Raw genomic sequence first — 288,358 nt, forward strand, 5'->3', positions numbered from 1 at the left:
TCAGGCCGTCTACACTGTGTAGCCCAAAAAGACCCACTTTCCCCGATTGTGGCATGAAAAATTGTACGCGTCGGGAAGCAGGAAGAAGAGAAACACAGATACATGTAAGACACACTCCAAAAAATTAAAAGGTGAATTAAATCCCACAGCTGATCCCCAAGCATTGTAAATATTTACAGAAGAAAGAGAGGTATTAGGAGGGCCACTGCAAGCTTCAAATGCTCTTAGACTTGCTGGCCCAGAAAAAAAACAGGAAGTGCTCCTTGAGAAGGAATGCATTTAGGAGAGAGGTAGGGTTTCTTTTAATGGAAAGATAAAACACCTTTATAGGCTGTAAGAAATGCATTATGAGTTATATTTACCCTGTCCATTAGCAAGAAATAGGATGAAGAAAGAGATGAGGTTATCACCAATTCTGGCGAGTGATTTCGCTCCCACATGATGCAGTTTTTAGATGTTGTCCCCGTAATAGAAACCATAGGACACAGAAATACCAGGTCATTTCCAACTGCAGATTTCTTATTTCGGGTAGAATGTCTCTTTCATTTATCACCTGCATGTGGCAAATTTGAATGGGGGAAGGGCAGTCCATGACTGGCAGGGTGAGCCTTCAATGCTCAGCCTGTGGCATAAGAGGGTGTCCGGCGGGGGGCTAGGGTTGCTGGGCTGCACTTCTGTCCTCATCCCTTGCACAATATCACTTGAATTTAACATTCGGCTTTTCTGGCTGGTATAATTGGGTCTGTGTGGTAAATCAGTATCCTGGAAGACTAGGATAAACAGCGGGTAAACACAAATAAATAAAATGGCAGTGCAATACCAATTTACTTTGCCACCAGCTCGCACTGTGTACAATGCAAGTGTGAGGGCAGGATGGGGGCTGATTCCTGCGATTTCAGGATAACTGCTGCCCCTGCCAGTGCGCATGTCGGATAGGCTGGCTTTCTTGCGACAGGCATCTCAACATGCGCACTGCAAACCCAGCAATCCCAGCGTTGTGAAACAGCCCTCAGATTCAAAATGAGTGCTGGGTTAGTCTGCTCCAACCAATCCTGAAGCTGCTCTCATGCCTAAAACAAAAAACACACAGATGATGGACGGAATGCAGAGCAAATCAAACATTGACCCCTGGTCAAGACTGCTAGGTTAAATCCATTGTTCTTTTGCTCACCATGCCACCCCAGTTTAGACCCAGCCACATGAAAATCAGTCTTGACCCTGTGTGTCATGGGAACAGTCCAAACCGAAATGCCAAGTCAGGTCCTCCCTGGACTGGAAACAAGCATCCTGGGACCGGTTTCAGGGCATCACCCCTCATCAGCCAGGCTAACTTGAATCCAATGGCACAGTGAGCCCGGAAACCACGTCTGGGCATACCTGGGGCACTTAGGGAGAGAAAGCAAAAGACACGCAGAAAGCGATGGGTAGCAAAAAAACTATGGATTTAGGCCCAGATCTCTGTTCTGGGGTGAATGTATGACATTGTTCTGCATTCTATCCATCAATTGTTCGTTTTGCATTTGCCACCCCGAGTGGGATGGGTATACCCAGACGTGGGTACCATGCTCTCCATGCCACTGGAGTCAAACTAGTCTGGCTGATGAGGGATGAAACCTCAAAACTGGTCCTAGGATGCTTGTTTACAGTCCAGGGAGGACCTGGCTTCGCAGTTCGGGCTGGACTGTTCCCATAGGGAGCAGCGCCAAGACTGATTTGCATATGACTGGATTCAAACTGGAAAGGCATGGAGAGAAAAAAATGATTGATTTAGGGCCATATCTCTGTACTGGGGTGAATGTATGACATTGTTCTGCGTTCTGTCCATCAATTGTTCTTTTTGCATTTGTCAGCCCAAGTGGGATGGGTATGCCTAGATGTGGATCCCATGCTCTCCATGTCACTGTAGTCAAGCTAGCCTGGCTGATGAGGGGTGAAACCCCAAAACCGGTCCTGGAATGCTTGTTTCTAGTCCAGGGAGGACCTGGCCTTGCAGTTTGAGCTAGACTTTTCCCATAGGTGGCAATGTCAAGACTGATTCGAATATGGCTTGGTTCAAACCGGAATGGCATGTGGAGCAGAAAAACGATGGATTTAGGCCCAGATATCTGTACTGGGGTGAATGTATGACATTTTTCTGCATTCTGTTCATCAATTGTTCTTTTGCATTTGTCAGCCCAAGTGGGACGGGTATGCCTAGACATGGATCCTGTGCTCTCCCTGCCACTGGAGTCAAGCTAGCCTGGCTGATGAGGGTTGAAACCCTGAAACCGTTCCTGGGATGCTTGTTACTAGTTCAGGGAGGACCTGGCTTGGCAGTCTGGGTTGGACTTTTTACCTTAGCTAGCAGGGTCAAGACTGATTTGAAAATGGCTTGATTCAAACTGGAATGCCATGGGGAGCAAAAAAACGATGCATTGAGGCCCAAATATCTTTACTGGGGTAAAGGTATGACATTGTTCTGTATTCTCTCCGTCAAGTGTTCTTTTTGCTCATGAGAGCAGCTTCAGGATTGTTTGGATTTGTGTTCAACCAGGCAATAAGGAAGTCCTTCCCTTTCCTGCTTGTCGTCACAAGGATCCCGCCAGGAGAGGAGAGACATACCGGATGGGGTGCAGCATATATGGTGAGTTTTCAGCATCGCGCCTCACCATATTTTCATGTTGCCAGCCACTCCTGGGCTCCCCCACCCTATACTCCTGCGCCGTCTGAGTCCCACTTCTCTCAGTAGACATCTCTTACTTTCTAACTAGTGATTGAAACTTTGCCAAAGGACTTACTTTGCCGCTATTCACTTCATCATCCTTCACACATGACGTAGCTGTGTTTGGTGTCAATTCAACTGTTATCTGTTTCAGTAATACAGATATGCTGAAGAGTCTTTCTATGTTTTCCATGTAGCTTACCCTGTGGAACTGTTTTTTCTTCCTCTCTTTGACATAGACCGATTGCGTTCCAAGCCCAGCTTATGAGTGTTTCTTTGAATGCAATGAAACTTGGTTTTCTTTTAATTTATTATATGTACATCAACTGCATCTGAATAAAATAAAACAGAATATATATTTAAAAATGATGTTAGTTCTATGATGGTTGCCATACGGTTGTGGGTCTACTGCAGGGAGTGAGGTGGCTAAGTAACTGTCCCTTGCAGTATGTGTTGTTGGACAACCAAGTTGATATTGCAGGTACCCAATTCTCCCCATGCACATGGTTTCCTTCTTTTGTCTAGTAGGAGGGTACAAGATGAAAATTTGCCACAGATTATATCTGGCCGGTATATAGCAGAAGCGCCATATTAGGAGACGGTGATATGTCACTTTCAATCATAGTAGAAATGAGTTTGAACACTCTAACCTATAACTCTGCGATATTAAGACGTTTCCATACCATATGTAGGAAGTCGGCATCCAGCACTAGACAGCGCACTCAGCTATCATTGTTAGGTAATTGAACACAGCATATTTAAGGGGTGTTCTGTAGGTCTGTTGGAGGAATTAGTCGCAGCCATTTGGGGATAGCAATCTAGTTTGACTACAGCAGTACAGCCATTCCTGTCGGGTAGAGTGCAGGGTGACCAGATCACGAGAAGCTAAATCCAGGACAGGCCAGACATAAAGGTAGGACTAAAGCTTTTAGTCTTACGCCTATATCTGGCCTGTCCATTTTTTTTTACATAGCCTTGTAAATATGTGCACGCACATAACAAGGGGAAGCTCCTCAAGTAAGGGACAGAACTAAGCATGGGCGTAAAATCCGTTCCGCTCGCGGAATTTGCGGATTTTCGGTAAATTCGCGATCCGCGAATTCTCGCGAATTTGCCGTAAATTCGCACCCAGCAGATTTTTTTGCTTGGTCGCGCTTGACAAATACAATATTGCGGCGCGCGGCGTTCACTTACCGTCATTCAGCGTTTGAAGAGTTGTTTTTCTCCATGTTTGCGTGTGCTGCGCCATTTTGGATCTTGCTGCGTGATCCCGCGGGAGTTTGTCGACTGCGATTACGTCATCGCGCCCGCCACCTTGCACAGCAAGAGTTTGTCAACGCGAGTACGTCATAAAGGCTCGCGATCACGCATCGCGGGAGTAAACAATTGCGAACACGTAGATGCGGCGGGCAGCAACAATCTCGCACTCGCGAAATTTGCAATTCTGCACAAGAAATCCACCAGCAAGCAGCATAAACCTTCTGAAAAAGATGATTTTTATCAGGATAACTCCTAAGGTTGACATTTGCCTGCACTTTTTTTTGCAAGGAGTCCATTTTGGGGGTGGGGTGGAAGGAAGTGCCCCACAGTCTCCAACTTCCTGTTCCTGTCCAGCAGGCTCCTCCCAGTGCTTTCTTCATGTGCTGGTCACTTTCATTTGGATCTTGACCTGGAAGGATTACTTTTTGTGGATGCTGCTGGATATTTGGATTTGAGGCCTTTTTGACTTTCTTTGGATCACTTTTGGATTAGAAATCAACTTTCACAAGTAAGTTTGGGGCATTACAGTTGCTGCAACTACAATTTTTGAACTTTTTCAGAACATTAAATAAAATATATTGTGGGTAGCCACAGTATCCAGTAGGACCAGGGTTAGTTATGGGTGCATGATACAACTGTTTTGTTGAATTTAACATCATTGAGGGCATGGATGGCATGGGATTGTGCTGAATTTTGTGTTTTTTTCGATTTTTTGGGCTGCTGTTGGGGCCTTTTGCCCAGGGGTAGTGAGTGGTGCATGGACTGAGTCTGTCTGTGGGGTCTCTTTAATGTAAACATCATGGATGGCATTGGATTGTGGTGATTTTTGTGTGTTTTTTCGTTTTTTGGGGTGTACTGTTGATGGGGACTGGCCATGTGGGTGGGGGCCATTTTGAGTGCTGGTACAGGCAGGCCCTGGCCATGTACTTGGGGTGCAAGGGGCCATTTTGAAGACAGGCAGTGTTCTGAGGCCTGCACCCATTTTGCCTAGCTTTCATCCATTATGCCCAGGGGTAGTGAGTGGTGCATGGGCCTAGTCTTTCTGTGGGGTGTCTTCTTGAATTTAAACATCATTGAGGGCGTGGATGGCATGGGATTGTGCTGAAGTTTGTGTTTTTTTCGATTTTTTGGGCTGCTGTTGTGGCCTTTTGCCCAGTGGTAGTGAGTGGTGCATGGAATGAGTCTGTCTGTGGGGTCTCTTCAATGTAAACATCATGGATGGCATTGGATTGTGGTGATTTTTGTGTGTTTTTCGTTTTTTTGGGGTGTACTGTTGATGGGGACTGGCCGTGTGGGTGGGGGCCATTTTGAGTGCTGGTACAGGCAGGCCCTGGCCATGTGCTTGGGGTGCAAGGGGGCATTTTGAAGACAGGCAGTGTTCTGAGGCCTGCACCCATTTTGCCTAGCTTTCATCCATTATGCCCAGGGGTAGTGAGTGGTGCATGGGCCTAGTCTTTCTGTGGGGTGTCTTCTTGAATTTAAACATCATTGAGGGCATGGATGGCATGGGAGTCTGCTGAATTTTGTGTTTCTTTTGATTTTTTGGGCTGCTGTTGGGGCATTTTGCCCAGGGGTAGTGAGTGGTGCATGGACTGAGTCTGTCTTGGGGTCTCTTTAATGTAAACATCATGGATGGCATTGGATTGTGGTGATTTGTGGGTGTTTTTTCATTTTTTGGGGGTGTACTGTTGATGGGGACTGGCCATGTGGGTGGGGGCCATTTTGAGTGCAGGTACAGGCAGGCCCTGGCCATGTGCTTGGGCTGCAAGGGGCCATTTTGAAGGCAGGCAGTGTTCTGAGGCCTGCACCCATTTTGCCTAGCTTTCATCCATTATGCCCAGGGGTAGTGAGTGGTGCATGGGCCTAGTCTTTCTGTGGGGTGTCTTCTTGAATTTAAACATCATTGAGGGCATGGATGGTATGGGATTGTGCTGATTTTTATGTGTTTTTCGACTTTTTTGGGTGTATAACTGATGTTCCTCTGTCTTCCATTGCTTTTAGGTGCACAAGAGAACCACCAGTGCCAGGAAGAAGCCCTGTAGCGGTGTGTGTGCAGCATAACGTCACGCGACGTCACATGTGGCCACAGACAAGACAACTCTACAACTCGTGCAACTGCGGCCTGCTGTTCTGACCTCTGAAGAAGATGGCCGCAAAAAAAGTTCCCCGTAGCTCCTCTAGCAAGAAAGTTGGCAGTAAGGAGCAGAAGAAGCAAGTGGCGCCACTTACGAAGGAGACTGGTGTGCCGACCTCCACATTTTTCGGGAAAAAAATAAGTACGCCTGCAGCAGCAGCGGGGTCTGCTGGGGACCAAGCTGCCGGGAGCAGCACCCCCGCTCCATTGGGCTCAGTGCCACCACCAACACGCCAACTTAGGTCCAAGCCCTTGAGTGCTTTAGAGGCCGCCAGTATAGTTGTTCAATCAGCATCGCAAGAAAGTAGCAGCAATGTCCCTCAATCAACACAGGTTGTTGTAACTCATCTGACGAGTGTTCAACAAACACAGCCGCAACAACAACAACATGTGCAAGTACAAGCCCAAGTACATGTGGAAGGAGAGGCGGCGCAAGGAGAGGCGCAAGCAGAGGTGCATGGAGCGGCACAAGTGCCCACAATAGTTGTTCCTCCCGAAGTAGGGGCACATCAGGAAATCGACATTCAAGCCGAGGTATCACATGAGGAAGCCACTCCTCCTGATGATTCATTGTCTTCCAGATACCCAACAAGGAAAAGATCAATAATGGTGTCTACTTCTTCTTCAAGCCCCCTTCTTTCTGATGATATGGATGAAAATTGGGAACCACCATTGCTGCCTGAGAGTGAGGCACACCATGATCTGACAAAGGTAGCTAAGCGTAAAAGGAAGGTCCCCGAAAGTCTCAGAGTTATGGAGTGTGATGATGACGCTGAAGAAGAAGTGGCGTATACTCCTGCTGATGAAGAGTCTCACGACGACGACGCAGTCATCATACACGTCACTCCAGCCTCAGCGGGCATGCAGCAAACAGACATTTTGACCCTAGCCCGAAAAGCTGCTGAGCGCCATGTTGTCGACGAGGAGGCAATGGGAACACCATCATTGGAGTTAACTAGTACACCACCACCTACCGCTTCTATATTTTTTTCTCGCCAGAAGGGACCTCCATCCACCTCCACCTCAATTAGTGGTGGTGCAAGTGCACAACGTAGTAAAGTTCGGCAACACACATCCTCCACTTCATCTGCCATTAGTAGCATGACCAGCAGTATCGCCTCCTCCGCCCCCCACAGAAATTTGAAGTCCGCAGTTTGGGACTTCTTTAGTGTTTGCCCAAAAAGGGAAAACATAGCCATTTGTAGCATTTGTAAGCTTGCAGTTAGTCGTGGTAAGCTTGGTACCAACTATGGTACCGGAGGCCAGAGAGGTCATCTTGAGAGACAGCCCACTGTCAAATGGCTTGCGCACCTAAAGGAGATCAAGGAAGCCCGAATTGGAAGTCAACAAACTGTATCCGTTGATGTTTCATCTGATGATGACGAGGAGGAAGAAGCGTCAAACATTTCTTCACCTACACCCAGTACCCCTGTCAGCAGCACACCCCCTGTGTGCCACACTAAGAGTGTGGGAGAGAGTGAGACACCAATGCGAAAAACTTAATCACCGAGCGTAACTGGGTCGAAGAAGTCATCATCTTCCCGTAAACAAATGGTCCAGCCCACCATTAGAAGCATGTTGTTTTCAGATGCGCCATTTGAACGCAACCACCCAATGGTGCGTCTGTATAACACTAAGCTGGCTAAAATGCTAGCGCTGGACCTTCTCCCTTTTTCTTTTGTGGAAGGGGTTGGTTTTCTTGAATTAGTGGCAACGCTCTGCCCTAAATGGAATGTTTCTAGCCGGTTCTATTTTGCCAGAGTTGCGGTTCCAGCACTACATGCAGATGTGCTGGAGGCGATTGGGGCAGCTTTGAAGAAGAGTGCTGTTCACACTATACATCTGACAACAGACATGTGGACCAGTGGCGCAGGCACTGATTACATGTGCATCACTGCACACTGGGTCTCTTTTTCAGGAGTTACAGCAAAGCTAAGGGCAGGTGTTGACACGGACAACGTTTTTAAAGCTGCTCGGAAACATGCAACACTAGCCATGTTTGGCATGGAGACAAGTCATACAGCAGAAAATATTTTGCAGGAGTTTAACACAAAGGTCTTTCAATGGCTGTGCCCCAAAAAACGCATGATTGGTTATGTTTCCACGGATAATGGTGCCATTGTAGTTAAGGCCATGGATAAGGGTAACTATTTCAGAGTGCCGTGTTTGGCGCACTGTATAAACCTGGTTGTTAAAAAATTCTTGAGTGAAGAAAGTCCAGCGTGCAAGTTACTGACCACCTGCCGAAGAATGTGCACACATTTCAGCCATTCTTTTAAGGCCCGGAAGCATCTGAGGGGCCTGCTACATAAACGTCGACTGCCAGTGAAAGCACTCATCCAGGAGGTGGCAACACGTTGGAACTCAACCTTCTACATGCTTGAGCGTCTGTATGAGCAGTTTACGGTACTCGATCAGTATTTCCTTATACTGGGTACAGCTGTGAAGGACCTGAGGTTACATGCGGAGCAATGGGAGCTAGTTAAAAGCCTGACAGACATGCTTCGTCCTTTTGAGGTCTTCACGCGTGCAGTCAGCAGGGAGGACTGTAGTTTGGGAAAAGGTATCCCATTGTTGCGCATGCTAGAGCACCAACTGATGGCGGTGTCTTCTACGTTTCAAAAAGATGAAGAAAAGCAAGAAGCTTTTGATTTGGCGGAGAAATTATTACAGCGCCTACTTTGCGATGAACGTCTTCAAAAGATCCACACAAAACAGCATTACATTTGTGCTACTATTCTGTATCCACGCTACAAAAAGGCACTGGCAGGCAGAGCATTGTTTGCTTTTGGTGACGCAGAAGTTTCAAAGTACAAACGTTGGCTAGCTCTGTCAGCCATGAGGTTTGAAAGAGCAGCAAATTGAAGGAAAAGGCAGTACATCAGCATCAGCAGGCCATCCGGAGTCCAAAAAATCCACTTCTGCACCTGTGGCTGTGGCAGAAGTGACCTCTCAGCCGTTAAAGACACCAGCAACCGGATCATCTGCACCAGACACAACAGTAACATTGTGTGAAGAAGACAATTGGCTAACTGAGCTTGGGTTTGCTTCTGAAAAGGTCCCAGCAAAAAGTAAGCAAAGTGGAGGAACCCTGCAGAACCTTGAGTCGATGGTGCAGGACTATCTGAATGACATAACAGAGGTCTATATTCATGATGACCCATTGGCGTATTGGCATGGGAAAAGAGAATTGTGGCCAGAGACATCCAACCTGGCTATAAATTACTTGTTTTGCCCACTCGCAAGCGTGTCTTCTGAACCTGTTTTCAGTGCTGCTGGTGGCATTGTAACTTGCAAAAGGACCCGCCTTTCGCCCAAAAATGTGGAGAGGTTAACAATGATCAAGATGAATCAGCACCTCATACCACCAGATTACAAAGTACGAGAATACACGCCGGAAGAAGACGAGGAGGACACCAACTTAGATGAGGGAATTTCTTCTCTGTTAGGTGACCTACTCCCGCCTGAATTCGCAGAGTATGAGGACGAACTCTGCTTCCCTGACACCGAGCCCTGAAAATGAGCCAATGAATCAATAACTTTCTTTTTCGTCCTTATTCACTTTTATTCCTGTGTGTATGTCTTTCTTTGTTTTGCAAAGTCAATATAAATAAAAAATCTAATCACCTAATCACAAAAACAAGCCCATCAGCAGAACTGTCTTCACTTATTTTGTTATTGATTTGAAGGTGCCGCAGTCTGCATTCCTCAGGTTCACAAGTTCACAAGAACATGCTCCTCTATCCTCCTCCTCCAGACTCCTATTTCCCTCAAAGCAGAGGGCTGGATTACGCCCAATGAAGAAAGACTCTGCACTTGTGGGGGTGTTCTACTTCTTTGCGGGTGAGTTGACGGCTCTGGGGCCATCGCTGGGAAGGTCTAATACCGGATAAAAGTGGTTTGGACAAAATCGGAGGCGAAATTTTCTTAGCATTTTTGCTGACTTGCTTGTCTTTGAGGTGCTGTTTGGGGGGTTCCGGGTGTTTGTGGGTGGGTTTTGTGGTCTGGGAGCACTGCTGGCTAAGTCTAATTTTGATTGCATTTGTTTTTCTGTAAATCCATAGTGGAAAGTGGGAGTTATGACCTAGCTGCACAGCGCGTTTGGACAGAAGGCCGAAAAATATTGTAAGTATGAGATTTTCCATTTTTGTTTTTGGCTGTTTGGGGGTGTTGTGCTTTTTTGCGGGTGGGTTGGCGGGTCTTGGGGCATTGCTGGGAAGCTCTAATACCGGATAAAACTGGTTTGGACCAAATCCATGAGGAAAAAGTTTTAGCTTTTTCTGACATTTCGGTCAATTTAGCGTTTTCGGGGGCCGGTTTGGGGGGCTTCCTGGTGTTTGTGGGTGGGTTTCGGGGTCTGGGAGCACTGCTGGGTATGGATAGTTTTGATAGCAAGAGGTTTGAAGAAAATCCATGGTGGCAGAGGGGAGTTAGGGCCTAGCTGCAGAGCGCGCGCAGAGTGATTTAGGAAATTGCCCAGAAAATGACTAAGTGCCCATTTTTGTACTTTTGCTTTTTGGCTGTTTGGGGGTCTTCTACTTGCTTTCGCCTGGGTTGACGGCTCTGGGGCCATTGCTGGGAAGCTCTAATACCGGATAAAACTGGTTTGGACCAAATCGGAGGCAAAAACTTTTTTGCGTTTTTTATGACTTGCTTGTCTTTGAGGTGCTCTTTGGGGGGGTTCCGGGTGTTTGTGGGTGGGTTTTGGGGTCTGGGAGCACTGCTGGCACAGTCTAATTTTGATTGCATTTGTTTTTCAGGAAATCCATGGTGGAAAACGGGAGTTATGGCCTAGCTGCACAGCACGTTTGGACAGAATTGAAAGAAGGTCGAAAAATATTGTAAGTATGAGATTTTCCATTTTTGCTTTTTGCCTGTTTGGGGGTGTTGTGCTTTTTTGCGGGTGGGTTGGCGGGTCTTGGGGCATTGCTGAGAAGGTCTAATACTGGATAAAAGTGGTTTGGACAAAATCCATGCTGAAAAGCTTTTTGGCATTTTTTGTAACTTAGGGTTCGTTAGGGTTAGCACTAGCAGCAGTATTCCATGTGTTTTGGGGTGTTCTAGATTTTAGCAACTGGGTTCTGGGGTCTTACAGCACTCGTGGGAACGTGTAATCTTGGTTGCAAGTTGTTTGAAGAAAATCCATGGTGGCATTTTTTGTAACTTAGGGTTTGTTAGGGTTAGCACTAGCAGCAGTATTTCATGTGTTTGGGGGTGTTCTAGATTTTTGCAACTGGGTTCTGGGGTCTTACAGCACTCGTGGGAATGTGTAATCTTGGTTGCAACTAGTGGTTTGAAGAAAATCCATGGTGGGAAAGGGTGGATTTTGCCTAGTGAAAGAAAGCGTTTGCCACTATTCTTAACTTAGGGCTCGTTAGGGTTAGCAGTATTGTATTGCATGTGTTTGGGCGGGGGTTATAGATTTTTACGACTGGGTGGGGTCTTGGAAAACTTGTTGTAATGTCTAATTTTGATTGCAAGTCGTTTGAACATAATCCATGGTGGGAAAGGGGGGTTTTGGCCATACTTTCTGAGTGCGTTTTGACACGATTTGAAATTAGGCCTCTGTGAGGTAGAAGCAGTATTCTGCACGTTTTTGGGAGGGTAATGTGGGGTGTTCTAGATTTTGGGGATTGTCATCTCTGAAAGTGACAGTATAATTTTTGCACTACACAGCGTGCCTTACATATTTTTTTCTCCGAGGTGTCTTTAACACTTACTGTTGTATTTTTCCATCATCAATTACAGGCAAGCTTTTACTCTGTGCCATCGATGTACTACTCAGGCGTACAATTAGCGATCCGCAAATCCGCATCAGGCAGGCAGTGGACAGTGTGTCTGGTCACCAAGATTAATCGACGGAGCATCCGATGGAATGAAGGAGTACCGCGAGTAAGAGGAATGGCTGGATGCATCGACTTCACAAATTCAACTGGACCACTACAAAAAACAGTAACAGTATCCAAAATTCTCCTTATCTTTTCAATGATATTCTTGTGAACTTGAACTTACTTCTACGAGTGTGACTCTGTGTGTTTGTTTGATCTCTGCTTCAAATTCATCCCTCCAGCTATTTGATACGTCTTTGCTATGTTTAACACTAATTTAATGTTCTAAGTGTTTATTGTCTGAGGGCAGAGAGGCAAGTGAAATTGCGTAATGAGTGCAGCCCTGTACTGCCAAGTTTGCCAACTTGTTCCTTCGTAGTTACTAGTAAGTTGCAGTAAGTAGTAGTACTACTTTTCAGTAAGCTAACCATCCATTTACCAAACACCTTCTCGCATGCAGTAGTGCACTTTCTTTATGTCCCTTTAAAGGTTTATCGATATCTTCAAATCCAAAGATTTGTTTCTCTTCATTTGTTGTTTTACTGACCATGTTGTGTTTTTTTTCCTCTCTACCAAACTTTCCCCAAAAAAACCCCATTCCCATCCAATTTTCAAACCCTAACCCTCTTCCCCCGGGCTGTGTGGTATTTCATTGATGTGTGACTGACAACAACAATAAATTCCACACACTTGCTGGGGAGGATAAGGTCAAAGCAACCAGAAGTTCATGTGCGCCATCCTGGATTGATAATAAGAACATCCTCCTCCTACACGACGTGAACAATCTAATGCTTAATGCTTACCTTACGTTGGCACTGCTTAGGCTACGGCACTGTTCTGTACCGTACTATCTATTGTACTGTTTCTAATGCCACGCTCAGGCCACTCAATGTTTAATTTCCTCTTTTTTTCATATGGTGATACTGCCAGTGTGTACCACTACTGCTACCAGCACAACAATGATATTGCATCCGTCGAGGATTCAAGTCAACAACCAACCTTATTCACCAACCGTGATTCGCAAATCACAGGTAAGATAAGCATATTGGGGAGGTAGTAGAATAATGGGCTAGGACTAAGTTTGGAGGAGAGCAGAGACTAACAGTACTACTAGTAAAGTACAGTAGTAGGGCTACTGAATTGACTAACTGGGTTACTTGCATTTTGGTGCATTTAGGACAAGATGTTTCATTCATGCTGGTAAGTTTGAAAAACCAAACGTCCAGTAACCACCGCCAACCCCCACACAAAATAATATGAGCGCGTATACTGTGTTTTTGAATGAAAAATATAATTATTGAGAAATATAAATTATGGATGTCCGTGTGATGGTTAATACCAAAGATGCGACACACCATAGGAGTATCCGTGTGAGCGGCAGGTTAAGACGTACTGCTTTCCAGCGTCTCCGCATGTAAATGCGGAAGTCATTTACAGTTTACACGCGGAGACGCTGTAAAGCTGAGACGGCTGAGACGAATCAGCGAGAACCTCCACAGTACCCGGTAGCCGGGTCGGAATTGGAAGCGGTTGAGAGCACCTAGCCATTGTGGCAATAGCTTTGGAACCACTGCCCGCGGGAGCCCTGATGAAGTCGCGGGCTACTGGCCCTGACGAAACACGTGTTGGCTGGGCGTGGTGGATAAAATCTGAATTGAAGAAACACTTCTATCAAGACTACTTCCACATTGTTTGTCTATTGGTTGTGTTGTTTGATTACCTACAGCATTTACTCTGTAAAAGGCGACGTGTGCACAGATACCTGTTGTAACAGTATAACATTTTGGCATGTATCTTTCCGCCGTCTTTGTAAGCCTGTGACATTACTGGGAGTTTCAGGAATTCCACTAGCAGCACTATGGGTGGACTCACTACTACATACATAGTCAGAGAGTACTAAAAAAAGGCCTTTTTTTCTCTTGGGTTGCAAAAGAAATCACTGGTACGTGAACTTGTGCTCGCCGCCATAATGGCAGCTCACTCTGCTTTCACCCAAGAAATACAGACACAGGCCATGATGATGCAGACTCGCAGTACTTTAAGCAGTACATGCAAGTGGGGATCTAAATGTCTTACTTTTCTATAGGGGTGGCACTGCCACTGGCCATACTTCTTCCACTCAGCGTCTGCTCTACTACATCATACACCTCTGCTATCGACGAGGAGGATAAAGAAGATAACATCCAGGCTTCGAAAGTACGTCTCTGATTCTTCTTGATGTCTCAAATGTACCAAAATGTATTTTTGTCAAAAACCAACTAACACCCTTTTCATTATAATTTGGAAAGCGCTGTCTTCTTATGTTGAATTGCATTCAACAAAACCATTCTTTACAGTCAAATATATTAAGACTCGCTCGTCCTTCGTTTCACCCTTCTTTAACTTTTCGTTCTTCACATCCCTATACTTCATCTGATATGACTTGGCTTCACAAATCACAATAAAAATTGGCAAGCTGAGTTGAAGTGAAATAGAGGGGGCCATTGGTTACCAGAGAAGTACCGCAGCTAATGCTATTAAAAGTCAAGGTTGACTATCTTCTACGTGATAGTCCAAAAAGTAGTTCTAAATTAGTAAATGTTCTTGACAGTACAGTGTACTTATACCTTTTATATGCTTATTCCATTAAATGCTACACTTGTTCTTATGACAACTGATGAATGCTTGCTTAACGGGCACCATTTTTCTCATTACAGAAAGAAGATTCCATTGCCCTTCTGCCAGACAATTCTCCAACTATAAGTAAGTCATCACCAGCAGTACTGTGTTTTCATTTCTTAATTGAAAATAAAACTTTAAAACTAACAAACACTGTGTGGTTTTTGTTTACGAGTGAGTGAGCGGAAAGGTTTGACTTACTGCACTTGGCAGTCATGTTTCAGTGACTCAGATAGGCCGGGACTCGGAGGTAGTCTTCTTCTGTTCTTCTGGGTCGTACAAATCATTGGTCAGACATTCTAGATAGTCAGTCAGGGGATTGGGGGTTCAACTTCTGTTCGGACTGAGGTATGTCGAAAGATGAACTGCACCTATCATCTTGTCCATACTTCTTTGTGTGCAGAATAGTCCCTGAAACTATACTCCAGAGGATAAGCTGCTTTATAAGAAGGAATTAAAAACCTATTATAAACTAGTCAGAGCAGCCAAAGGCGCCCATTACAATGGACGCATTGAATCGGCCAAAAATCCCACTAAAGAGCTCTTTCTGATCTATAAGGAGCTCACTATTCCAACTAGGCTTGAGACCCAGGATAACTACACTAATGAAATATGTGAAGATATCGCTGACTTTTTCATAAAAAAAGTGGATTCTCTACATGCCACTTTCACAGGAGGCATGTTGACCACTGACCCAGTCGTGGGAAGTGTCGGTGCTATAAAGGCCTCTCTGACCCAGTTCACTGTTCCTGAGAGGGCAGACTTGCTAAAAATTATCAATGGCATTCAGTCTGGCTCCCCCCTCGATGTGATTGCCCCCAATCGCTGTAAGGCAGTCATTGACTGTATGATTGAGCAATTGGCGCACTTGATTACTCTATCCTTTCAGGAATGCTATGTGCCTGATACCTGGAAAATGGCACAAGTAATACCTCTGAAAAAAAAGGCTAATATACACATTTCCCAGCTACAAAATCTTCGTCCTATCTCTCTCCTCCCCTTCTGTGGGAAGGTTGTGGAGAAGATAGTAAACAGCCAACTTATGAAGTTTGTGGAAGAGAACTCGCTTCTCCACTTCACGCAATCAGGGTTCAGAGCAGGCCACTCTACTGAGTCGGCGGCTCTATTCTCCACAGAATGTTTAAGACAACTTACAGATGAGGGGCAGACAGCAGCATTGGTATTATTAGACTTGAGTGCAGCTTTTGACACCGTGCTGCACTCAACACTGCTGTCTCGCCTCTCAGATCTGGGAGTAGATGGGCCAGCTCTGAAATGGATGGTATCCTTTCTGGAAAACCGAAGTTTCCAAGTACACTGCCCTCCATATAAATCATCTATCCACAAATTAAAACATGGGGTACCACAGGGCTCAAGCTTGAGCCCCACGCTTTTTAATCTTTATATGGAGCCGCTAGCCCATATAGTGGAAACTTTTGGTGTGGATATCGTCACATACTCTGACGATACCCAATTGATAATTAAACTCACCCACAATCAACCAGAGGATGCCATCAATTTTTCCAACTGCATGCGTTCTCTGGCAGGGTGGATGCATAACAATTGCCTACGCCTTAATGGCGAGAAAACAGAAGTGTTGATAGTGGGCAAATCCCCTTCTGCTTGGTCGCAGGCTTGGTGGCCATCAGAACTGGGTGCACTTCCCCACCCCGCTAACCTGGTGAAAAACTTAGGAATATGGCTAGATGCAGAGCTTTCCTTTAAGCAACAAATCAGTAAAGTTACGGGTAAATGTCTCGGTATTTTAAAAACTCTTCGGAAAGTCCTAGATCTTCTCCCCATCAGCGCCAGGAAGACACTCATTCATGCCCTGGTTACTCCACACCTGGATTACGGCAATGCCCTTTTTTAGGACTAAGCCGTAAATGTCTACATCAATTACAGTGTGTCCAAAATGCCGCGGCCCAAATGGTATTGAATCTCCCCCGCAGAGCCTCCGGTAAAACAGCACTACGAAAACTTCACTGGCTCCCTATTGAGGAACGTGTTAAGTTTAAAGCTCTATGCTTTGCCCATGGCATTGCCCAGGGAAAAGGACCCAGTTACCTACGCAACCTGCTGACTATTCACCGCCCCACCAGGAACCTTAGATCTGCGGGAGCGATGCTGTTTCAGCTCCCTCGCGTACGTAAGACCAGGATGGGAGGTAGCTCCTTTCGCTTTCTTGCAAGTAAGCACTGGAACAATCTCCCGCTAGATCTACGCATGGAGCCCTCTGAAACAAGATTCAGGCTCAAACTTAAAACATACCTTTTCCCAAAGTAATATTGGTTTTGTACCCCTGTACCCGCGTGGGCTCCTGACCTCGGCCTCTTTGATATACTGCAGCATTTCTTAGCGCGGGGACACACTGTCATTAGTGTAAACAGGCGCTTTAAAAAAAAAAAACACAGAGGGTGGCAGTGATCAACCAGAGGGTGGCAGTGATGAACCAGAGGGTGCTGTGATAAACCAGAGGGGGACAGTGATGATACAGAGGGTGGCAGTGGCAAACGAGAGGGTGGCAGTGATGAACCAGAGGGTGGCAGGGATGAACCAGACGGTGGCAGGGATGAACCAGAGGATGGCAGTGATGAACCAGAGGGTGGCAGCCTTGAACCAGAGGGGGACAGTGATGATCCAGAGGGTGGCAGTGGCAAACCAGAGGGTGGCAGTGATGAACCAGAGGGTGGCAGGGATGAACCAGAGGGTGCTGTGATAAACCAGAGGGGGACAGGGATGGTCCAGAGGGTGGCAGTGGCAAACGAGAGGGTGGCAGTGATGAACAAGAGGGTGGCAGGGATGAACCAGAGGATGGCAGTGATCAACCAGAGGGTGGCAGTGATGAACCAGAGGGTGCTGTGATAAACCAGAGGGGGACAGTGTAAATGTAAATGTAAATGTATGTGTCTTGTAAAGCGCACTGCTGCCCTGAGGCGTCGTGGCGCTGTAGACCGCTGGGGAACCCGTCCTGGCTATCCCTGTGAGATGGTCCCTACTGGGTATCTCCAAGGTGAAACCAGGCATCCCCGGCGAATGTGGGGGGCCGTTGTAGAGATGAGGCAAGCTAATGCCCAGAGTTGCCGAGTGGGATCCCTGGTTAGAGTAGGCACCGAGGCGAGAATTATCAAGTCCGCTGACCCTGGTCCACGACCCTGCCGCGTCGGGAATTGAACCCTGGTCCCGAGTCGTTCTCTGCTTCCGGGTCTGCCGCCTCTAACCAGTGAGCCACACCACTCCACTGATGATCCAGAGGGTGGCATTGGAGAACCAGAGGGTGGCAGTGATGAACCGGAGGGTGGCAGGGAGGAACCACAGGGTTGCTAACAGGCTGGACACGTAGAAACAACATGGTCGCGACAGTTGCGACCACACAAGTAAGTTTGCGTTCCCGAACTTGTACAAAACCCTCGCGAACTGGCAAAAACAGCAAATTCGCAAATCCGCACGAATTCGCGAATCGCGAGTTCGCAAATTCGCAAACCGCAAATTCGCAAAATTCGCCCATGCTTAGACAGAACAGGCCCTACTAGATGGAACAGCAGGTCCGAACAATCGGATCTTGGGGAATTCGAATGATCAGATCAAAGTGCCCTCACACACCTGGTAGAGTACATATACACACACTGGCCGATTAGTGCCTTCAATGATTTGCGGTGTGCTTTGTCTTGCTCGGTGGCCAAATGAGCCGTGTATGGTATGAGTGTGCCCCTGCGTATATCACATCAGACGGCGCGTGTCTGAATATGGTAACAGTTAACTCAGTTCCTTTCTGATTGTGCTATACTTTAGTAGCGGCGCTTTTATACTTCGTGCCACACTCCCTCCTGTATGGCAAGCTGTCTTTGGCCCACTTGAACTCAGGGAGAGACCTACAAGTCCAGCAAATCATGTGGATCTCTGAACAGACGTTGTGTGCTTCCACAAAAAGGGCTTGCCTTCCGCACAACTGTGATCCTTTAGTTTATTTATCTGGCGGCCTGAGATTGAACTTTCAGGGGCACGCACATCATTCTAATGCTATTAAAGTGGTCTTAGATAGCTAGATAATTTGCGCTGTGTTTTTCTTTGGCAGCAGCATAGATGGAAACAGGGCAGGCATTCACTGATATTGATTTTTAGGTCTGGCTTGACAGTGCAACTGTCACTTGACCTTTAATCTTTCTCCAGTATTATTGTACGTTTCTTTGCTTCCACACAAATGCATATCCATTCTCAAGCTATCTCCTCCTAATGCGTCACATAACCATACAACATTAATTTTAAAGCCAGACCTACAGGGCCGGACTGGGAACCAAAACCGCCCCTGGCACAGTGCTCGGCCAGCCCCCGGGTGCCCGCCGAGCTCTTTGTCTGGGCCGGTGTTCGACCGATTTAGTTACAGGACCGATTTTGCAGCTATGCTGCAAAAACGGCCCTGTAAGAAAAACGATCCCCAGGGGTCCCAAACCAGCCCCCCACCCATGCGGCACACCGGAGAATTGCCCAGTGCCCGCTACGGCCAGTCCGGCCCTGCAGACGTATTGGCATTGCCAGTGCTTATTTTATTCATTTAGTGAATAGTGCCAATATTGTTAACACTCACCACCCCTCATGCAGCATCATACAGAATAAATAAACAGACACAGCACCTTTTTCCTTGAGAAAATTGCTGCAGGTTTATTAGCATACCAACTATGCTCTGATGCTGTACCCTAGCAATGAAGAATGAAGATGCCCAGTGCAAGCAGATTCATAAAGGGGCGAAGTGAGACTTGCAGGGGCCCTGGAATGTGCCCAACCCTCACAGCAACTGGCGCGCGACCCAGACCCTAGCACATCATAGGAATCCGGCAGTGACTCAGGGGCGTTCCCCTCTCCTTCCCTCCATGAGCCTACAGTTGGGTGATGTGGGATGTAAACTGTTGATTTTTATTGCCTTTAATAGGAAAGACCTTTACTTACAAGAAAAGCGCGCGGGCTCCGGTTTTACTTTCAAGCTGAGTAGCGCGGGGGCTCCGGAGAACGCCCGCCCCCTGCACGCCCCCGAGCTCGCATCCTTCCTTCCGAAGACTGAAGTGAGAGGCAGCGAGCGGAACAATAATACGGTACTTACTTCAGGAGAACGGGGGCAGTGTAGGCTACACACCACAAACGGGGGCAATGTGTGAAAGAGTGGGGGGCATCTGATAGTCCCACGCCAGGCATCCCGTGCGCCCCCGCCGGGGACATGACGCTATCTTTGGCTGTAAGTGAAGGATCGCGTTTTCAGATATTCAGATATGTGCCTTCAGGGGTCTACCCTCGCCCCCTGAGGGCAGCGCCCACTCGCTCCTCACCTTGGCACTAGCTGGCACAAGCGTGATGACATCACCTCAGCCCCAGCCTGTCCGAGGCTGTATGGGACAGGCGCACTTCACGGGTGAAAGGGTTTCCTGCTGAGAAAGAAGTAAAATTCCCACATGAGGCTGCTGTTCCTCTTGCAGAAGTTTCGAGAATGTAGAATCAGTGGAGGAAAGAGGAGGCGCGGAGAAAAGTCCCTTCATTCCCAGATGTACACCAGGAAATCCGCACCAGTATTTATTGGGAATGTTTGTTAATCCCCAAAAAGTCGACATGTGTGTCTATGGGGAGTTCCAAGTCGGCGCCAGGAGTTTTATGTTTTCTTAGTGAACAGGGCCCAGTGAGGTTACAAGTTACAACTCTGCGCCAAGCTGCGCAGGACACAACTCGCCCCCAACTGGCGCGTGATGGGTGCCCCCAGGCACTGATCCCACCCACGCGTCCTGAAGTGACTCGGAGGGGATTCCCCCTCCACCCCCTGATGAGCCTGCAGAAGGGAATGAGAACAGATGAACTTTTTGTCTTTAATAGGAAAACCCGTTACTTAAGGGAAGGGCGTCTGCTCTCCACCACAGTTTTACTTTCAAGCTGAGAAGCGCAGGAACTCCACGGAAACTCCACACCCACCCAAACCACGCGCTGAAGTTTCACTTTCACGCTGACTGGCGCAGGATTATCTTTATGCACGCACAGAACCCCTCCCTCCGTGCAGCTGAAGTATCAAGCACTGGGGCAACAGGGGGGCAGATTTACAAGCCCCTTGCGCCAACTTTACGCCGCCGTTGCGTCACTTCTGTGATGCAGCGGCATCGTAAACAATGTGCCAGGATGCGACATATTTACAACGTGAAGCATCTAGGGAGATGCGTCCCATCGTAAAGCCCTGCGCTACATTATACCTGTGTCAGGTATAATTTATGCAGGGTGGGAGTTCCGTCGCAAGAAAGCCTCATAAAAGTGACTCAGTGAAAACTACAAGATTTCACTGCGTGACTTTTAGGACGCCACTGTGCCAAAACCTTGCTCCTGCTTGAAGCAGGCGTAAGGAGTGACCCAGCATGGTCAGAATAGGCATTCCTGACCATTGCTGGAGTTGCGTCTTACGACACGACTCCAGCAATGCTCTGCCTTTTCGACATAAGATGCGTCACGCATGTCTGTCCCTGTGCCACGGGTGCGCCGCATTAAATGAGGCGCATCCATGGTGGCGCAAGGCTTTTTTTCCATCACGCAAATGAACTGGCGCTTCTCTGTAAATATGAAGAGATGCGCCAGTTCTTGTAAATCTGCCCCAGGGTACTTACTGCAGCAGGTATGGGGCAGTGTGTGGAAGCATGGGGATCTCTGATAGTCCCACACCACACATTCTCTAATCTCCAGCTGGGGTACATGAAGTTATTTTGGCTGTAAGTGTATGTTCGCGTTTTTGAGTATGAAAGAGGGCAAACGCCCTCCCGGAGTCTACCTTCGCTCCCTGAGGGCAGTGCCCACTCGCTTCTTCTGCTCTCAGCCTTGGTTGGCAGAAACATGATGACGTCACCTCATTTTTCAACCTCATTTTTCGATTCTGCTTTGGATAACCATGCCAGCTCCAGCAAGTGCAGGTCTCTTTGCCACAGATGCCAGGCTGTCCTCACATGTAAACCTGCCTAAAATTATACCAAGCATTGACAAAGCAACAAGGTCTCAGCAATCCGAGAGCTATTGGTGTGGTCAATGACAATGTCTTTTAGCCGTGTTGACTAGCAGCACGACTGACAATCAAGTAAGTATTTTAAAATCTATCTCACGTTTTAATTATAAAACGATATGCATAGAGAACGTTTAACATTTCTCCTTTCTTTCCCCCAATAAACAAAATGTTAATGAATAAACCATAGAGATTCCTTCTCTATATACGTTTTTTAGTCTGTAATAGATTACACGAGACTATTACAAATCTTCTTATTGCCTCTCCCAAAATATGATATTATAACCAACAAAGAGCTATGCTCCATCTGAAATACCATTTATAATAACAGCCAATAAATGATTCATCGCTATCCAATGTATACATACATGCGTCTGTCTATCTGATATTTCGCATTAAATTATACGAGGCTAATATAATCTACCGATTGTCCCGTTTATAACTTACACATGAAAACTAATTCAGAGCATTGCTCTATCTGATATAATACATTTAGCGAAAGCTATTATAAATAAAAATCCGTGTCTATTAATTTGGACCTTAATATTTTGAGCGTGAAAGATAAGGAAAAAGTATCTGACCAATATTAGATCTAAATAGCAAATATGTCAAATAAATAGTCTACAACTTATAAATACAACTACCTATATATCATCTTATGTATTCCGGGCAAAGAAGAAAACACATCCTAATGTTACGTGGTCTCGACCAATGCCGCCGTTTGTATACATCAAAGGAACCAATAACTGGGTCGCTTTGTATAAGTTTACCACCAATACCGACTTGAGTAGATATCTAATGAGCCAATAGGAAGGCCATGTTAAACACACATCCAACCAGGGGTCGACTTACAAAACCTCGCCTGACTCAATCTGAACACTCCGCTAACTTCGCGCCAAAGAGCCGAATAGAAAGGGGGAAAAAAATAGTTAAAGTACAGGTGTAAGGAATCACAAACAATTAGATGACGTTGTGAACTCCAATATAAACCCCACCAACGAGCAGTCGTTCACCAGTATTCGCCGCGCTCAGCATCTGACGAGACGTACCGCCCGCCACCGGACATAGGGAGCCCTGCTAATCATTCTTTGGTAAGACTCTACCCCTGAAAACTTGGTAAAACTTAACAGTAAGAAGCAGGAAAGGAAACTTTACTATGCGCTGCTTACCTATACCGTTTCTCCTATCACAGGCAGGGAGATCTTTTAATCACCCGAACTCAGCGCCATTGGGAATCAAGAAATCCTTTCCTTAGAAACCAGTAAAAAGAAGCACCAACTTTGCAAGTAAGATCAGCAGGGATACAAATAAAAACCATACTTGTATAAAATAACTAAGATATAGCGGTAGCTTGAATATATTTCTGATATGTCTCCTTTAAAGGGTTCATACCGGCGTCACAAAAGAAACAACAGACCGAGAAACCAGGTTAAACCTAGTATAGGTAAGAGGAGCACAGTTGCCATTAATAACACAGATCCCAGAGCGTTATGTGTATAAGTAGTATTTTTAAAGCGTTGAACTAGGTGAAGTAGTAATAAATAGACGTTAAACTTCCCTTTGCATCTCTCCTCTTCGCCAGAATAAAGGTCCCTAAACTAGACCACCAAGGACAAACCTTACCAAGCACCTATCTATCCTAAAGGGTTCCGGTTGGCGGGCGTTAAATCCAAATAAGTCTATTTTATCAGGTAACAACAGTGACAACTGATATTTTTACTTATAGAAATACACATCTATTCCTGTACACTAATAAACATTTTTTATTGTGCTCATTATCTTTCACCACTAGCCATATCCGATTTGAAATTGAAAAGGCTTTCAAAAAAAGACAGAATCTGAATATCATTTCTATAAAAAACTGTCTTCTACTAACCATCTGCTAAGATTACTACTTAGTAAGTATCAGACCTACGCTATAAAAATGAATGTTTTTTATTGTGCCAGATTAAAATATCATACTTCCATTTAAGAAGACTCCTTACTTAGACTGAGTCAAAGTTATCCTCACAATCAAGTTTCCCTGACTTATTCTTTTGACAAATAGATTATTTGCTGTACATCATAGTGCAGTTAAATAGTCGACATTAAAAAACTTGTTTGATAAATTCCCTACCTCTCATTTGAAATAACTGAATTGAACTCCCGTAAGGAAATGACAATACTATATGCAACTTAAAAAGGAATTTCTATCAACCTATAGCTGCTGCTTAAATTGTTTTCTCTTAATTTTTATGTTTTGTCGAACTACATGCAATTACAAGTTCCATAAGCAAGAAACGATATAACTATATATATCTTCACCTTTAGATATTGTGTGGCTGCTCCAGGAAGAAGGCGCTGGCCGCCGAAACGCGCGTAGAGATCGAATTTTCATGCCACCTGCTTTAATTAAGTTTTTTAATGAGATCGAATTTTCATGCCACCTGCTTTAATTAAGTTTTTTAATGTCTAGAAAATGTTAATTTATGTCTGTCAATTGTACCCTATGGAATTTTTACATTTGTATTGTTATTTTAATGTGATATTATAAGTTCTCATTTTTAACTTATGTTAATTAATTAATAAAAACATGTTTTTTAAGCAGCTTTAGTCTATTGCTATATATCTCTTGATCCTGTGGAAAACTATTGTGCTCAATTGCCTAGGGTGTTACTTTTCAAATATCTCTGTTTCCCTGACCTAGGAATTACGATTTCATTTTTTCAGGGGGTCCTTGTTACATATACAATAGTATTTTAAACTCACACATTTGAAAACACTTTCATGCGTAATAAAGAAGAAAATTGTTTGGTTGGAATAAAGTATTTGGGCACGAGCACACAAGGAGCAGCTCTTAACGAAAATGAAACCAAGTGCTGAGCAGCAATTGCCCGAGCCAGCTCCCACGACTGCTCTTTGGCCTGGCCAGTTCTCGGGTTCCTGCCCAGCTCCTACCTGCAGACCTGTTTTTGTCCCAGAACCAGCTTTGAGATAATTTTGAGTATTTCTCCACCAACAGTGACACCTTTTGACTAGCCGTGACCTAAACATGTAGGTGCCTCAGTGGAAAGGTTTGATTTGTGAGTGGCTGCTGGGCTGGTGCTGTCCACTGTCTGCGCTGCACACCACCACTTCAGCAACTGTGCAAGCGTGGTTCATTTCACACACGACAGGCACATCATGGACAGCACTCGGTCACCTGTCCTGCATACAAAAAACACATAGACACAGGGCAAGGACCAGCATCACACGTCTTCATACAAAGCGAGTCAACAAAGCAGGGCACAGCTCCTTGACATAAACAAATCAAGCACATCTTGGGAAGCACCAGCACAAGATTTTTTCATTAAAAAGTGGATGAAACAGACCGAGCACAAGCTTCTGTAACTCAGTCACATGCATAACACGGGCTGCTGAAAGACCAGCTTTGCTCACAAACATATAATAACCTGGGAGCAGCACTGTGGCTCCCCACACAAAGAATTGATACAACATCTGTATGGCAGCAGCACAGCAGCTCCCCACGTGCAGACGAGACACAGCCAAGGCCTCAGCAGTGCTGGTGAAGTTCCGCACAGAGCAGGCATGGCAGCAAGCTCTCCACACAAAGAATAGATACAGCATCAGTATGGCAGCCGAAGTGCAAGCTTCCCACACACAGAACAGATGCAGCCAAAGCTCCAGCTGTGCCAGTGCACTAATACACGGAACAGGCCCAGCAAAGTATCAGCGCTGCAAGCTTTCCATGCACAGAACTGAAATTGCATCGAAGTATCAGTGTCAGCTCAACACACATAGAATAGATACATCTGCATGGCGTACCACTGCCAATGCTTGTTGGTCACCAGCACTGTAACCAACCACTTACTCGATGATGCATTAAGAGGACATTCCACAAAACCTGCGATGAACATTAGAAACAACCCCGCTCTTGTGAATTTGAACTTTCTTTTCAGAAGCATTGTTACAGTGGTAAAAAGCAGCTTTACCACGGGACCCGTTCAGCACCACAGACAGCCAGGACAATTCTGCACCGCCAATCCATGGGCAAGGTAAAATTTACCTGACTTCGGGCCTGGTCCTGGGACCCACACCAACTTTACCCTGAAGGGGTACAAGGCAACTCGACCCCTAAGTGACTGATTATCACTAGTAGTTTTTGCCATGGACCATGATGAATGTCTGCTGTATTTACTGCATTTATTTTTTATTGCTTTGAAAATCCATTACTCCTGTTATATGTATGCTATTTTGTTAATTTTAGTGCCTAAGTTAATATAAAAATACTCTCAATTTTAATAAATTGGTGTCAGATTTCAATTGAGTCGCGTCAATTACTTATGAACCCTAGGGGGACTGTAAAATGCTCAACACTGTTGCAAGGATTTCTGCTCATACACAGTACTGTGCACAGAGACCTAGGACATTAGTGAATTGTGGTGTTTATATTTATTTTAACGACGTGATCTCATGCGCAGTATTTTAGTCAGCATAAGCAGACCTATGATTAAAAATAATATGGTCAGCATGGTTACAATTCCATAAAACACAAAAGGAGGAATCATATTACAATGATAGTGCAAACAGGTGATATAGCGCCTAGTTTTAACACCCTCCCTATATAAGAGCTATGTATTATAAACGAAAGAAGGTCTCTTGAGCTTGTTTTGGAGTACCCTCATTTCCTTTCTGCTCAGTAAGTGTAAATTACATCTGGATCAGCAAGGCTCTTTGCATCCCTGGAATCTTCCAAGTGTGTGGAATTATGGCAAGTGTGCTATGATAAAGGAGCCAGAATCTTGCTTGGCTCGCAGCTGCCAAAATGTTGTGTCTAGAATGTGTTACACGGACATGCCGATAAACAGGCTCACATGTTATGATAACCTTGACGACTCAGCACTCACTGTACAGACTGGGGGCACGATGTATGTCCAGAGATGTCGAAAAACAAACCTTTTCTCATGTATAGACCTTCGTGAAAGCTAACTTGCAAAAACAGCTAAGCAGTGTCGTGTGCAAAAAGCAGCAAAAGGTAAAATGGCATTTAAACTTCTAATAAGCCATGCTAACATAACATGCATGCAAAAAGAGGCCCTAAACCATACTACAACACTTGCTCCTCTGATAAAGCCTAGCTGCTCTTTGCCACACTACCAAGACTGAGCTAAGGATTTGTTAGTGTGAATCCAAGGACCATTTATACAGTATTGTGATAATATTACAATGTAAGGCTACCCAACCATATCACATAATATTCCACTTTTCCACAGTGCAAGCTTCCCACACTTAGAATAGATACCACATCAGAATGGCAGCAGCAGTGCAAGCTTCCAACACTTAGAATAGACACAACATCAGCAGAGCAAGCTTCCCACACTTAGAATAGACACAACATCAGCATGGCAGCAGCAGAGCAAGCTTCCCACACTTAGAATAGATACAACATCAGCATGGCAGCAGCAGAGCAAGCTTCTAACACTTAGAATAGACAGAACATCAGCATGGCAGCAGCAGAGCAAGCTTCCCACACTTAGAATAGATACAACATCAGCATGGCAGCAGCCGAGCAAGCTTCCCACACTTAGAATAGATACAATATCAGCATGGCCGCAGCAGAGCACGCTTCCAACACTTAGAATAGACAGAACATCAGCATGGCAGCAGCAGAGCACGCTTCCCACACTTAGAATAGATACAACATCAGCATGGCCGCAGCAGAGCACGCTTCCCACACTTAGAATAGATACAACATCAGCATGGCAGCAGCCGAGCAAGCTTCCCACACTTAGAATAGATACAACATCAGCATGGCAGCAGCCGAGCAAGCTTCCCACACTTAGAATAGATACAACATCAGCATGGCCGCAGCAGAGCACGCTTCCCACACTTAGAATAGATACAACATCAGCATGGCCGCAGCAGAGCACGCTTCCCACACTTAGAATAGATACAACATCAGCATGGCCGCAGCAGAGCACGCTTCCCACACTTAGAATAGATACAACATCAGCATGGCCGCAGCAGAGCAAGCTTCCCACACTTAGAATAGATACAATATCAGCATGGCCGCAGCAGAGCACGCTTCCCATACTTAGAATAGATACAACATCACCATGGCCGCAGCAGAGCACGCTTCCCACACTTAGAATAGATACAACATCAGCATGGCAGCAGCCGAGCAAGCTTCCCACACTTAGAATAGATACAATATCAGCATGGCCGCAGCAGAGCACGCTTCCCATACTTAGAATAGATACAACATCAGCATGGCCGCAGCAGAGCACGCTTCCCACACTTAGAATAGATACAACATCAGCATGGCCGCAGCAGAGCACGCTTCCCACACTTAGAATAGATACAACATCAGCATGGCCGCAGCAGAGCACGCTTCCCACACTTAGAATAGATACAACATCAGCATGGCCGCAGCAGAGCACGCTTCCCACACTTAGAATAGATACAACATCAGCATGGCAGCAGCTGAGCAAGCTTCCCACACTTAGAATAGATACAATATCAGCATGGCCGCAGCAGAGCACGCTTCCCATACTTAGAATAGATACAACATCAGCATGGCCGCAGCAGAGCACGCTTCCCACACTTAGAATAGATACAACATCAGCATGGCAGCAGCCGAGCAAGCTTCCCACACTTAGAATAGATACAACATCAGCATGGCAGCTGCCGAGCAAGCTTCCCACACTTAGAATAGATACAATATCAGCATGGCCGCAGCAGAGCACGCTTCCCACACTTAGAATAGATACAACATCAGCATGGCCGCAGCAGAGCACGCTTCCCACACTTAGAATAGATACAACATCAGCATGGCAGCAGCCGAGCAAGCTTCCCACACTTAGAATAGATACAATATCAGCATGGCCGCAGCAGAGCACGCTTCCCACACTTAGAATAGATACAACATCAGCATGGCCGCAGCAGAGCACGCTTCCCACACTTAGAATAGATACAACATCAGCATGGCAGCAGCCGAGCAAGCTTCCCACACTTAGAATAGATACAACATCAGCATGGCAGCTGCCGAGCACGCTTCCCACACTTAGAATAGATACAATATCAGCATGGCCGCAGCAGAGCACGCTTCCCACACTTAGAATAGATACAACATCAGCATGGCAGCAGCAGAGCACGCTTCCCACACTTAGAATAGATACAACATCAGCATGGCAGCAGCAGAGCAAGCTTCCCACACTTTAAATAGATACTAGATTGGCATGGAGGCAAAAGCAGTGCAAGCTTCCCACTCATGGAATAGACACATCAGCACAACAGCTGCAGTGTAAGCTTCCCACACATGGAATAGACACAACATCAGCATGGCAGATACAGTGCAAACTTTCCACACACAGTGCAAACTGGGCACAACCATCCGTGTCAATGACTTCAGCCAATATATATTACATAAATATTAGTCCCGTGGGACTCATTCCAAAGCTTGGGCACCTGTTAGCAATTTTGAGGGATCCACCATCTAAAGCAAATTGAATTAATTCATTGTGTTTGTTAAAAAAACGAGAGCAATGGACTGCTTACAGTTTGTGTCAAATACATATATTAGCAATTCGCATGCAAAGGTATGTGAAAAATGTATAATAGTGCAGCCAACGCAGTGCTCAAACGGTGAATGTATATTAACAATATATATGACATATGTAAGGGTCTCTTCAGGACAAAATCGTCAGACTAGTGTACCAACATGTGAGTCCTGATGCACGTCAAATGTAATCTGCTGAATTTCCTGTACAGTGATCTAACAGTATGTTTCCAAAGGATTTGGTGCAGCTTATATCAAAGCTGCAGCATCTGTATTTCTCAGTGGTTCTGGAAAAATACCAGTCTGCTATCGGTGAATACACCCGCTTCTCAGTCCACCACCGTGGATTCTCAGCAAGGCTTGTAGACGCGGATCATTGTAAAGGAATGTGATTACACTTGATTTGTACTTTGTAAAGTGCACGTTGGGGTGGGGTATGTATTTAAGGTTACCAACATGATAATCATTGTGTAAAGTGATGTATCTCACAGTTGTAACCACTGGGACTGACTCCAAGCTGGTGCCTCTATAAGATGAGCAGTGGGAAATCTTCCTGAAGCAGCAACTAGGGACAAAGGACAGGCCCCGCTTAATGGATCAGGTGGCCACTCGATCCTGAACCATCCATGACATCACCCTGCTCATGACCCTGACAAGCCGTCAGTGCACTTTATATAAATGAATGGATTTGGGGGATAATTGCTGATGGGGAATGTAGCAACAGCGCTTAAACAAAAAAAAACCTGGAAAACAATTCCATTTGTCAGCATTAAAAAGGTAGCAATTTCTCGCATGTTTTTGGTTTAATCCAAGCCTGCTTCTTATATTTGAACCCTGATGTAAATTAGGCTTCATCCGCTCCCTGTGTACCTCTATACACCTTTAAGGAAACTTAGCAGTTATGTATACAGTACATAGTCCAGATGACTTAGGCAAGTGGCGGGCACACTGCAGAGATGTGTGTGCAATTAAAGGTTAGTGTGCCCCAACATGTTCCAATGTGGGGTCAAATTTATTAAAAAGTAACACAGTGCAGTGCAGCAAGTCCCCTGGTAATGCAATGCAGCACACATAGAAAGAGGAAATAAAAGGAGAGATAAAGATATTGCTCCTCGGTACGCCTCCCCGGGTAAGGCATAGCATTTTGGCCCATTCCAAGCTCTACTAGTAATGGTAACTCTGGGAATGCGCCAAAATCCATGGAAGTAACGTGAGAACACCCACCAACACCCATGGAGCAGGACAGAGTAACACAACACAGCGATTTGCGTTGTGTTGCGTTACTCCTGATTTATCAAGCCACTCAGGGCCACGCAAAGTGGCCTTGCATGGCCTAATAAATTGCATTTGGGGGTTGCCTAACGCATTTACCACATTCTGTGGTGCAAAAGCGATGCCACCCCCAAGACAAACAGGGCCCAGGGTGTGAGGGTGGGTTGTCCTAGCTGCAGGGAGGGCTAGCGAAGTGGTGGTTTTGTTGGAGTTAGCTGAATCCCTTACAGGGTGGAGGATTGTCTGGAGGGAACCTCAAACACATCGCATGAATAGGGACATAATGGTGCATTACAGAGCTGTATGAAACATAGAGTCTCATTAATGTTGATTTGGTGTAGGGCAGCAGAACAAGTCACCTTGCTGTGCTTACCCGCGTCAAAGTGAAAGGCCAGGAATGCCCCATATTTATCTAATACAGAGCATTCATGTCCTTTCCTCCAGTGCTGGCAACATCTCAGCAACCTAGTGCCAGTGCAGGCACCCTCGCACCATGGTACAAGGGCGCCTGTCTTGTCATCAGGATTGTTCTTGTGAAGGATTGTTTTGTTTCCTGCACAAAAACAATCCTAGGGGCTTTTTCCTTTTTCTCTGCAGCACACGTGGAAAGACGAAAAACTGAGGAAAAATGAAGTTATTTCTCCTCGTTGTGCCTTCCTAAGTTTTGGCACATCACCAAGTTGGGGATCCCCAAATCTGGTGAAGTGTTAAAATCCATGGATGTTGCATGGAAACACCCACCGCAACGCAGAGGGATCGCCACCGCAACGCAGAGGGATCGCCACCGCAACGCAGAGGGATCGCCGCCCTAACACAGAGGGATCGCCGCCCTAACGCAGAGTAAGGCAATGCATCAATTTGCGCTGCCTTTCCTTACCCCATATCCATGAGGCCACTCAAAGCCAGATATGATTTTGTGATGTGCGCCACCAGAGTGTCCCAATATGTAATGCTATTGCGGCACAAGGGGCTTGTAAATATGCCCCATAGTGTCTAAAAGGATATATTGTATATGCTGTACTATGAAGGAGCTCATACAGCACCCTACTGCTTTAGGATTTGACTCAGTACCTGCACTACTCTCACTCCACATCAGCGATTTTGAGAGACAGTGATCCTGGCAGTCTCAGGCCGTGATGCTGTGAGATGCCACAAGTCGAGAAGTGATGTATTGGACTGCGCTTTCTGCACAGTCCGGCCATGTACACTAGGGTGTTTCAGTAATGCTGGGCAAGGGATGTGCTCTCTTTATGTTTAGTGAATACCCCGAAATTTACTGCATTGTACCTCTGCACCAAATTCACATTGCGCATCTGACCCATCTAATTCTCTTCTGGATACTGCACTTTGCTCGATTTCTAAACTGACTCATGTCAGACGGTAGCACTTTTATTGCCAGTGCTGCATTAATGTGCACTGGGTGCAGCGCACCAGGATATGTTTGCCTAAATTCTCCCCTGAGGCGGAAGCCGGGGGCTCTCAGCTCTATCTTTGTTCACTGCCAATTTCAGGTTTTTGATCAGCGAAGTACGTGTGTATTTTAAAACTTGTATATATTTTAATTGCTCTATTTTAACTAGTACTTCCCTGTACTTCGGCGCGAGATTTGCGTCGCACCCAAGCCGCCAACACATCTTTCCTTGCATGGCGCAGCCGATTTCAGGTGCTGACACCGTGACTTGACCCACCTCAGCCGCCATCTTGCTGGGAGGAAAGGGTTGCGGTCCAGTTGTTGGACGCCTCCCGCCCTCCCAGGATACTTAAGGGGCGTAACATACAACCGTGGTGATATTTGCCTAAATTCTCCCCTGAGGCGGAAGCCGGGGGCTCTCAGCTCTATCTTTTTTCACTGCCAATTTCACGTTTTCGATCAGCGAAGTACGTGTGTATTTTAAAACTTGTATATATTTTAATTGCTCTATTTTAACTCGTACTCCCCTGTACTTCGGCGCGAGATTTGCGTCGCACCGAAGCCGCCAACACATCTTTCCTTGCACGGCGCAGCCGATTTCAGGCGCTGACACCGTGACTTGACCCACCTCAGCTGCCATCTTGCTGGGAGGAAAGGGTTGCGGTCCAGTTGTTGGACGCCTCACACCCTCCTCTAATCCTCTTCTAAACATGTATAAAAATATCAGGCCTTCCCGTCCGCGCAGCGGGCGGGCGCAGCGTGAGCGCCAAAGGCAAGCCCGTCTGCGCCCGTCCTCGCCGGGACCGGGCCTAGGGCCAAGACCCCTGGCTGGGCTCTGTCTGATCACAGGCTGGTCTACTCCCGTACATTTTTGACGGAGCTTCGATCACTCCCCACTCCCCGTTGCATAATGCATGATCCAACACAAGTATCTAAAAATGCTACTCTTACATGCCCTCATTGCAACAGTGCGATACCTATAAACAACACCAAGATCCAATCCAAGTTACAAACCAATTTTAAAGAAGTCAACATTCTCAAGGCCCTCATTAATGCGCGGTCATTGTGTAAGCACAGTCAGGAAATAGCGGACCTTATTACCGATAATAATTTAGACGTCCTTTTTATCACTGAAACGTGGACGGATGATTCTTCAGACCCCGACTTAGTAATCGCAGTACCTCACGGATATAAAGCTTACCGACAGGACAGGGTAAGAAAAAAGGGAGGTGGGCTGGCCATTATAGCCCGGGAACGGTTCGTCGTCAGAACATCACCCATTCCAGTTACATCATGCGAAGCCTTGCAGTTCGGTATTAAGCTCACTGCCCTTTTTAATTTTTCAGGGAGTACTCTTATAACGACCTCCAGGAACAAGGACTGGTTTTCTTGCCAACCTAAACACAATATTGGAGTCGCTAGCCACCGAAGTGTCCTTCACAGTTATGGGTGACATGAATTTTCACCTAGAACAAGATAATGATAAGGATACTTCCGCCCTCATTACAGACCTGGAAACACTGGGTCTCAAATGGTCACCTCCCCTACCCACCAGGCGGGACATACCTTAGACGGTATCTTCTCCAACGTTGAGGGCTTGCATATATTAAATATCTTACCCATGCCTTGGACTGACCACCATGCCATATTTAGTAGACTGACAATGAAATTTTGAGAAAGAAGGTCACTACTCCTGTCCCAGGTTCCTTTAAAGTATTGGAGAATATAAATCAGACAGAATTAATAAAGCTACTGGACAGTACACGCCCATCTCTGTCTACTGAACCCAATACCGCAATTCGACAATTTCAGGACTGGCTAGGCCATGCCACCAATCTCCTAGTACCTACTAAAACCCAATCCAGGAATAGAACCACACCAACCGCCCCGTGGTACATTGAGGAATTAAGAATGCAAAAACAACTGAGCAGGAATAGGGAAAGGCATTGGCGCAAAACCTATAATATAGAGAGTAAGACCAAATATAAAGATTCATTGGCCGTTTATAAAGCTATGATTATTGATGCAAAAAAACATTCTTCTCAGAACAAATTGAAAAAGCCAAAAATTCCAGTAGGCAATTATACGACATTACTAAAACTCTGTCAGGTAACGTTCCAGATCTTACCCCGCCCCCCTCGCAATCACTTTGTGATGCACTGGCCAACTTCTTTTTCTCTAAAGTAAATGACATCTACCAAGCTTTTACTTCAAAAACCAACTCGACAATAGCCGCTCCTTCTTATATGCCCTCTGGAAAGGTTTTGACCAGGTTCAAGGCTCTTACGACCGACCAAACAAAGATCATTGTCTCTTCGATTAAAACAGGATCGGCACTAGATCCTTGTCCTTTTTCAGTCCTCCCACCGGTGATGGACATAAGCATCCCGGTCATTACTCTAGTTTGCAACTCTATATTGGGTTCTGGGACATATCCGGATTCCTTAAAGAATACGCTGGTGTAACCACTGTTGAAGAAACCGAGTCTGGACAAGGCTGAATTAAAGAATTATAGGCCCATAGCAAGCCTCCCTTTTTTAGCCAAAGTGGCCAAAAAAGCTATGAACCAACAACTATCCGAGCATGTAGAGAAACATCTTCTACTGGATAATACACAATTCGGTTTCCGCAGGTATCATGGTACTTAAACCGCCTTAATCAAAGCCGCAGACGACATTAGAGCAATCCGAGCTTTATCGGCGGCTTTCGACACGGTCGACCATAAGATCTTGGTGGACCGTGTCGGAAAGATGGGCATTCACCATACAGCGAGAGATCTGCTTGCATCCTTCCTGGTCGACAGAACACAGGCCGTCACCCTGGGGCCATAGCAATCTGCCAAGCTGTCACTACCGTGTGGGGTTCCTCAAGGCTCATCCCTAAGTCCGACACTATTTAATATCTATGTGTCGGACCTTGCCAATGTTATCAAAGCATATGAGATGAGCCTAACCTCCTACGCTGATGACACGCAATTGGTTTTGGCCATCTAAGGCGATGGATATGAGGTGGCAGAGCGCTTCCAAAGCGGAATGCTAGCAATCGGAGAGTGGATGGCGTCCAACTGCCTTAAGCTCAACTCCGAAAAGACGGAGGTGGTCATTTTTGGACCCCTTTAACCAGGCTGGTCAGCAACCTGGTGGCCATCAGCCTTTGGAGCCCCTCCCAGCCCAGCCCTCGAGGTCAGGTACCTGGGAGTAACTTTTGATGAGGGTCTCAACTTTGTGGCACATGCGAACAAAATAGCGGCCACTGCCCATCACAAATTAAGAATGATCAGGAAAATCATCCCGTTTTTGCCAGATGTAGCTGCTAAAACATTGGTCAGTTCTTTAGTTTTATCGTCCCTTGACTACTGCAATGTCCTATGCTTAAATGCCCAGGTCAGGGTAACCAATAAGCTTCAGACAATACAGAACGCAGCAGCACGTCTGCTTTATAGAACACCCAAGTTCTTGGCCATATCAGACACAATCAAAAATGGTTGACGATCCGGAATCGGATCAAGTTCAAATCACTCTGCATAGTGTACAAGGCACTCCATGATCAAGGACCGTATTTCCTTAAGGACCAGCTGATACCCTATAAACCTGCCAGACAGCTCCGATCCACTACTCTTAAACAACTAGTGGTCCCACGTTCTAAAACAGTTTCATGGGGTGACCGCCGCTTTTTAGTCGCGGCACCTAAATTATGGAATACTTTGCCGCAACACATTAGGACAAGCCCCTCACTCCTGCAGTTTCGCAAAAGATTGAAGACCTGGCGTTTTAATCAGTAACACTGACCATTAACCACTTGGAGCCATTATCATCTTGGGGAAAATTATGTGAATAGTCTAGCGCCGAGACGCCTCCGGGTATTCGTTCGCGCTCAATAAATGGCAAATAAATAAATAAATGTTTGCCCATTGTGCCCCCATCTCCAGTCACATTGCTGCTCGCTCTGGAGGGTCTACCTGCTGCTGCAGCAGCCATGGGCACTCCTGGTTAGTGGCTGTGCTACTAGTTCTTGCCTCTCCTTCTGCCAGGCGGCCCAAGCCGAGGGCACCCTCACTGTCTCAAGGGAGTTGTCAGCTGCTTGGCACCATGGCCCAGTAGAGAGGCACCAGATGTCTGGGCAAAGTTTCTGGTGAATGCTTTAAATAAAGCATTTGATTGTTCAAACACAGTCATGAAAATTATTGTAAGAATATGGTTTGCTTCTCGGAAAATATTATTCATAAACTGTTTTACTGTTTTTATGTTCTATTAAATTGTATCTTTTGTAATTCACTTCCTATTAGGCACCAGACAGACGCCCTGAATTATCTATTTACTTCTCAAATCCCAATCACATTGTTATGTTATGTTATATTAATTAAATTTATATCGCGCACAGATACTCAAAAGTGCCCTGGCGCATCACCAAGGGGGGCCATAGTCAGGTATTATGCGAAAAGATGTGTTTTTAGGTTCTTCTTGAAAATCAGCAGGTCCTGAGTAATCTCACATGTGCAGAAAAAACATAGGACTCCTTCCGGAGATTATCAATGTCTAACTAATGGCAACATATGAAAGAAAGCAGGTATAGGCACCTATGCTCATCTCTGAACTCCAATAGCAACTATTAGCCTGGTTCATATTTGTTTCGTGTTTGAGAGACACATTTGGAAATGTGGTGGCACTCAGGGCAGGAAGTTAGTTCTTTTATTAGCGGGTAGAAGAAAGCCATCTTTCTGAAATGCCCACCCAGGCACATACTGCACACAGCTTTTTATTAGCAGTCAGGATGCATGATTTAACAAAAAATTATATTTGGCTTCACTGCTAACATATACATTGTTATACAGCGGGTTTGCCCTTTAAGTTTCACTAGTATTTTAATTGCAGAATCTATTTTTTTTCTGCTCATGCCCCCTTTTTTGAGTTAACATTTTTATACTGTTTTAAAACAGTATGTGATCTGTAGGGTGTATGCTATTCAAACAAGGTGATAATGAAAAATAAAGTGTAAAATATATCTGATATTTGTTAAGGCTGGACATGCGTTTTATTCCACTGGGCATTTCCCCGCAGTCCTGTCCATTTCCATGCACCTGCGGTTACAGTCATGCATTTTGGGTCAGATATCTGCATCGCTGCACTGAAATGATGAATTATCCATTAAAGCGCCACTGTGATCATGCGGCGCTTAAGGCTGCCTGGCTTCATTTCGCCAATGTAGCCAGTGCGGTTTTTAGGTCTCGCACCTAGCATTGCAGTGCGCATCAATGCCCGCGCAGCGAGAGACCTCATGAAGGGGGTTTGAAACTGCCCCAGGAATCGCACACGCTCGTTATGTTAATTAAAATTTATTAAGCGCGCATACGCCCAAAGGCTTCTTGGCGCTAGAAAGAGATAAAAAAACATAACAAGGGTGGATCAAACGAAAGTCTCTATTTCAGATATGCCTGTGTGAATAAATGCGTTTTGAATGCCTTTCTAAAGGCAAGAAAATCCTTGCACTGCCTAAGAGCTGGCGGCAAAGAATTCCACAGGGTTGCTGCTAAAAAATGAAAACTACTGCCTCCCTGTCGTTTCTTCTTAAAGCGAGGTACCTCAAGTAGGTCTTTGTGGGCTGACCTCAAGCTGCGTGAAGGAACGTATCTGCCAATCAGCTGTTTAATAAAGGAAGGGCCCTTCCCTTGCAAAGCCTTAAAAATAATGCAGCCAGCTTTGAATTCGGCTCTTTGAGCCACAGGAAGCCAATGCAGGGTCTCTAAACCAGATTTGATCGAGACCCATTTGGGAACGTTACAGATCAGTCTCGCGGCTTGGTTCTGCAGGTACTGCAGTCTTCTAAGTTGGCCTATAGGTAGGCCTAGATAGAGACTGTTGGAAAAATCAATGTGGGAAAGGATTAGGGCCATGACCACCTGGATTAGGGCAGAGTGGGTGAGGAGGTGTGCGATTTTCCTGATTTTTCTCAATTGGAAAAAACCAGAAGAAACCACCGTGCCGATCTGAGATTTTAAGGAGAGGTCCTCACTAATAGTTACCCCCAAGCTCTTTACTGTTTGTGATTTCTTTGGGGGAAGGCCCATGTCCATGGGCCAAAAATTAGGGCTCCAACCGATTTCACTCTTACCAGGCAGAATCAGCTCGGTTTTCCCCGGATTTAATTTAAGATGATTTAGAGACATCCAATTCTGGATTAGGGTCATGGTTACTTGAAAATCCTCCACAGCATTTGGGGAATTGAGTGTAAAGACTAACTGCAGGTCATCTGCATAATTGTATACAGTGACTTTGTGTTTACTTAAAGCAAAAAGAAGGGGCCGCATATACAAATTAAATAATAAAGGGGACAGGGAGGAGCCTTGGGGGACCCCGCAGAAGGAATTGAGTTTAGGAGCTGAAAAAGATCCAAGACAGACAGACTGGGTGCGTTCAAATAAGAACGATTTCAACCAAGCCAAGGCAGAATCTCTAAGGCCTGCCTGTTCGACACGGTTGACCAGAATGGAATAGTCAACCGTGTCGAATGCAGCAGACAGGTCAAGGAGCACAAGGGCTTGGTGAAGATTTTTGTCAGCATTGGACCTCAAGGTGTTCTGGACAGCCAATATGACTGCCTCGGTAGAATGGCCAGGCCGAAATCCTGCTTGGTTGGGTTGCAAATAGCCCGATTCCTCCACAAAATTTGAGAGGCAGTTGGTGACGTGGGCCTCCAACATTTTGGACAAAAAGGGCAGCAGGGATATAGGCCGGTAGTTCGTAAGGTCCAATGGATCAATACCAGGTTTCTTCGTGAGGGGTATCAGTAGGGCCTGCTTGAAGCTGCTAGGAACCGTCCCTGAAATGAGCGAGTTATTAAGCAGGGACATCATACTGTTGGGAATGGCACGACCAATTTCCTTCATAATTTGAGGGGGACAGACATCCATAGGGGAGCCAGATTTGACTCTGGCTAATAGCTCTGAAAAGACTTTCAAATCGATAAGGGGAAAAGAATGTAAGGTTAGGGGATTAAAAGAAATATCATCCACAGGGGCACACATTGGGAGTGTGGAGATGTGCTGTTTGATCAATAAAATCTTTTCATTGAAGAAATCATTCAGGGAGTTACATAGTGCTTGTGTAGGAACAACCGGAGGAGAAGTTCTTTCGTCATTGCAGAGGTCGTTCACTATCCTGAAGATTTCCTTCGACTTGTTAGTGGAGTTTAAAATTTTGGATGAGAAATAGGCGGTCTTATGGTTTAGTAGTACTTTTTGGTATGCCTTTCTTGCTAGGCAGTAAGTAGCCCTAGCTAGAGGGCAATACTGAGAGCGCCAAGCCCTTTCCTGTTGCCTCACTTCCAATTTTAATTTTTTTAGCTCAGGAGTGAACCATTTGTGTGCATCCATACTCCTAGCGCTGCAGAGGCGTGTGGGTGGAGCGTAAATATTAATCGCAGAGGAAAGCCATTCTTTAAATCGAGAGTCAGCCTCCTCCACGTTAGTACTCTCTAAGGGAAGGGAAGTATTTAAAAAATTTAAATACTCGTGCGTGTGCTTTTCATTTTGGGCCATGCTATTGACCTTTGCGTGCGTCTTTTTATTAAAGACTCAAAGCAAAAACATTATCCCAACAGGTATGAATAAAGAAGACAATTTATATTGCATGCACAGGGCATTACAAAGGTCAGAAAAAGGAGACACTTATTCACACATTTTTAAATCCAAAAATGATCTTTAGTTTCTTGATAATCGAAAACTATGAAGATAAATTCATGCCACAGGGAATATGTACAGCACGTAATTAGAAAAATCAGAAGACAACCGATAATACTTGGTGCTCAATATGTACAAGTGAAAAGGTGGCGACGCAAGTGAAAGTGAGTGAACAGCAATAAACGGCGCAGGTGAGCAAGGTGATATATACAGTGACTAGCTCAACAAGTGACCAATATTCAAAATGACTTTATATAATACACATTGCAATTTTTTGTCACAGCTGAATGCGCCTATAATTTACGCTGTGAAGTCGAAGACGTTTCGGTCCTTATTGAATGCGGACCATCATCAGGACTGGGTTGTCTCATTTGGAGTGCTGTCGGGAAAGCAGGACATGGGTTAGGGTCCTAGGGTACTGGGTAATGGGTAATCAAATTACATTACTAGTGGTGAGGGGACGGGAACAGATGTGGCGTGGAAGGGGACCAGTGGGAGTCCCGCACCTGAAATCATGGTTGTACAGGGGTATGGTGATGATTAAGGACCGGCGTTAGAAAGTGAGGTAGGGCATGTGTGGAGTAATACGTCCTTGATTGTGAGCCAAGTGACCAGCTGATAGGTGGGTATGACAATTAATCATCAAGGGGGCGAAAAAGAGTAGGTATCCACCCATGCACGTGTGATATATGGACACAGAATACCGGGAGCCGGTGTTACCTGTAGGCAAGAAAATTCGGAATCCTCATCCGAGGATCTGGCATGCAGAATTCTTTGCTTCTATATGATACAGCGAGAGAGACTAGTTTTATGTAAAAACAAGTCGCACTGTGAATTTAAACAAGCCATACTGCGAGTATTTGCAAAAGTACCTCAGTGTTCTACGTCTACTCCGGTCAAGGCAGGTAAAATTTGTGGACCGTTATGTTCGGTAGACTGAAGGACCTGAAACCGAGAGAAACGGTCAGGATCCGTGGTGTAATTATATGGGACATGGTGAAACGCGGCGCGATATAGTACAAGCTTACCGGAATCATCGAGGGAGCCGGTCACGTAATAAATACGCGTGGGCAGCCAGACAAAGGGTCAGGGGGTCAGGGTCTAATCGCTGCTCGGATCAACCACTCGCTGCAGTGGAAAAGTTACCGGAAAGGCAATGTGTAACTAGGGGGGCGGGGTCGGCAGTCAGTGGGCGGGAGTGGGCGGGACTGGAGGGCAAGGAGAAACTAAAAGGGGACGAAGGATAGAAACAACTAATGACATGTAGGGAGACCCGGGTAAAATTGATTAATGTAAGGTGCAGTAACCAACAGCAACTAACCAGAAAATTATTGCATACAACAATCGTGGTCTCTCACATCATGTATATTCAAAAAGTTATTGAGTGCCATATATATATACTGCTGAACAACCATGTTGCAGAACAATTAATATAAACAATAAACATAAACAATTCCATACAGACCTAGTCAGGGTATTTCAACAATATAAACGGGAAAGGTTCATACGATGGAGTTAATAATACATTCTAATGTAACCAGCTATAAATAGATTGGCAGAGCAGTTGGATAGACAGGAAACAAGTACAATGTATCACAGGGCTGCTAGGTGGTCACAGTATTATTCCACTCATCAAGAGTATTGAGCCCGGATGCCACAGAATCACAAATGGTCATCCACTTACATTCAGCTTTATTTAACAACCTCTTGATATCTCCTCCCCGAACAGGGAGGGATGGATTGTCAATCACTTGCCAGGCAATGTCTGTATCTAGATGACCTGAATCAATAAAGTGTGGTACTAAAGGGGCAGTGAGTACTTTGCAATTGATACTGCTCTTATGCTGGATGATCCTTTGTTTGATCATTTGAGTCGTTTGCCCTATATAAATAAGGCCACAGGGACATGTAATGGCATGAACCACGTTCTGTGTTCTACAGTTAGTATGTGTCTTCAATTTGTATGTCCGATCTTTATAGGAGAAGACCTTGGTGTTTTTGGTCAGTTCGCAAACACTACAGTTCTGGCATTTAAAGTGTCCCACCACTGGACCCAGTCCCCATGCCGCGGTGATGGTGTGTTTTTCTTTTATGGGCTGTGGCCATGTAATGGCATGTACCAGGTGATTAGCGATGTTTCGGCCACGCTGGTAAGAGAACAAAGGTGGATCCATGAAAGATTCGTGTATTCGAAGTATTGGCCAGTTCTTCTTAATGATTTTGTTAACTTCATTGCTGTGCGGGCTGAATGTAGATACAAAAGGGATCCGGTTCACGGTCTTCTTAGGTTGTGGTGAAAGGAGTGTCTCCCTGTGGCAATACCATGCCCTTTTTCTGGCTTGAGTGACCAGACGTCGTGGGTAGCCTCTGTGAATAAGTTTTTTCATTAGGACCTCCGCCTCCCTAAAATAATCCTTTCGCCACTTGCAGTTACGTCTGATGCGTAAAAATTGTCCATATGGTAAGCCATCTCGTAAGCCTCTCGGGTGGTAACTTGAATATTCCAACAAGGTGTTTTTCTCCGTAGGTTTTCGGAACAGAGTGGTGCCCAATTTGCCATCTTCTGCATGAATTATCACATCCAAAAATGGAAGGTCGTTGGTTTTCTTCTCATTTGTAAATTTCAGATGTTCCTGTGCCTGGTTGAGCCATTGGTTGAATGAATTCAGTAAAGGGGTATCTCCATTCCAAATCATAATAATATCGTCAATGTATCGACGCCATAAAGAAATTTGAGGAAAAAATGGATTTGTAGGTGTAAGAATTACATATTTCTCCAAATCATGAACAAACAAAATTGAAAAGTTTGGGGCAAAACAAGCACCCATGGCGACGCCCTTCACTTGCAAGTAGAAGATGTTGTTATACAAAAAGTAGTTGTTCTGAAGGGCAATCCGTAGTAGCGACATAATAAATTCCGTGGGAATCTTAGTAGGTCGGGGTCTTGATTGAAGGAGTTCCCGTATCACATGGAGGCCCTCATCATGTGGGATGTTAGTATAGAGGGATTCAATATCCATGCTTACTAGTAGTTGGGTTGTACTATCATAGGGTAAATCCTCTATTGTATTTATAAAATCAGTAGTATCGTGAATGAAGGTATCAGTACAGGGAACGAATTCTTTGATAATCGCATCAATGTATTTTCCCAGCGGCTCCAGGATGGATCCACAACCAGATATTATTGGTCTTCCCGGTGGGTTGTGTTGATCCTGTGTATCTTGGGTAAGATATATATCCCAGGAGTCCTGGGGCTGGGGTTATTCAAGAATTCAAATTCCTTTGTAGTGATGATGTTAAGATCCTTCGCTTCCTGTGTAACTGTCAGTATTTTTAATCGGATATCTTCCAATGGATCTTTGGACAGAGGATTGTAATGGTTGCGATTAGAAAGTTGTCTCTGTATTTCCTGATCATATTTGTCATGGCTGGTAACTACAATCACCCCACCCTTGTCTGCTGGTTTTTATAACAAGTTCTGCATTGTTTTTTAGAGACATCAGGGCTTGTTTTTCGGCCATTGGTAGATTGTAAGGTGTAAAGCAGGTTTAGATTTTAAGTTCATAACATCTCTCATGACTAGATGTTCAAACGATAAGATCTCGGAGGGCATAAGGTGAGACGGGGGATTGAAGGTGGAAGGAGGTCGGAAAGGTGAAAGGGTAGTCATCGGGGAGTCCTGTTTGTCACCAAAAAATTGCTTAAGCCTGATTCTTCTAAAGAACTTAAGAAGATTAGTTTGAAGTTCCAGGAAATCTGTACGTTCAGTAGGTACAAATGTAAGTCCTCTGGAAAGCAGGGACGTTTCGTCATGGTTAAGACAATAATAAGATAAATTGAAGATAGGTATGGAGAGATCACCGGTAACTTCTGGATCAATGGTGTTTATTGTGGGGGCCCCCATTGGTAAAAACGGTTGCGTGTTTGTCGGTCCCCTGCGAAGGTAGGTTGATACTGTCGATTTCTTGTTCCTCGGTTTTGAGGTAGAGGTTGGCCGCGTCCCCGGCCTCTGGCTAAAAAAACGCTTAGTAATAATGGCTGGGGTCTGTTATTACTTCCTGATGTACTCGGGGCCTGGCCCGGATCGGTTTCTTCCCCTGAGGTATTGGAGGAATCGAAAAAGTGATTCTTTGATTATTTCTGAATCGCCCCCAATTGCGTGTTCTAGCGGGAGTAAAAGGAGTGTTGTAGTACTCGTCTTTTAGATAAGGATATGTTTGTTCCACTTTGTAATATTTAATATCCTTTTCAATCTTGTTCACCTTTTTATTGTATTCAAATGTATTAAATGTGGCAATAGTGGAGGCTATCTTCTCAAGTAAGGACTTGGCATCTGTTAGTGAAGAATCAGCTAGGATACATTTTTCCAATTCAGCTATTTCTTCAAGTTCACGGCGGCTATGTTCAATTGCAGTGTCTATGCCGAGGACCATCCAGTGCCTACAGCAGGTGGTCGCTAGGTGACTGAACTTGGTACGGAATAGGGGGTCAGTCGTGAAAATGGCTGGAGTATTACGGATCTGTAAACCCAATGGAATCACTCCTGACCTGAGGTAATCTGTCAACATACGGGCATGTAGATCTGTCCGAATTTGTTTTTTCTTAAGTTGTTCTAATTTCTCCAAATTTGCCCTTGAAGTATTGGAAGTGGGAGTGGAAACGGGAAGAATGGGAGTGGCAGAAATAAGTGAAGGACCAACCATCAATGATTGGATATATTCTTCAGAATATGTGAGGGTCTCCTTAGACATCGTATGTGTACCACAAAGGTCACACACAGAGTAAATCCAATTACTTGGATAAAAGGATCTATACCCAAGGGGTATGGACTCTCGCAGCTCAGCAGCTGCTCACAATCTTGTAAGTGAAAACAGGAGTGTGACCCATAAACCAATCGGGATTGGGGTTCAAAGGTTCAAAGCAAAAACATTATCCCAACAGGTATGAATAAAGAAGACAATTTATATTGCATGCACAGGGCATTACAAAGGTCAGAAAAAGGAGACACTTATTCACAAATTTTTAAATCCAAAAATGATTTTTAGTTTCTTGATAATCGAAAATTATGAAGATAAATTCATGCCACAGGGAATATGTACAGCACGTAATTAGAAAAATCAGAAGACAACCAATAATATTTGGTGCTCAATATGTACAAGTGAAAAGGTGGAGACGCAATCGAAAGTGAGTGAACAGCAATAAACGGCGCAGGTGAGCAAGGTGATATATACAGTGACTAGCTCAACAAGTGACCAATATTCAAAATGGCTTTATATAATACACATTGCAATTTTTTTGTCACAGCTGAATGCGCCTATAATTTACACTGTGAAGTCGACGACGTTTCGGTCCTTATTAAATGCGGACCATCATCAGGACTGGGTTGTCTCATTTGGAGTGCTGTCGGGAAAGCAGGACATTGGTTAGGGTCCTAGGGTACTGGGTAATGGGTAATCAAATTACATTACTAGTGGTGAGGGGACGGGAACAGATGTGGCGTGGAAGGAGACCAGTGGGAGTCCCGCACCTGAAATCATGGTTGTACAGGGGTATGGTGATGATTAAGGACCGGCGTTAGAAAGTGAGGTAGGGCATGTGTGGAGTAATACGTCCTTGATTGTGAGCCAAGTGACCAGCTGATAGGTGGGTATGACAATTAATCATCAAGGGGGCGAAAAAGAGTAGGTATCCACCCATGCACGTGTGATATATGGACACAGAATACCGGGAGCCGGTGTTACCTGTAGGCAAGAAAATTCGGAATCCTCATCCGAGGATCTGGCATGCAGAATTCTTTGCTTCTATATGATCCAGCGAGAGAGACAAGTTTTATGTAAAAACAAGTCGCAATGTGAATTTAAACAAGCCATACTGCGAGTATTTGCAAAAGTACCTCAGTGTTCTACGTCTACTCCGGTCAAGGCAGGTAAAATTTGTGGACCGTTATGTTCGGTAGACTGAAGGACCTGAAACCGAGAGAAGCGGTCAGGATCCGTGGTGTAATTATCAGCTGGTCACTTGGCTCACAATCAAGGACGTATTACTCCACACATGCCCTACCTCACTTTCTAACGCCGGTCCTTAATCATCACCATACCCCTGTACAACCATGATTTCAGGTGCGGGACTCCCACTGGTCCCCTTCTACGCCACATCTGTTCCCGTCCCCTCACCACTAGTAATGTAATTTGATTACCCATTACCCAGTACCCTAGTACCCTAACCCATGTCCTGCTTTCCCGACAGCACTCCAAATGAGACAACCCAGTCCTGATGATGGTCCGCATTCAATAAGGACCGAAACGTCGTTGACTTCACAGCGTAAATTATAGGCGCATTCAGCTGTGACAAAAAATTGCAATGTGTATTATATAAAGTCATTTTGAATATTGGTCACTTGTTGAGCTAGTCACTGTATATATCACCTTGCTCACCTGCGCCGTTTATTGCTGTTCACTCACTTTCACTTGCGTCGCCACCTTTTCACTTGTACATATTGAGCACCAAGTATTATTGGTTGTCTTCTGATTTTTCTAATTACGTGCTGTACATATTCCCTGTGGCATGAATTTATCTTCATAATTTTCGATTATCAAGAAACTAAAGATCATTTTTGGATTTAAAAATTTGTGAATAAGTGTCTCCTTTTTCTGACCTTTGTAATGCCCTGTGCATGCAATATAAATTGTCTTCTTTATTCATACCTGTTGGGATAATGTTTTTGCTTTGAACCTTTGAACCCCAATCCCGATTGGTTTATGGGTCACACTCCTGTTTTCACTTACAAGATTGTGAGCAGCTGCTGAGCTGCGAGAGTCCATACCCCTTGGGTATAGATCCTTTTATCCAAGTAATTGGATTTACTCGGTGTGTGACCTTTGTGGTACACATACGATGTCTAAGGAGACCCTCACATATTCTGAAGAATATATCCAATCATTGATGGTTGGTCCTTCACTTATTTCTGCCACTCCCATTCTTCCCGTTTCCACTCCCACTTCCAATACTTCAAGGGCAAATTTGGAGAAATTAGAACAACTTAAGAAAAAACAAATTCGGGCAGATCTTCATGCCCGTATGTTGACAGATTACCTCAGGTCAGGAGTGATTCCATTGGGTTTACAGATCCGTAATACTCCAGCCATTTTCACGACTGACCCCCTATTCCGTACCAAGTTCAGTCACCTAGCGACCACCTGCTCTAGGCACTGGATGGTCCTCTGCATAGATACTGCAATTGAACATAGCCGCCGTGAACTTGAAGAAATAGCGGAATTGGAAAAATTGATCCTAGCTGATTCTTCACTAACAGATGCCAAGTCCTTACTTGAGAAGATAGCCTCCACTATTGCCACATTCAATACATTTGAATACAATAAAAAGGTGAACAAGATTGAAAAGGATATTAAATATTACAAAGTGGAACAAACATATCCTTATCTAAAAGACGAGTACTACAACACTCCTTTTACTCCCGCTAGAACACGCAATTGGGGACGATTCAGAAATAATCAAAGAATCACTTTTTCCGATTCCTCTAATACCTCAGGGGAAGAAACCGATCCGGGCCAGGGCCCGAGTACATCAGGAAGTAATAACAGACCCCAGCCATTATTACCAAGCGGTTTTTTAGCCAGAGGCCGGGGACGCGGCCAACCTCCACCTCAAAACCGAGGAACAAGAAATCGACAGTATCAACCTACCTTCGCAGGGGACCGACAAACACGCAACCGTTATTACCAATGGGGGCCCCCACAATAAACACCATTGATCCAGAAGTTACCGGTGATCTCTCCATACCTATCTTCAATGTATCTGATTATTGTCTTAACCATGACGAAACGTCCCTGCTTTCCAGAGGACTTACATTTGTACCTACTGAACGTACAGATTTCCTGGAACTTCAAACTAATCTTCTTAAGTTCTTTAGAAGAATCAGGCTTAAGCAATTTTTTGGTGACAAACAGGACTCCCCGATGACTACCCTTTCACCTTTCCGACCTCCTTCCACCTTCAATCCCCCGTCTCACCTTATGCCCTCCGAGATCTTATCGTTTGAACATCTAGTCATGAGAGATGTCATGAACTTAAAATCTAAACCTTGCTTTACACCTTACAATCTACCAATGGCCGAAAAACAAGCCCTGATGTCTCTAAAAAACAATGCAGAACTTGTTATAAAACCAGCAGACAAGGGTGTGGGGATTGTAGTTACCAGCCATGACAAATATGATCAGGAAATACAGAGACAACTTTCTAATCGCAACCATTACAAACCTCTGTCCAAAGATCCATTGGAAGATATCCGATTAAAAATACTGACAGTTACACAGGAAGCGAAGGATCTTAACATCATCACTACAAAGGAATTTGAATTCTTGAATAACCCCAGCCCCAGGACTCCTGGGATATATATCTTACCCAAGATACACAAGGATCAACACAACCCACCGGGAAGACCAATAATATCTGGTTGTGGATCCATCGTGGAGCCGCTGGGAAAATACATTAATGCGATTATCAAAGAATTCGTTCCCTGTACTGATACCTTCATTCGCGATACTACTGATCAAATACAATAGAGGATTTACCCTATGATAGTACAACCCAACTACTAGTAAGCATGGATATTGAATCCCTCTATACTAACATCCCACATGATGAGGGCCTCCATGTGATACGGGTACTCCTTCAATCAAGACCCCGACCTACTAAGATTCCCACGGAATTTATTATGTCGCTACTACGGATTGCCCTTCAGAACAACTACTTTTTGTATAACAACATCTTCTACTTGCAAGTGAAGGGCGTCGCCATGGGTGCTTGTTTTGCCCCAAACTTTTCAATTTTGTTTGTTCATGATTTGGAGAAATATGTAATTCTTACACCTACAAATCCATTTTTTTCACAAATTTCTTTATGGCGTCGATACATTGACGATATTATTATGATTTGGAATGGAGATACCCCTTTACTGAATTCATTCAACCAATGGCTCAACCAGGCACAGGAACATCTGAAATTTACAAATGAGAAGAAAACCAACGACCTTCCATTTTTGGATGTGATAATTCATGCAGAAGATGGCAAATTGGGCACCACTCTGTTCCGAAAACCTACGGAGAAAAACACCTTGTTGGAATATTCAAGTTACCACCCGAGAGGCTTACAAGATGGCTTACCATATGGACAATTTGTACGCATCAGACGTAACTGCAAGTGGCTAAAGGATTATTTTAGGGAGGCGGAGGTCCTAATGAAAAAACTTATTCACAGAGGATACCCACGACGTCTGGTCACTCAAGCCAGAAAAAGGGCATGGTATTGCCACAGGGAGACACTCCTTTCACCACAACCTAAGAAGACCTTGAACCGGATCCCTTTTGTATCTACATTCAGCCCGCACAGCAATGAAGTTAACAAAATCATTAAGAAGAACTGGCCAATACTTCGAATACACGAATCTTTCACGGATCCACCTTTGTTCTCTTACCAGCGTGGCCGAAACATCGCTAATCACCTGGTACATGCCATTACATGGCCACAGCCCATAAAAGAAAAACACACCATCACCGCGGCATGGGGACTGGGTCCAGTGGTGGGACACTTTAAATGCCAGAACTGTAGTGTTTGCGAACTGACCAAAAACACCAAGGTCTTCTCCTATAAAGATCGGACATACAAATTGAAGACACATACTAACTGTAGAACACAGAACGTGGTTTATGCCATTACATGTCCCTGTGGCCTTATTTATATAGGGCAAACGACTCAAATGATCAAACAAAGGATCATCCAGCATAAGAGCAGGATCAATTGCAAAGTACTCACTGCCCCTTTAGTACCACACTTTATTGATTCAAGTCACCTAGATACAGACATTGCCTGGCAAGTGATTGACAATCCATCCCTCCCTGTTCGGGGAGGAGATATCAAGAGGGTGTTAAATAAAGCTGAATGTAAGTGGATGACCATTTGTGATTCTGTGGCATCCGGGCTCAATACTCTTGATGAGTGGAATAATACTGTGACCACCTAGCAGCCCTGTGATACATTGTACTTGTTTCCTGTCTATCCAACTGCTCTGCCAATCTATTTATAGCTGGTTACACTAGAATGTATTATTAACTCCATCGTATGAACATTTCCCGTTTATATTGTTGAAATACCCTGACTAGGTCTGTATGGAATTGTTTATGTTTATTGTTTATATTAATTGTTCTGCAACATGGTTGTTCAGCAATATATACATGGCACTCAATAACTTTTTGAATATACATGATGTGAGAGACCACGATTGTTGTATGCAATAATTTTCTGGTTAGTTGCTGTTGGTTACTGCACCTTACATTAATCAATTTTACCCGGGTCTCCCTTCATGTCATTAGTTGTTTCTATCCTTCGTCCCCTTTTAGTTTCTCCTTGCCCTCCAGTCCTGCCCACTCCCGCCCACTGACTGCCGACCCCGCCCCCCTAGTTACACATTGCCTTTCCGGTAACTTTTCCACTGCAGCGAGTGGTTGATCCGAGCAGCGATTAGACGCTATCCGCGGGCTTCCTGACCCTTTGGCTGGCTGCCCACGCGTATTTATTACGTGACCGGCTCCCTCGATGATTCCGGTAAGCTTGTACTATATCGCGCCGCGTTTCACCATGTCCCATATAATTACACCACGGATCCTGACCGTTTCTCTCGGTTTCAGGTCCTTCAGTCTACCGAACATAACGGTCCACGAATTTTACCTGCCTTGACCGGAGTAGACGTAGAACACTGAGGTACTTTTGCAAATACTCGCAGTATGGCTTGTTTAAATTCACAGTGCGACTTGTTTTTACATAAAACTTGTCTCTCTCGCTGTATCATATAGAAGCAAAGAATTCTGCATGCCAGATCCTCGGATGAGGATTCCGAATTTTCTTGCCTACAGGTAACACCGGCTCCCGGTATTCTGTGTCCATATATCACACGTGCATGGGTGGATACCTACTCTTTTTCGCCCCCTTGATGATTAATTGTCATACCCACCTATCAGCTGGTCACTTGGCTCACAATCAAGGACGTATTACTCCACACATGCCCTACCTCACTTTCTAACGCCGGTCCTTAATGATCACCATACCCCTGTACAACCATGATTTCAGGTGCGGGACTCCCACTGGTCCCCTTCCACGCCACATCTGTTCTCGTCCCCTCACCACTAGTAATGTAATTTGATTACCCATTACCCAGTACCCTAGGACCCTAACCCATGTCCTGCTTTCCCGACAGCACTCCAAATGAGACAACCCAGTCCTGATGATGGTCCGCATTCAATAAGGACCGAAACGTCGTCGACTTCACAGCGTAAATTATAGGAACATTCAGCTGTGACAAAAAATTGCAATGTGTATTATATAAAGTCATTTTGAATATTGGTCACTTGTTGAGCTAGTCACTGTATATATCACCTTGCTCACCTGCGCCGTTTATTGCTGTTCACTCACTTTCACTTGCGTCGCCACCTTTTCACTTGTACATATTGAGCACCAAGTATTATTGGTTGTCTTCTGATTTTTCTAATTACGTGCTGTACATATTCCCTGTGGCATGAATTTATCTTCATAATTTTCGATTATCAATAAACTAAAGATCATTTTTGGATTTAAAAATGTGTGAATAAGTGTCTCCTTTTTCTGACCTTTGTAATGCCCTGTGCATGCAATATAAATTGTCTTCTTTATTCATACCTGTTGGGATAATGTTTTTGCTTTGAACCTTTGAACCCCAATCCCGATTGGTTTATGGGTCACACTACTGTTTTCACGTACAAAATTTTTATTAAAGACAGCACGCAATTGGCCAAAGGCGGGTGCAGTGCTCCACCCATGGCCTATTGGTGTCTATTACGTGCAAAGCAAGACATGTGGTTTTAATGATCGTGCCCAGACACAGGCGCAATAATTGAAACCACATGTCTCGCTGTGGCGCGAACGCGTACCACTCACGGGCTTCTTTTTTTTTTTATCCATTTCACAGGGAAGCAACTAAATGAAAGAAGGAAAGAGAGGTAGGCTGGTCGCGGCACCACTTGCGTATGTCTGGTGTACATAAACTGTGTGAATTGGAGACGCGGATTATAAGATGCCACATGAAGCTGCTGTAGGACTACACCCCACCATTGCTTGCCTATTAAGAGTATCTGGTTGGCTCTGTTGAGTTAGTAAATCCATGTAAAGGCCTGTTATGAGTCTGCTCGCACCCCGTGGGAAGGGGCTGTGTGTGTGTAATGGGAGAACTGCGGGCGGCTCGGTTTGCCCTCCTCCCCTTGTTTGTCTTGAAGCGGTGTTAGTGAGCTAGGTGAGTTTGTTGTGGAGATTGATATTTCAACACCTACAATCGCTGAGGTGTAGGAGGTATTTTTCCCTGTTTGGTATTGTTAGCATAAGGACTTCTTCACCTCTGGAAGGAGCGGTGATTTATTTATTTTTTAATATACGCGCTGCAACATTTTCCTCTGTAGCGCTTAGAGGCTTCACTTGTAAACTTTAAGCGGGTAATGGGAGACACCCGCAGCACTTCCTATGTTGCCGCATATCAGAGGTCTCCACAGGGACTCTTTGCAGGGCTTTAAGTGGGCTAGGTCCTGCCGGTGCAGAGCACTAACAGTTCTAAAAAGTGGGTGCTGAGAGGGTACCTATTGAGTTCTCCATTTTTGCCTTCACCCTTGATGGATGAAGCACAGCCGGCTGTGGATGAAGCACAGCCGTCTGAAGCTCAACTCGGACAAGACGGAGGTCCTCATCCTCGGACAATCCCTATCTGCCTGGGACGACTCCTGGTGGCCCACAACGCTGGGCACCGCACCGACACCCACAGACCACGCACGAAACCTGGGATTCATCCTGGACAACTCCCTCACGATGACCAAACAAGTCAACGCAGTCTCATCCTCATGTTTCAACACCCTGCGCATGCTCCTAAAGATCTTCCAGTGGATCCCCACCGAAACCAGAAAGACGGTCACCCAGGCCCTCGTCACCAGCCGACTGGACTACGGAAACGCCCTGTACACAGGAACTACAGCCAAACTTCAGAAACGCCTTCAACGCATACAGAATGCCTCCGCATGACTCATCCTTGACATCCCTCGCCACAGCCACATATCTGCCCACCTGAGAAACCTGCACTGGCTCCCCATCAACAAGAGGATCGCATTCAGGCTGCTCACCCACGCACACAAAACGCTCCACAACATGGGCCCCGAATACCTCAACAGTCGCCTCTCGTTCTACACTCCCACCCGAGAGCTCCGCTCCACCAGCCTCGCCCTCGCCAGCGTCCCACGGATTCGCAGAACCACCACCGGAGGAAGATCGTTCTCCTACCTAGCACCAAGACATGGAACTCCCTCCCCGCACACCTACGAATGACCCAAGACCATCTCACCTTCAGGAAACACCTCAAGACATGGCTATTTGAGCAATAGTAGGCACCTCCCCCCTCCCTTCAGCGCCTTGAGACTCTCACGGGTGAGTAGCGCGCTTTACAAATGTATTGATTGATTGATGGAAAGAAAAAAGATGGTAACTCTGCCGTGCCACCCTTCACTGCCTTTGATCTAACTTCAGAGACCTGTTATGGATAGATCAGTCTCATTTCAGAAATGAAGTATTTTCAATATTCTAAACAAAGCCATAGTTGTTGCTTAGTTATCTTAGGCAACTGACACCATTGACGAAGCCAATAGCCCTGGCTTGTTGTATGTTATTTGTATTGTTATATATCTGGATACAATGACAGAAGCGGCAACATACCAGTCAGGTGGCATATAATGCTACGCATAGATTTCCAGTTTATGTGTTTTTAACTCACACCTTTAATTACGTCGCCCGCGCTCCTTTGAGATTTAAACCCCCCACCAGTGTTTTCATCCCTCCTAAAGCCCCAATTTCTAGCTTTGAATTTCAGTGGTCTTCGGTCTTAAGCAGATAGTCTAAGCGTATGTACCATCCTGGAGCGCTTATGTTCCTTTTGAGATTGAGGGAGGGGACCAATACTACGGCTAGTAGGCACATGTAGAAATGGGTAAGAAAATGCGACAAATTCCGAAATCCCTGTTTTAATGTCGCATGTTAAAAACATGACTTTTATTTGCTTAAACAGTATTTGCATTCCTGGCCTTTGATTTCGCGCGAAGTTTGTCACAAAGCTGGGCATTTACTTCTATGGTGTTTCTCTCTTCCATGCCACTCCAAAATCCCTTCTTACTCTGCTTTATTAGTCTGGGATTAGATGGGGCTCATTCCTATTCTAATTATTGTTGTTAAGTTAATAACGTTTTGCAGTGTCCCCCAAAGACATGGTTTTTAGGTTTTGCCTAGCAATGCGTACGAAGTACGCATGCGCTAGCAAAACCTCTTGAGTTCTATGTCGGGTGATGACCCGCCTCTGTCTATCATTGGCTAGCTCCATAAATGGAGGCTAGCCATTGGGAGACAGAGGCTGTCAATCGCGCTTTCTCTTGAAAACGCGATTCGGGGGCGTTTCTGGTGCTTTTTTTAAGCCCCGCCCCTTTGTCCCGGGCCGCGCTGCGATTGGCTGCCGGCCCGGGACACCCCCGTGACGTCAATCCCGGGCCGCACTGTGATTGGCTGCCGGCCCTGGACCTGATGTATTAATGTTGCTAAATAATGTGTCACATTGGTGGAAGCAATGCTCAAAAACTAAAACACACATAACATGTCTCGAGGCTACTGGTGCTCGAAACTGGATGCTATTGTCGCCTCCAGATAAAGGACGACAGATCATCTCGCCGTACTGAAGGCAGATCTCCCGTTTCCTTGAGGATGGGAGGGTGTGTCCCTGCGTGAGGCAGTCTGCAGCAGTGCACCAGGCGGCGTCTGGACAGGAACCTGCCGCTGCCCACCAGGCATGCACCATTTGGGCACACCATATCTCAGCACTCGAGGGGTGGGGGTGCAGGGGTATACTAATCACACCTGACACAGCAAGTTTCCCTCCGCCGTCTACAGAGGAGGCATCTTCCCCGCCGCTGTAGCAATTCCTTTGTCGCTGTGCATGCGACGGCCCCTCCCTGTGTCTGCAGGGCAGCAGCCGTCTAAAGACGGTAGACTCGAGCTTTGCCTTTAAAATAGCGCCTACCATAGTGCACGTGTTAGATAAACAACGTGAACCCGCCGGTAACAAAGCCCCTGCGATGTGCACGCTTTCAGCAGAACTAAGACATAGAATACAAAAAAAGTGCAAAAAGGGACGTATATATTTCTGCAGCGGGAACGTCAGTGACCCGAGGGGCGCCGTGAGGTGGCAGGTTTCCGTTTCAAAGCGGCTCGTCTGGAGCCACTCATCTCTTTGTTGTGCCTCACCTCATAGCACCCCCCCTCCCTCCACAGAGGTTGTGCACAGGCTCAAGCTGGCTCCCTCCCGCTCCCCATCCGTCCCTCCACCCGCTGCTGCTGACTTCTCATCAGCTCACTTTCCTCCGTCTTTCACAGCCTCCTTCCCTTCTGTCTCCTTCCATCCAGCTCCTGACGGGCAGGGGCCCCTCCTCCCCTCCGTGGAGGCTCTCCCCTCCTCAACCACGCCCCGCTCTCTCTCCACGGCCCCTCCCTCCCAGTGGTCACCCAGTGCACTGTCGCCATTCCTCATAGCTTGCCCCTAAGTGTCACCCTGAACCCTGTGCCTCCGGCTCCCTCCGAGGGGACCTCTGGCCGGGAGCCGCCTCCCTTCCATCCCGGGTCACCATGGCCTCGTCCGCGCCCTTGCTCCTGGCTCTCGCCTGCCTCGTTCAGGTCTGGAGAGGTAAGCAGAAGTGGGGTGCAGCATGGCACGGGCTGCTGGGGTGGGCAGCGTCTCTGGGGTGCAGCGGGCAGGGGGCTCTGAGCTGAACCGGGACAGGCCTCGGACTTCCCGGCAGCCAGGGCCGAGGAAGGATCCCCTCTGACACCCACAACTCAGCCCGCAATAGTGCGCCTGCAAGGTGGTGGTGGGAGGGCACAACGGAGTGCCGGTCACTGCTGGGTGTGTTTGTGCAGGACTTGTTGCCAGGCGAGGGGAAGAGTAAACTAGTGGGACTTCATTAGAAAGCAAAAAAGCAAATTAAAAATAGCGGTACTTCTTTAAATGTCCCGTTATTCTGTGCCAAAGGCGAAACCATTGCATTGTAAATGCTTGTTCTTTTGGGAGTTGCCTGGTTTCTCTCGTTCCTTTGCTAATGTGTATTAGTGGTGTTAAGTAGTAGAGTTGCTACCGTGACTTTCGCATTACTTTAATAATCCTTTATCCGTTCAATAGGATTAGCGATACCATGATGGCTTTGGTAGCAGTTGAGCATCCACAGGTAATGGCTGTTTTTTGTGACTTTGCTTATTTTTTGTTTAGTAAAACCAGTGACTTTTCCCAGTTGACTTACAATGTTTGTTTCTTAAACAGAATGTGGTGTCACGCATGATCAGCCTCCCCCTTATTAGCTCCACCTATGGCATGGTGTCCTCGGTCTATGCCAACACAAAGGAGAACAATACCTACCTGAGGTCCCTTGTTTAGTTAGCAGACTTAAACGGACACGCACGCTGGCCGGAGGTACACTCGCTGTTCCGGTTAATGTTGACTGTGGGCAGCAATGCACCAAACTAGACAGGTTGGCAAAAGTACCTGCCCTGGCATGAAACCGGCGCACAGCTCATCTGAGCGTCCTTGCTGTGGCAGTGGCACTGTCCGCCTCACCTCATCCCAATTACCGGGACAGCTCCACTGACTGTACCGCTGGAGTAGCACCATTTACATGCAAAGCTTTACTTCTTTTGTTTCCTCCCAATACTCTAGGGAGGAGGGTGTGGAAGTGCCCCTTTACTGTAAAAGATACTCTGCAGCCATTATTATAAGTGAAATATGCTTTATTCTCTCGGAGCGCCGGGGAAACGCTCCCGCTGTCTCTGGGCTCGGCCGCTATACAAAATGGCCGCTCTTCCGGTTCCGGTCACAGCCGAGGCTGGAAACACTAGACCGTCACCACATATCTCCCCCCTTTAGTGCCCTCAACAATGTGTAAAGTTTATATTAGAACAGTCTTACTTGATGCTCATGGTAAAGTCCTCGAACTTCCTGGGCACTCTCACCACTCTGCCGGCTCTAGTTCTCACTTCTCCCTTCTCTATCTCTCTATTACTTGTCCCTCGAGCGGTGTCCTGCCAACTTCTCTCATTGTTGTTTACTTGCACAAATTCACCTTGACTCCTGTTAAACTCCATCCTACTTTCTTCCCAGGCCGTCTCTTCTCCTGTTCCTTTGTCTTCTCCTTCCTTGGTGTTACCGTGCTCACTCTCAGTTCTATGCTCTTCCCCTCTTCTTACACCTCTTGCTCTTCTGTGTCTCCTTCGGGATGCAATCCTCCTTCCATGGCCATCTCCCATTTTAGAATCTTGTTACATTTTGCCATTCTTTCTTGAGACCACACTTTGCCATCACTTAACAAAGCTGATCTTGCGTATAGTTCAATGACCTTGAGGGGTGGTGTGAATTTGCTTTCTCCTTTCCTTTTCATCGTCGCTTCCTTCACCCTCACCCAGTCGCCCTTCTCCAAGGCCACTCCTTGTACATTTCGCCTCTTGTTGTAAAGTTCGGCGTATACTTCCTGCGCCTTCTCCATGTTTCTTTTCACCACAGCAGGAGACCATTTACTTTGTACTACCATGTGCTTCCATGCCAGATTGTCCTTGGTAAATGGTTCTCTTCCTCTCAACACTTTGAAAGGACTGTATCCTGTGCTCCCCGGGGCGATGCGGTATGCCCATAACATTTTGGCCAGTTCTTTCACCCAATCTAGGCCAGCGCTGATTGCTGCCTGAATGGAGCCCATGATCACTCTGTTGAAACGTTCGGCCAATCCATTACCGGCTGGGTGGTAGATGGGTGTGTGCTTTACCTCTATGCTGTTGCGGGCCATGAACGCCTTCCATTTGGCTGACATGAACTGTGGTCCATTGTCACAGGTTATTACTTTGGGAATTCCTTCCTTTACAAATATGGCATTAAGGAATGATAGCACTGCATCCGTGTCCACAGTTTCTTTTACTTCCACTTCCGGCCACTTTAGTACCTGTCCATCATCACAATGGCGTATTTCTGCACTCCTTCTATGTTGAGAATGGGACCTATGATGTCAATGGATACCATTTCCCACGGACTGCTGGGCATAGGAAATCTTCCCAACGGTGGCCTTATCAAAGTTTGAGATTTGTCCGCTCGAGAACACGATTCACACGTTCTCACATACTTCTCCACTTGGGCATCAATTGCAGGCCACCAGTATGCCTGTTTCACCAATGCCTTGGTCTTGGTAATTCCTTGATGCCCTTCGTGTAAGATTGTCAATAAGTGTTCCACCAGTTTCTGGGGAGGAATCACTTTGTCCCCTCTCAATAGGAAGATGGGATTTTCTCCGATAGATAGTTCTTCTCTAACCTCCCAATACTTCCTCATCTGGCTGTCCAGATGTCTTTTATCCGGCCATCAATGCGTCACATACCCTTTGATTGCCTCGAGGGTCTCATCTTGGTTGTACGCTTCAGCCCATTCCTGTTCACTGATTACCTGTTCCATGTCTTGCATGGTTGCCACCATGTTCCCTTCCCATCCGGGAGGTTCCTGTTCGTCCGCTCCTTCCTTGGCTGCTGCTCTGCTTAAGAAGTCCGCAACCCTGTTCCTGGGACCTGGTATGTACTCTACCTCATACACATAATCCAACAGTCTTAGCGTCATCTTCACTATCCGTGGAGTCGCGTTTGCGTGACCATGGGAGGTGAGTTCCTTTATCAGGGGTTTATGATCTGTGCGTACCAGGAACTTAGCTCCCCAAAGGAACTGCCTGAAACGTTTCATTGCCCATACCACAGCTAACATCTCTTTTTCGATTACACTGAACTTTTCTTCATTGGGCGCCAATGACCTAGTTGCGAAACACACTGTAGAGACTTCTCCAGTACTTGCCTTCTGCATAAGCACTGCTCTTAGACCTCTGTCACTGGCGTCTGTGGTAAGTATCGATGCCGCTGCTTGGTCGAAACCCTTGAGTGGTACAGCCTCGCTCATTTCCTTTTTTAACTCCTCAAACTCCTCTTGTTCCTCCTTGTCCCATTTAAACCCGTTCCTCTCCTTCAACAGTTGTCTAAGATAGTGGGTTTTTGTTGCAAAGTGTGAGATGAACTTGCTATAAAATTCAGCCATCCCCAGGAATGACCTGACATCCTCCTTCCTTGATGGGGCAGGCGCATCTCTTATCGCCGCCAGGTTGGCTCTTTTGGGCTCAATACCTTTCTCACCGATTTTGTGTCCAAGGTATGCCACAGATGGCACTCCGAACTTGCATTTCCCCACTCCGCAGTGAGTCCATTAATCTTAAGTATTTCCAGAACTGCATGTAACTTGTCGTTGTGTTCTGGCTTGGACCTTCCCATTATGAGTATGTCGTCCTGGAAGTATTGGACGCCTTCCACTTTTTGGAACAGCTTGTGCATCAATTTTTGGAAGACTGACGCCGCTGACGCCAGCCCAAACGGCATCCTCACGAATTTGTAACACCCGAAATGTGTAATGAAGGAAGTGAGGTGGCTACACGTGGGGTGCAATTCTATCTGATGGTAAGCCGAGGATAGATCCACCGTGGAAAACCACTTTATTCCTTTGGTCTTCATGAGAATCTCGTTGATGTGTGGCAACGGGAACTTGTCAATCAGTATGTTTTTATTTAGTTCTCTGAGGTCCACACACAGCCTTGCTTTTCCATTTGGTTTTTGCGCCACCACTAAGGGTGATAGCCATTCCGCACTTTCGATGGCCTTTATTATGCCGCTTTTCTCCAATCTGTCTAATTCCTCTTGTACCGCTTCGCGGCATCGAAACGGGATGTTTCTGGCCTTGTGGCTCACAGGTTTGGCTCCTTCTTTCAAGTGTATCATGTGCATGAATTTTGTTAATTTTCCTATCTTCCCGCTAAACACTTCCGGGTACTCTCTCTTCCATGCTTCCTCCTCGTTGCCTTGTTCTGTATCCGTCAGCAGCACCTTTTCCACTCCTCTCGGGTTGAGTTTAATGCCCAGGACACCCTGATCTTTCCATCCTAACACCGAAGGCCCTTTTACTGACACGTACAGCTTGTATTCTGCTTTGCGTCCTCTGAACTCAAACAGTAACGGACAATACCCTACCATGGGTATCCTTTGTTCCGTGTAGGTGAAAGACCTCACGTCCATGGGAAGTAGTTCCTTCTTTATTGCTTCTTGGAATTCGTCTTCCCATACTTTCCGTTGTACAATAGTGATGGGAGATCCTGAGTTCGCCACTATGTCGACCATCACTCCACCGATGTTCATTTTCAACACAGGTTTGCTGGAACCCTTGCAGTCCACATACAACACTTGGTCCCCTATGTAGAGAACTTCTTCACCGTACTCATCTCCTCCTTGCGCCTCTTCTTCGTCGGCGCTTCCATGGTCGATATACTTGACCGCGGCTCCTCTGGGCTTCCGTCTGCAGACTTTCTCGTAATGTCCAAATATTTCGCAGTACGCACACTTCGCTTTGAATGCAGGACATGCTTTGTCGTTACCTATGTGTGATGTGCTTCCACACCGGTAGCAATTCGTTTTCTTCTCCCAATTGGTTTTCTGCATCGCTCCAGCCCCTTGCTGGTTCCTTTTCGAGAATTGGTTCCTGGGTGGTATCATTTGTTTGGTTTTGTTCCCTTTATTATTCACCATCACTCTGCATACTGTCTGTTTGCTGCCCGTGTCCTTCCTGGCTGCTTCCGTGCATCTTTTGGACAATTCAGCCTTCTTCACTAAGGCCCATATTTCCTTAAGGGGCGCATCTCCACTAACCCACAGTTTTTCTTGCACTGCCGTGTTGGAAGTATGCATGATTATTTGATCTCTTACCAGTTTGTCATGTAGTGCTCCGAACTTACACGTCAAAGCCAATTTCTGCAAGGCCGCTACATATTCGTCTATGGCCACACATACAACTGGCCTGTAGTGGGCGTCCATATCTTCAATTGCGTGTTGGAACATGTCCGTGTCCGCCGCTTGTCTTGTTGCCTTTACTATGTTATCGTACACTCTTATACCTTCCGGCCCGAGGTTATGCAACAATATCTTTAACCTACGTGGGCTGGAGTATTCCGCTTCACTCTCCTCCTCTAGTGCCGACAAATAATTCAGAACGTACCTCTTCCAGTCTTCCCACGGCATCGTGGGTTCGCCTCTTTTCGGCAGGAACGGCACCATGCTGATGAGCGATGTGGAGGTTGTAGCCATCTTTTCGATGCCCCTTTGATTTGCTTGGGCTTGTCCGTTGTTGTTAGGCGGGCAGCCTGGTGCTCGCTGTTCCTCTCTTCTGCTCCCCTGGGTAGGGCTGCCTTCAACGCTGCCTGATGCCGCTCGGGATTCCAGGTTTGCTCCCCGCACTTACTCTCTGGGCTGAGACGTCCGCTTACCCCTTGTTTTGTGTGACCTCTGTGCACTCTAGTGCTCCTCGTATTGGGGTAGGTTAAGGCGGTGCCCCCGTGCCTTCGTGACTCCAGGTAATTAGCGCTACCTCGCTCTGTGCCTCCTAATTTGGGGCGCTGCCTTGGATGTCCCGTGTCCTCCGCTAGGGATTATATGCTCCCAACAGCACTCACCGCAGGATTTGTCAATATCGGCCTGTGGTCACCGTGCGATGGCTGCTCTGGCCCTCCGTATCTCTCATGTGGCCCAGTGCGGTGCGCACCCTCTGCCGTGCTCCGAGGTGATGGCTCGAGTTTCTAGTTTTTTTTTTTTTTCAATCACGTTTTTGTTGTGGGTCCTCGATGTTTTCCGGATCCCATCCTCGTCGCCATTTGTGGAAGTGCCCCTTTACTGTAAAAGATACTCTGCAGCCGTTAATATAAGTGAAATATGCTTTATTCTCTCGGAGCGCCGGGGAAACGCTCCTGCTGTCTCTGGGCTCGGCCGCTATACAAAATGGTCGCCCTTCCGGTTCCGGTCACAGCCGAGGCTGGAAACACTAGACCGTCACCAGAGAGGGGGGGGAGTTATATGCATGATAGCGGGGAGGGGTAATGTGTATACTTATTTCTTTGCCTTCCCAGCGGGAAAATTGGCCTGTGACGGAAGTCGTCGCTGGGCCGCCAGCCTGGAATTAGCTTCTGTAACAGGCTAGGTGCTGCTTGCATTCCGCCCCCTCCCCCGACCCCTCTCCTTCGGGTTATTCCTGGAAGTGCTGAGAGAGCTGTTGGTAAGGGGTAGGACTTTTCTCAATCGGAGCTCTTTCAGGTTTTTATTACATTTTTTGGTATATGCTTTTTCCTGCAATGTGTTGTACATGTCATTAGACAATATGCACAGTGTGAATAGATTTCTCCTTCACCTATTTTTTTTTTATATATCGGCTCTGTTATGAGCGCTCGCGCTCTCTCCTTCTCCCCACCTCAATTTCTCTCCTCACGGTCTCGTTCTCTCTCGTCCTCTTGCACCCTCATTAGCTCCCTGTGTATATCACTTTCTCCTGCTCTTTCTTCTTTCCCAATGTCTATCGAAACTTTCTGATATGTATTTTTCTGTTCTTCTTCTACATTTACTGTTAAGACTTCTCTACAGTCCGGCTTACCCCTCCTCTCTAATATATTCATTCTGCGATTTGCTCTTTTTCTGCCCTTCCCTAAATTAGTTATGGTTTTGTCCTTCTCTCATGTATTTTTAGCTCGGTCGCACTTTGCCCTTCTGTGTGCTCCACTTTCTCTGTGCTCTCTTATACTGCCTCTACCCATTTCTATCACTCTGTCCTTGTCATCTCCTCTTCAGTATTTTTCTTCTGCCCACTCTCTATCATCTGATGTCATTTTGTTCCTGCAGTATTGCTTGTTGACCCCTCCCTATCTGTGGCACTTTTTCTCTTTTTATGTCTCGCCTCACGACTAATTCTTGTTCTGAAGCTCTCACCACCATATTTTGGTCTGGTACCTCTCACCATGTCTGTTTGTCTGATATTTCTTGGTTTGACCGTCCCACCACTCTTTCCGCTGTTGCTCCCTTCACTTATTTCTGTATTTCTTACCCCTCTCCCTCCAAATTCCAGATGGATGTTTCCTTACACATATTTTGGCCTTGCCTCATTTCTATCCTTCCTTCTCTCTCTCGCTCTACTCTTTTTACTGCAGCTGTCTCATTACAATTTAGTTTTCGAGCCTCCTCTCAACTGCCATTCGCTCTCTCTCGTCCTTGCACAATGCTTTTTTCTGTATCCCCTCTGCCTCGTCACTAATGCCCTCTATTCTCTCTTCTCCCTCTCTCCTCGCCAGTGTTTCAGCTAATTTTTAGGTCGAGCCTATAGCAGCACGTATGCAAAAATGCAATGCAATAGCTATTGGTGTTGCATTAATATTAGCAATGACAATATCTCAAACTTTAATAATGCGAGACCTATTGCATTGCAAATGCTTGTTGACCTGTTGTGCTGAGCTGCTGACTGATAAACCTCGCAGCACTAGGCTTCTGCAGAGCCCCTCTTTCAAATTCTGTCACACTTGTCCCGTGCCTGGCTGGAAGGAGAGTAGTTTAGTGATCTTTCATTTCAAGGGATTTGCAGCATTCAAATATCTTTTTAGAGCTTATCATTGCTCAAAAGGGTTTAATATCTGATATTTTTCTATTTCCGTTCACTTCATAGCTTCGCTGAACTCATGAAGAAGTGTCGCTCTAAGTGTCACACATTTGATTGTTTAATGTCACTCAGAAGTACACAGGAGAAATGGAAATGTCTCCCCTGCAAACTAAAAACTTGGCTGCTATTTTTTTGTTGATCAAGTGTAGAAAGAGGCTTTCTTCTTTTAAAACAATCTGTCATCTCAGGTAGCCCGGCAACTGGTCTGTATCCTCTACCCGATGGGTTTCAGTGCATCAATTAATAAAGCAAAGGAAGGTGTTGCTATAATAAAATGCCCAAAACACATTAAAATATTGGCAGCATGAGCTATCCGTCTGTCTTTGCCAATGCTTGTTTAACTGTGTGCCGCCTCTTCCCGTAAATAGATCACATGATTTCCACGAAGCGAGACTGAAAGTACAGGCAGCGCCCGCCCTCCTACTAGACCAGTCTTGCAGCGTTGCTCAGTTGGTGCAGTTCCGGAAAGAGCACAGACAGCGCGAAGCGTTAAAAAAAAAAAGCAACAAAAAAAGCTGCATGGAAATCTGAGCGTCACGACTGCCCTGTATAACCAGCCAGATGACCGCAGTGCCGATGTTATCGGGGGCGCCGCTGGAAGCAAAACTCCATCCAGATGAATACTTTAACAATTACAGAAAACCAACTCTGGGTAAGGAGAACAGAGATGAAGAAGCTAGCTGCAGCTGTGCGCACTCACAGCTGCTTTGACTCTATTTTTTTCTTAAAAGTGTATTGTTATTTGTATATGTGTAAATGTACTTACACATTGTAACCCTATATGGTTATTGGATTTATATGCGTCTGAGAATATCGTCTACCAAATGTTCTCTCGCAGCCAGATATACACGTGTGCTATTTATTAACGCTGTTTTCATTCTGCAATTTATTGGCCGGTTGCGCCCCCTTTTGGTTCGAAGATAGAATGGGTAGATTGGTGTTGCCAAAAGTCATATAAATTTGTGTCCTCCGACAGGTTTTTTTCAGAATATTTAAACCGAATACAAACTTGAGTACCGCTTTCTTCCATGCATCTATTTCAAGGCGCTTTCAGGGATAACTTGCAAGGGGAGTGGGAAGATTTCATGAGCTCGTGACAGTTTCAGCAATGGTGAGCTCTCCCTGGGAAATAAAATGTATGCGCAATATTCGCGTCACGATTTGGAATATGTGCTAAGTAAGGCCTGGGAGGGTTATACCAGACTAATTTTTGTAACTCCATGTTACTCTTTGACGTTGAATTACCGATAATAATGCGAGTGCGCCCTCTTGCGTAATTAAGAGCAATTTGGGGAAAGAATGCTACCAAAAGTGCACAATTATGAAGGGCGAGTGGCCGTGTGTGCTGCTGTTTATGTTCTGTAGCGTTTTGCACTACTTCTTAGTACAAAATGAATCCTCAAAAAGGTGCATTTTCCCCCTAAGAAACTAGCACTAAATGCAGAATTACTCGTCTTGCATAATGCAGGGTAATCTCATGGAATCTTTAGGCATTTCTTCATAATTATACTACACTGAATTACATGAATTACGCCCCCATAGTGAAAAGTTGATACACTGAGCACTTTTAAGCATGTCAACAGCAAAACCTATTTCTTTTAGCTAATATGGTTGCCCGTCTGTTGAAGCTGGAACTGGAACTGGAAAGAGAACAAGTGCACTTTAGGCTAGAATGGGTGGTAACTACCATGATTAAGATAATGACGGGCTAGCCTCTGTTTTTTAAAACGTCATATCAAAGTCCTGTACACAAGTCTGACTTACCTGAAAGGGTGCAGTGTGTTCTGCTGTACCCTTTGGCTAAATGGTGTTTTTGGAGTAAATCCTACTTTTGGGATGGCGTTAGGATCTGGATTCTTAACAAGTAATTTTGTTTTTTTTAATTACCTTTTTATCTTTATATTTTCAGTTTCATCTACAATGTATCTGAACCTATTGCAAACGTAAAAATCATTTGTATAATTTACTTTCTTTTAAGTTTCTTTCAGTATAGGGGTATCCAGTCTGAATATGTTTTCCTCACATACCTGATTAGTGGTGCAAAAAAATGTCAGTCTCAATTTTTCAAGGGAATTTTTTCATTGGAACACCTACTCCCTGCACCCGGGAGTAGATTTACTCACACACCAATTGCATATGTGGATAACTCGTTTTACTTGTAAATCCATGCTGTGTTTATCCAAATGTGTCTTCATACTCATAAAAAGTCAACTTGCCCAAGATAAGCTGGGAAAAATTGTCTATTATGCATCACTCGTGGGGGCATATCACTAATGGCAATTTTCAACTTCTATATGTGCTGCATTCTACAGCACTCACAGAAGTAGCAAATCACCATTATTTATTGATTGTTTATGTGCAGGAAGGGACACCAACCTGCACAAAACAATCATTAATACTGCATTTTCCTTTCGGCCATAGTCCAGTTTATGTTATGATGTCTTGGAAGACACACCATTTTCTGGAAACTTTTGGCAATTGTTGCTTGGGTTCCCTTGTGGCGGGAAGGTTATGTTACCTGGAATTGGTGCTGCCCGCACCCCTTGCTTGGGTTCCCTTGGGCCGGTAAGGTTATGTTACCTGGAGTTAGTGCTGCCCGCACCCCTTGATTGGGTTCCCTTGTGGCAGTAAGGTTATGTTACCTGGAGTTGGTGCTGCCCACACCCCTTGCTTGGGTTCCCTTGGGCCGGTAAGGTTATGTTACCTGGAATTGGTGCTGCCCGCACCCGTTGCTTGGGTTCCCTTGTGGCGGTAAGGTTATGTTACCTGAAATTGGTGTTGCCCGCACCCCTTGCTTGGGTTCCCTTGTGACGGTAAGGTTATGTTACCTGGAATTGGTGTGCTCGCACCCGTTGGTTGGGTTCCCTTGTGGCGGTAAGGTTATGTTACCTGGAATTGGTGTGCCCGCACCCGTTGATTGGCTTCCCTTGTGGCGGTAAGGTTATGTTACCTGGAATTGGTGTTGCCCGCACCTGTTGCTTGGGTTCCCTTGTGGCAGTAAGGTTATGTTACCTGGAAGTGGTGTGCCCGCACCCGTTGCTTGGGTTCCCTTGTGGCGGTAAGGTTATGTTACCTGAAATTGGTGTTGCCCGCACCCCTTGCTTGGGTTCCCTTGTGACGGTAAGGTTATGTTACCTGGAATTGGTGTGCCCGCACCTGTTGGTTGGGTTCCCTTGTGGCGGTAAGGTTATGTTACCTGGAATTGGTGTGCCCGCACCCGTTGGTTGGGTTCCCTTGTGGCGGTAAGGTTATGTTACCTGGAATTGGTGTTGCCCGCACCCATTGCTTGGGTTCCCTTGTGGCAGTAAGGTTATGTTACCTGGAAGTGGTGTGCCCGCACCCGTTGCTTGGGTTCCCTTGTGGCGGTAAGGTTATGTTACCTGGAATTGGTGCCGCCCGCACCCGTTGCTTGGGTTCCCTTGTGGCAGTAAGGTTATGTTACCTGGAATTGGTGTTGCCCGCACCCGTTGCTTGGGTTCCCTTGTGGCGGTAAGGTTATGTTACCTGGAGTTGGTGCTGCCCGCACCCCTTGCTTGGGTTCCCTTGTGGCAGTAAGGTTATGTTACCTGGAGTTGGTGCTGCCCGCACCCCTTGCTTGGGTTCCCTTGGGCCGGTAAGGTTATGTTACTTGGAATTGGTGCTGCCCGCACCCGTTGCTTGGGTTCCCTTGTGGCGGTAAGGTTATGTTACCTGAAATTGGTGTTGCCCGCACCCCTTGCTTGGGTTCCCTTGTGACGGTAAGGTTATGTTACCTGGAATTGGTGTGCCCGCACCCGTTGGTTGGGTTCCCTTGTGGCGGTAAGGTTATGTTACCTGGAATTGGTGTGCCCGCACCCGTTGGTTGGGTTCCCTTGTGGCGGTAAGGTTATGTTACCTGGAATTGGTGTTGCCCGCACCCGTTGCTTGGGTTCCCTTGTGGCAGTAAGGTTATGTTACCTGGAAGTGGTGTGCCCGCACCCATTGCTTGGGTTTCCTTGTGGCGGTAAGGTTATGTTACCTGGAATTGGTGCCGCCCGCACCCGTTGCTTGGGTTCCCTTGTGGCGGTAAGATTATGTTACCTGGAATTGGTGTGCCCGCACCCGTTGGTTGGGTTCCTTGTGGCGGTAAGGTTATGTTACCTGGAATTGGTGTTGCCCGCACCCGTTGGTTGGGTTCCCTTGTGGCGGTAAGGTTATGTTACCTGGAATTGGTGTGCCCACACCTGTTGGTTGGGTTCCTTTGTGGCGGTAAGGTTATGTTACCTGGAATTGGTGTTGCCCGCACCCGTTGCTTGGGTTCCCTTGTGGCAGTAAGGTTATGTTACCTGGAAGTGGTGTGCCCGCACCCGTTGCTTGGGTTCCCTTGTGGCGGTAAGGTTATGTTACCTGGAATTGGTGCCGCCCGCACCCGTTGCTTGTGTTCCCTTGTGGCGGTAAGATTATGTTACCTGGAATTGGTGCCGCCCGCACCCGTTGGTTGGGTTCCCTTGTGGCGGTAAGGTTATGTTACCTGGAATTGGTGTGCCCGCACCCGTTGGTTGGGTTCCCTTGTGGCGGTAAGGTTATGTTACCTGGAATTGGTGTTGCCCGCACCCGTTGCTTGGGTTCCCTTGTGGCGGTAAGGTTATGTTACCTGGAATTGGTGTGCCCGCACCCGTTGGTTGGGTTCCCTTGTGGCGGTAAGGTTATGTTACCTGGAATTGGTGTTGCCCGCACCCGTTGCTTGGGTTCCCTTGTGGCAGTAAGGTTATGTTACCTGGAATTGGTGTTGCCAGCACCCATTGCTTGGGTTCCCTTGTGGAAGTAAGGTTATGTTACCTGGAATTGGTGTTGCCCGCACCCGTTGCTTGGGTTCCCTTGTGGCAGTAAGGTTATGTTACCTGGAATTGGTGTTGCCCGCACCCGTTGCTTGGGTTCCCTTGTGGCAGTAAGGTTATGTTACCTGGAATTGGTGTTGCCCGCACCCGTTGCTTGGGTTCCCTTGTGGCAGTAAGGTTATGTTACCTGGAATTGGTGTTGCCCGCACCCATTGCTTGGGTTCCCTTGTGGAAGTAAGGTTATGTTACCTGGAATTGGTGTTGCCCGCACCCGTTGCTTGGGTTCCCTTGTGGTAGTCTCTGGCTGACTTTGCTCTCTGCAAGTATTTTCCACTCAATTACAAGTTTACAGGGACCCCTTCAAGATATTGGGGGAGACCATATATAACCACCACCTTGATATAAATGCTAAACAGATGTGAGATCAAAGTTTTCAGGGTTGTAGGTCACACTAGGCAAAGCGTTTTGCACACCATTGCTTGACACGCTTTTGTCAATAGGTTAATGAGCGGCACTGCTAGAAGGGACTCATATTGTTGTCTGCTGTAAGGTATATTTGTAATGCCCCGCACTATAGTTCAGACACGTAAATATGTCCTCTGCACCTCTCATACTTCTACCCCACTCCCAGCCTGGAACCATGTCGTACAAGACCCACACACACTAATAGGGGGGCTTTCCCACATCACATAGAACTACAAATGGGGAGGTCTATAGGCAGGGCATGTCTTCCTTTGGTCTACTACCCCCGATACAGCCACATTGGAATAGGTTTAGTGCCCTGGAAGATGTAGATTGACTTACCCGAGGTGAAACCCCACCCCTAGAGGATAGAAATGTAGAACACAGAAGCACAGGGGTACCAAAAGAGAATATTCTGCCCCAAATGCTGAAGGAAGCTCCAGAAGCTGTTAACTTAGAAAGGAAAAGGACTAGCACCAGGGAGACTAGGGAAGTCGAAGGACGAGCAAGTTCAGAGGAGGGATGTTTGAAGGTAGTTTCCTGGAATATTGCCGGGTTAAAAAATAAGCTGCTTACGCCCGAGTGGGTTACCTTTATGGCAGAATATGACATCTGCTTGATGCAAGAGACATGGGCACTAGAAGAGAGCTCGAGCCCGACCTTTGCAACATTTGATACCCTGGCAGTATCTATAGGCAGAGGCCGTCCATCAGGCGGGTTATCAATCTGGATAGGAACTCACCTGGGAATCCAAGCTACCAAGATCCAAACAAAATCCCCGGATATTCAGTGTATCCTAATACAACCCCCAGGCAGACCACAAGTAGCAATAATAAACATCTACTCTAGGCCATCTAGGAATGGCCAGGAATCGGCTACATTTAGAGCTCTGAACTCTTTTATCCAAGGGTTAGACCCCTCTATCTCAATAATTCTTGGAGGGGATTTTAACTGCCAATTCGAACCTTTGGGCAGTATAGACTTGGGTGATCAAGATGAGGTAGATGCACAATGGCATATCCCGGACCCGAACATTGCCCCCTTCAGGGCGTGGACACCTCTTGTGCTCAAAATAAAAAGCTTCTCCCTTGCGACATCCCTGCGGGCGTGCAATGGGAGACTGGAACCTGACCGCCCAGCAATGGCAACTTTTAATCGGGCAAATAAAACTACCATCATTGACTACTTAATGGTGGATGCTAAAAATTGGGACAAGCTGAAAGAATTCAGGGTCATCCAAAGACAGGACAGTGATCACAATGCCCTGGTAGTAACTTTTAAACCAGGGTCATTTGGATTAACCACTTCTGATCACATACCTGCCTTGACGACACTTCCTCTTATGCTGACCAACAATAGAAGGAGGGTCAAGTGGCCCCATCTTGTAGACTCAACCACGAAGCTTGCCAAAATCTACCAACTCGCTATCCCTTTTATTGAGCAGATGGGTGTCTCGCCTAGTTGGCAGCAGGCGTTAGATACGCACAAACAGCTGGTTGAGGCACTAGGGGATGTGTTCTACCCTATAAGTAGAATTAAGACGTATGTTCCAAAAACACACCCCTGGTTTTATGATGCGTGTAGGAACTCGAAAAAGGAGCTCCTTGCGGCGATTAAGGCTAAAGATAGACAGAATATTAGGGCAGCTAGACAGATCTACAAAAAGGAGCTGATTAGGGGTAAAAGGGAGTGGGAGGAAGACAGGTGGGAAGAACTCAGAGGTGCCCTAGCGACTAAAGATGCTAAACTATTCTGGGCATTAGTAAATTCTGGTGCAAACGCTGGTGGGGGGACCCTTCTACCAAACATACCCCCCTCAATGTGGGAGGCGCATTTCTCTGCACTCTACACTGGCCCTGTGATCGGTCATAGTGCCCATCTAGATAGGTCTGGGATTCCAGTGCCTGAAGGTCCCTCCTGGAATTCTCTTGCCCAAGACCCCCCGCACGAGTGTCGACTGCGGGGGGCCTCGGGCACGGGATACCAGCTAGAACACAGGGACACCGAGATGAGGATGGCCCTGAGAAGTGGTGAGAGTATCTCGGCCAAGGAGGTGGAGACTGCGATTAGTAGACAACTTCCTAACAAAGCGCCAGGCCTCGACAGGGTACCAGGTGATCTCTTCCGTTCCCAGCCAAAGATATGGGCTCCATACTTAACTGTACTATTTAACGCAGTCCTACAGGGGGCAAAGATTCCTGACACATGGGCGGGGGCCGAAATTGTCCCAATTTTTAAGAAGGGGTCCGCTCTTGAGCCGTCAAATTATAGACCAATAAGTCTCCTGGATACTGCCCAGAAACTGATGGGCCGGATACTCCTGGATAGGATACTGGGATGGGTGGAGGAACAGGAAGTAATGACTACCCTTCAGGCTGGCTTTAGATCTGGAATTTCAACTATGGACCAACTTTTCAGGCTGCAGGTCCTCTATTGGAAGACCATAAGTATTGAGGGTGGCAGCCTCTACTTGGTCTTTGTTGACTTGCGGGCCGCTTTCGACCTTGTGCCGAGGGAGAGTCTTTGGAGGGTCTTAAAAGATCTTGGCCTTCCTCTCTACCTTTTGGAGGTCCTGAAGCGGTTACACGAAGGGAACTATGCCCGGGTGAGGTGCGGGAAGAACGGGGAACTATCCGCACGTTTCCCAGTTTCTAGAGGCGTACGCCAGGGCTGTGCCCTGGCTCCCACGCTTTTTAGTCTCTATATAAATGGTTTGGTGGGGGAACTAAATAGATTCAGGGATAGCGACGCCCCCTGGTTGGCGTCAGGGAGGGTGCCTGCTCTGATGTTCGCAGACGACACCTTATTGTTGTCGCGAACATCAACAGGCATCCAGAGGGTTTTGGACGGGTTTGTTTCATTCTGCGCCTCGCGGGGACTCAAGATTAATTTAGAAAAAACAAAATTTATGATCTTCGGTCCCCTGAAACGCACCTGCCCTAGCCCTACGTTAAACGGTACCCCGCTCGAAAGGGTGAGAACTTTTGTATACCTGGGGGTCACTTTGACTGAGAATTTTGGCTGGGGCCCCCAGGTAGCCAAATCCACCCTAAAGCTCGCACAGATATCAGGGGGCATTGGTAAGTTCCACCGAACAACGCATTTTAAGCCAGTCTCCCCAGTGCTTGAAATCTACAGTGCTCAAGCTAGACCTGCGGTAACCTACGGTGCTGAACTTTGGGGACGTTCAAGTATAACAAGCCTTCTTAGGGTTGAACGGGCCTTTATGAGAAATACGATTGGTCTACCCCAAAGCACCCCGCTCTTACCCTTGATATTCGACTTAGGCGTGGAGCCCATCTCTGAACTAGTAGCGGCCCGACCCCTCCTGTATTGGAGAAGGCTCTGGACAGTACCTGAGCTTGCGGACTACAGAGCTGAGTTCGCTGCTGTCAGGGGGTCGTTGAAGAGTAAGAAAGTACCATGGCTGCTCCACATTAAATCTACTGCCCATCGAATAGGAATGCCTCAAATATGGGAGTCCCCGGCGGAGAGTTGCCCTGTGGTGCGGAGAACTGAGCTGCTGGCCTGTCTGAGGCACTATAACCTAAGTTTGCTGCAACGCCTGCCAAACATGGGCAGGATGTCTTTGGAATTTCTGCAGGTAAAACTTGTGCCCAGTAGGGAGGAATTCTTGGACCAAATTGAACCTCCCTTAGCAAGAAAACTATACACACAACTCAGGCACAGCAGCCTGCCACTTGGGTCATTGACCTGCAAATGGGCAGGTCAAGAGGAGGGAACTTGCCCAGCCTGTAATAATAGCAAAGGAGACACTGCCCATGTTTTGTTTTTCTGCCCGGCTTATAGCACAATTCGGAGAGCCTGGTTGGTACCATTATGCAGGAACCTGGGACTAAAACATTGTGCTCTAGCTGTTAGAATTTTAAAATATGATACTTCTCCCGTAATTGTGTTTTTGGTCTCCCGCTTTTTGCATGGTATGTGGCGGAGAAGGTCCACCTTGATTAACTGATATTTAATTTTAATGAAGATCACTTTCTTGATAACTGACTGTTTAATAATGTTTTAACCACTGGTTCTTAACTATTTATGTATTTTATTGTATGTACATATTTTACTTGTGCTTTTATGGTCATCGACCGAAATAAAGTTATCAATTGTTTGTTGCATATTGTTAACTGTTTGTGTGTACTAGGCATAGCATTTTCCCTAACCTCTGGCTGCCTCGCCCCACAAAAAAAGAACATTAATTTTAATAGAATTTTGGTTTTGGTTGCATTGTAGCACCTGGGGCCCTGCAGAGGGATTACAAAGCTGGTGCTCCTGCGGTTGCCCTAGAAGGTGCCTTAGCTAGTTAATCTGCAGATAATGAGACTGAACCATGGACAGGCCAACTATGTCTTTCATCCTTCTGCGGCTGCTAAATTGAGTACCTTGAAATTGGGTAATATTAACACCTGTTATCTACAGTGCTTAGCAAAAGCCAAACTGTGACATCAAGCTCAATATGTCAGTCAATCGATCAGGATTTATAAAGCGTGGCAACTCTCCTGTAAGGCTATCCAGGTGATCAGGGTATCACTGCTGGGTGCAATGGAACAGCCAGGTCGCGAGTCCTTTCCTGAACTCCAGGAGAGAGGATGAGGCCTGCAGGTGAAAGGGGATGTTTTTCCAGGTTTATGCAATGAGGTAGTAGAAAGAGCATCCTCCACTGAACCTTCGGTGATTGTGACGGAGTGTGTGAGAGGGAGGGGGAGCAAAAGTGTCTGGAGGGGTGGTGCAAGTTCAGGCTGTGGCTGATGTACCCTAGTCCCTAGTTATGAAGGGCTTTGTAGGTTTGGATCAACATCTTGAATTGACACCTCTTTTGAATTGGAAGTCAGTGGAGCATGTTGAGGTGAGGGGTGATGTGGATCTGCTTGGGAAGGTCGAGGATGAGTCTGGTCGCTGAATTCTGTATGGTTTGTAGTCTCTTCAGGAGGTGAGTGGGGATTCCTATGTAAAGTGCGTGACCGTAGTCCAGCCAGCTGGTGATTAGGGCTTGAGTGATGGAACATCTGATGTTGACAGCGAGCCATTTGAAGATCTTATGGAGCATGCGAAGAGTGAGGAAGCAGGTAGAGGATACTGCGTTTATCTGGTTTTTCATGGTGAGCTTGCAGTCCAGGATGAGGCCAAAGTTACGTGCATGGTTTGCCTGTCTGTGGTGGGAGATGGTCCTAGTCTGGAAGGCCACCAGGAGTTTGAGACAGTTTTGTTTAATCAAGTCGATGATGCTTGTCATGCACTTGTGAAAGTTGGCCTTCCTGGTGGAGGGGTCTTCAGAAAGTGAGAGAATGAGCTGGGTGTTCTCTGTTTAGGATATGAATTTCATTCCGTGGGCCCTGACTATGTTGGCTGGGTGTTAGAAATGGGATTTCTGGTTGGCTAAGGCTTGGGCCAAAGCCAGGCACAAACCACCACTCTAGTCAGGGCAAGGGAGTTACACGCCAAAGATAGCCCCTGCTCTCTCCCTTGGTAGCGAGCAGTCAGGTTTATGACGGAGGCAATGTGTAAAGCGTTTGCGCACGCACCCAGCAACAACATCCCAGGCACACCACAAAAAGGAACTCCGCACAAGGTTATATCAAAAATAGCCTTTCAATTCTCATAACACATTAGAATAGCACTCCCATAATATGCATGGTGCCACCTGGCACTAGGTCATATCTACAAGGTATTATGTACACCTGGCAGGGCCCACTGGACCACTGTCAGAACCAACACAAAGCGAACTTAGTAAAAGTAAAACATATAAACGTAGAACCAGTAAAAACTGGTAACCACTGTCCTCAGCATCAGCCTGTAACATAAGCCTCATTATGCACAGTATCACATTAGGCGCAAATTACATTCTGCGCCAACCTCACCAGCATAAACACATTATGCAATCATCTCATAAGTTTAAACAAACCCTACCCTCCTAAGGTTTAGTCACATTAGGGGCATAAATCACAGTGGAGGATAACCTCCTAAGCATAAACCATATTATGCAAATAACCTCATACCTAAACCACAGTTAGAGGCATGGTGAGTAAATCATACTACACGAATCACATTTCCTAGCACCACATACATCACATTAGGGCCTGGTGCCCTATAAACCCAACAGTCCCCCTGGCCAACTGATCTTTTCTCAGGGGCTCAAATGCCCTATGTCCCAAAGTCAGGGCATGATGCCTAGGCAGCGGAGGCCAAGGGTGCGCACTGTGCAAACCTAAACGTAGCTGCTGCCCACTACTTGCTGGGCAGCTGGGAAACTCACTGGCACCTCAGTGCCCCTGGTCCCTCTCAGGGACTCTCTCGCAATTGTGCCCAATTTGTTGCAGCTGCCCATGCTGGCGCAGCTATGGCACTTCTCCCAAAGGGGGGGGGGGCACCTCTGTGCCCTCTGGACCCCCCTAGTGGCATTAAATCACATGCCTCCATCATTGGGGCGGCCCGCTCTCTTGCGGGACCGCCCAGGCACCGACAATGCGCCTCGATATGCCCCAAGTCGCTGGGGCCCTCTGGGGCTCTTTTATTCTTGGCCATAAACTGCCCCCAAGCATTGGAGTGGCCCGCTGCCAGACGGGGCCGCTTGGGACTGTGGCACGATGCTGTGCCTCGATGCACACCACCCATAGAGCCCTCACTCACAGGCTCCCTCTTGGAGGCATCTCTCCGGCGACCTCCTGTCTCGCCCAGGCACTGGAGCAGCTTCTCTCTGGCTGCACGGGGAACCTCTCCGGACTTCACTGCTCTTCACCCCGGCCCCCTCCTGGGACCCGGGACTTCTCTTTTCTGCGCTGCAGGACCGGCAGTACTTCTCTCGCTGGGCGGGGCTTCCCTTTCACTCTTGCAAACCCTGCCATTGGCGGCCTCTGCCGCCTCTTTCTCCGGTCCACTCCTGGGACCTGGGACTTTGCCGCGGTGCTTGGGGAGGCGGGGTAGGTTCCCGTCCTCCCTTTTGCCTGTACTTCTTCTGCTCCCACCGCCGGCCCCGCCCAGAAGCAGGCAAACTTTGCTAGGCTTCCGGGTCGGTGGCCATTATTCGCTTGGGCAGCGGCGGTGAAACGCGGGGTGGGCTCCCGCTTTCTCAGCAACACAAGGCGGACAAAGAGGGTAGGCTCCCTCCAAATGTCAAGATATAAAGCTGGGTGACCTCCCGCTAGCCGCCAAGGAAACTAGTCGGCAGAGACGTGGGTGGGCTCCCGCCAACAACACAAAGTGGGCGAATCCCTACTCTGGGGATTCCCGCCAACACGGCTGCTGCCATGCGCCGCAAAGCCCACGCTTTCCATCAGCTGGACTGTCCAAAAGATAGCGCTCCCAGGTGCTAGATGAAGCAAAAATCCTGGGGCAAAGAGCACAAGTCCTTAGGCTTGAAAGAAACGAGGCAAAAGGTCCCAGGGGTACAGCTGGGCACAGGGAGGACAGCACACAGGACCCTCCAGCAGGGAGGCAGCCCCAGGGCGGTTCCTCCTGGGCCCCAGCACCAGCACCAAATACAGCACACTGAACAGGAACACCTTTGTGGGGTCACAGCCACTATATTTATATCAGAAAATACCTTTGTGTCACAGCACAGGGCTTGAGGATACCAGTCAGAACTGGTTTAGGGGGGCTTTGGAGCACTGTGTTTTGCCCAGCCCTTCTCCCCTTTGTCAGGTGGGGGCTCAGTGAACAGACACACCACGGGGGGAGTGAGCATTGTACAGCCTGGGCACAGTCCTATTCAGAGTCAGGGGATTACCCCTCCAACCACTCTTCCTCCAGGTGTCCTATTCAGCTCAGCTGACTCACCCCACCCCTCCTGGAGCCACCCACACCTCTCAGCTCCTGTCAATCACAAGCCAGACATGCTGTTCACATCAGACAGGCAGACACACAGCACACAGAAATGGCAACTTCTAAAAGTGGCATTTCTCCACCAGTCACCATAAACCTGTGCACACCATTGCGCAGCATTTATCCTCACGAGTTCATATATACTAAACTCGCCCCTGCTGCTCCCCTCATACCAGGAATTACCACGGACACACTCATTCCCATTGCATTCTTATGGTAGAGCAGGCCAATCTCACCACACATACACAGAGAGTGCACGCACTTTACACTGGACCGCAGTGCTAAAGTGCTCAGAGGCCTAAAATCACCAACACCAGGTTACAGAAAAAGGCTAGGAGAATGCAAAAAGTTTCAGGGTGAACCTACCAAAAGGGCCAAATCCAACACTAGGGAAGTCATGTAGATGTTGAACAGTTAGGCCTGATGGACGAGCCTTGAGGGACACCGCAGATGTGTCCTTGGGTTCTGATGTGAAATGTGGTAGGCAGATTCTCAGGGTTCTTCTAGTGTGGAAGGAGGCAGTGCAATTGAGGGTGTTTCCTTGAATTCTGATGTGATTGAGCGTCATGATAAGTATGTGATGGGATGTGGTGTTGAATACTGCTGAGAGGTTGAGGAGGATCAGGGCCACCATTTTCCCCGGTCAAGGAGTGTTCTAATGTCATATGTGGCAGCAATTAGGACAGGTGAGTGCTGTGGTTGGTGCGGAATCCAGATTGGGAGGTGTCCAGCAGAGTGTTGATCTTTATGTGTTCTGAGAGATGGCAGTTGATGGCATTTTTGAGGACCTTGACGGTAAAGGGGAGCAGTTAAATGGGATAGTACTTCTTGAGTTTGCTGGGGTCAGTAGAAGGTTTCTTGAGAAGGGCGTGTTTCCAGACTTCAGTGAAGGTTGCTGTGGTTATCAATTGTGTTGAAAATGGTGGTGAGCTTGCTGCCGATCGTCTTGCACCTGAGGTTAAAGATGGGTTTGGTGGGGACAGGGGTCTGTGGGAGCTCCTTGAGTGGACATATGTAAATACGTTGTTTCGCTCTTGCCTGTCACAAAGAGGTCCCTATACCACACTGTAGTTAAAAAATTCAGCTAGAGGTAACTCTTCATGAGAGTGTATGTGTTGCTTGGGTTCTTTCGCCGTTGTGTACATTTACTATTGAATAGGGAATGTCTTGCTGTGAGGATAGCTAGCAACAATTGCTTCATCCTTCCAGGATCAACCGCTTGAGCATTGCCACATGTCCCAGTTCATCAGTAAGGGGTACTTTTAGTGTTCAGTGGAGCTCTGAAGACTCACTTTGCTGAGCTCTTGGTTTCCCTGTCCTCTTCTGTAGTGGAAGGACGCTTGGATTCCCACTAGTGGAACCTCAACTAGATCTACCCGTGGAAACCCTTGGCTCGGTGGCCTGTCTGCCACAGGGATGCTGAGTAAAAAGTTTGGGTAGGGAAATGTAAAAAATGTGTCTGATATTTATGGGCTTACCTTCAGTGAGAGGCGGGTGGGCACGTGTTGGAAGAAATTCCAATTATTTTTGAGATTTTTTTGTAAACAGACTTTATAGGCATTTTTCATGTATATGATACAAACACTTGTAGAAATAGTGAAACGTGGTGTCAATCTAAATATTGATGAGGATGGGCAACACTCTGACAGCCATATGATACAATCAATAGTTTTGTTATATTTGCTATCAAAAAAGCCATGTACATGGTAACAGGTCATAAAACCAACTCCTATCACAGAAGCAAATAATGTGAGTGAGTCCCACAAAGCCAAGGACATGTTGTAGGGAGAATGGGGGAAGGAATAGAAAAGATCAAACCAACTGAAAGCCCAACCCCATGAACAGGGGTATTATGCCACCGGTATATAGTTAATGATACGAACTCAGGGTCCTAAAGTTGGCGGGAGCATAGTGCAGGGAAGAGGGCCAGGGGTAGTCGACGAGGGGTCTCCTCGCACGCGCTGGGAGGCAAAATGCGGTAGATATGGTCTTATTGATGTCATTCAAGAGAGAGAAGGGTTCTGCCCTTACTCGCTGAGGCTGCATCTGGGATAAGAAGTAGGTAACCCTGTCTTCCTGACGGTGGGGTGTCTCGCAGTATCTGATCCCAATCTAAAGCATGGTCTGGGTTGCATCATCCCCTTGGTACCCCAAGGTTCATCACAACACTCTCACATTCTGATCATCTAGCCAGTTTCCGTCGCCATCCCAGTAGAGAGGGAGTTGCAGGGGATTTCCGAGACATTGAGATATGCCTGCTAGGTCTGCAAACCTGGGGGTTAATATTCTTGTACAGGGTCTGGAAAACAACCAAACAGCCGGGAACTTATCGAGAAGTATTGACATGGGCCGTCACAGTTTCCCAATATGGAGTGAGAATCGGACAATACCGTACAATATTGTAAAAGTCCTGTTGTGTAGTCACCACCTCAGACAGGCTGCCTTGGAATATTCTGTTGAGTCATTTAGGGGTCAGGTATACCCTGTGTAGGTAATAATACTGAATTAATTTAAAGCCAGCGTTACAGGAAGTACGTGCGGCATAGTAGAGTACATTGGCCCAGTCACTATCTGCCAGGTCTCGTCCCAGGTCCATAGCCCAGCTAGTCCGCAAGGGAGAAAGATTGTGCATTGTGTGGGAAAGTAGAGAACTATAAAGGAGTGTGACTGACTGTCTTGCGCCGTCATGATCGTTATAGTCCTTAGACCATTGCGTTTGGAGAGTTTCTGTCCCTCCACTCCCTGAGTTTACCTGATAGTCACAGCAACTGCACTTCATAGTAAAAACTAATGTTGGAGAACATCAAACTCAGATATCAAGTCCTGGAAGTCCTGCAAATGGCCACTTAGGAACCTGTCGCCAATGGTCGCTATTCCCCTTCGCTCCAAGACGTGTAATCCTGACCATTCACTAGTCTTTGGGAGAAGCAACAGCATCAATAGGGGCAAGATTGTATTATAGGGGAGCGTCATCTTGGTGCTGTGTAGCGCTCTGTCCCACGCAAACTGGAGGGCTCATAACACTGGCTCTCTGTATGCGCTCACCAATGGGGCTGCGGAGTAAGGAGAATGGTTGCCAGACTGGACCCCGTGGTAGGCAAATCACAGTCCTTGGGTGCCGTTACCCCAGAGACTAACGCACCAGAGCACTGCCTATTTGAATTGTGCAGCAAGGTAATGGAGCTCCATATCAGGCACTGCAAGACCTCCTTCATCTCTGGAAGGCGGACCTTAACCAGAGCAAAACAGTGGCACCCAACACCCCAGATAAGCCAGGTAAGCTGGCCATTCATTTCAGTGAAGAGGGATCTGGTGAGGTGGACTGCCAGTCATGAAATAGTAGAGTCGTCGAGGGAGGAATATCATTTTTGACAGGGCAATCTGTCCCATCAGAGAAGGGGCAAGTCTGACCCAGAATTGTATGGAACATCGTAGGGCAGAGGGTGTTGCCCTTCTGTTGCCATCAATCAACTCGGCCTTAGTGTGGTACACCTTGATCTTGAGACAGTGAAATGTGACTGGTTCTCAGCAGAGAGTTGTCCCACTTTAGGGCAGGAGAACCCTTGCAAGTGGGATGTTTAATGGAAAAACATTTGATTTGTCCGAATTGACCGGCAGGCCTGAATGATGTTCAAACTCTGCTAATGCCGCGCTGGCTCCTTCAACTTCTGCACACTCACCCCTAGTGTAAAGAAAGAGGTCATCTGCGTGCGGGGAAAAATATAAGGGCTTGTCACCAACCTGCAAGCCTTAGAAGTGGTGCTGATGAGTGGTGTGAGGGCAAGTAGCTCCATTGTCATGACAAAAAGCAAGGGTGAGGGGGGCAGCATTGTTGAGAGCCCCGCGCGATTGTATAATTCGGTGAGATTGTGGAGCCAGACTTTACTTGCACAACTGGGCTTGTGTAAAGATGACGTGTCCAGCTGAGGAAACCACCGCCCACTCCCATACGCATCATTGTGGCGTATAGGTAATTCCAGCACAGGGAATTGAAGGTCTTTTCGATGTCTATGGCTATAATAAGGACTTTTAGATTTCACTTGGGCAGCGTGCTTAACCTGCACTAGTTGTCGGATATTGTTCGCAGTACTCCAAGTGGCGTGAATCTTGATTGATATTTTTGAAGAAGGCCTTGTACATGGGGGAGCAGCCGATTAACTAATATTTTACTCTATATCTCATAATCGACGTTGAGGATAGACAGGATCCTGTGGAAGTTGAACAGTTCTCCCGGCTTATCCTGCTTAAACAGGGAGACCAGGAGCCTCATGAAGCATCAGTGGGAATGATCTATCTGTGTTAAACAGCTCAGTCTATACAGGGGCAAAGATATCAATATACGCAGAGTAAAATTCTAATGGCTGCCTGTCAGTGCCTGGAGGTCTTCCTTCGGGCCAGGGCTTTAACGGCCCGGCCCCCCTTATCGCCTGGACAAGGATCTCCCCTCCCAGTAAAACCTCATCCACAACAGCTGTTCTGTGTGGCTCTGCCACCACGATATAGTCATGCATATGCTGGGGGTATGTCTCTCACTGTCGGGCATAAAACTGTGTATAATATTTCACTACACACACCTGTTGCTTTCAGACTGGGTATGCACAGGGCTTTAAGTGGGGAAAAACTGGGGGTGCTCTAAAAGGGGCGGGGCAACCCCCAAAGGGGCGTGTCCTATCTAAGTATGGGCGTGGTCTAAATAAAGATAACTAGTGTAGCAGTACCCCCTGCTCTGACAAGCCGTCAGATCTAGGACTCTCAGAGAGAGTCCCCCCCCCCGTCTTGTGTGGCAGCCCAGGCTGAGACAGCTTCCTGGGCACACACAGCCGCACCCGAGTACTTCACAGGTCTTTAAAAGACCATTTGCATGTTAATGATTCTTTGACGTTTTTTCACCCCCTCTTAGAGCTCCTGCATCTTCACACCTCCTACTACTGTGCCCACGGGCGTTTTGTTCAACAGTGCAAACGCTCCCTCCTCCCCTTCATCGCCCCGTGGGTATGCAGTGGGTGCTTGTCACAAGGACACTGAATAGGCCCCTCTGTGGCTTTAATACTGGTGGTAAACACACCGAGAGGCTTGTGGTGTTCCAAACAACTGGGCGCTACTGCAGGCCAGCGTCGCAGCGCACAAAATCAGCCTGCTGTTCTCACACTTGCAAAATAGGGCTGTCACATCCTCGTTATGATACGGTCACATAAAATTTCCTTCTGCAAACACGTTTGTAATATTTCACGTCTAACTTTTGTTTGACTGGAATTTTACAAGCAAGTTTCCCATGATCAGAAGTAAAGAAGAGATATCAAAATGTAGGCAGTTTCTCACACAAAGTGGTTTAAGCTGCTAAATGATCCCACTCGAGTTACCATTGATCGACACAATGGTGCGATGAAAGCACACTACCAAGGAGTTGTGGGCACTCTGGTTAGGCCTCGGATCGAGCTGGTGTGGGGATGCCAGGGGTACTGGAAGCGCATTAGCTTGATTTGATTAAGTACGTGCGTAACAATAGTCCAAGAGAAAAAAAAAAGAAAACGGACTACCTCTGCGAGGCCCGAAAATAGAGCCCGATAGCGACCCGTTTTGAGGCCCCCTAAAAATAACTGCCGGTGCTCAGTCCCGGCCCACTTAAAGCCCTGGGTATTCACCATACTGCTATTGGATGTGCGTAGTTTGAGGATTTGTGAGGCGCGTTGATAAGGTCTGGCCAACCATGCTAGCAGTCACCCTGTCTTGTCAAGTTCTTCATGTGCTCTGGCGCTGTAGGCCTTATAGACTTAAGCCCGGAGGCATTCAGTTAGTGCCAGGAGTTTTCCATTCCACACGTAGGCGGTCATGGATGGCAGTATTCCCGACAGGAGGCAATTCCAAGGCTGCTAAGAGATGCTTGTATTGCCTAATCTTCCTTTGTACTTGGGCATGAATCCCTAATGTGTTAGCAATACAATGTCCTATACTAACTAGTTTAAATGCCTCCTATCCTGCTAGTGGGGAGTAAACGGAGCCCACATTGTCAGCAAAGTAATGCCAAATAATGTTCCCCTGGCCCTCCCTAAAAACAAGGTCATCTAGAGCCAAACCATTTAGGGCCTGATTACGATCTTGGCGGATGGGATACTCCATCACAAACGTGGCAGATATCACGTCTGCCAAATTACAATCCCATTATAGCCTCTGGAACTTGAAATTTGAAGGACCAGATATTTGTCACGTTTGTGACAGAGTATCCTATCCACCAAGATCGTAATCAGGCCCTTTGACTCTAAGTGGGTATAAGGGGGTCTAGTATTACCCCAGGCGAAAGTCAGAAGTAGAGGGTTGTGATCAGTCGCAGCTGGCTTGACTTGTGGGGGGGGTCACGCGGGGTTTGCGTGGGGGGGTTTAATTTAATAATTAAAAAATATATACTTAAACGTACCTTTCCGCTAGCCTGGTCCTGTGTATTCCTCTACACTCCTGCTCTCAAGGAACAGGAATCAGAAGCAGGCAGCCAGGCTCATTCCCCTTAGCCAATGGCAACGCTGCAAGCAGCGTTGTGATTGGTCGGGACGCCGCTCAGCCAGGCGCCTGTGTGGAGGCCATTTTCTCCATGTAGGCTACATTGGAGCCTGAATGGAGATGGACAGAAAGCGCATGACTGGTTTGGGCAGACCCAGGGGGCCGATCAAACAGTCTTTGCGTACTCAGGAGTGGGCAGGCACAACACTCTTCCCCTGCTCTCAGAGCAGCCCCAAACAACCTACCATAAAATGGTAATAACTTTCAGTTATTACCATTTTATTTTTCTGCTTCTCGCACTGCGAGAAAGCAGCGGGGCGACGCTCCTCCACCCTAATGGAAGAGCCACCCATGGTTGTGATTAGGGTGTGATCTGGCAAGGTATTCTGCCCAGACAGTTCGGGTAGGCGTACAGAGAGGTTATGTAAGCGGGAATGGTAGGAAAAGGAACTGCCCAGTGGTCTATGCGCTCTCCAGGTGTTACTTAGGTTTCAAACTGCTATCCAGGAGCAAAAGATTCCAGCAGCTTTGTTAACGGGGGTGACACGAAGCGAGGGGTGTGACCTACCAAGTGCCACATCTGTTATGCAATTAAAGTCACTCCTCCTGGAAGTGGGAATTGCAGAATTGCATGACCTTAGTAATATGTGGCGCTATGGATGACTGGAACGCTGGCGACCTGTGTTCGCAGCATATATGTTAATGAAAGCATTATAGTCCCATCTAGTTTCCTGCCTAGCACCACAAAGTGTTCATCCAGAGCTATCACCTGCACTTGAGGAAGGGGTTGCGTGAAGCACCCATATTAGCACCCCACCAGCATGGATGAGTAGGGAGTGACATAGATCTTTCCCCTACGCCACCTTTGTAATGTGAAACTTCCTAGCTGCGTGAGGTGAGTCTCCAGACGAGGAACAGTCCTATAATGAAGCATGACACCCAGCCGGATGTGTGAGGGCCCTAAATTCCAACAGGAGGAACCCTCGTTCCCCTGCACTTCATGAACACTCAAAACCGGTTCCCTGACTGGTTCCCCCATTCCCGCAGTTAGGAACGGCATATTTTCTGCATTTATATAAGTTTGGGCAAATATGCTGGACCTGTTCGAAACAGCCCAGAGTCCCTTCTTTGTGATTGGGTCTCCTGGAGTCCCATTAGTTATTGTTAATAGGGCGTATAAAGCCAGAACTCAGCGAAGCGTCTTGCTTGGTTACAGAAGCCGGTGTAAGTGTTTGCCATCTCAATCTTGCAGCAAGCATCATATGGTCAAATAAGATACACCAATTTATTTTAAAGTGCATTTCTTTAACATGCTGATGCGATTCTCCTTAGTGCCTCAGATTATATCACTGTATTGAGAGGTATTTGTTAGAAGTGATAGTTTTAAAACACCAGCTTAAAAACATGCATGCCTTCCCCTGCTCTGGCGACAACACCATTAGTAAACTAAAAAGAAAGTCAGTTGCCATGTAATGTAATGTAAATTGGCATTTGTACCGCGCGACTATCACTCCAAGGAGCATCTTGGCGCCTAGACAGACCAGAGTGGATCTAGAGTCTGGTCCGGCTGCTATCCGTAGTGTGACCAGGGTCCTCATACTAGTGCACGTGCGCAGGTTTCAGGGAGACTAAAAATCCAGGTCTTTAATGCCTTTCTGAACTCCGATTCCTGTTCCATAGCACGGAGATGTGGAGGGAGTTTGTTCCCATGTGTGCCATATATGCGGCCTAGGTTCTTGTTATACATGGAACCGTATTGTAGTCTTTTAAATCAAACACAAGAAATGTTTGTGGTGTCACATAGACAGATAGTTCTTCCTCTCTCCAGTTCTACATCAAGGGTTAATGCTTCCTCTTCATTCAGATTAGAGCTGGGGGGGAGGGGCGTGGGCAGACAGAAGCAACAGGAAAACTCGGCTCGTTTTGGGCTCGAGGTTCTAAGAGGACCTCGAGCTGAGCCAGAGCCAGGCATCTGACTTAAGGCTTAAGTGGCTTCCCTCCCTTTAGTATGTGTGTGTGAATGTGCACATGAATGTGGGCGCCAGCATCTTTGTCTGTGTACCTCACAATGGCTGTAGTAGCACCTGCATTTCAGAAAAGAGAGCTTTGGCAAAACTATAATTTTGTAAGCCATTAATTGCTAGATGACTGGCTACCCAGGTAGGGTGCTAAGTGTGTTGGTACCTGTGTGTATGTCCGTTCCGTCTAGAATTGGAGAGGGTGCTGGACATCAGGACCCTGTCGGCAAAGCTCTTGTGAGCGACTTCTCATTAGTAGAGGTAACGTGTGAGTGCGCGTGTGTGTATGCAACACTGCACCCGAAGTTGCTAGTTGTGGGTCTTTGCTACAGACCAGACCTGTGGTGGAGCGGTCGCTCTGTCTGGTGTGGAGTATCAGGGACTGCTAGTGGTCTGGGAGTAGTGTATCAGTGTGTGTGTAAGGAGAAAACAACATAGAGTTGGGCCTTCTGATGGTAAGAAGTGAATATGAGAGTACCGGCAGAGCAGTGTGCCTAATACGCAGAAATACTAATCACCACTGGGTATGGGCTCCCAAGCAGTAAGGCCAAACCCTGCCTTTACAATAATACGCAGGAATGCATTGTTATAGAGTGATGCAAGTCAGAACTCGGAAGCACTAGAAGGAATGTGTCTTACTTTACTGATTAGTGGGAGTGCCTCAAGTGACAGCTTGAGGCACTCCCACAGGAGAGTGCATGAGAGTGTGTAAGTCTGTGTTTGAGAAAGAAAGAGCTGGGGCTGCTGCAGACCAGTAGGAATGACAGCACTTGTAGGGCTGTGTTAGGGTCCTGCAACTATACTTGAACTTGTGACAATACCTAACCAGTTGCACTGTAATCTGCTTCATGTGTATATGTATGTGGTATGTGTATATTGTGAATCTAGCTGACAGACAGTGGGGTGCTGCGTAGGGTCAATGGGATGGATTCAGCGAGTCACTGGCAGTGTCGTTGGATCCTGAGGGAAGTGGACTGCTACTGTGCCGTGATGTAGTGCTCTAAGAAAAAGCGCGTCTTCAGCTCTTTTCTTAATAGGAGCACAACTGGGCGGGGCCTGATGGACACCATTCCTATGGGTGTCATTATGGATCCTTTGTGCATACAAGGAGAATTGATGTTGCTTTGTTTTTTCTTTGTTGAAGTTCTTTGTTTCCAGTCTTGGCTTTGTGGGTTCCGATAGTCACTCTCTGCGGAATATACGGGTTGGAAAAGTCTCACTATCTTTAGTAACAAGATGTGGGACCAAGCTGTCCTGGTTTTCTAGGAAATATACTATATATATATGCTAAGGTCCCTAGGGTTAGGCGTGAAAAAGTAGGAGGTAGATCCTTTTCCCTCTTGGGCCTGCAAGCTTAGAATAGCTTGCTGGCCGAGTTGCGGTCAGTAATAAGTGAATGGTGTTTAAAAAAACAGCTGAAGACTTGGCTGTTTACTCTTTGATTGTTCCTTCTTTTATTTTGTGCCCTTGCTTGTTCATTACCGCAGGAGTAGCAGTTCACTTTACAAGTGGTGATGGACCCCCCTTTTGTACCGCTTTGGCCGCCATAAGTGTGGCAGGGTATGCTCAGACGTGAGTCCCTTGCTCACTTTGCCACTGGATTCAAGCAAGCCGGGCTGAAGACGGCTGTAATGCCAGAAACCGGTCCTCGGAAGCTTGTTTCCGGTCCAGGGAAGGCATGGCTTGGCAGTTCGGGCTGGACTATTCCCATGAGGCACAGGGTCAGACTGATTTGCATATAGCCATGTCTGAACTGGGGTGGCAGGGTGGGCTAAACACCGGTGATGGATCAAACCCAGATCTTTTGACTGGGTGTGAGTGTTTGATTGGTTCAGATGCTCCGTCCATCACCACCCCCGTTTGTACCACTTTGTTCGCCATAATTTGGCAGGGTATGCTCAGACGTGAGTCCCTTGCTCACTTTGCCACTGGATTCAAGCAAGCCGGGCTGAAGACGGCTGTAATGCCAGAAACCGGTCCTCGGAAGCTTGTTTCCGGTCCAGGGAAGGCATGGCTTGGCAGTTCGGGCTGGACTATTCCCATGAGGCACAGGGTCAGACTGATTTGCATATAGCTATGTCTGAACTGGGGTGGCAGAGTGGGCTAAAGAACGGTGATGGATCAAACCCAGATCTTTTGACTGGGTGTGAGTGTTTGATTGGTTCAGATGCTCCGTCCATCACCACCCCCTTTTGAACCGCTTTGGCCGCCATAAGTGTGGCAGGGTATGCTCAGACGTGAGTCCCTTGCTCACTTTGCCACTGGATTCAAGCAAGCCGGGCTGAAGACGGCTGTAATGCCAGAAACCAGTCCTCGGAAGCTTGTTTCCGGTCCAGGGAAGGCATGGCTTGGCAGTTCGGGCTGGACTGTTCCCATGAGGCACAGGGTCAGACTGATTTGCATATAGCCATGTCTGAACTGGGGTGGCAGAGTGGGCTAAAGAACGGTGATGGATCAAACCCAGATCTTTTGACTGGGTGTGAGTGTTTGATTGGTTCAGATGCTCCGTCCATCACCACCCCCTTTTGTACTGAAATATAGAGTCAACATTCATGTTCAGGAAAGGCTGTTTTTCAGTGTGCCAGCTTGCCAGCACGAGCAGAAGGCAGAGGAAAGACCTCTCTCTGAATTGACTATTTGCAAATAATTTTAATTAACCTGCTCTAGACCTCAATCTTGACCTGTGCAGTGGCCACAACATGATATTGTATGTGACTCCACTTTCTTCAGCTGGAGTGCAGTTCTACCCAAGGCGACTTGCCTCGCTGAAGAGGTTCCTGAAGTGTCAGAAGCATCTTCTACATGAAGTGCTAAGGTAGACCTTCAGGAATACACATCACTGCACCTTGGAGGCACTTTGCACTGCACTACACTCAGTGCCTGTCATAAGTCCGGTCATTCATAGTTGGGTATTAGGACTGTAGTAGAGCTAGAATAATAGAGAAAGGATATGACCACAAAACATTACCAAGGGGGCTTGGGCTTTGTTAGTAAAGCTGGAAGCAGAGCTGTTCAATCAGTGATTTAGATTTGTTATGTATAACTCCAGTTACACTACGGAAAAAGCTATTGTGTTAAAGTTTCTCCGGACAATTTTAAGTCCATAAGGAATAAAGTGGTGGAAGCCAAGCCATCAGTTGTACGGAATGTTTGCTAATAATATTACAAAGGAGTGTTAAAGGATTGTTCAGTCAGAAAGTTTGGTTTATTGTCATTCTTGAAGTAAGTTTGGCAAAGGATGTAGAGTCCATCTAAGAAAATGTGTTGCACTCACTGAAAATAAATTTCATATGATGGAGACACCTTAGCGGTTAACCAAACTGCTAAGCGCTGTGTTAAGTGAAACTGTGCTCTACATTGTAGCTGACCTCATTCCTTTCTTTTTTCAGGTGGCCAACGTATCAAGATCATCTTCATTGGTGGGGTCATAGTTGTTCTGGCGGTCCTGGTAGTGGCATTAATAATTGCTCTTTCAGGTGAGTTTTCAGAATTTATCTTTAGTCCAGGCATTACTAGTGTGATTTTGAGGGTATTTATTACAGCAAATAAATGCTGGTGTTGTGAAGAGAGGAAGAATCTAGGTAAAGTGACACACTGAAGTTTATGCAGCAGGATCTGAAATTTACATTTGCGATTATGTTTATTTTTGCGTACATTGCATCTTTGCCTGTATTTGTAAATTTATTTACTATTCTTTACCATATTCCCAATATCTGTGTCTTTGTATGCATTAGTTTATCAGTCTTTTCCAGTTTAAAAGAATTTAACAACCTAAACGAGGAGCCATGATTAACCCCTTAATTTGCAACCCAAATCTACCCAAACAAAGCTTTGATGTTTTGTGAAAAAGGACAGACATTAGTACCACTTGTCAAAAATCTCTTCCCTAGAGGAAAGCTGAAAATCCTGTGGTAGGCATATATCCGCTTCTCAGAAGATAGCACCTCAAGGGCAGATCATGTTGATTTGACAGAGGAAAGCTAAAACTTCTGAGGACAATCTTTTCAACTTTAAGATTTCTTCTTTGTAAAAGTATATTTTTGTGTTATTGACTCTGAGGCTTTCATCGCCTTTGTCCCTGAAGGTTGCCTCACAGAATCCCTTTAATCAGGAAGATCTGTACACAATGCCACCATTCTGGGGAACTGTCATAGGGAACTGAGAGAAAAGATGAACAAATGCTGCTTCATAACAAGTAAAGCCTTTACGAAGGAAGGCATGCTCGTCTCCAGCCCAATTCGTAAGATTTATGATTGGCCATAATTATTTGGATTAAATGCATATTTCATCTGAGGTGATGTAGTTTGTGAAGTCATAGGCAGTGCATGGCACAAGGTATAGTTAGCTCAGTAAACTATCGTGACTTTCAATTTTTTTCTGTTTTTAAACGTTCGTTTTTGTATTATTATTACAAATGATTATAACGTCGATGTAACCTTTGTTTCAGAGAATATTTTAAATGTAAGCTAAGATTTTATTACTTTACCTAACTATAATGTCACTTTAACCTTTGTTATTTTCAGTGAATTTCTGAGGCCTTTGGCTGTTCTTGGCATGGTATTGGAGGCAGTTCCTGTGGCCAGGCCCCGCTCCCAACCCCCTGCAGGTGCCCAACATCACTTCTGTGCACTATCTATGGCCAAATACCCGCACTGCATGACCTTTGGCCCAACTGCCCTTCACCAGGCAACCGCATGCCGGGCTTGTGCTCAACACCCCGTTCGTGGCTAACCCCTCCATGGACTCCACAAAGCATTTTTCATGTTCATTTTTAAACAAAAATTTGTTTCAAGATACTCCCACTGTACCGTAACATCAGAGTCACCCCAGCAATACTGCAAGAACATGTGAGCTTCATTAGTTGAACCTTGCATTGTCTCTCAGTACCCTAGCTCCCATTGGAGTCCCGCAGTTCCTCACTGAGTACCCCGCTGGCACAAAGAAAATCAGCTAGCTATTTTTATAATTGATGGTATTGCAGATGTCCAGCGGGACGAACCATTCAGATATACCTATTTTTTAAACCTTTCAAGCACACCCTCCGCACCTGTTTAAATTAAGATTTCTTGAAAACCGCTGAACTGATTTACACCAGATCACAAAAAGCACACTTTCTTAGTAATGTTCTGACTTCTTAGAGACATTTTGTTCTGCATCTCTTTCCAAAATGTCCTATGAGAATTAACTTGAGAAAATAATGTTTTGGGTCTTCTCCTTTTTCTCTGTCACAGTTGAAGGATCACCCTGAAACTTTCCACACAGGAGCAGAGGTGCAAATATTTTTTTATGGAAAGTTTTGTAAAGATTCATCAAACTGCACCAAAGTTATTAGCAAAACAAAAACACTTTCCTTCTTGACATGCTGTCTTAATTATAACTATACAGTGGTGACCATGGATGTGAAATATATATGTTCCTGGCATGTGTGGCTGTAGAGGAACATGGGTAGCATACTCTTGCTTGGACATATGCCAGTTGGGCTCAGACATTTGCCAGTTGTTTTACATTGAAGAAGGTTCCCGAGTAACGAGATGCAGTGTGACTACTCTCCATGTACATTGCGCCGGGGCACAAACTCCATGTTAGAGCATTTTTTTCCGTCATTGGATTCGTATGTGCACCGATTAGGCTTTCATTGTGTTTCTCACTTTGCCGTCGGGTCCAATTGGTGTCTACTTGAGTTCTCATCAGATAAACATTTAATTCCTGGGACACGGTCTCCCTTGAGTGACGTCAGGGCATAATCCCTTTGGAGGCCGAAGACAGTTCCACATGGGTTTTCGCCTGAGAATGTGTTTCAGGTGATTTTCCAATACTGCCCTCAATGCCACCCTAGATATCGTGGACTGACCAGCAGAAATTTTGTAAACTTTTTCTGTCCACCAACCATGACAACACTAAGTGCCCCTTTTGCCTACTATTTTGGTCGAATAAACCCTATGATACTTAAAAGAATGTCATTGGTTATACAACATGCAGCTAGAAGACCTATCAACCAATAAAGAAATGGTTGTGGAAGAAGACCCTTTCAGCACCCAGGTGGAAGATAAAGCTGGGTCCTTGGCGTTCACTCCTGCCCAACCTTCCATCATTCAAGAGCTGCAGAGTGGGTCTTAAGAAGACCAGATGACAAGAGGACTTCCTAGCCTCGTAGTCTGGTCCACAGATGAAGAACACACAGGGACAGCGAGTATGCCAGTACTTCAAAAGCAAAAGACTGTTGCCTGTCCAAAGTTGGAGCACTGATCCTAGGGGAGTAGTGCATTGAACACCAAGCACCCTTATTGAGGCAACCCCCCACACGGGCGACCGCCCTTCACAGGTTCTGGTTAGCACCAGTGTAAGCCTACAGAGGGTGCCAAACCTCCCTCCAAGGATGACGACACCCAAAGTTTGAATCCAGCACCGAAGCCCTCATTGTCTCCGAAACCATCTGGCCCTGCCACCGCCAATTCAGTGCTCCAAAACCATCATTGATGCCCAAACCCCCTCTGCCAACACTACCTACACCTCACACGTAGCTCGAACAAGATAAAGGACACAGACTGGACCAGCACACTCACTGCCCGCCAACCAAACCTCATAGCAACCTGCATGCCGACATCAAAGCATCCAACGATTGGATTACTACCAGAGCAGACACCTAAGCCCCCGTGAAGAATGTCAGACACTCAAGAACCAACACCCAAGCCAGCGGGTACACCGAAGAACTCAGAAACATAAAATGCCCCTGCAAACTGCTGGAGAGAAAATGGAGAACCAGACGGGATACCACAGTGAGAAATACTTGCAAGTTCACGCTCAAGAAATACCACACACAACTCAAGAAAGCAAGAAATACAGCCTGTCGTGGGTTGCTTTGTACCTGTTCAGGGAGATCCTGGCCTAGCAGTTTGAGCTAGGCTGTTCACATTGGAGCAGGGTCAAAACTGATTTACAAATGGCTGGGCCCAAACTGAGTGGGCATAGTGAGTAAAAAATGATGGACTGGGATGGGACCTGAGCAATTGCCACTGGCTGAGATAATTCAAGCATTCCATACATCATCTTGTTGTTGTTGCAGTTGACATCCTAAAGGCGACATGTATGCCCAGATATGGGTACTGTGCTCACTGTGCCACTGGAACTAAGCTATACCAGGCTAATGAGCCCTAATCAGTGCGAAAGTGGTCCTGGGTTGCTTGTTTTCTGGTTCAAGGAGGACCCAGGCTGGCAGTTCAGGCTGTACTGTTTCCATTGGAGCAGGGTCAAGATTGATTTGCAAATTGCTGGGTCCATGCTAAGGTGGCATGGTGTACGAAAAAGGATGTGCTGGGATGTGACCCAAGCGATTACCAGCGGCTGAGAATAATTCATGCATTCTATCCATTACTTTGTTGTTGCAGTCTTCTCCATTAACGGCAACAAGTCACCTCAGACAGATGGGTGCTAGACATTATGCAACATGGTTACAACCTCAAGCTGCATTCTGCCACTCCCACCATATTGCCACTCATGCACAAACTCAGTACTGAACACTTCTCCCTTCTCAAAGTAGAGGTGCATGCACTTCTGCAAAAGAGTCTGTATCACCACTGCAAAAGGGTAAAGAGACATGCGCCTATTACTTACTAATTCTCACAAAAGGTGGCTCCAGAACAATTCTGGATGACGGTACTGCAAGAAGTCACCCCATCTTGCCGCAAGGGGATTTTTTGACGGCTCTCAATCTCCAAGACACCAACTTTCATATCAACATTGACTCTGCTCAGAGCAAGTACCAAGTATCTACGCTTCGTGGTAAGAGGTTGTCACTACCAATTCAAAGTCCTGCCTTTTGGAGTTGCCATATCCACCGCCAAGTGAGTTCAATAGTTCTCATACCTCGAAAATTGGCTAATCAAAAGCAGCAACCGAATATAGTGTCTAACACACAAAACCTACCAGTCTCCTTGCTTCATGCATTAGGCTTCACCATATTCACCATCAAATCTCACCTCTTGCTTTCCAAATGGCAGCTTTTCCTTGTTTCCGTACTCTTCGCTCGGTGCCCAGGCATACTCCAATGGGCAAGTGATTTCAGTCCTTCAACACCTACTACATCATTTTCAACCGATTAGTCATATTCCAATGCGCCTTCTGGCCTGATGTCATCGTGCATTGCAATAGTTGCGTATGCAAGGTTGCACATGTGGGTTTTGCACGAATGTTCAATGGTCACAAGCTCATTGTAAATGGGAAGATCTAGTGTTGATTTAGGCCAAAGCTTGTTACGCTCTGCAACGGTGAACACCTACCAACAAGGTGTGAGGCAGGTCTTTTGTAGACCCAGTTCCTCATGTGATTGTTACCACAGACATCACTCTCCTGGGCTGGTTCACCCACTTAAATCACAATGCAAAACAGCTGCAATGAACTCACCCTGAAAGCCTTTCTCCAAATCATGCCGGGGAAAGTGGTCAAAACTGGCAACATGACAGCTATGTATTACATTTGGAAGCAGGGTGGCACACTTTCACCTCTGCTCTCTCACCTAGTACACAGCATTTGGCATTGGGCTATCCGCCACACTGTTCATCCACTGTTGAAACAGCTACAAGGGTTAGCCAACAATTTTGCAGACCTACTCAGCAGGATCAACAAGTCCACAAATAGCACCTCCACCCCCAAGGTCCTTCACTCATACTTACAACAGTAAGCACTCTGCTTTTAGACCTTTTTTGCCACCGTAGAAAAAGTAAAATGCCCAAATTTTGCTACCAGATAGCTTCACACACTGCCAGTAGGCAATGCATTGTGGATTAACAACTCAGGGATATTAGCTTACACATGATCAGGAAGCTCAGACAAACAACTTTCACCCTCATTCTAGGCACCCCAACCTGGGTTAGACAGCAACTGTTGGTCAGACCCCACCAGAGGCTTCCTCTCGAACAGACCGATTCATGCAGAGAACTGGCCAAGCCAGGCATCTAGATCCAGCACAAATCAATCTTGTGATTTGGCAGCTGAGGTCCTAGAGTTAGGGTAGCTTCACCTTCCCAGGAATGTTTGTCCATCCTTAGCTGCTTCGCCGCGGTGCAGCAGAATCTGACGCATGCTCAGATCGGACGGCCCCCAGCTGTCCTCCACACATGCCCACCGTGACGTCAGACAGCCAGGGGCCATCCGAAACATTGAAAAGGTTAAAGAAACAAGGTGGCCTACAACCTATGCCTGTTATGCAGCTAGAGTTTTGTCCATTACTGCTTAACAAAAATATCAGACACTTTTAAGTTTACAGTACAAAAGATTGTTACCTACCTTCTCCAGTTACAAAAGGTGGGGTTAGCCTAAACATCCATTTGCCTCCACCTAACTGTGGTTGCTGCTTACATGCAAAACAGTCAGCATACATTTATGTTCAGGATGTCAGTGGTAAGAGAATTAATGGAGGCACTAAAGAGTGGCATACCCCCTAGGCACCTCCAGCCTTGATTTGGAACTTCAACACCATGCTTACCAGACTTAAGGGGCTACTATTCGTCCATTTGCACTCATCCCCCCTCCAATTTCTTTAAAGAAAAGTAGCTTTCATAGTTGGCATTGTCTCCATTAGGTGCATAAACGAGCTACCAGCTCTTACCATCCAAGTACCCTTTATACAGGTTCACAAGAATAGGTTGGCTTTCAGCACCAACCCTAAGTTCCTGTTTCTTCCTAAGGTATTATCACTTTTCCATCACTATCAAACCATACAACTCCCAGTGTTCTTCTCACAGCCAAATTTCGTAGCAGAAAGAGTATTATTGACTTTGGATGTTAAACGGTCTCTTATGGACTACAAAGACAGGACCAAACCATTCCGCAAATCATACGAACTGTTTGTCTCTTTTGCTGAGCCTCACGAAGGATAGGCCTTCTCCTCCAAAGCTGACATAGCAAGGAAGATTATCAAATGTATCCAAACCTGTTACCTCAAGACCAAAAGGGTACTTCATATGCCCCAGAGGGCACCTGCTATTTGTTAGATGTGGGCTACTATTGCTTTCCTCAGCAACATCCCCTTAGTTGTTATTTGTAAGCTGCCACCTGGTCAACCGCACACACGTTTACTAAACATTATTGTGGGGACATATTGGTCCAGCAACAAGCCTTAGTCGTCCAAGCAGCATTAAGAACATTATCCCACAAACCTGTCTTATCTATGTTCTAGCCACCACAACTTGGAGGGTACTGCTATACCGTCTACGTAGAGCATTTGAATATACAGCCATACATTCTATGAACCGAACATGCTCCATTCCCTGAAAGCATCTTCGCATAGCATGTAGTACTGTAGATTCACATGCACCCTCCCTCCTCCCCGTGTGTGCATGCAACGATGCAGATCTTTTTACTATAATTGTCTTCATTATGCATTGCCCTAACGCATCATATTCTTTCGTTCACACTCCAAACAGCCTTACACCTGCTGTGCAGAAAAGGATCTATCATGGAGTTGGTGTCCAATGCACAGTGTACATCGAGAGGAGAAGTAACACTGCATCTCGTGACTTGAGAACCTTCTTCGAAGAAAAACAACTTGCAAAATTCTGAGCCCAACAGTAGATGGCATGTGTATGCTAAGCATCTGGATCCACTGCACACTACACACTAATAACAGATGCTTTAAAGGTAAGTAGCCTTTTCCATATATATCAAATATATATTCACTCAAATAAAAGCAAAGGTTGCTGAAGGAAAATTTCCCAGTTATAGTTAATAAAAGGAACTAACTAATTTACTATGCTTTTCTTTGACAGCAGCACAGATAACAAGAGGTTGGTCATTAAAGTTCATGGTTTTTTAGGTCTGGCTTGACTGCAACTTTCACTCTACCTTCTGTGATCAACAAAAAAGAACTTTCAGAGCCCTACTTTGAGAGGGTCTTAGTCTCTAACCTCATGTTGGTCACCCTGAATATAGGATTTGATTGACCCAAATGTATGAGCTTCCGCTAAAAAGATTGCACTTTTAAGCTTGTGGGATATACTTGATGTAGCAGGACAGAGTTGGTTATGGTGGCACGGCAGTGGTTATAGCTATGTTCCGGATTTGTATATTACGAACTGGTAAAGGGACGAGGCCTCACATATTTATATTGAAAAGCATACATCAAAGATTATCGGCATTAAAGGGTGGATTATTAGTACTCTATATTAAAGCCTACATATTGGTATATTGTTGCATGGAATCTCACAGTTTACCATAGTAGGTAAGGGTTTTGACATTGGCCACACACTCTAAGAAACCCTATGGAGGTTCGCTCTCATGAGGTGTTGCATATTGTTTTGGAAGCTGTATGTTTCTGCATATTTGTAATTTCATAACTATGCAGTCTGGATGCTAATTTACATGCACTGTAGTAGGCTGGTATTGGGTAAAGTGTAAATAAAGTCAGTGTTAAAGGGTAAAGGCTTCCTCTGTTCATTGGGAAAGCATATCAGATTTCATAGGTTTTCTATGTTTATTATGCAACGTTATGACAAAGACAGAGGCCTGACCTACTAATAGTGAAAAGCATCTGTTAAAGACAATAGGCTCCTAAGGATGGATTGCTATTACACTACGCTAAGGCCTATAGATAGGTATCATGTAACATGGAATTTCACAGATTCCTGTAAGAGGCAAGTTTTTGCTGTTGGTGATCTTCTGCAACAAACTGTGGGGATAAGAGGGGAAACATCCTTTACAACGCAACTTTTACCACGCAGTGCCTTTACGACGCAACTTTTACAACGCAAACCATTACAACGCATTGCGCTGGGGGGCGCTCTAGGATAGGGAATAGGTTTAATTTACTGTCCAACACCTTCCCTACTATCCACGGGGACTGGAGTTGGAATAGTAAATTAAACTATTCACTATCCAGCGCCCCAAACCACTATGCGTTGTAATGGTATGCGTTGTAAAAACCGCGTTGTAAAAGCATGTGATGTAAAAGCATGCGTTGTAATGTCATACATCCGATAAGAGATATACACTACAATAGTCCTTATCAGGCTCTCTTAGGAGAAGTAGTATTTTGCTTTGCCAGCTGTAATTTTCTATACATTTTTACGTTTATGCCTGATGGGTGCCTTGAGGAAAGCACACTCAGTACTATGGGCTTGAGTTTGTTGTGATTACAATCCAGTGATAGAGACAGGAGGCCTGATATATTGGTTGTGAAAGTATATGTTAAAGTCCAGAGACATTTAAGGGCCTATTATTATTATAATTCTGAATTAAAGCGTACAGATGTTTTGTTACAAGGAACCCCATAGATTACCTTAATAGGCCAGGGATTTGGTGTTGGATACCCCCTCTGACAAACTATAAGAAATGAAGGTTTGCACTGTAAGACTCCTTGTTAAGCCCTGTTAGAGGGATACTATTTTGCTTTGCCAACTGTAATTTTGCACACTTATGCAATTTTATGGCTGTATGCCGGATGGTTGTTTGTGGGAAACCTTATACTCAGTACAGTAGGCCTGAGTTGGTTTTGGTGACAAGCCAATAATAACAGATTAATGCTTGATGAACGTGCAAGGAACTGTTATGTCCAGGCTTGTCTGTTTATTATGATAAGTTATTAAAATAGATTTAGTCCTGGCTTATTTATTGTGATAGTATGTGCTAAAGCCAGGAGGCCTCTGACTAGTATAAGTATCACATTATCTCACAGGCTGTAGAAAGGTATTTACTTATTTTTATTATTATTATTTTTATTTAAATTGTCGCCAATGGTACAAACATGATGCTTAACAATGACTAAAACGACATAGCAAATACATCCTGAATACAGTTAAAATTTAAGGGCATAGCGGGAAAGCATGATGGGATCACAGGAAGTGTCTCTCACCTCCCTCCACCGCGGCTGTAATCTCACAGAATACCACCCTAGGCAAGTGTTTTGATGTTGGTCTTCACTCACAAAAAACCCTTTGAGAAGAATTTCTCTTTGATGATTCTTCTTAGGCACTTTGAGTCGGGCTGTATACTGTGTTGCCAACTGTACTTTAGTACATATTTGTAATTTTCTAAATGTATGTCAGATTGTTGGCAGCTTTGGCGTACTTCTGTTGGCCTGGGCTGTACACAGTGTCAAGCCATTGGTAAAGGGTAGAGCCCTCATCAGTTCACTGGGAAAAGTTATGTTAGATTCATTAGTGTTTCATATGTTTATAATGAAAAGTTCCTGACAAAAGCAAGAAGATCTTGCTTATTGTTATTATTAGCTTTTAAGGGTGGATTATTATTACACTGTGCTGAAGCCTGGAGACAGGTATTTAGTTACAGGAACCTCACAGATTAGCATGGTAAATTAGGGTTTTGGTTATCCACCTGAACAAATCACGGGGATATATGATTTCCACAATGGTAATCTTACTCTGCTCTATTCGTAGGGATTTTGTATTGTTTTGAAAACTGTACTTTGTACATATTGGTAATGTTATTACAGTATATCAATGGTTGTCTTGTGGTAAATCTTATGAACCAACACAATTCGTCTGAGCTGCTTATTGTGACAGGCCAATGAAAAAGGTTATAGTCTTGATTGTTAAAATAAAAAGTTTCAACAAAGTCAGTAGCCCTGACATATTGATTGTGAACTTCATAGTTAAAGTCAATTGGCACTTAAGGGTTGATTGCTATTACTCTGTATTAAAGCAGACAGATAGGTATTTTTTAATATGAAATCTCAGAGGTTAAAATAGTGGGTAGAACTTTGGTGCAGATTACCCCCTCGCACAAACTGTGGGTGTGAGAGTCTGACTTAGTATATGATGTTCACTTATGTAAGTGGACACCTTGCACTAATCCAGACAATCCTTATGGCGATGTTTGTGGTCTTAGACAACCTTAGAAAGCTCTCTAAGTGGTAGCTGTGGAGAGCAGCTTTCAGGCTTAGTCCAGAAGAAGTGTAAAGCAGCTTGTTTTATCAGAACATAATTTTATAGGTATCAATTAAGTGAAAAAGACCCCCCCACAATGTATTTATAAAAATATGTATTCATTATAAGACACTCACTAACACAAACAGATATCTCCTAGCTGGGGAAATACACAGTGCACATAATACTTTGCAATAGAAAGACATAAGTAGCACAGAATACACAGTGGACCCTGGGGGGAACCAAGCCATATACTAAAATAGTAGTAGGCAAACCATGAATCGAGTCAAGACAGTACCCAGAGGACGTAAAAGAGATGGGGACCCAAGGAACCACCCAAGGTGAGTAACTAGGAACTCCACGGAGATCGTGTGCAGTATGGTAACATGGCTGCGTTCTCTGTACAAATCAACGTATAAGTCGTGGGTTGCGATTTTAAAGAAGGACCCTTCCCAGTGGACCTTGAAGAAATCCTGTGGAAGACAGAAGGTTGGAGAGCCACCCCACCCGTGGATACTCTAGTACCCATGTTATCAACACCAGGGAAGCCAGGTGCATAGGTGTGAAGTGGGGTCAGAAACTGCCATCAAACCTAATGGAGGACTTCAGAAAGATGCCGCTGCTGAAGAAGGTGAAAGTGTCCGGTGGAATATAAAGGTGGATTCGAGGTAAAGAGTACCTGCAAGCAGAGGGGACAGAATCTAGGCCACTCAGGAGTGACCAGGGGGCACAGAAATCAAGTGCCCACCGATACCAGGTGTTGCAGGAGAGATGACGGTGACCTTGGCGCTGCAGCTCTGAGGACCATGCTAAGCTGTGGAAGACCAGGAGCAGGTCCCACGTCGGATGTCGCTAGTTGAGGGGTCAGTGTCCGTCTGGAGCACCAGCAAGCCTCGGCAACTGAAAACAATGTGGAAAGTGAAGAAGGTTTAGTGTCGGGACTAGCAAGGTCCAGGTGACTCACCACGAACAGGGGAGACAGGACAGGCCCGAACAATCAGGAGAGCACTAGGAATTCAAAGGTGACCCTCAACAGGACCCACAGACCGGAGGCACTGGAGTCACAGGAGGACTTCGAGCAGCTCACCAAAAGATGCAGGCCGCGGTGCAAGCGATGTGGTGTGGTCGAAGATTCTGTTCACTGGAGATGCTTGATGCTGGGGCTACTTGGAGCTCAAAGATGAAAGGAAGACAACAAGCCTTGGCAACAGCATGTTGACGCGATGCACAGTGGTTCGGTTCCTGCGGCTCCGATGAGGGATACTGGCCTCAAACCTGGTGAGAGGACAGGGCAGGCCTTGAGGGATGAGAAGAACCACCACCTGTGTTGCTGAACCTTTCAGAGTCCATGGGAGCCCAGGATCAGCAGACCGGTCAGCTTAGATGTGGTTCCTGCAGATGCAGGGAAGTGATTTCTTCACTTCAACGGCGATTCCTTCAGATGGCTTGGATGCCCACAGGCCTTGGAAGGTTCATGTATGTAGCACAGGCACAGACGATGCAAAAGACGAGTAGAGAGATGAAATTAGGCCCAAAGCAAAGTCCAGAGGGCCCTGATGGTCGAAGTAGAAATGGTGTCTGATATAAAATGTGTCCCATTACAAATCTAGGGACCCCCTCTCAGGTATGCCCTTAAGTACCCTAAGGAAAGGGTTGGGATGATTCAGGGTTCCCTCCCAGGAAAGAATTGGACAGTGGGGAGGATGTTGCAATGGGTTTGAACTGGACTATGCCAGGAGGGCATCACATGTACCCCTCATGCAGACTGAGTAGCACTGGCAAGTGCTCCCACCCGGCCCCGTACACTAAATCCTGTCTGGGAGGCGGTCCCACCTCCGTGTGACAGGATACCTATTGTTCTGCCTTCCCCTGCTCAGCAGCAGGAGGGCAGAATCGTGTCTCTGGTCAGCAACAGCCATGTTGTGCTGTCTGGGTCTAGAAGAATGGTACCAGGATCACTGATGGCCTAATGGAGGGCATTTACAGTGCATGAAATCATACCTCCCACACAGTTTATGGTGTGGGGGTATAATTCCAAGATATTAGATACCAAACACAATAGGGTTCATTACAGCCAGTTTCGAGATGGTCATCGCGTAATGAAGTGGTGCCCCTCTATATATGACATGGCTGTCTCACTTAAAACTCGAGGGAATGGACTCCGAAGGCTGTAGGGGTGCCCTGCTCATGCAGGGGCACCCTCACACTTAAAACTGAGCACCCTGCCTTCAGGATTAAAAAGGCCTACAGTAAGGGAGACTTATAGGTTTTAAGTGCAGTGACCCTAGCTATAGGGAATCCCATTGCTTTCGTAAGTGATGCTAGCACCAGCTTACACAGGCTTCAATGGCAGGCCTGTAGTTACAATTTGAATAGTCTTCCTTGGGTGACATACTACATACTTTAGTCCATTGGGGACCTCTGGGGGTACCTATGCACTGGGTACCTTAGTACCATATACTAGGGACTTATAAGGTTACCCCAGTATCCATTCTGGGATGTACCTAAGTACTTACCATACCACATTTAGAGGAGAAAGCAGAGAGATTGGGGTTTCGATTAGCAGGATCCCAGTCAGACTAGTCAGAAACTGCATAGCACCAGGCAAAAAGTGAGGGGAGGAGAGTTGACCTAACAAGTAGGGCGCTTGGCCTCGAACCTGGGGATCTGGGTTTGAGTCTCGGTAACAACGCTAAAACCTCCTGTGATTCTGGGCAAATCACTTAATCTCCCTGTGCCTAAAATGAATGTGTGATACCCGATTCGGTTCAGGTCTAGTTCGCGCTATATAAAACTCTGCAACAAACCCCCCCCATAAAAACAGATCCTACTTTCCTACAGTGCGTATAGAAGATTTACTCTCAGAATCATTCATTGTTATGTTCGAGGCATATGAGCTGCAGATTACACACTATGCATAGATGGCCACCTAGTGTTGGGTCCGGATGCTTGCAGTTTGTTTTGTTGTAGAAAAGTCTTTCGGAGTCACAGGATAGGTGACTCCTTCTTAGGATGATACTGCGCATGGGCATCGGCTCCATCCCCAGATTGTTTTTTTCCACCACCGGGCTCGGGTGTGTTTCCAGTGCTCCGCGTTGAAACCGATTTCCTTCGGCGCGCAATCCTCACCAAACTACAAAACTTAGTTTCGAACGCTTTCCAGTCAACGCTAATCTTCAAACATCGAGGATCTCGATTCCGGTCGTCGTTGACGGCCTTCGGGCCTACCTAGGCCTCAACTCCAGCTCATGGAAAGGACGCCATTTAAGAAGTGTCCTCAATGTGGGTCGAAGTTTCCCCACACCGACCTGCACGAGGTGTGTAACATCTGTCTCTCTCCGGAGCACGAGGCGAAAGACTGTTCAGCTTGTGCCTCTTTCTGCTCCAAAAAGACTATCCGGGACCGAAGAGCGAGGAGAACAATGGCTCAAAGATCTTCAGCTCCGATTCCGGACAACGTCTTCGAGGAAGGCGTCAACGTCCAGGGGCGGTGGGTGACATTCGAAAGTGGTGGGGCGCAAACTGATTTGCTTACAGCACCGTAGCGAGCGAGCGTAGCGAGCGAGCCTGAACCCCAAGAGGGGGGTTTGGGAGGATCACCCCCCCAAGAAAAGTTTGAAAAAAAAGAAGAAAAATCGTGCATTTTCAAGCAAATTTGAGAAAGCAGGAAGGTTAATAAAGCAATTGTGAAAGTGCAGTTATTACATTAATAGATGGCATAACATAGGTAGCTGCTTATTCAGTATAACAACAGAGCTTCATACATTCCGTCCTATTATGCTCAGACTGAATCCTGTCACCAGGCCAACTGGCTCACTTTCAAGAACAGGACCATATTCAAACCACTTACATGGACATACAAATCAGCAAATGACATGGCATTCAACCTACTCTTTGACACCCTACCATGCTACACACCAACTCGGAACTTTAGATTCACCAATCACAACTTTCAAATCAGCAAATGACACGGCTCCCAACACCCTCTCTGACACTCTACCATATTACACACCAGATCAGAACCTTAGATCCACCAATCACAACCTTCAAACAACACCAAAGCCACCATGTTTGCCTCCTAGTTCTGGGACTTTTACATCTCTGTCCTTCTACACTGAAACTCCACATCACCCAATATGTGGCCCATCCAATCTCTGCAGGAATTTCAGATGGCATTGAAAAGACATGTGCTTAAAGGAAAAAGCACAGCGGCATGGCGGATGTCGACAATGGCATTTAAAGAACGTGCAATACAAAATAACGTTATATGGGCAAACATTTTTTTTGTTTTCCCCATACATTTTTTATTAAGTAAATAGAACACTATGAGTGATCCGTACAGGAGAGCTGCATAATTGTGACCAATTGACTACAATCAACAATCAAGGGGAGAGGATGAAGCCTTACGGCTAGAGCGGTCGGCTTCGAAGCTGGGTAACCTGGTTAGAGTCTCAGCAACAACACTCTACATCCTGTGATTCAGGGCAAATCACTTAATCTCCCCGTGCCTACCAATAAAAAAATTAAGGTGTTCATCTATAACGAAACTGGTGCTCATGTAAAGCGCTCTGATACCCGATGTCTCAGGTCTAGTTCGCGCTATATAAAACTCAAAAAAGAAAAAATCTGAACTTCAAGGACTGCTTAGCCATACAATATGACTATTCAGTGATCAAATTATACAGGTCCTACACACGGTCACTGCGAGGAACCTATGAAGCAATGACTGATGACTCATATGCCTTCCCCATAGGCCTATACACCCAGGAAGCAGCACGTGACTCGTGCTGTAGCTACTCTGCGAGTCACTGTTGTGGAATGCTCAAGAGAAACTGACCCTTTTCTAAGCGGAACAGCTTTGAAAAACCGGAAAGAGAATGAGCTTTACTCTGTAATGCTAGGAGTGTTGTCTTTATATCTTTGGCACCTCACCTGTTCTAGGGCCCTCCGGTACGCATGCTTGAGCCTGAAACTTCCCATTATCAGAATAAGTGAGTGGATGTGGTTGTCTACTTGTTGGTCTCTGTTGTTTGTGGCTGTGTGCATGTGTGAGTATGGTTGAGTTTACATGTGCTGGTGTTTGTGGCTGTTTGCATGTGTGAGCAGGTTTGCATTTACATGTGCTAGTGTTTTTGGGTGTTTGCATGTGTGAGTATGTTTGAGTTTACATGTGTTTGGGAAAAGAATTACAATCAATGCAATGAACTCCCCACTGTATTTATGTCCTGAGTAATTTGCCCCAGCCTCCTGTGCACTGAGATATCTACACAACAATATTAACCTCCTCCCTGCAGCTAGGCAACATGCAGAAATGTAATTTCATAAAAACTCATACTTCCAGGCCTTGGGGATAGCATTTATACCAGATAAAAGCCAGCCACTCTGTTTCTATTAATGTCAGATTTCTGCATCCGTTATCTCTCTGGAGGAACCATGACCAAGGCTGAGAGGTAAAGTGGGCGTACAATTAGACTTTAAATTTGCTTTTGAAGTGAGATGAAATTCAAATATTGGCAAAGCGAATGTGTTTGACTTTTATAGTCAATACAGATACACACCATCCAAGCACATGTTGACTCGACATAGATGATACATGCATGTAAACATCCATGCACTCTCAGACTAACACACCTACAGTACCACATGCATACATACCATCGGGCAGACCCCCATGCCGACAGAACAACAGACCCCAGGCAAACAGAACAAGAGACCCCCCCACACACAGAACAACAGACCCCCATGCACACAGAACAACAGACACCCCCCCCTCCCAGGCACACAGAACAACAGACCCCCAGGCACACAGAACAACAGACTCCCATGCACACAGAACAACAGACCCCCATGCACACAGAACAACAGACCACCTCTGGCACACAGAACAACAGACCACCCCAGGCACACAGAACAACTGGCCCCCAGGCCCCAGGCACACAGAACAACAGACCCCCAGGCACACAGAACAACAGACCCCCATGCACACAGAACAACAGGCCCCCATGCACACAGAACAACAGACCACCCCAGGCACACAGAACAACAGACCACCCCAGGCACACAGAACAACTGGCCCCCAGGCCCCAGGCACACAGAACAACAGACCCCCAGGCGCACAGAACAACAGACCCCCATGAACACAGAACAACAGACCCCCATGCACACAGAACAACAGACCACCCCTGGCACACAGAACAACAGACCCCCAGGCACACAGAACAACAGACCCCCATGCACACAGAACAACAGACCCCCATGCACACAGAACAACAGACCACCCCTGGCACACAGAACAACAGACCACCCCAGGCACACAGAACAACCGGCCCCAGGTCCCAGGCACACAGAACAACAGACCCCCATGCACACAGAACAACAGACCCCCATGCACACAGAACAACAGACCACCCCAGGCACACAGAACAACCGGCCCCCAGGCACACAGAACAACAGACCGCCCCAGGCACACAGAACAAGAGACCCCCAGGAACACAGAACAGACCCCCCACAAACACACACAGAACAACACACCCCCATACACACAGAACAACAGACCCCCAGGCCGACAGAACAACAGACCCCCAGGCACACAGAACAACAGACCCCCATGCACACAGAACAACAGACCCCCAGGCACACAGACCAACAGACCCCCAGGCACCAAGTTCCCTATTCCTATTGAGCAGCCACGCGCCTGGTTCTTTTCTTAATTAAAAGTGACGGAGTCATCTGTGGAGAAGCTGTGGCCGTGTCAAGACTATTCAAGGAATGCTCCCTCTCTGGGTGCGCACTCCTCATACCACGATACTCTGCTTCACTCTGCCAATCTCAATCTATAGACAGAAAATGTAGTTTTGTTTTTGTAAACCATATTTTTTTTCTGTTGAAAGTTTTTATCCAGGGTCCTAACGTGCCATTCCAAAGTAACTCTTAGGCCTTTAGATCTCTGGCCCATCTAAGTGATGAATAGGACAACTGTAGGAGAGAGGGCGCCCAGAGAAATAAACTGGCAGTGATTTTAGAGGAACAGCAACGTTGCCTCAGGGCTGAGGAAACAATCATAAAGGCACAGAAAAGACAGTCACAGGACTAATATTCCTCGGTGTGCTGTAACAAGGGAAATTCCATAACCCTTTGCACTGCCAGAAGGTGTTTTTTACTAGAGACCTCCCCCAACAAGAATTTACAGAATACAATTCCCAACTCACTTTACTTTAGCTGCTGCATAAGAAACCGTGTGTAAAAAAAAAGTCATTTTTTTTCTCACTTTAAAGATCGGTTGTCATGGCGATTCCTATTTTTCGTGCAATGCTGTTTTTTTCTCTGGCAGTTCAAGATCAAACAAGCAACTGATTGCAAAACATGCATAATATTTCTAACACTAGCATTTCACTAGTCCGCCCCTAATAATAGCTCCTCATACATAGAAAGTACTGTTCATGCACATCTTGCATATTCCCGAGCAAAAAATTAATTTGTGCCTCCTCCACCTTTCAACCAAAATGACTTCACATGCCAACCGAGGTTTCGATTACGTTTCAAACGTGGCTAAGTGGCAAAATTAGGCATTTTAGTGCACTGTGCAAATACGCCTTTCCTGGACCTGCACTGGACCCCCTTCTCCCTTCTGACATAGCCGCCGGCTCTGCGTTGAAAGCGCCAGGAGACTTATTTTATTAGTGAGACTTTAGGTTTGCGCAGCAGTCCAGGGATGCTGAAATAGCTGCTGTCTCTTAAGAAAGCTGGCGCAGCCTTCTAATAAGAGTCATTTCCGCCACTTCACCTTGAGCCCGACATTGGCTGTCAGCCGGAGACCATATTATTTCAGGCTCAGTAGACCCTCCCAAGAGACTGCCTTTACTCGGCTCACATTTGTGTCACACACAGCTTTAGTGCATGTCTATTGTGTGTGTTTCATCTCTCTGATACCGACATAAAAAGGGAAGGAAAGGGCTTCATTTGAGTAGATGGTATCGTATCTGTGGTGTAGAAAAACGGCTCTGAGCCGGGTTGAAAGCCAAGCACCGCTGGCATCATCTTCTCAGCGCTATATCCTGACTCGAATAAACGCAGGAGTGTCTCGGCGAAGAGTAGGTACATACCACGTGCATGTGGTTGCCAGGCTCTCTAGCGCGGCGAGGAGGCACCGCCATATTGCGACACATATCAATGCCAGTCATGATGAACAAACTCTCCCCCCCCCCCCCCCCCCCCGGCAGTACCCCTCCCTCACAGAAGCGGCCTGAGGACCTGATTGACGTCACTGTCATTTACCTAGTTTCTCCCAGGTGACTTTGCTCGGCTTTTCTTCTGGCGCTTTATGTAAACTCTGTAATCCTAGTGCAGAATCTCCCCGGGGGAGGCGAGCTCACCGCTCAGTACAGGAAGCCAAGTGTTGCTGAAGTAGCCAAAATGACATTTATCACCCTGACTAAGCCCTTGTCAGATCTCCGTGACACAGTGCAAAGTGAACGGTTGCCTGCTTAGTCAATAGTCACCAATTTGTTTGGCAGGTTTTGGCGGGATTGAGAAATGCAGAAACGGCCAGGCAGTAGGAGTTTACTAGGCAGCAGAGTGGCGTGCATTGTGCAGCCGGCTGCTTGCACCCCACCCCTCCAGCTAGGGCCGGCACAGTGTGATCTTTGCTCTCTGTGCGGATGTGGCATTGAGTTACCCTAACGAGCGTTGTAAAGCATCACAGAGGCCGTCAGGCCGAGGGCACTCACCGTCTTTCTTTGGCATCGTAAGTTTCCACAACTTCTGCCAGCGGCTCCTGCTGCTCCTCTCGTAGCCCCTCCAGGGATGACTGGCACTGGGAGGCTGGGGGGGGGCAGGTGGGGGGTCACACACCGGGCCTGGGTGTCTCTCGTAGGGGTCTGCTGACTGCTTCTGCTTGCTTCTCCTCCTGGCTTCTGCCCGGGGTCGCGCCACTCTGCCCCCGCCCACCCACGCGCGGCATCCAATAATGGATGTTGCGCGGTGGACCAGCCAATCCTGGCGCTGCATGCAGCACCAGGATTGGCTAGGGGGGCACACTGTGTACTCGCCCTGGGCAGCCTTTCAAACCCGGCCAGCTGAAGCCGCACCCCTGGCCCCTTCTCCATGCCGAAAGTGTTTTGCTGGCATCGGCGCATGCGCGGGCAAGTCTCAGCCCGGCAGTCTCATGCGCACAGTGCTGGCCTGCTGCAGACTGTCAATCAAGCAGCTGCAGCAGACCAGCAGCCCCGCCCCCACCCCACCCCCTGCGCACTCCGAGCTGACATGAATAATAATCACGATCCGTTTCACTCCCGAGTCCCGCGCTGCACTGTTGAAGAACTACAGAATTCCTGGTGTAACTCAGCTGCAGTGCCACGGTGCGTCCAGGGCTTAGTGGGGCTACGCCCCTACGCCCCAATGGACGCACCGCTGCTGTCAACGTCCCTGAACAGCACGACATCGACAGCAGCTGCGAGGCAGAAGATTCTGACGTCGAGGACATCACTCCAGTGCAGCGGGTCGTAAGTGAGACCGTCGACCCCGACCCCTCCTCGACAAAGAAGGCCCAGGTCACACCCTCGCCCTCCAGCTCGGATGCACACCGGCAAACTGCTTCTACTGCCCCACCTTAAGGCCCGGCTAAGAAGCTAACCAAGCCTTCAGGCGACTCGAGCTCCAGTCGACCTTCACACGGTGCCGGCGCACACACACCGGCACCGAAAAAGACAATGGCCCCGGCATGCAAGACATCGGCGCCAAAGCACACCACTGCTCCTTCGGCACCAAAACCCAGGCCGGAACCAAGCAAGCCCGCTTCGGATTCCAAGACACCACCGGAACCGAAAAAATCATCGGATCCGAAAAGGTCATCGGATCCAAAAACCGTACCGGAACTGAAAAAAGCTTCGGAGCCAAAAAAGACGGCTGCCTCCCCAGTGAAAGACATTGCCAAAAAACCAAAACAGGCCATCTCTGTGCACAAGACGTCCTCTGCACCAAAAGATCAACCCCCTGCAGTGGATTTATCCTACCCAGACCCTGCTCAAAAGACTCTGGCTAAGGACCCAGTCACTGGACACCTAGTTTTGGCTCCACAAAAGCGACCACTGGACACACCAGCTCCAGCTCCGCATTCAAAGAAGAAGGACGTGGCTACCTCTCCCTTAAGACCGCCTTCCCCTTCTCTCTCGCCTTTACCATCACCACCACCACACCATTCTCCAGCATCCCCTATCACACCACACAGGGATGATAGCTCTGACGATATGGGGGGTAACACACCGGATCCAACACGCCCACAGGATCCTCAGACCCATGGGATGATTATACCACCCCAGATGTCCCAAATGTTCCTCAGGATGACATTTACCCCTCAAGACCTTCCCCACCAGAAGACACTATAGGGTTTAATGAATTAATTCACAGGGCTGCACATTATCATGGGGTAGATATTTATACAGACCCTGTTGAGGAAGACTTCCTGATGGATACATTCGATCATGAACAAAGGTCTTCATCCATCTTGCCCATGCTCAAAGGAGTTCAAGCATGCTCCAGAAGTCTTCAAAGACCCAGTCAGAACTCGGGTCATTAACCCTAGGATAGAGAAAAAATATAAAGCTGCCCCATCAGACCCAGCATATATTAAAGGACCAGTACCACTAGACTCACTTGTAGTTTCCAACGCACGCAAGAGAGCAAACTCACAAACATCCGGTGAGGCTGCACCACTAGATAAAGAGTCTAAGCTACTTGATGCATCAAGCAAAATAACAGTGTCTCAAGCAGCAAGCATGTGGCGTATCGCCAATACACAGGCACTGCTAGCCAGATATGACAGGGCACATTACGATGAGCTAGAGTCACTAATGAGGCATCTCCCTGACAAATACAAGGATAGAGCAAACGAGCTCATCCAGGAGGGGAAAACATCCCAAACACCTCTATTAGGTGTGCCCTTGATGCAGCAGACACAGCCTCTAGGGCAGTTAACACCAGCGTCTTGCTAAGCAGACACGCCTGGCTGCGCATATTAGGGTTCAAACCCAAGGTACAAAGCGCCATTCTTAACCAACCTTTTGGCGAACAACACCTATTTGGACCCGAGGTAGATGTATCATTAGAGAAAATGAAGAAAGATACAGACACCGCCAAATCTATTGGAGCCCTGCAGTCGCAGGCTCTCAGACGTTCATTTTGTCGCTCAAACTATCGAGGTGCCACCTGGGGATACACTTCAGACACCGCTACTACCTCGTACAAAGCCCCTACACAGTCTACCTACAGTAAAGGCTACTAAAGGGGTGGGTACAGGTGTAACAATAACAAAGGCAGAGGCAAAAATAACAACTCACGCTCTGCCTCTACCCCTGCCCAATGACTCCCTTCCCCTTCCCCCGTCTCATTCCACTCCTGTCGGGGGAAGACTTCAACAGTACCTGCCAGCCTGGGAAAACATCACATCAGACAGGTGGGTGCTCCAAATAATTCAATCAGGTTATTGTCTGGAACTAACATCTACCCCCCCCCAAACATACCACCCAAGCAGCGTCCAATGTCACCAGAACATTTAACATTGCTCAGACAGGAGGTAATATCTCTCCTGCAGAAAAATGCAATAGAAATAGTGCCAGAGCATCAGAAAAACAAATGAGTACATTCCCTATATTTCCTAATACCAAAGAAGGACCGATCTCTAAGCCCCATCCTAGACCTCAGACCTCTAGACCTTTGCATACAGTCGGATCATTTTCATATGGTCACACTACAACAGGTCCTCCCATTACTGGTATTAAACGACTTCCTTGTCACTCTAGATCTCAAGGACGCCTACTTTCATATTCCCATCCACGCAGCATACAGAAAATATCTCAGATTTGTGCTAGACAGACCACACTACCAGTTCAAAGTGCTCCCATTCGGGGTCACAACAGCGCCAAGGGTGTTTACCAAATGCCTAGCAGTAGTATCAGCACACCTAAGAAGGCAGCACATTCACGTCTTTCCATATCTGGACGACTGGCTCATAAAAGCCAGCTCATACAGACAGTGTGTGCAAAACACTCAAGTTACCATTCAACTGCTTCACAACTTGGGATTCACGGTAAATCACGTTAAATCGCATCTGCACCCCTCGCACATACAACAATATCTCGGCGCTACAATAAACACCCAATTAACACTAGCTTATCCCTCTCCAGCCAGGATAACAAGTGTACAAAATCTCCTAATAAAATTCAAACCACAACACTCGCTACCAGCTCGAGTGTTCATGCAACTCATAGGAATGATGGCATCTTGCATATCTGTAGTACCTCACGCAAGATTGCAAATGCATCCACTGCAGGAGTGCTTAGTACGACAATGGAACCAGGCTCAAGGTCACTTAACAGACCTAGTGTTGGTAGACGGTCGGACTCATCGTTCTCTGCAATGGTGGAACTCCAAAAACCTTTCCAAGGGACGACCGTTTCTAGAGCCAGTTCCCCAAGTAGTCATGACAGCGCACGCATCGCTCTCCAGCTGGGAAGCCCATCTACTGCATCACACCATGCAGGGCAGGTGGACACCGCAACAAAAGTGACTCCATATCAATCATTTGGAGTTGCTAGCCGTGTTTCTAGCTCTAAAAGCATTTCAAACTCAAGTGTCAGGCAAAGCTGTCTTAGTCCGCACAGACAATATGACAGCTATGTACTACATAAACAAACAAGGGGGGACACTCTCTGCAGCTCTCTCCGTTAGCACAGCAGATATGGAGATGGGCTATACCGCTAAAGATCTTCCTCTTAGCCCAACACGTCCCAGGAGTACAAAACACTATTGCAGATCTGCTAAGTCAACAAACACAGCAGATCCACGAGTGGAAACTTTGTCCGCAAGTTCTTCATCCGTTCTTCCAAATGTGGGGACAACCTCAGATAGACCTCTTTGCCACCCACGAAAACGCAAAATGCCAAACCTTTGCCGCCAGATACCCACACCCACTGTCCAAGGGCAATGCGATATGGATGAACTAGTCAAGACTATATGCGTACGCTTTTCCTCCTCTCCCACTACTTCCGTTAATGGTGCGCAAACTACAACAACATTCCCTGACACTCATTCTAGTCGCTCCAACTTGGGCCAGATAACCGTGGTACACCACGCTGCTGCAAATGTCTGTGGTGCCACATCAAAAACTAAATCTATCTCCACACAGAACCATGGAGAGATCAGACAGCCGGACCCAGCTCAGCTCAACCTAGTGATTTGGCTCCTGAGGTCATAGAGTTTGGTTACCTCAACCTTCCTCCAGAATGCATGAACATCATTAAAGAAGGTAGACGTCCCACTACCAGAGCATGTTATGCTGCTAAGTGGAAACGGTTTGTCATATACTGCCAAAACAACCAAATAGATCCCTTAGACGTGTCTATCCAACACATCATAGGATATCTATTACACCTTCAAAAGTGTAGCTTAGCCTATACGTCTATCAGACTGCACCTTGCTGCCATTGCAGCATACTTACAAAACAGACAACATCTGTCTCTTTTTAGAGTACCAGCTATTAAAGCTTTCATGGAAGGCCTCAAAAGAATAATTCCTCCCAGAACGCCACCAGCACCAGTGTGGAACCTGAACATTGTTCTTACAAGGTTGATGGGCCTTCCCTTTGAACCATTACATAAATGTGAATTGCAATTCCTAACTTGGACGTAGCTTTCCTGGTAGCAATGACTTCTCTTCGAAGGGTTAGTTAACTACAAGCATTTACCATTCAAGAACCCTTTTTGCAAATGCATCATAACAAAGTGGTTCTTCGTACTAATCCAAAATTCCTGCCTAAAGTCATTTCACCATTCCATCTAAATCAATCCGTTGAGCTGCCAGTATTCTTCTCGCAGCCTCAAACAGTCGCAGAAAGGGCTCTACACACCTTAGACATTAAAAGAGCTCTGATGTACTATATCGAAAGAACACAATCGTTTCGTAAAACAAAACAACTTTGTGTGTCTTTTTCGCCGCCACATAAAGGCAACCCTATATCAAAATCAGGGATCGCCAGATGGATAGTTAAATGCATACAAATTTGTTACCAAAAAGCAAAACGCACGTTAACAATTCCTCCAAAAGCCCACTCAACAAGAAAGATAGGGGCTTCAATGGCATTCTTAGGGAACATCCCCTTAGATGACATATGTAGAGCAGCTACATGGCTTACACAGCACACATTCACAAAGCATTATTGTGTAGATGTGCAAATTAAACAATAAGCCACTGTGGGCCAGGCTGTATTAAAAACACTGTTTCAAACAACTGCAACAGATACGGGTGGTCGCCGCTAGGTGTGGGTACTGCAATACAATCTGTACATAGTGTGTAATCTGCAGCTCATATGCCTCAGACGGAAAATGCTACTTACCAGTATGCATCCGTTCTTGGCATGTAGAGCTGCAGAGTTACACACGCCCACCCGCCTCCCCAGCTACCTTTATCTGTTCCACTATTATCTTAATTAGATACAAATCACATGGACATCACTACTTCTTGTACAGCTCCATCACTTCCCTAATGGCGAAAAACCATCTGGGGATGCAGCCGATGCCCATGCGCAGTATCATCCTAAGGAGGAGTCACCTATCCCGTGACTCCAAAAGACTTTTCGACAACAAAACAAACTGCAAACATCCGGGCCCAATACTAGGTGTATCTCTGAAGCTCTACACGCCAAGAACAGATGCATACTGGTAAGTAGCATTTTCCTTTGCTTTGCTAACTGTAATATTTTATACTATGCATATTTATGACTGTATGCCTGATGGTTGCCTTGATGGGAAGCTTATGCTCAGCACTGGAGATCTTGATAAATTATGCAGATAAAACATTGAAAACAGCTATAGGCCTGATTGGTTCACTAGGAAAATATATTTCTGTCCACATGGATCTGATCTGTTTCTTATGAAAATTTCTGGTAAATACATTAGAATTCACATATTGATGATGAAAAGTATATGTTAAAATCAAGAGACATTTAAGGATGGATTGATGAATGGACGCATGAGTGACAGAGTTTGTGTATAATGTCTTACTGAGTGCGTACACCCATCTGTGGCACAAGGAGCACTTTCATTCATAAGCCAAAGCTATTGGCATTGACAATGGTTGTTTCTTTTTGTTTTCTATGAAACGGGAACCGAGTGCATGAATCCTAAAATGGCAGCTGCAACATTTCTCTTCAAGGGAAGGCCAGCTAATCAGATCATTAGTTTTGAGCTTGCAGTACGTTGGTACTCCCTCAGTACTACTGCAACGCCAACGAAATTACCAGTTTGCAGCTTTTTGTACTCCCTTAATACTACCGCATAAGTATGTATTGCTAGATGTCTATCAATTTTGAACCCAACAACTATTGAACAGATTTACACCAAATCACAAATATCACACTTGGTAGATCAACGTCTATTACATACATATTCTCTGCATGTTCCTGCCATCTAGTGCTGTTGTGGATTTTTTCTATTTTTTTCCTCTTCTAAGAAGTATCGAGTCACAAGACCTGTTCTGACTCCTCTCTTGGTCCACAATGCACTAGAACATTGGCTCCACCCCAGATTCTTTTCTTCTGCCATTTGGGTTGGACGTTCCAGCTCTGAGGCCAACGCCTTCTCCAACTTTTCTGGATCAGCTCTTCCATTCTCAACCCAGTAACTTGGAAAACAACAATGAACAACCGACGTGCAGGACCTTCCTAAATCACCCAAGCATTCTTCAGTGTACAGCAACCTAAAGCACCTCTACACCTCACAGCCAACAGCCGTAGCCTTCACAACTGACAAGCACTGACAGCTTCTGTTAAATTCATGTGTTAATTCAGTGAATGACTGTGTTTGGGCAGGGTGTTATGGAATGGATATCCTTCCAGTTCTGTCGTAGTTGCAATGACAAGTCTCTGTGGACAGACCAGCACGGTGTATGCAACCTCTGCTTGTCCTCTAATCACGACGATGCCTGTGGTGAATTCAGACTCTCAATACGTTGTAAGCAGACCAGTGTTTTATTTGAGTCAGTGGTTGCCGTTGGGGCCCACCGCACTTATTTTTGGGTACTGACACTTAATCGCTTCAACGCAGGCTTCTGAGCAAAGCCTCAAGCACCCACACTCTTTCTTTTATGCACGAAGCACTGAGGAACACCTTCAAAATGGTGCAACATCAAGAGTCTCCAAAAATCCCAATGTCTTCGGACAAAAGTATCTCCTCGACATTGAGGGTGAAGAAACAGGCCTCTCTCGGATTCTGCCTGCAAACGGCCCGGCAAGTAAAGAGGTAGTTTCCTCACCTGTCTCTGAGGAGGAACAGTAGAAGCTCTAGCCTCTAACACTGAAACCACCAGGACTGAAAACCAAGTTCACATCTTGGGCTCTATTTCTGACTGCAGCAGAGCATCGCTTCTTAGGAAGTCGGGCTCAAAGCCCGAAGTCTCACCTAAGAGGCATTGACCTTCAGGTCTTGCCACTGGGTTACACTCAACCTGGGAACCTTTGTTGACGCCTACCCAGCCTCCACCTACATTGTGATTTAGTGGGCCACCCAAAACCGTAACTTGGAAATGCATGTCATGCAAGATAGATGATTTATTTGTAGAGATACTATAAAAAACCTAGAGGTTCATCGAGTATCTTTGCATGTTAGAGGGCAAACGAACCCCGCTGACAACTTCGAAGAACCAGTAGAAGTTAAAGCCATCACCCCTAGTATGGAGAAAATGTTTAAACTCTCCTGTCTGACCCACTTTCTATCTGAGGCCAAGTTCCACACAATTTGCTTATGGAGCATGTTGCATGTAAATGTGCCTTCACAGCAGTCTTTAGTGACATGCCTGACAAGGATAGCTGAAGCTTAGATACCACTGATAAAAAGGATGCTGACATCATAAAGGGAGGCCTACATGCCTCTACTCCAAGATTCACCTTTTGGATGCAACAGCCCATAAGTGGAGCAACACCCACCACTGTCTATCCAGTGGCAAGCCTCTCAGGACTCCTTGATCAGTGAGTGCTTTTGATAGCAGGCGGGCAACTAGAGCCAAATTTCGGGGAGCCCAAAAAGATTTTTGAGGGGGCTCATTCTTCCAGCCATAGGCAGAGTGGCTCTAAGAAGGGGTGAACACACAACAAAAGCCTCATTAACAAGTAAATGGTATTTTAAAGACATCTGAAGTACTCAGGTGAAGCTGCAATTAGAGGGTCGCCAGCCCGTGAAGGTGTCTTAGCCCGGGCTGACACACACAACGGGGGGCGGGAGGTGGATGAAGCCCGGTGAGCCCAATGGGTGTTGCGCACCTGTATGATAGTAAGGCAGAGCTTCTGACTTCCACACCACTCCCCCAGAACATTCCAGTTCGCCGTCATGTTCTCAGTTGATGTGACCATCTACGGCTACTGAAGGAAGAGGTGCCATCGAAAAGATGCCCTCAAGCTATTGAGGACAAGATGTGTACCCCCCTCTACTTTCTAATCCCTAAGAACGACAGGCCTCTTAGGCTAGTCCTAGAGCTCAGACATCTGAATCACTGCATCCTGGTGCACTTCCACAAGGGCATTCTGAAGGATATCCTGCTGCTCCAATAAAGAGGCTTCATGACGGCGTTAGACATAAAAGACGTCTACTTCCACATCTCCATTCAGCTCACCAACGATAATCTTTGTAGTAAGAGGATAAAACCACTAGTTCAAGATTCCTCCCTTCAGGATCACTATGGCTCCAAGGGTGCGACTGTGGCCTTGCATCTGCGCATAATGCCATTAACATTGTTCAGTACCAAGATGACTCGATCAAGAAGAGCGGCAAATACAGTGCCTAGCACATACTCATTCAGTGGTGACACTATTGCACAAGCCAGCGTGTACTATCAGTTCAAAAAATCCCATCTCCAACCCCAACAAAGCCAACTCTTCTTTGGCTCCATTCTAAATGCTGTCACCACGCAGGCCTTAAGTTGCTGCCTCTCTTAGTCTCATGATGTGTTGTTATTGAAACTACTAGGGATGATAGCTTCGTGCCTTGTGATGGTACCACACTGCGTATGTATCTGCTTCCGGAGTGCTTATAGATGCAATTGTCACAGGTAAAAGGTCAGTGGATCATCTAGTGTTGGTATTCCCCTATAGTGGAAATAGCAACGACTTGTCATTCGTCAGGCCTTTCCTCAACCCTCTTCCGCTCAGGACCATTATGCCTGACACTTCACTCACAGGCGTGAGATCATCTTCAACATGACCATTCAGGACACCTAGGCTGCACAATACCAGGGCCGTCACATGAGCAACCTAGAACTTTTGGCCATCAGTCAGTTCTCACAGTTTTCCTTAACTCATGTGGGAGAAAACACTTCTCATAAAGACAGATAAAATGATGCCCATGTACTACACCCAAAAGCATGGGGCAGCCATTACCCTCTACCTGTTTGCATAGGCACAAAAGATCTGGCATTGTTCAATGAATCAATCCAACTTTTTTACATAATTGGAGCATTTACCAGGGGTGGGTAGCGATTCTGTGGAGCTGCTATGCAGCACACATCAGCACGTCCATGATTGAGACTGTACGCACAGGTCCTTCACAGGTACTTCTGCCAGTAGGGCAACCTGACAATCGATATATTCGCCAATACAGCAAATGCAAAATGCACCGACTTTGCCTCCAAATTCCCCCACCTAGAGTCCAAGTGTAGTGCACTATGGATTTATTGATCTGGGATATTTGCTTACACTTTTGCTCTTCTCGCACTCATTCCTTTCAAGGTCAGGAAAATGAGGCTGGCATCCATGAATTTCATTATAGTAATGCCACCCTAGTCCAGACAACCTTGGTACTCTATGATCCTGTAGATGTTGTTCATCCCACGCGAGAAGCTGCCCCTAAAGCTAAACCTCTCCCTCAACATGCCCACCACCGCCTCCCCAGAAGCCAACAATGATCACAGATTTTTTTTTCACTCTGTCTTATTATCTTACATTTTGGCATTGCACAGTACACAACTACAACATTCCACTACATTTACACTACTCAACTTCTGCACGAGAAATTCCAGTATCACTTTAGCCCATTGTACCTTTCTTATTAAAGCTCGTTTACAGTCTATAGCCTGACATGTGTTTGATGTGTAGTGGAACATACTACAGAGGTATAACTTCTTCAAACTAATATTGGCCAGCCTTGGCATCCATCTTCCAGCTTAGAAAAGAAAAACTGCAAATGGCCATTACCGGTGGCCAGATGTTACTGAGTTTATGGATCTCCTCCTGGAAAGGATGCTAGCTTCAGTGTTCATTTGGCCTGATCATTTAGTCCTTTGCCCTCCAATTCTGCTTGTCCACAGAGGTGCAGCTGGTGGAATAAGTGAGATGCAATAACATGTAACACCAGAATGGGTAGGGAAAGTAATAACTTCTCGAGTACTTTCTATGGACCACAACTTACAACACAAACCTTTATTGACCTTTTAGATGAAATGCAGAGCACAATCTGCTTGCTTAGTCACTTTGGATGGTTGGGATACAAAGATTCTAGCTAGGAGTGAGCACAATATTGTGCCTCAAGGTGAAACATTGATCATCTAAGATGATTCTGTTATTCCCACCGATAAATGTCAGGAAAGTTTACGAGCCCATAAAAAAAAAAAAAAAACTGTTATTTCGTACAAGTAATACTAATTTGTTTCATCCAAGAGCTAATTAGCTGCTGAGTCTTAAGTAAAAGAATTGGACTTTGCTTTCCTTTTATGTGTTGTGGTCCCCTCGTACCAGGTCCTAGTTAGCTTTGTATTCTTTTCTTAAGCATGGTATTTGCGTGGGCGGTAGTTTCTTCGGCACTGTAAAATAGTAGGTTTGTGACGCAGTACTGAATGTGTCATTAACAGTTTGCCCCAAAGTTCTCCTCAAAGCCCTTCAGAAGAAAAAACTTTGAGATGTCAGGGGAATAGATGGGAGGGCGTAAGAGAAGATAGAAGCATAAGACAGGAGAGTATTTAGCATTGGCCAACAAAGAAATGAAAGAATATTGGGTGGTGGGTTAGGAAATAGGCAGGGTGAGTGTTCACCATAAAGAGATGAAGAAAATGAGGGCTTGGGAATAGACCCATGGTGAATAATGCAGGAAAAATGTTCATCCAGAATGAAATGTGGAAGCAAGAGGATACAGTAGGTGGGTGGAGAACGCAGAAGATTAAATTTATACAAGATATTTATATTGCAAGTTAGAGCTCGAATAGGCGAAATTTTTAATATTTGCAGATGTGTAGAAAGTCCATATATTGGACAGATATCTTTGGGTACAGAGTTGAAAAGGCAGGACGTTGGTCCTGAGAAGGTTTAGGTTGCAACAAGGTGCATTCTGGACTTTAAATTAAAGCCTAAAACCTTTCTATTCCTGATATTATTTTAGCAGTTAAAGAAGATGATAAGTCGTCTGGATTTTGACTGTGGATGGCTTTGAATGTGATGCAGGCATCCTTGCTTTTCCTGAGGAGTCACCTCAATAAGTATCCAAACAAAATCTATATCTACAATTCCAATACAATTTTATTACACAATAGATCATATAAAAACAAAAACAGTCACATAATTAACTGAAACTCGTTCTATATATACAAACACAACTATTCAAAATCGAAAACAGTTTGTGTAGTCAAGGCTGTGTTCTGTCTCCACAGTCAAAAGACAACTATAAGGATACATCTGTTCCAGATTCATGATCAGTTGATATCACAATCATGATTATTGTTCCATAGTCGATTCTTCTCAAATTCACAATAGTTAGGATTGCCATATAGTATGTTATGCTGTTCATTAAGTAACTATTTATGATTTGATGTGATCCATTGTGTAATAAAACCAATTTGTAATTTTCTATATATTTTTTGTTTGATTACCTATTGAAGTGACACCCCTTTTCCCCCTCACCAATTGTGAAACCGATATCTTCTTGTTGCAATTGAACTTTTGGACAAGGTAGGATTGTCTGGTGGGATTAAACACCTTGGTAGATATGAGTTCTAAGAGGGCCTAATGTATATTTCTTTATATCTCTTTAAGTTTCCCTCAAGAATGTCCTTTTGTTAGAACTGGGGGTCTCCAGTTGGCAGAGGTAGGTACCTTTGACCAAATAGGGACCCTTGCCTCTAGTCAGGGAAAGGGGATTACACTCCTGGATAACCCCGGCTCACCCCCTTGGTATTTTGGCATGAGCAGATAGGCTTATCTCAGAGGCAGTGTGTAATGCATGTGTGTACACATACAGTAATACAGTGAAAACACTACAGATAGACACCACACAGGTTTTATAAAAATAAGTATTCTTTATATAGACTTAACACAAGACCAGTACAACAAAAATTCTCAAAACTGTAATCAAAAATTATACTTCAAGATAGTAGAAATAGCTCAAAAATTGGTTATTCAGTTAAAAGCAGTCTTTAGCAACAGATAATCCCAACAGGAGTTAACACGACGTCAAGGTCAAAGAAATCTCAAAATACGGCGCCGACCGCGAGGTGGGCAGTTTCAGTCCCGGAGTCAAGACAGACCAACAAGGAACAGTACCTTTGAAAAGCAAAAACAAACACAGCTCACGGCGTCAGGGGGATGCGATGTCGTTGGCGCAGTGCGGTGTTGGTTCCTTGCTTGGGGGGAGGCGATGCGTCGGGTCCTCGATGCTTAGACAAAACAGGGGAGGCGTCTATGTCGCACGCTGGCGTCGATGTGGCACGGCGGCCGGCGTCGGGTCTACGTTGTAAATCGGAGCAGCGCTCACATCTTCGATGCAGAGTACGGCGTCGCTCACCGGCTTCGGTGTTGCAAGTTCCTTCTTTATCAACTAGACAGCAAGTTCCAGATGCAGGCAAACAGAAGGGGCAAAGTCTTGTATCCCTGAGACTTCAGGCAGGAGGCAAGCTCAGATTCAAGCCCTAGAGAAAGAGTCTGCAAGATGATGAAAGTTCCTTAAAAGTTCCTTCTCATTTCCTTGGCAATAAAGAAACCACTGCAAGCCAACCCAGCAAACAGCACACTGGCAGAGGGGCAGTTCAAACTCCTGCAGCTTCCTTGGTTCTTCTCCATGGCAAAGGTTTGTCTTGTTTACGTAGAAGTGATCTAAAGTCCTGGGGTCTGGGCACCAGTATTTATACCAGTAAATTCTATGTCCTCTGAAGGCAGAGGGTCCTGTACCTAGCCCAAACCAGTTCTGGGTGCATTCTGCCAGTGCACAACTTCCTCCTTTGTCAGTGTGGGCCAGAGTCATCAAACGCACCACAGGAGGTGGAGCCAGCATTGTGGAAGGCAGGCACCACCCTATTCAGGTCCAGGTGCTACTACTCCCACCACTTCCAATGCAGATAGGTCTATTCAGCCTTAGGCTGACTCACCCTGACTCACCCTGCCAGGGGCTGGAGCCACGTCAGCCCCTGGCACTCACAAGCCAGACATGGAATACACAACCTAGCAGAGGCAGGCTTGGATGGTTAGGCAAGAAAATACCTACTTTCTAAACGTGATATTTTCAAACACTGAATGTTAAAACCAACTGCCCTAAAAGATTAATTTTATGATTCTGAGTTCAGGCATACTAAATTTGTTTTCCTACCATGTTCCCTGGGTCAGTTAGGATTATAAGATGTTATAATCAAACTGTCAATTCTGGCCTATGGGGACAAGTAGCCTTGCAATAGTGAAAAACGAAATAGGCTGTAATTCACTATGCGACACACATCAGGGCATGACCTACCTTTCACTTACAATGCACCCTGCCCTAGGGCCTACCTTAGGGGTGTCTGATATGTAGAAAAGGGAACTTTTAGGGACTGGCAAGTGTGTGCACTTGCCAAGTCGACATGGCAGTCCCAGACTGCACACAGGATCTGCAATGGCAGGCCTGAGACACACTATACAAGCTGCTTCTGTGGGTGGCACAATCAGTGCTGCAAGCCCACTAGCAACATTTGATCTACAGGCCCTGAGCACACATGGAGCACTGTACTAGGGTCTGACCAGTAAATCAAATGAGCCAAACATGGAGTCACTAATCCATTTAATTAATTTAACATAGGGAGCACTTGCACTGTGGCCCTGGATAGCAGTGGCACAGTGCCCAAACTATCTAAAACCAGCAAAACATATAAAAAACGGGGGAGACAATAGAGAAAAATGGAAGGGAGACTCACGCCAATGGTACCAGGTCTAACACCTTTCTTTTAAACTTCCTGAATTAAATGTAAGCCGTCTTACATGACATCCTATTCATCTGTTAGTTGGCGGTTAGTCACTCAGGGATATCCAGTTCACCTGCTATCCTTGTATGCTTCCATTGAACTTTGGGTGTGCTGAATACTCACATTAAAAGACGACTTATGGATGAAGGGCCCTCACGACCAAACCCCATATGCAAGATACGTAGCCAATGGCTATGTGGGATGCTCATTCAAAGGTTATTTCCTCCAGTTTACGCGGTGTCAGTCTTCTTACGTAGTTGCTTAGTATATTGTATTACGATTGATGCTTCTGTGGCACATGACTGCTTTCTGTGCTTTTCATATTTTTTGTATTCAAAGTTCATATGCTGGCCGAATGTAATTAAAAGAAGGTAATTTGAATACGTTCTTGAAAATTTACACCAAATCTGGACATGTGTGCTCCTAAAGCTAATACACTGGCACCCAAATAGCAAAATTGTGTTTCTGCAATGGGAAAAGAAAGATGAACAAAGCTGCTGCCAATTGTATGACGTGGCTTGTTTATGGGCAATTCGGGCATTTAGTGACCAGTGTAATCCTAAAATAAACAAGATGAGACTCAGGCCTCTGCAGTGATATTGCCACAAAATAGGCACAACATTTCCTTTTACATTAAAGTTCAGTTAACTTGCCTTATCTTACTGGAGTGTCCTTGTAAGCATGGTTGCTGCCCTATTAGACTAAAGGTATGTGTGTTTACTACACACATAAGTATCAACTTGGAGGTGGGTTTAAGTAACTAGTTTAATAGGGAGAGAAGTTGTGTGTGTGGGGAGGGTGATTAGGGTCTCAATATGCTAGTGCAAGACAGAAACGCCTAATGACATAGCATGGTGAAGATCATATTTGGTAACCTAAAGCCATCCTTGGGTTCGGAGATACCGGTTCCTACCACCGCCTTCTGTACGAAGTCGTCAAATGTTAATGGATCCAGGGCAATCTGTCCAAGGTCCCCAAAATGGCGAGGCAAATTCAGGTGCATGCCTGCCAGTCTCCATGCAGCTTTGGGAATCAATGTGAAAAGGGAGGCTACTTGGACAACATGCCATGAAATAGTTGATACATACACATGATGTGTAACTTATTCATACCCAAGCTGGTGCCGGAAGAGCCGTCCTTTGAAGAAGAGGTCTCCTTTGACTTCTGGTCCTGCTGTTGTCCTCTATTCTTAGATTCTCACACTTTTCTTTGTTATTGCAGTTCTACAATCCAAACCCTGCGATTATGAAAAAGAGACGAAGCAACAAATTCTGGCTCCATGTGCGGATGGGTGGATATTTTACTTGGGCACCTGCTACTTCTTTTCTGAAAAAGAAGGGAACTGGACCGACAGCCAACGCTTCTGCGACTCCCATGACGCCTCCCTAGCCGTCATTGCAACACAAAAGGAAATGGTAAGTTTACTCAATAATATGGGGCATTTCAAATGTAGACATGGACTATGTGTAGGTTGGTGTTTGATATCTTTCATTAACATGCAAGCTTTTAGTATATTACTCTAATATGAAATAATTATGCAACTAAAAGTTTAAAAGCCTGCAACAAGAGTCATCACCACACACACTGTGTCTTCTGCAGTCTTTAAATGTCGCCCCTGGACATTGAGTCTCACCCTTCGCTGTAACGTGTCTCGCATTACTATTGGTCCACTGTTTTCGCTTTTGCTTCTTTATAATACTTGTATACCGAGTGAAATTTCTCTTTGGCATGCTGAAACATCGCTGTCCTCTGGCTTATCTTCACACTGTAGGATGTTCCAACTCAACATGTCGTATCTCAGCTGTTTTTCTCCACTCACACCAGTGGCCATGGGGGCTCCAGCTTCAGGTTTAGATTTGCTTGAAAAAGAGCTTTTTTCTTTCCTTGCTGCTACTTTTCTCATACAAGGGCCTTTTTTAATCTAGAGTTTCCAAGAAGTTTCTTATTGATTTAGGTAAACATTTTGTCATTTTCTTTCAATATATGAAATAAAGAGGAACTAGGGAACTATCAAGGATTCTGTGTCATGCCCAGTGGAACAAATTATCCAAAAGTGTTTACATTCATACATAGTATTTGGTCTGCCTAGTAACCCAGGTTTTCCTGAAGAATGTCTTAGCCCCAGATCACTCTCCTTGTCAGGGCACACTCTGTTAGTTATTTGACTTGCTCTCGTTTACTTTTCCACTCACTGACTCATCTTAAGTTTCAAACAGGAAAATGTTAATTCTCCAACCAAATTCTCCTGCTGGTGCAGGACTTAGACTTTATTTACTGTTGAGAAGAAAGGCATTACAGGCACAGCAAGGCTCATTTTTGAGGGCTCTGTTATTTTTACCACTCCCTAGAATCAAAGGGTGGTACAGTGACACTCAGTTTTACAACATGACACCCAGTTTTACAACATGAGACTATCCACTGAGGGCAGCCTGGAGCTGTCAGTTCCTCCTGTACCTCTAGTTACAAGTGAACCAACAAGCCCTGATGCAAAAGCACAATCTTTTGGATATTCTCTAGGCCCCCTCTAGGAGCTGTGGTCAACCATTACTGTGGCTACGCATACTGCTGGGCAGAGTACTCAGCCATTCCATGTTTGTGTTGTGACTCTTTGGGTATTTTTATTAACAGTGAAGTTTAAAAAGATACGGCCTCTAAATCAGGGCTCCGTCTCTTCCCTTTTTCGAACACCGGCTACAACCATGGCTATAACTGGAAGACGGCTTAACATTTTAATGTTAGTCTGCTTCGGTCAAAATGGTGCATCTGATGGTAACCCATTCACAAACCTCCAAGCTAATGATGATGGACCTCTTATCACCTGGAAGGTGTTCTCAGATAATGTATTTCTCCATGTACATGGGCAATTTCCAACATATGGAAGAGAGAACTTTTAATTTAACGAGTGTGCACATAGTGCTGCAGGCCTTGTCAGTAGTATGCAGTGCAAAATACACTGTAGTAAATGGTCAATATAAGATCATTTCAGTGTTACTTTTTTAATGCTAAGAAAAATATTGTACAGTTTCCACACTATGTGTTTCTTTGAATAACCTTCTGAGAGGTACAGCTGAGGATGTAGATCAGGACCATTAAAAGCACCAATTTAGAAGCATGGGACATCTTTTATGCTAAGCGATCTACATGTTTGTTGTACAAGATCTATCAGTCACTCTTACTGAGTGGAGAATGAGCTTCTATGGTGTGTTAGGAATCTGAGGGTTAACACTATTTGTAGGTAGGAACATTACGGGCGATAGAGAGCTGTCACAGCGAGTGGCTTTAGATCCCTGTCCTCTCATTGAGGACATAAAGCTAGAGATGTGATAGACTGTACAATGATGACCCTTCCTTTCCTATACTGTCCACAACATGCGGAGAATAGCTAACACACAGTTGAGGGTGGCCACTTGTAGTTTGCAACTGTCAGGAAATACATACATTTTCTGAAAGGTCTGCCTTTCTAGTTATCTATGAGCTGCTGATGGCCCTCTTGCTTGATGAAAAAGCTCATAATATCTTGAGATAGTTCAGAGTTTAAGTTACTCTCTAGATGCTGGTGACAAGGAGGCATGACTTGGGTCACCTGGGTTGTTTATTGCCACAGGTTTAAGTGGCAGTTTTGTAGGGCCTCCAAAAGTTACCTGTTTCCTTTTTAAGGGTCAGTAATACCCTTTCACAAGCTTGGACCTGATTGACCAACACACTGGAAAAGGATGCCATCACCTCTTCAAAGAGATGTGTTTTCTGAAAGTCGTGGTTTTTTAGGTACCCTTGACCAAACCGCTTTATGGCTAATTTTGTAACTAGTCCTTCAACCCTTTCTTGTCTCACCATGACATGGCCACATTTCCGTCTAGCTAAAGACCTGAGTCGCTCAACTAGACCGTCTCACTTTGGAAGCATCAGGAGGGTGAAAAAAGGCTTGAAAGATGAACACCCTGCTCAGAATTGGCCTGTTAGTCTGGGAACAGGTGAAGTCAGTTCCTTTAAAGTGGTGAATAGATCCTACTTATGTCAACAACTATTATTGCTTTTCAGAGTGTTATCTTGATCATTTGTTATAAATTTGTGCCAGTAAGCAAAGTCCCAACTTTTAAAAGGCTAGTCTGATTTTGTTGACATCACTATCTGGATACCTTAGCTTGGCCTCTTGTATTGGAAGTAAACCTGAACACTTATCAGCATGAATTGCCACTTAGACATACACATACAAAAGCAGATATTAGACAGAATATTCAAAACACATACTTTACAATCAGAAATGTGAGTCTACGCTTGTGTTGCTATAAACAACAGATGCCCTCTAGATACACAAGTCACATGCATCCAAGTAAACATTTCATGTAAACAAACACAGCTCACAGATGGCACCCTTCGAGCAACACCAAGTGCTTACGGTCTATAATCATCTGAGAAAGGACAATTGCATCCTGTGAGATGCGTTAACATTTGTTAAAAACCCTATGCACATCTCTCAATGACACCGCTAACACACACAATTGCTCAATGAACATCCAACCAACCTGATAGTTGTCCTGAGACATCACGTTCTCCACACTGTCTTCTGGTCTGAGACTCCATTCTGCTCTGACAACCAACACAGCTACAAAGGGACTGATTTAGATATTGGCAGATGTGTTAATCCATCACAACGGTGACAGATATCCTGTCCGCGAAAAATATATATCCCATAGGATATAATGAGATTTATATTTCGGCAGATGGAATATCCTTCACCATTGTGACAGAGTACACTGCTGAGATCTAAATCAGACCCAAAGGCTTTTAAATGTCAAACTCTGCTGTCTGCAAATGCTAAGTGCTTCATATGACAAGGAAAGGTGGACATTTTGACAGCATTTGGCCTGAACCTTTATATTCAGGATGTCCCAGACTACCATAACCATGACATCATCATTTGATCTTGGCACCTCTAAATTATCCTTAGAGGACATCATCTGGCCAGAATGAGATACCACCTTGAACATTTAATATCCCCCAATTAGGGCCATATAATCCAATTCAATCAAATTAAAAATATCCTTTCCACAATGGGCATCAGGTTATCAGTACGTCAGGATATTAATTTTTAACCCGTTTACTGCGGCTGTTATTTCGGCGCAGTGCGGGCGTTCTAGAGAGTGGGCGGGGCCGCGTCGGCCGTTGAACGTTCGCAGCACCAGCCAGGTAGTGCTCCGAACGTTCAGCAGCCGGCGGCAGCACTGATAGGGTTAAATAGCAATTATTAAGACCTGTATAGATCACGGGATGGCCGCATGTAAGTGTATGAACAAAACACTAGTCAGTCTCCTACTCCAGACATGGAGGACTGTAATGGACCTTCAAAGGAGCCGCCCATCTGATCAGCACTTTCCCCATTCTAAATTGGCTAGTGGTTGGGGGTTGCCTGGTCAGCTTTGATATCTCTTAGCTCCCTGGATAAAAGCAGCATCTGGCTTTACATTATGGGATTAAAGCGTTGCCTGCTGAACAAATACCTGGGGAAGCCAAATGACAGCGATGTCAACGCATCAAAAAGTTCAATGTAAGAAAACACATTCTACTTATAAAAAGCTTCAAAAGCAAGATGTTTACTGTGTCCTGTCTGCTGACATTAAAGTATTCAAGTAATAAAATTTAGCGTGTGCACACTTTAATATTATTTATGTATTTGGCTTTCTATATCTAAAACACAAACATATGGCAGTCTTACTCTGGTGTGCATTGTTATGGCAGGCACTTCTGTTTAGCAGCATTACTCTTTGAAAAGCTCACTTCAATATCATGCGTCTGTAAGAATGAAAGATAGAGTGGACTCATGATGTCAAGTAAACTTGTGTCTAAATTTGTGTTATGGACAGGACCTAAACAGTCTTGCCTGTTGGGGGTGCTCTGAGTTGCAACTGGGGGCTTTAAACATGATTAAATGTGATTTCAAGTCATAACAATGGCACTCTCTCTGCATTAAAAACCAAGAACATCTATTTAAAATAGCAGAATTACATTGTTTTGGCAAATATTTAAATGGAGGGGTCATTCATCTGGCCATATCACATTCTATATTAACCACTTAGCGTCACCACACAACCAGCCACTGTGGCACACCCCTGGGTCCTGCTGACTCCACCAAGCTGCTTTACCAATCAGTACCTCACACCAGGGATTGCTCTCAAAATGACAACATGCACCACATCAGAACACCTCTTGCTCATCCCACTCATACAGGAATATCATCAGAACAGATCCCCCAGGTCGTACACATCAACATACACTGCATTGAGCCAAGACAGCAGACAACATATGACAACAAAACCTACTTCTACTCTTCATCTACTTAGACCCACGCGCACACATCCTAGACCTCAGCCTCTCAAAGCATATCATTCAAATGTTAGATTATGTGCTTAAGGCAGGAAGAGGACTTGTCATTAAACACAGATCCACCTTCCCAGCACAATGCCTAAGCAAGATATACTTCCTACATGCCACTTCAATTCTTTGCATTCCGGACAGCCTCCTTCAGTTTGGTCTAGAAACCTGTAATGCCCCCCAACAAGAACATCGCCGAAGAAATCTCAGAATACATCACCTCTGCCTCTCACCATCTCTCTGATTCTACATTCAAGTCATAAGACTTTAGTCTACCCATACCAGAAGCACAAAGGCAGCAAAAGAAACTCTCAGAACACTTCTCAAACACTTGGACTCCCAGCAGTATATCATGAAACCTACCCACACCAAAAGCTACACATTAATCTCATCATAAAACTTCACCCTCAGCTCACTGGCTGGACCAAAACTCCTGTATTGGACATACCAATGCACCATCCCCTCCCCTTTCTCCATGCTGAACAATGCACTGAAAGCAGGTGAAAAAAGAAAAACAATTATACAGGTAATCTAAGGACTTTACCATAAACACCCTCCAAGATGAAATGATTTACCTTTCCAACTCGCACCAGCCTACTTCAGATGTGGAAATACTTCTTAAGATATGCAGCATTGTACTAAAAGACCATGTGGACCTAAATGAGCAATGATTCGGCTTACTCAAACTATAAGCATTATGGTAAGAGCAAGAACTGTCATAGAACCAGAACTGGGCAAGAAAAGAAAGCCTCAACACCCTCAGCCAACTCAATTCACCGTGCCGTGCCTCACAACCACGTCCAAGGCCATCTTCTACAAAACGTCTATCAAAGAAGCGACTAACCAAAGCAAACAGGAAAAAACACTCTTCAAGGCTTTAAAGCACAAACTCAAGTGCAACATTTCAAGCACTTTTCAATTATAAGAAGAAGAACATCAGAACTCATATTAGCAACACCCCAAAGAGGTTCACTTTCCTCACCACCCGATGTACTACCTTAATCTCCTCTTTTAGGCTAAACTTGTTAACATTCTCAATTCCAACAAGACCATCTCCTATTACAACAACATTCTACTGTCATCTGTCATGAACTCCCTGTAAGGAGATGCACCCCCATTCCTACTTGTAATCATCAACATCTCCTCATCCAAGGAACCTACAATGAAACCCTTAAAAGTGGACAAAGCATACCCTTGTTGAAAAAATCCTGAACTAGACGAGCCACACCAACTACCACATGCTCACTCATCTACCTTTTGAAAGAAAAATCATGGAGGAAGAGGTAACTACCCTACTACAAGAACTTATTCTCAGAAATACAAGATTGCCATTCCGGCTTGAGAGCACGATGCAGCATGGAAGCAGCTACAGTTCAAGTAATTGATGACTTATCCAACAAGAAACATTATCTCTGCTGCTACCTTTGACACAATTGACCACCACGCCCTGAAAAACATGAGTTTCTCTGACACAATCCTGCAACAGTTTATCTCTTTCCATATGGGATCTCACAGAATCCAAGACGCTTCCTATCTCCCTCAGCATTCACCCTTGGATTCATTCATCAACACATTGAAAGTACACCTCTCTACATCAAAATCGCCTTAAAATCAAGTGACCTAAAACATGCCTTGATCAAATCCAGAATTAGTTTTCAAGAACCTACCTTAAAATCAGCCTGACAAAGTCAAATTCTGCCTGCTCACAAAGACTATTAAACATCATAATTTCAAGCTTGACTAACTGGCATGAACCATAATGCATTGAGCTGACAGTCAATAAAAATTACTTGAATGCATTCGCATCACAGACCTCTTGCAAAACGGGCATCACAGAATATCATGAAGGCATTGTATCACCTCTTGCTCCTGAAAAAGTGAAACCCTGCGTGCCACAAAAAGCCATCAGGTAAGCTGCTTCTCTTTTTTTGTTTTACAATTTTATTTGAAGTTTTTAAGCACAAAGCATGAGGATTACATTTTCCATTTTAGCATTTTACACATTTACAGAGGAACATTATTTACCACATTAAAGTTAAAAATGAGCTTACAGAGGTGGAGGGGGCTGGGTAGGAAGTGAGCAAGGTACCAAATATTCTTTTTTGCCCGACAAAACCCTCCAGAAGTAAATATCATTGTGCCCATGATCTCTCAAGATCATCATGATGGGCTTTAGTGGAAGCGAAATGCCTGTTGTACCTTTAATGTGTGATAACAGTTTGGAGCAAAACATCTTAATTTCGGGCAAGAGCACCACAGACGTATCAGAGCACCACGATCACCACTTCCTTTACAAGATGTGACATTACTTTCAATCTCTTAGGAGAGCGATACCACCTAGTCATTAGCTTATAGGCATTTTCCTTATGTTGCGTACTTATTGATGAATTTGCATCACTTCTCCAGATCGTTAGCGAGGTGTCTTGAGAAATCCTTATTCTGAGATCCTTCTCCCAATTTGTGTTATATAAGTGTGCTTATGGTAGGGACCCAGCTTTTGAAAATAGCGATATAGCCAAGTGGTGCGATTATGTCTTATGTTATTGATAAGTAGAGATTCTAAATATGTATTGTCTCTACCTGCTTTATCTTTTTTGTCTCTGCTATCATTCCCATTTAATGTCTCGGTGATCTAGTAGTCATCACCCAATAAGTACAGCAAATTTGTCTCTAATTGCTTCGTGAGTGGGGAGGGAGTCATATTAGAAAACAATTTCTGTAGTGATGGTGGATTGTGGTGATTCCTTTCATGAAATTGAAATTCTGGATCTGAAAGGCTTGGTGGAAAATTCTGGTTATAGACTATGGGTGACAATGGGGAAGGAAAAGTAGAGGATTCATTTTTCTCATCAACTGCTGCCAGTATCTCAACAGGGGTTGTGTAGTTTTAAGCATCCCATTAGAAGCAAGTGCTTTAGATGGAAGCCACAGCATCCATTTAAGAGTGATACAGTGTGAATTCCTGTTCTACTTGTGTCCATTTTTAAAAATTCTGGATCATAGTTCTAGTCTAGGGCAAAGCGTATCTGAACAGCTTTTATATATAAATTGACATTTGGGAATCAGCTTGGTCAATCATCCTAAATGATGGGAAGTTCTGGAGCAACTGGGGGTTCCGACTCCATTATTACAAGCTGTAAAAGGTCTGCATCAGGATAATACCACATCCAAACATTATGGGAATTTGGGGTAGTTCCATTCTTAATTGAAAGGGGGGTAAGACAAGGGTGTATATTAGCTCCACTACTTTCATCTTATTTATAAAATATGTAGTAGAATATCTCCTGGAAATACCCCCTGATGTTCCTAAAATTGCAGGTAGCAAGGTCCCTATCCTCCTATTTGCCGATGATGTACTATTTCCAGGGCCGAGAATGCCATGCACAAATTGTTGACCACATTCGTGAATTATTGTACTAGCAAGGGCTTTGGTCATTTACCTCACCAAAGCATAGGAAATGGTAATATGTCAGTGCCAAGCATTTAAAAGAAAGATCATGGTAAATAAGCGAATCAAGGTGGTCAGCTACTACAATAATCTTGCCATTTGTCGGAACAGCAAATGAAACTGAAATGACCATGTAACTAAGGCAACCATTACTCTGCAACAAACCAGTCAAGTGGTACTTACGTTTATCTATAAGGCAGGGTAAGTACTTTAGTATTATCCCTCAAATTCATAAACAGAAGGCAGTAGCGGCTAACTTGAGTGGAGCCAAGAAATTGGGGTACGAAAAAGTGGAGAAGCTACTAGAAGCAGAAGATAACTTTTTTAGATCCTTGTTGGGTCTGGGATGAGGAATTCCCATGGCTCCTATTTTTGAGGAATTGGAAATAGTTTATTTTGCTAACCAGGCCAGAATTCAGTCAGATTTGTACTGGATTAGATTAATCAGGTGCATAAAGGTCAATAGCTATCTAGATGCCATAGAGGAGGTGAGCAGCAGTATCCGTAAAGAGGCATGTCTGTGGTCTGCATTATATGGAACCAACTAGGAGCCTGACTAACCTTAGAATCCCAGGCAGGTGGGCCCTGATATGGCAGATTTAGCTAAGGAGCGTTATTTCACATTATTAAGGGATGTCATTGCTGGGAGCGCGTGATCTGGTGACCTAATAGTCTCCTATCTCAGGTCTAGGACTGTGATAGGGTTTAAAGATTACCTGGATAAAATAAAGCCTAATCAAAGAAGGTGGGTATACATTTTGTTCAGACTAGGGATAGTTCCAACAAGGTCTTATCTTTTGAAAATTAAATGGTTAAGAGAGGAGGACTCTTTTTGTAACTGCTCCCTAGTGGGGATACAGTAACCCTCTTGCTTCTGTTTTGTACAATGTGGGTAGGATAATACTCCCACTAAATGGTGAAATTTTACCCTCTACAACTATAAACATTAAAACTTGCTATAACCGCATTTTTGTAATGGGATCAATCCTGGGTACTGGTAAAAAATGAATAGGGACCAGATGATTGAATAAGAGGAAGAATAATAGTCGTGAATAAAGTATTTGGAGGCCCAATATCAATAAGAACCTTTGGATAGAAGTATCATTCAATCCTATGAACACCACAACCTACATCTTTTTATGATACATTTAAAATTTTATGAAGAAAAGTGACCCTGTATTGGTATTTGTCCTGAAGAAGGTGGTTTTTGCACATTAAGCCAACTCTTCCACCGAAACGTGTCGACGCCTATATTTAATGAGAATCCAACAAACAAAGGGACATTAGATAAGAAAGATAACTTCTTACAAAATAGTCCCAAATAGATCATGTATGGTTCTTGGATCACTTGGATGTTTTGACAGATTATTGTCACTGTGTTTTGTCTAGGGTCTACGTATTCATTTATGTGTCGTTTTGCACTCCTGTGTGCCATAAAGGATTGAGCATTGTATAAATTGTGATTTTTTATTCATTGTTTTATTTTGCATTCATTGTATTTGTGTTAATATATTTTAAAGTGATAGTGGAGAGTAAAACTCCTTTTAATTCATTTTTCGTAAACACCACTTTCCAGTTGTGGGATCATAATTGAATTTCGTGTAGGTCAAAGATTTTAAGTGTAGGTTTCTCAACTGCTAACACAAACTTGTTACCAATGATAAGTAATATTGAATATCTTTTTCTTCCATGTTAGACAATATTAAGGCAGTGGTGTGAAGGTGTGTAGAGTGAATTATGAGTATAACTTACCTCCAGGGATCTTTTTCTGCTTAATTAACACTCCATATAGGACACAGGAGATTCCGATTTCAGCTTGGCAGCACTGCGTTTGGTTTAATGGAGCCTTTCCCTACTCTTTAACGGTGGTTCGGTTAGGTCCTTTGTCCATCTCAGGTGGTTCTTGGCCTGTTTTGGCTTGATTTACCCTGCACCCCCGAGCCGCGGTGGTTCCCGTTGCTGAATTGAGGCCTCTTTATACCTCTGCTGTAGGGGTTATAAGAGCCTTGGTTCAATATATATCCCGCAACATCCAGGGCGGGGCACCTGGAGTTGCGGCGCATCCAGTTGGACCGAGCGGATGAAACTTAGTCCTGTCATGGTTAATGCGGTTATGGGCAAGCACCCCCAGGATAAGGATGATATGCCTTTTTGGCTTGCCGAGAATTTTGTTCAACTGGAGGCAGTATTTTCCAATACGACTCCTGTGGAGAAACACAGGATACTTACAATTAGTTTGCAGAAAGAGTTAGTGCCGGAAGTGACTGATTGTAACACATGGGGTATGAATCCCTTCAACAGAACCAAGCATAATCCATTCTGGATAGCAACACCATTTCAATAGATAACTCAGGAGAAACTGTGGCAAACTGCTGCAGATCCACCACCAACCACCTTTCATGTGGCTAAGCATCAGTGACCCACTTCAGTACCTTTTGCAAAATGCCATCCTCAGCCAATGCTTGTTTCTAAACCTTTTTTGAAATACAAGTTTGAGTCTCAAAATCTCCTGTAGCAATAATACTCTCCATTTTGTTATCCTCCACTTCCACAATTCACTCATCCTTCACAACCATACGTGGCTAGAAATCAACCATCTTGATGGTTGATCAATGGATATGTACAATATGAAAAATTGTACTCCAACAACTTTTTGCTGAGCCTAGTCAACCTCACCGTCAACCTTTCTAAGCGTCAACCTGGTCTGCTTAAAATAAACCCCAGTCGTTTGCCATGGTCTTGATGGTAACTTCAGTGCCCCAAAGGTAACTCTTTAACTCCTGTACACAGAAAGAGCATGCTAACATCACTCACTTAATTACAGAGTAGGATTTCTAAGATTCTATTTGAAATAGTGACTATTATTGACTGTACTTAAGCATATGATGAATGTACCAGCCATATCATGGGAGTGTCTGGGCCTAGTAAGTAGAAGTTTGCGATGATGCTTGTTTCTGGACATAAGATGAAGTGTCTTGGCGGGTCTACAACTGAAGTGTGTAGGCAGTGAATGGACCAACTGAATGACATACACAGTGCACAACCTACCTCTATTACCTGTGTGTAATTCACACATGCACTAACCTTAGGTTGTAGTCTTAAGGCTGAAGGCATTCTAGGTGAAAGGAGCAGTGTATTACCAAGGGCCATGAAAAGTGTGTAATGACGTTCTGTGTGTAGGCAGTCTCAATTATGCGTTGTGCTGTGTGGTGTTGAGCGGCAGCACTATTTGTAGAGGGTTTATTAAGATTGACATTTTGTACTTATTTTAATGTTTTGTACAGACTTACGATTCTGTTTTCGGGTGCTCTTTTGAATAATAATACTATTTTCACTGAAATACTAAAGAAGACATTCACTGTGTGTCGCTCTATCGTTAAAAATGCCAACACTAAAAATGAAATGTCTCACTGTGGCACTGCTGTTGTGGTGGCCTTGCCACTGAAAAAAATTATATTTGATAAAAAATTTATTATTTCAATATTTGTATTTTTACAATAAATCGTTTTTTTGCAAACATTTTATTTTACATGTTGGTTATATACATGGACCTTTTCTGTCTGTGTGTGAATGTCTGTGTATATGAATGCATTTGTGTTGCTGTGTGTGAGTGACAGCATGTGTTTGTGCTATATTGGCTTGCATAGTTGCTGACTGGTTCCATGTCATGAGGAAAACCTTCCTCCCATCCTGCAGTGTTAGCTTGCAGCACTTTCCATTTGAAGACTCGCACCTCCTGTAATGTCATTGTAAGCATGCATCTACAAGGCATGGGCCGCCTTGTAACTCACTGGGGCATATGTACAAGCTCCTATCGCCACAGGAACATCACTCTTTTTTGATGTTCCTGCGGGGATCAGGGATTCGCCTTATTTACAAGGCACCCCTTCATGTTATTCTTAGTGTGAAAGGGGAGGAAAATGGGTGTTACATTCCACCCCAACACCCATTGATTCTGACGCTGCCTCATATTTACAAGGGGGAAGTAAATAGGAGGCAGCGTCAAAATTAAGATTTGGGAAAAGTGAGGAGAAATGTTTAATTTCTCCTTGTTTTTGCTGTTTTCATGTGGGCTGCGTTGTGCAGCACACACGAAAACAGCAAAAGGCCAATGATTGTTTATGTGCAGGAAGGTCCCCTTCCCTGCACATAAACAATCATTTTTAAAAAATGCCGTTTTGCAACTTCTGTGTGTGCTGCATTGAGCAGCACACATAGAAGTTAAAAAACAGCATTTCGAGGTTATTTATGTGCAAGAAGGCAGACCTTCCTGCACATAAACAATCATTTAAAAAAAATGCCGTTTTGCAATTTCAGTGTGTGCTGCATTGAGCAGCACACACAGAAGTTACAAAACAGCATTTCAAGGTTATTTATGTGCAGGAAGGCAGACCTTCCTGCACATAAACAATCATTTTTTAAAAATGCCGTTTTGCAACTTCTGTGTGTGCTGCATTGAGCAGCACACATAGAAGTTACAAAACAGCATTTCGAGGTTATTTATGTGCAGGAAGGCAGACCTTCCTGCACATAAACAATCATTTTTTAAAAATGCCGTTTTGCAACTTCTGTGTGTGCTGCATTGAGCAGCACACACAGAAGTTACAAAACAGCATTTCGAGGTTATTTATGTGCAAGAAGGCAGACCTTCCTGCACATAAACAATCATTTTTTTAAAATGCCGTTTTGCAACTTCTGTGTGTGCTGCATTGAGCAGCACACACAGAAGTTACAAAACAGCATTTCGAGGTTATTTATGTGCAGGAAGGCAGACCTTCCTGCACATAAACAATCATTTTTTTAAAAATGCCGTTTTGCAACTTCTGTGTGTGCTGCATTGAGCAGCACACACAGAAGTTACAAAACAGCATTTCGAGGTTATTTATGTGCAGGAAGGCAGACCTTCCCGCACATAAACAATCATTTTTAAAAAATGCCGTTTTGCAACTTCTGTGTGTGCTGCATTGAGCAGCACACACAGAAGTTACAAAACAGCATTTCGAGGTTATTTATGTGCAGGAAGGCAGACCTTCCTGCACATAAACAATTTTCCCCTGCACACAGACACCTTTGCACTGTGGTGCAAGGGTGCCTGTCTTGGCGCTAAGTTGCTAAACCCAGCTCCAGCGCAGGGGGAAACGCAGGGCTGCACCATATTCTTGTAAATATGGTGCAGCCCTGCGTTTCAGAAGTGGCGGAGCATGTTGTTAAGCCATGGAGGCTAACGACATGCTCCGCCACTTCCCTTGTACATATTCTCCACTGTTTGCTGAAAATGACTAACGGCATGAAAATGTCCCCGAGCCAGAGGACAGCTATGTATTGTATTTTCTCATAATGGTAGTTTCAGCTGCAGCTTGCTAGTGAGTGGTCTATGGGCACTCTGTCCTACCTGTACGTTGTATGTTTTATCTGAAACAATTTTTGTGCTTTTTGCTGTTTTCTCATAGACACCAAACGGTCCGGGTTGTGCGGACCACGATCAGTCATTCCTAGCTTCGCGCCTTTGATTATGTAGAGGGCTGTTGGCTACAACGCGAGAGTGACCGATAAACATCCTGAGATGGAGCCGGTGGGTTCCCCAGAAAAATATATCACGGCAATTTCATCTGCCCAAAACCAATGTATGTCAAACATTTGTTGATCTCCTTCAAGGTCAAAAGGCTAAGAAAGCTCCCGCCCCTTTTGCTCCTTGTGTGAACAGAGAGACCCGGTCAGAAAGACACAGCTCCTTACTCCTAGATATTCCCACCACTGTGTCTAGTGAGCATGCGTGAGATAGGAACAAAGCTATTGAATGAATGAGCTATGCAGATGTTTATATTTTAGTGTGTGCACCACCATTACTGTTAAAGAGCTAGCATGTTTCTCAAAGAGTTCCATGTCATGGGCGACATGTCTGGCTTGCCCTGTCATTTTAGGGCCTGCCCCACAGCATTGTGTGGGGCAGGCATTTGGATTTTGACATTGTAAATGTGGGCTCAAAAATATGAGCATGCAAAGTTCTGCGGGCTAAGCACTAGCAGCCTGATTCATCAAGCTGATTTGCGCTCGCAAAGGGCCAGATTCTGAGAATCTGGCCCTTTGCGAGTGCGATTTTTGCATTTGGTATTCATCAACCCAAATGCAAAAATCACTATTAGCGAAATCGCATATTTGCGAGGAATTGGATTTGAGGAATCTCTAATAGAGATTCCTTAAATGCAATTCATCAACCAAATAGAAATAGCGAAATCGCAATATTTGGTCTCAATTTACCACCAGGTCTGACTTGGTGGTAAATTGCGTAAATAGTGTTAAAAGCACTTTAGTGCATTTTTTTCTTTTGCATGTTACACACACACATGTCCTTTGGACATGTGTGTGCGCAACACCTGTTCAAATGTGCATTTTAGGGGTGCTACAGGGTGTCCTTTGGACACCCCTGGCACCCTTAAAATCGCTATCTGATTTGCGAGTAGCAAATTGATAATCGCAAATAAGGGATACTCCCCATTCATTCCTATGGGCCTTTTGGCCCATAGGAATGAATGGGGAGTTATTCCTTATTTGCGAGTAGCAATTTGCTACTCGCAAATAGAGAACATGTAGGAATCGCTATTTATTTAGCAATTCCTACATGAATACCGTTTTGCGTGTCCTCAATAGCGAGTCGCTATGATTCGCTATTAGGGCCACGCAAAACGGCCCGTTGATGAATCAGGCTGTAGGTCTCACTGGAGGTGCCACACAAGACAGCACCTGGCAGCTGTCTACCTGACCTGTTAACCTGCGCATCCTACTGGAAGTTTGCAGAGCTGTTTCTGATTATCATTCCACAGAAGTACTCTGTGGGGATTGCCATTCAGGGCCGTTTTAGCTGTACCGCGCCTCATTTTTAACAAGCATTTGCAATGCAATAGGTCTCGCATTAGGAAAGTTTGAGCTATTGGTATTGTAAACGTCAAATTTTTTATTTATGTGTTGGTTTTGAAAACAGCGAAATTAATAGCTTTGTCATTTACAATGCCAATAGTTTTAACTTTCGCAAATGTGACACCTATAGCATTTGTACTGCAATATGTGTTGTATTTACGTGATTTCGATGTATTGATATTACAAATAACGATGGCTTTTAATTTTTTTAAATAATTAATACTTAAATAAAAGTTATTGTAATTTATAATGGCAATAGCTTAAAGTTTTGTACATAACTTTTGTGAAGATTATGTTTAGTGTATTTTATTGTAACGACAAGAACAGAAGTGAAATATTGACATATTTTTGTGACATTTGTAATAAAGCTTGAAACATTGAGAGAACATATTTGAACCACTTGTTGTTGAATGGTTTCACAGATTGATGCTTCGGAGACGCCTTTTGTTGGGCATGGCCCCAGCGGCTCGGAGTGCCCTAACCAACAAAACCATGATGGGCTTTAGCTCAGATTGCTAGCAAACTGCTAGCAATGTCACCATCCCTTGGGAGAGGGGGGCTTTGAAGCTCTGCCACTGCGTCTTGGTAAACTGAGGGCCAGTCACCCAACACGACGAGCAAAACACACAACAAACCACAAGACAGACAAATAAGTGGCGAGTTAACCTTACTCTACATATCCAACTCTGCACAAGACAGACTCACGGTCACACTGTAGCACACTGGTGATGTCAATATTACGGCAACATTCACAGATGCATATAGTGCTGAATATGAGTTGCTCTTTCACCATATTCGTTTATTTGACTACACGACTGTCTTGGAGACTAATAATCAAGGCAAACGATCTGCTGTTGGTCACATGTAGAACAGTGCAAGAAGGAAAGCTGTCTTTAAATCATGGGCGCGAGGCTTGTATTCGGAATTGCAGGACACTGAACAACTACAGACACTCATTAAGCCACTCTCCTGGACAGCAGACTTTTAAACACAGAAAGCAATAACTTTCTCCAATATAGCACTTAATATCACACATTTTTTCCAGTTTATGGCCCTCATTACAAATTACATGGATCGAAATGAATGCATGTTTTTATGCATTCAGTTCGATCAATCTGGTTAGGACTTGTTTGGTGTTTCCACATCCAATTTTACTACATGTGGGGAAAACTGGTCATACAATACTCCCTTGCTAGAAAAAAGCTTCCCCTTCCCTTTCTTAGTCCCCCAAAAACCTTCCTCGCCCCCACTGCACTCACAAGTCATACATACATTTACAACTTGATGAGAGCTGCTGGTACAGGTAGGAGGTAAAATCCCATAACAGCAAATTCCGTGTGGTTTTACAACCACAAAGACTGACTCCACGCATTTCATGGAGTTCAACTCCTAATTGCATGGTATTAAGGTCACTTTACTAGGCGGTAATTTCATTTTAACAGAGCGCCAGTACTGTGAAACCTGAGATCAGGGCATATACGGAGTAAGTATCCGGAGTTAGTATTATCCAATATAATATTACTCGATTTACGCTCGAAGGCTGAGGTGGCCTTCCAAGATTCAAAAGTGTGACCTACAGGTCACAGCCGATATCAGTAGCTTTAATGTTTAAGTCTCGGAGCCACCTGACCAACTAAGTAGCATGTCACGCAAGACCTGCCAATACATTACGAAAACTACTGAGGTGCAAGGCTTTACATCTACATTCTATACTGCTGACTCTTTCATATGACTTCATATACATGGTTTGTTTTGAGTTCACTCGTGCTACAAGATTTACTCGGTTATGTTCTCTACTACCTTTGAGGTGATCTCCGTTACTCACATCGAGGACAAAAGCCTTTTCTTATGCAACGAGACTTACCTCAGAAAGCTGTAATGTCACGACTATGTTACAAAAAAACAACAACAATAAATACATTTTAAAAAACGCACACATATTAAAATGATAAACATGATCATGACGGCTGTACGCAGGCAGATGTGCGGGACAAGGCAAAAGCTCCTAGAATCTGTACTCACCCGGGGGCTTAGCTCTCAGCAGTGCAGCAGGTGCAGTGGCAACGGGACCCAGGCAGCTGGGGGTTGGGGGGGGTTGGGGGAGGGGGGTAATGGGGGCTTCTGCACTCCAAACATGTCTGTATTTCTGTACAATATCTGGAAACGGGTTGGGAATTTCGCTTGCTTCCTTCGGCATCCATGCTACGCCATTGGATTCGCCACAGAGAAGAACTCGGACTAGATTCGAATTCACCAGCCTTCAGAAAGAGTTAAGAGACGGACCTATTCTAACTACACATGGAGATTTAAAAAAAAAACAACAACGTTCTCCGTTTCACCTTTCACCGGTGTGTTTTACTTTTCACTTCATTTTTTTTTGCATAATATTACACAGAAGCATATTTTGGTTCTAAATAAATCCCACAAACAACGTGAGCAGAACACGAAGCTGTGACTGGAGAAAGCGAGCAGGAAACTTTACTTGTAGCCAATGAGAAGGAAGAGCGCCTTCCATAACACCCGAGGTCACTTACCCGGCATGACCTTCTACCATCCCTGCATGACGGCCACTGCCGAGCGCTCCGTCCAGTCAGGTGGCGTCCTTCGGCTCGGGGTCATGAACCCGCTGCAAGCAGGCAGCTGTCTGGGACAGGGCGACAGTCCCAGACCCGCTCTCCTTCGCTTCTGCCGCGCTCGGGCCGCTCACGTGGCTGAAACCCAACACCGCCTGGCCTGCCAACCCAAAGCACCCCTGGCACTGCCTGCCGAGTGAGTGCTCCTTCACAGGACGCTGCATCGAATGCAAACACCGGCGCTGGCCTTCCCACCCACCCAACCCTTCTCCTCAAAAATACCAAACAAAGAACCTCCGCGGAGAAAATACGTACTAGAAAGAAACAATGCACTTGTTCTACTTTTGCCCCCAGGGCAGGCAGCTTCAAAGAAGCATTGTTTGCCATCTTCTCACCTTGCCAGGAACACTATTAACAGAGGCGCTGAACGTTTTCCCATATCGTAGCTGGCAAAGTCTCCGCCGAGAGCCAGAAAACAACCACAGCCCTGGGAAAACAGAACATAGACTACAACACTAGAATCCAACGGCAGGTTAAGTTAAAAATGCTTCCAATAGGCAACCAGCAACAGGAAGGAGGGGGCCGCTCAAGGTTAGGGCGACCAGAAACAGAGCACGTCAGTGAAGCTTTTATCAGCGTCGCGCGCCTCTCTGCAGACTCCCCCTGCATTCCAGAGAGGCGCGCGACGCGATCCGCTCTGCCGTGCTAAGCTGTGGAGACAAGACCTGGCCGCGCGCACAACGTTATCCTATGGGAAAACGCTGCGCGCGGCCAGGTCTTGTCTCACTTCGTCGGTCTCAGACTGCTGAGACGACGACTATAGTTCTCGCTTGCGAGAACGCGCTTTCAGCGCGTTCGTCGTAGGCGAGACCTAAAAAGGTATAAGGTCCTTTGCCTATTTCTTTTTTACCCAACTTCAGACAGTATCTAGCAAAAGTCAGCTTTCAGGAGCAGTTAGTCATTGGTGATGGATTTTAAAAGTTGTTGAAAATAAGTTATTCTTGGTGTAGGAATATCAGAATCTAAATTGCATTGCGTCATTTGCATACCAACATTGAGTAATTATTTTCTCTCATGTTGTCTTAAAGAACAGATTTATTAAACTTGTAAATTAAGAGGCATACTTTGTAGGCCAACACATGTATTTAAACTGTCCAGACAAAGAAATGTACAATGAAACTTAATGTCTGCACTGGTGAATAAAATACATGAAAGCATCACACATAGAAAGAGAAAAATAGCGGGGAGAATTTTTTATTCTGTGTTGCACCATGCTCTGGAAGGCATACTGGTTTGATACAATCCCAGGTTTACAACACTTCGCAAATCCAGAATTGTGTCAAATTCATGGGTGGATATACGGGTCTGCCCATATTCCACCTATATAATTCTTCACAACTTGAACTGTAACATAACACAGTGCAAGCCGATGGTTTGCACCACATTTCTTTTCAAAGCCACACAGGTGGTGTAAATCTCCCCCCTTGTTTGGCTTTGTAAATGTTACTAAAGCCTTTGTGCTGTCCTTGCACCTTGCTTACTAATCTAGGACCTGATGTTTATTGTGGATACATGCAAAAGGAAGACCATGAAGATCAGGCACTTATTATGACTACAGGTTTCTCTCCAAAGTCAGAGCACTTAGAGGCATGATAACATACAGAACTATTGTTGGGATGCTGTGAATAACAGGGTTTTTTTAGGTTTCAGCCCTAGACCGTGCATGCACTGTCTTGAGAGAGACATGTTGTATATACCTTGTGGGTTTTAACCTGCCCATAGGTTTCCCATTTTCTGGATCTATTGTTGCTCTTCTAATCTTTCTTCCCATTTGTCCATGGCATGCATGCATCATGTCTCTTCCTGTGTTTAGCCCTCCCCGAGAGCAGGGACCAATTAGTACTATCCATCCACTCCCCCCATTTAAGGACCATTTTAGGAACTTCTTTTAAGGTCTTGCTTAATCAGCGCTCAAACGATGCATAGGAGTGACCTCTTGTAATTGGTCAACACTTTTGGGAAAACTAGTGAAGGTACTGCACAGTTTCCACTGAGCACTCATGCATGTACGGCATCCACCTTACGGGAGCGAGCAGCTTTGCCATCTATTTCCAATTATCGTGCCTGCGTTGCGCCTGTTGATTGGAAACAGATGGCGCTGCAAGGTAGATGCTGTACATGCACGAGTGCTTTCACTTTCATGCCGTCTCTCCCTCCTGTCGCCTCCCCTTTTCTCACTCGTGTGCTTTCAGCTTCCCAGTCTACTTGAGTCAGCAGTCTGTGGTTGTGGGCTCTTGCCGTAACTAACAAGTAATAAATATGTCATTGTAACATAACTGGTGCTCAAATAAAGCGTTCCCAAACGTTTATGTAGTGCTTTAATTTGTACAGCCACTTTTTATTTTTACAATTTGAAGCCCTCCTCACGGGGAGGTTTTGCCATAAATATTTGTGTCCCTCTGGTGCACAGTTGCTATACCAAATGAAAACGCCACAAAATGGCCTCAGGGCGAGCTGTGCTTGAACGCTGAAGTCAGTGACTGTGCCCCAGCCTTACCCTCTACTGGCTTGTCTTTCACACTGTGCTGTAACTCAACTGCCTATGGTTGTGGGCAACTTTCTAAATCTTGCCGTACCTAACAACTAATAAATATGTTGTTGTAACATAACTGATGCTCATGTAAATTCCCAAACGTTTATGTAGTGCTTTAATTTGTACACGTGCTTTTATTTTTACAATTTGAAGCCCTCCCCACGGGGAAAGTTTGCCATACATATTTGTGTCCCTCTGGTGCACAGTTGCTACAACAATTGAAAACACTGTGGAATGGCTCCAGGGTGCGCTCTGTTTCAGCGCTGAAGTCAGTGACTGTGCATCAGCCCTACCCTCTACTGGCTTTTCTTGCACACTGTGCTGCTTCTCAGCTGTCTGTGGTTGTGGGCAACTTTCTAAATCTTGCCGTACCTAACAAGTACTAAATATGTTGATGTAACATAACTGGTGCTCATGTAAAGCGAACGCAGGGAAGATAGGGCTGCTCACAGGACCTTACCAACAAATTAAGTATGGATATTCATGATTTATTGTTCTACTGCGGCGAAACGGCACCGTCTTCCCGCTGAAAGATGTACTGGGATATTCATAAGTGCTACCTAGGCAGTGGGGTCTCGTGAGTGACACTTGCATTGTCGAGCGCTAGTATGTTTATTTTTTATTTTTTTTGATATGCTTTATCACATATTGCATAAAATGTACAGTAATCTGGTGCTTTTAAATATGTAAGAGCTTTGCTAGCGTTGCTTCAGCATCGGTTAAGTCAGTTCCTGCTGACTCTCCGAGGCTGGTTGTGGGATCCGTAACTGTGGACATGAATAAGCACATTTATTCAGGAAACATACCTACCATCATACTGGAGTCTCCTTTACCCCATGCAAAATACCCTTACCCCGTTTTACCCTGTGGCCCACCAAAGCCCTCCCCACCTTGTCATACCGCCCTCCCCGTGCCGCCCACAGCAAAAACGACCTCAGTCTCCAAGGTCACATTATGTTGTACTTTCTCAATTCCAACTGTTGGCTTTGTAACCTGTTCTGAAGGTCTGTAAGTGTGTGTCACGGATGTGCACCCCCCTTCACCTGCTCTCCCTTCCTCCATGTGCTGATCACCGCCCACTTCATTCTTAGAATACCACTGTTTGCCATTTCTGAGAAGAGCAATCCTATGGCATGTGTTAATGTACAGCTGTGTTGATGTGAAAAATGTCAGCATGCCTTGCATATGTGCTAGCCTTATGTTTGCTGGAAGGCGTCTCTGGGAGGTCATCACTGTGCGTCATCCTTCCCAGGTAAAGACACTTGAGGCCACGGTTGCAGTGTGTCCTGTGCAGGTTATCAGGCTGATATGTAATTACATTTGTCTTCAGTGGGGCCTTTATATTGATTGCCCTGGTTATATAATTGGTCTAGTAATTACCCTTGCAAGTATGTGTGTTGGTATGCCACTGAACCCACCCACATTGTTGCCAATGTGCCACTGGGACCCTTCCTCCCGTGTAGCTAATATCTTACAGGGATGCAAAGCCCTTCATATTCTTATCAATAAGAGTTATTATCACGTCCCTGTTGGTAATATTGGGCAGTGACAGAAATTATTTTACAACATATTTTTGCCTGGATAACTTTCTAAAAGCTGTCAGTCTAACCAGTAACTATATTAGAACCAATATGATACAGATACCCTGTGCATTCTAGCCAACCCATACATGTGCAAAAACGCATACAGATGTGTTGCAAAGAAAATACTACTTTCTAAACTGGCTTTGTGAATGGCAAAACTAGTAATTGTATAGCTATTCAATCTCTGGCGGCACACCGCCCAGGATTATATGCTGCATAGCTAAGCACTTATAAGGTCCCAAAGGCGAGACCTATTGGCTATGCCAATGCTTGTTTATTTGTTTTAAGAGCCCACCTCAGTAGCGGTCCTAATTTCACTGTTACCAGCGCTGCACAATTTCTGTAAGCATGCTTGTAAATTATGTTCTTATCTCACTTCTTATCCTGTCCCCCAAACACCCTCCTCTCGCTTTCACTTTATCTTTCCCGCACCTGTGTCTGCCTGCCTTGTGCTTCTCTGACCATCGTGAAATTGCTCTCCTCCACTCAGCATTTATTAGGTCTCACCTACGCAGTGCGCATGCGCTGCATAGAAGGACGTTTAGCCGTCGCTCTGCTCTTTTTGGAAGCACTCACTCGTCCTTGTTGCAGCATCCAGCTTTCGGGAGCAAGCAGGGGCGCGCCACAAGCACGAGTGCTGTGCTTCCAAAAAGAGCAGACTGCGCGCGCCCCACGCACCACTCCCGGGCTTGTTTTCATCTATCTCCGTAATACTTCTGTCTCAAGCAACTTTTTTTCTCATCGCATTTCCTTTGGTTGCCTTTTTCCTGTTTCTTTCTCAAATCCTGGTGCTTGTTCGCTCCTTTTACAGTTTTGCTCTTGCCTCCCTCATCTTTCTTGTGTCCTATTCTATGCTTAATCATGTTACATTACTCTCATTTCCCTTTTCTTCTCTTTTTTCTCATGCCTCCTCAATTCTCTCTCCTCTTCCTAGTACTGCTTCTTCACCTTCTCTCCCTTTAGCTCCCTCTTCACAGTGTTGTAAACTTATGGAGGAGCCGCTCCCAGCACTTACCCATCTTACACTCGTGTTCACACATGGAGTTTTTAGTACTTTTTCTGTGCAGAAATGCGGTAGTAGTGCTGAAGAGAAGTAGCTACTGTGTAGTGCTCAGATCTGTGTTTCTTCGGTGCGCTTGCTGATGAATAGAATGTAAAACAAAAAAAAAGACCGCGCAAAACGTGTTCGTTCTTGTTTACTGTAAGCGGGGATATGTATAATTAGTTCCTCACGCTGCATAACAACCTAGCACCTGTCATGTGACCCCGTCAGCCACTCCTAGATTTTAGCTCGCAGTTTTCCATTCACATGCAAAGTGCTGCTGACTACACAGCATGAGGTCACAGCTGCAGGAGGTCACACAGGACATGTAGGACACAGAGTAGCTGTGCACAATCCCTACAGATGTTTGTACGTTGAAATAATTAGCCGTCAGCAGTTTACTGCTCTTGGATTTGTTGGGGTGCCGGCTTGGGTGAGGGGCGCTAGGTACAAACCTCTTCCTCGCCTGGTGTACAGCTTAAAATGCAGGCACTGAGTCCTGCACGGTTGTACTTTGAAAGGGGAAGTACAGCCCTTTTCAGCAGCTTTCAACATTTAACTAAAAGTTTTAGCCAGAGAATACTGACTCGCCGGGCCAGCCTTAGGAAGCTGGGCGCAGGGCGCTGATATTCGTGGGGCGCAACAGGGACCTACCTGGTGTAATGTTATGCAAACAGCAACTGGTCCATCCTCCTTGTTCTCCATTGGGTGCCGGGAAAGACTTTGTGATTAACCCTTAAGGTACTTCATCATAATTGTTAGCTCCCCATCAACCACCTTCCCCCAACACCCCCCCCCCCCATCTTCCTCACACCTCCAGGACCCCCACCCACGCCAATTGTTTCTTCCACCCAGGGCGCTGACTCGGTCAATCCGATTTCTGCCCGGCCCTGCTGGCTCAGTAAACAAGCATTGAAAATGCAATAGGTCTCGCCTTTGATTAAGTTAAAGCCATTTGCTGTACTAATGGTATTGTACAGCAAAGCAAATGGCTTTAACTTAATAAAAGGTGAGACCTATTGCATGTTTAATGCTTGTTCTTATCTTATCTCGTTCCTTATCCCACAATCATTCTCCTCCCACTATCGCTTGCTCCCTCCTGTGCACCATGGCATCTTGCCCTGTGATTCTCTGACTAATGAACCAGGCCTGTAAATCAAATCATTTTCTTATCAGGTTTTTCACGCCACAGCATGTTTTTTACTTAACAGGAGACCATTCACGGGGAGAGAGCGAGAACGTCATCAGTTCCCTCCATGGTTTCCATTGCCTTGCCAGGTAACTTGACAGCTTCTTTTCAGCTGCCGTTCACTCACTCATTAGCACCCCCCTCCCCGCCACTGAGATAGTTACAAAAAACAGGAACACATCATAAAGGGCTAGATGGCTTCTAATAAAACACGCTGTGGGAAGGGCTTGTTTCAATTCACTGGATGGTCATTGTAAAGCGCCACATGCCATCAACTGCACTCATAGGCGCTGGAGTGCATCTGTATAGTGAGCGTTTTGTGGTTTACAGTACAGCGCACAGACATAAGCAAAACCTTCCATGGTGTCCATTGCTATGCAAGGTCATGAGACCGCTTAGTTTCATCTGCCCTGCCCTCACTCATTCTCACCCACCTCCACACCCCTGAGATAGTTACAAAAACCAGGAACATTTCATAACGGGCTCGCTGGTTACTAATGAAAAAGGCTTCAAGAAGGGCTTGTTTCAATTCACTGGATGGTCATTGTAAAGCTCCATATGCCACCAACTGCACTTCTAGGCCCTGGAGTGCATCTGTATAGTAAGTGTTTTGTGGCTTAATATACAGCACCCAGTACATCAGCAATCTCCTACATCATCTCCATTGCCTTGCAGCAGCACCTCAGTCAATTGGTAAATTTAAATTGGAATGCCTTGTTCATGTATGCCAGTGGTTACACAAAGGAGTAACAGCGCATCAGCTGCCGTGCTTGGGTGCTGCATCTGCCAAGCGAACTCTTACCATCTGCCCACGCAATGCTGAAACATATTGCCACTGACAAAGCCAATAGCTCTTGAATTGCTGAGACTGATTGGCTTTGAAAATGCTTGTTTTATAAACCTACATCTGGGGTGGGGTTCCATGTGACATCAGTTAGCCAGCAAGAGTCATAGTTATATCTTCTACCCTTTGGAGATGTGTCTCTTCTGCTCTACGAACAGGTATATCGTGAGCTCTTTAGATAGATGCTTCTTTTGCTTATTGGAAAGGTGCATCTTCAGCCCTTTGGGCAGGTACGTCCTCTGCTATAAAAGTAGGTGCAGTCGCTCCTGTATGAACACGTCCAACCTCTGCTCTATGGACAACCTCATTGTATCTACTGTGGACAGGTGCATCTTCTGCTCTACTGAGATGTGTATTGTGGTCCTTAAACAGATGCATCTCACGACCGATGCATCTTATGCTCTCTCAACATGTACGTCGTTCGCTCTTTGCATTGGCCATGTAGGGAGTTGACTCTGCAGGGCTCCAAGTAAAACAGCTACTCTATGAGCAAGATCAGGGGGCCCAATTCACAGAAGTAACTTAAGACAAATTCCTAAACTTACTACCATTTTGTTATTCACAGAAGGCACTTACTCATTTCGGTATTCACAGAAGTTAGGAGTTCTAACTTTAGGACTCCTAAATGCCTTCTGTGAATACCGAAAGTCTTAAAGTTAGGATTTTTCTCAGTTTAGGAGTCCTAAAGTTGGAAGTCCTAATTTTACTACTCCTAAACTGAGAAAAATCAAATTTTTTAGACTTTCGGTATTCACAGAAGGCATTTAGGAGGCCGAAAGTTAGGAGTCCTAACTTTACTACTCCTAAACTGAGAAAAATCCAACTTTTAAGACTTTCGGTATTCACAGAAGGCATTTAGGAGTCCTAAAGTTAGGACTCCAAACTTCTGCGCATACCGAAATGAGTAAGTGCCTTCTGTGAATACCAAAATGAGTAAGTGCCTTCTGTGAATACCAAAATGAGTAAGTGCCTTCTGTGAATACCAAAATGGTAGAGTTTAAGATTTTGTCTTAAGTTAGTTCTGTGAATCGGGCCCTCGGACTGCTCTGTATGCATTTCCTATACACCACAAATTTCTTCGGTGAGTGTCTTTGACTACTCATGCATGTTTGAACTCCCTTTCTCTAGTGTTTTTTTGCAGTTGGTTGGATCTTCACAGACACTTTGATTTAAGCAGTGCGTGCATTCTGGGATAGCAGCTCACTCCCTCTTTGTTTATTTACAGTATACGGTTAATGAATAGTTCAGTGCATCCATAAGGCTTGCTTCTCACCTTTGGAGATTTTTGAACTTTTAAGAAAGTTATTGTAGGAGAATTGTTGTAAGCGCACTAATAGATCTCGGATGTGTTTGATCCATGTGTGCCCTCATACATCACAAGAGAAATGTGAAGTGTACTTTATTTTCTTCCATGAAACTCTGCTAGACAGCTGCATTGTGTGGTAAGTATGGTGAGTAACCTACATGGCTATAGTGACACCGGACCGCAAAGAGAATGTCTGGTGAAATCCAGGTTCAGAAGATTACAGTGAAAAAAATTGACGCAGCCACTGGGACCAGAATGATGCACAGCACAGTCTTTGCATAAAATGTGTCTAAATGCATCTAAAAATGATCTAAAAGATTTTTTTTAAATGGAAAGACATTGTTCTTGAAAATCGGAGCACTGTTGTCACAACATAAAGGAAGCATTTTAGCAGGTTGGAAACTATTGTTGGAGACTGTAGTAACTGTTTTGTTGGGCATGCATGACCTGCATCTCTGGCTATATTTTGGAGGACGTTTTGCCAAAATGTGCGCCATTTTGAAGGAGCACTCACTTACAAAACATTGCATTACAAACATATCTAATCAAACCACTGCATTGTGTGTTATGGGTGGTCTATCATTTTAGTGGTGCAGCGCAATATTACCCGTCCTTTATACGTCACAAATGCGACAGAAGTACTTAATAGATACATGACATGAACGTGCACTTAGCACTTGTTTCTTGTGTGGTTTAATGGATTAATTTAAGTTTTGCACATGACATAATTATTAAAGAGTGCATTCACCATAGGATTAGTGAATTTACCTAAACTGTGTGTTTATCTGTAGGAACGAGAAAATAATAAACCATCCTTACTTCGTAGCAAATGTATTTACTACAAATATGAAATTCAACTCTCATAATGCGTGCTTTAATACTTTAAATGGCATTTGTTGATTAGGAAATTAAATGGAAACCATCCTCAAATATGTAGAATGTGATTTCATTTAAAACAATAGAAACGTTTATGTAATGTGTGCATTAACATAACATATATTTGAATAAAATGTAGTTCTTAGCCGTACTGACACCTGATTATCTGAGATTTGCACGCGCATAATAATTGTGCTCCATTGAGTTAAAGCTTTAACTAGGCCTGTAATTTACTAATGCTAATTTCCGTTTTCTGCTAATGTGACATTTCTTGCAGGTATTCACATGCATTGTTAGTTGTAGAATAGATGCATTACTGTACTAGAGATAGAGGAGAGAGCCTGAAAGGGCTATTCAGCAGTAACTCGATTTACCTAGTGTGTGAGAAGGAGATGCCGTTCCCATGTCCAGTGTGGGATAACTCGTTGATGTTGCAGTCTGCAATGTAAGACATGAACAAGAACAACCTCTGAAGATGATGCATACAAGGAGTGTTGCCCAGGAAGACTTGTGTGTTATAACTTAGTGTTCACTTCGTTGGAGTTTCAGGCATATTCCAGGTTCCTAGTAGATCCCTTCTGGCCCTTACCACACTTTCAGTTGGACCTTGAGAGTTTTACACCTATATGTTTTCCTGATTCTTTACTGAGTGTGGCGCTAAAACTTGTACTCTGACCCTTAGAAGACTTTTGATGAAGTTTCTGAGAGGTTAACACCATCCCTACTTATTATCCCTAGCTTAGCCCTAATTTCCTTAGGAAGATTCCTGATTTTTGAGACTCATTAGGTATAGAACCTTCCTTTTAGCTTGGACTTTAAGTTGGGTGATTATAGACAACAAAAGCTGAGAATTTTTTCTGAACATCAGATACTCGTCTTGCTCTTTTGTATTTCTGTGACTGAATTCCTTGTGTGTTTAATACTGGTATGCCTAAACGTCTGTAAGTGGTTGGGTTTCCCAGTTATTCTGTATCTTTATACCATGGTGTCAAGAATCGTGTATCTTAATTTGATTTTGAATTTGTAATAAACCTTCCTTAACTTAGCTACCGATTCCTGGTCTTTATTGTGTAGCCAAACGGGTTGCACTGTTAATTGAATTTGAAAGATGTATAGACTAACTCCCATTACCTCTCAGTCGAGGAAAAAATGGCCATCAAAAGACCAATGGTAAGCAAGTGGGTCTAGACGAACTCTGTATCAAATAACAGGAATCCTTCTTGGAGAAGCAGTTTTGGAGATTTCTGAGATACAGGAGAATGCATTCTTTGGAGTCATGGCCAGAAGTCCAATTGAGAAATGGGTGCATTCCTTACAAAGCTCTAACTGTGTGCAATTAGCATCTTAGATAATCTGCATACTTCACAGATTCCGGTAAGCACATTGAAATGCGGGGCCATAGTTTTGCAGTTTATCCCCCTCCCCCTTCTCTTTTTAATATGCAGACATGTGAAAATAGATAATTTGCACAAGTACATGGATCTATCCAATTACTTAATGTGCAAATTCAGGACAACATATCAAATATTGAAACTCAAATAAATGTAGCCAAGGGACTTTGGAAGCTAAAGCGGGGTGAGGGGAGAGTTAAGATCACAACTGGTGTAAGAATGTGGTTAAGGGCGATCTGAGACACGATAGGAAAAGAACAAGGGACAGGCTAGAAAAGTGGGCACATAGAAAAAGGAATGGTAGTACCGAAGATGAGGTGTAGTAGGGGGAGCAGGAAGAGGGCTCTGAAGGGGTGTAGATGTATCTGCCACAAAGTTAGGGGAATGGTAAAGGAGGAGGTGCAAGGAGGAGGTGCAGAAACAGGGTTGGATTGGAGAATTGATGAGGTTATGGAAGGCATGTAGTTAATGAAGAAAATTCTGTGGTATAGGGTGTAGTCAGGAACAAAAGAGGTTTTAGGAAAGTGGCAGGTTAAAAGGAGAAGCAGGGTCTAGGTAGATCCAAGCAGGAGAGGATTGGGGCCAGGGAAGGGACAGAGATAAAATGGACCAGCGTTAAGGTTAAAGTGGGAACAGAGGGGATGCCAGAGTGGTGTTGCTGCGCAGCAGGCTGAATGAAGGAGTGTCTGAAGATGCAAAAGGAGCAGAAATAGAGAATGAGCGGAATATTCAAGGAGCTGTTCCAAGACAGAGGTGGGTCAATGGAGGGGTTAAGTAGAGGTGAAATCAAAGGAATTAGGATGGAAACAGAGGTGGGAGCAGGTTAGGGGTATTTCAGTGCCGGCTTATAGGGAGGACAAGAGATTAATGCCAAATGGAGAGTAAAGGTGGGGGAGGGCAAAGATCGAAAAAAATGAGAAGAAGGTTTATGGACATATCATAATATAAACAAGCATTTGCAATGCAATCGGCCCTCGCCTTTGGGATCTTATATGTATTTAGCTATGCAGCACATTAGCCTGGGTGCTGAAACATCTACTGTTCTTTAACATGGAGGGAAAGTAAGCACCAAACTGCATGACACGCCAGGTATGGGAACACATGGAGAGAAATATTGCCTTTCAGCTGGAAATGGTATAGTCCACAGCACTGTTTTTAATATAAAATCAGGGCCTTTGATGGTCATATCACTGAAAATACAAGATTTGAAAAAAAATATCATTGTCTACAGGTACTCGTGAAAGAAAATTTCTATGAACTGGAATCTAGAGAATGCTAAAGTGATTCTGATATTTTACTGACCTCTGCTGGTAGTTTTCTATCAAGACAGTTAAATAGAGGCAGTTGAAGAGAAAAAAAGTCCCTAAGCGGAAGCAGACAAGTCCTAGGGCTGATCTCCAGAGCCCACAAAGTACATACACATACATAAACATATAAGTTTATACTAAAGTATATACAAGAGATCTCGAATTCTCGACCTTAAAAGGTTAGGGAAGTCCACTGACAGCCACATCCTTCTTAAGCATGACTAGGACCACTTTTAACACAACTTGAACTGCACTGTGGAATCTCATGGTCCACAAAAGCTGGAGTCAGGTCTGATTTCCAATATGCTACTGATTTTGTAAGTATTTACCATTGAGTTTAATTGTATATAAATGTATCCCACACAGATATCCTGCTGTGTGTTTGACATTAAAACGCTCTGAGAGCACCCGTATTGAACATTTCCCTCCATAAACCAAAGAACATTGATACATTGTGTCTAATATTTATATTGTTGAATATTCTGCGACCTTATCTGGAGTAAATACTTAAGTGTAACAGCATTTACCCAACTCCGAATTGTCCTTTTCCTCAACATATTTCCTATGCTAATTTCACATAAAGTTTAGTTTTATTGGACCATCAGAATAGATTTATATGCGCCCAACCACCTCTTCCGTGAGTCGTTAACTTAATACATGTCTTTGACCGTACTGTGGCTCGCTGCCTTTTGACTGTGTTTGCTCCATTGAAATACCACATCCTTACGTTTATACTTTCATATAAATTGAAAATAATAGTTTTTTCCTTGTGAAAGATATTGAAAGAGGCACATCTCTTCACAAATTTAATTTGTCTTATTAGTTGGCAACCTCTGTTGAAGGGTGTGCACACTGTTTGACGCAGGGTTGAAATGCACAGTCATTGTCCTGACTCAGTTAGGCTCAAGTCATTAGCAACTGTTAGCCATGTGCAAACCCATGTATGACAAGATGGCAGTCCACTTCATACTTGGCAGAGATGTTTTAATTTAATCCCACACCTGCCCTAGCCAAAGTGGTGCAGTCTTGCTGGAAGTCAAAGCGAAGAGTCATTGGTGTGAAGGCTCCCCTGCATCTCGCTTGGGAACATCTGTCCCGCCACTTCATCAATAGAACTCCTGGTGAAGCATTTAATGAGCACGCTGCGCCCACTTTGTGCAATCTCTGAGGAGGAGGATTCGTTTTTAAGTACGCTTTAATGCCCACATGCACCAAGCGATTTTGGAGTCGCAAACGGTGCGAATCGCACAATTCGGCCGTTTGCGATTCCAAAATCACTTTTTGGGATGCATCAATTTTTTTTTTTTTCGCAATTTAAGAAATCGCAATTTTTTGCGATTTCTTAAATTGCAATAGCATTTAAGAAATCGCAAATTTTGCGATTCCTTAAAAGCAATGCATGATTATTTTTAATTTGCGAATTCGCAATTTTGAAAGGAAAAATTACCATGAAGTATACCTTCGTAGTAATTTGCGAACATTTTCAAAAATGCTCAAAAGTGCATTTTTGAAACTTATATTTGACACACACACATGCCCTTGGGACATGTGTGTGAGTAAAATGTACTTACGTTACATTTCAGGGGTGCAGGGGGAGGTCCTTTGGACCCCCCCTGCACCCTTGCAATTGCATTCTCATTTTGTGATTCATTAATTGCGAATTCGCAAAATGAAAATGAAAATGCCTTCCCATTGATTCCTATGGGCCTCTAGGCACCTAGGAATCAATGTAATGCCATTCCTTAATTGCGATTCGCAATTAAGGAATCGCAAATACAGAAAATTAAGAAATCACAAAAAAATGTGTAATTTCTTGATGCATAGGAATTTGCGATTTCTAAACTGCGATTCCTTAATTTTCGCAATTTAGGAATCGCAAATTCCTACAATGATGCATGTGGGTGTAATTCACAGTATCAAAAATTGCACATATTTACAGAAGAGAATGGAGGTAATATGGGCAAGTATCCTTCCTATGTGAGTACATAACTCCTGGGGTTCTATGACAGTCAAGAGCAGATATGTGTGTGTACCCACACAATTAAATCTTGATACAATTTTCAGCAGGTAGCACTAGAGTGACGCATAGCATAAAAGGGTTAGACGGCCATCTTGGGATCCAGTGTTGCGAGTCTTTCAGAGATAAAAGCTTAGGGTAAATTTCTCACATCCCACTGTCACTTTGCTGCTCTTTCATAGGAGTGGTAGAAAGAAATAGCAGTTCAGATGCACAGTAGATCTGGTGGTTATGGTTGACTTGATGCTTCTAAAAGTCCAGAATTATCATAAGTGGCCAGATTTGCTGATATGTGGAGAAGTGTGGGTAGCTGACAAAGCAAACGGCTTATGCATTTCCACATGAGAAAGTAAGAAACTATGGCAATAACTCTGCCCAATGGTTATTGCAGTCTACATAAATCCATGTTTGCTCCAGACAATGGATTCCAGGGAGTTTCACATGGGTACGGATCCCATGTATTTGATGGATGAAAATGCTTGTTTAGTACTTTGAGTCGTCTTAATTACCGATAAAAAAGGTGAAATGACTCAACATGGAACTACTACCCCATACTCTGGATTATATTCATATGGAGAAAATGGCAGTTGCATTGTTTGTCGATTGATGCCTTCTACGCACAGTCACCCAAAAGAGTATGTCCATAAAAGTTTATAAAACTGATTGAAATAATAAGAAATCTAATTTTACCAATGTGTCGCCATTGCATTCTTTTGAAAGAGGGTGCTCTGTTTTCCACAACCAAACTGCAGCGTTAAGGCAGAGACAAGTGTATGGACTAGTAATAAACTTACATTATGCAGAGGAGAATGTGTGATGGCATATACATGAAGGGCACTCAGGTTGTCTTCAAACACAAGATATCTGCTCATAAAATGTTTCACCACAATTGCCCAATTTAACTACCAATCTCAGTGTACATACAGATAAAGCATGTATATTACAGCTGCTAGAAGTGGCAGTCCTTAAGAGAGTCCAAAAAGGTAGTCAGCATACTTCAGAGTGTTGAGGTGAATGACATGCCAGTGATGACATTCCATTGAGGTGAAGCCAGTAGAGAAATTACCTGAATGCGCATAAGGGACATGTGGCTTAGGGGAAAGAAGACAGTTTTAGTTGAATTAGCAGAGAGGCGATGTAGAGCATAAGGAGAAATGGTTTGACTGACACAGTGAAACATGGTCTTTGTGGTATTGTTACTAGAAAGGGCAATTTGCAAAAGTGTCTCTTTTTGCTACGAAGCATCTTACATGAAGACTGTATGCGGTCAGAGCCTGTCTTAGGCGTGTCATATGCAATATATGTTCATTCTGTTGAAAGCACTTGGACAACAAATTGTTACTCAACAAAAGACTAAAACATAGTCCTTTATGTACCCAATTGATGGGGGAGGTAGTTGTATATATCAAATGTAGAGAAAAACAAGTACATACCAATATTATGAATAGACTGCATCTACTTTTTTAAACAAGACATCACATATCGCATGCGTTTGTTCCTAATGCGGATCTATAATGGTGCACTGTCCATAAAGGTGAATGAACGTGGACAAGTACACAAAAATAGTCAAGAAAAACAAGCAACAGTTTGTTATACAGTACTACAAATTAAATATACAATGGCAAACAGTTGACTCAGTGTTGTGCCAATTTGCTATAGCATTAAATCAAGCATTAAAATATGTACGTGTCAACGTTTCAATCCACTTAAAGATAATTTGGGATAAGGTCTTCATCAGGACAGGAGGAAAGTATATACCATCGATAAAAGAAATGTGTAATGAGTGGTGTGTTTATGGTGATGGACAAAAGCTAGCAATGTTCACAAATAATAACTCCTATCTTATACACTTAGTGAATGATGTGTACCACATCGTCAAAATGAAAAGGACTGATAAATATTCTCTATGGTAGTGACCAAGGAGTAAAGTCCATGGTCACTTATTGATTAGCAAGACAAATCTGAGGCAACGGCTATTATGAGGAACTACTCACCAACTGATAAGTAAGTACCTGGGTCATCGTCCTCCGCAATACTCTGTGTGGTAAAGAAAATAACGTGTAAGCCCATTCACGTAGTGTAGAATAAACCAACCTGACTCAGAAGAGGCCTGTGTCCCATTAACACACATTGGTGGCATTTATTGTCTTTAGTTACAAGGTCACACACACTGCACCTTCATAGCTCATATCTCGAGCTTTTACTCCCCCTTCTCTTTTTCATATGCAGTCTTGTGAAATGGTATTATTTACACATAGGTGAATATACTTACTGTGCAGATTCAGGATGAGCAATCAAATAATAAAACTAAGATTGAGGGGGTGTAGAGCCAAGAGAAGTTTTGAAGTTGGGCAGGGCTAGGGGCGAAGTAGGAGCACAACTAGTATAAGTATATGGTTTAAGAGTGGTGTGAGATTGGGTAGGAAAAGGTCATACTAGAAAAGGGTCAAGAGGAAGAAGGACTGGTAGTAGTAAAGGGGAGCAGAGAAAGGTCTATGAAGGGGTGTCGATATATGTGCCCCTGAGTCAGGGCAGGAGTAAAGGTGGTGCAGAAACAGGATTGAGGTGAAAAATATATGAAGTTATGGAAATTATGTCATTGATAACAAACTAGTTATATGTTGTAGGGTAGATTTTGGAGCAGAAGAAAGTTTAGAGAGGAAGCAGGGTTTAAAGATTAACCTCAGCAAGCCTAGGGAAGTGAAATACATACAGGTGACCAGTGCTAAGGGCATAGCAGAAGTGAGAATAGACTAGGAGATGCAGGAGGGGTGTTTGGGGTTTAGTAGGGGCAATACGAAAATGTAATGGTGTCTGAAGACATGGAATATGAGAACACTTAAAGAAGACTAAACAAGGGCTGTAGCTGAACAGAGGCAGGTCAATGGAAGGGTTAAGGAAGAGATGAAGTCAAAGGGGACCAGAAACGGAAAAGAGGCAGTGAGCAGGTTGGGTGCATTTCAGAGGGTGGTCATAGGAAGGACATGAGGCTAATGGCAAATTGAGAGTAAAGTTGAGCAAAGGTAGGGAAAAGAGGGATTATGAAAGTAGTGTAGTAGAAGAAGGGTTAGTGAAGCAGTGTAATTATAATGTGACCAGCAGATTATTAGTGACGTAACCAGGGAAGTGCATGAGGGGGGTTAGGGACAAATCAGAGGTGGGATAGAGTGGGACGGAAGAATGATTAGTAACAGAGAAGAGGTGGGCCGGGGAAGCTGCAGGGGTAACCAAAGTATCTTATGTGTGGGAGTAGGCAGGGATAAAGGGGTTCCTTAAGTAGAGGTCCATAAACATGTTCATGAGCATCTCTTTGTTCTGTCCTGTGCCTCCTGCTGGCAAGTGGAGTAGGGACAACTCCAGTCCTTCCCATTTTCCACTCCTGTCTATCCAAGAATTTTAACGTGCTGCTATGAGTGCATAGTTTCTAAAGAACTAGCATTAACATGGTACATTGCTCGAGAACATTATTGTGTCCACTGACAGCCACATCTTTCCTAAGCAGCCCTGGAACTTGTTTGGCACAACTTTATTGACCTCAGTGTTTTCGCGCTACTGCTGTGTGGTTCATCACCACGAACATCAACCACAAAGGACCTGATTACAAGTTTCGTTGGTCCTGGCGCAGGTGGCAACGCTGTTCTCCCGGACCTCCAATACTCACTGCTACTTACCCGCCAGATTACGAGTTTAAAGTGGTGTGGCGGGTGGCGTAATGGCCCTGCAGCTGTACCTTTCAAAGGCGCCTATGTCTGCTTCAGAAAGCCACCACCTCAGTACTGCCACGTCGCGTTGCAGCACGGCATGAACTGTGAAGTCCATGCTGTTTTAGAACGAGGCACATGCACACAAGGAGGCACACCATGTGCCCCCTGCATGCATCCCCAAGTGGAGGTGGCACAGGGGGGCATGTAGTGCCCTTTTGTTTCATCTCTGCCATGGTTTACATGGAGGAGGAACCTCCATAACACAGCCGTCGGAGAGGAAACTCGTTATATGCTTGGTGGGACCGCGGCAGTCTTGCCAAACAAATTTCTGCCTCATGACCGACATGCCACCCCCAAGGAACAGCATTTCCCTGGCGACTGCGGTGGTCCCATGGCGATCTGACTACCAAAGTCATAATGGGGCGATCGGGCTGCCAGCCCGGCAGTGGCTGGACTGCCACCGCTGCGCCCCCGAGAGTCTGGTGGTCCTCGGACTTTCAGACTCCGAATGAGGTCCTAAGTCCACACCGTTTACTCGCACACCTGCTGCCCCATCGCGGCGATCAGAGCAGAGATTAATCCAAGGACCCGACCTAATAAGCTTGTTGTGGTGCAAATTACAAATACCATAAAACGTTGCACATCAGAACAGCAACGAGCCCAGGAAACAAGTTCATTTAAGAGGAATGCTTGTTCTGTAGGAGACCTGAATGTGCATGCAGGAGCTTTTCAATGATTGTGGGTGTTTTAGTGCAGCATCACTTGGCTGGGGGGAGGCGGGGATCTTGAAGTGGGTCACTATTCAATCTCATGGTCCAAAAAAGCTGGAGCCATATCTGATTTACCTTATGCAACTGATTCTGTATATTTGTGTGTCGTATATAAATGTATTGCGCGCAGATATACTGCTATGTGACGTTGCATCACTCCATGGGCACCAATATTTGACGCTGGATGCCATAGAAAACGTATACATTGTATCTAATATCTATATTGCTAAATATTCTGCTACTTTCCCTGCAGTAACTACTGCAGTGTAACAGATACCCAACCGAGGTACCAAACTCTGACTTGTCCTTTTCCTCAGCAGATTTCCTTTGCTCATTCCACATAAGGTTCAGTCTTGTTGGACCACCACAGCAGCTCCAGAATAGATTCATATGCATCCAACCACCTCTCCTGTCACTCGTTGACGTTCTGCTTGTCTTTGACAGTATTCTTCCCCATTTTGGCTATTGAAATACCACGTCCATACATACCGAAAATAATAGTTTTGATCACTACTCATTGTGAAAGGTATTGAATGAGGAATACCTCATCACAAATTAAGGGGCATATTTACAAGGACGGCGTTAAAATTATCGCCGCTTTGGAAGCAGGAAACTGCTGCTAAAGCGGCGATAATGGGCTTGATAATATGCCCTTGAGAATTCCAGAGAATTCTAATAGAAGCCCATGTTTGTAAACCTGGGCTTCTATTGGAATTCTCAAGAGCCTATTATCAAGCCGATTATCCCCGCTTTAGCAGCAGTTTCCTGCCTCTAAAGCGGCAATAATTTTAACGCCGTCCTTGTAAATATGACCCTTAATTTGTCTAGATGGAAGACATCCTCCTTTAAAAGGTATGTGAATTGGTTGATGCAGCATTGAATGCGCATTACAAAGTCGGGGAAGACTTTTAATGCCCACGCTGCGCTCACTTTCTCTAATAATCTGTGGAGAGTTCCTTTTTAAGTGCACTTTGATTAAAGCTATCACACAACGCACCACAGATGATTAATTGAAGTAATTAGGTGCAAGTACCCGTAGTACATGACTGTTGGAGTTCAGTAACAGACAAGTGCCGACATTTTATGTGTGTCCACAAAATTAATTCTTGGCAGATTTTAATCAAAGATTTTGCAGTATCCTTTACTCACCAGCAGGTGGCACCCAGTGGCATGCATAGCATAAAGAGGCTACTTGGCCATTTTGGGGTTCAGTGTGGGGAATATTTCAGACAAAAAAGCTTGTTGAAAATATCTCACCTCCCACTGTTGTTGTGTTGCAGCCGGAGTTTATTAAAGAGTGGTTGAAAGAACTGGATGCACAGTGGATTTGGGATCTGATAGTTCTGACCCATGTGAACATCCAGAATTATCACGAGTGGCCAGATGTTTTGGTATGTAGAGTGTATGGCTGAGGAAGTAGCAGGCCAAGGCATTTCCACATGATGAACCGTGTCAGCCATCCCTGCCTGATGGTTATTACAGTCCACACATTTCCACGCTCACTATTGACCCCAAACAATGGATTCCAGAGTATCTCGCTGGGCTGCGGATCCCAAGTATTCGTTGGATGGAATCGGTTCATTACAGATGAAAAGTGTGAAATGACTCTTCGTAGAACTACTCACCAGATCCCTGGATTATACTTACATGTAGAAAATGGCTGCTGTATTGTTTGTCGTTTGATACTTGCTCGGCAGATTTACCGTACAGAGTGTATCCATTAATTGTAAGAAGACTGAAATAAAAATTATATTTTCAATTTTACCAATGTGCGTACATTGCATTCTTTTTAAAGTTGGTGCTCTGTGTTACAATCTAAGTCTACATACAAATGACAGGATAACAAACAAGCATTTGCAATGCAATCGGTCTCGCCTTTGTGACCTTAAATGTATTTAGCTATGCAGCTCATTAGCCTGGGTGCTGAAACATCTACTGTTCTTTACATGGAGGGAAAGTAAGCACCAAACTGCGTGACACACCAGGTATGGGAACATATGGAGAGAAATATTGCCTTTAAACGGGAAACGGTATAGTGCAGAGCTCTGTTTTTAATATAAAATCAGGGCCTTTGGTGGACATATCACTGAAAATACAAGATTTAAAAAAAAAATGATTGTCGACGGGTGCTTGTGGAAGACAATTTCTATGGACTGGAATCTGAGAATGCTAAAGTGATTCTGGTATTCTACTGCTGGTCGTTTTCTATCAAGAAAGTTAAATCGAGGCAGTTGCCAGAAAAATTAAAAAAGAAAGTCTCTTAGCAGAAAGCAATTCTGGTATTTTACTGACCTCTGCTGGTCGTTTTCTATCAAGACAGTTGAACAGAAAAAAGAAGTCCCTAAGCGGAAGCAGAGAAGTCCTAGGGCTGATTTCCATAGCCCATAAAGTACATACACATGTAAGTATATAATAAGTATATACTAAAGTATATACAAGCGGTCTCGAATATTCGACCTAAAAAAGCACTATCATATGTTTATGTTTATGTTTATGTTTGTGCCATTTTTAGAGCGCGCAAATACCCGTGGGTGTCTCGGCGCTAGGATACCGAACCATTGCTGAGGTGATAAGTTAAGCTGGGAAGAGCCAAGTTTTCAGTTTCTTCCTGAAACTGAGGAGGGTTGGGGCAGTTTTTTTTTTTTCAAAACTGGGTTGGGGCAGTTTTAATGTCGAGGGGCAGTGTGTTCCAGAGTTTGGATGAAGAAATAGTGAAACACCTGTCACCCCGTGTAACCTTTTTTGTTCGAGGGACTCTCAGCATATATGCCGACGAGAAGCGGAGTGTTCTTGGATGATCAAGCGGGCAGAAAGATGTTCTAAGGAACTGTGGGCCCTTGTCATTAAGTGCCCTGTAAGTGATACACAGGGCCTTAAACATTATTCGGCTCCTAACCGGGAGCCAATGTAATTGACGAATGTGCGAGGAGATGGATTTGGATTTGGGGATGTTTAAAAGGACTCTGGCCGAGGCGTTCTGAATTAGTTGAAGTTGATTTATAACTTTTTTCTGGGCATTCAATACCAGAGCGTTGCAGTAATCGGTTTTTGAGAAAACCAATGTACTAACCAACGCTTTGCCGGCCGATGGTGGAAGATAAGGGAGCAGTTTTTAAATTCTTTTTAGAACATAAAAAGATGAGGAGACCACTGAATTGACGTGATGCTGAAATGTCAATTTATCATCAAATATGACTCCAAGGTTACGAACCTTGGTGACAGGTTGAGGTGGGTCTCCTAGCTCTGATGGCCACCAGTGAGAGGACCAAATAGGGTCCAACCTCCCGAATGTCATCACCTCTGTTTTGTCAGAGTTTAGCTTGAGGCAATTAGATGACATCCAGGAGCTTATGGCCTTCATTCCCATTTGAAAGTTTGCAGCCACTGCTGTCCCGTTGTTGTGTACTGAAAGCACAAGTTGGGTGTCGTCAGCATAGGTTGTCAGGGCAATACCATAAGATTTTATTACTCTCGCTAAGTCCGAAACATAAATGTTAAAAAGTGTCGGACTCAGCGAGGAGCCCTGAGGGACACCACAAGGGAGAGTGAAGGTTTGGGAGGTAAAGTTGGTCATTTTGATTGTTTGATGACGGTCAGCTAGGAAAGATGCCAAAAGATCTTTTGCTTTGTTCTTGACTTCTATAGCTGAGACACGGTCGATCAGAGTGACATGATCGACCGTGTCGAAAGCTGCGGAAAGATCTAATAATATCAATACCGCAGAACCTCCCTTGTCCAAAGTTGTTCTGATTTCATCTGCTGCTTTAAGTAACGTGGTTTCTGTTCCGTGGCCACGTCTAAAACCAAATTGGGTCTCATCAAGTAAGTTATTTTCCTCTATGAAATTAGATAATTGCAGGTTCATCACCTTTTCGAAGATCTTGGCTGGAAAGGGAAGGCAAGCAATGGGACGGTAGCTGGCAGGGAGAAGGGGGTCGAGAGTGGTTTTTTTTAGAAGCGGCTTGATAATAGCCTCTTTCCATACTGAGGGGTAGACACCGGTTGTGAACATGGAATTACAGATGGATGTTAAGATAGGGGAGATGGTTTCAGGAATGCGATTGAGAATGGCCGGGGGGCAAGGATCTAGAGGTGATCCTGATTTTGTACTCAGAACAAGTCGATAAACTTGTTCTTCCGTAACAGCTTTAAAGAACGAGAGGGAAGGTATATCGTTATTGCAAGAGGGATTGATTAAGGTAGCAGGGGGTGCAAGGGAAAAGGCTGAAAAAATATTAAGGACTTTTTCCTTGAAGAAAGTTGCGAGAGAGTCGCAAAGGGATTGGGTTCCATTGAAGCAAGGGGAAGGTGGGTTAGAGAGATGAGTGACTACTTGGAATAGTTCTTTGGCTGAGTTTTTTGCCTGGGTGATCTGAGATGTATAATAGAGTGATTTTTCCCTGGTGATAAGATCTTTATATATCATGAGGGCACTTTTATAGATGGTTTTTGCTGATTCATTATAGTGACGGCGCCAGCGTCTCTCAAGATTTCTGCACTGTTGACGTTGCAGTCGAAGTGATTCTGTGAACCAGGGGGCTGAGGGGGAAAGTCTAGTGTGATGGCCGGTTTTAGGGGGGGCTTAGATGTGACAAGCCTTGTTAAGGCTGTGCAAAAAGTTAACAGAGGCAAAAGAGGGGTCCTGTTCCGTGATAGTGATGCTGTCAAGCAGCAAGGCTGAGAGATGGGCCGGTTCGACATTTTTCCAGTTTCCTGTCGTAATAGGAGAGAGGGATGAGAGGTGTGATGGCAAAGAAGTCAGTTTTAAAGAAAAACAGACTGCTGAATGGTCCGTCCATGAAAGAGGAGTCACGTTTGATAAGGTTAAGTAAGGATTACTGGTGAATAGCCCGTCAAGAATATGACCGGCTATGTGGGTAGGCTGTGTAACAATTTGCTGTAGGCCAACAGCAGCTAGATCGTTTATTAGAGTCAAGGTGTCAGGATCGGAAAAGGTCTCTAAATGAAAATTAAAATCGCCCAATATGTTGAAATGTGCTGCTCCTGCGGAGAGCTCAATTAAATTATTGATATTTTGAAGAAATTTCGCTCTGGACCCCGGAGGGCGATAAAGCATGATTGAGTATCAGAAATCGTAATGGAGAAGGAAGCAGCTTCACAGGTGCTGTCATCTAGGTCGTGGAATTGAATTTTAAGGTGGTTTTTGTATAATATTGCTATTCCTCCACCCTTACGTTTCTTCCTATCAAGTTTACAAACGCAATAATTTTCGGGCATAGCAGCTTTAAAATCTGGGCCTGAAGAATCATCACCCCAAGTTTCAGTGAGGAATAGGAGGTCTATGTGATGTGACTCGATAAATTCCAGAATTTCGGTTTTGTGTTTAGAGACTGAACGGACGTTAATAAGGGATCCTAGAATTGTAGGAATGGGGATAGAAGGATGCATAGGGGGGATGCAACAAGGGCATTTGTAAGGCCCTATATTAAGATCAGTATAGAATAAGTGGGGTAAGGGGTGCATCACTTCTGTTGAACAGTTCAAATTCCGCAGTTGTTCAGAAGTGTAAGTGAGAATATTTGTAGTAGGGTTCCCGTATGACTTACCCATATCAGGGTGGCTGGTCTCAGGCGTGGTCTCGGCGCGGACGAGCGCAGACGAACTTGCCTTAAGCGTGCCTTCGGCGCGCTTTCGTCGCGCCCGCTGCGCTCGTCCGCTGCGCTTCCAGTGTGAACCCATGTTATGAGGAAGCAGAAAGAAGGGAAAAGGGGGGTGTGGCCGGCGCAGGTGGGCGTGTAAGCAAAGCCCGGGATGGCGGCAAGACTTGCTCGACACTCGCCTGCGACAGCTTGTTATCAGCTGGGCGGTGGTGTCAATGAAATGCGGAGAAATGCTCCTTGTGCAGCGAGTAAGTTTTACTTTTTAAAATCACAGTATTACACAAAAACATAAAATGCGGTTTGTAAAACTCCCGGCTTTTCGCCTCAGGAGCGGTAAGGTAAACGCTGCGCTCTCATTCAGCGCGCGTTTAAATGCCAAGATAGGGGGGCGTGGCCGGCGCGGGTGGGCGTGTCAGCAAAGCCCGGGATGGCGGCAAGACTTGCTCGACACTCGCCTGCGACAGCTTGTTATCAGCTGGGCGGTGGTGTCAATGAAATGCGGAGAAATGCTCCCATTGCAGCGAGTAAGTTTTACTTTTTAAAATCACAGTATTACACAAAAACATAAAATGCGGTTTGTAAAACTCTCGGCTTTTCGCCTCAGGAGCGGTAAGGTAAACGCTGCGCTCTCATTCAGCGCGCGTTTAAATGCCAAGATAGGGGGGCGTGGCCGGCGCGGGTGGGCGTGTCAGCAAAGCCCGGGATGGCGGCAAGACTTGCTCGACACTCGCCTGCGACAGCTTGTTATCAGCTGGGCGGTGGTGTGAATGAAATGCGGAGAAATGCTCCCTGTGCAGCGAGTAAGTTTTACTTTTTAAAATCACAGTATTACAAAAAAACATAAAATGCGGTTTGTAAAACTCCCGGCTTTTCGCCTCAGGAGCGGTAAGGTAAACACAGAGGCATATTTTGCATTTACAGGCAAGTGTTGACAACCAGTTTAGTATTTAAGAAATCCAAATCAAATTCTGTTCATGAGACACATGGCTGAGACTTCACCTAGAGACCCAAGAAATTGTGCAGGGGCCTGGGCACAGACAACCGGCCCATAGATGAAAGGAGGTTGATTCTGATCCCCCAAGAGGGCGGCAGCAGGAGGATCCTATCCTCAGACCAGCAGAAGCCCAATTCTATAAAATGCAGGGAAGTGTACTCTTTAGTTTTCCAGTTCATTGGTTGTTAATTTTAAGTTTAGAATACAGACTCAAGGTCATCCAGAAGTATGAGGAACCCAAGGCAGCCTTCATTGGAAGATGCTCTGGCTGCTGAGTTACTGAGCACTTGGCGCTGTTCTACAGGATACGTAGACAAGTGAGGTGCAAGAACACTTTATAGCCACCTATGGGTCCATGATAGTACATTCCGCTGTTAAGATTTCATAGAGCATTCTTTTTCTAGGTGGTGAAAACATGTGGTTAGGAGTTATTTGTAAATGAAATACCCTAAAGTCATGAACATTTGCTTTGTTTTTACATTTCGATTCATCTTGAACTCCCCCTTGCCTATCAGTTTAATACTAATTACCTCCACAGTTCTACTCACAATGAGTTGCCTGCACAATTTCTCTCACACATGCGCCCTATAATTACACATAGTTGTGTTCTCTCCTCATGCCCCTACAAATCTTCTGTGTGGAATCTCCTGAGAATTGTACATTCCCTGACATTTCTATACATTGCTCTACGAAGAACTGGAGGATGGAACCTGCGCTTGACCAGGACATGCATTCCATGGAGTCATTTGTATTTCTTCCTTTAATGAGCATGTTAGCAACAAATGCTGTGCAGAGATCACGGTGAAAAAGGATAACTCCGGGGCATATTATCAAGGAGGGTGTTAGGCAATTTTCGCCGCTTTAGCAGCTGTTTTCGGCCGCTAACCGGCGAAAATACTATCACCCAATTGGCAAGCTGTCGCTAACAGCAGTTAGCGACAGCTTGTAGGCGATAGCGAGCGGTTTGGGGCCCGCTTTGCATGTCAGCGATATTTATCGCTAATGACATGCAAAGTGGGCGTACCCAACCTGCTAGCGACTGAAAGCGGTCGCTAACATCGCTATCGACTATTACCAACACAGGCGTAGTGATGGAAATATCTAAGCGCAAATATCTCCAAAAACGAACACCTGCTCAGACCAGTTCTTAGCCATTATATCCAATGGGAGGTGGATATAATGGCTAAGACCCTGTTAGTGATAATGCGTTAATATCGCTGTATTCTCAGCGATATTCACGGATTTTGCCGCTATTGCCGGGAATGTTATCACTTTTGAGATAAACATTGCTAATAGCACGTTATCCCAGCGATAAAATCCCGTGATGCGCTGCGATAAAAAAATTGCCGTTAACCCTACTTAGCGATAAATACCACTATTTGTTGATAATATGCCCCTCAGTTATCCAACATTTCATCATTTCATTGATAGAAGAGGGAAGGAATGGAGTGGGTAAGAAGACAAGAAAGGGGTTTAGCTATTCTGCTGGAATGGTTTAGAGAATCTTTTGTATGACTGAGCTTGCTGCTGGAAGTAGGAGCCCTTAACAGACACTGTGAAAGTAGCCAGCATGATTCAGGGTTGTGAGGTGAGTGACAGGCCAGTGAAGATGTTCCAGTGAGCTGAATGTGTATAAGACACAGGGACGCGAAGATAGTGCTAGTTGAATTAGCAGAGGATTGATGTAGAGCGTAAGGGGATATGGATTGACTGAAATAGTATGACACGGTTATGAGGGGTTTGGTACCATGAACAGCGTTTTGCAAAACTGCCTCTTTTGCACTACGAACCGTCTTAAATGAAGATTGTATGAGGTTAGAGCATATCTTGTGAATTTCAGCAGGATCCTTGTAGATAGATAACAGATGTTTTTGAAGGTTTTGAATAAACAGTAAGAGGTTGTTTCACTAATATCCACATGATGAATATATGTTGAATAGTTGGATGTGGGGTAATGTAGCAAGTCAGGTAATTACTGCGTAGAGTCACGTGTTGCAGACAACACACAGCTCAAATGTTGGATAGGAAATTGTCTGGGGGAAATGTGATAATGGAATGAAATAGGTGTGTTCTTAATGGTGAACTGGATGATCTCAGTTTAGGATGGCCTATGCTTTGGAGAGCTTGAGGCCATCCATTTATGGATGGCAGTGAAGTAGAATATGACTTGTTTCTGGAGTTGTGTGATGAAAGACCGAAAAGAGGTAACATTTGTATTTAATTGGCAAACAGATGACGTGATGAAAGAATTTGAATAAGGAAATTATATTTCAGAGTGGGGATGATGCTTGGTCTGAGGCCTGAGTCTTGTGTTACTGAAGAAGCTTGGCTGGGTAGGTAACTGGAAATCCAGGAGAGCCTACGGTTGGAGATTGAGTCATATGCAGATCATACTCAATTCCTTATTTCCGGTGGCCCTGACTCAGACAAAGTGATGAACAAATTTGCAATTCCATGAGGGAAGTCGCCACTTGGATGAGTGTCAACTATGCTATTTGGTAAAGCGACAGAGCTTTGGTGAATTCTGCCTTGCCCTTAACCTAAGCAGCTAGATAAAAACCTTGGAGTGAAGTTAAATCATTCACTTTCCATGAAAGACCAAGTTAATGTCACCTGTGATACCTGCTTTGCCACCATGAAACTTCTTAAAAAGCCTTCCCTTGGCTTCCTGTCAGCGCTAGGAAAACTCTTGTCCAGGCTCATATTACCAGCCGCCTGGACTACGGGAATGCTCTGCTGACATCAGTAAACAACACCTTGCTGTCCAAGTTGCAGTTGATTCAGAACACTGCCGCCGGGTTAATCTGCAGTCTTCCCTCTCACTTGCCCTCCTCCTCGATATTTCAGAAGCTTCATTGGCTGACGAGTAGAAAGCTCTTCATTTTTCAACTACGTAGTCTGACACACAAGGCACTCCTCAAATCCCACCCCGCATATCTGTCTACTCGATTAAAACCCCCCAGCTTCCTAAGGTCCTCGGATAAGTCGCTTCTGGTTATCCCTCACATACATACCTCAAGACAAAGGGGGGTAGAACGTTTTTATACACAGCCCCCTATTATTACAATAAACTCCCCCTTAGTCTCCGCTCCTGCTGATACTTCACTTCCTTCAAGAAGAGGCTGAAGACTTGGTTGTTTTAGAATTCTCTCCCCTCTCTTAAGTAGTGCAGCACCAAGATATCCTCTGCGAGTGTTTGTGTGCTATACTAAATGTCTTTATCATATCGTATCAGGACAATCTATTTTGAACTTCAAGCTGGTAGTTAGATAAAGAATCTAGGAAAAGGGATTTTTGTTTACCAGACACTAAGCTCCTCTAGGGTATAATTTATGGATAACACAAGGGGGTAGATTTAAATTGGCAGAAATGGGAATTTGGAGATTGTTTAAGAGTTCCTAATTATGTTGTACCTAAGAAATGGTTTAGGGACAAATTTGGAAGGATATTAAAAAAATGTTAGAGCATAGGACAAGAGTTTGGGAGATTTTGCAGGTGTTTGTATCCGGTGAATGTGGCCTTCCGTGTAGCTTGTTCTGTCCAGCTTCTGCTTTTCTTCTCTCCGCCGAGTCCTCAAGTACATTAAGGAACTTTGATATTTCAAATAAGGAGGCATAATAACCAAATATTTTGACATAATAAACATGGTACATTGTTTTTCCAGTTACCTTGTTTGTTGTACATTAAACCGTACATTAATGAATTGGTTTTAATAACTACAGTGAAACCAATAAACAGTGGAGAGAAGTATCATCTACCCCACAGTTAACACAAAGTTTCGGCAGGATATATGTTTTAAGATAGTCCAATGAACCATGTCCACCTAATGCTGAGGATAATAGGTAAAAATTAGTAAACGACCTAAGAATGAATTTAGAGAAGGCTCAAGGGATACCGTACACAATCCTAATCATGTAGTCATCCAATAAAATAGCACTGTATGGTGGATAGTGTTCGGGCAAAAGTTGTGTTCTAGAGTGGATTTGTTGTGTTGCTTATGACAAAACTGTACTGGTTCCTTCCGGATCGGATTGCAAAAAAAGATGCTGAATCCTCACTAACACGAAGTGGCATCTTCAATGATGAACACCGCTGAAGAACAGAAATTATTTCCAAGCTCTATCGTTAGAACCTCTGGATGAATACGTAAATGTTGCAAAGTAACAGAGAAAGTGGGAATCAATGGGTGATAAGATACATAAGGGAAAGGAAGGAGTGCCTAGAGACTACCACAATTATTAAGTACCAAGGGATGCAGGAGGATATTTGAACAACAATATCAAATGAGACTCATTATGAAAAGATAAAATAAAAGATGGATCCCTCCCCAACAAAGAGAAGGACATCATCCCTTATGGTCACCGTAGAAGAGTAGTTGGCATGGTTATGATCAATTCCAGATTCTTAGACTGTAAATATGTAGATTTCAAGCACGATAAAACTGAGAGATCACCTCCGCTTCTGGAATTTTGGCATAAACCAGCAATAGGGCAACATCTGAAATAAATTAGAGGCTGCGTAAGAATTTTTCTAGAATTAGGAGAGGATGTAAATGTAAATGTAATATACTTGTAAAGCGCTCAGCTGCCCCAGCAACGGGGCGTCCAGGCGCTGTATTTATTTTATTTATTTATTTATATGCTTCTATAGTGCCTGAATAGACCCCCGGAGGGGTATCTCTGCGCTTTGCCAAACAGAAGAAACCAGGTATTGTGCCTGAACAGTACTAGTAGGTAGTGGATGGCGGGAAATGATTAAACGCTGGAGAAAAGATGAGTTTTCAGGATTTTTCGAAAAGACAGGTGATCAGTGATGTGTTTTAACGAAAGGGGGAGGGAGTTCCAGAGAACAGGTCCTGCGTATGCCAGGGCCTTGCCTCCTTGGCGGGTCTTTTTAATTTTAGGAACCTGAAGGAGCTGAAGATTGCTGGAACGTAGTGAGCGGCCGGGAACATAGGGAAGAAAGGCAGTGGTGAGAAATTTTGGGCCCTTCCCAATCAGGCATTTGTGAATTGTACACAAGATTTTAAATTTGGTGCGAAGTCGCACTGGCAGCCAGTGGAGTTCCATCAGTAGTGGCCGGGAGGGAGTCCTAGATGGAACATTCAAGACTAACCTCGCGGCCGTATTCTGGACTACTTGTAGTTTGTTGAAATGGCCTTCATTAGATGACAAAAGAAGGCCATTACAGTAGTCCAGTCTACTGATGACCAGAGCCTGGACCAGGGTCTTTCTGTGGTGATCCGGGAGAAAGGGAAACACCCTTCTCAGCAGTGAAATAACCCCGAAACAAGTACCAGCAACCTGGTTGACATGATCTTTGAATGTCAATGACTGATCGAATAACACACCAAGATTTTTTATGGTCTGTTTAGGGATAGGGGCAGGTCCCAGTTCAAGAGGCCACCACTCTTTGGACCATAATGTTACTGCTTCCCCATAGAGTACAACCTCAGTTTTAGCCACGTTGCACTGTAAGCAGTTCTCGGCCATCCATTTAGAAACTGCCCTCATCCCTTCTGCAAAAGTTCTTTGTAATGCAGAAGAGAAGGTCTTAAAAGGGAACAGAAGTTGGGTGTCATCGGCGTAGGACACCGGTATAAACCCAAAGGATCTCACTAAGTCAGCCAGGGGGGCCACGTACACATTGAATAATGTGGGGCTTAGGCATGAGCCCTGTGGCACACCCCTGGTGAGCTCCCTGGCGATGGATTTATGGGAGCCCAATCTGACTTCTTGAGAGCGACCCGAAAGAAAGCTCTCCATCCAGGACAGAGCCATGCCGTGTATAACTCTGGGGAACCCTTCCTGGCTTTCCCTGTGGGATGGTCCCTTGCTGGGAGTCCCCAAGGTGGAGCCAGGCATCCCCGGAATTGGTGGGGCCGTTGTGGAGATTAGGCAAGCTAATGCCCAGAGTTGCAGAGTGGAACCCCTGACTAGAGTAAGCACCGAAGCGAGAATTATCGAGTCCGCTGACCAATGTCCACGACTCTGCCGCGTCGGGAATTGAACCCTGTTCCCGGGCTGACTTCTGCTCTCAGCCCTGCAGCCTCTAACCAGTGAGCCACACTACATTTTCACCACAGCCAATGTGAGAGATACATTTATTATGTGAAGAACAGGCTGACTACATACGTTTTGGCCTAGCAGTGATGGTACCATTTCGGTGCGGACACGGGAAGGTTAGAAACCTTTAAGGAGAAATGTGAGATCCCCAGTGATAGGGTTAAAGTTGAAGGGAAGCGTGGGATGACGAAATGGACTAGCCAATAGAAGGTTTATTTTTAATTTATGTGAGCTTGTCTTCAAGATGTTTCTTTGATTGGATGTTGGTGGGTGGAAACCAGAAGGCGATAACTAAAGCTTTCACACATACTGATTGAAAGCTCTTATGTATAATCTGAAATAGCCTGTGAGGCTTGTTGACGGATTTTTGATTTTTAAGCAAGGGTTTGCACACTCACCCTTTTTGCTAAATACTATGAAAGAGTTTGGGAATGGTGTGGTCCCTTTGTAACTCTAAGGGCTAACAGAGAGTTCCAAGTTATCAGTAGTTTATTTTCAATTTTGTAAATTTTGATGCGAATCAACATTCATTGAACTTGCTGATTTGATTTGGAGGTACACAGGGGTCTGAAGAAGGTATCCTCAGGATTGAAATGGAAGCTTTCCTTAAAGGGGTATCATGTAGAAGTATGACTCCTCAATCAACAAAGGGAGAGCAAGGGAGAGGAGACACTCTCTCAGTCCCCAACCAATCGTACATAAACAAAAAGAGAGAGAGGTCAGAACAATCTCTGATCAAACTTTCAGGGATTTTTAAGGACCACACGAAACGGAGTCAGAAATAAGGTTAGCACACCCAATTTGGGTGATGAAGAAAGCCCTCACACACCGACCTAGTCAGTGTCATGCTTCATCATCGGGCCCCACCAAAGAGGCCGAGTGCCTCTTTGGTGTGCTACGACGCCAGATAGACTGCGGAGCGGGTTGTGTGGGGAGGGCGTGCTCTAGATTACAGTGAATTAATTTAAAAGTGCCTTAAAACGAGTATCCAAAACAAAATTTAATGAGTGATCCCTAAGGCACAAAGAGTATTAAGTGTCTGGATTTAGTTGCCAAGGATTATGGTTGGTTAAATACAGAATATACTCAAAATAGATTTACTTAGTCAACATGTTTCTGCCATAAGGGTGGTTGTTTACCAAGGCATTCGTCAGGACTAAACCCCGGCGGTATGGGCTCTCTAATCACCCACCCTAACCTGGGGACGTGAAAGTGAAAATTAAAAAGGTGAAAAAAGTGCTTAAAAAAGGGGGAAGAGTAAGTTACTCATTCCAAAAAACTCCTTAAATTTTGGAGTATAACAGCACTTTCAAAATGGGCGCTATTGGCACCATGGGTCACGGGAGGGGATCGGAGCGAACCTGGCACATCGCCCTCGGTGCTCTCGACCCGCCGGAAACCTAATTGCAGCCTCCAGACCGGACCCCGAAGATGGGGGTATGACTCCTGCCAGGTTTTTGAAACACAAAGAAAACATGCTAACCTTTGACCCAGAGACAACATTTTACATTTCTGGGAAGTTACAAATTGTGGAGGCTAAAGGTTGAGAGGACAAGGGCAGAAAGAGACAGAGGATTTTCATCCAGATCAGCGGTTCAGGGTTCACATTCCTTTTTGGAGTTTGTGGTCTTTTGTGGGAGGGGGCGGAAGTATGTGATTAGCATAAAGATTAAGGAACTGGAGCAACCAGGTTAACAAATAAACAAGACAGTGCATTCCACATAAGGAGAGGCTAAATCAATATAAAGAAGTACCATTACAGTTACAACTCAGGCAAGAAAATATAAACATTCTCATAATATTTATATAATAACTAGATGTTATTGCCCATACCTGTTGGGAGTAACAGCATTTAATTGCTCTCTCTGCAATTATGTGCCTGAGTCGCAGGTAAAGAACCATAATGAGTGGAGGGTAATTAACAGCAACTGTTGCCCGCGAGTAAAGGGTTATAGGGCTATTACCATTGGCATCGCCGCTCCAGCAGTGAATTCAGTTCACCATCGATGAGTGTTTACAAACTTCACTGTCGTTGCCATAGTGCAGCTCCACCTCTTTTACCAGAAGCTGCTCTGTCTCTTGCATTGTTCTGGCCCCTCCCTTTCTTCACTTAGGGAATGTAAGGCCTAATGCCCAGTAATAAAAAACAATCATGTCAGTGTATTTTTAGGTTTCTCCTGCACAGTCTTTGTACTGTGCTTGTGACATCTATAGTTTGTAATATAAATATTAAGGGGGCTTCTATCTCACCCTTACTTTTCATTTGTTTGTGTGCTTGCCTTTTACTTTTTCTCTGTTTGTATTGGTTGTTGTTTATGTTGGTTGTCGCATCAATTTCCTGTTATTGTTCTTCTTATCAGTAGCCCATGGCCTAAGTACTGCTACTCATCCACTTTTTTAAACTTTTTTTTGCCCTCCTCCCTTTACCTAATTTCTTAAGGGCTGCTTAAGCATGCTTGTTTGTGGGACGTCTCCCATTGGCTGCACGCAATTTAAAGCTTTTTTGTGGAACATCTCTCCATGGCAGCACGCAATTTAAGCTTTGTTGTCGGCTGCATGTTTTTGAGGACGGGAGGAGGAAACCCTCTGCATTGCTTAACCACATCATCCTGACACGCTTTCCATTTAATTTACAAGTAATCAGTGCCTTAAACTGAGATGTGTTGAATCTGCTAGTGCTTGTATTTACTTGTGCCCGCCCGCACCCCCGTGACAGACGCACCTGTGATAAGCTTCCTCTGTTCTACAAAATAGCAACCCCTGTTTCTTTATATGTGTCTCGATTTCAGGTACTTAGTAACTGAGGGTGGATTATATATTTATCTTTACAGTTCAGCAGCAATGTACTAACATATAATGTGACAAACGCATCCTATAAATTCAAAAATTGCCGATTTCACCATCAAAACCGATTCGAGCTTGGGACTCCCAACATGTAAATTAAGCTAGGGAGTTAAATCTATCACTTGTGCCTAACCTCAAACCCAGACCTGGACCAGACTGTGGAACAGTCCTGGGCCATGTTAGTATAGTTCATTCCTTCAAGTCGGTCTTCGTTTGCTCTCTTCTGGTGCCTGATGCCAGTTTGGAAGGGTGGTTTTTGCTGCGATTCGTGAACATGAAACCAGTGCTTAATTTGAGCGGTGGTTTCCAGTGCTTGGCACCAGCACGTAATTGTCAGCACTGGCGCTTGTGACAGCCAGCCACAAGGTGGCGCTGTCTAGGTAATTTAGAGATGACCACAACAACAGGTAATTATTAATGTAACATTCATTAAAAATGATTATTACCTGCCACCCTAGCCATTCTTATAGCTTTGGGGGACTGAAATAGTCCGAATTTTCACAATTGTAGGAGAGTGGCGGTTGGAAGTTGTGTTGTTACTATCGTTGGCAGCATAGGAGGGCAATGTGAAGCGGACGAGAGCCCTGGCTCTTATTTTTATATTTTACAAACTAAACACTGCATTAAACTTATGTGTAAACTGCTGTCTCGCCGATTCAGTGGAATGACTTGCACTCCCCTTGACCAGATTGCACCGCCCACTTCGTAGCCTATGAAAAGTGAGTGTTTACAACTCACTGAGATGTTGCGTCTGCACTCCCGCCCTCTTACCACTCTCGGCTGTGTTACTTTTATTTGTTATTGTGCCTGCTGCAAAATTGTAATTAATAGTTGAAATATTTCTGCCCTTTGGCACATGTATGCTTCAGGCACTGGCGAATGTGTAGTTTTTTAGGTGGGGATATTGTGGTTTTATTTTAGCAGCGTGTCGGTGGGTCACTCATGTAGCAAGCTTTTCTGCACACGTACTCAATTTCTTTTTATAAAAGTTGACCTTGCTGAAATACAGCATGTTTCGATAATGTATCCTCCAATGCTTGATAAAAAGCCTTGCCTGACCACATATGACTATTTATATAACTTAATTATTTATTATATATTTTTATCTTCGTCAAATGTTGTATGGATTTGCAGAAGCAACATGCTTATTATTGCATGAGCCACGCAGTAAACACTAAGGGGCTTATTTATAAGTCCCTTGCGACACCAATGCGTCACTTTTAATATGGGAAAAAGTGATATACCAGCAGTGCAGGGGGCTTGTAAATAAGGCCCTAAAAGCTCTTGACCATGCCCTGTAGCAATGCGATACTCAGCATCCCAAACTTTTATAGGTTTCAGGTGGAAGCGACTGGATGTGCATGCAAAGGAGGCTTGCATGGATTTAACTTTATTCACCTTCATGGCAACTCTGAGACATCCCTCATGATAGCCATGATATGGTAAACATGCCTTTTGACCTATAACTCTGCACAAGACTACTTTACCGACGGCCCCACAGGGCGTTCAAGCCAGCGCTGGAAGCTTTTTAGCCTAGTTAATGCTGCTCACTTCTTTCAGTCGTGTTCTTCAGACGTGCATGTTTTTCGAGCAATGTTGTATTTTAGTGTAATGTTAAATAGTGGCTGCGGAGTGTATGTGCACTAAGGTGGTGAATACCCTTTGCGGTGCATGAATGAAGTATTGCCACTAACTTGTGTGACACTTATTTGCCCCCTTGTTTTAATTTTTCAGCAATCCCCTCCTCAACGTCATTCTCTTTATTCCATTCACCCCCTCCTTTATTTCACATCTCCCTCCCTCTTGTTCTGCGCATACACAGAGTTCTGCCATATGACTCTTTATAATCAAGGCTTCCAGTTTTCCGTTTTTACTCATTTTTAAAGATAAATACAAACAGAAAACAATATATTTCTGAGCTGTATTTATTTTTAATACAAACACAAAGAGATGACGGACGCAGCGCTGAAACCTTTCAGACACTCAGCCTGTCACAGATCTGGGTTGAATCCATCATCGTTCTTTAGCTCACTTCGCCACCACAGTTCAGACACTGCTATATGCAAATCAGTCTTGACCCTGTGCCTCATGGGAACAGTCCAGGCCGAACTGCCAAGCCATGTCTTCCCTGGACCGAAAACAAGCATGCTGGGACCGGTTTTAGGCTAACATTCCTCATCAGCCAGACTACCTTGAATCCAGTGGCAAAGTGAGCAAGGACCCACGTCTGGGCATCCCCTGCCAACTTAGCGCGAACAAAACAAACACAAGAAGATGATGGATGGAGCGCTGAAACTTTGCAAACACTCACCATCAGTCACAGATTTGAGTTAAATCCATCATCGTTCTTTATTTCACTTTGCCACCCTAGTTCGGACACAGCTATATGCTATTCAGTCTTGATCCTGTGCCTCATGGGAACAGTCCACTCCGAACTGCCAAGCCATGTCTTCCCTGGACCGGAAACAAGCATCTTGGGACCGGTTTCAGGCTAACAGCCTTCATCAGCCAGGCTAGCTTGAATCCAGTGGCAAAGTGAGCAAGGGACTCTGGGCATACCCTGTCAACTTAGGGCGAGCGAAGCAAACACAAGGAGATGATGGACGGAGCGCTGACACTTTTCAGACACTCACCCCCAGTCACAGATCTGGGTTGAATCCATCATCGTTCTTTAGCTCACTTATTTATTTTTAAAAGCGGAAAATACAGGGAATTGTGCTTCTTGTGATTAACTTCCCTTCTTGTCCTGCTGAATTCCAGACCAACTGCTAAGCAGATAGGCACCATCCGGATTTAAAAACAGGAAGAGATTCCCTTAAATACAGGCTTATGTTAACATATATTTGTGTATTATGCTAATATTTACCTGTCAGAGTAGTGTTTTGTTATATTTGCCTGCTTCATTTGCTAAAACGTGACCTGCATCAAAGTATGAGTGTGTGTTTGTCAGTTAAATAAATGTGGAATTTGCCATTTCATGACTCAATTTATTCTCAAAACATAAAGTAAATATGGATAAATACCAATAAAATGTCCAAAGAATAAATATGGATAAATACAGACGGAAATGTACAAAAAGAAAATACCATAAAACTGGGAGCCCTATTTATAATGTCTCTCACCGACAGCAGTTTCCCTGCAGTGTTTCCTCCTTTGCTCTGCCTCTTTACATTCTCCTGGTCGTTTGTTTAATTTTTACAAGTTACGCTCAGTAGGGGTGTGTGTTTTTGCAAGCCCTCCCTGACACTGACACCCCCTCCCTGGCCAACGAGAGCACTCCCTCCCTGGTGCTGTGAACGAATGTTGGCCGACGCAGCCCCGCCCATCCTTTAGAACGCCCACACTACGGCGGAATGTTCACCGCGGTAAATGGGTTAAACACAACATTACATGAGATTGATGTACGTGCTTGCATAAAAGGCAGTGTGAAGAATTTGTTAATCTGCTCTGGGTGGTTGTAAATGGGTATGACAATGAGTTTAAAAATGTGCCTATGATGGACACACAGAAATAAATATGTAGAACTAAACAAACAAGTGCATTGCGAAAAGAGATAAGCAGATAGGCATGTAGATACTTTAACAGAGGCACACAGAACAGTACCAGGATACCCTCTCGGGTGATAGTGCGCTATAAAAATGTGCATAACATCACATATGTAAACACACAGATTCACACAACCTTTTACACGTAGATGGACATATATATGCATAGATAGACATACTGACATATGTAGACAGATGTGCACACACACAGAGACATACTACTTCATACATATAAAAACAGCTACAAACAAGGCAGGCAGATAATGTTTTTGTTTAAATCTTTGTATTATATTTTCTTTCAGTTCAAGAAAACATTAACCAGTACATTAATTGCATTTATCCTTCACATTCAGTATTCTACATTGAGCAGAACATCCAACCTCCTTGGCAAAAAAAATATCAATAGTACAATCTATAGGAAAAGCAATCAGTATCAAACTGCAGTGCAACCTACAATAAAACCAGAACCCTTTGCGATTCCTCAGTCAATGAGAAAGAATTATTTTTAAAAATTAAAATTAATGAAATAAAAAAAAACATGTTACAGCGCTGCTATGTAATATTTTCATTTATTTAATTCATTTGTAGGGTGCTTTTATATGGCATCAACGTCACCAGAAGGTACAGGAGTTCTTTATATTACTACCCTTCATACAAGCGCACAGGAAACTAATCGCCTCCGCTGTTAAACCTACTTCTCACAATTTTATTTTAGTGTCAATTTTATATAGCACCAACATCACTTAAAAGTACAGGAGCACATTATATTACCGCCAATTACTGAACAATATATTGCCTTTATCAATAAACAAGTCATAACACTTTTACGGAGTTTTTTTAACTTATATTCCACAACTTTTCACCAAGCTAAAACTTTTAAAAAAACACCTTCTTATTAATCGCATAGGTGAAACCTATTGATGTTACTTTTTATGCTACAGTGTTTGTTAGCCCTTTGATTCTCCCCCTGTGAAGAGAAGGGGCGTGGCTAGTCCGGTGCAGAGAGACAGAGAGGAGCCTCTGATAAAAGAGCGGTAGCTGTGCTGCGGCAACAATACTGAAGGGCTGTTTAACTCCTCGCCACAGTGGGCTGAATTCACTGCTCAGTGGCTAACAGAGCCTTGGAGAAAAGAAGTTGAGTTCTGAAGGACAAATGGCTTGTTGACCAAGAATGCCCTTTTTGCGTTCCTGCCCTTTCGAAGTGGCGAGTTCTGCAGGTCGGACGATCACCTCTTGTTGTGCTGAGGGAGAGATGTTGTTTTTTGTTGTCAGAACCCTTAAGCCTCAGACATTTTGTGGCGAGGGGGTAGCTCAGAACATGCAAACCTCTAATAGAGGGAGAGGTTGGTATTATTAATTTTCAATGTCATTTGACTTAATTAACACGATTGTGCACATCTCAGACAGCGCCACATGTGGCGGACTGTCACAAGGGGGCACCCTATGGATGTACGGGTCCGGGTTGGGTTGCGCGCAGTGGTCAGCAGGGGACGTTGTGTGCACAGAGGGCTGCGGCAAGCACCTCACAGCTCGGGTGCATGTCACGCATCAGGGGTGAGCTTTTTATGCACTCTACCTTCTGTAAAACATTCCTTCCAAACGGGATAATTGTATACTTTGTCACCAAACACTAGCTTTTATTATTGTTATCGATGAGGGTATTTTTTTATATATACTATTATTATGATTTTATTATTATTGTTTACCTAACATATTCGTCGCTATTTTTAATATAAAACATCCTTTCTGTTTGAAAAGAACGCCTTACACTATCTTTCCCAGCAATATTGTATAATCAAGATTATTTCTGACGAATAAATATTGCTTCTCTAAATAATGACTATACTAAAAAGAATTTCCTCTTAATCATTTCCCAATAAAACGTATTTAAAGTGCATGTTAAGCCCATCAAGGGGAAGGGAAATGACGACATAGACACTCCCGCCAGGGAAGATAAGAGCGTGGGCACAGTCGGGCGACTGCGCAATGTAGCGAGCAACAGTCGAACAATTACAAAATATATACACACAACGAGAAAGATATAGAGAAAAGGATGGGGAAATGCAGAAAGAACAAGATGACAGTGTTTACTTGCTTTGCCCCGTGAAATGGATAAAAAAAAATAATGAACAATCCCGCGAGTGGTGTGCACGCGCCACAGAAGACGTGCTTGCCCGAAACCACGTGACGGCCTATTGGTGTCTATTACGCGCTCCATTAGTCCATGGACGGAGCAACACGCCCGCCTTTGGCCAATTGCGTGCAGTCTTTTATAAAAAGACGCACGCAAAGGCCAATGGGGTAGCACAAAAGGAATCGCACACGCACGAGCTTGTGCAATTGCTAGGTCAGTGCTAAAACCCCGTTTTTCGATTACAAAATGCCTCGCGCTGTGCAGCACTGCTTTGCAGTGCAACGCAGGTCGCGAGACCTAAAAATAAAGGCTCTTTATTACTGTGGAGCGATACCAGATGCCCTGTGCTTTGGGGAGGGACCTTTGCAAGATCCTTTTCAAACATACAAAATTGATGATGTCAGCAAGCATCAAGGACTCTGCTCTTCCCTCTTTGGCGTGATCAAAGGTGGTGATTGAATGAGAGAATAAATGTGGAGGCAGCAGGGCTAAAGCTGCAGGTTCTGCATGAAACCTACTGAATAAAAGTTTGTGGATATGGTAGGCATCTAAAGTGCATCCCACAGTTTAACTGGAAAACGCAGCCCTTGCAGGTCATCTGCTTATCTTGCAAAGCATTTCCAATTGCCTAATTGTGATCAGGTTGCTGTGCATCAACACAGCAAGGAAACTGAACAATTCACACAGTAACTTAATTAGTCAATCAGTCAAAAATTATTTTATTCATTTTAAACACAGGACATCATAAAAGTACATAAATATAAAATTCGTCCTACAAAAAGTAATCCAACTTGTCACCTTCGGGAATGAAAAACCCCAGCTAAAAACCTTGATACGTAAAAGCAATCCTTGCCATTACGATACAAATTGGAAATATAGCAAATCTGGCTGAACGTGTTTAAAATCCTTGATTATAAAAAGAATGCTGGTATACTTCTGTCGTAGAGTTATAGACTAATGGCATGTAAAAACTACAATAACTTCATTAGATCAGCATGTCCTATTTAGGAATATGGATGTAGAGAATTGCATGGAGTGGCTGTTCATTAGATGTAGGCAATTTCTGTTTTTCCCGCAAGGTTAGTAGTAAGCAGTCCATAGTAGGCATTCATGCGAGTGTAGTCACGGTAGGTGTAACTCAGCCTGATAAGATTTTGTTGGCTATGTATGTGGCTGTGTTTGTCATGAATCTGGAGCAGCATAGTGATTGCGGAAAAGTTTACATTTAGTACTTGTTACTGTGGGGATCTCAGTGGAGTAACTTTGTGCGCTGCTATTAGGTATCTGAGGGCCTTATTTACGAGGAGATTGCGCTCCATCATTGCCTTTTTATGCAGTGGTGGCGCATTCAGTGCGCAACACTGCTCTATAGATACAAACTGACACATTGAGCTCGATGTATCAGTTTGTAGAGCCCTGCATCACGTTATACCTGCGCCAGGTATAAATATGCAGGTTAGGCGTTCCCATGCATAAAGCTATGTAGAACTGGCGCCTTGAAATTTACAGCATTTCACTGTGTCACTCTACGACTTGGCTGTGTCAAAATCTTTACCCCTGCTAAGACCAGGCATAGGGAATGATGCAGGGCTTTTACAATGAGACTCGCTTATGTGTTCTGACGCAATGTTACAGTTGCATCAGTTTTATGACCAACTACAGCAATGCGTCACTTTTGCACCAACAGATGCTACAGAATTTCTGACCCATCTGTTAATCCTTGCGCAATGGAGCCTTGTATTGTAAATACAGCACATCCATGGTGCTGCAAGGACATTTGAAAAACAACAGGTGATGGACAGAATGCAGAACAATGTCATACATTCACCCCAGTACAGAGATCTGGGCCTAAATCCATCGTTTTTTTGCTCACCATGCCTTTCCAGTTTGAACCTAGCTATATGCAAATCAGTCTTGACCCTGTGCCCCATGGGAACAGTCCAGCCCAAACTCAGCCGCGGGCCGTGGAGGGAGTTACGGTGGGGCAGGGAGGCGGGGAGAGGGAGGGGCAGGGTGGAGGGACCTAAAAAACGGCATATGGATAATTGCAGGTAAGTACATAATTTAATTAATAAAACGAAATTCGTAGCGCGCACAGCATCGCATTTTGCGATGCAGTGCTCGCTACAAAATTCGTTTTAATAATTAAATTGTGTACTTACCTGCAATTATCCATATGCCGGTTTTTAGGTCCCTCCACCCTGCCCCTCCCCCTCCCCGCCTCCCTGCCCCACCGTAACTCCCTCCACGGCCGCGGCTGCCCAAACTGCTAAGCCAGGTCCTCCCTGGACTGGAAACAAGCATCCAAGGACCGGTTTCGGGCTTTCAGCCCTCTTCAGCCTGGATAGCTTGATTCCAGTGGCATGGAGAGCACGGGACTCGCGTCTGAGCATACCCGTCCCACTCGGGGTGACAAATGCAAAACAACAGGTGATGGACAGAATGCAGAACAATGTCATACATTCACCCCAGTACAGAGATCTGGGCCTAAATCCATTGTTTTTTTGCTCACCATGCCTTTCCAGTTTGAACCCAGCTATATGCAAATCAGTCTTGACCCTGTGCCCCATGGGAACAGTCCAGCCCGAACTGCTAAGCCAGGTCCTCCCGGGACTGGAAACAAGCATCCAAGGACCGGTTTCGGGCTTTCAGCCCTCTTCAGCCTGGATAGCTTGATTCCAGTGGCATGGAGAGCACGGGACTCACGTCTGAGCATACCCGTCCCACTCGGGTTGACAAATGCAAAACACATTTGAGGCAAGGAAACTGACACATCTATATTGATTCGTCAGTTTCTTGTTAATGAGGTCCTGAATGTTTTATACTTTTCCAAAGAAGTGCTGTAAAGAAGCTGAATTGAATTTGTGTGCTCAATAGGCTCTCCCTTCATCAGCTGACTGTCCCACTTTTAGAGCTCTCTGTAGACTGTCTGGAGGGAGCTTTGTGATCTTGTTAAGCAGAGTGCCACATGTGTCAAGTGGTATTATTAGTGTTGAAAATGCAGGGACATATTTATGAATTTTGTGGTCGAGGGCATGGCAGTAAGTCCCTTTGCTTTGCTGCCTTGTGTCATAGGGAAAGCACTGTATTTATCCAATATGGCTCATTCCTGTCCTTTTTTCTTGTGCTAGCACCATTTTGGCAGGCTGGCGCCAACACAGTCACCCTTGCACCATAGTGTAAGACTTCCTGTGTTGTAGGCAGGATTGTTTTTGTGCAGGAAGGGAGACCTTCCTGCACAAAATCAATACTGAGAGTTTTTTTCCTCTTTCTTTGTGTGCTGCCAAAGGAAAGAACAAGGAGAAATAAAGATATTGCTCCTCGTTATGCCTCTCTTGGGTAGGCTTATCTTTTTGGTGCATTCCCAAGTTTACCTGTTCTGTTAAATCTGGGAATGTGTCCAAATCCATGGATGTTAAATGGAACACCCATGCAACATCTCATGGAAACATCTTCCTGGCGCAGAGTAACATGACGCAGCAGTTTTGCACTGTGTTCATTTACTCAAGATTTATGAAGCCACGCAGGGCATTGTTTTTTGGTGTTTATAAATCTCATTTTACATTTATGTCGCTCCCGTGCCATGTTGCGTGTTGCAAGAGCGATGCACTGGGCCTCTTAAATATGCGCCACAGTATTTTATCAGGGACATGCTTCTCATTGTAGGGAAAACTGGAAATGTTTAAGCCTTGCACAGACACCTTTTATGTCAACCCCTAGAACAAACCTTTCTCCATAAGATCCCACAGCTAAAAGATTGATTTTTTTGAAAAATTATAGATTTTGGTATGGTGGCTAACACATACACACACCAATTTATAATAGAATTCTGAGTGGTACATGTTTTGTATGTCACAATGCAGTCAGCATGCAAGACTCACTGACTTCGAATCAAACCTCTGCCATGGATGTATGACGGTACAACGGTTACCGTTTCAACGCGTGCCATTACAATGCGTCTTTAACAACGCAAGTCGTTACAACGACTTGCGTTGTTGGGCGCGGATAGTGAATAGTATAATTTACTATTCTAACACCAGTCCCCGTGGATAGTAGGGAAGGTGTTGGAATAGTAAATATACTATTCTTTATCCTTTAGCGCCCTCCAGCGCAAGTCGTGGTTACGACTTGCGTTGTAAAGGATGCGTCGTAAAAGCACTGCGGGGTAACATCCGCATTGAAAAGGATGTTCCCCTCTGCCATTCAGTTTACAGAAAGAATATTGGAAAAGCTGCATTTACCTCGTGGACTTTCTCACCAGCTTACCTTTGAGTTGCTCTGAAAGCAATAAGAGGCATTGCCAAGTGTATCGAGCGCTATGCAAATGCTAAAGTTTGATAAAATATAACTGTGCACAATGTAACTCAATCAAGGTATGCAAGTTGTCGGTAAACTGTGGCTATTACTACACCGAAATCATATTTCACAAGTAGTGCATTTAAATTTCCACCGAAATCCTGAAAATATGACAAAGGTGGAGTCCTCCAAAAAATCCTAAAAGTGATAGTAGAGGTGCGGTTTGCTTAAAAGATAACACATTACAGACAATATAAATAAAGATATTAAGTTAATAGTTGCTTATTAACTATATTAATGTCTCAAAGTCCATTACCAACTTGCCCTGTTTCAGACCATGCTTTGCTAGTGTTATATGAACATGTATAAAGCCCATCTGAACAGTAACCAAAAGGCAAGTGTGAGAGATAATTTTGACTATTAAAGATTGTCTGCTAAGTGTCATAAATGTGTTGCACTAAAAACAAAAATACTGCACTTTACAAACTTATGTTTTATTAAAATTGGTCTAACAAGTCCTAAACTAGGCCTGACTAAGCTATGTCTGACTCCATCTTGAATTTCTGCCTGTCCATTTTTTCATTTCTCCTCTCCTCACACATAGCAAAATGTGCACTAGTGAGATGCTTTGGGTTGACATGTTGTTATCGGTCAACTATGGAGGAAACTTTCCTTTCAAATGTAACTGTTCAAGGTCTTTCCTGACTGTGTTTCAGTAGTCTATTCATTATGCGATTCTGACATTGTTATGTGTGTAACTCAATTTGTACTGTCACATCCGATGACATTAGGTCAAGAGCTAATAATATATTTTATGGGACGGTGTTTGGTATTCTTACGCTGAATTCTGTATTTTGCTTGGCTGAGCTTTGCAACATTTTATTCACTTAATACTATTCGATTTTCACTATGTATTTTCTTATGAAAAGAGCCCATTATGGAGGTGAGCCTTTGACTCTTTGATTCTTAGAAAGCATTATACCCTTGCAAGCGTGTCTCATGCTTAGGACAAATAATTATTTTAATGTTCTTTCAGAGGCTTGAACTAAAGTCAAATCTAGCTGCATTTGACTGAGCCTTACACTAATTTCCCATGTCTGATTTATAATGCATTGTGTCAGATTCTGAGACTAATCATACTTTCTACACTGTAATGCACTTTATTCAATTAATAAACCTTTATAATTTCAACCTCATATCTCAAGAAGGCTTTTTTGATTATGCCACTTATTGACAATTGGGACTTTAATTGGGGCACATTACCTTATCCCGTCTGAATATATTGTTCTGAATATTTTCAAAATGCTTCCTTCAAATTCCCGACAGAGTCGGGATCACTGCAGGAAGTTCATTGCACAGTCAGCCCTATCTAGGGTGTAAAGTGTAATGCCTATTTTATCCTGTCCGTCACCACCAGGAAAAACCTGGCAGTGAGGGACAGGAAAAAAAAAAACTGCCCCATACCATGGAAGAAAAATCCCATGGTGCGGGGGTCATTATTATTTTTTTTTCAAAACAAACCTGCTTTGGGAGTCTGTTTTTTGAAACACAAAAAAACTAGTGATAAATTTGACAGCCGGCTGTCCTGGCTCATGGTACTGTTTAGCAAACGTTTCATACATTGACAGGAACTGCGTTGTCGGTGGTTCTTGCCCATCAGCCCAGTTGTCTGCCAGGCCAGCAAACAACTCAACATTTTGTGTGCTGAGATCCTGCTGAATGCTGGATGGAGTAAAGTCCTTTCATCAAACTCTAGATCAGGCCCTTAGAAACCTATTGAGACAAGAAGTATTAAAATTCAATATTTCCCCCTTTTTTTATATATCTTTTTTTATTAACAAACAAGCAACAATACAGAGCATTAGTCAGCATGAGCAGTAGAGCATACATCCATCAAAAGTTAGACACAGGTTACATAGGTGCCAATCACGTTAAGCAATATGTGAGTGTTAAGGCGTTTCAAGAGTCTCTTCATCAATTTGGGGAAATGGGTGGGTACAAAACTTCCCCCTTTTTTAAAGTCATTTTTCTTTTTCAGAAGTCGAAATACTTCTATGTGCAACTTGTTGATAACAAACAATATCTGTGGCATATTGGTTTTCAAACAAAAAGGCAAAAGTTCCAATGGAAGGTGTTATTGTCTACAATGATGAATTCCAAAGATAGAAAGGGCATTTTAAACTTGCCAAAAGGTTTACATTTCTGATATCTTTTTTGTGTTTGGACATTTCCTCAAATCATTGTATACAGGTAAATACTAACCTGTGTCATAACAAGTGTGGGGCTTGTTCAACAGTCTTAGCATCTCTGAGCATAAGGTTCCTGTTTAGTGCCACTGTTGAAGTGCAGTATCTGTTTAGTGCCACTGTTGAAGTTTATACTTTTAGGGATCTCTAGGAAAGATTGTTTTTAGATGAAGAACTGTACTAAGAGTCAAAATGCAACCTTGAAGCAAGAACAGGAATTCCTGGTTTGTGAGATGTAAATAATTTACCTTTCATTGGCAGGATTTCATAATGCGTTTCAAAGGTTTAGATGATCACTGGATTGGTCTGTCACGTGAACCAATGGGGGAGTGGAAATGGTCTAATGGAACGAAATTCAACAACTGGTGAGTTCTTCTTTCTTTTATTTAACCACTGTTGTATTGTGTTAGCAATATCCACTTAGTTATCATCAGTATAGCCCAAATTAGTCCAGCTTGAAGTTGACCTTGAAGGTCCAGAATACAAAGCCTTGGGGTGGTTACTAGGTTTGAAATGCCGAGAAAGAAAACTTGTACGCGGTCCACATTTTCCAAGCGGAAATTCAGGTAAGATACTCTAATATATTATCTATTGCCCCATCTGAAGTGCAGAAAAGGCCTCCCTACATGGAGTCGATGTTCCGATGAGTCCTATGTTAATGCTTTGCAGAACCCTCAAGGCTAAAGGAAAATTCAAGGATACAGACTCCTACTATGTATATTCTCAGCTTATAATCAAGTCAATATGAGCAATCAGCAACCTCCTGCTCCCTGTCATCTGTACCCCTTTTACCATTACCACAGCACTTTCCAAGCAAAGTAAGATGCAACGTGCCATACTGAAAGTATATAACTATAATTTCCTCTACTTACAAGGTAGCTGATCCATTGTGTCATACTATTTTGAGATGCATGGTGTGATGATTATTTTGAAAGTATATAAATGTTGTTTTCTGTTCTGTCTTGCAAAAGTCCCCCAAACCCAACTGTCCAGCTGTACCAATATTTTTGTAAATTAATTTCTTTAAAACTACTGAATGAAGTTACACTAAATCACAAAAAGCACGCTTTCTGGACCGTAATCGAGCCTCCTGCCAAAATTTGATGTAATTCCGTTAAGCAGTATTTGCGATAGTGTGCTCCAAAAAAGTATGTATTTTGAAACCCCTGCTTTTTCTTGGACTCTGCTTGATGCATCACCACAAAGTTTTCCATGAAGAGACTAGATAAAAATTACCAATTTTTGGGAATGTTTCGTGATGATTCGTCAAACGGCACAAACGTTATTACCAAACCAACACAAAAAGGCAATTTTCTATGGAAACACGGACCTAACTTTAACTACCCAGTATTGACCACTAATGGGTAACATATATATATATATATATATATATATATATATATATATATATATATATATATATATATATATATTGCAGTACTCTATCCACCGACAATCCAATGCCACAACGGATCAGGATAGACACGCGGACCCAATTACTTATGTGCTTTATATTTTATTTAAAGTTATTGCCCTGCATCTAATGCCGCCATGACGCGTTTCGGTCCGACCTGGACCTTGATCACATGACGCGTTACTCATGGATAGGCGCCAAATTTAAAGTGAACAGTGCCAAAATTAACAACAGCTGTGTATGAACACGATAGAGCTGGAAAACAGACTGTGGGGTACAGTTATTACATATAATAACATAGATTAACAATATGGTGGCAGCTCAAATATTTAAATCTGAAAAAACATAATGTTAATAATCCATTGTAATATATGAACCTAATTTACATATGCTGTACTTTTCAATAACATAATGTTAATCAAAAGACGGTTCTAATAATGCTATACAAGGTTTAATTTAACCACGTTAATCTCGTACTCCATATATAGTCTGTATGTTGTTGAAAAAGAATCAAGCCCAAGTGGGCAAGCACTGCAAATAGGCAACCTGCATCCAAAGATTCAGTGGTCGATTGCATCAACTACATAAGTGCCAATGGCACGAATTGTGTAATGCATAACGTAAAGAATATAATACAAATAGTGAACCCAGTGTTGGATCTGGATAGATCCAAGATCAAACTATACCAGTGTAAAAAAAGTTTATGAGTATGTGAAATATGATGTTAAAAACAAATGCATAAATTCATATTAAAAGAAAAGGCGCTTCATCTCAATTCATTTGATAATGTGTTGAATGCTTGGCAAATCGTTCCCAAATTGTGTAAGATGGCAAATAGCAGATAAACATTAACACATGTATATATTGCAAACAATTGACTATATGTCATAGGTTACTTGGGAATCTCCAACCAAACATAGGGGTCGATTAGGATCGCGGACGGACTTGCGTCCGTCCGCGACCCCAGAGCAGGAGGGAACCTCCGCATGGCATGCGGAGTTCCCTCCTGTGCAATTAGGATGTGACCGCAAGGGTTGCGGTCACATCCTCTATTTTTAACATTGCGGCGGGTGGAGCTTCAAGCTGCACCCGCCGCAATGTTAAAAATGCACGCATTGCATTTGCATGCAGTAAGAGGCAGGCACCGCGCGGTGCCTGCCGCTTTCTGCATGCAAATGCAGGGGGGTACCATAGGTACCCCCCATGTGCACCCCCCACCCCCCCTTCACCTAGGGGGCCCGCAACGGGCCCCCGCAGTGAAGTTCCGTATGTTTTTCCACGGCGGAAAACCCGCCGCGGAAAAGCATACTTTACAGGCCATCCTAATATGGTGGACGGTGTCTGACAGACACCATCACCATATTAGAGCTTTTCCGCCGCGGTTGTAAGCCAGCCGCGGCGGAAAAGCTGCGGACGGAAACCAGGACCCACCAGCCATCCTAATGTGGCGGTGGGTCTTTGGTCAGTCCGCTGAGGTTTTTCCGCATCCTCTGGGCCGGCGGTGCCTTCCGCCGGCCCCGAGGATGCGGAAAAACCGCGATCCTAATGACCCCCATAGTGTATATAGGGAATTAATTCATATACATGTATGTAAATCTTCCGTGGCATTCAGGCCCATCGAAGACTTGGTGTTCAGTTCCAGGATATATTTAGTTTCCAACATGCGTAAGGCACTTTCTCTATCCCCACCCTTGCGTGTCGGCAGTATGCAGTCAATGGCAAAGTAGGAAAGAAGAGTGTTATCACTTCCATGCTTGGTTTCAAAGTGCCTGGCAACCGGATATGATTGATCTTTATTCGTGATTGCCCTGAGGTGTTGTAAAATCCTCATATGTATGGGTAACTTTGTACTGCCGATGTATCGGAGTGCACATGGGCATTCCAAAACGTAAACAACGTATTCAGTTTTACATGTAATACGTCGTTTGATTTTGACTGGCCGGGGCAGGAACGGAGTGGTATATTCCTTAGTGTTTTTAGCATGTTTGCATGCTTTGCAAACAAAGCATTTGTAGAAACCCTTTTGTTTTGAAAGCCAGTTGGAAGGCTCCCTGATTTCAGAATTACTTTTTACCAGACAGTTGCCCATGGATCTAGCTTTACGAAAGGTCATTTGAGAAGTGCGATTGTTCTTAATTAATTCACCCCCAATGACCGGATCCTTTAGCAGTAGATCCCAGTGTTTCCTTAATATCTTCCTAATGGCCCCTTGTTGTTTGCTGTAAGTGACGATGACTCTCACTTTGTTGGAAACGTCACTGGGTACAGTAGGGATTTTAAGGGTCAGCATGGTGTCACGGGTCAAGGACTCAGTTTTGTGAATGGCTCTCTCGATAATGGAGTTGCTGTAACCCCTTTGGAGAAACCTCTCCTTGCAGCTTTGTTGTGCTAGTTTACATTCCTCCCCATTGCTGCAAATGCGTTTGATCCTCAACATCTCCCCGTAGGGGATGCTGTTGATCAAATGCTGGGGATGGTGGCTGGATGCATGCAATAATGAGTTCCCAGCAGTTGGATTGCCGAAGAGCCTGGTGCAGATCTTATTGTTACATATGTAAACTTCAACATCAAGGAAAATTACTGATGTTTTGCTCATTTGTGCTGTGAACTCCAAGTTCAGCTGATTGATGTTCAATTTCTTAATGAACTCCCTGGCCAGATCCTCTGGCCCCCTCCACAAGAGGAAGAGGTCATCTATGTATCTAAGCCTCAGGGGGACGTGTGTATTCAGAGTTTCTTCATGTTGTTGTTTGAGGACCTGCTCCTCCCACAAGCCCATATGCAAACAAGCATAGCTCGGGGAGAAGCAGGCCCCCATGGCTACCCCCCTGATTTGCTGGAAGACAGTGTTCTCAAAAGTGAAGTAATTATGTTCCAAACACATTTTGATCATATCAATCAACATTTTGTTGTGTAACAAAAAGCATGCGGGTCTGCGATTAAGGTAATGTTCAACCGCTTTGATCCCATCCCGGTGGCAAATAGAGGTGTAGAGGGACGTGACATCCATGGTAATGAGAATCAAATCATCAGACCAATTACTTTCCTGGATCTTTCTTAAAAAGTCCGAGGTATCCCTGATATAAGATGGTAATTTAACAACCCATTCTTGTAGAAAATAATCTACATATTTAGATGTGTTTTCTGTTATGCTACCAATAGCTGAAATTATTGGGCGGCCTGGGGGTTTGAGAATGTTCTTGTGTACCTTAGGAAGGAAGTACATGGAAGGTATAGCGGGGTGACTATTGTGCAAGAATTGATGTTCATCATTGCTGATAAGCCCACTGCTCTTCCATGCCACCAGTTTACCATAGTAATCCAACCAAGAAGATTTCACAAATTGCAAGTTACTACGTTTATAGCAGGTTGTATCATTTAATTGAACATATGCCTCCTCCAAATACATGTGTCTCGGCCACAGGACAATGTTGTCCCCCTTGTCAGATTGTTTTATAACAAGATCTTCATTTTTCTGCAATTTTTTCATTAGTTCAATATAACACCGTTGTTTAATAGTCATTGTGGTGGCAGTGTGGTGAGTCACCCTGTATAAATCTTTCAGGTCCGAGGCAACCAGTTCGTGAAATCTGTCTATGTTGTCATGACTCATTATCGGTTGGAAAATGGATTTAGGTTTAAATGGTGTTTTGATAGTGCTGCCTAAGTCCATTCCCTCCAAGCCTAGTGGACCAATTGTCTCATTTTGTTCAGTTTGAAGTTGTCGAAGGTCAAGGAAAAGGCCCACATCACCTGCATTGATCAGAGGCGGACTAGTTGCATAAGTAGGGACAGTGGACGTTTCTTTATCCGCCTTAAGCTTATGATGTTTTTGCAATTTCAGTTTCCGTATGAAACGAAATACGTCCATGCGTGTTTCCGAATAATTGAAGTTACTTTCAGGACTAAAAGAGAGTCCTAGAGATAATATTTGGCATTCCGCTTTGCTGAGGACGATATCCGAGAGGTTGATCACAGTGTTGGAAGTGTTTTCATGAGTTACTTCCGATTCCATCTGCCTCTCTTGGCTTTCTTGGGCGATTTTTTCGCGTTTTCGCCTCCGGTTGCACCTCCTCCTTGCCCCCCGCTTGGCATTTGAAAGCCTTTTTGATGAGGCTGTTTCTTCCGGGGTCTTAGCGTGTCTCGCCTGTCTTGGCACAGGACATTCATTTCCTCCGCGCGAGACACGATTAAAACTTTTTCTTTTACTACATTTGACGGTCCGCCATTATCTTCTTCATTTTCATTTTCGCTGCCAGTGACACTTTGTTCGGAGGTTGAGGTTAGGGAAGGTGTACTGTCCCCCGTAGTGCCTTGGATTTTGCGAAAGTTGGCCGCACCGCCCTTATTTTTTACTGCTTCATATTTCCGAGCAAAGGTGAACACATTGCCATTCTGGTAATCCAGTTTGTCTCTAATGAATTTGAAGGCTTTACGTTTTTTAATGGCATCCTCATCTTTCTGTAGTTTTATCATCATCTCTTTCCTCATCTTTTTTATACTTTCAGTTTCCTCAATCAGGGCAATTTCTGCATTTAACTCCTCTACTTTAGCCTGTAGTTTAAGCCTGTCTTTGGCTGCATATTTGACCAGTATACGTAGCAGCCTGGCAGATGAGTCTAGATTGCAGTCCGCCCATTCTCCCAGCATTTCCGGGTCCGGATCCTCATAGCTGGGGGCCAGAGTTAACCTTAAGCCCCTGGGGACCCTGCCAACTTCCAAATAACGAGCAAGCGATTTCTCCTCCCACCATTTCGCTTGCTCGGCACGCATTAATTTCTCCAAGCGTCTGAATAGATCTCTCGCGCCTGAGTTCACTTGGGGCACAGCAGCCTGCTGCACCTCCATTGATGACACCCCAGCCGGGGAGTCATCAAATATATCGACCGCAGCCACCTCTCGGCTTCGTAACGCCTCCGCGGCCATGATGCAGTTTTTGTTCGGGCAATAACAGCGCTCTAGCAGTGAAAAGCTTTGTCAACAATGTTCTGAGCTTTTCACTATGCACTCTCCTTGCTGGATTATCCGTAGTCTCCTACCTTGCCAGATATCTTCCGGTTGCTCGGATTCACACTCCGGCCACCTCGATTCCAGTCTCCTAGGTCAGAGCAGTTCCACGGTATCCAGGGGCTTCCGTACGGCTTGCTCCACACCAGAGCCAAATGAGTAAGTCCCGCCGAGACGAGACCAGTTGCTTCGAATGCCGCAACGCCCAGAAAGAAGGAGGGGTTTTCCGCAAGTGTCGACGAAGCAGTTCGACACTGAAACACTGCAGTACTCTATCCACCGACAATCCAATGCCACAACGGAGCAGGATAGACACGCGGACCCAATTACTTATGTGCTTTATATTTTATTTAAAGTTATTGCCCTGCATCTAATGCCGCCATGACGCGTTTCGGTCCGACCTGGACCTTGATCACATGACGCGTTACTCATGGATAGGCGCCAAATTTAAAGTGAACAGTGCCAAAATTAACAACAGCTGTGTATGAACACGATAGAGCTGGAAAACAGACTGTGGGGTACAGTTATTACATATAATAACATAGATTAACAATATGGTGGCAGCTCAAATATTTAAATCTGAAAAAACATAATGTTAATAATCCATTGTAATATATGAACCTAATTTACATATGCTGTACTTTTCAATAACATAATGTTAATCAAAAGACGGTTCTAATATATATATATATAAAAATATATATACATATGAATCAACAAAGTGCCCAGAAGCTCGAGGGAGCACTCAGCAGCTCGCCATACCATCCGGTACTCGTGGTTAAATTGCCTCCATAAAGCCATACAATTTGTGCTTGCCTAAACCCCCTTTCTCAAAGGCTGCTGGCTTCTACAAATGGCGTAACAATTAGATTCAGGGCTGGTGATGCTTTTATTGGATAATGGCCCCCTCGTGAGTCTCGCTGAGTGCGATGACATGTCCTGCTGTACTCTGGGACACGTAGTTCAATCATCAACCAAGCGCCAAATGTTCCTTATTAAAAGCGTTCTTTTTGTCTATAGTAGATTCCAGCTTTACTCGGGCATTTCAAGTCCATGAGGCTCACTGCGCTTAACGGTGATGAATCAGTTCTGGGCACTTTGTTGATATATATATATATATATATATATATATATATATATATATATATATATATATATATATATATATATATATATATATATATATATATATATTCAACACAGCTTAATTTCTTCCAAGGGAAGAAAAGGACAGCACCCCACTTCATAATAGCATGCAGAAGTTTTAATGTCACTGAAATATAAACCATTGACTTGTTTCGACCCAACATTGTTATTTTTCAATGAAGCAGTACATCAATGCAAAAACAACAATGCACCTAGGAACACAGGAGAAATACATGTAAGTACAAACATATGGAATAAAGGAGATACCAAAATGTATACTTTCTGTTAAAATGATCCATTATCATACCCATCACATGCTACAGGGGTTCAAACTCTCTAGGCTATGTGTCAGAGAAGGGAAACAATGAACTTGTGCTATTCATGCTCTTTTGGTTACCTATATTATTGTCAAGTGGTTTGATGCTGCAAAAATACTCATCTTGTAACAAATATTCGATTTGAGATCAGAAGAAGAACCATCTATCATCCCAGTGGGCATACAACAATATAATGCATCCGCATTTTAGGGGTTACTACTGTGCTCGCTTTCATAACAATCGAAGCCCATGTTAGATGTCTTCACATCTAACATGGGCTTCGATTGGAATTCCATAGAGCATAATATCAAGCCCATTATCGCCGCTTTATCTGCAGTTTTCTGCCGATAAAGCGGCGACAATTTTATCTCCTGTCTTGATAATATGTCCCATGGCTCTCTGCCGCCTCTCCTAATTAAATCTTTACATCTGGGTATCTGTTCTCGGAGGTTTCTGCCAGCTGCAAGATACTTTGCGCGCTTTACAAAAATACCTACTTACTCTAGTGCCAGCCCTTCCTGTACATGTAAATTACAGCTAATCTGTGCTTCTATTCTTGGCATTGACTCCCCACCCTCTGTGCCTCTCTTCTCTAGTCTCCCTAGCTCCCTTTCTCCCCTGTTTGTCTACTCCCCTGCCCACAATAGCTACTTTTCTCCGCCCCCCCGAGCCTCTCCTCCACAGCCTGTTCTTTACCCCCAGTCCACGTGCTCTGCAGACCCCCTCTCACTCTGTCCTCTCCTTTGTACTCTGTGTCTCTATTCCGGAGTCTCCTCTGCCCCGGTAGTATTCAGCCTCACTTCTGCTCCTTGTCAGTTCCCTCTTGCGCCTCCCCCATATCAGGTGTATCCTAGAACTGGAGCTAGAGCAGTAAATTACCAGTCGGAGTAACCACAAATGGGTGCAACTGAAGGCAAAAAATCTAAATCTGCGCAGAACAGCCGAGTTTGTAGAGGTCTACAGATGTACACACAAATGGTGGAGCCCTGACCTACGTGAAGGTTGTCACAAAACCCCCGCAAGGTGTGTGGCCACTTCCAAATCAGCTTTGCTCTCGTTTTCCAAAATTATACAACTTAAAAATAAAGTGGGTTGCTATATGGTGGTATTATGCTTGTTTTTTGTGCACATTTCCTTTTGTATGCTGCCTATTTGTTAATGTGTGGGCATATGTGTACACTTATGCCACATGGTATGTTCACAGAATAGAAACAACAAAGCGGGAACTACTGGTCTACAGACGTTGAGACAAAAGAAAGACTAGGAAATCGTGACATCTGGATCAATGCAAACCCACACTCACTGAGTCGAAATTAATCCCATCAGCCCACCACCACAGTGGCGGAGCATCGTCATCTGGGAATAGTTGTACATTGTATGAATTGTACAGCCCACACCTATCCAGGGGGAAAGCTGCACTTCATTCATAACCAGTGATCGATCCGGCCACAGTTATATTTCAATCAGTGGTGCTGATGATTGCAGTGCAAAAGGTGTAAAAAATTTGCAAAAAAGTTAAAATTGACTACTAAGACACAAATAACTTTAATAGGCGCTATCTTAGTGTCAAGACTAAAACCAGGTGCTGATAGTTTGAAAAAATAACTATCTATAGCAATCGGGAAATAGGTCTACATGTTTCAGCCATACAAGTGTCCCTAACCAGGCTTTCGTCAGGACCGATTGGTAATTACGCTACTGCAATTTAAAGAACTGTGCAAAAAGAAAAATAATAAAAAAATGAATAATTGATACGATACACCCTACCAGTCCCTGTGATTATCACAGGAGGTGCAATTTATTTCCCAGCTTTATGTGGGAGTACTCCTCACCTCACCTGGCAACTGCTCAGTGTATGAGGCCCCGCTGTGTCCATCGGTACCCCTGGCTGTAGACCGGTAGTTCCCGTTTTGTTCTTTCAGTTGTGGATTGGGGATAGGATACTGCCTGGTCTTTAAATACTGTTTCCCTAGGACCCTCTTTTGGTAAGGTTTGTATGCATGTTCACAGAATACGCATTTCTTTTTTCCATGCCTGTTATTGTCTTTTTATAGTTGTGAAGCTCATAGCTCCCATAAATAGCAGCCTAAAATATTGGGGGCTCATAGAATAAGGGTGACACCCCCTCACTCATTTTGGAGAATGCAATGCATCTCTTTGACTACTACTGTTATTGGTCAACCCAACGGATATTTGAAAAAATACTTGGAAATTGTGTGGACTGGCTGGAAAATGGTCAGAACTGGAGAATATTTCAAAGTGTATTTTCAAACGGTAGATGTTATACTGTAATGTGAATCTGTACGGAATTTAAAGGAATTTTTATGTCGGAAGTGCTTACTATTCTTACAAAATGTGGTTAAAAAATGAATGGCAAATGTGTTTTAAAGTAAATTACTGAAGCAACATTTGTATTGGTATTGGGTATTTGTAAAACGCGCATCTCATCCTCAGAGGGATATCCTGTCGCTAGACTGTTATCAATACTGGTTCTGATTATAGACATAAAGTGGCTATAGCCATGGTTTCAGTTTTTTATGGAATGTCATCAAATCTGACACTGTGCCTAGATCCTGGGGAGCTTGTTCCAGTGAGTGGGGCTAAAAAGTTTTTAAAAAGGCCACCCATCAGGGATTTTTTTTATTCTTTTGCAAGATATCAAAGCCTTATTGACTGACCTGAGGTTCCAGATAGGTTTGTGAAAATTGACTTTGTTCAACAGTAATGTAGGGCTGTGTCCTTAAAATGCTCTGTGCGTATGGCACGTTAACTTAAAAATGGCTCATTTACAAGCCAATGTAGCTGGTCAAGGCAGGCCGATGCTGAGCTCTTTTTGCTTTTATTACAAATAGGTTTAGCAGCTATGTTTTGAATAGTCTGGAGCTGTGTAAACAAATATTCAGCCATGCCTAAATACAATGCATTTCCATTATCGATCATACTCCTGATTAAAGCTAGGATTATGTTCCTTCTCAAAGCTATTGAAATCCATCGGTATAGTTTCCGAAGGATACACAGCAGTCGGAAACAATCCCTCAAACCATTGTTGCTTGTTCTTGTAGGGACAGGGCATTGTCAAAAAGAAAGCACAGATTTGTAACCACTTTCTTAGGTTTAAGTGTGAGGCCTAACATTGTTGGCCACCACAAATCACTATAGAATTTTTCATCACCACCAAACAACAAAATCTCAGATTTATCAGTATTTAGTTTTAGAGAGTGGATATGCTGGCACTCTGACACCTCAGAAAAGTACTCAAATAGATTAGCCTTTATCTTGGTGTACTTATCGTTGATAGAGATAATCAGTTGTGTGTCATCAGCATACATCATGATCTCTAATACTCCTTTTTAGGTCTCGCCTGAGGCAGCGCATGCGCTGCTCTGTGAGACATTTTGTAAGTGGGTTTTCAAAGTGCTACCACATGCTTTTGCTGGCCTCAAGCTTGCTGTTACGCGTTTGTGCACACGCGCAGCCGCCATCTGCCTTAATTTCATAGCTTATTAAGCCTTACAGCTCGTGAATCATGCTCCTCCACCACCTAGCTCTCTGCTCTCTCTCTCTCTTCATTTCAGTGTGAGCCGAGATCAGACTCTCACACTACACACATCGCAAAAAATCTCTGACACGCAGCTATCCTCCTCTGTGGCAACCCCTTCCCTGCCTAGCCTTTCCTCACGACCAACACCCCCCAACACACAACCTGGCCCCCCTCCCACACACACACACAACCCACCCTCCCTCCCAGCCACTCACTGCCTATCAACCTCCTCTCAGCCAGGTCCCTCACTGCTTTTCCTCCTCACTGCCCCTGTTTGTTGCCTGGCCTCTTTTTACCGTCTTTCCTCCTCAAACGCAGCACACCGTTCGCGGCCCGTCACCCTCGCAGCCCCTACATAACCGGCTTGGCCTGCCACCCTCCGAACCTGCCATGCCCACAGAAGACATACCTCTGACAGCTGTACTCTTTACAGAATAGCCCTAACACCTCCTAGCCCGCACCCCAGCCCCTGCCCCCGTTACGGCCCATTCCTCACAGCAGCCCCCCCCCCCTTCTCTGTCATAGCCTGATGCCCCTCATGCTGCTCCTTCAAAGGCTGCCTTCTTCACAGCCTTCCTCACCGCTTGCCCTGCTCGCTGGCTTTTCTTCTCACCGCCTACCTCCTCGAAGCCTGGCCTCATGTGCATAAGTAAAATGAAGTCAAAGTTTGACAGTGTAATGCAGATTTTCAAAGTGATAAAACATCATTCCTAATTTTAATATTCAACAAGAAGGCTCGGCAACACAGACCGTGACCTGCTGTAGCCAAACAAAGTCACCAGACAGAATCCATGCAGCAAATGCATTGTGACTTGGCTCCACTCATTGACTCCAACTAATACAACACATACCAGGACCCCTGCTCCCCTCATCTGCAGCCTTCCTCCAGCTGCTATCCACTCTTTATCATTAAAGACAAAACTGCACTCACTTCTGCAAGGAGGGAAGAAATCTGACTCTGGGTGTCATAAGGACTGCAAGCAGGAACAGGCCGTAAATATAGCCTTGGGTCAGCTGTCAAGATTGCAAAGTTTATTGTTAAAACCTAATCACCTCCCTTAAACTCCTACCTCACACCAGTTTCACCTGCACATATTTTTACTCCTCTAGCCCACACCACTGTAACCCATGCGAGCATCTTCATTAGTGTTTTAGCTGTTAGTAGTCTCCAAAATCAACTCGATCTCACACTGTCCAGCTTCCACACTTGTTCACATCCCCATTACGTCCTCATCCTGCCTGATCTATCCCTATTCTTAAGACAGGTAGCCACTATGAGGTCCCCAAATCAACCCAAACATCAAGCTCTTAGCCATCTCATCCAAGAGTGCTTCCTTTCTTTACCACTCTTTAAAACACTTGCATCTCTGGTACTCATCGGAATGTTTCAACATCGCCAGCAGTCATTCCATAACAGTAGGTGCCTGCATATGACTTCTCACTTCAACAAAAAAAAGCATTGGCATAACCAATTGGTCTCGCATTTGGGACCTTATAAGTGTTTAGCCATAACGGTTGGTGTTGTTACACCAAGGATATTCTGCTGCATAACTAAATACTTATAAGGTCTCAAAAGCGAGACCTATTGGCTATGCCAATGCTTGTTTATATTGCTAGCCAGTGGTGCCAGATACACATTGAATAGCGTGGGGCTCAGGGAAAAGCCCTGAGGAACTCCAAAGTGCAAATATTTGGTGCTAGATCTGAAGGGAGGAAGCTGTACCACTTGCGATGTATTACTTAAGAACAAATAGAACCAATGCAGAGTGGCTGAATGCAGTCCAATTTAATGCAGACGTAGATAATGGTGAGACACAGTATCAAAGGCTGCTGATAGTATTGGTACTGCTAATTCACCTTGGCCTGTTAATAACCTGATGCTATCAATCACCTTTAAGTATGTTAGTTTTGGTGCTATTCTTTGCCCTGAATCCTGTTTGACTGGACCCAGAATACTCTAACTCTCTAAATATTGAGTCAGTTGTACTCCAGTACCTTAGCCAAATATGGCTTCAATTAATTGGGGCGATAGTTGGACAGTGTGGAAGCATCCACTCCTTTCTTAGCTAATGGCACAACTAAGACCTGCCTAAAACTTGTTGGAAACTCTGCCTCCTACAAAGATTTATTTAGGAAAAGTGTTACCTGAGATGCAATTACGGGGATTAAAAGAGAATAGACGAAATGGGGGCAAGAGTCCAGTGCTGACTCAGACCCCACAATTCCACAACATTGGTGAATATAGCAAGTATTTCATTATAGTTATACAGTGGGGTGGGGTTTTCAGAAAAATAAGTGTCATTGTGTTTTTTAATACTGCTACGAGCCCTGCAGGCTGAGTTCTGAAATGAGTGCGGCCAATTTGTTGCCTAGCAGTGATTTCTTCCAAAAGCAGAGATGGGGACAGCACCACACTCTTAGTCCACAGACCTCTCCTGACTGCAGTCTGTACTTTTCTAGTGACCTGTGTCATGCATTTTTTCATACTAAATTTCCACACTCTACCCAATAGTCAAATATCCCAAAAATGTATTCTATTATTTAGACTATCACCCTAGCATACTACTTCTTTTAAACCATCAGTGGCGGCAGTGACAGAGAACAGCCTATTCTACCCAATGAGCGACCCTTTTATGTTATTATTTACACTCACCAAAGATATACAATTCTGTGATACCATTAGTAGAATGTATCACACCAAACGGATTTGTAAACTGCACACGTTTCTTTGTACTTGAAGGGTGCTTGGGTGCAATATCTGGGAGTCAATTCCCCCTAAGAATTAACACCCATTCCCCTTCACCGCTTACCTCAACAGGTTTGACATCACAGGAGACTCCAACTGCGCATACCTGAACCACCAGGGAGCCAAGAACGCAAGATGCTATGGGAATAGGAAGTGGATCTGCACCATTGGTGATATCTTGGGGCAACGTATGAAATCTATCTTTGTTGGAGGCGCCAACCTACACCAAGAAAAGACATAAGACAAAGGCTGGAATCCTACATCTGCAGCTGCCTGACCCCGTTGTATCCAGCTCAGCACAATCTGTGTTTTTACCACCACTGTCTTTTGTGCTATTTCCAAATCGGCTCTTGAGTTTGGTGTCCAATTTGAAGGCTTGACTGGACTGATAAGGGCCAAGAAGGATTGCAAATTGAGGTTTTCAGAGCCACTGTAGATGTTTGTGTCCATCAAAGATCCATACAAAATGCCGTGGTAGATGGGGAAGCAGGGATGTATTAGCTGGGTAGGGAGGTGGGTGGGTGGGTGGGAACGAGGGCTGATGTTGGGAGATTTGAAGCAAGTGCTACTGTAACCAGAGAGAGGTACTTTAGCAACCGGTAAAACCGAGGCAGGCGGTCTATAAGGCTATTAAAACATTCCACCCACTAGGGGCAGAATGCTCTAAATTATAACGGGAGAAACATGAAGACAAACATTGGAATGTTGGAGCTCCGGGTTTTTAAAAGCCATTAAAAGCCGAGAGCTACTCCATTGTCGGCAATATAGCTCTTAGCGTTCCAGTGTTCTAATATTATTTCATGCAATGCGGCATTACTGCGTAACCTGCTGTGTTGCGTTGCGTGAAAGGGAGAGAGAAGAAATGCTTCATATTTACAAATATATGGAGCATTTCTGCTCTCTCCTTTTGCTGATGCGCTATGGGTAGCCTAGCACCAATACAGGCACCCTGACACTTCAATCCATCAATCAGTCATTTGTAGAGCGCACTAATCACCCGTGAGGGTCTCAAGGCGCTGGAGGGGGGGGTGCAGCTACTGCTCGAACAGCAAGGTCTTGAGACATCTCATGAAGGTCAGCAGGTCCCGAGTTTGTCTTAGGTGGGTGGGGAGTGTGTTCCATGACTTGGCGGCGAGGTAGGAAAAAGATCTGCCACCGGTGCTCGTCCTGTGGATGCTTGGAACGGTGGCGAGGGCGAGGTCAGCGGAGCGAAGCTGGCGGTTCGGGGTGTAGAAGGTGAGCCGTTTGTTAAGGTATGCTGGTCCGGTGTTGTGGAGTGCTTTGTGAGCATGGGTGAGGAGCTTGAAGGTGATTCTCTTGTTAACCAGGAACCAATGCAGGTCTCTCACATGGTCTGTGATGTGGGTGTGGTGGGGGATGTCAGGGATGAGGCGTGCAGAGGAGTTCTGTATGAGTTGTAGTTTTTTCTGGAGTTTGGTCATGGTTCCTGTGTAAGGGGGCGTTGCCGTAGTCCAGTCTGCTGCTGACGAGGGCCTGTGTGACCCTCATTCTGGTTCCGGTGGGGATCCATCTGAAGATCTTGCGAAGCATGCGGAGGGTGTTGAAGCAGGAGGAGGTGATGCCGTTGACTTGCTGGGTCACTGAGACTGATGAGTCCAGGATGAAGCCCAGGTTGCATGTAAGGGTACCTGCATTGTGGACAGGATAGTTTTTGTGGAGGAAGGGACATCTTACTGCACTAAAACAACCCTTTGAGGCCTATTCCTCTTTCCATGTGTGCTGCAGAATGCAGCACACATGGAAAGAGGTAGTAACAAGGCGAAATAATGATAGTAGGAACACCATTTTGGCACCAAAATACATGAGAGGATGCATGGGAACGCCCATGCTGCACCCACGTAGCACCTACTTCATGAAAAGTAATCAAAGTATTTACAAAACCATGCAAAGTTGCTTTGTATGGCTCAGTTCATACCAGAAAGGATTTTGAGTCAGGGCTGTGCCACAAAAGTGCAGAACCTGAAGCAAAATCATAGCAAATCTTGGCCAGAATTTGTTTCTGTCAAAAATAATTTTGCAATGTTTAACCTGTGCAGGTCATAGCCATTGCCGCAAAATTTGAAGCCCGGTGTGGGAGCCCACTGGGAGTTTGCACCGTAATCGGTATTCACGGGAAACAGATCATGAGGAGAATAAGTAAAGTTTGAGCAATGGCTGTCAACATCACATGGATTTATTTCCCAACTCTACTGGTGTATTTAGATCTCTGCAGAAATAGTGAGTCCTGAATGGACGTGGATTCTTAGCCGCCACTACTTGCCTGCAAGTCGTGGAGTGAGGCACAGTGGTTTTTCCAGACCAAATGAGCCCTGCATCTTGTCAGTGTACAAACATATTTGCCAGGCGTGCGTCAAAATCCTGTAATTTCACCAGCGCTACACATTATTTTCATAATGCAGGGGCAAATACTTTTGTCCAAAAATTTTCTTTGGACAATTTTGCTTTTATACGGCTCATGGAGGCACTTGTATGTGGTGTTCTTTTCATAGCCCTAAGGTTTTTATCTAGAATAATGTTTTCAGCTTCCTCTGAAACAAGAGGTCACAACCAGGGTGCGAGCAGGGACCAGCATTTCATTGCATGCATGGACTCTGAAACAAGAGAAAGCTGTGGACCTACCATGTCAGAAAAGATGGATATATTCTGCTTCCTTCTGTACAAGTGTAAGAGGAGAAACAATAAAAACAGGACCAAAAAACCAAACAGAATTCCCACTGAAAGATGGACATGTCATGACAAAATGGTTGCCAGTCAAAGCCAGGGACTATTCATTTCTCAGTTCTTGCACAGGTAGATTGTGATGAGCCTAGAACTTCTTCCTTGGTTGGCCAATGTACAACGTCACATCTTCTGTAACTGATTCCCCCAGAGAAACTCTCTCAAGCACCCACAATTTGATACCAACAATCTCTCATTCGGTGTCAAAGAAGCTTAAGTGAAAGGCAACATCGAATGCGCTGTACCAATGGGCAATATGTACGTGGTTGCATCTTGGGTCATCAGGGAGGTCAGAGAATTTGGTTCCTATTTCCGGTTTCAAGATGTCATGGACTCGAGGACCATGGTAATGCGAAGCAGAGAAATGCTATTCTGCCCCGGTGCCATCATTGTGCTCGTTCCCATGATGCTTTGGGATATTACAAGAAGGAAATGTTCACTTGGAAACAAAATGCATGTCCTTTCTCTTCTTGGTCTGGGAATAGATATTCTGCACTCCTGCTTGCATTGCTTCTTCGCCCTTCTCACTAGTACATCCTGCCCATGAGTGGGGAGCTCATGGAAGATACCACAAGCTGGTATGATTGTTTATGCTTTTGGGGGTCAAAACTACTCTACCAGAGATGGTATAAGGAAACTTATAAATTCAATAACATGCAGGCGCATTGAACCTTTACCGATTGTATATGTGTGGGCTCTGGCAGGAGGAAAACCCTTTCATTCTGCCCTTTTTGGAAATCATAGACTGTCCTTGGAGTTTTGATGACATCTTCGGCTTCATGATATTGAGGCGAGGTTTACCTGCCACTGTGCGGAACACGGCAGGTATGGTCAACACCCACTTGTTACCGTAGGACTTCGGGCACCTAAAAGTGAGCCCTCCAGTCCTTCTTAAAAAACAGGAATGAAAAACGTTGACACTTTTTGTCCTGCCTTACTAACTTCAACGTACATCATCAGCAGTTGTAATCGCACCATCGGAGCCACCTATGTAAATCATCACAGTCTGCTGGGTACTCCAATGGCCTGAAGCGTGAAGCAGCATACATTGATCTCAGTATGACACAATGCTGATTACTGATGGCCCTCTTTGGTGCACATTGCACTGCCAAAGTCAGGAGTGTTGTACAGCCACCGGTACTAAGGGGGGCCTAATTTGGATCTCGGCGGACGGGTTATTCCGTCGCAACAGTGACAGATATCCCGTCCGCCAAAATATAAATCCCATTATATCCTTTAGGTTTTATATTTCGGCAGACGTAATATCTATTACCGTTGTGAGCGAGTAATCCATCCGCCAAGATCCAAATCAGGCCCTTTGCCACGGCACAAAATCCATCTAAACTTTTGTCCCACAGGGCCCTTCTCAGATGGTGGACATTAGAGAAGGAATCAATTCCTGAAAAATGACATGTCTAGGAAAGTACCTGCAATTACCCTTGACAGATGCCATGCTTCTACACGACATGACATATCGACCCTGCTGGAGATATAGTCTGCACTCTCGGCTGATGTGGACATTACCTTTGTTATTTAAGTTGTGAGGCCAAGTCAATTACAAAAAAATTCACCCCCAGATGAAGCTTCAAGTTACCACCCAACCACTATTCTGAGCTTTGTGTTCAAAGGTGGCTGGACGTGTATGTTACGAAATATTCATCCTGCGAACAGACCTCAGTCACTTAGAGTTGGGTCAACGCTATATTAAATACCAAAAATAAAAAAATAAAAAAATAATTGTGGTGTAGTTGTTGCTGATATAAAGCAAACAGCTAAATGATTGGTTAATTCTCGTTAATTTTTTTTATTTCGTGGCTTGTGATCTTTTCTGAATTTTCCCCTTATTTCATTTTTGGAATCAGTTCTAAACATCTTTTTTCCCTAAACTCTACTCAAATCTCTTACCCGGACAAATAAGGGATCAGTGAAAGTCATTTTAATATAACAATGGTCACATAGTGTATTTGAAATGTTTAAAAAAATGCTAAATATCTGAAAAATATTATTTGGCAAATATTATGACAGTGCAGTGTAGAGAGCAAAAAGCAAATCTTGACTTCAGAACAAATGTGTAACAAAAACATGGCATCTCTAGATTATCACGGATGATTTGTGAAGTCATACTGCAATCCCTAGTCAGACTGGGTCATCGAGGACCAGTCTACAAAGTAACTATGAGGGAAGATGATAGATGGATGCCCATGGTTGTCTGTGAGCCCTGTACGCACAGGTGAATGCTTCACCCACCTTCCTTTGCTTTGCTGCTATCTTTACTAGCCTTTTGTGCAGCCGATGCAGAGTCTGTCAGTTGCAGTTAGCGTCATCTGAGGGATTATGTTGAGGCACAGATGGAAATCAAAGAAACTCCGCGAGTAGAGAAGAAAAAGCCAGGTCTTTACAGAATGCAAGTAAGAAAGTGCAGCTTCTGGGGGGCTCAGGAAGAGAGTTCCACAGTTTCGGACCCAAAAAGGAGCTCCCTCCCATGCAAGCCAAGCAAAATCTTGGCACAGTGCACAAGGCCAGGTTCCGAGATCTCAGCATGCATTCAAAGCAATGTGATTTGATGAGCAAACGTTAGCATCACGAGCAGAGTGCTTATCTTTTCGGTCAAATGCTCTAGGATTATTGGACATTAATGCTTGTTAATTATTTGCATTCATTTGAGAATACTTCATAGGACAGATGCAACTAGAGCTATTCCCAGTATGTAACATTGTCTTATAGTATGTACCATCTCTAATATCATATATATCTTTAAAATCAATATGATGTTTTTGATATCCATGGAGTGTTTTAAAGTGTTGTTATGTAAAAATGATCTTTAATGCAACCTTGCTCATGTTAATATGTACTATCCCTTATGCTAAACCTACATGTGAAATCAATGTTTTCAGATGGTAGCATTTGAACATCATCTTTTAAGTGCTTTGAGAAATACTGATAATAGACTTAAAATCATGTATCTATCTTCTGTAAACCACTATGCGATCTTGTTAAAAATGACTAGCAGAACTTTACATTTTCCTTGTATTATGGCACATTAAAATTAATACTTCTGTGCAAAACATAAGCTGGAAGCTCATTTTCTTTATGTAAAGCAGCCAGTGCAACTTTCCATAACATCTAAATATCTCTATTAAATGTTACTCTTTTTGAGGTGGCTTCTTCCCATAACCGCATGCTCTTTTCTGTTGTATCTATCAATGCTCTACTGTTCTGTATGTCGCAAGCGCCTTTATTCTTCCCAATCTTTACTTAAATGCAGCGTCTCAGCTGGGAGAATCTGATAAACATTTTAAGCCACCCCTTATATCATATTTTGTCCTCCCCTCATCCACTAATCTTACACATGTCCTCCTTTCCACTAAGGTGCCAGATAATGTTTTCTAAATGAATAATCAAAATGTATTCTTCTTGTGCTGTGCGGGTGGGTGACTTTTTTGTGGTGGGCGGGAGGGTGACTGTATTGAGTACAACTCTAGGGTGAGACATGCAGTGTTTTCCCTTCTCCTAACATCTGGGAGTCCTTCCTGTACTTTCATTTGGGAATCACCAACACATTGAATAAACTCCTTGCAATCAATGACCTGATCCCATCATTTGTTGTCGATCTTATCCTGGGTAGGTAAGTAGACTGGCTGAGGACAGATGTCAGAGAGACTGGTCATAGCTGGGTGCTCTCACACCCCTTCTGCAATACCTACTGCCTGATTCACAAGAAGTCAACTGAGATGAAACCAATATACATTGTCAAGTTCTTTTACCAGACAGATGATTTACACTCAAAACACGATTTGTATAAAAAAAAAAAAAATACCACATATTTCTGAAGAAGTGTTAAATCATGTTTTCATGTTGTGTATGGAAAATAACATCTCTTCTAAATGAACAACAATGCAATTTAATTTCAGGAAATGAGATCATAAGGGCCATGTGTGTAATGCAGAGCATACACTGAATTGTTTTGGTGATTAATTTCATGTATTTATCAGTAACGACTGCCTAACTATATGTTGTGCCTTTTACCACTTTCAGAAGAATGAGGTTTGAGTGATCAAGCAGTCATTCAAACATATTCTTGGCACCTTACGTGCATGTATCTACTGTGGCTGTTCAACTCTTTACCAGGAATTTACATTTTTATATAAAGGTTATGCCTGGATCCGGCAACAACCACAAACTCACTAAGCAGTCTTCTAGGATTTCAACCTGTGACCTTCAAATCAAATATGGTGCACTTTTTGGCCTTTGTGAACTAAAAAAGAGCAATGGTCATGATGCGCGGGTACTGTACTCCCTGCAAGTTGGAGGCCATTATGTATTTTCCCCGCCTCGGTCTGCCATGTATCGCTTGCTGGAGCAGAGAAGGTATGCATTGGGAAGAGCGTCTAAACAGGGCTGTCACCCGATGCATGAGCGATGGCGGATCCGTGGCTGATGGGGCACCTCCACTGGCTCCCCCAAGTTCTACTTGGTTTTCAAGCTATTATCATGATTGCCTTTTCTGAGGCAATTGAATGTGGTCACAAACTTTGTTTCACAAAATTATACAATTAGCCACTAACAATAAAGTGAGCATGCAATTTATGACTTCACACTGTCACCATATTATATGGAAACTGCCTTTTGATGACCCATGAACCAAAGGCGGACTACAACTGACCCTTTAACTGCAGACTCCAGTCTCATCATCAGACCCCATACATTGTATACTCAAGTCATTACATGAACCTTCATGTTTTCCCATCCTCTCCTCTGCTTCCTTTGCCTCTTTGCCTGGTGGAAGCGGCAATCAATTGATTTGGACTAGACTCATTCGCCACTTTGAAGTGTAATACACACAAATTAAATTTTGTTTAGCATTCTCTTCACAGATTTAGAGCTGTCACACATGGTGGCAGTAGTGGGTGGCCACAGATTGCCAGAGCGTCATCGTTTAAGGCAACAGGTTGTCAGCCTGAAACTGAACCACTGCTGTCCTCCTTAACAGGAGAGGATGCGATAACGCGAGTCACTTAGAGGACAACAAGCAACACAGCTGGAGGAAGCTCTTACTAATCAATTAACAAAGAGTTTTCTGTGAGTAGCTGTGACTTACTTCTAACTTAGGCATGGCTTACCATGAATGTCTATAAGTAAGTCAGACATACATGGAAATACGTTTTGTGAGTTATACCGTTGCAAGTTTCTGGCTTTCTTAGATGCAGCCCTAAAGTAGCAAATTTAGAGCAACATGGATTAGGATTGAATTCGCAAAAAGTGGTTGTAAAGTGTGCAACAATTTTTTGTGACTCAATTCTGATGCTGCCAATTGTTTTGTTACAAACATGTCTGTTTGCAAAATAGGGAATCTCCGGGGTATCGCAGAACAAACTGCCTGGTTGATAATCATTAGACAGGTCCCAATCTGTGACCCCCTGCTATTGGCTACAATAACAGGGTTGGGGACCTGCACGGAAAAGTAGACTACCATCCCAGTGATTGCATTTCAAAATGGAAAAGTTTTTTTTTTTAACTGCTAAATTTCCTTTAGGGAAACAGGGCCGACGTTTTTATTTTTTAAACATTTTGGAAAGCTTCATTGAGCGTTGGCAATAGACCATTGCCTATTCCACCACCCCAAATTGCCACTCTAATGCCCAAAGTGAAAGGGGTCCAAACGGGACCTCTTCCTGTTTGCCAATTAGTTACCAGCAAAACTTGGGTGTCCGTATCACATCAATGGTTCGCGACCAGAATTGCAGCTGCAAACCACTGATACTTACCATACTGGAAGGAACCCCAAAACTCACTGTTCTAAATTGCGATTTGGCATGGTTTTCTAAAACCATTTTGCTATTTGTAAAATAAAAAAAAAAATCAGATTCACCAAGAAAAAGTAAATTAGCAATCTCAGACCCTGCAATTTGCAGCGCTTGCGCCTGTTAATTCACTTGCCCGTCTGGCCTTACATTTTTTATTAACTTCCTGCACCATCTGTACGTAGGATTCTACAGCATGCCACGATAATGCTGAAGCTCATAAACTTAATGCATATTTTTGCTTTCTCTATTAACTTGTCCTGCTAAATCTAACGTTCTTGTAACTTAGCTCTCTCCTATTGCATGGCTCAATAACACTTCAGTTTGTGGCTTCTTCTTTAATAATAAATTCCTCCTTTCAGGGCTGATCCGGAGCCCTTAGAGATGCTCTTGTGTGAGTGATGTTATGTAAAGCTGTATTGTGCAATATTTTGTGTTAAATTAACCACAGCGTAAACCAGAGGCATTTAAAAATGTGGAGCCAGCAATGCACAGAAATGTAAAACTTTTATAGCAATCATTGATCAATGGGCTGTTGAAACTCACTAATTTGGAACTCTTTCATTCTTTATTAAGAGCTAACACCTGCAATATGCTTCTCACTATATATCCAGTAGGCTGGATTTATGCAAGAGATTCTGAACTCCCACTTAAGATATATTTACCTAAAATGAAACTAAATGAAAATAATTTACTTGCTTGTTATTCTGAAACTTTGGCGTGGATTCAGTCTTCAAGCATGATACCAAACTGTGACGGGAGCACATGCAGCAGACCCCTTGACCTTGCTTTACATTCTACAAGCTCAACTGAGTTAAAGACTTACAGAGTGGAAGCCTTCTGAAATATGTCACTGTACTCTAATGGTCCCTGTGCTCTATTGTATAAAGTGCTTGATCAGTGAACTGCTTATACTGAGATCCATGTTTTTTGGTCCATCAGAAAATTCACCATCTAAGAGCATGTGTTTTGTCTTTTTTAAGGTGCATCACTGTCTGTGTCTTTGTACCTCTCTTATCACTATGGTTGTCATTTATTCATGGTAAATTACTTGCTTGAGAGCAGTCGTTGATTTTCAGACACTCCGGAAAGTGCTTTTATCACAAAGCAAACAAAACAAAAGAATGATTTTACCAACATCTTACTTGCCACCATTGCCAATCCATCCCTACCATGGCAGGTCCCACGCCCAACTGCGAAATGAGGAGGGTTATACATGTGGCTAACACCCCCACCATGTAAAAAAAACCTGGCTACAGAAACATCAATCAAAAGACCAAAAGATATCCTGGGGAGAGAAGAATCTCCTTCATGGAGAGCTATGATGCTTTGTTGTGAAAGCCAGAGATCCCGCGAAACCACAAAGCTGATCCACCTGCTTTCGATCAAGACCATCATTATCAGGACATGGATTGTGAGCAACATGTATGAGACAGGCAACATAGCCCAAGTGATAGTGAAGATGAGAAAATGCAACCTTGCCCTGCTTGGCATCAGCGAGACCAGATGGACACAGTCTGGACCGAAAAGACTGGTTCCAGGACGAACACTGCTGTATTCTGGAAACAAGGAAGAGAACACCCCACATACTCGGGGAGCAGCACTAATGTTATCACTAGCAGCCAACAGAGCTCTGACTGGATGGGAAGATCACCACAGAATCATCACGGCGAATGTCCGCACAAAGAAAAAGAGGATCAACCTTATCCACTGCTTTGCACCTACAAATTACACCAAAGAAGAAAAAGAACAGTTTTACTACGGATTCCAGTCCATTCTGGAGAAATGCCTCGAGAGATACATCACCATACTGATGGGGTACCGCAATGCCACGCTTGGAAGCGAAAACACTGGTAATGAAGAAGTCATGGGCAACAATGTCCTTGTGACATGAATGAGAATGGTGAAAGGCTTGCAGATCCCTGTGCCTTGAACAGTCTGGTGATTGGTCGAAGTGTATTCCCATACAAGGCAATGTGAGTGTCACCAGACCATTCAACAGTGAACCAGATCGAGCATGTCTGCATTACCAAGAAGCTCTGGAGGACCCTGTAGGATGTGAGAAAGATGAGAGGGGCAGGCGTGGCGGCAAGCCATTACCTTGTTGTGGCCAGGCAAAATCTAAAATTGAAGAAAGCATGGATGGAACTGACAAACCATCGCTAGTGATGTAACACTACCCTCCTCAAAGATGCACAGAAACTGAGTGAACACACAGTCACCCTAAGTAACAAGTTTCAAGTGCTGCAAGAAATAGAGCTCAACAGAGACCCAATAGAAAGTCAGAGGGAGAACATCAGAGAAACTGTGACATTAACCTGCCAGAAGGTACTGTGTCCCACGAAACACCAGAATAAAGAATGGATCAACACTGAGACTCACCACAAAATCCAAGAGGGACAGGAAAAGAAAGCTGGAGTCAACACCAGTCAAATAGGAGCAGAAGAAGCTCAAGGCGAATAAAACCAAAACCAATAAGGAGGCAGAGAGAAGCTTAAGAGCAGAAAAGAGACAATTCATCGATTGTCTTGCCACAGAAGCCCAGGAATCAGCAAGCCAAGGAAACTTGAACTAACTCAACATAACAAGGAAATTCTTTCTGACAGAGACAGCAAGCCCTAAAGACCTGTTAAAGACAAAGTGGGAAAGAACAATCATAGGTAAGGAAGATCAACATTGAAGATGGGTGGAGCACTTCGAAGAACCCATGCTGCAGTTCCCACCAGACATACAACCAACTGACAAGGACTTGCTAGCTGACTGCAGCAGACCAACCAAGGAAAAAATAGGGCATGCTATCAAACTTCTGGGAAATGGGAAGGCAGTAGGACCTGACAACATTCCTTCGGAGGCACTGAAGGCATACATTGAAACATCAGTAGATATGCTCTAGCCCATTCTGGGAAGAGGAAAAGGTGGCCTCAGACTGGAAGGAGGAATATCTCATCCAGATCTCCAAGAAAGGGGACCTGAATAACTGCACAAACTACACACAGATAACTCTTCTATCAACCCCAGGTAAAGTATTCAACAGACTCCTCCTGGACAGAATAAAGGAACAAGTTGACACACAGCTATGAGAACAGCAAGCTGGCGACTGCAAAGATAGATCCTGTCCAGACCAGATTGCAACACTGCAAATCATCATGAGCAGTCAATGGAATGGAACTCCCCCCTCTATATCAACTTCAAAGACTGTGTGAAGGCATTTGTTAGCGTGGACAGGGAGACCCCATCAGAAACTCCTCCACCACCACGATGCCCCAGATAAATTTATAAGAATCATCATGAACTCTTGCAAGGGAATGACCTGCAAAGTAGTCCATGAATGACAATTCATGGATGCCTTCCAAGTGGGTAAAAGAGTTGGCCAGGGTTGTTTGTTCTCACCTTTTCTCTTCCTGCTGGCCATAGACTGGATCATAAGGACACCCACAGCAGGGAGGAGAAATGGTATCCACTAGACACCATGGACGCAGCTCGATGACCTAGACTTTGCAGACGCCCTGACCCTACTCTGCCATAACCATCTGCAGATGCAGGAGAAGACTGACAATTTGACAGCCATATCGGCAATACTTGGCCTCAACTTCCACAGGGAAAAAATCAAGATCCTGAAGGCTAACACTGCCAGCACAACTGCAGTCACTCCTGCAGAGCTGGCCAGAATGATTGAGCAGTGTGAGGATGCATCCAGGTCACCACTCATACTGATGTTCTCCTCTAGACGTCTCTATTTAGACTGTACCTTCAGTAGATCCATTCTTGAGAGTCTGGTTTGAATTTATAAAGATCTTGTGTGCCTTGAATGAGACCATCACCCAAGCTCCTGGGGGTCTTACCTTGCTGACTGGGGTCTCAGCTGCAAAATGCTCTTGAAGATGACATTCACACTGTGGGTACCGGTTCTTCCATCTTCTTCCCTCTTGGATTCTGGATACTCATGCTGGTGGGTTTCCATTATATCTTGGGTGCGGATGGATCTCAGTAGAATTCCAAATGACTGCCTCAACTCATGTTCAGGTAAGGGTCAGGTTCGGTGGACAATCCCCTGCTTTGTGCCTCTAAATGAGTTCTCCGAATCTAGTGCATTTCAGTGTGGAAGATGTGGCGAGGATGGGCACGTGGCTATATCAGCAACCACTCCAGTGACCAACCAACAGATGAACAAACACATTACATTAACATTGTGTTTTCCTCCACAATGAAGCCTTCAACATGGCAGATTTCCTATTTCGAACCCAGTCCTAGTAATGTGGCCATGTGGAGTTCATGAGAATTCAAGGTAATGGCTTTGTGCATTTAATGCAAAGATCTGTCAATATAATTGTTTTATCACCCAGGGTGATCATTCAGTGTACCAAAAATGCCACTTCTAAGCTTTCTAATTCTGTGTCCGATTAGCATTTGTATGCCGCAGCCATGACACGGCTACAGTTTAGAAACACATGACAAACTATGATTTCTGTGTCTGAGTATTCACTGTTTTAACTCCTGCTACTGACTGTCAATTTAGGGCTGGGTAGGCCAGACCTCTTATGACAAAAGGCTCAAGAGTGACAGAATCAGGTTAGTTCAGAAACCGTGGCCTATAGGGTGTCTATCATCCTTCATTACACTCTGAACCCTGCTTTATCTTTATCCTGTTCACACTTGCACCCTCACCATGCTAGTCAAGTGCATGCACCTACAAGAATAAAGAGGTGCACTATTCCCCATGATGTCTGTAGAAATAGCTTGGCACTTTAAATGTTTCGATATTGCTTTGAATGAAAAAATATTGTTTGTATTTAGTAAGAAGGGCTCGCAATAGACAACACACATTCAGGGAGAGAGTAATATTGTGGACATTGGTAACTCAGAGGGTGGTCTCCCCGAGGATTACAAGTAGAGCCCTGAGGGTCACTGTAAAAATTTGTAATTACTTTGTAAAAAGTAATTTTGTTCCTCTGCTTCTCCTCCTTTTGCATCTGATATTTCACCTGGAGACTCCACTAGGCTTTAGCAGGTAGAGTCTCCTAGTGACTGACACAGGACCCATAGTGTTCAGGCTGGACTCATAATTCTGATGTGACGGGTAACTCATGCACCTCTTAATCAAGGGTGCAGTAGAACTGGATAGTTTGCTCAGTTCCTTTTGTATGATGCTGAATTACTTATTTTCTCTTTTTCCACAAGCTGTACTATTTTTAAATATTATGGTTTTTTTCCCTTGTGGTTCCAAGTTATAATTAAGTGCTTCTTTAGTTAAAAGCACTGCCCCTGAACCTACATGTTCTGTATTGTGCTGTTTCTTTCACATTTTAAGCAGTTTCCCCTCTTCAGCGTGATGTATATGAGCTTTTCAGATCCTTCACTGACAGTGTACCACAGACTCCTGCTGGCTGGAATGCTCCCACTGCTGTGCTTCCTAGGTCTATGAGGATGTCTGTCTACAGTGCATGTCAACACCTGGTGAGTTATTCCTTCTCTGTCATCGGTTTTAGAGAGATAACCTATATAGGTGTGTGCTGTAATGATGTTGGCTCTGTGGTTCACTTGGGGATTAAGTGTAATCCATTAGGGGTTAAGGCAGTTTTTAGGTCTCGCATAGGCAACGCATGCGCTGCCTCTAGGAGGCATTAAGTAATTAGTATGTTAGGTGAAACTCCGCCTACTGCCGGCTTATTTCTGTTGCTGCTTGCCATTAGTTCAACTTTAAAACGTTTAAACTTTGTAATTGCTATTGTTAGATGTTTTTTCAGTGGCTGCTGATGCAGTGCTCGCTTCCGTTTAGTCCGGAAGCAGCAGCGCCTAACTACTGTTTTCGTCCGATTTAGTGTTTTATGTCTGTTTGAGGGGAACTTTCTTTTATTTACGATGTGTGCAGCCCAGCAGTGGGCATGAGCAGTGGCAAAGCAGGCTGTTAGGCGGAGCGACGGGACAGGGACAGCACCCAGGCGCAGAGGCATTAAATGTTTGATAAACAGAGCCATCCCTGTGTTACACACATTATCACATGTAAGACAATAAAGCTATGCCTCTGGTTACAAGTTTGGTAAGCTGGCATTTTGTGACCACAGTTATTGCTAATCAATATTTATTGTTACTCAATCGGTGTAACAAATCCCCATCCTTTGTCACAAATCTGCAACAAGGGAGCTACTACAGCACGGAAAATGAAGGAATGAAGGTTCTGGTAACTCAAGTAAAAACAACTATTTGCAATGCAATAGGACTCGCATTTGCAATGGTTTAAGCTATTGGCATTGTAAATGACAATGCAATTTACTTGTGCTAAAAAAACCTTCATAGTGAGTGTTTGGGCACTGCTTGCAAGTTTTCAAAACACATAAATAAAAAGCATTATCCTTTACCACACAAATAGCTCAAAGTCTGGCAAATGCAAGACTTATTGCATTGAAAATGCTTGTTTCCTATTCAACTCTATTGTCAACGTCAACCTGAGGCATCGTGACAGTGGAGTGAATGATGAAGCACCAACCAAGGCATTAATCCAAAGTTTTATTCATGCTTGGGAACAGAGACTGACTTTCCAAGCTGGTAAAAAGAGCCACTGCTGCCATTCCCTGTGGACATCCATTGATGGACATGCGTGTCATGATCCACGTAGAGAAGTGGTTCAAGTCAAAATAAAGAAGCCCTCATTGCAATTTTGATATGTAGCATGATCAATTACTGCTCATATTACAGATTGAAAATCCATGTTTTCAAATCCTTAATGAAGGGCATTTTGCAGTTCTCTAAGTAAATTTGTAAAGGCCGTGAGTTCCAGTATTTGGCAGCTGTGGTGGAAACAACACATCCACCTAGTCTGAGTCCAGCACCCACACAATTTGTTTGCCATACCACTTTTGCAAGGGAACTTAAAAACTGGTCTTAAAAAAGTATATAGAGCAAGTGGGGGCTTACTTATTCTGTATTTGTAGCACAAGGCCAAAAACAATGGTTCTATTAGTCAGTCATACAGTCAGTCAAAATGTTCGTTTATTGGAACAGTAGTCCATTAAACTATTGCAAACATTTCAAAACCTCATTTAAACTCTAATTCGTCTTAAATTTCAGCAATTCTATTGTAATACAAGATGCATAAACTCTAATGAAATATTTCATCTTATTTTTCATTTCTAGTGAATGCGTAGTATGTAAAAAAAACTCAGTGCTTTCTGATACATTTTTTTTTAACAATCTTTATTGATATTTTATATTAAACAGACAACCCATCCCCCTGCCCCCACCCCACCCTAACATAGGCATGGTAATTAAATGAATATATAAGCATAAATATGAACATAGGTCAGAATAAGCAGATAATTTATACACAAATTATAGTTTGCACAGATCTAAAAAAAAAGAAAAAAAAGGCAATTACTTCCTGTACATCCTTGTTTAACCCGTATGTTCAATCCATTGTGCTAAGGGTTTCCAAATTTCAAGCCCTAACTTCTTCCTATTTCGGCCCTTTCGCTTATATATTGCAGTTTCCAAACTATAAGTTGCCAATAAACGTGTTTGCCACTGTTGGAATGTAGGTGGATATAAAACAAGCCAAGCTGATGCAAGACAAATTCTAAATACTGCCATTGCCACATATATCAAACCCCTTGTGTGCAACGGTCGTGTATCAGCACTTACCCCTAATACAATTTCGGCAATAGTTATCTCTATCTTGTTTTGAAAAATTTTAGAGAGAAAAGTGGATATCTCCTGTTTTATAATAAAGAGTTCCTTACAGGCGGCTAACATGTGTATTAGATCAGCTTCCGGTAATGAGCATCTAGGACATTGAGTCCCCTTGCCTGTACTCCACTTAGCTATTTTTTTAGGCGTATAATAGAGTTGGAAAAAAGTCTTGTAGTATTGTGCCTGTAGTTTGGTTGAGATTAAGATTGATTGACAATGATCAAAACCCATCTGATTAAAGGTTTCTGGAATATCTTATAGATCCTGCCAAATGTGGATATGTTTATCTAAATCGTCAGGCAACATGGTAATCAGATTAGTATATATTTCCCCAATTTTAATTGTATTATTTTGTATAATCGTTTCAATTAATTGTATTTTCCGGAATCCGGAGTTGCCACCACCCTTTTTTAATATAAAATCTCTAATTTGTAGATATTTAAAAAAATCGCGATGATCCAAACCAAATTTCTTTTTTAACAGATCAAATGTACTAAACCCAATTGAATTATAAAATGAACCAAGTGTCGTGATACCGAGCCTAACCCACTGTTCCATGCATGCATCGGAAAAGATCTCTGGGAGATTGCGATTTCGATATATAGTTGTATAGTGCGAAAATCTACCAATCCCAAGGATTCTACGTATATTACCCCATGCAATATAGATACCCTTTAAAGTTTTAAACCAAACCTTTTTAAAGTGGCATTCATATGTCAAATGCCAAAGGTTATTTCGCGTCTCTTCACCTAGAATAAGTTCCTGTGGAGTCGGAACCCCACTCATTTCCTCTGATAACGAGGTTGGGGTTAAGAGTGCTCTACTATAGTTAAGAATAGTCGCCCACCAATAAAGTTTAAAATTTGGAAGGGCAAGTCCTCCCCTATCTTTAGGGAGATTGATGAATTTTATGGCTCTACGTAATCTACTGTATCCCCAAATAAAACGAGAGAATATTCCATCAATTTCTTTAAAAATGTGTTGGTCAAACATTAGGCATATAGTTCTAAAAAAGTATCGAAATTTTGGAAAAAATACCATTTTAATAAGATTACATCTACCAATAATGGTTAGCTGTAAATTATGCAGCTTCTTCAGAGCTTGATCCGTTTGTTTCAGTAGTGGATTAAGATTAATTTTAACCAAGTTGTCGAGATTTGAGGTGATATTAACTCTTAAATAAACTGCATTAGTTACTACCCTATTATCACAATAATTAAGTTGGTTATTAATTATAATTTGAGTTTTATTTGAATTTAGTGTATAACCGGAAACTGTTCCACAATTCCCAGCCTTTTGTTCAATTACTTTTATAGCCTCCTCTGGATTAGTTGTTGTTACAGCAATATCATCAGCATATGCCAATGTTTTGGTTGCTCCATTGAGGGTCATTATTGGTCTTATAGCTTGATTATGTTTCCTCCCTTTTCTATTGCTCCTTTACTCAACCATTCTGTCCAGTATGACATGGGTAGCTCACAACCTGCTGCTTCCGAGTCAACTCGAATTAGTGGCTTACAGCCCATCTGGTCATTTATGTGGGATCTTTGGCTACACTGCAAGAATTATTTGTAATTCCTGGGCACCTGAAACTTGTGTGTTTATAGATTAGCTTGCAACAAGACAGTGGCTGGTATTTGCCAATGAGTTTGGATCAACTTTGTTCTCCTTTAGTTTCAGTGGACAAATGAATGCTTCTGTTTATAGCTGTGGCATTGCTGACAAACCAAATTGTGATCACCAAAGGAGCCTAACCGCTCCCTGCCTCCGGGATGTCAAGTCTTGTTTTCTCTCTCTCTTTTCTGGTTGGCCTCCAAATGAAACTTTGCCTATAAAAGAAGTTACTTTATAGGCTTATTGTTCTACTTTGCCTTAGATCTTACTCTACATTTTCTTGAGACATCTTGTATGAAGGGCTGGGATGGGGCCTTTATCCCAGAGAGTGATACCCCATCGGCACACTACAATTTGTTGAAAACTTTATCCACCGTGTTGTGCGTTTTCTACTACACTTAGGACAAAATATTGGGTCAAGAATATCGAGGGCAAAGTAAGGTAAGTTTCAAATAGGGTAAAACAGGAACGCATTTCCGCTGAACCTGCAACCTTTATCAACCTTGAGGTAAAATGACTGTTTCCTAATTTCTAAATGCTCTCCACAGGTGAGGCCAGCACATAAGCATAGGAGAGATACTCATTTTCTTGTAGTTTTTCTTCGTACTCTTTTCATATGTTTAACATGTTTTCTGTTTTTTAAGGCACTCACTTTCAATGAAGTGCAATTAAAACCATCCATTTATCTTTACAGTCAGCTGTGAAGAACATGTATACATTGGGAAACAGTCATTTTACCTTGAGGTTGACAAAGGCTGTAGTTTCAGCCGAAACGTGTTGCTGTTTTATCCTATTTGAAACAAAAAGCAGTCTGTGAATAAATATAAGGTCACTACAGGATCGGGTGCAGGACTTCTCTTTATATGGGGAAAATGGTTTTGAAGTCAAAAGAGATGATCGTGGTATGCCTTTATCCTGCACCACTGGCGGTCAGGAAGCACGACAGACATCCATGAAACAAGAGGGAATATGTATGTACAGGTACACTCTTACTTTCTCAAAATTTTGGTCCTCGATATTTTTGACACAATATTCTGTCCACACAATATTGTTGTTACCGATATTCTCCCAGTTATCTGTATTTTTCACATACATATTTAATCAAATATGCTGATAAATGCCCTACTCATTCCCAAGATGCATTGGTATGGGCATGATTTGTACTGAATATTATTTAGGTGCAAGACAAAATCAGCTGTGTCTCATTTTATATGTGTTTACTGGTGTTTCTAAATTGAATTTTTATGTAACTTTGATTTAAATACCATGTTCCTAACCAGTTTCAAAACACATCATTTATCAAAGAAAGGTGCATTTCTGAATCGTGGAACAAGAAAAAAGCTGACTTAGTACCGACCCTACAATATTTCTCCTAGAAATCTGGACAAAGTGAATTAATGTTTCAGGTGGGTGAATCCTGTAATGGTGGGTTAATGCCAAGGCACATGTTAATGGACGATGAAGCCATATCACACCCACTAGAATCCTTGCTGCACTCACCAAGTTTATTTCAGGTTCTGCAGAGTAGAGTCTCGAGCTCATGTCAGCATTCAGACCTGCCTATCTAAAAGCTCCTGACATAATGCTAATCTGTTTCAAGCCACACCCTCAAATATTTTACTCTTAAATTACCAATTCAGTGTAACAAAATTAGGCATCATCCAACCGAAGGATGGTTAGACCAAATTAATCAAATTATATTATATTTTGTTTATTAAAAATAAAATCAATCCATGTAATGAAGCATCTAAAATACTGATAAGAGCTCCACATACTTGCTTCGCAGCAAGAACTAAAACTAATGATTTAGATTTCTTTTGAAGCCCCCACACGTCAACACCTTGAATCCACAATTACCTACTGCAGCCTGTCCAAGAATCTAAAGCACAAAGTGGTCAAGGAATTGTGAAATAATGCACTGTGTACAACTTTGTAACATAAAACATGTTAATGGGCCTATGCAGCAATCCAAAACAAGAGTACCATAAAGGTATGAAACAAGTACAAAAAAGCAAATCCACCACAAATAGTAAATGTCTTAGTGAACAAGTTACAGACTTGAAAAGCTAGCATTGATCTCACTGTACAACATCAGATGCTTCTGACAGTAAAGAAGAGGGAGCTACAGACTCTTGGTCTTTGGATGGAGTTTGAAGGTGGGCTCACTGATGCTTCAGATTCAGGGACAGGTTTATTATAAGCTTACGTTGTCCTTTCATCCCGCAAGGTACTGCACTCCCTGAAGTGGGATTTACTAAGCCACACAAATCCACCATGTTTGGCTCTGCATGGTTTAGTAAATCCAGAGTAATGCAAGGCAGTGCATTTCACTACCTTGTATTACCTTACAGCAGGGAGGTGTTCTTCCAGTGGAATGTCCACCTAGATTTACAGACCTAGGATTGAGGCAAAATAGTGTGCTTTCCTGACCTCGGAGCAACAAGGAGAAATATTTATTTCTCCTTGTTAATTCTTCTTTGTACGTGTGCTGCATTCAGCAGCACACATACAAAGAGAAAAATGTCTTTCAGGATTTTTTTTGTGCAGGAAAGTTTGCCTTTCTGCACAAAACAATCCTACTAATAATGCAGGCCCCTTCGAACCATTGGTGCAAGGTGCGTTGATGCTATAAAAACACAAGTACAGCAGCGACTGCAGACAGAAGAAATGCACCATATTTCATTCGATATGGCACATTTTGGCTCTCTCTCTCCTTTTCATGCAACTCAGCACAGCCAGTTGTCTTGCAATGTTGCGTGAAATATTGGTAAATCTGGGTGGTGAAAGACTTTTGCCATTTTTCCGCTCATCATGGATGACACTGGGCCAATCCTATGGTTAAATACTTTGCTATAAAAATGTCAAAAGGTTTTGTCCCTTTCTAGTCGGCCTGGATGGCACTATGCTAATCCTATGCTTAACAACTCTGCTAATAAAACAGATATTTGAGATGGGCAGATTCAGAGTGTTGCTTGTGTTGTAGTGTGCTCTATACAGGAGCAGCTTTCGACCTAAACTAGGGACCTATCTAGAGTTCTTTGCTTCCTGTTTTGCAAATATATATACCAACACATAATTAATTAAAGTAATAGAATAAATATTTAAACATGTGTAAAACATTACCGTAAAAATAATATAAACATTTAAAATACAACATATTAAAACAAGCATTTGTAATACAATAGGTCTCGCATTTATGCAGTTTGAGCTATTGACTTTGTAAATGACAATGCCCTTTATTTATACTTTGAAAACCAAAACATAAATAAAGGGCATTGTCAAAGTATAAATAAAAGGCATTGTCATTTACAATGCCAATTGCTTAAACCAGCGTAAGTGCGAGACCTTTTGCATTGCAAATTCTTGTTTTCTTTTGTCTTAAGCACTCCTTGAGAGCGCGTGTTTTTTAGCTGTCTCCCTAGTGTGCGTTTCCTTCCCACTCTGTGTTGCTCTCTTCCCCATGAGCTTCCCCCACTATCTGTTAAGCGCTTGCCTCCGTATGCCTTTCACCCCCCACCCCAGGTTGCTTCCCTCACTCTAAGCTCCATGTTGATTATTTGCCTATTTGTCCCTCCCACCCCACCGGACTCCACGCTGCTCTTTTTCTCTCGCCCATTTGCTTTTCTCCATAAACCCCCACCCACTTACCCCTCTGCACCCCTGCCCAACCTCGCACCTTCGCCCTTCATGTTGCTTCCACTTCCAGGCAGTAATCAGTTTGAAACTGCACATATTTCAGATTTTTATTCTGGTGAATCTGCACTTCAGTGAATTATTGGAATATCAGGGTAGGCAGTTTTTTTTGGGTTCAGTGTGGCATTCCTTTCTTGAGGGTAGCATTAGAAAAGGGAGAAGAAATCTAGGTTGAGGTGGTAGTAAATAAAAATGTGTTTTTGGATGGAGAAGTGCTCTTTGGTCCTGGCCTGATTCTGCATGAGTGAGTAAAATGTCAGAGACTTATCATGACATCTAGTCGTGTGGTAATTAGAAACCGGGGTTGAAGTTGAAGGAATCTTTGTAAGGAGGATGCAGGTGTGAGCTGTGGAATATGTGAACCCTCTGCAGCAGAGATGCATGTTGGTCCAGCTTGATATTGCCAAACGAGTGACATTTCACATACATCGAAACACTGTGGCATATAGATGAACACTTCTGAAACTGCCAACAGATCTGCCAAGTACATGTAACCCAGTTCTGTTGTAGTTTTGCTAACGTTTGTTGAGAAATACCACTGTATTGTTAGATGGAATTAGGGTGCGCTGTGGCTTGTGATCAATCCTTACATTCACCAATGTGCAGGCAGTGACATCTTTGCTTAAATGTTCATTATGGTGAAGGAAACTTAAGTCACAAGGGTTCTTGTTTCTGAAACCCACATATTCCTTTTAAGAAAAAGTGCCCGGAGTTCTGTACCATAACTCAATGTTCTGACCAGATGTGTAGACCGTAGTAATGCTGTTAACAGACTGCACCATAACTACGGACTCGGGCAGCTTCTAGTTTGAAAACACGAACACGCCGAGCTGCAGTATCGGTGACCCAGTATGCACTGTCTGCTTTGGGAAAAAAACATTTGCCACAATTGACAGAAAACCGGGCACATGCATTTCAGCAGCCCTGGCTTTGAAGCATGGAAGAAACAACTAAAGCTGTTTAGATTACTTTACCGGAAGCAGCAATACGTGTGCAGCCTGCAGTCACCAGTTTAAATCCGAGAAGGTAGGACCCAACCTTACATTTTACATTAATATAATTGTTTGAAGTATACAAATCTGTGTTTACGATAAACAGGTATTACCTTCACTTTCCTCCTTTTGTTTATTTGCTCCCCTGTGAAATGGATCCAAAAAAGAACAAGCTGTCGGCGTTGTGCGAGTGCGCGCACTGACTAACGAGGCTTGGCCCGAGGGAGGTGGAAACAGGAGTACGCTGAGGCTGAGCCGAGCTGTATGCACGTGCACATCTCCTGTCCTCGCACACCAGCTGTATTTTATGCTAACGTCTTCAGCCGTACACGTCCACTTGTCCTGTCGTCTGGGCGCGTGCACATGTCCTGCCCCCCTTCCGTAACCAAGTCGACGACAATAGATCTTGCCAATGCGTGCAGCGCAAGCGCTGCGTCGCTAGGCAAGACCTAAAAACAACATATAACATGAATCAACAATAATAAAGATGATATAAAATCTCTCTTACAAACATTAGGAGGGTTAATTTACTATTCCCATGCAATATAGGCAATATTAGGGAAGTTGTTGTACTTTGTACGTGTTAGATTTACTATCCCCAGTTTCATGTGAGGAGTTTCTAATGAATAAATGCCACTCCATTCCTAGTATTATTAGATTTGTCCTTTCTATTGCTTTCTTAGTTTGTCTCCACTAAGATGGATTCTGAATATGCATTACGCTAAGAATATATTGCGATCAGTGATGGCAGATGATATAAAACAAGAGTTAAGAAGATATCCGTGATTGTGAAGGAAAAAAGTGAAGAGTATGAGGTGTAGTTTCTATTTTTGAGTACAGGTTTCTGATTTGGCAGCTTCCTCCCTCTGATTGTCTGCAGTGAATATGGGCGAGGCCAGACGGTCATTTCCCTGGGATGTTGGTAGGGTGGGGGACTTTTTTTCAGTATGGGCTGGTTTTGTAGCAGGGCAGAAGTTTTAAAAGCACTGCAAAGCTCCTTGTATATCCAGCAGTTGTGAGGCAACAATAAAAGTCAAGATAGCTTTGGTGATTAATGTACCTGCAGGAGGGAGATGGAAGTTTTGTCGAGTGGCAACTTTGACTATCAGAGGGTTAATATGCCTGCTGCAAAGAATGTGTACCATGCACATCAAAGAACAGTATTTTATGTGATAACGCAGCAGGTGTCTGCTTTTGTCACAGAGATTCTTTTGTCAATGTGCAGTTCCTAAGTTAATATCTTAATCTAGCACAGTGAGCTATGAAATGCCATCAAAGAGCTGCATGCAAACTGCTTGGTACATGGTAGAAGTTTCTGTTTTTTCCAGGTCTTTCTTTTTTCTGATGTTGCTAAAAAAGTTTTCCCTGGGAATAAAGTTGTATTGTTTTTTATTCTGTGCTTTTATGATTATACTTTGTAATCGAATAAAGTATTATTGACTTGACTTGACTATTAGTAAAGTCAACCCTAACCACTGTGTTAAGTTCTGAATCCTGAGTTTGTGGCTCTCCAGACCAAGCACTCTTAAAAAATGCCTACCAGTATGGATAGTGTGAATCCTACGTCTTGGAGTCCCCTTGTCTTATGGAACATTTTCTATACACTGATTTACACACGTATGATCCATTGATTTTCTATGTGTGTGTGCTCCGACACTCTAAACTGGTATGTAAGGTGCTATAAAGCAGATGACACACATGTGTGAGAGGAGCTATGGAGAGATGAGAGGAACTTTCCAGGGGTGATAGCGAGGAAATCATTGACGAGCCCCAATAAAGACTGTCGTATTGTGGTGCATTGTAAGGTCATCACTTACAATGCTTTAAAAACGAATACAATTGAAAATAAAGACAAATATATTGTTGAATGCGCCATTATTTCCGACATTTCTTGGGGGCAACCCCTCCAAGCCCCACTTTGTAGTGGTCAGGCTTACCGCACTCGCTATTCGCCGTATGGGGGCTGATCTTCCAGGGATGTTTTGGGCTCCCAGTCCAGACCGAATATGGGTACCGTACTTTACCCAGGTCCTAGTGATGTGTCTGGGGTTACCCCTTTGATTTGTAACGGACTATGGGTAGGTCATGTTGGTGAAGAGTGGCCAAGTGCACAAGTACATTTTGAAAGATAATGTTTCTCAGAGTAGTTTGTAAATGTTTCAAAGCAGAGGTGTAACCAAAAAAGTGGGAAATGCGGTCAGGCAAATCTATTCAAAATCTGAAAAGACTTTGAAAATATTGATGAATGTGTCTGGGCGCTGCTGGAGTGGCGGAATTTGCAGCTGCAGAGTGTTGTATGATGTAAAGGTCAGACCACTGAAGGCATCCACAGTAAATACTGAAATCGTTAAATATGGGATGAGCCGTGAAGAATACTCTAAAGAAATGGACTATCAAATGGTAACATGTAATGGTAGGTTTGGTTTATTAATGAATATGTCAAAACATTGCTGCCAAGAAGAACTAATGGGAGATGATTCATGAGCTGGATGTGCAGTGTTAGGCTGGCCATATTTGTGAATGTGTCAGAGCACTGCTTCCAGGAAGAACTAATGTGAGATTATTGATCAGCTGGATGTGCAGGTCTAGCTGTGGTTTATTATTGAATATATGTCAGAGCACTGCTGCCATGAAGAACTTATGTGAGATGATTCATCAGCCGGTGTGGAGGGCTAGGATTGGTTTATTATTGAACATGTGGGAGCACCTCTTCCAAGAAGAACTAAAGTGAGATGATTTATCAGCTGGGTGTGCAGTGTTTGGCTGGCCTTATTTATGATTATGTCAGAGCACTGCTGCTATGAAGAACATATGTGAGGCAGGCAGGAAATGTACAGGTTTGATACTACCCTCCAATCAGTTGTAATAATCAGACAGTATCAGAGTTGAGAATGTCTAGTGATGATGGATCAGGGCACTGAAATCCCAGATGGGAATAAAGGTGTTATGCAGATATGGGGGGTTTAATGAAAAGGAGTTCAGAATCTCTGGACGGTTTAATTAAACCTGAGATTTGCAGAACTGTGTGGAGGAAAACAATAGAGTAAGTTGAAAGGAAAATGCATAAAGAAGATGAATTAAACAGAAGGATCAGAAACTGAAAGAAAATTGCCAGACTCTCTGATTGAGTAGACTCCAGACCTGGGCCAGTGATGTTTAGAGTCTCTGTTTAGTCAAAGTTTATAGAAGAATGTGGAGGTGTGCTGCACAGAATGGTGGAAGAGCGCAACAGTGATCAAGACTGCAGAGCACCCCACTGCACCCCCCTACCATCAGAGTTTAGAGGAGTGCTGCACAGAACAGGAGAGTAGCACATAATCACAAAAGAATACTACTTTATGCTACTGTATGCCGAATGTAGCACTCATAGAAAAAGGAAAAATTCGAAGAAATGAAAACATTTCTCCTCGTAGCACCTCCCTACGCCTCCCCTGGGGAGACGTAGCTTTCTGCTGCATTTCCAGGTTTATGAGTTCTGGTTAATCTAGCCATGTGGCAAAAGCCATGGGTGTTATGTGGGAACACCCACAGTAACACCCATGGTACGCCCCTTTCACGCAAAGTGTTGCGTGTAAAGGGGCAGTATTTCCAGGTGGCTTTCAGTGTCCTCGTAAATATGGGGCAGCAAGATGAGCCACCGGTTCATCGCCGGTGCAAAGGGCTTGTTAAAAAGTCCCACAGTATTCCCCCATTCTGGAGAGTAAACTCGTTATCACTGTATTTTTTATGCAGGAATACCACCAGCAGGAGTCAGGCATTCTAGCCCTCCCTTATTCCCGCACAAAAAATACGGCACACTCAATCGCCCAAGATTCAGAATTAGAGGGAGTAACAAATGTGATGCTGGAGAATGCCAATTAATTTAATATGATATAATGCTTTATTTCATATTTCTGAGGTCTTTGTTAATGGAAAAATCATTTACTTTTTTGAAAAACATGCCTGCTCATAATTTTGGGACAACAAAAACATAGCATCCTGGCAGTACTGTTTTGTGCCATTGTGTGTACAAACAGAATCAAAAGCCTGTTTCTGGTTGACAGTTTACTTTGCAGAAGGATATTTACATATAATTGGCAATTTCTGAGCTAAAAAAACTTTAAATTCAAATGTCTTCAAAGAAGCCAGAGGAAGTCAATTTATTTACCTTGATCGAAAGCCTTCTCAACACACAACCTCACAATATACAGATAAGTAACATCACCTAAAATCACAATTTTATTTAAATAACAAATATCCAAACATCTAAATAATGCTACATTCATAGTCATTTCTTTCATAGTCTCAAGAGCAATGTCATATGTATTCTTATCTGTAATATAATTTGTAATTGCACCTGTCACATCAAGAGTGAGGTCATGAGCATTGCATTTGGTGTGCATGTTATGGATTGGGGTAGTAAATACAACTTGCGAATTTCAGTGTATTTTCAGTTTTATTCTCTAATCATAACAGGTTTTTTAACTATATTTTTAAGTGACGCTAGCTAGCCAATCAGAGACCTTTAGTGTGTGGACACAAGCTAGAAGACAGAAGAAAAAGATCCCTCATCTAATTTCACTTATTTACATTGATGGTGTGAGAGTGGACCTTAAAACTACTGGAAATATTTACATCAACCAAGCAAATGTACTTTCTTGAGTGAATTTTTACCATAATGCCAGTTTTCGTGTATTTTCTTTCAGCTGTTTTTCTCTGTAGCGCAGTAAGAAAGTGGCGTCCTGTGACAGTAAATGGCAAATGACGCTTTTTTAGGTCGAGCTTGGCGGCAGCACGCATGCGCTGCTCTCTCTGCGAGGCATGTTGTAGTAGGGTATGCTGTGGAAGCCTTGTCCACTCTCTGCCCATATTTGTCATTTGCTTTGTGACATTGTCCTTCTTAAATGCTGGCTTCGGATTGGTAAATAGGCTTTTTAGTCCCTCCTTGGTACCACCTTGTCTCCATTTGTTACCTCCAATGGCGACTGGCCCTTTTACTTCCGTTGTTACATGGTGCCTGTTCTTATGTCTGTAAGCACTACTTTCTATATTGCTTTCTCTGGACAGTGGCGGCCACATCTTTGAAATGCAATAGGTCTCGCATTTAAATGCGAGACTTATTGCATCGCAAATACTTTTACATAATTGTAAACATACTTTATCAGAGCTGCACCCGTTTGACGAGCGCAGCGCTAGTTTCGTTTTCAGTGTTCTGTATTTCCCAACTCCTTCGTCTCAGCTCTACCTCCTCCCTCCCAATCAGTCAGCAGATTCCACTCCAGCAGAGCAGCGGAGCCAGGCAGAGGGACAGAGAGGACAGGGCACTACTGTCTATGCCTGCTCCTCGCAGCTGCCCCGGCCGTGGACTGGCTCTGGTCTCCAGGGAGAAATGCAGGTATTATTAGCTCTTTATCAGTGCAGCGCCCTTCATGAGCGCCGCACTGGTTTTGCTTCAACGTGCTTTAGTGACTTCTTCCTGTCAGCCCGCCCTCCCTCCCGTTGTCTGTGCCTTTCCCCCCACTCCCTCCCTCCCAATGTCTGTGCCTTCAAAGTCCCCCCACCTGCCCTCTCTCCTGTTTTCCATGCCTTCAAAGTCCCCCCGTCCACCCCCCGTTGTCTGTGCCTTCAAAGTCCCCCCGCCCACCTTCCCTCCCATTGTCTGTGCCTTCAAAGTCCCCCTATTGTCTGTGCCTTCTCCCCCACACGCTCTCCCATTGTCATGATGCCAATCATTTGCAATGCAATATGCCTCGCATAAATGCAAGACCTATTGCGTTGCAAATGCTAGTTTACAGCTCTGAGCACTGTTGGGGCCGGCGATCACCAGGTCACTGCAGGCCTCAGCTCACTGCCTCCCATCGCCTGTAGAAAGTGATTTACACGCTGTTCGAGCCAATCAGGCAAAAGATTACATCACACGCCGATGGGGGGTAAAAGGTCACTTTTATTTCAGCAACGAATAAAGCATTACAATAATGCAATCAAATGGTAAAACAACCAATGTAACCCCACCCCGCCACCCCTAATTGATTCCCATGAAATATCCCCATATCAATCCCCATGACATTTTCCACCAAATTGATCTCCCATGAATATTTCCCCACCATGAACATCGACCCCAACCCCTTTGTTTGTCCCCCTTCCTACCTCCAGCCCTCTGTTTTTCCCTCTGTCCTAAGATATTCTGCCTGCCCCAACCCTTCCTGCCTGCCTCAATCCCATCCAAATCTGCCCAAGGGAGAGAGGAAAAGAACGAAGGAAGACCTTGGAAAAAGGAAAAAACCCAAGCCTGGACAAATAACCTGCTAAAGGGAGGGAGGGACCTGAACCTGGACCCCCAACTGCCTCTAGATTCAGACCGCGGCATTTGAAGTCGCCGCGTTCTAAACTGGGCACCTCAACAGCGTGAGCTCCCTGCGGGCGATTCCACTGCCCGAAGAAGCCCGGGGGTGGACAGTCTTCGAATGCCACCCCCAAGTCCCTCATCGGGCAAAAGATTACATCACACGCCGATGGGGGTAAAAGGTCGCTTTCATTTCAGCAACGAATAAAGCATTACAATAATGCAATAAAATGGTAAAACAACCAATGTAACCCCACCCGGCCACCCCTAATTGATCCCAATGAAATATCCACATATCGATCCCCCATGAATGTTCCACCATATCGATCCCCCATGACTTTTCCCCCCCAAATGGATCCCCCATGAATTTCTCCCCAAATTGATCCCCCATGAATATTTCCCCACCTTGACCGTCGACCCCAACCCCTTAGTTTGTCACCCTTCCTACCTCCTGCCGCAAGCAAAGTTCAGATCACCTAATAATCGCTGTACTTCAAAAAGCGTGAGTTTCCTTGATACCCGAGAATGTTCTAAAAAGACCAAAATCTCCTTCACTTTCTGCAATGGTAATCTAGCCTCCATTTTCACTGAGTCAATCTCAATACCTAGAAAGGTGAGACATGTTACAGGCCCTTCTGTCCTTTCTTTAGCCAGGGGCACACCTGCTAAGGACTCAAAAGAAAAGGAGAGCTGCCTGACATTGTTGGGACCCTTGTAGGCCAACAAAAAGGACATCGTCCAGATAATGGGACACTTGAATATCACCTGACCTCAAGGAAAAAATCCATTGCAGAAATTAGTTAAGTCTTCAAATAGCTGGCAAGAAACTTCACAACCCATGGGCAGAGCTTTATCAACAAAAAAGTGTCCCTGAAAGTGAAAGCCTAACAATTCAAAGTCTTGGGGGTGAACCGGGAGTAATCTAAAGGTGGATTTATGTCACATTTTGCCAACTCCTCACCTGAGCCGGCCTTTCTTACCAGATCAAGGGCTAAGTCTTCTTTAGACTGAATCTCCCTGTGAAGTATTTTAAAAACATCCACTAACTCACCTTTCCACATTTTCTCCTTGGTGTTTTTGCCGAGATTAAAACCTAAAGGCATTGATGAACCCATATATGGAAGCCTTTTTAAGCCTTCTAACTTATCCATAACCTCCTTCTCCCCTTGAGAAACTATGACATGTTCAGGTAAGTTTTTTTATTCTTTAACAACATGAGGAGACGTAACTAACTGAAATTTTGAAGGTGACTCACAATGACAACAAATCTTGGCTTCTGGAGCCTTATCTCGTGATGAACCCTCTTCTGCCTTATGTTTTTTTACATTTACTGAAGTAATAGGAAGGTTAAACTGTGAATCACCTGTTTGAGAAGGCTTATCCTGTGTAGAAGGCTTCTTCTTGAAGGCGTTGTGGTTGCTTTTCGGGAAGCGCTCAAGGTCCTTCCAATTTCTTTCAGATTCTTTCATCTGTAATAAATGAGCTCGAGAAATCGTGTTAGCAATTCTCCCCATTTAGAAAGAAATAAGTTAGAAGGTAAGACCTCATCCCCAACCAGTTCGCCCTCCTCTATATCGGAAAAATCATCGTCCCCGGTATCATGAACCCTCTGGCGAGCCCCACTGGAAGATGGTTGCGCCCCATCGCCATCGAATGTGCTCCAGTTTACTGCTTCTTTAAAATGAGAAGCTTTGTGGTCGGACAGAGGCGTTGGGGAAATCACTCCAGGATCTTCTGTCTTGTTGTGAAGGAGTGAACAGGACGCTTGGAACCTGTTCAATGATGACCCGTTGTACCTGATGCCATTTTGCAGCATTGAATGGCTGTTGGCCTGCAAACCGCCCATGCTTGTCGGCATAGGGAGTTCCAGTGTGGCTGGAGGGCTCAGCGGTATCCTTAACCCCCTCACTAACCCAAACCCACTTACCCTGTACATAAGGCCCCATACTAGACCGTGAAGCAACCTTATCAACAACGCCAGCCTCAGGGGCAGGTAAGGTCAGGTTAGACATCCGGGTAACAGGCAAAGCCCGACTGTCCAAATTCGACCCAGACTCAGACTGACCATTAACTGACCCCAGAAGCACCTTCTATGGATAAGGAAATACCACATAATGAAGATTCACTACTCACATGCGAAATAACAGGGGAAAGAGGCCTCTCGCCAGAACCAGAAACCACAGCTCCAACCGAGTGAAACTTTTTCCCCAAAATAGGTATTTCACGTTGCGTGACTAAATTCAATGAAACATTATCCTGAATAACTTCTAAATTAGCTTTCTGTAAATCACCACTAGGTGGCGCCAACGCCACATTATCAGCTAAAACCACTTCTTCTGCAAAATCAGCTATGCCTTTAAGAGAGGGTGTTTTTCTGACATCTTCCCCTCACTGAGCATGCGCGAGCTCTGCCCCTCCCCTTTCCCACACCAGAAGAAGCATACTGATGACTATAGAAGAGAGTGGAGTCTCCCTTCATAACCTTATTTAAATCACTGGTAAATGTGAAGGGGACAGTCTATGGGGAACTCTCCAACAAAGTACAAGCAAGCGCAGACGCACCATTAGCAGAAGCTCTCCTCTTCTGTGACAAACCGGTCCACGCTTGACCAAGAACCCCAGGGGCCACTAAATCCTCCCTCCCCTATTGGTACATAACCCTGAGGGCCTCCCTCACGGCAGCAGAAGAGTCCGCCAAGAAAACCCCCAGAAAAACACAAGCCAGAAAATAGCCCTAAGGCAGAAAAGACGGCACAAAACCAACCGTGCTGCTGCCTACCTGAGCCTGGACCCCCAACTGCCACTAGATTCAGAACGTGGCGTTTGAAGTCGCCACGTTCTAAACCGAGCGCCTCAACAGCGCGATCTTCCAGCGGGCGATTCCACTTCCCGAAGAAGCGCGGGGGTGGTCATTCTTCGAATGCCACCCCCACGCACACCATTAGCGTCTGCGTCTTACAACGGGGCAGCTCATCAGGGGACCTTTGTGTAGTGTCGCGCTCTAGTCGTTGCGTTGCTACGTAACGACATAGAGCGCGGCCGCGATCTGAGGATAGTGGGAGAGCTCACAAACGGGAAAGTCGCGATTCCGGCGCTCTCCTTAAAGAAATAAAGTACTAACCTGCAAACAATTACATTGGCCTCCACGGGTGTTATTTGGTGTATAACTGCGACATTACAAATGGCGACGAGGTCAGGACACGAAAAAGGGACCGCATAAGGCCCCCAGCTACCCGGTTCAACAGGCAACCCACCAGCAAACACAGCCACGTGGACAGCAAGCAGGCAAAGGGCAAGGAGAGCGCGGCAGGAGAGTTAACCCACAGTCACCACCACAGCCCCACCACATGAGGAGCTGCCTTAGGAAGAGCAGGCAAGGGCAAGAAAAAAAAAAAAGGGAAGAGGAGCAGGGCGGAGAGACACCCCGGGGTGTGGAGAGCACGGGTCATCACACGCACTAGGAACAGCCTGACGGCCTGGGGCCCTGGTGGAGCAAGCAGGACACAACACAGGGGGCGAAGCTGCATCCCAGCAGAGCCCTACACGGGTACAGAGAAGGAGTGCTCCAGGAAGTCCAAGGGGGGAGAAGAGCTACAGGAGAGAAGAGCAGATATGTGCGCCCAATCCTCGCTCACAACACCAATCCCCTTCCTGCCCAAACCAGGAGATCCCTCAATGAAGTGGGAGGACTGGAGAGAATATTTCATGAACTCCCCAGAGGCCCTAGAGGACGAGAATGGAGAAGCATTTCCCAGCAAAAGAGGATATTGCTTCACAACTTAGGTCCAAAAGGCATCAGAGTGTTCCAGAATCTAGTCCGGATGCCAAGACAAGCAGCTGATGATGTCGTATGTCTACATGCAATTGAAGACCTAAACAACCATTATAGACCAGCAGTGTGCACGTCCATAGACAGGTACAACTTTCAATAGAGGAAACAAGCAGTGGGGGAATCCATAGATGACTGCGTGGCAGCGTTGAAGAAATTGGCAGTCACCTGTAAATTCGGCACCTTACACGACGAATTTATCAAAGACCAAATAGTAATGCACACCACAAACTCAGCAATCCAAGACAAGCTGTGTGTAATTGGAAACGCGACCCTGAAGGAAGTCATAGCCATGGTAAAGAAAGCAGAGCTTTCTAAAAGGTGCGCGGAGGCGGCAAAAAGGAAGACAGCCACCGGACCCATGGTTAACAAGGTCACGGAAGCAGAACCACCGGAAAAAGGCAAGACAGCAGCTGGAGACAGGAGGACACAAGCTAAAGGGACATTCAGACCAGCACCAATGAAGAAACCTGGCAATGACGGCAAAAACACGTGCTACAGGTGCGACAGCACGTCCCATGCGGCCTATGACAAGCGATGCCCAACTTTCCGCGCCAAATGCATGTTCTGTGGAATCGTGGGGCACTATGAGAAGGTGTGTCGCTGCAAGCAGAAAAGACCGTCAGTCAAGTACGTAGCACAAGAATCAGATGTAGAGGGAGAAGGCGAAGAAGAAGAAGACAGTGTATTGTGCATAGATGAACACATACTGGGAATCAACTGCAACCGCTCCAAGAAACCTCAATGTGACCTAGTGATAGGAGTAGTACCAACAAAGATGGTGGCTGACTCAGGATCCCCATATACGATAATAAAAAGGAAAGTGTGGGATGAACAATTCACAAGCCACATCGGACATCAACTGGAACCTCCAGACATTAGACCAGTCACGTTCACAGTAGAGCCCATCTCTATGGTTGGGTATCGATGCCTGAAATTTGAGTTCAAGGAGCGGAGCGCAGAGTGCAAGTTATACGTGGAAGAGAAAGGGCCCTCGGTTCTCAGATGGGTCGACCAAGGAGATTTAGGCATACAGTTAAACCCGGGAGGTACCACACAAGTGCTGATGACCGGCCCTGAGCAACTGACAGATGTCACAAAAATGAAGGAAGACTTCCCCACAGTGTTCGGAGGAAAAGTAGGCAAATTGACTAAATTCACACACAAGATTGATCTCAAGGCAGGTACAAAACCCGTGTCCCACAAAGTGAGAAACATCCCGTTGGCCGTTAGAGAAATGGTACAAGTGGAATTACAAAGACTGGAAGACGTCGGCATCATAGAGCCAATAAACAGCACGGAGTGGTTGGCACCGTTAGTCGTATCGATGAAACCAAATGGCAAGGTCCGCCTGTGCGTGGACTTGAGGGAATTGAACAAAAACATAATAGTGGAAAAATCTCCTCTACCCAGAAAGGGAGGAAATGTTGGCGAAAACGCCTTTGCGTGGACTTGAGAAACTGAACAAAAACATAATAGTGGAAAAATCTCCTCTACCCAGAATAGAGGAAATGTTGGCGAAAACGAAGGGGGTGAAATGGTTCTCCACCATTGATCTCACCTCAGCCTACCATCAAATAGCCCTACACCATACCTGCCGTAAACTAACATCATTCATAACCCTGTTCGGATGCTACCAGTTCCGCAGAATGCCGTTTGGACTAGCATCAGCGGCAGCTATATTCCAAAAACTGATGCACAAACTGTTCAAGGAAGTGGACGGAGTTCAGTACTTTCAAGGTGACGTCTTGGTAATGGGCAAGAACAAGGCAGACCACGATGCAACAGTGGACATGTTAGAGAGGCATCTAAAATAAAGTTTAAATAGCGTATAAGGACGTGCAGTGGTGTACTACAAGCCTGCTGCGTCGTTGCGCTTTGTTCTTGGCTAGTCCTTTGCAACTTGAAATAAATTTTGAAATCCAGTATTTTGTAAAGGGCACAATTACCTGAGGGTGTCAAGGCGCTCGGGCCGTCGGGAAGACGTCACATGGTGCCCAGAGTCACATGGTGCTGGACTGGGGATCGAACTGTGAACCCCGTGGTCCGGAGTCAGACGCCCTGGCCGCTGCGCCACACCTCTTTCCAAGACTATGAATTTAGCGTCATTCCAAATACAAATCCAAGGCCCCTCGAGCAGGAGTTTTGTTTACTCGGTGAGTTCTGCCCGAGGGGGTGTCGCTCTTACTCCCAGAACAGACTCGTTTTGCTGGTGGCCGCCACGTCTGCTGCTCACTTTCGACAGGTGAGGGTAGAAGTGTCCAGATACCCTAATGAGATTTGTAAGCTGCCACGGTTGTGTGTGTGGATGCAGTCTAACAGCATAATGTCCTACCCTGGCATTTTATGCAGTTCCCTCGTGTGCTTGGCATTTAATTAAACAAACATTTGCAATGCAATAGGGCTTGCATTTACGCCAGTGCAGGAGGTAAGGGACAACTAAGTCCTACCTATATATACTCTTTTGTCAAGACTGTTTAGCAACTAAATTAGATTTTTTTTGTCCATCCTTTTCCTCATTACAGGACTACATACTACTGGGAGACCTCAATTTTCACCTGGAAAAGAACAACGACAGCAACGCCACCACCCTTCTGGACAATCTGGCCAACCTCGGACTCAAACAACTTGTTAACACCCCCACTCACTACGCAGGCCACACACTCTACCCCATCTTCACCTCCAGCAAACATATCTCCTTCAGTCACACCACAGTTCTCCATTGGACGGACCACAGCTGTGTTCACTTTGTCTACAAAAAGACCACAACCCACAACCTTCCTCAACCCACTTCGCGAAGAAACTGGAACAAAATCACCATCGACCAGATCTCCTCATCGCTTCTTCAAAACCCCCCGGCCCACCCTTCGAACGCCAACCAAGCAGCCACTAACCTCACTCAATGGCTAACCAATAGCGCCGACAACCTAGCACCTTTGAAAAAACGTCAAATCAAACTAGGCAGCAAAAACGCTCCCTGGTTCACCGATGATCTTAAGAAATCCAAGAAACTCTGTCGCTCCCTTGAGATGGCCTGGAAAAAAGACACAAACACCAGCGCCAAGGACGCCTTCAAAAACGCCACCCGCACACACCACCAACTGATCCGGACTGCCAAGAAAGCTGCACTTAAAGACCGTCTAGACAACAACGCCCACAACAGCAAGGAATTATTCAACATTGTCAAAGAATTTACCAACCCCTCAGCCAACTCCAACGACATCACTCCCTCTCAAACCCTCTGCGACTCCCTTGCCTCGTTCTTCCACAACAAAATCGCAGACATCCACAACAGCTTCGACAACCAACACGGAGACCAACCCACCCAACCTTCTGCCGTACCCTCCCCCCCCTTGAACATCCTTACTGATTGGAACCCAATCTCCACTGAGGACACCATCCGCCTGATGAACTCCATCCACTCAGGATCCCCCACAGACCCATGCCCTCACCATATCTTCAACAAAGCTGACTCCTTCATAGCACCACACCTCCGAGACGTCATCAACTGCTCCCTCAACTCTGCCACCTTCCCGGAAAGCTGGAAACACGCTGAACTCAGCGCCCTTCTGAAAAAACCCACAGCGGACCCCACCGAACTCAAAAACTACCGCCCCATCTCGCTCCTACCATTCCCGGCCAAAGTCATCGAGAAAGCCGTCAACAGCCAGCTCGCCGCCTTCCTCGAAACCAACAAATCCCTCGACTCCTCACAGTCCGGCTTCCGAGCAAAACACAGCACTGAGACCGCACTCATCGCAGCAACAGACGACATTCGAACCCTACTGGACAATGGAGACACAGTAGCCCTCATCCTCCTCGACCTCTCCGCAGCCTTCGACACAGTCTGTCACAAAACCCTCCTACAACGCCTCAGAAACATCGGAATCCAAGGAAAAGCACTGGATTGGATCACCTCGTTCCTTACCGGAAGAACTCAGAGAGTCCGACTTCCACCATTCAAGTCAGAAGCCACTGAAGTCATTTGCGGCGTGCCACAAGGATCTTCACTCAGCCCCACTCTCTTCAACGTATACATGAGCCCTCTCGCGACCATCGCACGCCAACACAACCTCAACATCATCTCCTACGCTGATGACACTCAACTGATCCTCTCACTCACCAAAGACCCGCACACCGCCAAAACCAACCTACAGGAAGGAATGCAAGAAGTAGCCGAGTGGATGAAACACAGCCGTCTGAAACTGAACTCAGACAAAACAGAAGTCCTTATCTTAGGCACCTCCCCTTCCGCCTGGGATGACTCTTGGTGGCCAGAGGCCCTTGGAAAAGCACCCATCCTGACGGACCACGCACGGAACCTGGGCATCATCCTGGACTCCACACTCTCGATGAACAGACAAGTCAACGCCGTTTCATCATCGTGCTTCAACATTCTTCGGATGCTCAAAAAAACATTTCGCTGGATCCCCACCGAAACTAGAAAAACGGTCACCCACGCACTGGTCACGAGCCCCCTGGACTACGGTAACACCCTATACGCCGGTACCACCGCAAAACTTCAGAAAAAACTCCAACGCATCCAGAACGCTTCAGCCAGACTCATACTAGACATCCCGCGTAAAGACCACATTTCTAGTCACCTGAAGAACCTCCACTGGCTCCCCGTCAATAAGAGAATAGCATTCCGCCTTTTAACCCACGCACACAAAGCACTTTACGAACTCGGACCCGAATGCCTCAACACACGACTTTCCTTCTACACCCCCTCCCGCCAGCTACGCTCCTCCAACCAAGCCCTTGCTACCGTACCCCGCATCAACAAAACCACCATGGGAGGAAGATCCTTCTCCTACCTGGCAGCTAAAACCTGGAACTCACTCCCCATTCACCTTCGCCTCACTCAGAACCACCTAGCATTCAGAAAGCAACTTAAAACTTGGTTATTCGACAAGTAATTCCCCACCCTTCCTCAAGCGCCTTGAGACCCTCTGGGTATGTAGCGCGCTATATAAATAATTTGACTTGACTTGACTTGACTCATTCCATCTTTTTAACATCTAAAGTTGACTTCCTTCCATCCTATTGTAATTCCATCTCTTCTGTCTTGCCTCTTGATCACTTCCCTCTAAAATCTGGAAGGAGACATTGGATTCCTTGGCGACACTATTGCTAAATCTATGTAACAACTCTTTAAAGCAAGGGATAGTTGCTGCTAATTGGAAAAGAGCAATGGTGGTGCTTTTGCTTCAAAAAATACCCTCAGTCCTGAGTAATTTCAGACCTATTTCACTCCTGCCCTTCTAGGTAAAAGGTATGCAGCAATGTGTAAGTAAGCTCATCTTCCATTATCTTGGAGGCCATGGCCTATTGGACCTTGCACAAGCTGGTTCTTACTCGCTCATCAGGGCACATAGAAATCCTTGGTCGCGCTACAAGACAAACTCAAAATGACAAAGGGCACAAGGGGTTTGTAAATTTGCCCCAAAGTATTTTTTTTAAATAAAATAACCATGTTTAAAACTTTCAAAATGAGACAACAATGTGTGTTTTTTGTTTGAGCAAGTGTTTAAAAATTCCAGGTGAAATCGAACATACATCTTACTATACCCGACTGAAAGCTCCTGTAGCCAATATTATTAAATATTAGTTATTAGGGGGGTGTAACACCCCAACTATCCCCGCTGAAGCTAGACACTCCTGCTTGTGAGATCGGTGTATGGAGTTCACGACACGATTCCTAACAGAGCATATAGTATTACAACAAGCCTTCCTCACTGTTTGCTTACACTCCTCTTGCCCCAACGCACAACCGTACTGCATTGTACCCTGTAGCAGTAAAACATTGCAGGTTGCACTATCTAAAAAAAAATATATACATTTTAGAGGAGCTTTCTGCTATTGCAATACAATGTAACGCAGTGTGACCCTACAGGCGAAAAGGAGTCCCAGCTGCCTGTGGCGCGGAAATGAAAGAAAATTCACGTTAGCATGGTAGTAAATATTTTATTTCCATTAATCTTTTTTTTACTCATCTTTTCCACCGGATTGGAAGAAAATGGCGCAGCCTTTAAACTGTTTGGAATGAGATAACAACAAAGTGAAGCGTTGTGCACGGTAAACCCCGAGAGACCTCTCACACTGACTAGTAGATTTTCCATTCTTCTGGGTCACAGCCACAATGATACCGGAAGTGCGCAATAGCCTTGTGTGTACACCCAGCTCCAATGTCCATGTTTTAAAAAGATGTGTTTTGCTGTTTGTTCCCGGTCAGATTGTTTAACTCTGTGGGACACCCCATGTATGTATCTGAGTGATTTTCTGCTAAGTGGTCGCCAGGGGCATCTTGGACAAGGGGGCGGGGGGAGGTGAGCGCCCGCCTCGTCAGACTTGCCGCGGGACATTTTTTGTTGTAAATGGCTCTCCTCGCCAGCCTCACTGTCCCGGACTAACAAAGCAATAGTTCGGGAGACCTGTCCCGGTGTGTCAGCCATAACAACACCAGAAAGAACCTGGGGAGGCGGCGAGAGCGGCAGCCTCTCCCTCCAATTCCCTCGTGTATGGAAAGACCCGCGGGCGTCAGTGCACACAGGAGGCTGGCCCTAAGTGTGACGTCACAGTCACTTCCATCCTGCACAGCTTCCCGCGGGTGTCAGCGCACACAGGACGCAGACCCCCACATGTGACGTCACAGGCACTTCTGTCCAGCACAGCAGCCCGCGGGAGTTAGCGCACACAGGCCCCATGTGTGACGTCACTGTCACTGCCGTCCTGCACAGCAGCCCACGGGAGTCAGCGCACAGGGGACGCAGGCCCTATGTGTGACGTCACAGCCACCTTCGTCCTGCACTAGGGACGCAGGCCCTATGTGTGACGTCACAGGCACTTCCGTCCTGCACAGGGGACGCAGGCCCTATGTGTGACGTCAGTCACTTCCGCCCTGCACAGCAGCCCGCGGGAGTCAGCGCACACAGGACGCAGACCCCCATATGTGACGTCACAGTCACTTCCGCCCTGCACAGCAGCTCGCGGGAGTCCGCACACAGGACAGAGGCCCCATGTGTGACGTCACAGTTACTTCCGCCCTGCACAGCAGCCCGCGGGAGTCAGCGCACACAGAACAGAGGCCCCATGTATGACGTCACAGTCACTTCCGCCCTGCACAGCAGCCCGCAGGATTCAGCGCACAGGGGACGCAGGCCCCCATGTGTCCAGTCCCTTCCGTCCTGCACAGCAGCACTGGTGGTAGATAGTGCAGTCCCAAGCAGAGACAGGTTTGCTGAAGGCTGCCACACTGCCGAAGCGCTACAGATGAAAGAGGCGCTTTCAGAGGCTGGACAAGATAACGATGCTGTCGAGAGGCAGGAAGCGGTGAAGTGACAGGCGCTTCAGAGAAGAAAGGCGGTAGGCCAGGGATGATGTGGGGTGGAGGGAGGAGGTGCCTTCGCCCCCCTAACCAACGAGCTCCCACCGGGGGCTCGCTGCCCCACAAAGCACTGCGTGACTGGGCGGGACCAATTAAAGGTGCCAGACAATATTTTCCCGTTTCTTAATGCAAAGATTAGGCTTGCCAGAGCGTCCTCGGATCAGCGTCAGTCACTTCAACTAAGCGTCTGTTAGCGGGCCTCGTGGCACCTTCTCACATGCAGGCCTAGGCTGCTGGAGACAAGGCGTAGGTAGTATGCTACAGCAAACGGAATGAGACTAGCGCTTAGAAACAGTCAGGTCAGGACGCTGTTCACAGACGCAGTGAGTACAACAGAGTGGCTCTCGGGTATGGAAGAGGGCGAGGAGGAGTGCGGATGGGGGCGTGTTGCCCACCCAAGATGATCGCCTGTGAAGCGTACTATCCTTATTTCGGTCTGAACTCTGGAGGGGCTTCAGGAAGCTACATAAGCACTCTACCCTTGCAGGCCTTGTTCGTCTCTTCGTGTACCGAGCGTTTCGTACAGGAAGGGTTTTAAGTGATTGCTCTACAGGGAGCCTCGAGAGGCGGACTCTTCAGAGTGACGCATAAGTTGAGACTTGCAAAAACTCGACTGAAGAGTTCTTTTAAGGTAGCTAAACAACTCGTATTTTCAGGCCAAAGTTGGAGCTGTTTGCAATGCATTTACAGCTAAATCTTTCCCGACTTCCAGTTTTCCTGACAAAACACTTTTACCTCCCAATTCTGAAATGCTTGCATCTTTCTCACCTCTTACAGTAAAACAGGTGCTTAATTTAATTAAGGCCATGAAATCGTGCTCCCCCAATGACCCATGTCTCCCAAAAATTCTCCAGTAGGTTCCAGAAATTATTTCAGCTCAATTAGTAGATATCTTTAATTAAATGTTCACCTCAGGTTACTTTCCTAAGGTCAGGAAAAAAAGCCTCTATTTTGCCATTTGTAAAAAAGGACAGTCTCTATTCTGCAGATTCAACCAGCTGTTGGCCCATATCTTGTTTGCCTTTTCCAGCCAAAATAGGTGAGAAAGCCATGAATTTGGAGTTGGCTTGTTATATAAACGCAAACAACCTGCTTGATTCTACTCAGTTCGGCTTTAGAAGTGAAAATAGCACGGAATCTTCCCAAATCATGTTAGCTAAAGATATAGGGCTAGATGTAGGTAAATCATTTTTACCGATTCTAAAATAACGAATTTTACCGATTCGATATTTTAGAATCGGTAAATCTGATGTAGGTAAATTTTCTGTATTTTTTACCGAAACTGTAAGATTTGGTATTTACCGATTTGGTAATTGCCATTCATTCTTATGGGCCTGAAGGCCCATAGGAATAAATGGCAATTACCGAATCAGTAATTACAGATTCGGTAAATACCGAATAATTCAAGGGTGGCAGGGTGGCACTTTTGACACCCTGTTGCTCCCCTGATTAGTGCTTGTGTGCAATCGGTATTTTCGGTCGTTACCGCCGGTATTTGGATACCTACATCTGGCATGTATGTGTGCTACATGGCACAGGTGTACATGCACAGATTTGCATATACACAGGTATTTGTTATTTACCACCAACTAATAGTTGGTGGTAAATAACGAAACCTTAAAGCCCAGTGACACTGTTTACAGTGCCACCTGCATCTTAAAATACAGATTCAGTAATTTTACGTAAAATTACCGAATCTGTATTTTAAGATGTCCTACATCTCAGTATCCAAATCCCGGTCGGTAACGGCCGAAAATCGATATTTTCGGCCGTTACCCGACCGGTATTTGGATACCTACATCTGGCCCATAGTGTCCATTCTTGACAAATGAGGAAATGCGGCATTGATTTTTTATTAGACCTCTCGGAGTCATTAGACACGGTCAATCATGATCTTCTGATTGACCATCTCCACTCCTTACGGATTAGGGGAACAGCTTTATCTCTTTTGAAATATTTTCTGTCGTCTGAACAGGTATAACTTGTAGCTCTCGACAAATTTGTATTTGATCCATGGGTACGACCTTGTGGAGTGCCACAGGGATCCTCATTTTGCCCCACTCTTTTTAATTTATATATCACCCCACTGGCTAGGCTTTTAAATTAGTTTGCATCCTCAATGTTATCGCACCCTGATGCTACCCAGATTGTGGTTGCTTTGTCCACCAATGCCTATAAGACTGCAGCCAGGTTTCATGATTGTATGTGGCAATTAAGCAACTGGATGCACAATAATTGCCTAAAATTGAATTCTGGAAAAAAGAGGTGCTTTTGTTGGGCAAGGACACCTCCTTCTGGTCTCCCAGTTGGTGTCCTCAGGAATTGGATGCATTGCCAATACCAGTTGAGAAAGCGAGAAACCTACGAATTGTTTTTGACAATAAGCTGACATTTGAAAGTCATATTAATTCAGTAACCTCTTCTGCTTTTTGCATTTTTAAAATGCGCAGGAACATTTCCTTACATCTCAAAAAACAACAAAAAGACAATGAATACGGCCCTAGTCTTATCTAAATTGGACAACTGCAATGCGCTATATACTAAGTCGCAGTTAAAGCTTCCTAACAAACTGCAGATACTGCAAAAGGCGTCAGGCGGCTGTTATATGGCATTCCCAAACATAAGTCAGCATCTTTGGTGCTCTCAGAGCTGCATCAGTTCGCATAAAGAAGCTCATCGCTTTTAAGGCTCTGTACATTGCCTTTAAAGCACTTCATAATTTAGGCTCTGCATTTTTTTAAAATGCAGCTTCTCTTGGTGTATCCCCTGCAGGCCACTGCGTTCATCTGCAGCCAAGAATGTAGTTGTTCCCAAGTTCAGAAAATCCTCCTGAGGAAGTAGATGTTTTGTCACCTGTACGGCCAAGTATTGGAGTACTCTTTCCTTCATTTCAGAAAAGTCCTTAAAGGTCGCGTGAGCAAGATGGCCGCCGCCACCGGAGCTCGGTGAAGTAATCGGCCCAATCAGCCGAAATACGACGCATTCCTGTCAGGAACATCGATAACAGCGCAGCGCTAGTAAGCTGAAAGTATTGCCTACCTTCTCGTTTTTTGGGGCGATTTCTTCGTTGGGAAGTGCTCCTGCTGGCCCTCTGGTTCCTCTCCCTGCCTCGGTCCCAGCCTCTGCCGGCTTCCTCCTCACAGGGGGCGGGGTGCTCACAGGGAGAGGGCCTGGCTTGGGCCTAGCCACGCCCACGACCCTGTTAACTACTGCACTGCTGTTTTTGGAGAGCTTTTGGGAATTTTACATCTTTTTTCCCTAATATTAAAATTTTGAGGTGCTTTTCTTTTTCCTGCATTTATTTGACGCTTTGGGTTCTTTATTCACCTCAAGATGGATAATAAGAATTCTGCCAATAATAAGAGGAAACAGCAAGTATCGCCTCCCCCAAATAAATCTAAGGTTGTTGAATCTTCTGAACCTTCCCTCAAATTAATTTTTGAAGAAATTCAAGCGCTGCGACTGAACACTGACACTATTGCAATTGAAATGAAAAATATTCGCAAAGATATGGCTTCCATCTCCATGAAAGTGTCTGATAATACTATCAAAATTCAGGATAACAAAAATAAATAGGATTCTTTTACACCTTTGATGCAGCAAATAGTACCAATGCATACTCAGCTGCTGGACTTGGAAAACCATAATCGGCAATACAATCTCCGTATTTTCAATCTTCCTGAAGAGGTTGAAGGATCTGACTGTCGCTTATACCTAGAATCCTTGCTTCCTGGTCTTCTAAATATTAAATTTTCCGAAAAGTTTGAAGTGGACAAGGCACATAGAATTCCATCGCATAGAAATCCTCGCCACACCAAACCTAGGCAAATGATTTTTAAGGTTTTGCGACACCATCATTTGGTTCTTATTAGGAAAGCTGCTAGAGATATTCCTTCTCTCTTGGTGAATGGCTCCAAAATCTTTATTCATCAAGACTTTGCTAAGGAAACGGTTGCTATCCGCAAGGAATTTTCTTCTTTTCGTCCACAACTGAGAAGCCTTGGTTTCAAATATGGTCTGTTTGATCCTTCTACGATGAGAGTCTGGAAAGACACTTTCTCTAAATCTTTTCATCGTCCTGAAGATTTAAGACTATTCCTGGAACAACAAGCTTCACCGTCGATGGAAACTCAGGATGCCGTTACTTGAATTTTGTAGTTTGATCTTCCCTGGCATTTAATGACTATCCATTTATGGGCTCCAACAGTTCTTGGCCATGCTTGAGGAACGGGTGTGCGTCTCTATGTTCTTATTTCTGTATCTTGTTTGTTCTTTTTCCTTCCTTTCCTGTCTCTTCCTTTTGTGTCCTTCCTTTTCTTGCTACCTACATAGAGTTACTCTTTATCCATGGCTGTTTCTCCCATTCGCTTTCTTGCAATCTTTCTTTCTGTGTTTCCTTCTAATTCATGATGGCTAGTCCTCATAATATTAAAATTGTTTCCCTTAATGTTAAGGGTCTTAGACATCCAGTTAAACGCACTCAAATTTTAGATTACCTGGGTGCTTGTAGAGCAGACATTTGCTTTCTCCAAGAAACGCATATTGATGACAACATTTTACATTATATGAAAAAAAAGTGGGTAGATGATATTGTGTCCTCTCCTGCGCTAGGGAAGAAAAATGGTGTCGCAATTTTCTTTGCTAAAAGGCTGAATTGCCAGATTCTTAGTAAGTTTACCGATACAGTTTTTTAACTTGACCCTGGTCCTGCTGATTGCAAGTAGCGACCTGAATTTTTAAACATCCTTACCTTCTCCCGCTGACTACTAGCGGGGACACTCATTTCCTGAGCGGACCGCCACCCGCGTGGAGGCCTGGCCGCCTGCTGTGGGTTGACCGACTCACGGGCTCCCCAGCGGCCGCGGGCACCATCTTGGAACGGGTTGGCTGCGAGATAGATCCTCGCCACACCCCCCTCGCCATCCTCCTATTTCAACGGCCCCCATGTGTCAGCGCAGCGGACAAGCGCAGCGGGCGCGCCGGAGTTGCGCCTGAGTTAAGCCCGTCTGCGCCCGTCCGCGGCCGACCGGAGCTAGGGGCACGTTACCCTGTCCCTCTTCTTACGTATTCCCGCTCCTCTCTTATGTTATGCCACAACCCTGCACTTCCCCCACCCGAGTCCGTTCCCAGGTTGGTTTCACTTGGTTTGCTCACTACCCGTAATTCTTTTCCAGAATTAATAACGCCCCGTCCTACTCCCAGGCCCCAGGTTGTGGAGCCTAGACCCGGCACCCACTTATCAGCAAAACCCCCTCACCCTTCTCTCTCTGTGTCTTACCTCAATACCCGGTCCTTGGTCAGTCACCAATTAGATATTTTTTATCTGTTGGAGTCAGAACAACCGGACATCTTATTCCTGACCGAGACCTGGTTAACAGATGACTCTTCTCCCGATATCTTGGCTGCTATTCCCCCTGGATACTATATACTGCAAGCCAACCGTGCCTCTGGCAAGGCCGGAGGGGGGGTCGCCGCTGTCATTAAGCACCCGACTCGTTTTTCCATAGTGCCTACTACCAGCATCCCCTTGACGGACTGCTTGGTACTTAGATTGGAACAGCCAGGGTCTTCTCTTATATGTGCTCTGGTCTATCGCCCCCCTCAACCTATGCCCAACTTTCCTGCCCAGTTTGGTGACCTCATCTCTCAGCTCACCATCAACAACTCCAACGTTCTGGTTCTTGGAGACTTTAATTATTGGCCATCGGACACCCTTGAATCCCCTAGCTCACTGGCCTTCTCAGACCTCATGTCAGGTCTGAATTGCACACAGCACATTCAGTTGCCCACGCACATTAAAGGGCATACCTTAGACCAGGTTTGGACATCCTGCTTGGATATATCCGCCCTTCTTGTCCTGCCATGCCTTTGGTCAGACCATTTTCTAATTACTTTTACGCTGGGGATACCCAGGCCTACCATCAAGCCCAGAGAAACCAATTTCCTGGCTCGCAACTGGAATAGGTCAGACCTAAATGTTTTCAGCTCTATCCTTAGTTCCTCAGTCCCTCCCATCTCTGATCCATCTGTCTCTATTGATGCCCAGACATCAAACCTCACTCGTTGGCTCATCTCTGCTGCCGACGTAGTAGCTCCCTTAAAATTAGTTATAGCTAGACGCTGTCATGGCGCTCAAAGGTGGTTCACCGAGGACCTGAGAGCTTTAAAATTAGGCCTCCATCAAGCAGAACGGCGGTGGCGCCGGAGGTACTCCCTCGAGACTAAGGAGGTATTTTCCTCTCTGCTCAAAAAATATAAAGCAGCCATAGCCTCGGCCAAATCCACCTATTTCTCGAATAAAATCATGGATTCTGCAAACAAATCAAAGGACATATTTTCAATTGTAGAGGAACTATCCAACCCAGCTAGACTCACAATAGGGCCCCTTCCCTCCCAACACCTGTGTGATTCCTTGAACGAATTTTTCATAGAAAAAATAGTTAAAATCAAATCTAGCATTGCTGCCCAAACCCCGTCTGTCTCTCCCCTGATTATTGAGCCTCCTAAATATCTTAATCCTCACACTTTAACCTTGATCCCCCCCATCTCGACAGTTAATTTTTCCTCACTTCTGCATAAAATTTCTTCTGGTTCCCCTCGTGATTGCTGCCCTCCTTCGGCCCTTCGAGCAGCTTTCACCTCCTGCCCTGAACTCCCCCTGGCCCTCATAAACAACTCTTTGGCTACAGGAGAAGTTCCTTGTTCTTTTAAACAGGCCGAGGTGGTCGCCATCCTAAAAAAACCCTCGGCAGACCCCTCCATCTTGAGTAATTACCGCCCTATATCCCTCCTCCCCTTCCTCAGTAAAGTCTTGGAATCGCATGTTACTCAAACACTCAGTTCCTTTATCGAGGACTCATGTGTTATAGACTCTAAGCAGGCAGGGTTTAGACCTGCGCACTCCACGGAGGCAGTTATTCTCTCCGTGATGGACGAACTGCGCAGAGGGGCTGATGTTAACACTCGACAAGCCCTTGTCCTCCTGGATTTATCGGCCGCCTTCGACGCGGTCGACCATGGTATCCTGGTCGACCGTGTCAGAGAGGCCGGTATCTGTGGGACCGCCCTGGACTGGGTTCAGTCCTTCCTGACGGAACGACAACAAGCTGTCAGGCTGTCCCACTTTTCTGCCACCCAGGTTGAGCTGACCTGTGGTGTCCCCCAGGGTTCCTCACTGTCCCCTCTCCTTTTTAATTTGTACTTAGCCCCTCTACTCCGTGCCCTTCGCGGGTTGAGTGTTACCGCGTTCAACTACGCGGACGATATCCAGTTGATTTTTACCATCGACTCTTCCGAGGACTCTATCTCCATCTTTCAAAATACACCCTGTTTCATCAGTAACTGGATGAGCTCAAACCACCTGAAGCTTAACCCCGACAAGACTGAACTGATTCTTGTCGGGGGAGCCTCCAACCCTTGGCAGCCTTCCATCTGGCCTGCCAGTCTTGGAAGCCCTCCCTCTCCAGTTAACTCTGCTAAAAGTCTGGGCGTCATTATCAGCAATGATCTCTCCATGACCCCCCAGATCAGCGCAGTGGTGTCCGCCAGCCATTTCCAACTCAGGAAACTCCGAAAAATCTCCCGCCTACTTACCACCGAAGCGCTCACGTTAGCGCTCCTGGCGTTAGTGATCAGCCGACTTGATTATGCTAACGCATTGTATGCTGGTATTCCCGAGTACCAACTGAGAAGACTCCAGCTGATCCAAAATCAAGCCGCTCGCTTGATCTACCACCAGCCGAAAGATCAGCACGTTCGCCCACTCTTAAAGAGCCTTCATTGGCTGCCGGTATCCGCCCGCTGTAAATTTAAGCTAGGCTGTATTATTTCCAAGTCCCTCTCTGGGCAGGGTCCTTCCTTTATCTCCTCCCTCCTTCATCTCTACACTCCGTCCCGCAATCTACGTTCATCCCAAATGGCTCTTTTATCTGTTCCAGGTTCAAGAGGAAAAAATACGGGGGCCTTAGGTTCTCTCTTCTGGCCCCATCCCTCTGGAACTCCCTCCCACTCTCTCTTAGGCTTGCACCCTCATATTCTAGTTTCAGATCACTCCTTAAAACCTTCCTCTTCACCACCTCATACCTTTAGATTCCGCTCACACCCTTTTCACCGTTCCTCCAGCACAGCGCCAAGAAACCTAATGGTGTTAGTCGCGCTCTAGAAATTAATTTAACATAACATAATTTAATTTAATTTAACATACAGAAGGTAGATATGTTATAGTTAAGGTTAAACTTCATGATTCGATATTCTATCTGCTTAATATTTATGGCCCTACAGCTGATGACCCTTTCTTTTGCTCTACTATAACTACAGAAGTTTTGAAGTTGGGGCAGGCTCCTTTGATTGTTGGAGGGGATTTTAATGTATTTATTGATCCCTTGTTAGATAGACTTTCTTCTGCAAAATTCCGTCCTCCTAAAGTATTCCATGCCTTTAAATCTTTTCTTCACACAACCAAATTGGCTGATATTTGGAGATTGCATTTCCCCACTGATAAGTGTTTTTCATTTTTCTCTAATCCCCATAACTCCCATTCGAGGATTGATTATTTTTTGATTTCCCCCTCTTTACTTCCATCAGCCACCAATCCTGTGATAGGTAATATTGATATTTCTGACCATGCTCTAATTTCTTTTGTTTTAAATATATTTTCCCATTTTAGTTCCTCTGGTACCATTTCTGGTTCCTTTGCGGACGCTTTAATCATTGTACTACCCAAACCCGATAAAGACCCTACCCTGGTCTCTAATTGCCGTCCCATCTCCCTAATAAATCAAGATTGTAAGTTGTATGCTAAAATCCTTGCCTCTAGATTAGCTCCTGTCCTTCACTCCATTATTCACCCAGATCAATCTGGTTTTATGAAAAATAGGTTCTCTGCTAACAACACCAGAACATTGTTACACATTATTGAGCAGAGCCCTTCTCTTTCTTCTCCTGCAGGAGTTATGGCTCTTGATGCTGAAAAAGCATTTGACAAAATTCATTGGCAGTTTTTATTTAAAACTTTATTGTCCTTTAACTTTGGTGCCCCTTTTATTCATATGATTTCTGCCTTGTATTTTGCTCCTAATGCTCGTTTGTTTATTAATGGTCACATTTCCTCTCAGTTTTCCCTTTTTAGAGGTACTAGACAGGGTTGTCCCCTTTCCCCACTATTATTTTTGTTGGGAATTGAACCTTTTCTTAATTATATCCGTCACTGCGATACTATACAGGGTATTGTGCTCAATGATGTTATGTTTAAAACTTTAGCATATACTGATGATGTTTTATTGTTTATTAGTAATCCTATTTCTTCTGTTCCTTCCCTATTAGACATTATTACAAAATACTCCATGGTTTCTGGTTACAAATTGAATGTAAGTAAGACTGATTTTTTTCCTTTAAATGCTTTTTGTACTCCGGATATGTTACCAAACTCAGGCATTATTTGGCAAAAAAATAAGCTTAAATACTTAGGAATTTTATTTGCATCATCGTTGCCTGCTACTTTAACATTAAATAGCGAGTTCATAGTTGAGTATATTAAAAATAAAACATCCAAGTGGTCTTCCCTTCATCTCTCCTGGTGGGGAAGAATGGAATCTATAAAAATGAATATTGCTCCCCAATTTTTTTACTCCTTGACTATGATTCCCACTCAATTTCCCCTCAAATTCTATAAGGATGTAGACAAATTGCTATCTAAATTCCTTTGGTCAAACAAAGTTCCTCGTATTGCTTACAGAAAATTAAAACTCCCTAAGTTTCAGGCTGGTTTTGCACTCCCAGACTTTCACCTGTATCATAAAGCTTTTATTTTAAAACAAAGTTCCTTATGGTTTACTAATTCTCCGGTAGTCTGACTTCCAACTTGGTTTGAACTAGAATCCTCAATTGTTCGACCCTTTTCTCTCCCTTCTCTGATGTCGATGTCTTCTGGTTCCAAGGTTGTTCATCGATCATCTATAATTAAATCTTCGAGATTAATCATTAATGATTTGGATTCTAATTTTGACTTACCCTTACTTTCTACAGTCCACCTGTCTTTATGGCACAGTGCTTTACTTAAACTGAACCGAAACATTAACTTCTGGTCCTCATGGATTTCAAAAGGCGTTTTATATCTCAAAGATGTTTTTGATGGAACTGCCTTTATTCCCTTTGAGCAACTTCAATTAAAATTTAAAATCCCGGCTTCAGATTGCCCTAAATATCAATCCTTATGCAATTCAATTTTAGATTCCTTTCCAAATGGTATCCCCTCATCTACCACCAATGATTTATTTATTTACCTTACAGCTGTAACATCAGCCTCCAAAGCTGTCTCTATCTTTTATAAAAAAAATTGCCAGCTTTCAGGGCTCCAATGTTGGTTCAATTGCCTCTTTTTGGAATAATGAACTTTCTATATCATTATCAGATGACTCCTGGTCTTCTATATGGCTCAACAGCATATCTGGATGGCTCCCAGTGTCTCTCTATCAAACTAATGCGTATATTTTGTTCAACACTCTATGGACACCATTGCGATTATATAATGCTAAACTGTTACCATCTGATCTATGTTGGCACTTCAATTCTTGTTCTGGTTCACTTCGCCATATGTTATTTGAGTGTCCAATTATTGGGAAATTCTGGTTGGAAGTCTGGCCTATCATTTTGAATATTTTATCTTTGCAAGATGATATTACATATACACTGTTAATATGCAAATCGGTTGCCCTTTCTCATCCTCTTTGTGAGTCAAAGGCTAAGTTATTTAATTTTTTGGTTACAGCTGCGTTAAAATCTATTACTTTTTGTTGGAAAGATGCTTCTTCTCTTTCGGTCCATGCTTGGTGGTCATGGATTACCTTTACAAGGAAAGGTGCTCAGCTATCCCTTAAAGGTGTTAATCACAATTCACAATCATTTCATTCTTTTTGGTCACCTATTGATTCATATGTTATGAAATGACATCGTTAATTAGTTTTCTTTGTATATTACGGACTATTTTGACTTTCATTATCACCTTTTTTGTATTTCTGTATTTTATGTACTCAATTGCTTTGTAACTCTGTATGGTATGATTTTACGATGCAATGATATGTTTACTCCCGTCCCTCTCTTCCTCCCCTTTTTCCCGTCCTCTTCTTATACGATTATTTGTTACTGATTCTCTCTACTGCAAATTTACCTAGGTACCATAGCTCTTGTTATTATTTTCATCATTTACGCGTATCTGCTTTAATTTTTTGTTATGTACTGTTCGTGTTTATTTCTTTTGTCTCAAAAAATGTCAATAAAATCATTTTGAACTTAAAAAAAAAAGAAAAGTCCTTAAAACCTGGTTGTTTAGCCAATAATTAGCTGTGCTGAACATTCCCCCATCATTAAGCCAATCATCTGATTTGACTAAGACATAGTCGGAACCAAGACGCATGTGGGCATTCGAAAACTTTATAATTCGAGTTTTCATTTAATTTCATGCTTGGTTACTGTATTTCTGTCATATAACCAATGGGATGAAAGCCCTGAGACAGATAGTCTATACTAATATTGCTTACTGTTGTTTTTGGCTGAAAACATGTAGGATTTAGGACTTTTGTTGACTGGTGGGAAATGGGAGAGGCGAGGCAAGCACAGGGTTTTGCAAAATATTCAGTGTCTTATCGCCTGACACAGTGAAAAGAAGACAACTCAGGGCCTGATGTACTAATTGATTGTGTGGGTGCACACCGTGTCCGTCACAATGCGTCATGGGCTCACTGCGATTCGCGAGTTTCTTTGCATGTCACAATGAACACTTTGTGACTCGTTATGTATTTTTGGGAAAAGGGGTGTGAAGTGGCCACCTCCTTCTTAATGATTTGTACCCAAAGTGGATGTTACACCTGAAGGCCCTGCTTCTCTTTGTTAATATGGGCTGTGGGTATTAAGGGAGTACATCTTTGTCCAGAGGGCCACTTCATGACCCCCCCCTAGCCCCAATGTACCTTGCATATGCCATTATTATGGTCTGGCCTTTGAGAAAGCATTAGCTATGTGGCCGGCTGTTGCCCCCTACCCAAAAAAATATACACTATACATACATAGAGGATCTGGTGGACATTTTGGTTCTTCCCACCACGGCCTACAACTTGGGTCAATAGGTCAGTCAACTTTATCCATTCACTCCTTCACTTTGAGTGACAGCACAAAGTCTGTGCACATATTTCATGTATGCCTAAAAATAGTTAATTTGTCTCCAGTTGCGAAACTTGTTCAAAGTGAATTTTTTTATTTATTGTCCGTATTCATGTTAATTAATGGATATGTATTTTACATGTACTACTTTATAACATTTATGTAATAAAGTGTTTAAGTGACATTGTAAAATTTTAGCTGCATGCAGCTTGAGTGCCTGGTTTGGTCACCTTTATTCTTGTCTCTTTCACAAATAATAATAGTAAAATGCATGGCCAACTAAACAAGAATACCACTTGTAAAACAGCAGCATCAGTAAATGTTAAACTTTTTATTGCAAGCATCAGGCTGCCACTTGTTAGGTGATGGCATATTTTCTTTTTTCCTTTTTTTCTGGCCTATTCTTGCAATAAAATTTAAAAGAAAGGAATTGCCATCACACTAGCTTGCCGAGGCTAGGCCTACTTACTTTGACAATGCTTATTTATGCCTGCATCCCCTCTTCCTGTAAGTGATAGGACTGCAATCAAAACAACAAAGTTGGAATTTTGTGGTTTTCAATGCAGGGATGAAGGTCTGCTGTCCCTCGCAGGTATCCATCCCTCTTTTCACAGCCACCTCAGTAGAATCCAACCTCACTAGTACTAATGGAGTAGGGTTCTGTGGATCCTACGAAACTTACTTTCGCTCTTGCGATGGATCAGGGCACCTGCTGCAGCGCAAAATAAGACATGGGTAGCAGACTAGTCTCAGTACAAAAACAGCTACTGGTTTGTGACCAAGGGCTTTGTATTTCTGGTTCCCAGTATTAGAACAGTACCCCAGTAAGCAGTGTGTGTCCTCCTCAATCCACTATTAGTTTATGCTAAGTTAATTGTGATAAGGTTTAACTTTGCTGGAAAGTTTCCATAGTAAATAGCATGGGGTTTTCCAGCTACAACATGCAGGTAAAAAAAAGGAAAATGTGACGTATTTTCTCAGTTCTTAAAATCAGAAGAAAGTCAGAAGTATTTTATAGGAATATATCTTACAGACAATACAGGACATTAGCACCCATTCGGGAAATGCAATCTAGAAGTGGAAAGTTTGTGAAGAATTAAACCTTTTCAATAAATGTCAGGAATAAGATGCCAGAGTCAACTAAATCTGGAAGGGCTCTGATGGAGAACATAACATTTACATAGATGAAGCAAAAGCTGAAAGATGTAGCCAAGCATATGTAGGAGAGATGGTCTGGGAACAGCCTTAGGGGCTCATAGCTAAAATATGACATGGGGATCAAACATTAGAGTTAGGGGCAAAAATGTATTTGTAAATGCATTGTTTCCCCAGAGAGAAATATTGCTAACTTCCCCTATATCTATGTTCACACATATATCTTTGAGTCTGTGCACCCCTACCTGTATAATTCTGTCTCCTTGCCCTTACAACTAACTACTAGTGCTTTCCTGATTTTTCCTTTCTGTATTCCAAGTTATTGCTTTCCATTTTTAATTTTGATTTTTTTCCTTTCCCTTAATAGATCTGCACTACACAGAGAACACCTCCTATTGATCCAACCCAACATTTTTGTTAGATAAGTATCAACATTTTTTTTTTGTTGATCTATGATGAAAATATCATGAAATTATTATTTGAACCAAGTGAAGGTGTATCTACGCTAATCAACTTGTATATGAATGCCTTTCCTTGAACACTGGGTATTGAGGGCTCCATTAAAAGCAATGGTGCTGTGCAGGGCTAATAGGATTCTCGATAGCTAGTATACGGTCTTTGCTCCAACATTCCAGTGTTCCCTGTGTGCCTCTGCCTGTCTGAGTAAACTCCTCCAATGTCATTATTATTCGACTTGAGATCTTAACCTGCTATTACATATGTTATAGGCTTTCCATCTGGGTTTGCTGCAATTCCTGCAGTGGGAATATAAATAATATTACAGTTCAAGCTAGAATACTACCTTGTTTCATTTTTTATTCGATGGGCATTGTTCAATGGTCGAGGCTTTGTCCCCTAGTTATCAATGGAAATAGGCGGCACCATTTGATATGAGGAAATTTATTCCACTTGCTATCATTTGCGAACAGTAAGTAGCTTTTCCTATTTGTTCCTTCAGTTCTAAAGAAGAAGATCCAGAGAGTCAAGAAGGATCATACAGCAGGTAAACACAATGGTATACCTACTAAAGTAATAATATTGACATTGTACGGCATTGTAACTCCATATAACAAATGCTATTAAACTACGGGGCATGTTTACAAGCTTACATCTCCACAGATCCTTGTACTGGGGTGAATGTATGACATTGTTCTACATTCTGTCCATCAACTGTGTTTTTTGAAATTTTCACCCCGAGTGGGCTGGGTATGCTCAGACGTGAGTCCCAGGCTCTCCACACCACTGGAGTCAAGCTATCCAGGCTGAATGAAGGCTGATAGCCAGAAACCAGTCCTCTGAAGCTTGATTCCGGTCTGGGAAAGACATGGCTTGGTAGTTCGGACTGGACTGTTCCCATGAGGCACAGGGTCAGAGCTGATTTGCATATAACCAGGGGTGTGGAGTGCAAAAAAACGATGGATTTAGGCCCAGATCCTTGTACTGGGGTGAATGTATGACATTGTTCTACATTCTGTCCATCAACTGTGTTTTTACATCTCCACAGTAGCATCACTTTTAGTGGCGTTCCCGTGGCGATACGGACTTTGCCTTACTCAAAAGGCAGAATTAAGCCACTTAATGTGGCTTAACGCCACCTTGTGAACAAGGCACCCTTTCACACTATACTTAGCGTGAAAGGGGTGGGCAATGGGTGTTGTGGTAGGCGTTCCCCGCAACACCCATTGATTCAGATGCTGCCCCATATTTACAAGGGTGGCATAAATAAGGGGCAGCGCCAAAATTAAGACCGGGGAAAACCTGGATAAATGAGGATAAACACTTTATTTCTCCTTTTTATTGCTGTTTCAATGTGTGCTGCGTGATGCAGCACACATAGAAACCGCAAAACGCTATTGATTGTTTATGTGCAGGAAGGTGTCCTGTCCTGCACATAAATTATCATTAAACAAAAATTACGAGGTGCAACTTCTATGTGTGCTGCACAAAGCACCACATATAGAGGTTACAAATCGCCATTTAAGATTGGTTTTGTGCAGGAAGGTGTGCCTTCCTGCACATAAACAATCAGTCCCCTCAATTCAAGCACCCTTTCACTATGGTGCAGAGGTGCCTGCGTTGGTGCTAGGCAGCTGTAAATAGCACCAGCGCAGGGGGAAACACAGGGCTGCACCATATTTTCGAAAATACGGTGCAGCCCTGCGTTTCAGAAGTGGCGGAGTGCGGCGTTAAGCCAACATGGCTAACGACGCGCTCCGTCACTTCTTGTGTAAATATGCCCCCGCAAGTGTCTGCGTGCAGTTCAGTTGGGCCCCTGCTAGATAAGTAGATGTGTGCAGGGGCGCCTTGATGTTCTAAGAGGAGTCAATAGCACCCAAAAGTTGCCTAACCAACAGCACTGCCTAACCAGAGTTAAAGAGGGTCCTATCATGCAACAAAGGAAAAAACCTAGAAAACATAATGGCTGAACATACCTCAAGATCAAGGAGGAGGAACATGGCGGCTGCGGGGTAATCGGTTGCCGACTGCCAGGGAAGGAGGTACGCGCAATGGGGGTTTTGAGCATCCCCGCCGCCTCTCCCATCGTAAATCTTAATATGATGCACAGTGCAGGCAGTGCTACGAAGAAGAACTAAACATTTCTTTTTTTGCTTACCGAATTGATTTGATCTGAATGACGCCAACCCGCGGATTTTCGAGGGCGGCTCCAGCCCAAGCGCGGATTCGGACACGTCAGAAACGGCGTCAGGGTGAGGGGACAAAGAGGCTGCCAGGTGGGCGGGGGAGGAATTTATACTTCTCACCCGCCCCCCCACCCCGGCCGGAAGTGACGAGCGGGACCCTAAAGGGGTCTTGCAACACTAGGCTGCCCCGTGTGCCATCTTGTGGCACTAAGGGGGCCGCCCTCTTTTGAGGGTCCCCTGCGGGGACGTGTCGGTCAGCCCGCAGACTTCGAGCAGCCCGCGCACAGAAGGGAAGAGTCAACACAAGCTGCCTTGAGGTACATACAGTATCCCCGAGCTGCCGCAGTGGGAGTCCGATTCGACTTCACTGCATTGGGGGCCCCCAAAAAGATGTCAAGAACTGGAAAGGCTTGTACAAAGATCCTGTAAAACGGCATTTCCCCCTCATGGAGAAGGCAAGGGTAATGCCTGCAGAGAAGAGAGGTGAGATCTCCGGTGCAAATCCGAACAGGATTTCAAGATATACTCTTTGCACCCAGGCCCTCTGTACTTTGGAGAAATTAACAGGGGTACGTCACAATTTTAAACCACCCCCAGCCAAGCCGGCCCCAGGGGACATCTTCGTTGGTATAGCCCCCTCAAAGGTTGCAAGAGTAGGAAAAGCCATAAGACATCAGGGGAAGAGCCCACGCAGTAGGGAAAAAAAATCTCCCCCTTGTAAATCAAAGTCACCCCATCCCTTAAATCATATTACAAAGTGCTGACACACGTAATAGCATCAGGAGACATTGGAGGGAATATGACGGGGAGGGGGGTCCTGAATCAACCGAAAGAGCTGGAGGAAATGGAGGTCAACCCCATTATTCCCGTAATTAGCTCAAGAAAGGAGGTATAAAGGGGCCAAGAAATAGGAAACAATCATGGAGACGGTGAGACCCGCTTTCAAGTTACAACGCAGAATAGGTTCAGTGTCCTGACCCTCCAAGATGAAGAAACAACTGAGGAGAGACCGCAGCAGGCTAATGGTGGAAGGGACCCCAATGTATAGTCTAAAAATCTCTCATTCCCTTCAAGTCTGTTGGTACAATCTGAACCTTCAGTGGTGTCCCAGTTTCTCCAGGAAAACTCAGATGTCCCACTGGCCTCTATTATACTTGATCTTAAGGAAGAGTTAGGCATTGGTTAAAGAAAACTCTAGCCTCAGGAGGATCTGGAAAGAGTAGAAAATCATTCTCGGAGAAACAATCTGCGGATTTTAAGTATTCCAGAAGCAGAGGAGGGGACAAACCTTAAAGCATTAGTGATTAAACTGTTAACTGAGACGGCCCTTAAGGACAGACCAGACATCAACCTGGATCAAGAGATACACCGGGTACATAGGGAGCCATTCAAGAGGAATCCACAGTGGCAGAAGCCAAGGAAAATATTGATACATTTTCTTTCATATTCCGTTAAAGAAATCATTTTGCTGGCTGCACTGATGAATGGTCCCTACACAATCCAGAACCTCACGTTTACCCTGCGATCAGATTTATGTAACACAACGGACCAGAAACATTGGGAATTGGGCAAAAGAATGGGGGAGCTCAACAATCTTGGACTATGGCCCACCTAAAATTCTTAGCAATGCTGCATGTTATGTGGAACAAACAAATGCGCAACTTACGGTCCATAGAAGAAGCAGACCGCCTGATAGATACCATAGGAAAGGGGGGAGCTCCTGAGAAAACAAGTCTTTTAACTTAATTCAAGGGTGAGCCAAAAGAGCGGAAATAAAATGTAAAAAAAAAGAGAAATCAAAAATTGCATATATATATATATATATATCTATGAAAAAAAAGAAACATACATAAATATAATAAACATAATATAGATATATAGTCACATACACTAGAGGTGGGGCGGGGAGGCTTGGCTTTAATTACAGATAAGTCCCCTTCCTCTGGTGGTGCAATAGGCTTTATGCCTGGTAGTTTGGGGAGGATTCCTATGGGGGGAGGTAAAGGGTGCAGAGGGTGGGGAGCAGTGGAAGAAAATAAAAAATCAGTCCTCGTTAGACACATTAGATATATATTATCGGGGTCCACTCTCAATATAGAGAATCAGAGATTCTCGGATCCAAGAAAACTGGTGACGAATTGCAGGAAGGGACAATAAGGTACAAATTGCAACCTGGAACCTAAATGGCTTAAGAGAAAAAAATAGACAGAGGCTGGTAATGAGGTACTTAGAAGAATCCGAAGCCCACGTAATTATTATACAAGAAACCCACCTAACGGCGAGTGAGAGGGTTATACCTAAAACAAAATGGGTAGGGAGTTATGTTGCTTCAGACCAAGCAGAATACTCCAAGAGAGTTGCAATAATCACTAGGAAAGGGTCAGGTGTTGCGGTGACCTCATCTAATACTGATAGTTCAGGTAGATGGGTCACGGCCACTCTTAAATGTTTGGGCTCTGATTTCGTTTGTGCCGGTTTTTACGGTCCAAATATGGACGACCCCTAGTACATAGTAGATCAGCAATTAAGGCTAGTTGGGGCAATGCCTCCAATAATAATAAGGGGTGATTTTAACACCCTTATAGATTCAATATTAAGTAGATCCATGAGTAGGAGAGGGGCCCAAGCCCAAGCGCCAAAGACGAGACAGGCCCTCAAGCATATGCTATATGAGTTGGGTTTGGTCGACTCCTGCAGGCATCAATTGCAATTGCTACACTTTTCATAGCAAGAAGTATCATCATTTCTCATGACTGGATTACCTGCTGGTAGATAGAGAGTGGGCCGGGAAAATAAGAGAGGTCTATATACTCCAAGGACATATCTCTGACCACGCTATGGTCAGTATTACATTGAAGGAAGTTAATATGAGGAATAACAAAATATGGACTTTGAAAAGATCCATCCTATCTGATTCAGATGTGGCAGTCCTCTTGAAAAAAGCAACTTTAGAGTTCTTTCAGATTAATGCCCACTCTGCCCCAATTGGTGTCACCTGGGACACTTTTAAGGCCTATCTTCGGGGGGTCTTACAAAGCCAGATCTCCTTTAAGAACAAGGTGGTGCGGGCAGAGTTAAGGAAGTTGGAGGAGGAGATCGGGACATTAGAAGGAAGGATGCAGCAGGATACACAGTACAGGGTGGAGATGTTAAAAAAGCTAGAGAAAGCCAGATTGAACTATAAGATTAAATTAGAAACAAAGTGTAGGGAAAGGTGGGCCGCAGGTCGTATGCAACATTTCGGGTATGTTGAAAAAGCTGGAGCACTATTAGCTTGGAAGGCGAGGGCTGAGAAACCACATAGGGGAGTTGGTCATTAATCCCGAGGAGGATGTTATGAACAAAGAGGAGGAAATGCAGGAAAGTTTGGTTAAACTTTTTTGCAGAATTATATGCGGAATCATGAGAGCTCAGATGAAGAGGCCTTAAAGTGTTGGCTAAATAACGTAGATCTCCAGGCCCTAACAACTGACGGGAGGAACAGGGTTGATGCCCCCATTACAGAAGGGGAAATAAGAGAACAACTTCAACATATGAAGAACGGTAAGGCAGCAGGCCCCCGACTCTGTATCGGTTGAGGTCTACAAGCTGATAGCTGAGGAGATAGTACCGGAAATGGTGGCCCTCTTCAATTCTGCTTACAAGGAAGAAGGGCTGATCCCGAATTCATGCAGAGAGACCATAATCACTTTGATTCTAAAACCGGCTAAGGACGCAAGGAGGGCCGATTCATATCGACCAATCTCCTTACTACATGCGGACCATAACATTTATACGGGTATTTTGGATGGAAGACTGGCCAAGGTGGCCCCAGCTGATACATGCAGGCCAGAAAGGTTTTGCCCCAAAGAGACCAATACAAGAACTTACGCTGTCATTAATAGGCATTATAGACGTAGAAGTTGCTCGATCGATCCCGTTGCGGTTATCAATATAGACGCCCCCACGGCTTTTGATAGTGTCAGCTGGGCATTTCTCTGGGCCGCTTTAGCCATACTGGGTTTTAGCACTGACTTTATTAGGGCAATACAAAAATTATAAGAGCACCCCATGGCCAAAATTCTTCTAAATGGCTACTTGACAAGGAGTTTCAAAATTCATAGAGGGACGAGACACGGTTGCACCTTGTCCCCTCTCCTCTTCAATATATATATTGTACCTTTGGCACACATTATAAAAACAGATGATCAGATTACAACAAATACACCAGGTTCCTTCGCACAGTAAAATTACATTATATGCTGACAATCTGATAATTTACACTTCTGACCCAGCTCAAACACAAATCAAGCTATAACAATTGACAACCGAATTCGGAGTGTTTTCTGGGTATCTAGTAAATTTATCAAAAACAGAAGTAATGTGTTGGAACATGGAAGAGTGGGGTGGTAGAGTCTGTTCAGATATGAAATACTTGGGGATAGTAATTGCAGATAAAATTGATGAGATTCTTTCCCGTAATCTGAAGAAAGTGATGAAGGAGGTAGACAGACAACTAGCCAGGTGGAATAACTTACCCATGTCCATTTATGGGATGGTTAACTTGGTAAAAATGTCTGTTCTCCCAAAGCTAACATACCTCTTTAACTGCATACCACTCAGTTTCCCTAAGGACGAAATCAATAAAATACAAGGGAAAATATCGAGTTTCATCTGGGCATCCAGGGGGGTTTGTCTCTCATGAAAAAAAACTAAGACGTAGCCTCAAGAAGCGGGGGGTTAGCAGTGCCAGATCTCAGACTTTACTGTATGGTCTTCCAATTTAAAAATATTCGTATGTTGGCAGGAGAGCCCATTAATACTACCTGGGGCCTAATATTGAAAGAAATTACCAAAGATGTGGGCTCAGGAGCTTTTTTATATAAATTTGGAACTACAACATTCTTTAAGAAAGTAAGGTTAAAGGTTTTAAGATCAGCCTAAAGTCTGTGGCTGTGAGACAGTCACTAAAGATTGGTTACTTCTCAGAATTTTCCCAAATTTGGGATTCCCCGGGAACGCCAAAATGCCTGGAAGACGCTTTAAGTTTGCATTTAGAGCAGGCGAGGATAACGAAATGGGGAGATTTGATAACGGGAGGATTGATTACCTGGGAGGTATTAAACATCAGGACAGACAACAGACTCTCCAGTTTTAAGTACTTGCAGCTCACCTCATGGTCTTTAACTGTTGTAGAGGAAGTTGGAGGTAATTGGGACTTCGAGGCCCCATCTCCAGGACACTAGTCCGAAAGCCAAAGAAGTGGCAAAATGGAACGGAAAATTCTTGGGGGCAGAGGAAGAGAAAATGAAAGACCTCTCTGAGATCTGGTCAGACATATTGCAAGAGGGCATCATACAATCTCTGTGGATAGACTCTGTGAAACTACTTTATGCCACAGTAACACCAGCTAATTTTAAACACCATAATTTTTTTGTCATCCACAGGTTGTATTGGACCCCGCAAAGATTGGCCAAGTTTGTGCTACAGCCTGTTCCCAGTTGCAAGAGATGCAATTACTTAAGGGCCAATGACGTTCACGTCTTCTATACGTGTCCAAAGATAAAAGAATTTTGGAAGACTGTTGAAGCTACCATAAGGGCCATATTAGCAGAAAACAGTCTTTACTGAAAGATTGGTGCTTCTCGGGGTGGATAATGTCTCTCAACATGTTTTAAACAGTAAGCAAAGGGGTGTAGTATTTTATTTGCTGCTCTTGGCCAGGCGAGAGATCTGTAAACATTGGTTGGACCCCAAGCCTCCAAATCCTACAGCCTGGTTAAGCGTAGTTAAATGGACATGTAATTTAGATATTAAATGTAACCAACCACGGTCCACAGAAATTTGGGAGGAATTTGTGAAGTGGTCAGGTTAGGGCACCAAGATAAGGCTACAGGTTGGTCATAAACATCAACATTTGGTCCAATGATTACACCAAGCCATGGATCGGGGGGAGTTCTGGTCCCCCCCATACAGAAACCAGTGCCGTGGAAGGTACAAGTTTGAAACAGCTTGGACCACAGACGGATCAAGGGTGTTTACAAATGGCCCAGAGTCCAGTAGCCATGGTGTAATGAGGACTCAAAAAATAAAAAAATAAACATAATGGCTACTGGGCTCCAGGCCCTAGCAGATTGACACCTGATGCAGTGCACTAACAATCCACTGAAACTCCAGCGAGAGGGGCATGTGCTGCATTAAGTAGGTTTGACACCCACTTGTGGGATATTTCCTTTCATTTTACGGGTTGTTTATCCATCATCCTCACCAGGGAAGGGACTGACTGGCCCTTGTGTCAAGGGTTCTAGGCTGTCTTGGAAGGCGCACAGGGAGGGAAGCTGCTAATCTTACTCCAGGCTGGAGCATCTCACTGCCTGCTGTCAAGTGCCTGAAAGGTGGAGGAGGAGAAACAAATACTTTTTAACCAGCTGTAGGCTGCTTTAGCCTTTGAATTTCTATAGTCCAGAGGTTAGATATCACCTGAACACCACCCGCCCTGCATCACTATTGCTTATTGACAGAATATTGCCTGCTAGCTTCATCCTGTTCACATGGTACACTGAATTTAGAGAGACCATGAAATGTATGAATCCAATCTTCCCTTCCATGGTAGGAAGAGGCCAGAGGGGGACGGTGTGTAAAGATCAGGTAGCACACTGTTGGCCTGATTCACAAAGGGCCTCTGCACCCACCGTAGTGGGGGAGTCTCTGAACTCCGGAGGATTCTCCCAGGACTGCGGGCCTCTGCCGTGAGTGCAGAGGGAGGCCCTTCGTGAATCTGGCCCTGATACAATGCCTGTGAATGGCGCAGACACTGCAAGGGAATATTGCTCATGCAGCTATGCCCTCACCTGTGGTATGGTGCACCATACCTTTAATGCTTTAAGGAATGATAGAGGGGTGACTTACCCATGCCACAGGCAGTGTGGGGGCATGGCACACAGAGGTGTGTGCCCTGTCGACTGTTCAGTTTGGTCTGCTTTAAAACATGCAGCCTGCGTTGGCAGTGTGTGGGTGTTAAGGTTAGGGTTCTCGAAGGGTAGCACAATACATGCTGCAACCCCCAGGGGTGCCTTTTAGAAGGGACTTACATGTGGCTCAGAGGTGTTCCAGTTGTGGAGACAAAGGTAATGTTTTGGGAAAGAATACAGGCCCTAGGAGCCTGATTGGTAGGGACCCAGGGAACACTTAGTCAGGTTGGCATCATGTATCTGGCAAAAAGTTAGAGGGTAACCATGCAAAAAGGGGCACTTTCATAGAGACATTGGATGGTGTTTAGTCCTGCTCTGCATAGGTCACCTGTTGAAACTCACCAGGTAGGATCTGTGCTTTAACGACCAGTGTGTTCACGGCCATAGTCACATTGGCCCCTATGTCTCTCCGAGCCTCAACCTCAGTTCCATTGATGGTAGTCCTCTGCCTTTACTTATCCATGCTTGGAGGTTAGGCAGCCAGGGTTGCAATAGCCACCCCAACCAAGGACACTAAGGTTGCATCTGTCCCTTCCCTACACATCTCTCAGGCACTCTCTACCCCTACCCTTACACTATCAATCCCTGGGGACTTCCCACCAATCAGAGGCTTCTTTGTACAGAGAGAATCTCCTTTATTGTGCTCTGGCTGATTACAAACAAAGCACTTTCCCACCGTTGAGGGATCAAAGAACCTACTATTCTTTCCCTGATAACGCCTCCCCTTGAATTTGGAGTAGCTGATGCCCTCCCCTCCTTGTTCAAGTTTTTGTAGGTCTTTTGAGGACTCATTCTGTTCTTGACCTTCTTTCACCTGGCCTTTCCCTTGAGGGGGGACCTGTCCTCCATTCTTCTGATCACTCCTCCTGGTGCTGACTGGGAGACCCAGGTTCTCACCCCACCCATCAGCTGACCTGGCTTGGTCTCTACGACTAAACAGCTTAGATTCCACTAGGTACTGCTGTACCTTCTCTTAAACACAATGAGTCAAGATGGGTTTGTTCTCACATATATAGTTACTTGATTACCATCAATCCATCCTCCAAGCGCCTTTTCTGAGAGGTCCACAAAGTCCACCCAGGACGGTGTGTCCACTTTCTGGATGTCCTAAATGTTACCTTGTATTGCTCTATGGTCAAACCAAATTTCTCAACTAAGCATCTTCTCATGTAGGTGTAGGATTTAGCCTCATCCCCATTCCAGGAAGCCATCTTTTCCCTTATTTAGCTCAAATTGGGGCTCTTGCAATCTTGCTTGCCGATAACAGTATCAATAAAATATTCAATACCATTATTACACACAATTGTACTCCTCCTCCAATGTTCTGTTGAATGCTCCTTCACAGCCCCTAGGGCCTGCCTTGGCTTCCAAATTCTATTCCAGCTCCAGGATCTGTGCCTGTCCCTCTTTCATCGATGTCGGTCCTAACATCACTGGCCCTGGAGGGGTATACAGTGCCAACTACAATATCTCATACGGACTGAGGTGTCATTCCATCTTCACTCCAGGGCACCTGGTTCTCATGCAGCCTGATTTGGACACTATACCACCACCTCCAATGAGTCATCCTCATAGGCCATATTATATTATTGAGTCTCTTTCTGACCAATCAATCAATGAATGAATCAGAGTACTTGTAAAGTGCGCTACTTACCCGTGAGGGTCTCAAGGCGCTGAGGGAGAAGGGGAGAGGAGGGTGCCGCTACTGCTCGAAGAGCCAGGTCTTGAGTCTTCTGAAGGCGAGTAGGTCTTGGGTCTGCCATAGGTAGGGAGGGTGTTCCAGGTCTTGGCTGCGAGGCAGGAGAAGTATCTGCCACCGGAGGTCGTTTGTTGGATGCGGGGGACAGCGGCCAGGGTTTACCTCCACCTGGAGATGACAATGGGGAAGACCGGGATGATTTACACCTACATTCTGAAATACATTCTTACAGGAGGCCAGTGGGTGTGACACTTCCCCTGATACAGGGCTGATTTCCCTCCTTGAGCGGCCAATGGAAAATAGTGTTTCCTTTTTTGTTGTGATTCAACATGTTGCTGAGGTCTTGGACCTACAACTGCCTCCTGCCGAAGTAAAGACAAACAACCTTATAGAAGTCCTGCAAACTGGGTCTGCTTCCTTCGAGCCTTTACATCCATTCAACGAAGCCTTCACTGACACTCTGAGTGTGGAAAATTAGTACGGTTTGATAAACATTATCTGCGCCATCTTGCCTTTTCCCCGGATGCCACACTTTTGTCGTGTGCACCCGCCATTTTAGGTGCCTCGATCAGAACCACCCTCCGCACGCCACTGGCCCCCAGCATAGCCCTTCACCCTCGCAAAGCCCGCACGCTGACAAACCCCCCCCCCCCGCTCTCGCATGCCTTGGGTCATAAACCCCTCTTCAGCGCAGCTCTGCCTCAGAGCCCCATCCTGTTCCCAGTGCGACACCTCCCTTCATTCCTTTCATGGTCCCAGGCCCTTTGATACAAAACCCCCTTTTCCTGTGTGCCCGTTTGTCTTCCTCGTTCCCAGGCCGACACCTAGCTCTGCCGATACTGTTTTTCGCCCCTCCCCATACAGTAGAAAGCTTCCCTCATCAAAGGACCCCTGAGTTGATCAAAGCCCCCGCCCTATGAGATCCGATCAAACCCCCACATTCAGTGAGTCGGCGGAATGTCCAGCTGCGCGATAATCATCACCTATTGTAACCGGGGTGGGGACTTCAACTGTAAATGTGTGTGGGAACGGGCCTGAAGGGGAGATTCGGAGGATGTCCTTTCATACTTCAAAGCAGTACAAAGATGTGTTACCTGCAATAAAGATGATGAAAATGTGTATAAAAGGCCAGGCCTCAGAGATGCGGTTAGAGCACCTCGTGACGATACTTGCTGTCCGAACTGATGTGTTCTCCTCCGGAGAGAATAAACCTTGTTTCCTGCCTTCCCGTCTCCAGCGCCTGCCTCTTCATTGGTTAATATTCTGTGGGTTCAAGTGGCAACACCGCCGGGCAATACTTAAGGATCTTTGTTCATCAGTTGTCCGTGACCTTTTTAACAATTGGCGTCCCAAACGTGGGGCCCATCAGCGACTCGTGGATCCAGTGGGAGAGGTCCTGACGACAGAGTGAACGACTGCAACAATCGGGAAGTGCACCTGTCCGATAGACCCTCGTCTGACAGCCGATCATCCGAACTTCACTGGTTCCGAACAGACCTCTCTCGAGTGATCTACGGTCCTGACTGGGAACCATCAGGAGTGCCGCGAGGATTACGAAGAAAAGAGGACGATCGGGCGCTGGATTCAGAAGACAAGAAACTGTCCATGCGGTCCGGGTAAGGTCGTGTAAACACGACGAATGGCGAAATGGTTATTTGAATTGTTTAGAAAATACTAGTATTACTCTTTTTTAATTCATTTGGAGATCCACTGTCTGCAAACGGAGAAACAACAGGCTCTCTCTTTGCAAGCAGTGGAGGATAGGTAATGCAACCGCCGCGCCTATCTTTCTCCCCCACTGATTAATTACTTGAAACTGAACTATTGTTCACAGATTGTCTTCTGGAGATTCTCTGTCTGCAAACAGGAAAGGGCCCCCCCCCTCCCCCTTTTTGCAGATAGTGAAAGGGTAGGTAACGCAGACCTTTGCGGGCCCATTTATTCTCCCCACTGAATTGTTTTGACCGAACATCGACTATTTGATATTGGTTCATGAGGTATTCACTGCCTGCAAACAACGTAGAATAGGAATATTCTGTCTAGTCTTTGCACACAGTGATAAGATAGGCAGTGCTGACTTTTTGTCCCCATTGTGCTCCGTCATGTCTGTCTTCTCCCCACTGATTGGTAGCCTGTTTAGCCCGGACCGCCTATTAGAGGTGAACCATCCGGCTCCACTGGAAGGCACCCCTAATAAGGACATGTTCATGAAGCATGGATTGATCGCTATAGCCTATAACAAACTGTGGCATAAATATACGAAAAAGGATCGAGAAAGTCAGTGGCCACTGATAGGATCCTTTGATGGTGACAAAATAAACGCGCTAGAAGCAGCCCTTGGTAAAAACAAGACAACGCCCACTATGCTTGATAGTTTCGGCATGTGGCGTAAAGAAACTGAACAACGTAAGAAGAAAACCGAGAGTAGGTTGGGAAAAGAGCTGCGAAAGGCAGCCCACCTAGCTGCTCAGAAACTAGAAGGAGAGATAAAGGAAAGAGAGAAAGCCAAACAGAAACTAGAAAGGGAAACATCAAGCCAGTGTCCGGTTAGAACGTCCTCCACGCTCTACCCTGATTTACCCTCGAAACAACGAGCCAACGATGATCTGCTGTTAGGTCCTCCGATCATCTACATGCCCCCTCCATATGCCCCCTCCCAACCCTTAACACAGCACCCACCTCCCCCAGGTACGAACGAGGGCACCGCCACAGCTTCGGCCCCCATGACCTCTGTACCGGCCGAACCCCTTGTATTAAATACTACACAAACGACAACGTTAGACGACCCCGAGACCCGAAGGGCTGGTTCTGCAAGAACAAACAGACTAAGCAAAGATGAGCGAACAGGGATCGACAAGATAGCAAGGACACTGGTAGAAAGGAAGGAAGGTGAAGAGTACATCGCGGATATGTTTAAATCATATACCGGGAGTCAGACGACATTTTACCGTACGTCTGTGTTACCATGTCTTGAACGCATACGAGGACCGATATCGAGACAAAGGTCCCGAGAGCCTAACGACTCTGTACCGGAAGGTCGATATCGGGGATGAGGGCGAGTGTGATGTGACGGACCTCCTTACGCGCACGCTTGAGGTTTTCCGCCACCTCACTGAACGAGAATCGGGAACTAAACCCACGACCTCCGTAGTGACCGAGCCACAAACTGAGCAATCTAGCACCATGATGCCGATACGAGAGGCTGCCCCTTACTGGGTTCCACCACGAGGTGCAGGGACTAACGATGATGCAAACCACCCAGATGCAAAGGGAAGGGTAGTGTACAACTGGGTCTACCAGCCGTGGGACCGGCAAGAGATTCTGACATTCCGGAAATCTCTGCCTGACCTACGTAAAAACCCCACGGCCTTCTACACTGAATTGGGTACAGCCCTAGGTTCAACGATCATGACCCTGGCTGACATCGACTTGTTTTTCGGGTTATGTCTACCAGCTGATGTGTGGAAGCAAATCCGGAAAGTCGACCACCTTGAGCTGTTTGGACATAACTGGTCACAACTCGATACCATCGATAAACAACGAGGACCTGGACAAAAGCCTATGAAATCCATTCTAGACCTTCCAGATAAAATCGTACAGAAATTAAAAACCCTGATCCCAGAAAAGAAAGTGGACTGGTCGATAGTAACGGCCTGTCGCCAGAAACCCCAGGAGGATGAATCGGAATACTTCTCCCGGTTTGAAACGGTGTTCTCCGATTACAGCGGCCAGGACATGACCACTGCAACCGGACACCATCTGTTTGTCCAGAATTATGTTAAGGGTCTGTCATCGGAGGTCTCCCAGAAACTGCAGGCTAGCGAGAGTAGTTGGGCAGCCTCCAAACCTACGGCTATCCTCCAGATGGCCCAATATTATGAACATCAGAAAAATGAAAACGATAGGGCAACTGAGAAAAAGAAGAAGGACTTGAAAGAGAGGGTGATGATGGCTCAACTGCAAGGGGTGACTATAGGGCGAGACCAATACCGGGGAAACTATCAGACAAACGCCCCTAAGGCTGCATTCCCCCAGGACCGCACTCTGACTCCCCACAGTGGACGTACAGACCTTAGAGAGGACCAGTGTGCTTTCTGCAAAGGAACTGGCCATTGGAAATCCCAGTGCCCAATTCTTCTGGAAATAATCAGGAACAAAGACCCCAAGGACGTAGCAAGTGGACCGAGAAGTAAGGGACAACAGCGAGGGCCCCCAAATGACACGACTAACGACAGATCAGGTAGACCAAATACGTTTGATCGACCCAGACAGAACCAATACCAGCAATCTGACTACGATGACGCCCACAACTTTGCATAGGACAGCCAAGGGCAAGGGAGGGATCCAGTCGAGCTCTATGTTGACCAGCAAGGCCCTTACGTCACTGCTAAGGTCCTAGGTACAAAGTCTCCATTTCTGGTAGACACTGGCGCAACACGTAGTGCGTTATCTAAACGACTGATTCCAAGGGCACCCTTGTCTGGCTCACTTATAACATCGACAGGTTTCGATGGAACGCCCTCCACTAACCCTTTGTCTGCCCCGATCCTCTTTGACGTAGAAAATAACACCACTGACACCACGTTTTTGCTTTCCTCAAATAGCCCTGACGCCATTATGGGACTTGATTTATTGAAACACTTCCGAGCGACAATCAGATGTTCTCAAGACGGAGTTCGAGTTTTCCTTTACGACAACCCCGTTCTGCTTAGACATTGCCCTCCCCGACGCATGTTTTCCATCACCGATGCTGACACCTCCCTGCTTGACACTCTGCCTCCGTATCTGTGGGCCAAGACGGATTCGGACGTAGGGCGCATGTTGATTGACCCGGTTCACATTACTGTCCGACCAGATGCAACACTCCCGAAACTTCCACAATATCGGATATCGCCCGAGGGCGAGAAGGCATTGGTGAAGATTATCCAATCGCTGATAGACGCAGGAGTGGTAGAGGAAGTGGTTAGCAACGTTTGCAACAGCCCTATTTTGCCCATCATCAAGAAACAGGGAGAGGGAGATGAGAAAGCATACCGTTTTATCATTGACCTACGAGAGATCAACAAAGTGGTGGTACCCCAGTACCCTGTGGTCTCAGACATCACCACCATTCTGACCTTGATTCCTTCTACTGCCACCACCTTCACTGTCATTGACCTTAAAAACGCATTCTTTTCCATCCCCATCCACCCAGACAGCCGATATCTCTTTGGCTTCACCCTAAAAGCGCGCTCATATAGGTTCTGTCGAGCACCCCAGGGCTACACAGAAAGCCCTAGCATCTACAGCCAGGCCCTCAAGAGACAACTGGATCAAGTCCAGTTACCCGATGGAGTGGTGTTAGGGCAATATGTCGATGACATCCTCTTGGCGGCCGACACCACTCCACTGGCAGTTACAGCCACCATTCAACTCCTGCGCTTCCTTGCGGAAAATGGCCACAAGGTTTCCAAGAAGAAGTTGCAATTCTGCCAGCCCCAGGTCACTTACCTCGGCCACCTTTTGTCCAAAGAGGGAAGGAAACTCACTCCTGATCGAATCCAAACCATTCTCGAAACTCCTGTCCCTAAGACCCAGAAACAGGTTCGCTCCCTACTAGGCCTCACCTCTTTCTGCCGACAGTGGTTACCGAACTTTAGTCTCGTTGTGAAACCGCTGCTTTCTCTGCTAGGTAAAGATGTCCCCTCCCCACTCCCTTGGACCCCTGAGTGTCAAACCTCCTTCACGGAACTACGAGATGCCCTTTGTTCGGCCCCTGTCTTAGGTACCCCCGATTACAAAAAGCCCTTCTCCCTTTACACTCACGAAAGGGAGGGGTGCGCTTTATCTGTCCTGACCCAGGCCATTGGCCCAAAGCAACGACCGTGCGCTTACTTCTCTGCCACTCTTGACCCTGTAGCCAGAGCCTTGCCTGCCTGCCTTCGAGCTGTAGCTGCTGCTGCAATCTCTATCCGACAGAGCGAGGGGATCGTACTATCGAATTCCCTCACGGTACTGGTACCCCATGCAGTTGACACCCTCCTGAACCAGACCAAGACACAACACCTAACGAGTGCACGACTGACTGGATACGAACTGACTTTGCTTGCACCCCATATCACCCTGAAAAGATGCACCACACTGAACCCGGCCACTCTGTTACCCTTGCCAGAGGACGATCCCAATGTGCATCCTGTACATGACTGCGTGACTCTTACGGACGAACAGACTAGAAGTAGGGTTGACCTCAGAGACACGGCTTTCCCTGACCCTGACGGGGAGCTATGGGTGGACGGTTCTTGCATCAAACTCCCCGACGGCACCACTTCCGCTGCCTATGCGGTCACCACGGCTCGAACTGTAGTCGAGACAGCCCGCATCGCGCAACGATCTGCCCAGGCAGCAGAACTGATCGCCCTGACACGAGCCTGCATTCTGGCAGCAGGAACCACAACGAACATTTACACCGACAGCCAATATGCCTTCGGGGTGGTTCACCATTTTGGGCTCCTTTGGAGGGAAAGGGATTTCCTGACCTCACACGGCACCCCCATTTTGCACGGGGATCTAGTCTCCGCCTTGATCGAGGCTGTCCTCCTCCCCAAGAAGCTTGCAGTCATCAAATGCCAGGCACACAAAAAGGTGACAGACATTATTGGACAGGGAAATGCACTAGCTGACATCACTGCCCGAACGACAGCTGAAAACAGGACGACAACACATATGTACGTGACCAGGTCACAAGCGGAAAAATGGACTGACGCTAGGAACACTATTAGAGACATACAAATGGCTAGCACACAGCACGAACTGACTGAATGGGCACGGGTGGGGTTGAAAGATGACGAAGGCTGCTGGCGGACAAGAGACACGAACAAATGGTTGCTACCTGACTCGTACCTGATTCCCATACTGACTATGGCACACTCCCCTGCCCACATAGGATCAGCCCCCATGATTGAACTTGTCTCCAGAGTTTGGCACAATGATAAAATCGCAGACTCCGCCAAACGTCTGGTCCAACAGTGCTTGATATGCCTGCAACACAACCCCGGGAAAGGAACTGTAGTACCCCGGGGGGGATTCGGGGTCCCAGATCACCCGTTCGAAGTCCTGCAGATGGACTACATCCAGCTAGACAGATGCCAAGGCCTGAAATATGTACTTGTTGTGGTATGCGCATTTAGCAAATGGGTGGAAGCATACCCAACCCGCGACAACACTGCTATGGCCACTGCAAAAGTGCTGTTAAAGGAGTTTTTTCCCCGTTACGGCCTTTGTCGTATTTTATGGAGCGATAATGGCCCCCACTTCATAGCCGAAGTCATCCAACTCATCTTAAAGGGGTTGGGCATCACACAGAAGTTCCACGCAGTCTTCCACCCCCAGTCTGCTGGACTTGTTGAACGACACAATGCCACACTAAAGCTTAAACTGGCCAAGATAGTGGCTACCACAGGTCTGAAGTGGCCAGACGCCCTCCCACTGGCATTGCTATCGATGCGTTCCACCCCCACCAAACATCACTTAACACCTTATGAAGTTGTTTTCGGTCTGCGTCTGGTCAGCACCGAAACCAACTTCCATTCATGACGTCCCGGACGTCCTAATGTCTGATTATCTGTATAAATTGACTGAAACTCTGTCTGTCATTCATCAGCAGGTGCAGCAGGCCATCCCCGATGCTTCCAGGGGTCCGGGTCACGCCATCCAACCTGGGGATTTCGTGCTGATCCGAAACTTTCAGCGGTCGAAGAGTCTGGAACCCCGGTGGACGGGCCCCTGGCAAGTGTTAATCACCACCCAGACAGCTCTTCGTGTGGAGGGGAAAAGGCATTGGCTGCACGCACACCACTGTAAGAAGGTCTCCTCGACCCTGGCCGCGACAGAAAACATCGACAACCAAGAAGAGCTCCTGAACAAGGACCGACCGTCGCTAACCTGCTATCCTGATACCGAAGCACTTGAACTTTCAAGATTCTCTGATCCCACCGTGCCATCCAGAGAAGGGTATTTCCTGCGGCGAAAGGAGGGAGCTTCGGCTAAGCAGACCACGAACTAAGTTAAATCTCAGAACGGTGACCCAAAGCAACCAAGGGTTACCTGGAGAGAAGCTAAACTAAGTCTGTGGTTCTGCCCACTACCGAGCACCTTGAAAACGAAGATGATGGAAGCGCCAGATAAGAAGATGATGGAAGCGCCAAATAAGAAGACGATGGAGGCAGCAGGAAATACCCACTACAGAAACCCAAGAACAGACAGACTCCATAGCTCAAAGACAATTGCACTCTTCATCGCAATCCTTTTCTGCTTTCTCCTCATGACCACCCTCTGGATTGTGGAAGAAAATGCGCCTGCTCACGAAACATTCCTGACCACTGCTCAGCCTACCACCATGAAGGAACATTATCTGATTTCGCTCTCTCCTCAACTCAGAGAGAGGCGAAAGGAGTTTTGGAACAACTCTTTCGTACAACTCCTTCACCAGCACAATCTCGCCACCAATGCCACCAACTGTTGGATCTGTGGGTTGCTACCCCACGCCACTGGACACTCGATACCATTCATCCCCTCACCCTTCTCGGTTCATGGCTCCTGCCTTGCTTGGCTAATCCTCCTGCAAGAAAGCTATAAGGACAATGCCACCTCCAGCAAAGCCGTAACTCATTTCTCCCACGGGGTCAGGCGAAACAGAACAAAGACACACTTCTGCCCGCAGACCTCCAACGACTCAATCCAAATGGACATCCCTGCTAAAGAGTGAATTGAAATGCAGGTGTTCAACAATCCAACCAGACCCACCTTCTCCTACCTGCGGAAACGAACGGCTGCCACCTTGACTGTAGCCCTGTCGGTCATCAACGTCACTGGCCACATGTGCATAGAAGGACTTGGGACATAGCTGGTGGGTCGCAGTGCTCGCCGTTTTACCAGAACTTTGGACTCCATGGATCCACCTTCCTTTGTGTCGTCCCCAAACATGTATTTCGTCTGTGGCACAAAAGCCTACGCCTGGCTCCCCAAAGGCTGGGGGGGCACTTGTTTCATCTCTTTCATCCTTCCTCCGACTTCTGTGGCCCCAGCGAATCACCATAGACAAAAACGAGCCAAGGACATTGAGCAGGCCGACTCAACTGGAGCGCAGTTCCTCGATGCTATGAAGGGACTTGTTCCTCTTTGGGGCCCGATGGCAAACAGCCGTGCCATCCGACATCTGACTCAGGCAGTTGAGACAACGATGAACATCACAGCTGGTATTTTTGCTAACAACACCGCCGAACTCCAAGCGGTCCGCTTGGTGGCCCTCCAGAACCGCCTTGTCCTAGATGTGGTTCTTGCGGACCGTGGTGGAGCATGCCGCATTATTGGGTCCCGTTGCTGTACATACATACCGAACAACTCGCCCTCAGTGTACAAAGCCATCGAACATCTTCACAGACTCTCTTCAGAAGTCCACCAGGATCAGGAAGAGTGGTCGCTTGGTGGTTGGTTCTGGAACACTGTTAAGACCTGGGGTTGGAGACTGTTCACCATTATCCTGATTCCTGTAGTTGTAATATGTGGTCTATGCTTAGGAATCCAATGTCTGCCACCCCTGTGTTCATTATGTGCAAACTGTATTTGCCCTAAGACTGTGGACTTTGGAAACGAACGCATGGGAGCTTTGTATGATGTCGAGGTTAGGAATTTGATGAAGATTGACATTGAATAGGCAAGTTGGCCAGATATGTTAAAGGGAGGACTGTGGAAAATTAGTACGGTTTGATAAACATTATCTGCGCCATCTTGCCTTTTCCCCGGATGCCACACTTTTGTCGTGTGCACCTGCCATTTTAGGTGCCTCGATCAGAACCACCCTCCGCACGCCACTGGCCCCCAGCATAGCCCTTCGCCCTCGCAAAGCCCGCACGCTGACAAACCCCCCCCGCTCTCGCATGCCTTGGGTCATAAACCCCTCTTCAGCGCAGCTCTGCCTCAGAGCCCCATCCTGTTCCCAGTGCGACACCTCCCTTCATTCCTTTCATGGTCCCAGGCCCTTTGATACAAAACCCCCTTTTCCTGTGTGCCCGTTTGTCTTCCTCGTTCCCAGGCCGACACCTAGCTCTGCCGATACTGTTTTTCGCCCCTCCCCATACAGTAGAAAGCTTCCCTCATCAAAGGACCCCTGAGTTGATCAAAGCCCCCGCCCTATGAGATCCGATCAAACCCCCACATTCCGTGAGTCGGCGGAATGTCCAGCTGCGCGATAATCATCACCTATTGTAACCGGGGTGGGGACTTCAACTGTAAATGTGTGTGGGAACGGGCCTGAAGGGGAGATTCGGAGGATGTCCTTTCATACTTCAAAGCATTACAAAGATGTGTTGCCTGCAATAAAGATGATGAAAATGTGTATAAAAGGCCAGGCCTCAGAGATGCGGTTAGAGCACCTCGTGACGATACTTGCTGTCCGAACTGATGTGTTCTCCTCCGGAGAGAATAAACCTTGTTTCCTGCCTTCCCGTCTCCAGCGCCTGCCTCTTCATTGGTTAATATTCTGTGGGTTCAAGTGGCAACACCGCCGGGCAATACTTAAGGATCTTTGTTCATCAGTTGTCCGTGACCTTTTTAACATGAGGGCACATTGTCTAATCCTTGCTCTGGCCTTCTGGTGAACAAGCAGTTGGCCAGAAGCAGCAGACCGGCCCTGGGTGACCCTGATTCCCTTATACGATTTTCCACACTCCCACCAGCAAGGTGAACCCTAACTCATCCACCCACAATTCCCCTGGACAGGGAGTCAAAAAGTATTACAGTGCTAGGAAGACAAATATTCTCTTCGGCCAAACTAGCCTTGAGATCATTCAACAAGGTTTGCCTATTAGGCCGACATACACACACTCTCTAGGACATAGCCAGTGAGATCTTGCCAGGAGTCCTGGAAGCCTCCTTTGTACAAACCAATCAAGCTGGTCAGGATATGGCTAAATTCATAATTCATGCAGGCTCGAATACTACAGATTGCTGCTTGAGCAGTTGGAACTAGTGTGGTGCTTCGTTGCCATGCATGGATGTGGTCCACAGGTTTATCAGGAGATGTACAGGCATTGCTTATGGATATGTCTTTTGATGGATCCTGCCTATTTCAGTGAAAAAGCTGACTCTGCCTTAGAATGCTTCAGGGAAAGTTGGGTCACTGTGCATTCTTTGGGTCTCTTGGTACTATCAGGCAATTTCCCCATACGGTTTGGCTCTTCTGAGGCTACTCCAGATGGGTGATATACAGACAGTGATGTGAACTCCTGCTGCCGCTCCACTCACCTCAGCCCTCTCATGGCCAGGGACATGTATTAGACAAGTGACCAGGGGCATCGATCTTGCCAGCCATTCTCGCCCTGTGGAGTTAGAAGCCTGTCAATTTTACTTAGCCCTTAGATGCTCACAAATTCCCTATGGGAGCCAGGAGCCAATACTTTCTCTTGGGGTAGCAATCCATCACATCAGACAGATGGGTCCTCCAAATATTTCAACAAGGCTATGCGATTCCATTCCTTTCTTACCAAATACCACTTCCTCTCACAGAGCAATTGGATGGTAGGTTTGGACCTGCAGGACGCGTAAATTCATGTACCCATTCTGTAGTTCCACAGAAGTTGCCTGCTGTTCAGGATAGTTCAAGTACCTTTTGAGTTTGCCATGCCCCCTCTGGCCTTGTCAATGCCCCTTATTTGTTCAGGAAAGTGATGGCACCCTTGTTTTGAGGTAACTGATTCCAGTTTTCATTTACCTCTACTGGATATTGAAGACAGGCTCGCCATATTCAGTCATAGCCCAACTCGAAAAAAAGCTAGCATCCCTAGAAAGTGAGGTTCTCAGTCAAGTAATGAAGTCACTCCTAACTTCTTTTGAGAGATTTAGTTTACAGGAGCCATTCATCCTTTACATGTACAGGATCTTCTGACTATGATGCTGATGTTTCAGCCTTGGTCTTGGATCTTGGTGAGGGCAGGTTTGAGGTTTCCTGACCGGTTGGCCTCATGCATCCTGATTGTTAATTTTGTCAGGTGGCAAATGTCCACTTTGCAGTAGGACCTTAAGTCTCAGTGGGCCCAACACCAAGGAAGCCTGTTGGATATTATCCAGGTTTTATAGGAGACTGCAAATGATCTGCAGTGGTGGTTCTTTGACCATAACCTAAGCAACAGTAGACACCTCTCATTTCCCCACTCAGAGCTGAAAGTGATGAAGGATGCATCACTGCTGGCTTTGGGTGATCATCTGTAAGAGGTTATGAGCCAAGAAGTAAGAAGTTAGAAGTAAGAAGGCTGTTCACAACAGATACATGGCTCACACCTCCAAGACAGATATAGACAGATATAGAACCAGGTTTCCAGATCAGTCTTGGAGTTGTGAGCCATTCATCTAATGTTAAAAAACTTCCCACTATCCTTCAAGGGGAGGCCGGTACAGAATACCACAGACAACACCATAGAGCCCTGAGTCTAGTGCTAGGAGGCTCTGCGCCTTGGAAGGCTCTCTCTAGCACAAGCTTTTACACTGGAGAGGAACCTAGGACTCATGTATGCCTTCCCGCCTCTGCATCTCGTGTCCAGATTTCTGAAGAAAATCAGGGACCACTGCCACTAACTCATCCTAGTGGCTCTCGATTGGGCCCGCAGAGTGTGGTGCCTGGATCTTCAGAGCATGTGAGTCTGCCTTCAGATTAGGCCACCACTTTTGAAGGGTCTTCTATCGCAGCAGCAGGGTAGGGTTCTCTACCTAATCTTCCACAATCCACAGCTCTGCGTGTGGAGATTGAGTGGCATCAGTCAAAGGAGTTTGATTTGCCCATCATTGTTGTGGATGTCATTGTGGCTTTCAGGCGCCCAGCCACAAAGTCTATTTACACCAGCGGCTGGGACAAATGTGTCCTCTGGTGTAGCATCTGCAGGACAGACCCATTTGAAAAGCTAGCTGTCAGATGTTTTATTTGTTTTTTTCTTTAGCTCATCATAGCCTTACAATGTGCACTATTAATGATAGATTTTTGGCCCCTTTGCATTCACCAGAACAATCACCCTATTTTAAATCACCTGTAGTGATGAGTTTACTTAAAGGTTTGACCCACATGTTGCCTTCCAAACCATTTGTGATGCCATGGTTGGAACGTAATTTGGTCTTGCCATTCCTCATGTGCACTTATTTTGAACTGATGTACAGCTGCTATTTGCATCTTCTTACCTCAAAGAAAGTCATGATCACTTCAGCTTGGGGCATGAGTGAATTCCAGGCTCTCTCAGTGCAACCACCTCTTCAACATTTCTTCAAACTGGTGCAGAGGAACAGGATGGACTTCTTGCTGAAAGTTGTGATCACTTTTCATGTTGGTCGATCCATCACCCTCCCAATTGAGGTGAGATTACATTGGCTTGACCCCACAAAAGTGTTAAACTTCTACATCAATCACACCAGAGACCATCAGGTGAATGATCAGCATATTGATTAGGGGTCTCTGGGGCAAAGAAAGTTGAGGTGGTACGGACAAATTTACAAATTCAGATGGCCAGCACCACAATTCTGCCAGTGTATGGCAGACTTCATTCATGACATTTCAATACAGATGTTATATGTAGTCCACAAACTCTGTTTTGTTAACGTTTTTAAAACTATTTGTACATGTATTCGCTATATTGTAAGATTTTAAGTAATCAAACAATAAATAATTATATTATTATTATTATTATTATATTAGTCCACACACTCTGTCAAGTTAGTTTAGAAGAGCCTTCTTTATTCACATTCTTCTTCTCTTATTATTTTTAATAAAACATTCTCTTCTTCATTTCAAATGTATCCAACGTGTTTCATCACTATGTACTTCTTCAGGGCTTTATATATTGATCCTTCTCAGAAAGACAATAGAAAATTATCATGAAATTGATTGTACACCGATTTTCCCTGGAGTGAGTTTTTTACCGATTCCTCGTGAATTAAAAGTGGACATGCCATCCCATGTAACAATTCTTCTGGCTGTATGGTTCTAGCATACATTTTCAATTTGTGAAGATTGAGAATACTTGAATTTTGTGAGTCAGCAAGTTCGCAAATGAGAAGCTAGTCCTATGGCGCGTTCCCTCATTTGCGAACCTACTGACTCAGAAGATTCAAGAATTATCAATCTTCCCATGTAGAAATTCTAGACTCGGGGTTGGAACCATCCAGCCACAGGACTTGTTGCATGAAATGACACGGCCACGTTTAATTCCAGATGACTCAGTGTAAAACTAACTTCACGGAAAATTGTTGTCATAAATTCATGAATGAAGTCTGCCATACACTGACAGAATTGTGGTTTTGGGCCATCTGAATTTGTAAAAGTTTAATTTTCCTGAATGGAAGTTGAAGTGGGCTGATCTTCCGGTTTTGTGCACCCCTTCACGCTATTGTTAATCCACCCCACTAAAGTGTTAGGTGCAATAGTGTATTGCCTCAGCCTCTCTGTTTAGGATTGGTCTCTGTGGTACAGAAAAGGACTCTGTCTAGGTGGATATTCTGTTTCCCTAGGAACTGCTATGCATTTCACCATATAGCAGCTTCCGGAAGTACTAAGGGCTCACTCTACCAGAGCCAGGCTTCCACCACAGCAATGGAAAGTAGAGTGCCAGTCCTTGACATTTTTCAGGCAACGACGAAGGCATAAGTGCACACATATCTATTATAAAAGTGATAAATCTGCAATTAGAAGTATTTATCAGAAGATTATGTAACTTACTGAACTTTCTAACATAAGATTCCTCACTGCCCTCCCAACTTCCAGTTTTGTGCAGTGATCTCTTCTGTTCATCCAAAAATAGGTCGCAAATTGCAGATCTTCTCATTAGTATCTTCGGTTACTTTGCACTACTCGTCCAATGGCATGGAAAGATTCATGAAAGAAAGTAGCATTGACGCACAGTGGTGGTGCTCAAACGCGGCTCTGCCTCGTCACTTCTCAGGAGAAAAAAACCCAATGTATAGCCACATGACATCACCTAGTGGCGTGCAGGAGCACTGCTGTGAGAACTTCCTTGATCCAGTCTGGAATCTGGGGAATATTCTAAAGATGAGGAATCTGTGGTCAAATGAAGTATCCAGCAGAAAGAGTATTACCAAAGGTAAGGAACTTATTTGTCTACGCTAGCTGTGCATTCAGAAGATAACTTATGTCTCACTGGGATTTTTACCTGGACATTCATGAGGACCTATCTCAATAAGGTGTAAAGGAGCCAGGATATTCAGGCACCTTATCTCAAACCAGATTGTTTTGAACAGGAATCAAGTGAATGGCCTTTTTGGCTGAGGTACTCTACACCAATGTCTTCAATTTTACAATGAGTTATACAGTTGCACTTTGCACCTTTAATTGCCTATTTATCTGGGAAGTTTTCAAAAAACCATAAAGATTGTTGTAAATGCTAAAGCAGAAATTGACAGCCATCCCACAACCAAGGCTCTGTGAGCTGAGTAAAAATGTACACCTCTCAATTTTCTGAGCTGGTTGAAGCCAGCAAGGGTTACAACCACTATTTGAGAGATGGTGGAAAATATGCATTAAGAAGGACATCTAAATTCTTCTTGTTGCTGAAGGTTGGAAGTTGAAGAGTGGTTAGATTAGATCTAAATCTCTTACTCTGCAATATAAGCCCTACCTTAATACCGTTACATTGGAGAACATTTTCTGACACCAACTTCTGTATATTGAAAACAACTGATTATAAGGTGTCACTATTGAATTATTTTGGTTGAATCATATGTAGAACTGGAGATAGGAATACATGCATATCTTATTGAGTCCTATAAATGAGTAATGGTTTGTCCGAGAAGAATGTGGGCCATCCTATCTTCTGAAAATGCATTTCTATCCATCTTTCAGTGTATTAAGGTCATCATCCCAAAAGTTGAGTCCTATGTTTAGATCTTAAAACCTAGGACCTTTGACCTAATAGCAATAGTTGTCTGGCATTGCAGTTGATGATCCACTAAACCCCATTATAAAGATTAGATACGAAACAGTTTTTTTTTTTTTTGCAGGTTTTATATAGCGCGAACTAGACCCAAACCGAATCGGGTATCAGAGCGCTTTACATAGCACCAGTTACGTTATATGTTACGTTACATGAGGACACACATTCATTTTAGGTACGGGGAGATTAAGTGATTTGCCCAGAATCACAGGAGGTTTTTGGTGTCGTTACCGAGACTCAAACTCAGTTCTCCAGGTCCGAGGTCAAGCGCCCTAGCCGTTAAGCCAACTCCTCTCCGATTAATCCTGTTAATCCGATTTGTTGTAGGAGAATCAAAGATGAGGGCCCTTTCCCTAAAACGCTAAACTGGAGCAGTCAGTAAGGGAAACAGAGACTTTGAAACGGATCAATATGTTTCCAATTAGCTCTTCCATAACGGGCTTGAATGAGAAGGAGGCGGAAGCAAAATTATCACCCTTGGGTTTCAGAAGGTATGACATTTTAGCAGTCTCAACATGACGTTGTCTTATATAGTCCCATTTATTAATGAAATTGCTGCTTAAGTGATTAAAGTCAATAGTATAATTGAAACATTTTGAATTGAAGTTACTTTACTCCTTTTCCTAATGATTTTGAAGACACCTTAGTAATTTCATTACATTCTAGCAGCAAAGACTGATATATTTATCACAAAATATTTATTATAATCAGGTGATGTTGTTACTTATTAAAGCCATTTTAGGTAGAGTTGTTTTCTGTCCTACAGATTTGTTTTGGTAATCCATTATTTTAGTAGACTTTCTGGAACTTCAAGTACTATTCGTTAAAATGTATACTGCTTAAGCTAGAGCAGCCAAAATAATGTCCATCCAAGTCCATCAGAGTCTTGTTGTTTTTGTTTTGGATTAGTTCAAAGAGAGATAAATTGTTTCATTTTGGGCTAAAAGGAGAACAAGACCAAAGGGGTCATTCAGATCCTGGTGGACAGTCCACATGTCTGACAGGGAGTGATGCGCATCGCCTATGTCCCCGCAAGCATAAGACTGTCTACCCTATTTAGAGATATTCCCTAAAGAACTAGACAAAAGGCTGATGAGGTATGAGCAGTTGATGGAACAAAACTAACATCTTGATTAAGTATGCAAAAGTAAATAGAATATAGATGCCACTAATTTTGATATAGTTCTAACAGTAAGAAAGTACACGGCAGGGCTCCAGGTAAAACTGCATTTTGCAGCAGGAGGAATCCCCATACACTACGGCCCACATGCATCAATAATGCCATTTGCGATTCCTTATTAGCGAAAAATAAGGATTCGCTAATAAGGAATAGCAAAAGGCTATGCATCAAGAAATCGATAAAAAAATTGCGATTTCTTATTATTCCTTAATTGCGACTCACAAATTTGCGCGTCGCAATTAAGGATTAGCTCCCCATTCATTCCTATGGGCCTAGAGGCCCATAGGAATGAATGGGAAGACATTCGCAATTTGCGCTTCTCAATTAGAGAATCGTAAATTGAGAATGCAATTGCAAGAGTGCAGGGGTGTCCAAAGGACACCCTGTTGCACCCCTGAAATTGATCTGTGCACATATGTTGCACACACACATGGCCTTAGGGCATGTGTGCGCACAACATGAAACTTTGAAAAATGCACAAAAGTGCATTTTTCAAAGTTTTTGCAAATTACCATGAAGTTCAACTTCATGGTAATTTGCTACTCCTATTAGCGAAATCGCTATTTTTTTTTAGTTTGATGCATTGCATTTAAGGAATCTCAATTTGGGATTCCTTAAATGCAATCGCAATTTAAGGAATCTCAATTTAGAGATTCCTTAAATTGCGATTTTTGCATTTGGGATGATGCATCCCAAATGCAAAAATACCGGTCGCAAAGGGGCAGATTCTGAGAATCTGCCCGTTTGCGACCGGTTTTTAGCTTGATGCATGTGGCCCTAAGAGGAAAGAAACCATATTGACTTTAAGTATTATTTGGCACCTCCTGGTGGTGGCACACTAAAGCTGGGCAGTGCATGGCCCCATGATCTAGTCGGATATTACAAGGTGTCATGCAGTTCTGTTGGGGGGATTGAGGGCAATGTGTGCTGGATGGTAGGACATGTTTGGAATCCGCATAGTTGCAAGGTCATCTCAAGGAGTGAAGACAGTGGCACTTAAAGAAAAAAAGCATACAACTTTAATGTGTATAGTGCTAAAGACGTATAAAGGGTAAAACATTACTAGAACAACCCTGTTAAATTATATAGAGACCAAGACAGTACATGCAGTTTGGCAAAGCATGAGCATTAAGCTTGAAGCGATAGGAAGCTTGGAAATAAGGTATTCCTTTCTATGATTGACGTGATAATTGGGTAAAATTCAAGTGGTGTCTGTGTTCCCTGAACCCATATGCTATTTTCAGTGTACGGTGATGCCATTTGGGTTATTATTTGAGCAAGCAGCATTTCTGCACGTTGTGAAAGGTCTATTTGTAGAGCTTCTACAACATACTCTTGCAAAATGACACAGTCATATATTCTTGAAATCAAAGAAAGCCCCGGAGCTTGTAAAAGCCGAGGTAAATCCCTTCCGAGAAGGACACCTTGAATGCTTAGTTAGATAGATGTACCTTTGTTACAAGCACCATGTGAAATTTTAAGGATGTGCATGCTGCCTGATAAACAGCTATGGATGCAATGAAGGTGCATTTAATATTTGATTTGACACAGAATAAAATAAACATTTTGTATGATTTCTACGTTCTTGTAGTCACTTTCCTGATTTTCCCTCATGACAAAACAATGATCACGGTCTACAAGAGAAAACGTTGTTGGATTTAAAACGAATAAAAAGGAATATGAAATGTTTCAGTAATAGTTCTTCACAATATTGTGGGTTTAACATAAGTGCAGATCGATATTAAATCTTCAATGATAAGTAGAGTCGCCCGCATTTTGTAATTTGCTAAATAACCATAAGGGGCAAGATGTACTAAGACTTTTTGAGGTCATAAATGACCCAATTCACAAATTGAGCCATTTCCAAATGCAAAAAGGAATTTCCAAATGTACAAAAGCCAAAATACCCTGTTACTGAATCGCAATATGGGTTTACGAAACGGTATTTGGAAGGGTAGTGTTTAGTGCCTCCCTTCAAAATACCGATTCACATTGCAATGTATGAATGTTTTATTGCCGACATGCAGTCGCAATACATTTTCACTCAGTGGCGGCTGGCATGATTCGGAGGGTTGCGGGCGGGGGAGGCTGGTGGGCTATAGAAATAAAAAATCATGTACCTCTTTGGCCGGCTGTGTCTCTCCTCTGCTTCCCTTCACTGCGAGTTCGGGACAGAATCAGAAAGTACACAGGCTCCCCTAAGCCAATCACAATGCTGCTGTCACCATGACCGCAGCGTCATACTTGGTCTGAGCGCTCAGGCGGGGACTCTGAGTCTGTGCATGTTCTCCACCCAGGCTGTATTACAGCCTAGTGGAGAACATGCAAAGTTTGCATAACTGGCCAGCTCAAGATAGCTGGCCAAACTGTGATGCACATTTAAAAAGTGCCCGAACCACTCCTACCCCACTCACCCCACTCTAGCCCTGCCCCACAAAACTGCCTCAGCAGGGAAAAATAAAATGATAATAAAATTATTTAATTATCATTTTATTTTTCCTTTTTTTGCACTGCTGAAAGCAGTGGGGTGACACTCCCCTGCCTTAGCGCAGGAGCAGCTGCTGTTTGCTCTTTACCACCAACTCAGAGTTGATGGAAACCAATTAGCAAATTATAAGGGGTCCCCAAGAGACCACTTTGCCTTTGATGTTGAAGAAAATATATTTAAACTGCAAGCAGTTGTCCACGGGACCACTGTCTACTCTTAAAAATGAAACGTAAACGTTTCAATTTTTTCTTGTTAAACATAGACCATTTTCCTTGAAGTGAAATGGGCTGCGTTTGAAGTGATGGTATTCAATCATAGTGGGTCACAAATTATGACCTACCTTATTAATGAAGCGAAACCAAAGGGGATGATGGACGGAGTGTTGAACATTGCAAGCACTCACACCCTGTCAACTGACCTGGGTTTAATTCATCATCATGCTTTAGCTCACTCCGCCACCCCAGGTCAGACATGGCCATATGCAAATCAGTCTGACCCTGTGCCTCATGGGAACAGTCCAGCCCAAACTGCCAAGCCATGTCTTCCCCGGACTGGAAACAAGCATCCTGGGACCGGTTTCTGGCTAATCAGTCGTCATCAGCCAGGCTAGCTTGAATCTATTGGCAAAGTGTGCAATAGACCCATGTCTGGGCATACCCTGCCAACTTCTGGGCGAACAAAGCAAAACTAAAGGGGATGATGTTGAACATTGCAAGCACTCACCCCCAGTCAACTGATCTGGGTTTAATCGATCTTCATTCTTTAGCTTACTCCGCCACTCCAGTTCAGATATGGCCAAATGCAAATCTGTCTGAACCTGTGCCTCATGGGTACAGTCTGCCAGAACTGCCAAAGTGAGCTAAAGAATGATGATAGATTAAACCCAGATCAGTTGACTGGGGTGAGTGCTTGCATGTTCAACACTCCGTCCATCATCCCCTTTGGTTTTGCTACCTTATTAATATTCATGAGGCGGGTCTAATTGCAATCCACTACAAAGCACTATTTAGGGAATAGGGGCTAAATAACCCCTTTGTACATTAGTAATAGCAAATACCAAACAGGTATTTGCAAAGAATTGCTATTTGGTAATCGCTATTACTATTATTCGGACATCTTGCCCAAAATCTTCTACTCAGCGCAGTACACTCGAAAATAAGGACTGCGGCAGAGAAAGAAAAGGTCTCACTCATGCATTGCTATACATACGCACAATACGTACACATTGGTAGACATTTTTAATTGCTTTTCATTGATGGACATGGCCATACAATGATGGTTGCTGATGAAAACACGTTTGTGTGCATTTAGCAAGAGGCGCCTGTGTTGTTCCACACTTGCTGATATTTTGTAATCCCCTTTTCCGTCGTGATTCATTGGTGGCCTATTGACACTAAGTCACGCCAGTGCAAACAAGCGTGGCACACCCAGCAGTTCGACCTTTTTACTGTTGAGACCTATTGGCTTTGCCAGTGCTTTTTTAGTTCTCGCCTGAGCCAATGCGCTTGCGCATTGCTCCAGCGAGATTATAGTAACTGGAAAAGAACAGTCTACCAAAACGGTTGCGTATCGCATACTGTTCATGTGATCTATGCACGTGCACAGAGCCAGCCACATAACACACCACCATTTGTCTGTGCCTCGGCATCAGACTTCAAAGGCTGCTTCTCCCCCGCCCACCCCCTCCCGACACAGCAATGCCGAGAGCTTGTTTCTGGACGAAAGTGAAAGCCTACTGTGCTTGTTTACAGTAGCCTTGCACCTCAAATGCTGTTGCTGTGTTGCCATCTCTCTAGGGACACTCAGCTTGAAAACACTCAACTTGCTAGCTACAATGCTACATCCGCTGTGCTTTGCCTCTAGACATGTCGATCCCTCGCAGACTGTGCTGACTCTGCCCCTCCTGATTCTGAAACTGACCAACACAGTCTCTTCTCTCTGTCTTATGATGTCTGCCTTGCCACCATTTACTTCGGACCCTCACCCTCACACCTCCTCACCCTCACACACCCTCACCCTCACACACCCTCACCCCCTCACACGCCCACACACCCTCACCCTCACACACCACATCACTCAGGTATACCACCACATCACTCAGGGACACCACCACATCACTCAGGGGCACCACTCAGGGACACCACCACATCACTCAGGGGCGCCACTCAGGGGCACCACCACATCACTCAGGGACACCACCACATCACTCAGGAACACCACCACATCACTCAGGAACACCACCACAACACTCAGGGACACCACCACATCACTCAGGGGCACCACCACATCACTTAGGGACACCACCACATTGCTCAGGGATACCACCACATCAC

The 288,358-nt window shown here is 44.7% G+C and overlaps 1 protein-coding gene across 1 annotated transcript; it reads left to right on the plus strand.

Moving 5' to 3' along the window:
- Positions 1 to 63,608: 63,608 nt before the first annotated feature.
- LOC144770826 (C-type lectin domain family 2 member D-like) lies at positions 63,609 to 207,540 on the plus strand. Its single transcript, XM_078655600.1, has 5 exons — positions 63,609 to 63,838; positions 88,177 to 88,263; positions 123,115 to 123,308; positions 187,827 to 187,930; positions 201,809 to 207,540. The coding sequence occupies exons 1-5, from the start codon at positions 63,748 to 63,750 to the stop codon at positions 201,975 to 201,977; spliced, it is 645 nt and encodes a 214-aa protein (XP_078511726.1). The 5' UTR covers positions 63,609 to 63,747; the 3' UTR covers positions 201,978 to 207,540.
- The last annotated feature ends 80,818 nt before the right edge of the window (positions 207,541 to 288,358 follow it).

Source organism: Lissotriton helveticus, chromosome 7 (genome assembly GCF_964261635.1).
Source record: "Lissotriton helveticus chromosome 7, aLisHel1.1, whole genome shotgun sequence".
Taxonomy (NCBI): Eukaryota; Metazoa; Chordata; class Amphibia; order Caudata; family Salamandridae; genus Lissotriton; species Lissotriton helveticus.

Bases quoted from the DNA above. Each gene is read 5' to 3' on its own strand.
- LOC144770826 (XM_078655600.1), top strand. From the start codon at position 63,748: ATGACCGCAGTGCCGATGTTATCGGGGGCGCCGCTGGAAGCAAAACTC. The intron at 63,839-88,176 runs GTAAGGAGAACA...TTCTTTTTTCAG, and splicing joins TTACAGAAAACCAACTCTGG to GTGGCCAACGTATCAAGATC. The intron at 187,931-201,808 runs GTGAGTTCTTCT...TTACCTCAACAG, and splicing joins GGAACGAAATTCAACAACTG to GTTTGACATCACAGGAGACT.